The 255,805-nt window shown below is 45.0% G+C and overlaps 1 protein-coding gene across 1 annotated transcript; it reads right to left on the bottom strand.

Moving 5' to 3' along the window:
* Positions 1 to 19,830: 19,830 nt before the first annotated feature.
* Positions 19,831 to 156,536, bottom strand: LOC121004849 (murinoglobulin-2-like). The gene is made up of 37 exons (XM_040437240.1): positions 156,386 to 156,536; positions 155,714 to 155,897; positions 139,092 to 139,248; positions 134,452 to 134,504; positions 130,709 to 130,729; positions 130,205 to 130,361; positions 128,996 to 129,080; positions 125,151 to 125,289; positions 112,451 to 112,565; positions 112,060 to 112,166; positions 106,870 to 107,037; positions 105,653 to 105,862; positions 101,740 to 101,812; positions 90,839 to 90,984; positions 89,576 to 89,731; positions 89,087 to 89,233; positions 81,011 to 81,122; positions 69,462 to 69,534; positions 67,488 to 67,713; positions 67,157 to 67,277; positions 66,199 to 66,320; positions 64,918 to 64,969; positions 62,998 to 63,081; positions 62,706 to 62,882; positions 61,384 to 61,462; positions 60,197 to 60,353; positions 58,590 to 58,658; positions 55,091 to 55,253; positions 50,160 to 50,341; positions 49,174 to 49,389; positions 32,775 to 32,902; positions 30,811 to 30,901; positions 28,985 to 29,053; positions 25,927 to 26,029; positions 23,413 to 23,454; positions 21,534 to 21,668; positions 19,831 to 20,008 (listed from the first exon to the last, which is right to left on the bottom strand). The coding sequence occupies exons 1-37, from the start codon at positions 156,451 to 156,453 to the stop codon at positions 19,977 to 19,979; spliced, it is 4,419 nt and encodes a 1,472-aa protein (XP_040293174.1). The 5' UTR covers positions 156,454 to 156,536; the 3' UTR covers positions 19,831 to 19,976.
* Between the last annotated feature and the right edge of the window lie 99,269 nt (positions 156,537 to 255,805).

Below are 255,805 nucleotides of genomic sequence, written 5' to 3'. Positions count from 1 at the left end.
CTCATCACCCTTGATTCCCCACACCTGGTACTTCCCTATATAAGTCCAGCCCCTTGCACTCTAGCTTGCTGATTATTGAGCTCCTGAGCATTGATCAAGCTTCTCCTCATCTGCTGCTCCTGCTACTACTGAAAGTCCACTGCTGACCAGGAATTTCCTACCGACTACTCTTCTGTTTGTCCCTACCTACTGAACTGCTACCACCGTTGCCATCCGGATTGTCTGACCACGCTTACTGCCGCCTGCCCTGACCCACCGCCTGCCTACCGACTACTCTTCTGCTTGTCCCTACCTACTACCTGCCTGCGGTCCTTGCCACTGGGCTCCACTCCTACCTCCAGCCAGCGGTCCTCTGACTTAGGTGAGCCTGTAGGATTGTTACAGTGCTTTTACGGTCACTACAAATAACTTGACCAGCTAAAACAGTACAGATTTGGTTGAATAGAAATGTGAGGCCTGTTTTTTTTTTGCGCTGTGTGACAGGTATAGGTTTAATCACAGAATCAGACTTCTATCTGCACGCTAGCGTGTGTCTTAGGTTTTTCTGAATGACACTATCAGTACCTTCAATGTAAGATATCCTTTTTGGGATAGATTTCAAGTAGGCCTCAAATACCAGAAACTAGTTATTTTGAGAATGGCAAATTTGGGAATAGTTTTTCAATCCAGAAAATAAAAAGTGCTTTTACGGTCACTACAAATAACTTGACCAGCTAAAACAGTACAGATTTGGTTGAATAGAGATGTGAGGCCTGTTTTTTTTTGCGCTGTGTGACAGGTATAGGTTTAATCACAGAATCAGACTTCTATCTGCACTCTAGCGTGTGTCTTAGGTTTTTCTGAATGACACTATCAGTACCTTCAATGTAAGATATCCTTTTTGGGATAGATTTCAAGTAGGCCTCAAATACCAGAAACTAGTTATTTTGAGAATGGCAAATTTGGGAATAGTTTTTCAATCCAGAAAATAAAAAGTGCTTTTACGGTCACTACAAATAACTTGACCAGCTTAGGCTACTTTCACACTAGCGTTCGGAGCGGATCCGTCTGATGTTTCATCAGACGGATCCGCTCCTATAATGCAAACGCTTGCATCCGTTCAGAACGGATCCGTTTGCATAACAGTTTATTTCAGATCTGATTTTTCACTTCGGAAAACTCAGATCCGACAGTATATTCTAAACACAGAAGCGTTCCCATGGTGATGGGGACGCTTCAAGTTAGAATATACTGAGAACTGTGTACATGACTGCCCCCTGCTGCCTGGCAGGTGCTTCCAGGCAGCAGGGGGCAGACCCCCCCCCCTCCTGTATTTAACTTATTGGTGGCCAGTGCGGCCCCCCCTCCCTCCCCAGTATTAATTGTAAGCAGTGCGGCCCCCCTCCCTCTATATTCATCGGTGGCCAGTGCGGATATTAAATATGAGCAGTGCGGTCTCCCCCTCCCTCCCTCCCTCCCCAGTATTAAATATGAGCAGTGCGGTCTCCCACTCCCTCCCTCCCCAGTATTAAATATGAGCAGTGCGGTCTCCCCCTCCCTCCCTCCCCAGTATTAAATATGAGCAGTGCGGTCTCCCCCTCCCTCCCTCCCCAGTATTAAATATGAGCAGTGCGGCCTCCCCCTCCCTCTATTCATTGGTGGCCAGTGCGGATTCAAAGTATTGTGATCAGTGCGGCCTCTCCTCTCGACCCCCCCCCCCATCATTGGTGGCAGCGGAGAGTACCGATCGGAGTCCCAGTTTAAATCGCTGGGGCTCCGATCGGTTACCATGGCAGCCAAGACGCTATTGCAGTCTTGGCTGCCATGGTTACTTAGCAACAAATAGCAGCATTATACTTACCTGAAGAGCTGCGATCTATGTGACCGGCCGGGAGCTCCTCCTACTGGTAAAGTGACAGGTCTGTGCGGCGCATTGCCTATAGACCTGTCACTTACCAGTAGGAGGAGCTCCCGGCCGGTCACATAGATCGCAGCTCTTCAGGTAAGTATAATGCTGCTATTTGTTGCTAAGTAACCATGGCAGCCAAGACTGCAATAGCGTCTTGGCTGCCATGGTAACCGATCGGAGCCCCAGCGATTTAAACTGGGACTCCGATCGGTACTCTCCGCTGCCACCAACGATGGGGGGGGGGGGGGGGTCGAGAGGAGAGGCCGCACTGATCACAATACTTTGAATCCGCACTGGCCACCAATGAATAGAGGGAGGGGGAGACCGCACTGCTCATATTTAATACTGGGGAGGGAGGGAGGGGGAGACCACACTGCTCATATTTAATACTGGGGAGGGAGGGAGGGGGAGACCGCACTGCTCATATTTAATACTGGGGAGGGAGGGAGGGGGAGACCGCACTGCTCATATTTAATATCCGCACTGGCCACCGATGAATATAGAGGGAGGGGGGCCGCACTGCTTACAATTAATACTGGGGAGGGAGGGGGGGCCCCACTGGCCACCAATAAGTTAAATACAGGAGGGGGGGGGGTCTGCCCCCTGCTGCCTGGCAGCACCTGCCAGGCAGCAGGGGGCAGTCATGTACACAGTTCTCATTATATTCTAACTTGAAGCGTCCCCATCACCATGGGAACGCCTCTGTGTTAGAATATACTGTCGGATTTGAGTTTCACGATGTAACTCAAATCCGATGGTATATTCTAACATAGAGGCGTTCCCATGGTGATGGGGACGCTTCAAGTTAAAATATACCATCGGATTGGAGAAAACTCCGATCTGATGGTATAATCCTGACTTTACATTGAAAGTCAATGGGGGACGGATCCGTTTGAAATTGCACCATATTGTGTCAATGTCAAACGGATCCGTCCCCATTGACTTGCATTGTAAGTCTGGACGGATCCGTTTGGCTCCGCACGGCCAGGCGGACACGAAAACGCTGCAAGCTGCGTTCGGGTGTCCGCCTGCTGAGCGGAGCGGAGGCCAAACGGTGCCAAACTGATGCATTCTGAGCGGATCCGCATCCACTCAGAATGCATTGGGGCAGTACGGATCCGTTCGGGGCCGCTTGTGAGAGCCTTCAAACGGAACTCACAAGCGGAGCCCCGAACGCTAGTGTGAAAGTAGCCTAAAACAGTACAGATTTGGTTGAATAGAAATGTCAGGTCTATTTTTTTAGGCGCTGGGTGACAGGCTCAACTTGCCCCTGATGTAGTATATGGCCAAAAAATAACCACACTGTTGATGGTTAAATGCACTTGGGTGACACAGGCTCAGCCTGCACCAGATGTAGTATATGGCCAAAAAATAACCAGACTGTTGATGGTTAAATGCACTTCGGTGACACAGGCTCAGCCTGCAGCTGATGTAGGATATAGCACAAAATAACCACACTATTGATGGTTAAATACACTTGGTGATAGCTTGTGCTGGCGCACCACAAGTCACAAAATGGCCGCCGATCACCCCAGAAAAAAAGTGATCTAAAAACGCTCTGGGCAGCCTCAAAAAAGTGAGCAAGTCAATATTAGCACTTCAATGATCCACAGCTGCAGATCGATCACAGAATGAAGTCTTTTGGAGGAGTTAATCTGCCTAATCTCGCCCTAACGTCGCAGCTGCAACCTCTCCCTATGCTTGAATCAGCAGAGTGACGTGCAGCGCTACGTGACCCAAGCTTATATAGAGGCTGGGTCACATGCTGCACTGGCCAATCACAGCCATGCCAATAGTAGGCAAGGCTGTGATGGCCTCTTGGGGCAAGTAGTATGACGCTTGTTGATTGGCTGCTTTGCAGCCTTTCAAAAAGCGCCAAGAAAGCGCCGAACACCGAACCTGAACACAGACTTTTACGAAAATGTTCGGGTCCGTGTCACGGACACCCCAAAATTCGGTACGAACCCGAACTATACAGTTCGGGTTCGCTCATCCCTACTGTCTACCTCATTATTACCACTATTGGTTGTACCACCACTAACGGTACTGGTGTCACGACAAAAACCATCAAGGGACTCAGCCGCAACAAGCACCCTAAGCACCCCTAACATCAAGGACACCTCAACCACCATCTTAGCTGATGCTTCTCTACCACCGAGCGTGCCCCGGAGGATTTAGTGCTGTCCACCTCAACACTGTGCTGCCAGCCCAGGGAGGCTTTCTGCTAACCGTGAGTAAACTGATGAACTGTGTGTTATTATTTGGCTCCTCATCGGTCCACCGTGCACCTCATGTGTCGCCCCTGCGCTACTGGCTGGCTGCGCATACGCCAACTGCATCCACTGACTGCAGTGTGAACGTAGGTTTATCAACACTAGTGCATGGTACAGAGCAGCGCTTCATAAATGCAGCATTTTGTCCAGAAAATTTACAGATATGCCCCATTGCCCTGTTATTTTTCAGTTATTTGCGTAAAAGGACATGAATAAGGGTAGGTTCACACAGAGATTTTTAGAGGAGGTTTTAAGGCAAATTTTCCTGCAGTTTTTTCATTCAAAACCAGAAGTGGGTTCGAAAGGAATCAGAAATGTAAAAGAAGGACTCAACGTCGCCTTCCTTCTGGATTCACTTCTGGCGTTGGCTGAAAAATCTGAAGGGAAATCTGCCTCAAAACCTGCTTCAAAAAACCTCAGTGTGAACCTACCCTTAGGGCTCATGCACAAGAAAGTATTTTTTGTCCGTATCCGTTTCATTATTTTTTTTCCGCCCATATATGGAACTATATATATATATATATATATATATATATATATATATATATATATATATATATAGGAAGCGGTTCTGCCACAGTGCTACTGGTGAAGACAGATATAGCATAGCTGTATAGGAAGAGGTTCTGCCACAGTGCTAGAGGGTATTGGCGGAGACAGATGTAGCAGAGCTGTATAGGAAGCTGTACTAGAGGGTACTGGCGGAGACAGATGTAGCAGAGCTGTATAGGAAGTGGTTCTGCCACAGAGCTATAGGGTACTGGTGAAGACAGATGTAGCAGAGCTGTATAGGAAGTGGTTCTGCCACAGTGCTAGAGGCTACTGGCGGAGACAGATGTAGCAGAGCTGTATAGGAAGTAGTTCGGTTCTGCCACAGTGCTAGAGGGTACTGGCAAAGACAGATGTAGGAGAGCTGTATAGGAAGAGGTTCTGCCACAGTGCTACTGGTGAAGACAGATATAGCATAGCTGTATAGGAAGAGGTTCTGCCACAGTGCTAGAGGGTATTGGCGGAGACAGATGTAGCAGAGCTGTATAGGAAGCGCTTCTGCCACAGTGCTAGAGGGTACTGGCGAAGACCGATGTAGCAGAGCTGTATAGGAAGTGGTTCTGCCACAGTGCTAGAGGCTACTGGCGGAGACAGATGTAGCAGAGCTCTATAGGAAGTAGTTCTGCCACAGAGCTAGAGTGTACTGGCGAAGACAGATGTAGTAGAGCTGTATAGGAAGCGGTTCTGCCACAGTGCTAGAGGGTACTGGCGGAGACAGATGTAGCAGAGCTGTATAGGAATCGGTTCTGCCACAGTGCTAGAGGGTACTGGCGGAGACAGATGTAGCAGAGCTTTAAAGGAAGCGGTTTTGCCACAGTGCTAGAGGGTACTGGCGAAGACAGATGTAGCAGTGCTGTATAGGAATCGGTTCTGCCACAGTGCTAGAGGGTACTGGCAAAGACAGATGTAGGAGAGCTGTATAGGAAGCGGTTCTGCCACAGTGCTACTGGTGAAGACAGATATAGCATAGCTGTATAGGAAGAGGTTCTGCCACAGTGCTAGAGGGTATTGGCGGAGACAGATGTAGCAGAGCTGTATAGGAAATAGTTCTGCCACAGATCTAGAGGGTACTGGCGAAGACAGATGTAGCAGAGATAAATAGGAAGCGGTTCTGCCACAGTGCTAGAGGGTACTGGCGAAGACAGATGTAGCATAGCTGTATAGGAAGCGGTTCTGCCCCAGTGCTAGAGGGTACTGGCGGAGATAGATGCAGCAGTGCTGTATAGGAAGCGGTTCTGCCACAGTGCTAGAGGGTACTAGCGAAGACAGATGTAGCAGAGCTATATAGGAAGCGGTTCTGCCACAGTGCTAGAGGGTACTGGCGGAGACAGATGTAGCAGAGCTTTATAGGACGTAGTTATGCCAGTGCTAGAGGGTACTGGCGAAGATAGATGTAGCAGAGCTGTATAGGAAGCGGTTCTGCCACAGTGCAAGAGGGTACTGGCGAAGACAGATGTAGCAGAGCTGTATATGCATCTATACAGATACATGGTCTATGGCTACTTTCACACTTGCGGCAGAGTGATCCGGCAAGCAGTTCCGTCACCGGAACTGCCTTCCGGATCCGGCAAAACGTATGCCAACTGATGGCATTTGTAAGACTGATCAGGATCCTGATCAGTCAGAAAAATGCATTGAAATGCCGGATCCGTCTTTTCGGTGTCATCTGGCAAAACGGATCTGGCATTTATTCTTTTCACCTTTTTTTCGATCTGCGCTTGCGCAGACCGGAAGGATGGATCCGGCATTCCAGTATTTTGAATGCCGTATCCGGCACTAATACATTCCTATGGGGAAAAATGCCGGATCCGGGATTCAGACAAGTGTTCAGTTTTTTTGGCCGGAGATAAAACCTTAGTATGCTGCGGTTCCATCCTGATCAGTCAAAAAGACTGAACTGAAGACATCCTGATGCATCCTGAACGGATTACTCTCTATTCAGAATGCATGGGGATATACCTGATCAGTTCTTTTCCGATATTGAGCCCCTAGGACGGAACTCTATGCCGGAAAAGAAAAGCGCTAGTGTGAAAGTACCCTTAGGGCTCTTTCACACCTGCGTTCTTTTCTTCTGGCATAGAGTTCTGTCGTCGGGGCTCTATGCCGGAAGAATCCTGATCAGTTTTATCCTAATGCATTCTGAATGGAGAGAAATCCGTTCAGGATGCATCAGGATGTCTTCAGTTCCGGAACGGAACGTTTTTTGGCCGGAGAAAATACCGCAGCATGCTGCGCTTTTTGCTCCGGCCAAAAATCCTGAAGACTTGCCGCAAGGCCGGATCCGGAATTAATGCCCATTGAAAGGCATTGATCCGGATACGGCCTTAAGCTAAACGTCGTTTCGGCGCATTGCCGGACCCGACATTTAGCTTTTTCAGAGTGGTTACCATGGCTGCCGGGACGCTAAAGTCCTGGCAGCCATGGTAAAGTGTAGCGGGGAGCGGGGGAGCAGCATACTTACCATCCGTGCGGCTCCCTGGGCGCTCCAGAGTGACGTCAGGGCGCCCCAAGCGCATGGATCACGTGATCACATCATCCATGCGCATGGGGCGCTCTGACGTCATTCTGGAGCGCCCCGGGAGCCGCACGGACTGTAAGTATACCGCTCCCTCGCTCCCCGCTCCTACTATGGCAACCAGGACTTTAATAGCGTCCTGGGTGCCATAGTAACACTGAAAGCATTTTGAAGACGGCTCCGTCTTCAAATGCTTTCAGTACACTTGCGTTTTTCCGGATCCGGCGGGCACCTCCGGCAACGGAAGTGCACGCCGGATCCCAACAACGCAAGTGTGAAAGAGGCCTTAGGTGTATACACAACTGTAGTAGAGCTGTAATGGAAACAAATCTGCATCAGTGCTGGTCGGTGGGGGATGGTAATATTTTAGGGGAGGCAAAAGCACAGATCATTTGGCTACTAGCTAACATGCTTTTGGGCTGATGTATAGTAGTGAATTATTGTTTTGCTGCTCAGAAAGGGGTTTGTGTGTAAAACTGTATTAGAATGCAGGACAGCCACATGTTACTGTCTTAGCTTATTCCCATGGCTCTCTGAGCACGATTCCCCAGCAGGGGCGAGAGGCCTCACAGACACTGCAGGCTGCCAGACTGATGACTCATACTCTTCACATGAACCAGCACGCAAGGACTGAGTTCTCAGTGTGATGTCATAAGGAGGTGTGGCCAGCCTTCACTCAAACTGACTAAGCCCGCCCAGCTTTAGAAGCAGAAAACCAGGAAGTGAACAGCATAGCTGGCTGCAGGTGAGGATGAAGTAGCAAGATGGGAATACCCCTTTAACGTTCATTGCACTTTAAAGGGTTTCTACCACCTCATTTTGACCTAATTAGCTCTCAGACACTAGCGATCTGCTAGTGTCTGATCTACCTAACAATGCTATTCTCAGACCTGTGTGTGGATCCGTTTCACTAAAAAAAGAACTGTTATTAATATGCTAATGAGCCTCTAGGTGCTATGGGGGTGTCTTTTCAGCACCTAGAGGCTCGGTCTACTCACATTGTATGCCGCCCCGCTCGTCCGTTAAGCCCGCCCATCTCCTCTTGAATGCCATTCTCCATCTGAGCCAGTGGACGAATTCTCGCGCCTGCGCCATGCACGTCTGTATTCTGCGCAGGCGCAGTGAATGTCTGACCGCTCCCTGCACAGACATCTCCACTGCGCCTGCGCCGATGACCGAGATGTCTGTGCAGGCAGCGGTCAGACATTCACTGCGCCTGCGCAGAATACAGACGCGCACGGCGCAGGCGCGAGAATTCGTCCACTGGCTCAGATGGAGAATGGCATTCAAGAGGAGATGGGCGGGCTTAACGGACGAGCGGGGCGGCATACAATGTGAGTAGACCGAGCCTCTAGGTGCTGAAAAGATGCCCCCATAGCACCTAGAGGCTCATTAGCATATTAATAAAAGTTAGTTTTTTAGTGAAACAGATGCACACACAGGTCTGAGAATAGCATTGTTAGGTAGATCAGACACTAGCAGATCGCTAGTGTCTGAGAGCTAATTAGGTCAAAATGAGGTGGTAGAAACCCTTTAAGTCCAGACGCAGGCGCATTCGATCTAACTATGTTTCATTTGGAGACTAAGTCCGAGCTCAGCCGCAGTGTGATTGAAGAGAAGCAGATGATGGAGGCTAAGTGTAGGCGCAGCCATAGTGCGGCCCTGCGCTCGTCTCCAGTCTCTAAGTTCACACGCAGGCGCACTGAATTCAAGCGGCGCTCGTAGAGGGTAAGCCCAGGCACCGATATTTTGTGTGCAGCTGATCACTAGAACACTCCGTTTTGTGGATGATGATGGGGACCGTCAATGCTATTTCATGAATCTTCATAGGTAACTCCATTCAGTTACATTCATTCTTTTGTAGTATTGGCTCTCCCCTCTGCACACAAGGGGGTGGGAGCCTTTATAAACTTTTCTTCTGCGTCCAGCATTCAAGTCTGCCCTATACCCCTGATGAAGCCAGATTAGCTGGCGAAACATGTTGGGGGTGCAGTTGTTAGGTTTTAGACTCTGAACTCTACAGACAGTTACTGTATTTCCCACTCTTTTGGGGTGTACCTTAATTTAAACAAAAAAAAAAAATAATAATAATTTAAACCAAAAACCTGTGATGGCTACCTCCTACTCCTCCACCTCCGCTTCCACCTACACCGCTTCGTCCACCGCCTCCTCAACCTCCTACTTCATATGGACCTCCACCTCATAGATCAAGATTATTAATTAAAATTTTTACGTATTTTTTTTATTTTAAGTCATTTCACTAATTTGTGTGTGATACAGTGTATTGTCTGAACATGTGTTTAGCATGACTGGAGGGGGTTATCACAGGTTATATTTCTTAATGTTTTGGGGTGTACCCTAATTTAAAAAAATATAAATTAATTTAAAACCAAAAAGCAGTGTAGGCTACCTCCTCCTCCTCCACCGCCGCTTCCACCTACACATCCACCGCCTCCTCAACCTCCTGCTCCATATGGACCTCGTCCTCCTAGATCAAGATTATAATTTTTTATTTTTATGTATTTTATGTTATTTAAAGTCATTTCCCTATCCACATTTGTTTGCAGAGCACTTGCCATGCTCTTAACCACATTTTGATGCCATTTGCAGCCCTCTAGCCCTTTCCATGACATTTTTTTTTTTAAACTCGTTTTATTGAAATTTAACAAGAAAGGCATGTTACATTTTTAGAATAGACAAGGATTAATACATTCAGGGAATATCTCACGCAGGAGATATAGTGTAAGCACTGCAGTGCTTGACAATTCTGCATTTATATCCGATACAGCATAAAAATTTACATAATCAAATGACTTCTGGAGGGTGCACGATGGAGGAGATCTAGCCTCAATATGCATGTTAGCATGGCATTATACATCGGCTACAGAGTACATACAAGCATTATGCACAGTCAGAGGGGATGCACACCATTCGCCCCACACTTTATCAAACTTTTGCGGGCATTTCCTATGGATAAAGATGACCTTTTCCATACTAACAGCCTGATTAACCAGCAACTTCCATTGACCCACCGTAGGCACTCTATCATCCATCCATCTCAGGGCAACAGCTTTTCTGGCAAAGAATAAGGTTTCGCTCAAAAAAATTCTGTGATGATGGCCCCAATCCTCCTCATCCAGGATACCAAGTATACAGCTCTTTGGGCACAGCGGCACCACATTTGGAACTATAGCAGACAGCACTCCTATCACTGCAGCCCAAAAGCTCTTCAAATATGAGCAGTCCCACATGAGATGCCAGAAATCCGCTCCCTCCTGATGGCACCTGTGACATCTACTGTGTGGCAGTCTCCCCATTTTCTGCAGGCGAACAGGTGTAAGGTAACTCCTATGCAGGATAAACAACTGAATCAGCCTATTAGTTACTGACGGGGAGACCCTCACTGGAGAAAGCAGCGCTTCATTCCAATCATCAGCTGATAGGGAAGGGATGGAATTTCTCCATTTCTCCTCAACAGCAAGGGGATTCATCAGCGTGCGGTTATTAAGCAAATATGTATAGAGTGCAGAAATAATACCTTTCGGGCCCTGTGATCTGAGAACTCCCATCAGAGGGTAATTAGAAATTTTCCGGCCACCTGCCACGAACTGTGCCGTTAGCGCATGTCTCAGCTGCAGGTATCTAAAAAAGAATGAGCGAGGCAGTTCAAACCTCTCCTGCAGCTGAGAGGAGGAACACAGATTACTCTCAGCATATAAGTCGTTCAGTTTGCGGATTCCCTGCACCTGCCACCATCTAGCTCCCTCTAAATCTTTTAAGTGAGCAAACATGGGATTATCCCATAACGGGATGTCATCTGGGATATCTTTAAACGACCTCATTTTCGCAGCATTCCATACCTGATGGGCCATTCTATGAATAGGGAGCAAGCGCATGGAAATAAACCTCGGTCCCTCTAACACAGGCCACAGAGGATAATCCTAGATACTCCCCAAGATAGTATTCTGCATTAGGTAGATCAGTCGCCTGGACCCAGGGGGTCAGAAGTTTCAGCTGTCCAGCTAGATAATAAAGGAAAAAATCTGGTAAAGAAGCGCCACCTTCTAGCTTGGGCCTCTGTAGGACCTGAAGGGACAGCTTTCGCCTGGATTCTCCCCACACAAATTTAGTTACTAACGAATGAATGCGAGCAAAGAATCCCTGCGATATCGGGGTACACGCATGCGCCAGCAGATACAACCCTTTGGGCAAGAGAGTCATCTTAACCAAATTTAATCTTCCCATAATAGAGAGTGGCAAGGTCCTCCATGTCCTGAATTTATCCATGAACATGGACTCCAGGGGTGCAATATTCAGGGAGTACGCTAACTGGGGATCCCTAGTGATAACAACCCCTAGATATTTGAAGAAATCTACTACTGGCAGATTGCAATACTGAGGTGGCCATGTGTGTATCCACAAATGCATAAGTGCTGATTTCGTCCAATTTATGTGTAAACCCGAGAACTCTCCGAACTTGCTAATTATGTCAATTGCTCTAGGGAGTGTTGTCTCAGGTTCGTCCATAAAGAGAAGGAGATCATCCGCATATAGTCCGACTTTGTCCATTCTCTCGCCCATGGATATTCCCTTGAAGATCTGATCTTGTCGAATCCTCAAAGCAAGGTGCTCTATGGCAATGGCAAACAAGAGTGGTGACAAAGGGCAGCCTTGCCTGGTTCCTCTGTGAAGACTAAAGGAGTCAGATATTGATCCATTTACAAGTACATTAGCTCTGGGGAGGTGATACAAAATCTCCACCCACTCAATAAATTTAGGGCCAAAGCCAAAGCATCGAAGTACCTCCAGTAGGTACACCCACTCCACAGAGTCAAAGGCCTTGGCAGTATCCAGAGATGCCAAGGCCCAATGCTTATCCCCTGCCACTCCCACCTGTGCCATGACCTGCGCCCTTCTGATGTTGTCAGACGTCGATCGTCCCGGTATGAACCCAGACTGGTCTTTGTGTAGGACTGTGGCAATGACCTTATTTAACCTGGAGGCAAGCAATCTCGTGAGTATTTTATAATCAAGGTTCAGGAGTGATATCGGCCTATATGACCCGCATTCCAAAGGATCCTTGTCTGGCTTCAAAATAACCACTATGGTGGCATCATACATTGAATCCGGGAGTCTACCCCTCTGCTGTGCCGCCTGATAAATTTTAAGAAGCTCGGGTCCTAGCTCTTCTGCATATTTTTTGTAAACTTCTACCGGGATCCCGTCTGGGCCAGGTGCTTTACCAGTAGGCAGCTCCGCCATTGCCATCTGAATTTCCTCTAGCGTAATATCAGCCTCCAATAAAATTCTATCCTCCTCGCCAAGCTGCGGATGTGTGACCTGCCCCAGATAAGCTTCCAACTCTTGATCAGAGTATTGAGCCGCCGATCTGTATAGGTCCTGATAAAATCCTTTGAATCTATTCAGTATGTCACCCACTGATTCGACCACCACCCCAGCTGTGTCCTTTATTCTAATGACCGGGGGAGACATATTATTGTTGCGCACAACGTGGGCCAATAGTTTACCTGCCTGGCTGCCCAGCTCAAAGTTCTGTTGCTTTAGAAAGAACAGTTTGCGTTCACTCTTTTCCCTGAGGTGCGTCATGTACATCCTGCCTTTTAACATCCAGTCCTGCCTATTCACTTCAGAGGGGTCTAACCTGAAGGAGCTCTCAGCTACCTTACAGCTGGAATGCAGCTCTAATTCCTTGCGCTCAGATTCCCTTTTAATATATGATATGGATGACTTAAGACACCCCCTCAGATAGGCCTTTAACGTCTCCCAGAGAAGCAGTCCATCCGTCATCTCATCCTGCATTGCAAGGAATACCTGGAGTTGATCAGGGACTCTGTCATGAGAGGACATCAGAGACAACCAAAAAGGGTGCACGCGCATCTTGACTCTCTGCTTGATGCCATTATACAGAGTAAACTGGGCCAGGACCGGAGCATGATCCGAGGGGCCCTGTGATCCATATTCAATATTGCCAAGATCCGTATACACAGCCGCATTTCCAAATATATAATCTATTCTAGACAGGGCACCCCTGGCCGGGGTGAAGCAGGAATATTCCCTCCGAAGGGGGTAACGTAGCCTCCACATATCTAGCCACCCAAGTTCAGACGCAACTCTAGCTATATTAGTGTCACTCTGAGTGTGATTACCCACTCTCCCTTCTGGACGAAACCTGTCCAAATCCTCATGCATCACTAGGTTGAAGTCTCCCATGCAAAGAAATTTGGCATTGGGGTATTGCGCCATAAATCCCATCACCACCTGAAGTATAGTTATAGTAGCTGGGGGGGGGGGGGGTTGTAGATATTAACTACCACATATGGAGCGCAGTTGATAAAAGCATATACCAAAATATATTGACCTTCAGGATCCGCAACCGAGTGTTGGACCTCCCACCTGATGTTCTTGTGAACAAGCAGGGCAACCCCTCTAGAGTGTGTAGACCCATACGCATTTATTGACCATTGAACCCAGGGTTTCTTAATCCTGTTCCCTGTCTCTGGGCCTGCAAGAAACCCATTTGATTCCAGAATGTGAGGGCCGTACTGTCTGATATGAAAGAATACAGAGATCCTTTTTCTCGGACTACCCAGACCCCTCACATTCCATGACATAACCTTAAAATCAGCCATCTCGACTTAATGATTCACTCTCCTTGCAATTCAGCCATCCTCCAACATATAAGCCTTGTCTGCTGACATCGGACCTTCTCATGCATACTCGCCGTGATATCCCACCATGCTTTACATACCATGCCTTTAACAGTATGAACCTTCTATAACATAATAACATGATAACAAATGAGTGGATAACTCCATAGTCGACGACATCTCTGTCATCCCGTATCGTGGCTGTTGTCACGGGGACCTGCATAGTACATTAAGGTGACAAACCTATGCAGGTATCCGCCCAACCCCATATCAATGAGACACCACTGATCATAGCAATTTGCAAAATCAAAAGACTAGGAGGAAGAGGGGAGCATGGAGAGGGGGGGGGGGGGGGGGGGGGGGGATCAGGTATCAGGGACAGGGAGAGAAACAAAATGGAGGGGACAACCACAGTAATATCAACATATGTATAGGAGCGGATCTTCAGATAACATTCCCGCAGTTATAAGCATCTCAGGGCCACTCCATATACCACGCTAGGGGGTCAAAGTCCTAGATGCCCGTGGAAGCCCAACGTTACCGCTCAGGGGACCTGCAGCTGTCCCAAATGTATGATCCTCAGCGCGGTTCAGGACGACTTGGCCTTTTGGAGACCCATTCCTCCGCCTCCTTAGGATCCACAAAGAAGACCGTCTTTTCTCCATCTACCACTCTAAGGCATGCTGGGTAAGCCATGGAATACTGCAGATTCATATCACGAAGACACCGCTTAATAGAGATGAAAGTGGCCCTCTTCTTTTGGAGCTCAGCTGAGAAGTCAGGAAACAGTGATATATTCACTCCATCATGTTTGATTTCTCTCTTGTTTCTCGCTTGCCCCAGGATTAGATCTCTGTCCTTCCAATTAAGCAGCCTCGCCAGCAAGGGCCTTGGGGGAGCTCCAGGAGGGGGAGGTCTGGCAGGGACCCGGTGAGCCCCCTCAACTGCATAGGCACCAGAAAATGGCACATCAGGGAACTGTGCCTTGAACCAGAGTTCCAGGAAAGTAGCTGGGTCCGAGCCCTCCGCTCTCTCAGGTAACCCCAGGATCCTGACGTTGTTGCGCCTGGCCCTGTTCTCAAGGTCGTCGCATTTTTGCTGCCATAGGCCCACAGACCTCTCCACAGCCTGAATCCTGCCTGTCAGGGGTCTTGTGAAGTCCTCCAGGGCAGAGACCCTGTCCTCCGTGTGACGTACACGCTCTCTGAGCTGCTGCACATCCTGTCTGAGTAGGCCCAAATCCACCTTCACCTCCTCGATTTTACAGGTAAGGGACGTCTGGCAGGTGGAGATTGCAGCGAGGAGCTGATGAGAAACATCCTTGAGCGTTACCTCCGGTTCTTCCGCTCCCTCCGCCTCTGTCTGCAGAGCTGCTTGGCCTCTTGTCACCGCCGCCCGTGGCGTAGCAGAGCCGCCGGCGCCATTTTGGGCCTCCTGCCGAACATACTCTAAGCTTTTCAGCCGCAGATTGTGCCTTACTGGGGCCCATGTCTGTCTTCCCAGGTTTCCTCTTCCTCCTCTGCACTTGCCACTCGCCTTTCTGTGTAGCCAGGGTGTCAGGATGCTGAAGGATTTAGATCGGGGTACGGAGCAGAGCTCAAGTGCGTGCGCTCATGTCGGCAGTTGGCCACGCCCCTTCCATGACATTTTTACAGCCATTTTAGTGCTCAAAAGTTCGAGTCCCCATTGACTTCAATGGGGTTCGGGTTTAGGGTCAAGTTCGGGTCTCGAACTCGAACTTTGTTGTGAAGTTCGGCCGAACCCGTCGAACCCGAACATCCAGGTGTCCGCTCAACTCTACAGAGGATATTTGGTCATTAATGAGACCTTATTATCAGCACAGTATTGTCACCTAGTGTCATCAATCAATTAAAATGTAAGTATGACCTGGTGATGTCAATATATTGTTTTCCAGTTCTATATGAACCATGGGCGGGTAGTAGGTAAGGCAATAATGAAGCAGAACTGATATGCAGATATGTATTATCTATTAATATTATAATATCAGGTTTAGTATCATGTTAATTAGCACTACCAACCATTTTATTAGTAACTAAGTCTTTGAAGTGCACTACCTAGCCGTTCTATTGGCCAATACCTCTGCCTGGCAAGTGTAGTATGCTTAAGCAAACGTTTATTGCACTTTAAGTCCAGACGCAGGCGCATTAGATCTAACTATGTTTCATTTGGAGACTAAGTCTGAGCTCAGCCGCAGTGTGATTGAAGAGAAGCAGATGATGGAGGCTAAGTGTAGGCGCAGCCATAGTGCGGCCCGGCGCTCGTCTCCAGTCTCTAAGTTCACACGCAAGCGCACTGAATTCAAGCGGCGCTCGTAGAGGGTAAGTCCAGGCACCGATATTTTGTGTGCAGCTGATCACTAGAAAACTCCCTTTTGTGGATGATGATGGGGACCGTCACTGCTATTTCGTGAATTTTCATAGGTAACTCCATTCAGTTACATCCATTCTTTTGTTGTATTGGCTCTCCCCTCTGTACACAAGAGGTGGGAGCCTTTATAAACTTTGCTTCAGCGTCCAGCATTTAAATCTGCCTGATACCCCTGATGAAGCCAGATTAGCTGGCGAAACATGTTGGGGGGCAGTTGTTAGGTTTTAGATTCTGAACTCTACAGACAGTGCTAGCAGTGTGCCAGTTGCAATACAGTACTCAAGGTCATATGTACTCAGTGAGGACAGTGATTGCCTCATAGAATCACTTCACAACAGGCTGTTTGAATACAGTGGGGTACTGAAAATACATCAGCTAGTAGAGCAAGTGGTTCCAAGGAAAGGCAGCACGGGGTAGTGGACCCCCGCCTGCACTCCTGTGGTTATACAATTGAAAAATAGCACCTACAGGGTTTCAGATAGTTTTAATCTTTCAGTTAGCTCACTTCTTCATATTAATCTTAAACCAATAAATTAAAAGTTATGTTTTAGTGTCTGGGACAAGAGTGATAACTAGCCTAATTGGGCTTTTTGATTGTTATATATTGTAAACCCTTCCTAGACAGGGTCCTCCCCGTTTTTGGAGCTTTAGGAGGAGAAGAAGAGGCAGGCCTGCATGCAATCCGTGGCGGTAACACCAAATCCACACCGGTGCCACGGGTTGCATGCTTGACAGCCGTCAGAAGGTTCACCCCTTCTGTAGTAAAAGTTATGTACCTTCCCTGCCCGTGTTTGCTAGACCACGTGTCTGTGGTCAGATGTATCTTGGCACCAACACTGTGTGCCAGAGATACATTCACTTGCAGCTGAACATGGCCATATAGCTCTGGGATGCCCTTCTGGGAAAAGTATTTCCTTCTGGGGACCTTCCATTGCGGTGTGCCAATGGCAACAAATTTTCTAAAGGCCTCCGAGTCCACCAGTTTATATGGCAGTAGTTGGCGGGCTAGCAGTTCTGACAAGCCGGCGGTCAGCCGTTGGGCAAGAGGGTTATCTGGCATCATCAACATTTTACGTTCGAACATTTGGGCCACGGAAGCCTGCCTTTTGCCAGATGAACGTGACGACGGCACAGTGGAAGGTGGAGTGGAGGACAAATGGGAGGAGAGAGGAGAAGAGGCAGGACATGGAGCGCCGGGAGTGTGACTTTGTGGGTTCTGACGGTGTTGCTCCCACTGGGCTCGGTGATGGGAGGCCAGGTGCCTTCTTAAGGCGGTCATCCCTAGGTGAGTGTTGGGCTTACCGCGACTTATGCAATGACCGCACAGGCTGCAGGTGGCAACACTATTGTCAGCAGCTGACACGTTAAAAAAAAGCCCACACTGTGGAGCCATGTGCCGGCGTCCTGGGAGCACCAGATGTGACCGTGCATGGTGGATGGCTCGCTCCAGATACATTTGCAGTCTGCTTTTTGCCTCCTGTGCACTGTAAGTTCTGCCTGCTTCTCCTCCTTCTTCTCCTTATCTGCTGCTCCGTCTCTCCCTCTGAACTCCCCTCCTCTTCCTCTCTTGTGGGAACCCACGTGACGTCCATCGACACGTCATCATCGTCACTTTCACCACCACTGACATTAGAGATCTCGGAGTAGGCAGCAACAGCGGGGACCACCCTCCTTGGGCTGATCTGGGTACTGTCATCAGACCGCTGGGTGGCAGCCGTTGCTACCTCCTCTTCCTCATTTGATGCCAAGAATGGCTGCGCATCGGTAAAGTCTGGGAATGGATGGGAAAATAATTCTCGAGACTCGAGTGGAGGAGCTACGGTGGTGGTGTCTTTGGGGGTGCAAACAGCAGAGAGTGAGGAGGGTGCAGATACAGAGGATGAGGAGGGTGCAGAAGCGGAAGGCTGAGTGAGCCACTCAACCAACTCTGGTGCGTCCTTTGATGTAATCGCACGCACCTTCTCCAACTTCCCACTTAGGCTCTGGCCTGGTGCACCTGCCTGACCCCTACCACCCCTGCGGAACAGCCTGCCTCTTCCTCTGCCTGTCATTTTCAAAATGACCCTGTGACAAAGTCCCTATAGAAGAGCAGTATTTGTGGAAGCAGGTATATCGCAGGACTCAAGAAATATTTTGTGGAAGCTGGTATATGAATCCACTATCAGTACTTTGTGGAAACAGGTATATAGAACCCAATAATGAGTATTTGCTGGAATCCGGTAAATCAAACCCCTTTATCAATATTTGGTGGAAGCTGGTGTATCGCAGGCCTCAATAAATATTTTGTGGAAGCTGGTATATAAATCCCCTCTATCAGTATTTTGTGGAAACAGGTATATAGAAGCCAATAATGAGTATTTGCTGGAAGCTGGTATATCAAACCCTGTAATCAATATTTGGTGGAAGCTGGTGTATCACACCCCTCAATCAACATTTTGTGTAAGCTGGTGTATCACACCCCTCAATCAGTATTTTGTAGAAGCAGGTATATCGCACCCCTTAATCAGTTTTTTGGGGGCAACAGGTATATCACATTAGTTGCAATTAGTTATTCCAATAGCGTTTGTCCTATGTATAGCTGCAGTATCTCAGCAGCACCGCACATAACTGCTGCACAATACAAATGCACTATAATATACTTTCTATGTTAGAAGGTATATTATAGGTATATCTCACCCCTCAATCAGATTTATTTGGGGGGGAAAACAGGTATATCACACCAGTTGCAATTACTTATTCCAATAGCGTTTGTCCCTCTGTATAGCTGCGGTATCATCAGCACTGCACACAACTGCTGCACAAAACAAATGCACTATAATATACTTTCTATGTTAGAAGGTATATTATAGGTATATCACACCCCTTAGGGTCCATTCACACGTCCGTGTGTTTTGTGGATCCGCAAAACACGGACATCGGCGATGTGCGTTCCGCATTTTGCGGACCGTACATCACCGGCACTTAATAGAAAATGCCTATTCTTGTCCGCAATTGCGGACAAGAATAGGACATGTTCTATTTTTTTCGGGATCGATATTGCGGACCTGGAAGTGCGGATCCGCAATTCCGGATCCGGGCAGCACATCGTGCTGCTCCATAGAAATGAAAGGGTCCACAATTCCGTTCCGCCATATGTTTGCCTGTTCGGCGAACCGCAAACGAGCAAAGTTTGCCGCGAAACGACCGCCGGGCAAACCGCAATTGGCTGGAAGACTTCCTCAAAATAGCATTGTGGGAAAGCCCGCCAGCCAGAGCCCTCCCAGGTTTATGTGACCCTCTATTTTTATCCTCCTTGCCCTGTTTCCCTGTAAAAGTAAAATGGTGATCACATTTTTGCGTGATTCGTCCACACTTTGGATTAGTTTGCTAAATAATTTTTGTGAAATTCGTGACGAATCCCATTAGCTTAGAATCGATTTGCTCAATTCCAGCTCCAACATCAAATCCGAATAGGGTTGTCTTCTTTTAACTACTGTTTTGAGCCAGTCACTACAGGTACTGTACTACTGTACATAATTATCATGTTCTTAATTAATTCTTAACACAAACTTTAGATGTTGGAAGCTTTTTATTGAGTGTTCCATTACAGGAGACAGAAGATAAAATGGAAGACTTTATATAGTTGTCATGGTCTACTCTTCCCCAGCAGAGGACACTGGTGTCGTTTCTGGTCCCCGAGTAGTGTATTATAATTCTTAGTGTTCAGTGACTTCTATCTTCTTAAATCCTGTGAGAAATAGAAGACAACCATGAAATCAATATATTTGCAAATAAATTCATTTTTGCACCAAATTAGTTATATTTATGGAGCACGTAACCAGTTGTTAGAAGCTTCATCTTAAAACTCCCCTTTGGTTAACATTTATAAATTCAATGCATTCTCTTTTTCTACCTCCATGAAATCAGTATGCATATATAATATCTACTAATGTCTCATCATTTTTCGATGCTTATTATTCCTGTATTGAAATGAATGGGAGTAGTTCTGCAGTTATAAGCTCTGTCTACTACAGAAATGGATGGAGCCGCACAGTCCCAGGGCTACTGCATTTGCTGTAGAACAGTTAATTAACAGCGGTGCCGGGAGTCGATACCCAATTTCTCAGATATTGATGGTCTATCCTGAAGATAGGCTATTAATATTAAAATATTGGAAAAACCTTTCAACCGTGGGCTGTTAATAGACATACGTTCAGTTCATAAGTGTCATAACATTATTGAAAAAATGGTAAGGACCTAGCTACAGGAATGTAATGTCCTTATAAATGATGGTGTTTTTGATTACACTAGCAAATAAACACTAAAGTAAGAGGAAATGCCTTAACTGTACATAGATTGGGAAATGCTCTAAAGGAGGAATCTAAATCTAAAGGGGTTTTCCGAGGGAGATAGTGTTACAACAAAAAAAAAAAAGGGGTGGGGTGTCCAGAAATGAGTAACGAATGTTGGTTCTGTGTTGAAAATCCATACCCAGGATAAAAAAAGGGCACTTTCATTAGAAAATATCTGTTCCAACACAAGGTTAGTATGCTTTGGTTCCAAAGAGTAACTTCAACGGGCAGTCATCGGGAGTTGCAAAGTGTAGGGCACAAATAGGATCTAATACGGTAGCTAAAATTTTTAAGTATGAGCATGAGACTTCTAAAACAGACATAGAAGGGGAAACTCTATAGATAGGAAAGGGCTGTCCGGTCACAGATGTGTAATAAAATGATTTCTGTCCAGATTAAAAGTAAATCAGATATATGCTGGAACTGTAACAGGACTTCTGCTGTAAGATCACAATCTGCCTCATCCTCTAAAACTCCCACCCTCTGAGCTTATGCTGGAGGGAGTGTGGGGTGGGATGTGATTTGTTCCATGTTTTGTGGAAGTGCGAAATATAGTTAGTTGTTTCAGGCACCAAGTATTTGAATAAAAATTGTAGGTTTATGGTATACCAGCATCCACTGAATTAGCTATCCTGAATATGAAAATGGAACAATTGTGTATGGAAGCAAGAGGGGTGGAATGTTGTATCCTGGATGCTGCATAGGACCTGATATTAACACATTGGAAAGTGGTGACCTGTTTCAGGCCACGATTGGGTGAGCCAACATTTTAAAGAAATTTTCTATGTGTTGAGCAAGGGCATGGAGACGAGCATGGAGTAGCATCGGAAAGGCAGTGACTGGGGATTAATGAGGTGAGTAATGGCTATTTTTTATTTTAAAGAAAAGTAAAAGTATTATAAAGATATTAAGAGTTCAAACCTTTGAAGAAACACCATTTAGATGCGTAGATGCTGGAATTGAAGCAGCAGCCTTTCCCTTCACATTCCTCCTTTGTTATACCGGAGTGTCCACAATCACCTCTCTCATCGACCTTTACATCACAGTGAGCTACGACTGAATGTAGACAAGTCATTAGGGACTATCAATATAGCCATTACTATTAGGGAGCTCTTTAAAAATGTCCCTTTAGAAGCTAATTACGTATGGGAGGAGCAGGGACGGACTGGGAACTTAAAGTGGCCCTGGAAAAAATACTAAAAGTGGCCCTGTTTTGTAGTTGCGATCAAATTGATGGAAGGAAGGGCCAAAAATACCATATTGTGGCAAATTATACCACCTAACAGAGCCAAATACCACAGTCCATCACTAAATACTGCCAGAAGCACAAAATACATCCCCAAAAACGTCCACTGGCCGGCCGTGAGGAGGGCTCAGGCAGCCCCCTGGGCATCGGCCCACTGGGAAACTTCCCTGTAAGGTCTATGGCCAAGGTAGAAGGTAGTCCCACTCAGTCTTTCCCATTCAGCAATAGCATGTGGCCACGTTTTATTAACACTGTCATATAGTGTTTATCATGCAAGAATACTCAGGAGCTGACTGTCCCTGTATCACTTTTATTTATTTAAAAAAGTTAATTTCCCTCTGGTCATTCTTCCACACATAGGCCCAGATTTACTAATCCTATAGATGGCGTAAACTTAAAGTTTGTCCAGACCATTCCCCAGATTTATTACAATGGCCCAGGCTGGATGATAAATGTGGTGCAGGGATAGACACTTTTGTCAAGCTCTATGCCAACTATTGGCTGGCTTACTTTGAGTAAGTATTGTGGGACAATTTGTCAGTATTGTGGGACAATTTGGATGCAAAAAGGCACACCTTAGGCCATGTCCCTTCTATTTAGGCTTCACCCCTTTCAGACAAGCCTACCAAGTGGCAGACACATTGGTAAATCTGGGCCAAGATGTTTTTTTTTTTTTTATTGTGTTTTTTCTGCTCTGCTGGTGTTTTTTTTTTTTTTTCCAAAATGCAGTGTGGTCTAGATATCGTTGAATTTTCTGGCACTTTTCCCATAAGTTTATCTATAGGACTACAAAAAGGCAGTGAAAATGTATGTCTTGAACAGAAAAAAAGCCACAAAAACTATTAAAATATATGACTTTTTTTATATACCATAAAAAAGTAGAAAAGAATTGTGCAGAGAAGGCCTAAAAGTGGTGTTCATGTGTCTTCAAATAAAAGATCATTTTCCTGAATACACAATTGAGTAGGGCTCCTAAATTTTTGCGGGTCAGATGGGACCCATTCACTTTAATGAGCCAGCAATAGATAGACAGACTCCTTGTGCTGTCCACATCCGCATGTCTATTTTGTGGCGTCTGCAAAATGATAGAACATATCTTTTTCTTGTACACATTACAGACAAGGATAGGACTGTTATATTAGGGGCCGGCCCGGCACACGGAATGTGTGAGGGCTATATAATTAACACCCCTGGCCACATGAAAAACCTGCTCACTGGATGAAATCTTTAAGTGCAGACATATCTCTAGGTGGAACCCAGGGCAGGAGAAGCCAATCCAGAACAGAAGCCGCTCCCTCCGGCTGGAAATACTCTTAAGAGGTCCAGACATGACCAGGGCCAATAATACAGAATAAAATCGGGAATAGGGAGCACTAATAAAAGTGGACTTTTATTAAAAATGAACTGCTAAAAATAAACAGGGTAAGATGTTTCAAAGGGGGTCTCCCTTTTTCATCAGAGTGATGAAGACAGGTTTACAGTTTTACTGATGATATAGAATGCAGGCGAAAAAATGACTACTCAGATGGAAAGAATCGTTGGCTCATTCCTTACCTCCACAGCAGGGGGCGTTGTACTCGGCCACAGCATGCGCCTCTGTAATAGAGAGATAATATACAGCAGGAATGTGAGACTCACTGATAATAACATATGATTTATCATAAATTGTGTTAAAAAAAGTTTGTCAGCATAGACATAGGCAATGGCAGGAGACAGGAGGTAATACATACCTCTGTCCTCACTTCTAATCACTGGAGTGCTGTAAAAATGAACTTTCAATGCATTTGGGGGCGAGCCTTCAGGCCGCCTCAGGTTATAGGCTGATTCAGTCCTTCTCCTCTGCTCTAGCGGTCTCCTGGTTGGAAGAGCTACAGCCGTTACTTATGGCAAGGAAAGGGAGCTGCTCATACAATGAGCCAGAAGCACCCCTCGATGCAAGAAGAGTTCATTTTTACAGTACTCCATTGATTATAATCAGTGACAGAGATACTTATTACCTCTTGTCTCCTGCCACTACCTAGGTCTATCGGCAGTTTTTATTTCTGCCACTCCTCCAAAAAGCCCCAGTCTTTGGAGTGTATGGCTTATAGTAATTCTGTGGACAGATACAGCACTTCTAGCTCCACGGTGGATCTTTGGAGCTCCTTCTCTGTTGTATCTCTGATGAATACCCTCCTTGCTCGATCTGGGAGTTTTCAGGGGTTCTCTTCTCTTGTTAGGTTTATAGTTGTGCCATATTCTTTCCATGTTTATATAATGGATTTAATAGAGCCCTGGGTATGTTCAGCGTTTGACACTTTTTTTGTAACCAAATACGGATCTACACTTTTCCATAACGTTGTCCCTGTCCTGTTTGAAGAACTTCTTCAGTACCGATGTAGTTGTACTCACATCATGTGACAGTTCATGTGACATTTTTATTGCACATGGGAGGACCTTAGGGTACTTTCACACTTGTGGCAGAGTGATCCGGCAAGCAGTTCCATCGCCGGAACTGCCTGCCGGATCAGGCAAAATGTATGCCAACTGATGGCATTAGTAAGACTGATCAGGATCCTTATCAGTCTTAAAAATGCCTGATCAGTCGAAAAAATGCATTGAAATGCCGGATCCGTCTTTCCGGTGTCATCCGGCAAAACGGATCCGGCATTTTTTTTTTCACCTTTTTTTCAGTCTGCGCATGCGCAGACCGGAAGGACGGATCCGGCATTCCGGTATTCTGAATGCCGGATCCGGCACTAATACATTCCTATGGGAAAAAATGCCGGATCCGGCATTCAGGCAAGTCTTCAGTTTTTTTCGCCGGAGATAAAATGGTAGCATGCTACGGTTTTCTCTTTTGCCTGATCAGTCAAAATGACTGAACTGAAGACATCCTGATGCATCCTGAACGTATTACTCTACATTCAGAATGCATGGGGATAAAACTGATCAGTTCTTTTCTGGTATTGAGCCCCTGTGATGGAACTCTATGCCGGAAAAGAAAAACGCTAGTGTGAAAGTGCCCTTAGTAATGATATTACTGCGGAAGTTAAAACAGTTATCCAATATTTTGATACTGATGACCTATCCTCAGGATAGGCCACCAGTATCTGATCGGTGGGGGGGGGTCTAACACCTGGGAGCCCCACTATACAGCTGTTTAAGAAGACACTAGCGCCCCTGTGAGCACTGCTACCTTCTCACAGCTTACCCAGCATGAATGGGGCTGAGCGCGACACCAAGCACAACCGCTATACAATGTACGGCGCTGTGCTTGGTGAGAACGGATAAGGCCGCAGTGCTCACAGGGGTTCTAGTGTCTTCTCAAACAGCGGTGTTCAGCACTTTGGAATATTCTGGCATACAGATATACAGGGGAAACTCGAAAAATGGGAATATTGTGCAAAGTTCATTTATTTCAGTAATGCAACTTGAAACTAACATATGTGATAGACTCATTACATGCAAAGGGAGATATTTCAAGCCTTTATTTGTTATAATTTGGATGATTATGGCTTACCGCTTATGAAACCCCAAAGTCACAATTTTGAGGTACCCTTTGCTCAGGGGATATGGATTAATTAGCTGACTAGAGTGTGACACTTTGAGCCTAGAATATTGAACCTTTTCGCAAAATTCAAATTTTAAGCTGCATTAATGCAATTCCTTTTAATTTGCATTACTGAAATAAATGGACTTTTGCACGATATTCTAATTTTTCAAGTTTCACCTGTACACTCAATAGGACAAAAAATAAACAGTAAACTAAACATATTGGATCAAGTGAAATTCATGCCCCCCTAGAATTTCACCTCACATAAATGAAGGACATGTCCCCTCCTGCTAATATTTTTAGTGATACTTTACTAATGATTGTACAGAGTGCATTGCTTGTTTTAGATTTTAAAATAATCTTCACTTGATCCAACATATTTATCACAGCTGTATCAAGATATCATATTTTAGCTTTAGACAGCAAATTTCAGCTGGTTGCAAAGGGTTTCCCAAATACAGAATTTTACAGAATACATTACTAATATGTAAATACATGAATATTGTACTTTATCCCCTTATATTTTCTCATACCTGTAAAATAATAATCATGGACTACAACAATGGCAGGCTGAAGATTCTCTACATTTGACTCTTGTTCCAGAGAAAGGACAAAACTTTCAGTTGCATGGGTGAGCTGCGGGAGAACAGAATTGAAGGAAGTAAGGCATTTTTGGAAGAAAGATCCAGGACTGGCAGGTCAGCAATTTTCATTAAGTTTTATTTGGATTCTAGATGATGTATTCCTCACAGATCCATAATCTTAAGATGGTTAAACACCTTCAAATGGTGTCGGCAGAACGATCATTCAATGGACAGCTATCTCTCCCGACTCTGCCGGACATATATGTGTATTCAATGGAGAGAGAGGAGAAAGCCGCTGACAGACACCTCTTATTTCGCAGAAGAACAAAAGGATTGGCCAAAAATATTCCCTTTGCCCAATTCTTCTCACCCCGACAGCTGCCTACACACAATACACTGTCAGCTAAACCTGCCATTCCCGGTGGGTTCGGGTTCGGCTAACAATGCACTAATGCACTAATGTGCTAATGTGTATGGTGGCCTTTACAGTCCTTTGTGAGTTTTGCAGTGTCCTCCTGTGAGGTGACTCATGTACTGTATCGGATATACAGCCACCAGGTGGCAGCAGTGCTAAGACATCCAGTCTCTGCTACTACTACATCCTCCTGCTCCTAACAATTTCAATACAGGAAGTGGAACACAGGTGGTGAGTTTTTGCTGGGGGCAGAGGCTGCCCTTATGGCGGAGACTACTGCCTGCATTTGGGGGGCTGTAACAGGCTTTGTCTGTGGGGCGATTCTTGCTATGATTTTTCTGCATATACTGTATGGTACATGTAGCAGGCACTGACAGTTTATGTTTCTGTCTATGTAGTTGTAATGGGTTGTTTTTAGCAGATTACAATATATTTTTAAGCTATTTTGGAGAACTCGTAATTTAGGGAAATTCACAGATACTGTTAGTAATAAAGTGTGAAACATCACACGTGTTCCATCCCCCAAAACATGAAGACCATGGGGTCTCCTTGGTGGGTTTGATATGCGTTGTGCAATGGGAGTGTCTGCTTTATTATGGATGTCTGCCAAATGTTCTCCATTGTGACACCTCAGTTCCCTAATAGTTTTGTCAATATATTGAAGACGACAAATGCATGTGACAAGGTAAATCATTCTGGCTGTCCTGCAGTCGATGAAGGATATAATAAAATACTGCTCATTGGTGACAGAACATAGGAAATTCTTGCCTATATCAATAGATCTACAGGCTATACAGCACCCACACCTCTAGGTGCCCAATATTTTGGCGGGTAATCCAGCCTAATTGGCCTATGGTTGAAAAAAACATATAAACCGGTCTATCTTTACTATTACAGCACCTTTGATATGTAATAAGTGGGTCCTGGCCCTCCAGATGGCCTATATCAGGGTCGGTCCTCCAAATTCGCTAACATTTTAGGATGATGTCTCTAACTTGGGTGTGATTGCTATTGCATGAGTGGTAGTATGCTTGCTTGAGAACCCCCTTGAGGTGGCCCCTACTCTCAAATTGGTCACTCAAATAAAATTAGCTGCAAGATTTAAATCTGAAAAGGTGAAACATATGTTCCAGGATCTTAAATACTGGCCTTAGGAATGCCCCTCTTAAGAGAATCTGGGACTTTCGCTGCAACAGATTGTTGGTTGCAGTACTTCATGCACATGTTCCAGAAAATATTTTACTGTCAGTATTGTGGTAAATAGTAAGCTCATGACATGTGGTGGTGTCGGCCTGTATTTCAGATGTAAAAAAACATGCCTAGTAAATAGATATTAAGCTACCATGAAATGTGAAAATTGTGCTGCATTGCCTTTCCAGAGAATCAACACTTCATCAGTGTAACATAGTCACATTAAATTACAAGATTAATAGGCTTCCATGCTTTCCCCAAATACAATGTTCCTCTCCCACCAGCCCAGGTACAGGCTGGCATAGGTAGGCTGTCCGTCACCAAGTGCCTGAGATGGTGGATAACTCTCTGATGGAACGTGAAGATATTATCTGAGGATGAACTCTAGAATGGTGGTTATAAAGCAATTGTGACCAAATATTTTCTCCGCTTTGATGAAAGAAGTACCCTATTGCCCATGGCATCCCTGATCGTGAGGAATGGAACTGTAGAGGGCCTCCACATCCATACTTCCCATAGACGTGACCTCTTCACAGTAAAGACCATCAAGTTTCTTTAGCACACCCATACAGTCATGCACATACTGTAGGATGCCAGGGATGTAACAAAGGTTCTCATTATTAGATCAACATTGGTACTGAAATTCTGCGTGAGAGTACCCACCCCAGAGACAATAGGTCTTCCTTTCAGTGGGTTAACCCCTTTGTGGATTTTGGGCTGACAATAAAAGCAAGCAAACCATGGATGTTTAGGGAGAAGGTAGGCCATCTCAGTTTTATTAATAAGATTGCCTGCCAGGGCATCATCTAAAATCGATCCAAAAGGTGTAATTGATCTGTGACAACATCCCAAAAAGTTTCCATGACCATCTTGTCATTAATAAGACGATTTTTCTGGGAGAGAGTTGCAAATCAGTGAAGGGTCCCTCGCCTAGCCTGCTTCGCCCCTCATCAAACAAGTCAGTGAGGAGTTGTACATGTCATAAATCACTGGGTTTTATCTCAAACTGCAGACACAATTTTTTTTGTCGTATGAAGCAAAAAAAACTTTTTCCACTTGAGCTTGGGTATGAACAAATTAAGATCTTTAACCGCAATAATAAATCTGCGTGTTGGGAAAAAGACAAACCAGCTTTCAGCACTTTCATTTCGGTGTCACTGAGCTGTCAATGGGATAAATTGAGAATTTGGAGATGGTCAGTCCTAATGTTAGAGGAGCAAGTCATTGATGGTCGCTTTTCTTTTATCTTAGGAGGTACAGTAGTCAGGGATGGGGGCCCTGCCTAAAAAATCCTCTGTTCTGCTATTGCCCCTGCCTCTGCACTCTCAACCTCAAAAATTGCCTCTCTTTGATTTAGGCTTGAATTGTTTACTGGCACTATTGTAGTCAGGTTCTGCTCACCGTATCCAGATAAATGGTAACCTTCTCTGCTGATGCTTCTGTTCTTTGGACGCCTGGATGTTTTTTCAGCTATAAAAGTAGATGTAATTTTGTTATGAAATGATCAAGGGATTTAGTCACCAGGAAACCGTGTGTAAAACCAGACACAATGGGGTAGATTTATCAAACTGGTGTAAAGTAGAACTGGCTTAAGCTACTTTCACACTAGCGTTCGGGTGTCCGCTCGTGCGCACCGTTTGAAGGGGCTCACGAGCGGCCCCGAACGCATCCGTCTGGCCCCAATGCATTCTCAGTGGAGGCGGATCCACTGAGAATGCATCCGCCTGCCAGCGTTCAGCCTCCGCTCCGCTCAGTGAGCGGACACCTGAACGCTGCTTGCAGCGTTCGGGTGTCCACCTGGCCGTGCGGAGGCGAGCGGATCCGTCCACACTTACAATGTAAGTCAATGGGGACGGATCCGCTTGAAGATGACACAATATGGCTCAATCTTCAAGCGGATCCGTTCCCTATTGACTTTCAATGTAAAGTCTGAACGGATCCGCTCAGACAACTTTCACACTTAGAAAATTTTCTAAGTTTTAATGCAGACGCATCCGTTCCGAACGGATGCGAACGTGTGCATTATCGGAGCGGATCCGTCTGATGAAACATCAGACGGATCCGCTCCGAACGCTAGTGTGAAAGTAGCCTTAGTTGCCCATAGCAACCAATCAGATTCCACCTTTCATTTTTCACAGCTTCTTTGGAAAATGAAAGGTGGAATCGGATTGGTTGCTATGGGCAACAAAGACAGTTCTACTTTACACCAGTTTGATAGATCTCCCCCAGTGCCTTGTAGGACTAGCTCAGCTGAATGCAATGATACCTTTCACTTAGCCATCAGTTACTTCTTTCTGGAGAGAAAGCTCTTTTAATTCATATGCAAATGGTAAGCTGTTCCCATTAAAGTCAATGAGAATCTCTGTCCACTACACAGTTGATAATAATATTTCCAGCCATGGAGCTACAGATGATTACCAGGGGTGCCATCTGTCGGACCACTGCCGATAAGCTAGTCATGTCCTATGCTAAGACTTAAAGGGATTATGCAGCAATTTATATTGAGGACCTATCCTCAGGATAGGTCATCAATATTGGATCAGTGAGGTTCCAACAACCGGCATCCCGCTGATGAGCTGTTTGAAGAGGAGGCAGCGCTGCATGCAAGCACTACTTCCTCTTCATTAGGCTACATTCACATGACCGTATGTGTTTTGCGGTCCGCAAATTGTGGATCCGCAAAAAAAAGGATGACTTTCCGTATAGCATCCGTTTTTTTTATGGATCCATTGTAACCATGCCTATCCTTGTCAGCAAAACGGACAAGAATAGAACATGTTCTATCTTTTTGTGGGGCTACAGAACAGACATACCGATGCTTATAGTAGACGGTCTGCTGTCCGCATTTTTTGCGGACCCATTGAAATGAATCCTCCAAAAAAAACGGAACGGACATGGAAACAAAATAAGTTTGTGTAAATGTAGCCTTACACTGCAAATAGTCTCCGAAGTGCAGTGTAATGATGAGTACTCGCGCCATACACTTGAATTGAGAGAGTATTTGTAATTACACTACGCCGCTGTCTCCTCGTCAAACAGCTGATTGGCTGGGGTGCCAGGTGTTGGACCCCCGCTGATCAGATGTTGGTGACCTATCCTGAAGATGGGTCATCAATATAAATGACTGCACAACCCCTTTAATATAAACTGGACAACCATTTTAATAAATATAGTTTGTTCAGAGAGTTGATTATGTGTCTTATCTGATTCTACCGAACGTTCCTCACCTTTTCAAGACTCTTTTTATCAGGAATGTATCCTGATGTAGGCTCAATTAGGATCAGTGCCATGTTGGTGTTTTCTCGCTTTCCAGTATATCTACAGATAATATAGATTTCAGATTAAGGCACTTGTGTTCCAAAAGTAAGGTATAAAAATAGGATCAAGCAACAGCATTGAATAAAAATTCATCAAAAGCAGTAGTTCAAGTGGCTCTGTCAAGTCTCCTATCTGAGAGTAGCATGGGATAGAGAATGAGATCCTGCAGGATTATATGGTTTTCTATGATTTCATTCAATATTTTGATACGGTATTTTAATGCTTCCAGAATGCGTTGAGAGAGCCTGTGAGTCCTGCTTGGCCCGCCCACACACATAGACAGCTATAAATGTATACAGATAGTGCTGTCAATCAATGTCTGTGGACAGGGGAAGCAGGACTCACAGGCTTAATTTTTGATACGCGCTATTACACAGCTTTTAACATGAACATACTGAATAAAATCATAGAAACCTATATATCCCCGAGCTCAGCATTTCATCCTCTATTATATTCTGCCCTCAGACTTAGGTTTTAAAATGACAAAAACTCATTTATCGGGTGATTGCATCTTTTGGCTAGCACCCAATCATTGTTTCTGGCTAGCAGATCATGCTGTGTAAACAGGGATCCGCTGCCAAGAAACAGTTAATCTGTATGGGGATGAGTGATCACAGTGGCGATCACTGGTCCCCATACAGAAGAGACGGCTGTTGCGGCTTTCTGTAGATGAAGCTTTCATCTCTTCTCATGATCAGTCAGTTATGGGGAAAATTTGATTCATTCCCGGTAATTGTCTGTTTTGTCCTTGTGAAAGCATGATCTGCTGCCCAGAAACAATGATTGATGTGCTTGCGCGAATGACCGGATCCCCCCCATGTATGAGCGTTTAGCTTGTTCCCAATAATTTACCCGAAAATCGGGCAGTCTAAATCCACTGTCGGAATAACTGAGTCAGGTTAACATGTTAGCCCACTGCTAGATCTGTAGCTCTGGTGCTGGAAGTTGGCGCCAGTACTACTCAGGTCTGTGTCCTGTATAGTGAGCAGAGCTGGTTACTGAATGCTGCTCCCATTTACTTCAATAGAATCAGTGTTGCAGTAACCAACTCCATCCACTACTGCACAACAGCTTACCGCAGACCCCTGATCAGATATTGATGGCTTATCCTGAAGATAGACCATCAATATTAAAATGTTAGAGTACCCCCTTTAAAGGGGTATTCCCATCTCAGACAATGGGGGCATATCGCTAGGATATGCCCCCCCCCCCATTGCACCCCACCGCTGGGACCCGCACCTACAACGAGAAAGAAGCGGGAAGTGCTGTGGCTGGAGAACCCCCGATTTCCCGGGGTCCGTCCACCACCAAGCGCTGCTCCCATAGAAGAGAATGGGAGCGCACCGCGCATGCGCGGCCCATGCTCCCATTCATTTCTATGGGGCAGACGGCAATAGCCGAGCCAGCGCTCGGCTATTTTCGGTGGCCCCATAAAAATTTATGGAGAGCGGCTGCGCATTCGCAGTGCGCCCTCCGTTCATTTCCTGGCTCCGTTCTCATTGTAGGTGCGGGTCCCAGCAGTGGGACCCGCACCTATCAGACAATGGGGGCATATCCTAGCGATATGCCCCCATTGTCTGAGATGGGAAAGCCCCTTTAAGGAAGATAGATACCAGTATTCTAGATCCTTCTAGCAAGGATTTTGCCAAAGATCTTGGTCGCCATAATGTAAGGTGTAAAAGGTATAAATGCTTCTATTTGGAAGTACAAATAGTATTGAGAATGTCTTCAAAATAAAAAAAAAACAAGGGGCATGACAGCCACAATATAAAGATAAGTAACTGCATAAACCTGGCACATCAGACGTCTGGATACTACTACAGTATAAGTGTCAAATTTGTGCACTGTGGAATTCTTAGGAATTTTCTCTCACCTGACATCCACATGAACATCAAACTTCTTCTGTGATTCATGAGTGCAGGCAGATGGCTCAGTACTTACATTGAGGGAAAAGTAATCTTTCTCAGATGCATCAGGAAAAGCGTTATAATGTAAGTGTGCCTAGAAAAAGAAGACAGAAAGTTTTAAACTAACAAACCCCGGGGAACACATATTGAATTTAATAGTTTCATACCCTTTTGTACAAATTACTTTTACTTCAGAAGGAAGAGAACAAACTTATACCAACCAAACCACAGACTCTTCCAAAGTGAAGAGTGACCCATCTGTAGAGGTCTTGCCCCTCATCAGTGTAGAGCAGGGTATTGTTTGGCTGGATGAGATGTCTTTGATGCAACTCTAGTGGGTGTTTACTGATTAATCTCTGAAAATATGTACTGTAAAATTTGTAGAAGCATAACCGTCCTGGTTCTGTTATAAATAAAGACCATGACATTGGTGTGAGCTGTAGATTTAGTTAATGATAAATATATACTATTATATAATGGACAAAGACATAGTCTGTAAGGCTACTTTCACACTAGCTTTTTTACTGGATCTGGCAGGGTTCAGCAAAAATGCTTCCGGACCGTTACTGATAATACAACCATCTGCATCCGTTATGAACGGATCCGGTTTTATTATCTTTAACATAGCCAAGACGGATCCGTCATTGAAAGTCAATGGAGGACGGATCCGTTTTCTATTGTGGCAGATTGTGGCAGAGAAAATGGATCCGTCCCCATTGACTTGCATTCAGGGTCATGTTGCAGTTTGCTCTCCGGTATGGGAACGCAACTAAACGGAACGGAATGCATTTTGGAGCATTCTGTTCTGTTCAGTTCAGTTTTCTCCCCATTAACAATGAATGGGGTACAAAACTGAAACGTTTTTTTCCGGTATTGAGCCCCTATCACGGATCTCAATATCGGAAAACTAAAACACTAGTGTGAAAGTAGCCTAAAGATAGCTACTGGACCTATTTCTGAGTCATCACTCATGCCATACAAATAAACTGTATGTGTACTGACTATCACGAACACAGGGGCTCAGCCACCAAAGCACCCTAAACACCTATACCATCAAGGGCACCTCAACTTCCATCTGGCTGGGGTTCCCTGCAACAGAGAGTGCCCGGAGGATTTGGTGCTGTCTTCCCATCCACTGCACTGCCAGCCCGGGGAGGCTCTGCTAACCGTGAGTAAATGAACTACTACCCCCATCGGCCTACCGTAGCCTCACGTGTTTCCACTGCGGTCTGGCTCGTTGCGCAAGCAGATGCCTGGACCCCATGTGGAACAGAAGCATGGCAGTCACAGGCAGAGCTGCACACAGACTAGATGTCCTCTCTCCAGAGAACCCAGGAGCCCTCTCATGAAGGCAGGAGATACACAGGACAGGAATAGAAGCATACGAACTTCCAGGCTATACATGAAACAGACAGGATCATAAGCAATGGAGCACTACCAGGCTGTACATGGAACAGGTAGGTTACAACATCAACAACACTTTACCAGGTAACACCACACAGAAGGGCAGATGGCAAAACCCCCTGGGTCAGCAGAAAGGTGCTACACCCAGCAAGACAAAAGACAGACCAACCACAAGCCCTACAGCTCACAGATAGAAATAGCTGCAATAAGGAGGGCACCTGATAAGCCACACCCAGGAACAGACCAGGGAATCTTAACCCCACCAGAACCAGGAGAAACCAGAAGCATAAAACACACAATCACAAGTGTCAGTTCACATCAGTCACAGAATGCTGCAGCCAGCACGCCCCAAACGACAACCAGCATACACAGGATAACTGTAGCTAGTACGAGGTTACAGGCAGCCAGCCTACACAAAAACAAGGAGTGACAGAACCACACTGTAATACATTTACAGGCCATAGTTCACACACAAGGCCACAGCCAGCACACATCACAGAACCAGCATACATGGGAACACAGCGCATGCAGCCATCCTGCATGGCACCGGTGACAGGAGCCAGGATACAGTGACAGGATATGGACGTGGGGAGACACAAACACAGGCAGCAGTTCACACACAACACTGCAGCCAGCACGCAGCCCCAAGCAACCAGCATACACAGGAGTCAGCCTGCAGCCAGTATGTGAGAGAGCATGCAGCCAGCCTGCACGGCACTGGTGACAGGAGCCAGGATACAGTGACAGGATATGGACGTGGGGAGACACAAACACAGGCAGCAGTTGACAAACAACACTGCAGCCAGCACGCAGCCCCAAGCAACCAGCATACACAGGAGTCAGCCTGAAGCCAGTATGTGAGAGAGCATGCAGCCAGTCTGCACGGCCACAACTGTCAAAGTGAACCACACTGTGACAGTAATACAGTCTAGGACAGTGATGGCTAACCTCCGGCACTCTAGCTGTGGTGAAACTACGACTCCCAGCATGCTCCATTCATTTCTTTGGGGTTCTGAGAACAGTCAAGCAAGTGTGCATCTTGGGAGTTGTAGTTTTACCACAGCTGGAGCCTGGAGTGCTGGAGGTTAGCCATCACAAGTCCAGGATGTGCACAGCATCTGCACACCCGTTTGGCATGTGAATCATAGGCTTGACCCCACAGCGCTGGTGTGCTCAGGGTGAACACAATAGATCTCTGACCATCCAGGAGCTATTGATCAGCTAACCCTGCTGCTTCACACAGCCAACTCACCTTCCCATGTGGAGCTAGACAACAGGCTGCTGTCTAAATATTTGTATATCTTCCCTTTTTGGCTATCTTCTCCTGTTGCTCCCTCTGTTACTTGTAGGGAGCTTTCTATATATCTCTCCCTTCTCTTTCCCTTGACTGCTGTTGTCCCTCTGTCTTGCCTCTCTGGCAGTAGTTCCCCCCTGTATTTATACCCCTTTCGATATAAGGGGAGAGTTAATTGTTAGGTGGGTTAAGGGGCTCTAAGTGTGTGTGTACATTTGTACAGTATCTGCATAGTTGTGGGTGGGTTTAGCACTGCATATAGGAGTAATTTGGGTGCAGGGCTTTGTAATTAGCACTAATATATGTATATTTGTCACGGATGGTGTACAGGAAACAAGACAATACCATATAAACAATGACTCTCTGGATCCACAACTAAGGAACAAAGGGAGACCCCTGCAATAGACCTGCCACTCTCCCTCACTGCTCAGCCTATGCGAACACCCCAAAGGTGGATAGGCGCATATCCACGTTCCTCGGCTATCTATTACTTGAAGACCCTACAATAGTGAGCGGACACGACCACCGGCTCCCTACACTGACACGGAGGGAGTCAGGGTCACCTGGATCCAGAAAAGAGAAAATCATAAATACATAAACAGCACTTATCTTGCAGACGACTGACGACTGAGGACTGGGAACTGGGAACAGCATGCACACACACTCCAGGAAGTTGTATCAGCCGCACACTACTGCATTATGGGGAGGAACTTAAAGGGCAGCAATCAGTCCAACTGCATGACAGCTGAGATAGACTAACGAGATGAGAAACTAAACCAAAACAAAGAAATTCAAGGAGGAGGATCTGAAAAGCTCCTGCCAGCGCTTCTCAGCTGTCTGGCTGTGACAGTACCCCTCCCTCTACGAGTGGACTCCGGACACTCAGAGCCCACCTTCTCAGGATGGGACCTATGGAAAGCCCTGATGAGACGAGAGGCCTTAATGTCCGTCACTGGGACCCACATCCTCTCCTCAGGACCATAACCCTCCCAATGAACGAGGTACTGGAGGGAACCGCGGACAAGACGAGAATCCACAATCCTAGAGACCTGAAATTCAAGATTTCCATCAACCATAATCGGAGGAGGAGGCAAAGGCGAGGGTACAATAGGTTGAGCATAAGGTTTCAATAAGGACTTATGAAAAACATTATGGATCTTCCAAGTCTGAGGAAGATCAAGACGGTAGGCAACAGGATTGATGACAGACAGGATCTTGTAAGGCCCAATAAACCTAGGACCCAACTTCCAGGAGGGAACCTTCAATTTGATATTCTTGGTAGACAACCACACCAGATCACCAACATTCAGGTCCGGACCAGGCACACGTCTCTTATCTGCCACACGCTTATATCTCTCACTCATGCTCTTTAGATTATCCTGAATCTTTTGCCAAATAGATGACAAAGACGAGGAGAATCTGTCCTCATCAGGCAAACCAGAAGAGCCCTCTCCAGAGAAAGTCCCAAACTGCGGATGAAACCCATATGCACCAAAAAATGGTGACTTATCAGAGGACTCCTGACTACGGTTATTTAAAGCAAACTCCGCAAGGGACAAAAAAGAACACCAATCCTCCTGATTCCCTGCCACAAAACAGCGCAGATATGTCTCCAGATTCTGATTGACGCGCTCTGTCTGGCCATTCGACTGCGGATGGAAAGCAGAAGAGAATGACAACCGAACCCCCAAGCGAGAACAGAAAGCCTTCCAGAATCTGGAAACAAACTGCGTGCCCCTATCAGAGACTATGTCTGAAGGAATCCCATGCAATTTGACAATGTGGTCAATAAATGCCTGCGCCAGCGTCTTAGCATTGGGCAAACCAGGAAAAGGGATAAAATGCACCATTTTGCTAAAACGGTCCACCACCACCAGAATCACAGACTTCCCCGAGGAACGAGGCAAGTCCGTTATGAAGTCCATGGACAGATGTGTCCAAGGACGGGAAGGAATGGGCAAAGGAAGGAGAGGACCTGATGGCCGTGAATGAGGGACCTTGGCACGAGCGCAAGTCTCGCAAGCTGCCACAAAACCCTCAACCGACTTACGAAGCGCAGGCCACCAGAATCTCCGAGCGATGAGATCCAGTGTGGCTCTTGCCCCCGGGTGCCCAGCAAGGACCGTATCGTGGTGTTCTTTAAAAATCTTGTGTCTCAAAGCGAGAGGCACAAACAACCTCCCAGGAGGACAAAGATCAGGAGCTTCTGACTGGGCTGCCTGCACCTCTGCCTCCAATTCAGGAAAAAGAGCAGAGACCACCACACCTTCAGCCAAAATGGGACCCGGGTCTTCAAAATTCCCACCTCCCGGAAAACAACGTGACAGGGCATCTGCCTTCACATTCTTAACCCCAAGGGCGGAACGTGACAACAAAATTAAACCTTGAAAAGAACAAAGACCATCTGGCCTGTCTCGGGTTCAGACGCTTGGCTGACTCCAAGTAGGCCAGATTTTTATGGTCAGTAAACACGGTAATAGGGTGTCTGGCTCCCTCTAGCCAATGGCGCCATTCCTCAAAAGCCAACTTGATGGCCAACAATTCCCTATCTCCCACATCATAATTTCTCTCTGCGGAGGAGAGTTTCTTTGAGAAAAAGGCACACGGTTGCCATTTGGCAGGAGAGGAACCCTGAGACAAGACCGCACCCACCTCTACCTCAGAAGCATCAACCTCAACTATGAAGGGTAACGAAATATCAGGTTGTACTAGGATGGGAGCGGAAGCAAAACTCTCCTTGATATTAGAAAAGGCCTTACGCGCCTCTACCGACCAGGAAGAAAAATCTACCCCCTTTCTGGTCATATCAGTGAGTGGTTTAACAACAGAGGAATAATTAAAAATAAATTTCCTGTAATAATTGGCAAAGCCCAAAAAACGCATCAGCGCCTTCTGATTCTCAGGAAGCTCCCACTCAAGCACAGCGCGGACCTTCTCGGGGTCCATGCGAAAACCAGAAGCGGAGACAAGAAACCCCAGAAATTGAATTTCTGGAACCGCAAACACACATTTTTCCAGTTTCGCGTATAATTTATTCTCCTGCAGGATGAGCAAGACCTGACGTAAGTGTTCCTTATGAGTCTTGAAATCAGGAGAAAAAATCAAAATGTCATCCAAATACACTAATACAAATATTCCCATTAAATGATAAAAAATGCTGTTGACGAAATGCTGAAAAACGGCTGGGGCATTCATCAAACCAAAAGGCATAACCAAATTCTCAAAATGGCCCTCAGGGGTATTGAAAGCCGTCTTCCATTCGTCTCCTTCTCTGACCCTAACCAGGTTGTATGCCCCTCTTAGGTCTAATTTGGAAAAGACTTTAGCCCCAACAACCTGGTTAACCACCTCAGCCCCCAGTGCTTAAACACCCTGAAAGACCAGGCCACTTTTTACACTTCTGACCTACACTACTTTCACCGTTTATTGCTCGGTCATGCAACTTACCACCCAAATGAATTTTACCTCCTTTTCTTCTCACTAATAGAGCTTTCATTTGGTGGTATTTCATTGCTGCTGACATTTTTACTTTTTTTGTTATTAATCGAAATTTAACGATTTTTTTGCAAAAAAATGACATTTTTCACTTTCAGTTGTAAAATTTTGCAAAAAAAACGACATCCATATAGAAATTTTGCTCTAAATTTATAGTTCTACATGTCTTTGATAAAAAAAAAATGTTTGGGTAGAAAAAAAAATGGTTTGGGTAAAAGTTATAGCGTTTACAAACTATGGTACAAAAATGTGAATTTCCGCTTTTTGAAGCAGCTCTGACTTTCTGAGCACCTGTCATGTTTCCTGAGGTTCTACAATGGCCAGACAGTACAAACACCCCACAAATGACCCCATTTCGGAAAGTACACACCCTAAGGTATTCGCTGATGGGCATAGTGAGTTCATAGAACTTTTTATTTTTTGTCACAAGTTAGCGGAAAATGATGATTTTTTTTTTTTTTTTTTTTTTTCTTACAAAGTCTCATATTCCACTAACTTGTGACAAAAAATAAAAAGTTCTATGAACTCACTATGCCCATCAGCGAATACCTTGGGGTCTCTTCTTTCCAAAATGGGGTCACTTGTGGGGTAGTTATACTGCCCTGGCATTCTAGGGGCCCAAATGTGTGGTAAGGAGTTTGAAATCAAATTCAGTGAAAAATGACCTGTGAAATCCGAAAGGTGCTCTTTGGAATATGGGCCCCTTTGCCCACCTAGGCTGCAAAAAAGTGTCACACATCTGGTATCCCCGTACTCAGGAGAAGTTGAGGAATGTGTTTTGGGGTGTCATTTTACATATACCCATGCTGGGTGAGATAAATATCTTGGTCAAATGACAACTTTGTATAAAAAAATGGGAAAAGTTGTCTTTTGCCAAGATATTTCTCTCACCCAGCATGGGTATATATAAAATGACACCCCAAAACACATTCCCCACCTTCTCCTGAGTACGGAGATACCAGATGTGTGACACTTTTTTGCAGCCTAGGTGGGCAAAGGGGCCCATATTCCAAAGAGCACCTTTCGGATTTCACTGGTCATTTTTTACAGAATTTGATTTCAAACTCCTTACCACACATTTGGGCCCCTAGAATGCCAGGGCAGTATAACTACCCCACAAGTGACCCCATTTTGGAAAGAAGACACCCCAAGGTATTCCGTGAGGGGCATGGCGAGTTCCTAGAATTTTTTATTTTTTGTCACAAGTTAGTGGAAAATGATGATTTTTTTTTTTTTTTTTTTTTTCATACAAAGTCTCATATTCCACTAACTTGTGACAAAAAATAAAAACTTCCATGAACTCACTATGCCCATCAGCGAATACCTTGGGGTCTCTTCTTTCCAAAATGGGGTCACTTGTGGGGTAGTTATACTGCCCTGGCATTCTAGGGGCCCAAATGTGTGGTAAGGAGTTTGAAATCAAATTCAGTGAAAAATGACCTGTGAAATCCGAAAGGTGCTCTTTGGAATATGGGCCCCTTTGCCCACCTAGGCTGCAAAAAAGTGTCACACATCTGGTATCCCCGTACTCAGGAGAAGTTGAGGAATGTGTTTTGGGGTGTCATTTTACATATACCCATGCTGGGTGAGATAAATATCTTGGTCAAATGACAACTTTGTATAAAAAAATGGGAAAAGTTGTCTTTTGCCAAGATATTTCTCTCACCCAGCATGGGTATATATAAAATGACACCCCAAAACACATTCCCCACCTTCTCCTGAGTACGGAGATACCAGATGTGTGACACTTTTTTGCAGCCTAGGTGGGCAAAGGGGCCCATATTCCAAAGAGCACCTTTCGGATTTCACTCGTCATTTTTTACTGAATTTGATTTCAAACTCCTTACCACACATTTGGGCCCCTAGAATGCCAGGGCAGTATAACTACCCCACAAGTGACCCCATTTTGGAAAGAAGACACCCCAAGGTATTCCGTGAGGGGCATGGCGAGTTCCTAGAATTTTTTATTTTTTGTCACAAGTTAGTGGAAAATGATGATTTTTTTTTTTTTTTTTTTTTCATACAAAGTCTCATATTCCACTAACTTGTGACAAAAAATAAAAACTTCCATGAACTCACTATGCCCATCAGCGAATACCTTGGGGTCTCTTCTTTCCAAAATGGGGTCACTTGTGGGGTAGTTATACTGCCCTGGCATTCTAGGGGCCCAAATGTGTGGTAAGGAGTTTGAAATCAAATTCAGTGAAAAATGACCTGTGAAATCCGAAAGGTGCTCTTTGGAATATGGGCCCCTTTGCCCACCTAGGCTGCAAAAAAGTGTCACACATCTGGTATCCCCGTACTCAGGAGAAGTTGAGGAATGTGTTTTGGGGTGTCATTTTACATATACCCATGCTGGGTGAGATAAATATCTTGGTCAAATGACAACTTTGTATAAAAAAATGGGAAAAGTTGTCTTTTGCCAAGATATTTCTCTCACCCAGCATGGGTATATATAAAATGACACCCCAAAACACATTCCCCACCTTCTCCTGAGTACGGAGATACCAGATGTGTGACACTTTTTTGCAGCCTAGGTGGGCAAAGGGGCCCATATTCCAAAGAGCACCTTTCGGATTTCACTCGTCATTTTTTACAGAATTTGATTTCAAACTCCTTACCACACATTTGGGCCCCTAGAATGCCAGGGCAGTATAACTACCCCACAAGTGACCCCATTTTGGAAAGAAGAGACCCCAAGGTATTCGCTGATGGGCATAGTGAGTTCATGGAAATTTTTTTTTTTTGTCACAAGTTAGTGGAATAGGAGACTTTGTATGAAAAAAAAATAATAAAAAAAAATCATCATTTTCCACTAACTTGTGACAAAAAATAAAAAATTCTAGGAACTTGCCATGCCCCTCACGGAATACCTTGGGGTGTCTTCTTTCCAAAATGGGGTCACTTGTGGGGTAGTTATACTGCCCTGGCATTTTCCAGGGGCCCTAATGTCTGGTAAGTAGGTAAATGACCTGTGAAATCTGAAAGGTGCTCTTTGGAATGTGGGCCCCTTTGCCCACCTAGGCTGCAAAAAAGTGTCACACATCTGGTATCTCCGTACTCAGGAGAAGGTGGGGAATGTGTTTTGGGGTGTCATTTTACATATACCCATGCTGGGTGAGAGAAATATCTTGGCAAAAGACAACTTTTCCCATTTTTTTTATACAAAGTTGGCATTTGACCAAGATATTTATCTCACCCAGCATGTGTATATGTAAAATGACACCCCAAAACATATTCCCCAACTTCTGCTGAATACGGAGATACCATATGTGTGACACTTTTTTGCAGCCTAGGTGGGCAAAGGGGCCCAAATTCCTTTTAGGAGGGCATTTTTAGACATTTGGATACCAGACTTCTTCTCACGCTTTGGGGCCCCTAAAATGCCAGGGCAGTATAAATACCCCACATGTGACCCCATTTTGGAAAGAAGACACCCCAAGGTATTCAATGAGGGGCATGGCGAGTTCATTGAAAAAAAAAAATTTTGGCACAAGTTAGCGGAAATTGATTTTTTGGATTTTGTTCTCACAAAGTCTCCCTTTCCGCTAACTTGGGACAAAAATTTCAATCTTTCATGGACTCAATATGCCCCTCAGCGAATACCTTGGGGTGTCTTCTTTCCAAAATGGTGTTATTTGTGGGGTGTTTGTACTGCCCTGGCATTTGAGGGTCTCCGCAATCATTACATGTATGCCCAGCATTAGGAGTTTCTGCTATTCTCCTTATATTGAGCATACAGGTAATGAGATTTTTTTTTTCCGTTCAGCCGCTGGGCTGAAAGAAAAAAATGAACGGCACAGATTTCTTCATTCGCATCGATCAATGTGGATGAAAAAATCTCTGCCAAAAAAAGAAAAAGGAGGGGAAAGGCGTCTGCCAGGACATAGGAGCTCCGCCCAACATCCATGCCCACTTAGCTCGTATGCCCTGGCAAACCCGATTTCTCCATTCACATCAATCGATGTGGATGAATAAATCATTGCCGGGATTTTTTTTTTTATATATACAAAGTGTTTGCCAAAGTATATGAACACCGCCACCTCCTCAGCTCATATGCCTCGGCAAACGTATCTTTTACTGCAGAGGAGAAATCTCGTCTTGCAGCGCCGCATACACCGACTTGCGTGTAATCTGACAGCAGCGCAATGCTTCTGTCCGAATGCACATCAGTGCTGCAGCTAGTCGATCGGTTGGTCCACCTGGAAGGTAAAAAAAAAAAAAAAAAAAGAGAAAAAACCAGGCCGCAACACAATAATTTTATTAACTTTGGAAGAGAACATAGAAACTTTAACTTTTTGAACTGAACATTAACCTTTTTGCTTACTGGTGTTTTTTTTTTTTTTGTTTTTTTTTTTACCTTTATAGAACAAACCTCTCCTTCCCCATGGGTCAATGTGCAAAGCGCAAATCGCCCAAAGATGTGGCGAAGTACGTTATGCACTTTGTCCCATGTGAAAGGAGACGTTTGCAGCAGCTGTGAGTGAATGGGCCCTAATAGCCCTGTGTGCCTGTCCTGGTGAGATGTGATCCCTATGCTAGGTGTACCTGTGTGTGGTACTTCCGGAAACACTCTCCTAAGCATAGGGCAGGGTGGTCAGGGCAGTCAGGACAGAAATAGCGGGTGTCACGCCTTATTCCACTCCTGCTACAGACACGACATCTTTTTCGGGGTGACGGTTGGATTGAGGTACCAGCAACGACATTGGGGAAATGTCGCTCGTGTAGACGGCTAACTACACTGGTGGATGGGGCCACGGAACCTTCTGGATACAGGAGGTTCTCGATGATCTCTTCCTGGAATTTGAGGAAGGATCGTGTTCTCCCAGCCTTACTGTAGAGAACAAAACTATTATACAGCGCCAATTGAATCAAATATACAGACACCTTCTTATACCAGCGTCTGGTTCTGCGGGAAACTAAATACGGAGACAACATCTGGTCATTGAAGTCCACCCCTCCCATGAGCAAATTATAGTCGTGGACTGAGAGGGGCTTTTCAATGACACGGGTTGCTCGCTCAATTTGGATTGTCGTGTCTGCGTGAATGGAGGAGAGCATGTAAACGTCACGCTTGTCTCTCCATTTCACCGCGAGCAGTTCTTCATTACACAAGGCAGCCCTCTCCCCCCTTGCAAGACGGGTGGTAACAAGCCGTTGGGGGAAGCCCCGGCGACTAGGTCGCACGGTGCCACAGGCGCAAATCCGTTCTAGAAACAAATGCCTAAAGAGGGCCACACTTGTGTAGAAATTGTCCACATAAAGATGGTACCCCTTGCCGAATAAGGGTGACACCAAGTCCCAGACTGTCTTCCCACTGCTCCCCAGGTAGTCAGGGCAACCGACCGGCTCCAGGGTCTGATCTTTTCCCTCATAGACACGAAATTTGTGGGTATAGCCTGTGGCCCTTTCACAGAGCTTATACAATTTGACCCCATACCGGGCACGCTTGCTTGGGATGTATTGTTTGAAGCCAAGGCGCCCGGTAAAATGTATTAGGGACTCGTCTATGCAGATGTTTTGCTCGGGGGTATACAAATCTGCAAATTTCTGGTTGAAATGGTCTATGAGGGGCCGAATTTTGTGGAGCCGGTCAAAAGCTGGGTGGCCTCTGGGACGGGAGGTGGTGTTGTCGCTAAAATGCAGAAAACGGAGGATGGTCTCAAATCGTGTCCTGGACATAGCAGCAGAGAACATGGGCATGTGATGAATTGGGTTCGTGGACCAATATGACCGCAATTCATGCTTTTTAGTTAGACCCATGTTGAGGAGAAGGCCCAGAAAAATTTTAATTTCGGAAACTTGGACTGGTTTCCACCGGAAAGGCTGGGCATAAAAGCTTCCCGGGTTTGCGGTTATAAATTGTGTGGCATACCGGTTTGTCTCTGCCACGACTAAGTCCAAGAGCTCCGCAGTCAAGAACAGCTCAAAAAATCCCAGGGCCGAACCGATTTGAGCCGTCTCAACCCGAACTCCAGACTGGGCGGTGAAAGGGGGAACTACAGGTGCGGCTGAAGTTGGTGACTGCCAATCAGGGTTTGCCAGCACCTCAGGGACTCTAGGGGCTCTACGGGCCTGTCTGTGCGGTGGCTGCGACGGGGTAACTACTGCACGTGCCACCGTACCAGCTTCAACTGCCCTTCTGGTGCTCGCTACTTCACCATGTTGTACGGCAGTGCTGGTACTAGGTCCAGGAAGGGCTGCGCTGCTGGTGTATGCCTCACCACGTGATCCGGCAGCGACAGCCCCACTCTGCTGCTCTTGAAGCGGATCCTGCGTAACCTGTGGTCTAGCGACACGGGGCCGGGTACGCCTGGTGCTATCAGGGACCTCAGCCTCCTCGTCCGAACTTTGGGTCAGAGAGCCACTGCTTTCCACAGGTTCATATTCTGACCCGCTAGATTCGTCAGATGAGGGTTCCCACTCCTCATCCGACTGGGTCAGAATCCTGTAGGCCTCTTCAGAAGAATACCCCCTGTTTGACATTTTGGACTACTAAATTTAGGGGTATTCCCTGAGACTACCTAAGAAAAAAAGCAAGCCTGTCTTACAAAGGGGAGGCTAGCGAAGTACCGGAGGCTGCTGCGGTTGATAAAAAATATCAAAACTGATTTTTTTATCGCCGCAGTGCGTGTACAGTGAATGTGCAGTGATCAAAAAACAAAAAATTTTTTGTCACTGCGGCGGGGCGGGCGTGGGTGAACGCACGTGTGGGCGACCGATCAGGCCTGATCGGGCAAACACTGCGTTTTGGGTGGAGGGCGAGCTAAGGTGACACTAATACAATTATAGATCTGACAGTGATCAGTTTTGATCACTTACAGATACTATAAAAGTACAAATGCTGATTAGCGATACGCTAATCAGCGAATAAAAGTGACTGCGGTGCAGTGGGCTGGGCGCTAACTGACGCTAACTACCTAACCAAGGGGCCTAAACTATCCCTAAAACCTAACAGCCAATACTAGTGGAAAAAAAAAAGTGACAGTTTACACTGATCACTTTTTTTCCTTTCACTAGTGATTGACAGGGGCGATCAAAGGGGTGATCAAAGGGTTAATTGGGGTGCAGGGGGGTGATCTGGGGCTAAGGTGTAGTGTTTGGTGTACTCACAGTTCAGTCTGCTCCTGTGCTGGATCCAACCGACGAAAAGGACCAGCACAGGAGCAGACAAGCCATATAACAGATCATATTTACTAATATGATCTGTTATATGGCTTGTGATTGGATTTTTTGAAAATCGCCAGCCTGCCAGCCAATGATCGTTGCTGGCAGGCTGGTGACGAAATTGTTCTTTAACTTTTGCCGGCCCGCGATGCGCATGCGCGGGCCGGCAATGCCCGAAATCTCGCGTCTCGCGAGATGACGCACGGATGCGTCCAGGAGGAATGAATCAACCACCTTCCGGACGCATCCGTGCGTTAGGCGGTCGGGAGGTGGTTAAACAGGTCCGGGATCAGAGGAAGCGGATAAGGATCACGAATAGTGATACTGTTCAGCTCCCTGAAATCCAGACAAGGTCTTAAAGAACCATCTTTTTTCTTAACAAAGAAAAAACCAGCGGCAACAGGTGACTTCGAGGGTCGTATGTGTCCTTTTCTCAGACTCTCAGAGATATAAGCACGCATAGCGACCCTCTCAGGTTGGGAGAGATTGTATAAACGAGATTTAGGCAGCTTGGCACCTGGGATGAGATTAATAGGGCAATCATACTCCCTGTGCGGAGGTAAACCCTGAACTCCACTTTCAGAGAAGACATCCAAAAATTCAGAGAGGAAAGGTGGTACAGTCTTAGTAGAAACCTCAGAAACAGATGTTATGAGGCAATTCTCTCTGCAAAAGTCACTCCAACCATTTATTTGCCTCGCTTGCCAATCAATGGTGGGGTTATGTTTAGTGAGCCAGGGTAGCCCCAACACTAGAGGAGTAGGCAAACCGCTAAGGACGAAACATGACACATCCTCAACATGAGCATCACTCACAATTAAACGGATATTGTGAACTTTGCCCTTTAATGATTTCTGAGAAAGTGGAGCTGAATCAATAGCAAAAACAGGAATATCCTTTCCCAAAGTGCATACCTGGAAACCATGAGTTATTGCAAATTGATTATCAATGAGGTTGACAGCTGCTCCACTATCCACAAAAATCTCACAAAAAATGCTCTTGCTCTCTAGCGCCACCCTAGCAGGCAGGACAAAACGGGAACTACAAGCAAACGGAAAACCTTCAATTTCCGCCTCAACCCTGCCAATAGTAACAGATGGAACATTTTTAAAAGATTTTTTCCTTTTTGTCTCTTTATTACTCCCAGAAAACTGCCTGAATCTCCTAGAGGGACAAACATTTGCCAGATGATTTATACCTCCACAACAAAAACAAACCCTCCCCTGCGGGCTGAATCTTCTATTGTCAGAGGCAATCAACCCCAGCTGCATGGACTCCTGCTCAGAAGGGGCTGACAGCGACTGAGACCCCTGTGCACAGAATGAGACCGCTGCACTGTCCCGGGACTGAGTATGACCGGAAGGAGAGATCTCTCCTCTCTCTCTAAGACGCCTGTCAATACGAACAGCCTGAGACATAGCAGAATCCAAGGAGGTAGGTCTCTCATGAAAGGCAAATGCATCTTTCAATCCCTCTGAAAGACCATAGCAAAATTGACTTCGGAGTGCAGCATCATTCCAACCCGTATCTGCTGCCCATCTCCGAAATTCTGAGCAGTATATCTCTGCGGATTGTTTACCCTGGCATAACAGACGTAGTCTAGACTCAGCCAGAGCAATACGATCCGGATCATCATATATCTGACCCAGGGCTAAAAAGAATTCATCCACTGAACGGAGGGGCCGTGCCCCCTCCGGCAGCGAAAAGGCCCAGGACTGAGCGTTACCCCTGAGCAGCGATATAATGATCCCCACCCTCTGTTCTTCATCACCAGAAGAATGGGGAAGAAGGCGAAAATGAAGTTTGCAAGCCTCTCTAAAACGCACAAAATTCTCACTACCCCCGGAGAACGTATCCGGGAGCGAGATCTTAGGCTCAGCACAAACTCCATGAACGCAAGCTGAACCGGTCACTTGAAACTGAGAAAAAGTCTTACGGAGATCAGCTACCTCCAAAGAAAGACCCTGGAAGCGTTCAGCCAAAAGTGAAACCGGATCCATGCTTGAGACGGTTTAGGCGGCTGATAATGTCACGGATGGTGTACAGGAAACAAGACAATACCATATAAACAATGACTCTCTGGATCCACAACTAAGGAACAAAGGGAGACCCCTGCAATAGACCTGCCACTCTCCCTCACTGCTCAGCCTATGCGAACACCCCAAAGGTGGATGGGCGCATATCCACGTTCCTCGGCTATCTATTACCTGAAGACCCTACAATAGTGAGGGGACACGACCACCGGCTCCCTACACTGACACGGAGGGAGTCAGGGTCACCTGGATCCAGAAAAGAGAAAATCATAAATACATAAACAGCACTTATCTTGCAGACGACTGACGACTGGGAACTGGGAACTGGGAACAGCATGCACACACACTCCGGGAAGTTGTATCAGCCGCACACTACTGCATTATGGGGAGGAACTTAAAGGGCAGCAATCAGTCCAACTGCATGACAGCTGAGATAGACTAACGAGATGAGAAACTAAACCAAAACAAAGAAATTCAAGGAGGAGGATCTGAAAAGCTCCTGCCAGCGCTTCTCAGCTGTCTGGCTGTGACAATATTAAACTATAGTGTGTTAGTTAAAAAAGGTTTTATTATTAACACAGAGTGTAGTTGATAATAACGTATGCCATAGGGCAGGGCTGGCCAACCTGCGGCTCTCCAGCTGTTGCAAAACTACAACTCCCAGCATTCCCAGACAGCCTACAACTATCAGCCTACAGCCAGGCATGGTGGGAATTGTAGTTTTACAACAGCTGGAGAGCCGCAGGTTGGCCAGCCCTGCCATAGAGCAACAAGGAAGAGAAGGAAGGAAAATACTGTGAAAAGGATCGAAACTAGACATAAACTAGCACTCCTCCTTCTTCAAACGAGTAAGTAAGGTTATGGTAAGGTAGTTTCATTATAAATGGAGGTCATGACATTGGTGTGAGATCTATAAACATTTAGGTGATGATAAATATAGAATATTTTCAACCTCAGGCCACATACACATACCTGTAGTAAGACAAAGCCATCGCCTTTATGGCTAACTGTATATTTTTCAGGGATTTTTGGAAGGTCAACTGTTTGTACAAGAAGACTGTTGCTTTTTTCCACGTGAACTATTTTCTGGAAACCGGACTCAGAACTAATTGTCACTGTTGAATCCCTCTTCTCGTGGTACGTGGCTTTGGCATATTTGGCCAGAGCTTCAAGGGCCACAGTTGTGTCCTAAAGGAAAGATGAGGTTGAATTCACATAAGTTACACTGGCAACTGAGAAACATAACTTACACTGTCTACAGGGGTGCACCTAGCCTTTCTGCTGCCTGAGCCAAAAACTGAAACGGCACCCCCCCAATGCCAATTTCTTAATCTAACTCCTTTGCCACAATAAAAGCGCTCATTGCCCATGGCCTTTTCGCTGCCCCCCTCTTGCCCCTACCTGTTGCTGCCTGAGGCGATCACCTCACCTGGCATAATTTGTGATGCAACCCTGACTGTCTATACTGGAAAGAAAATTGCCTAACTGAAGCTGCAGTGACAAGAACATTGAGGAATTTAAGAGATCCAAAACCAAATGCAAAAACCTATCTTTGATATCAGCTGTTGCACATTTTTATACACTTGTATGACGGTTGTATGTAAATGCAATTTTCATGTGACCCAATATTTTCTGTGTTACTCTCCATGAACTATTAGTGTTCACACGTGAAGGAATTGCTGTAAATTTATAGTACAACCCCAGTACAATTCATCCACATGTAGTGGAACAAATTCCCATGAATGAGCATTTTTAAATCTGCAGCCTACAGTATGAATTTTCTTGTGGGGAAAAGCCAACACAGGGAGATTTGTTATGTGTGTGAACTTAGTCCTACTCTGGGAGATTATCCAGGTGTTGTGGATGTCCTGTGGAAGCTATGATGTAGCAGTATCACACTTGTGTGATGCTGATCTTAGACTAAATGATTGTGAGTTTTTTTAAGAACGAGATGCAACCTGAGAAGATTGGAAGCCTCCATAAGGATTTTGTCGGGTCGTTAGCCCTTTGATGATAACTACACTTTCTCCCAGATCTTTGATGGTTATTGTCTTGTCGGAAAGCAAGGCTAGAACAATATATGATAGCGTCTCAATATCGTCAGGATCTTCAGGGTTTTGTTTCCAGTGCTTTGTTCCTTCTGTTAAGAAAATAATTAATAACATGTTCTTAGAAGATCATAGAAAGAAACACAAGATAAGCCACTACAGATGAAAGAAAGCAGATTGACCAGCACTCTCAGCAATTCTTCTATATTTAAACTGAAATAACAAGATATGTTGTTGGAAGCCCAGTACAGTTCTTACTAATAGTTTACATGCTATGAGTAAAAATCCTTCAGGAAGCGTAAGTAGTTTTATATTTATGTTTGCATAATGAAAATTGCAGACTGCTGGGTACACAGTTTTATTTTGTGTACTACTGGTGCTGACCTCCTTTATATGCTAGTTTTAATAAAGGTCTTAGGCCTTTTGTACACATAATTTCTTGCCTTCATAATGTGTTTAAGACCATTAGTTGGGTTATGCAGAGGTAGCATTGGTATACCATCCATACAAAGTTTAACCCTAATCTACTACTTTTCTAATCCGCATTATGGCAAGAACTCCTTAACTAAGTAAAAACTGTCTATTTTTACTTTAAAGAGGTTCTCCTAAAATGAACAAAATATAATTACTGAAATTACCTAAATATTACTTTATTATAAACACGTTCCCAACATCAGGGGGTGAACATCAGGGGAAGTAAAATGGCAGCTGCCCTATTTGCACACACAAAATTCGTCCTAATAGTCCTAGTAACACAGCTGAAGTTACTTCAAAGCAGTTAGCTAAAGAGCTGTCTCGGCACTCCTTACTACTCTTGCTGTCATGAATTACAATCTTACATGCAGCTCATAAGATATTAGCTGTGTGTAATGGAGTGAAAGTACAGAGAGGTTGGGGTATGTGGCTAATGAGCAGCAGTGCTTGTATGCACTCTGCCATATTACCACAGCCCACAACAGTCTGTTGTGCCCACCCACTCTCTACTTTCACTTCAATGAATTGTTCAGAGGAGAATCGGCATCTTTATGATCGAATTGCCCCAAAGAACTCACTACTGAGGAACAAAAAGAAGAGAACAGCTTGTGTACTTTGGTCTGATGAGTCAGAATTTGAAATTCTTGGTTCCAAATGCCACATTTTTGTAAGACACAGGAAAGGTGAGCAGATGATTTCTGAATTTGTGCTTCCTATCCTGAAGCATGGAGGAGGAGGTAAGATAGTGGGGGTGCTTTGCAGATGAAACTGTTGGTCATTTATAAAAAATTCAAGGAAGAAAAGGGATGCAAAAGAGTTCTTAAGAAGCTCTGCCTCTAATGCCACCAGATGTAAGGCAGCTATCCTATAAGTCAATGTTCAACCCTAAAAATAAGTCTTGAGACATGACTTATGATATTAAATAAGCCATCACCTCATCTGCAGACAGCTGTTTTGGGGTGATTGAGCCCATCAGTGCAGAGCAGAGAGTACTGGCTTAACTGGGTGAAAGGCCTTTGTCAGGATTTGGGGGGTACTATCTCTCCTTGGGGAGAGAGCGCTTTAGTCGTCGTGAGGAGACTTATAGGCCATACATTCTCCTTTGGAATTGGTATTGGCCTTTATGGAGGACGGTTGGATGGGAGTACGCATAGGTCAGCGCTTTTTCCTATAGTGTGCTAGCACGGCCACCACTGCTGGATATGAGCAGTGTAAAATGTCATGAAAAAATGAATAATGCCAGCAAAGGAGAAAATATGGACAATTACAATACATTAGTAAGTGCCTTGTCTACATGATAAATGCCATTTGCTGAGGTAAGGCAACTTCTTTAATACCATATGTGTTCCTTCATTATTTTCATGTCTTCAGTATACATCAATATGAATCTGCAATGTGTCATTGCATATCTTCCTGCTAATTAACTCTCTGCGGAATTTCTATTATCATCACTGCAAGTTTTATTTCATGGTACATATTAATGTGTCTGTTTTCCTAATTGATCTGTTGTTGCAACTTTTGTGAAGCCTGTGATCCTTGGTGAATTTTATGGTCCATCTAGGCCTGCAACTTTGATTGTTTAGGCTACTTTTACATCTGCGTTTTCCTTTCCGGTATTGAGATCTGTCATTAATCTCAATAGCGGAGGAAAACGCTTCAGCATTGTCCCCATTCATTGACGATGGTGACAAAACTGACCCGAACAGAACGTAGTGCACCAGAATGGATTCCGTTCCATTACACTGTGTTCCCATGAGGCACACAAAACCGCTGCAATAAAAGTTTTTGAGTGTGTCATGGGATATGGAGCAAGACACAGTCGGCATGAAACACAATGTAAGTCAATGGTGCCAGATCCATTTTCTCGGACACAAAAGAAAACGGAACCGGCGCCCATTGACCCATTGATGGTTTTAGTCTTTTTTAGAGATAATACAACCGGATCTGTTCATTAAGGATTCCGCCTGTTGTATTATGCTAACAAAAGCGTTTTCGCTGATCCATGACGGATCCAGCAAAAATGCAAATGTGAAAGTAGCCTTACCTCTACATAACATTTCCCCCCATATGTCAAGTTTAATTGATTAATAGGCAAATAAACTAAATTATAACTAGATCAAAACTCATACTTTCTTATAAATCTATACATAGTCCAAGAGGAAGGCACTCGTGCAGGGGCGGGCAGAAGTCAAACTCCATCTTGTCAAACTGTCCAGGCAGTTAATCATGGCAGTTAGACAGGACAAGAGATGCCAAGTGAGCTACAGAAACAAATTTGGTCACCACTTTACAACATTGTCTCATCATGTTCCACTTTAGTTTACCTTCAAATTTATCCACAATTTCCTCCCTCTGAGCCTTTTATTCACATCTGTCACTTTCTCTTTCCCTCACCCCGTACAGTTCACATATACTTTTTACTTTTTTTGTTTTACATCACCTTGACCCATCTTACTCCTTACTTGTCATTAGCCCTTTCTCTGCCCTAGATAACCAGGGATGCTGACACTAACATTGTTACTTCCGTTAAGTACTAGGTATGCAGAAATCAATCCTGTCACTGCCCTTGACAAACAATAACCTTCATTGCGCTAGACCTGGGTGCCTGAATCCTATGAGACCCTATATAATTGGCTGCATTATAACTAATTACTAGGGTGCTGTTATTTATTTGATGCAGTTCTGTATTGCCCGGCTTACAGGCAGTGGCGCCCAAGTCCCAAACGACTCTGCTCACTAGCTACAAAGGACTGAAGGGAGCGTTGATTTTAGTTATTCACTGTATTTAAAGTGTAAGGCCCCTTTTACACGGGCGAGAATTCTGCGCGGGTGCAATGTGTGAGGTGAACGCATTGCACCCGCACTGAATCCGGACCCATTCACTCCAATGGGGCTGTGCACATGAGCAGTGATTTTTACGCATCACTCATGCGTTGCGTGAAAATCGCAGCATGCTCTATATTGTGCATTTTTCAAGCAACGCAGGCCCCATAGAAGTGAATGGAGCTGCGTGAAAATCGCATTGCATCCGCAAGCAAGTGCAGATGTGGTGCGATTTTCACACATGATAGCTAGGTGACGATTGGGATGGGGACCCGATCTTTATTATTTTCCCTTATAACATGGTTATAAGGGAAAATAATAGCATTCTTAATACAGAATGCCAAGTAAATTAGGGATAAAGGGGTTAAAAAAATTAAATTAAATTTAACTCACCTCCTCCACTTATTCTCGCAGCCTGGCTTATCTTCTTTCTTCTTCTTTGAGGACCTGGGAGAAAAGGACCTTTGCTGACATCACTGCGCTCATCACATGGTCCATCACACTTTGATGGACCATGCGATGAGCGCAGTGACGTCACCAAAGGTCCTTTTCTCCTAGGTCCTCAAAGAAGAAGAAAGAAGACAAGCCGGGCTGCGCGAACAAGTGGATGAGGTGAGTTTAATAAAAAAAAATTTAACCCTTCCATCCCTAATTTACTTAGCATTCTGTATTAAGAATACTATTATTTTCCCTTCTGTGAAGAAGTCCGCGTTCGGGTCTGGGTACCAAACATGCTGATTTTTCTCACGCGCGTGCAAAACGCATTAAAACACTTTGCACTCACACTTGCATTTTCCCGCGACACACCCGCATCCTATCCAGCCCTCACACGCGACGTCCGTGTGAAAGAGGCCTAACTGTCATTCTTATTTTATTTTTGTTTTGTATATAGGCAGTAATACTGACCATTTTTGTAATATACTTTAATTACTGAAATCGTACATTTTTATTAGAAAAATATCTCTAAAGTGACCCATTTTGAGACTTAACAACAACCCCCTTTCTTCTGTACATAACAAAGTCAATGCTGAGCAAATCTCCAAAGTTATGTAAACAGAGGACAGGGGGATGTTGCTAAGGCTCAAAATGGGCCACTTTCAGGAACGGATTGGCCATATACCTTACAGGGAAGTTTCCCAGTGGGCCTCCTGGGCCCTCCTCACAGCCGGCCAGTGGAAGTTTTTGGGGATGTATTTTGTGCTGCTGGCAGTGTTTTGTGATGGACTGTGGTATTTGACTCTGTTGGGGTGGTATTATGTGCCACAATATGGTATTGCTGGCCCTGGCTTCCATCAATTTGGACCTGACTACAAAACAGGGCCACTTTTCCAGGACACCTTTAAGTTCCCAGTCCGCCCCTGGCCACTTTGGAGCAATTTTTCTAATAGAAATATACAATTTCAGTAATGAAAGTATATTACAAAAATGGTCAGTATCACTGCCCCTACACATTACAAAAATAAAAAGAATGACAGTTACACCTTAATATTCATACTGCTATCTCAGTTATTTATTAACTACAATAGTAGCTATAAATGTGTTACCTTTTATTACAGATTTCTCGTCCAGTTTTTTCAGCATCTGGTCTCTCAGTTCACTGTCTCCTGATAAGGTGAAGGCATATGCCATAAGAGCCAGGGTGTGCACTGGTACATCACTGTCCACTGATTTCCTGAGACAGTTCAAGGCATTTTCCACAATACTTCCCTAAACACGACATAAACAAGACAACAACTTCTTAGACATGATCGCTATAATATCTATATAATTAAGTTATTATAAGGGATGATTTTTTTTTGTTAGTGGTATTTTTTTATATACTATACTATTTTATAGTATACTATTTTATACTATTTTCTTTACACCGGACTTGCTTAGTTGCTGCCCTGAAAAGGCCTGAGAAAAGCAGATAAAGACATTTGCTTTTCAGCAGGCACAGGAACATTTACAACTTTCATGTGACATCCATTACACTTTTGTACCTTACAATTTTTAAAAGCTCCTTCGGAGGAATTTTTTTATGATTGCAATTTTACTCATTTTGGATAAAAAAAGTTTTTTTTTCAATTGGTCTTTATTAAAAATGTTCAGCTATTTCTGAGATACAAGAGTTAAAATAATCCAGCAAGCTGTGACTTTGTTTTCTTGTCAGCTGACAGCTCTTATGTAACTCTGATTTCTGTTCTCCTGACCTCATAAGCACTTATTAAACTGATAAGAATAGGACTTAAATAAGACTTGAGTTATAATGAGTTTTTAGGAGGTCAGGAGATCAGCAATGAAAACTACACATGAGCTGTCAGATGAAGGGATTCTAACAAAACAGAATTGAAAAAAAGATTTTTAGCCCAAAGTGAGTAAATTCCAATTAGTTAATAAAATACCCCAAAAGGTGTACATAGCCTTTAAGTTTGATGCACAACATTTTTTTTCCTATACTATATAAGGCTACTACACTAATTCAGGGAATCTTCTAATTACTGTCAAGTTTTTCATTAATTTCAGCCAGAAGTATAATTCTACTTTAAACCAATTCTAAATAAGAAAATAAAAAAAATATGACAATTAAGTCGATGTCTACTCCGCTTTCAAACACTAGATGATACAGTCTATTCTTGTACACTGTAATATTCTATGAAGATATGACTACACCAAACATATTGAAATTTGATGAAAGGGAAGGGGAAGACATTTTTTCATCTCTTTTCTTCATGGGCAGTTGGGTGAATATTACATTATTATAAAGGGAAATTGCACAATGAAATGTAAAATAATGTAAATAACCTTTTTTTTAAGTCAACTGATATAAAGGTAATATGAATAAAGTGGAAGAAATTCTTCACTAAACTGAAAAGGTGCAAGAATGCATTAGTTTTGTGTAACTAATGAGATATATTTAGCATTTATATGCTTCACTGCACTTCTTACATGCTGTACATAAACACCAATATTTTGAGCCAAAAATAAATTTGCTGCATTTTATGACACAGCCACATCATTTTTTTTCTAGACAATTTCCAAAATTGTGGAGGTAGGTGTGTTAAGTGTCTAAAAGACAGTATCATTTTGCATACTTTCCATATTTTCTTGATGCCTATTGTGCTGCTCATTCAGGGGAATTGTAGATTGACCCTCGAAACACAGGGTTGACTTTACTTTTGCTATATCTCTTAATAAAATGTTGATAAATTCCATTTGGATTAATCATTACTAACTGGATCTAGAATGGCAATTCCAGAGATATGAGGGGGTACATTATATTGCGGATTAAACCGCTGACTTTTTTTCATCCTACCCTAAATCCTTTGTTTCTCTTTTCTATTTTTTTCTTCTGAATTAAATTGCAAGACGATAAGGGATTGCGACCTGGAGGATATTTTCAGAGCTTCTCTGCAAACAAGAAACACAGGTAAAGGCATCTCCACTGGACTGGAGACTGCTTTACCTGTGTTTGTTGTTTGCAGAGAAGCTTTGAAAATATCCTCCAGCCGTCTTGGATCATTGTGCGCCAAAGCAGTACCTTTCTTCTCCTCTATACCTATCCTCTGGAGGGGACTGGGCATCTCCTCCAGAGGCATTGGACCTGTGGCAGCACTTCATGGCATACTGGACTTCAACTTTGACAAGTCTACAATAGAATTGTGCCTATCCTAGCACAACTCAAAAAGGTGAGCCTCTATTTTGGAGCCCCCACCCCCTTTTTTCCTCAAAACGTTATTACCCTATGTTGCACCTTTCTTTGTAACTTCATTAACCCAGTGCCTACGATACTACAAGTCACAATATAAATGGGTCCATTATCCTTTTTATCACTACATTCCAAATAACATTACATATATACTTCTAATGTATCACTGAGCATCACGTTAGGTCTTTATGACAATAAATCATCACCCGCATGTCAAAATAAGATCACAACTTCGATGTTTCCCCATGAGAAACTCCTGTGATCATTCACAAAACAGATAAAGAATAGACACTTCCAGGTTGGGCTGTGGTTTTCCTCTGATTTTATTATGACAAGCAGGTGACTCAAAAAGTTTGGAGATTGAGATCCATGAAACTACCTTACTCTTATGCTCTTTCAAGCTGTTTTGAGAAAAAGTGACATAATAAACTCACTGTTCTACACCGTATATTGGCAGACCTTTTAATAGGATCATAAATGTAGGGACAGCAGAGGTAGTAGTTAGAGATGAGTGAAGTGCTCAAAAATGTTATTTGACTGCATCACCAAATTTTACAAAAAAATTTGCTTCATGATGAATTACTTAGTCACAAAGAGCATTTCTTTGTAAATAGTGGGTACAATGACAGGAAATGGTGATTGCGCTGATCCCCGTCATTGAACCCTCCAGATGCCGCGTTCATTGCTGATCACAGCATCTGAGATTATTATTAAGGCTTTTCAGGGGTTGATCCAAAAAAAATAATTCTGTTGTACTTACCTCATCCATTTGAGCATGAAGAGGCCGCCGTGGCTATCATGCTTGAAGATCCAGCACAAAATCTTGTGTGGTGCGTGATGACGTCATCTTGTCGGCTGGTGTCGTGATGTCATACGTCACCGTGCATGAGATTTCATTCGGGATCTTCAAGCCAGATAGCTCAAATGGATGAGGTAAGTATTATTTTTTAAATTTTTACCTCCATTTCAGGAAAAATCAATTCATTACCACAAAGCAAATTCCACCTTGTGGCGAATCAAATTTTTCCAGAAATTCAAATCGAAGTCCACTTCATCAACTTCGATTCACTCAACACTAGTAGCAGTTGCTTCTGGTCCCGATGTCTGAAGGAAGCCAACCGCGCCTCCATCACATAAGAAGACAAGGGTATTACAAATGGCTCAAAGTAGGTGTGGCCCTGTTCCGAATTTTGCATTGGGGCCCAGAAATTTTGAATTATAAATTACTGCTTTCAAATCAGCTAGTATCTTATTCTGCATTGTATTTAATTTTGTTTATTACATGCAGATAAATGCAATTTTTTATCAAATTCACTAATTAACAACATGAACATGACATATATCAAATAACTTACATTGCATGTCTTCTGTTGTTCAAAGAGAGAAATTAGGACGAATGCAGTACGACCCGCATCATTATCTGCCTAAAATGAGAAAACAAGTTTCAAACTTGTTGGTCTTATTAAATTGAAGCTAGTCTGGAAATAAGCTGATTACCCTGATTTGGCTGCTGAAACCTGCAGCTGATATAGTCCAGCCAGGTTTACCACGGCAAAAGCTGCTCTTTATTAACAGCTCTCTACTCATATAGAGACGGACAAAGAGCTTATAGAGGTTGAAATGTTGCACCTGATTGCTTGATAAACAATTCATGTTTGATCTCCTGTATATTTGGAGCACTGCAGTGTTTCCACAGGCATGGGTATGGTAAGGCTAAAGTATGTGCTAACAAGCATTGTCACAGGAGAGCCCTGGGTTCCTTTCTCTTTCTCTTGACCTGGAAACAAGCTGTGTACACCATGGTCAAACGTATGTGGACACCATGATACATATATTAATTTGTTGAATATTCTGTTCTAAAACCATGGGCGTTAATGTGCAGTTGGGCACCCTGATGTTGCCCGAGAAGTTCTGGCTTGCAATTGGTGTTCAAATTTATCCCAAAGGTGTTCAATTGGGTGAACGTCAAAGCTCTGTGCATTGAGTACCTCCACATCAAACTCACCAACACCGAGTTCTCCATCAGACTGCCAGATTTTAAAATGTGATTCAAAAATCCAGAAAAAATGTTTCCACTGCTCCACTGAATTTTACACCACTCTCGCCAACGTGTAACATTGCACATGGTAATCTTAAACTTCTGTGCAGCTGCTCAACCATTGAAACCCATTACATGAAGCTTCCAAAGCACAATTCGTGAGCTGGTTGTCACTTCCAAAGGCAGTTTGGAACTCTGTATTGAGTGATGAAACAGTGTACTATACAGATGATTTTTACTTTCTTCGGCAGTTGGTGGACCCAGTGTGTAAGTTTGTGTTGCGTACTGTTTCCTGACTGTTATCACTCCTTGTCGCTTTCACGTGGCAATAGCACTTACAGATTTGCCAGGGCAATCGTCTGTATGATTGGGGTGTCTAATACACCCTTAAGAGTCAGCAATGTCACCAATGATATTTATTTACACAAAGCACACGCCAAGTAAAATGCAATTACAATGCTCAGGGCCAATACACACTGGCCCGTTCAAATGAGACCCAAGCCTTGAGTTCATGAGACTACTGCATTAAATTGTTTAAGGTCTATTGTCCTGTTAAAATTCAGTTAACTCTTACTAGTGCAGTTTGTCAATCAGAGCAGCCACTTAGCCACAGCTTAGACCTGTGCCACATGCTTGCTATGGGGCTCTAGACAGAGAACAACCATTGGAAGTTCTGCATTGGTAGAGGAAGGCCTACCCTGTAAATCATAGAGTTACCTAGATGGCAAAAGATGGGTGTCCAGGTGCAAGGGGCCATACTACTATGTTTAGTTGGATGATGTTTAATTGATGACTAAAACTAGAGTCCCTAAGTAGTGTCTGGCTTTCTGTGAGGGTCATCACACTTTGCTTTCTCCCTACAGTATTTCTAGTAACTTGGATTACTATTACTCGCAGAAATTCATCTGATAGAACTCTATTTACCTTTAATTTATTGTTAAAGTATTGGCCCTTCTCTTCGAAGCAGCCGTCAGGTTGTTGTAGACTCTGTATCCATTTCACAGATTCCTGGATTTGCTTCTCATCAATGTAAATCCACTTCTGAGCTTTGTTGAAAGCTTTGACCACTAATGACGTGAGCCTACAAAAGGTTATAACGTTATAACACATTAATTATTTAATACATCCAACTGCAAAATATACAGAAACATCACAGTTATAAATGAAAAAATGGGGACCTCTCCTAGCTCAGTTAGAACCACTATACCAGGAATGAAGACTTCTTTGTTTACCCCCTGTTCTTTTCCTAAACTTAGTAGATCCCTTACATTTGTGGGTTCACATAGTTGTCCAGAACAGGAAGATAGGATCAGCTTTTTCCCAGAAACAGATGGGCAGGACTGGTAATATAACTTGGCCTCATTTTAGTGTCTTTGAACCACAAGCCATATTATATCTGCCCATAGGCTGTGTCTAGTGTTTCATCTCCAGTGATTGACTTAGCAGGCATCTTTTGACCTGTCCTGTTTGTCGAGACAGGTACAGAAGGCAGGGGCTAGTGGGGTGGGAACTCTCTCTAAAGCCTTTCCTAAAAATTATTCCCCACTGGGCAATCCCCTTTAATTTATATGAAGCTTTCCTACCACTTATTTTTCAGTAGCGAATAAGGAGTTTCCTTCCAGTAAATGTAATGGCATATCAAGAGGATATACCATCAGTTTCTAATCAGTGGAAGTGAAGAATCACAAACAAAGATCCTCATTTTCCATATAGTGGCTTTCCTGTTTACCCAATGTTAAGGAACTTGCAATAGTGCCTCATTGAAGTTCATTTTCTGCAGTTTGACCCCTCCGATTGTAATGTTATGTCATATGCAAGTGATATGCCATAACATTATAACATGAGAATACTAGCAGTGCTCTCCAATGGTCAAGGAAGGATGAGAATTGTAGAACTGCATTTGCTGGAGGTGCATACGTTAGAGGTGACTATTGTTATATGACACATGCAACCTTCTGAATATTATATCTCATATCTTTCTATGTAATTTTCTTCTCAATCTACAATATGCCCATTATCGACAAAGAAAATACGGTACCAGAAAAGTGATTGTTGCCATATAGCTGCAGTTATTTACTAGAAAATGGATCTCACATTTATTTTACACATACCATATATTTGCTTTATCGTCATCGCGAAAGAACCCATAGGAGCCACTTTCTGTTCTAAATGTCAGTTGTTTCTGGTAAGCTGAAGGGATGGCAGAGTAATGCAAGTTATAGTAGTAAACACATGCTTTATTCTGAAGACATGATATAGTAAAACATAACTACTAATATCTATTATAATATTGTCTCGCACAACATCATGACACAGCCTTCCACCAAGGGTAGCTCACTGCATGGACATGTATGTAGCTCCAACTAATACTAATATTGCTTATTAATATTTTATAGTTCTACTCTGCTATAGGACTAGAACAATAAAAATACTGGAAGAGTTGAAAGGACACGAACAGCAAATGAAGGACCCTTTTGACTATAATGAGGTCTACCAGGTTTCTGCCAGGAAGCCCGGCATTTAACCAGATAAAATAGCACAACATACTGCACAATTAAAGAGAGGATCCAAAAGAAGCCTCCAATGCACATGTGAACACAGTCAATGTTCTATACTAGCTTTATAAATTTGTACATATTTGGCTCCCCCTAGTGTTGGCAGAATGCAGCCAGAATTATTTTGCTTGGACTTCCTTATGTAGATAAATAATGAGATATAGTAGAATGCTCCTACAATGCGGTTTCTAGGAACTTTTACTATTGTAGATCTTGGTGTGTGATGATTTTGAAATCTGAGGATAGTCACAAAATGGCAAAGTTGTTGTACTTTGCAAATTACAAGTGTTTTGTGATGAGCCTCATGACTTCACATAAAATATTATATACTTACCAACACCATCATATAATTTAGTGACTTTTTACATTATGGTTGTTATTCCACATATGCAAGAAAGAGGATGTTAGTTAATCATTAAAGGGGTTATCCCATGACTAATGTAAAAAATGAAAATTAGATATAATATAGTATATAACAGTTTCTTTCTAATACGTTTAGAACCAGCCCTATATCTCACATGAATTCATAGATCTGCCCATTCATTGCTACAATTGCTCTGATAGATTCATTTCAACCTGGCAGCTCAGGGGTGTGCACTTTCTCAGGGGGTGTGCCCTTTTTACTGCAGCTGGTGGCAGCAATTTGGAAAAGTATTCAGATCCAGGTGCTGATTTGAAAAATTTAGAAAATTTTTCATGGGACAACCCCCTATAATAAATAGTCATCATTTTACGGTATATGTGGATGACCTTGAGATCATCAAAGAGGTGGAGAAACAGCTTCAATGACATCCATATGAAAAGTTAAGGAATATTGGAAGTTAGAGGAGGAAATTTGCATGATAAAAATACCCTACTAGATCAGAAATTTTATTTACCTTTCTCTAAACTTTCTATAATGCTGGCTTTTTTTTCAGGAGTCAGTTCATGTATGCTCTCGAGATATTCCAGTGTGTATAAAGATCTGAGAAACTTGGCTGCGCTCTGTTCTCCACAGGCATCAGGCATATGGAGTAAATTGTTCAAGTTAACATTAATATTGGCCATGATATCACCTGGAAAACAGGTTATATATAAATTTACACATAAAACTAAAATACAGTGTAGTATTATATTCCAGTATAAAGTGACATTTCCCAGGTAAGATATTTATCAGTCAAGATTACTCACCCTGAACCAAGAGGTGTGCACGTTCAGAGCCGGGTACTAGTCTCTCTGGGAGTTCCAAGGTGATATGAATGTCCTCTTTAGTTTCTGTCAAGTGACAGATAACAGCAATAGAATTTAGAGACTAACAAAATTAATATAATTCTTCATGAAAGCAAACCACGTGGGAAATTTAAAGCATACATTCAAGAAGCTGATTTCAGACAGTGGATAAACCATTCATAAGCACCATTATCTCCATAGTCTCCTAGCTAGTATCCATGGAGCACCGGTATAAAATATACTAGTGTAAAAAGGTCATTTCAGAAGTTGGAACATGGGTTAAAAAATGTATTTTTCCAGAATATTACATGTTAATGGCCTACCTTGTATTATCAGGGAGGTTCTAACCACAGGGATGCCCACTAATTAGCAGAATGAATAGGTAGTGGCCACAACTACTTCATTGACACGTGTCTGCTACAATCATATGGACATTGCTGTGCTGGGTCACTCTTCATTCTGTTGATCATCCCAGGAGTGGAACTGATTTTATATTGATGGCTTATCTTTAGGATAGGTCATCAATGTGATTTCCAGAAAAACCCTTTACATTTCTGGATCGGTGGTTTCTAAACTATGCTTGTTCAGCTATAGTAAAACCAAAACTTCAAGCATTTTCTGCTTGTAGAAGGTTGTAGTGTATGGGATTAGAGAGTCATGTGTTGGAGGCCACTAGTCTATACCTTGCTTGTGATCCTGATTGTAAACAAATGAAAAAAAGACAAAAATACAGCACCCACTTCAAATTGCAAATTTTTGTGTTTCAAATGCATGCCTCCATCAGAGCCGTATCCAATTGCTTCCTATAAACATCATTTTGATTGAAAAAAAAAGTAAGATCTAATATGAAAAAAGATGTCTAAAATTGCGTCCAACTGACCATTGAAACTTCTGCACATCCATAACTTGTGTTCCACACAACCCCTCTTCCCAACCTCAAAAGTGATGCCACGTGTAAGACTCCTGCGTTTGAACCATCTGTGCTCTAAAATAGTGCAGCGCTGTGCATTTACTACCTTCCCACTGTGAAAATATAGTATGTGGCAGAGTGGGATGGAATTTAGACTTAAAGAAATGAGGGACAGTTGTCAGTCATCTTTAACTTCAAGAAAGACAGGCTAGGAAAGGTAAGAATGTAGCATTGCACAAAAAGACTACATTCACACAGGTTTATCCTTTTTACAGTTCGCAAATACGCGAGTAGCACAGCAACAGGAGCTCCCCCATTGCATTGCAGGCCATGATTATTACTTACCTTTACTATTCTGTATGTGATTTGCGTTTTACCTTGTTAATCACACTTAAATAATTTTATCACTTAGCCTGTGTAAGCCTATTTATTCTCAAATCTTCAAATTCACATAAAAAAATGTGCACCCCGCACTTCCCGTGGGACCTATAAAAGACATGCCTGTTCTAGTCCACAAAACGCACAAAAATACAACATATTCTATAATTTGCGGGATGGACAGACGGATTTGGACAGCACACTGATGACATCAGTGTACTTTTCACATTTTTTGCAGAACGATAGAAGTGAATAAGTCCACGTCCGATCTGCAAAAAATGCAGATCAGATGCGGACCACAAATAGTCATGTGAATATAGGCAAATAGAAATATTTGGTTCAGGAAAGTTGTAAGATGGGGAAAACACAATAGGGGAGATTTATCAAAACTGCTGAAAAGAAAAACTTGGCAACCAATTAGATTTCACCTTTCATTTTCCAGAGGCGCTCTAGAAAATGAAAGGCGGAATCTGATTGGTTGCTATGGGAAACTAAGAGAGTTTTCATTTGCACTAGTGTTGATAAGTCTCACCAATTAAGCTAGTTTTTATAGAAGTAAATAAATTACATGCTCTATATATATTTTTTTTTACCTGGCGGGTTTATAATGAATGTCTGTGTCTTTTCTTCTTCATGTCCCCTTGGCTAACAATAAAAAAATAAAAGAATTACTGTAGTTATTGCTCTATCTCTTGGCAGTGGTATAGAGGGGCTGGCAGGTTATATACAGTTCCTTGGGGACCACACGCCTAGGCCTTGAAAAAAGTAATTTGGATACAGGGGTAGGCATAAAACAGAGCTGTGACCCTGTAACTCAGAATTAATGAATAAATACTGAAACAGTGGCTATTAAAGGCAACATATCATCATCTTTATGCTGTCCATACTAACAGCACTATAAAGTAGAGACAGGTGAGATGATTTCAGCGATCTGTCATTTATAAGTTAAAAGTAAGTGGTTGCTGAAAACCAACATCACAATCATTGCAGACTGGGCCTGGAAAAGAGTCACGGCCACCTGAGAAGACGTGAAGAACAAGACCTGCACTCGCTTGATGAATAATCTTGTAGATTTATTCAGTCACATATTACATCTCAGTGACGCGTTTCAGCAACTAAGTGCTTTCATCAAACTGCAGTTTGATGAAAGCACTTAGTTGCTGAAACTCATCACTATGATGTAATATGTGACTGAATAAATCTACAATATTATTCATCAAGCGAGTGCCGGTCTTGTTCTTCACGAATTATCTATTGGGATTCCTGCCCGCAGACACGTGCACCGCCAAACTCTTCGAGCAGTGCCGACCTTATTTGGATTATAGGCCACCTGAGAAGAGTCATGGTTATTTATGAATTCCTGCTCTCCTGCCCACCTGCTGATCTTCTACCTAGTTTTCTCCTTTTCTCTCTAGGAGAGAACTGCCAATCATCAGCAGATGAACGGGGGGAGCAGGAGATTATGTATAACCATGACTTTTCTCAGGTAGATTTGACTCTTTTCAAGGCCTGGGCTGCAATGATTATGATGCTAGTTCTCGGCAACCACTTACTTTTAGCTGATGTGTGACAAACCGCTGAAATCAGCATTACTGTCACTACTTTATACTGCCCTCAGTGAGATCAGCATAAAGTTGACGACAGGTTCTCTTTAAAGGCTATTAATATGAGCACCTTGCTAAAATTCTGAAACAATTGGATTTTTTACCTAATTGACATTATTTTGCAAAAAGAACAATATTTTTCAACTTTGAGTTTGAACTAAATGTCTTAAAGGGGTTGTCTAGAAGTTTTTGTACCGCTGGGTAACAAGGAAAAAGTCTCATCATCTTATATCACACTAGGGCACTGCTGTCTTACAATGGGGAACTTACCTTGACCACAATGGTTTTCTCAACAGAATCATCTCGATCATCATTGATTATCAGTAAAGGATCCTCAGTACATTTCCCATCGACATCTAGAGAACCACTGTCTACATGGACCTTTAGGGTCTCTGAAAATTATATTAGATATGAAATCAGGTCGTTCTTAAATCTATTACATTACAAATTTGAAATGAGTACAGAACATAAAGAATAAGCATCAAGAGACCTTTTTTTATATTATTCTTACTCCTTTACACGCTCCAACACTTGTTCCTTACCTAGTGGATATTCAATAGTACATGTATGTACTAATGTGTGTATGCATGTGTTGTCACAGCTTCAGGGCCAGTGCAGTGTGACTGATAAAAAGGATTTACATTACACTCACAAACTGACAGTTATGACGTATTTAGTGGAATACTTGTACTGGAATACCCCCTTAAAGTTTAAAGGGCATCTGTCAGCAGATTTGCACCTATGAAACATGTCCACTTGGCAGCTGAAGGCATCTGTGTTGGCTCCATGTTGATATGTGCCCGCATTGCTGAGAAAAATTATGTTTTAATATCTGCTAATGAGCCTCTAGGAGCAACGGGGGCGTTGCTGTTAAACCTAGTGGCTCAGCTCTCTCTGCAACTGCCGCACCCTCTGGACTTGACAGGGCCAGGCAATAAGAACGTAATCACAGATGGTCCTGTCAATCAAAGTACAAGGGGTGCGGGAGTTGCAGAGAGAGCAGAGATTCTATGTGTAATGGCAACGCCCCTGTTGCTCCTAGAGGCTCATTTGCATATAATAAAACATAATTTTTCTCAGCTATTGGGCACATATGAACATGGGACCAACACAGATGTCTTCAGCTGCCAAACACACATGCAACAGGTCAGCCAGTGTCATAGGCACAAATCTGGTGACAGATGCTCTTTAAATTAAAAATATTATTTGGTGCAAATGAATACAGTACTTGGTTTCACTGCTGTAACATCCCAGGTGAAACTGTGTGAATGCCCCTCGCAGACACATCTGGCTTGCTCCCTGTTCTTGACTGTTGCAAATTCCTCAGAATCAGGCAATGACACGACAATCTGTTTTAATAAGAATGCAAAAATGATAAGTAAAGAATTAAAAGACGTGCTGCATGGTTGCTGCTAGATTTTTTGGAATCATAATATATGCCAAACTTTCAGTTTACAATTTTCTAGATTTTTTTTTCTCATCAATGGAAATCCACCACCAGAAAATGGATGCCAAACATTTTCAGCTGTAATTTTTAGATTTATCAGCATCTTTCTTACCAGAATACATTTCTTTGCATAGCTGAAGACCACGGCTTGTATGGTAAATTTCTCTCCTTGTACTACAGAGTAGGGGACAATCAGGTCAATGAAGTAAGATTGGAAGGTGGTGAGCTCAACACCAGAGACACTGGCAAAACCGGTCTTGCTTAAGCAAATGGCATCAGTCACCCACTTAGTGATACTGTCAGGTGTAGTTCGATTTAGTACAGTGTGTCCGTCTGAGCTGTAGAACAAACATCACACAGGAATAAATTAAAGGAATTCTGTCATCAGGATTTTAGCAACAGAGCATTTCACATTAACACATCAGTCTCCTCGATTTAGTTTAAAATATACTAGTCTTACTGCCATATGTCTTGTCAAAAAATCTCTTTCATTCATATGCAAATGACCTCTCTAAGGAGCCCAAGGGACAGCCGTTGGAGCACAGCCTTGCCCATTCTCTTGGAGCCTAGCACCGCCCCACTGCAAATTATTCACTCCTTTCATCGCTGACGGTGTGCTGTAATCTCGCGCATGCGCCCTGGATCCACTCATCAGTCCTGGCAGCAGCCTCAGCGAATCAAGCGTGCATGCGCCAGCTGCCAGCATGCCTCCTCTCCTGCACCTCGGTCCTCTGCCTGTCAGGGATCTCGCGCCACTCCGCTCTTCCTTTCCGGGTCAAGCGAAGTGCGCAGACGGCTGGCGAATGCGCGCTTTGTTCGCTGAGGCTGCTGCCAGGATACCGAACGCGGTATCTGAGGGGTGCAATGATGGGGGCGGCACTATAGCAGCTCCCTGTTATTCCACCCACTACTTACAAAAAAAATGCGCTTCATGAAGTAATCAGTCACGAAGCGCACTTTTTGGTGAAATTCGGCGAATCAGCCGAATCAAACTTTTAAGAAAATCTCTAATCCCAACCAATCTCAAGGAAATTCACTTGCATGTTGCTAGAACTACATAATGATTAAAAGGCTAAGTACACCTTTAGGGGCAATTCTTTTATGATTGCATTTTACTCATTTTGGGCTAAAAATCTTTTTTTTTTTCAATTAATCTTTATTAAACATATTCAGATGTCCTGTCACAAAGCGTTAACTGTTTGTCTAGCTGTGTGAATACTTTCACTTCCACTTTGTAAGATAGGAATAGAATCTAGTAAGATAAGAATTGAGATATAATAAGTGTTTAGGAGGAGGTCAGAGATCAGAGATAAGGAGCTGTCAGCTGAGCTGCGTGATGGAACACAGTAAATACAGAGCATGCTACTAGAGAATCTCTAAGCTGTGTAGAGAAAGAGGCTCAAAAGTTTTAATGAATACAAGTGGAAAAATGATTTGAGCTCAAAATTAATACAATCCAGTAATAATAAAAAATTGCCTTCAAAGATGTACTTACCCTTAAGTTAATTTAAGCAGAACTACAGGATGTCCTGTTATTACAGCTGTAATATGTACTGCTAAAATATAGCTTAGGCTACTTTGACACTAGAATGTTTTGCGGATCCGTCATGAATCTGCAAAAACGCTTCTGTTACAATAATACAACTGCATGCATCCGTCATGAATGGATCCGGTTGTATTATCTCTTTTATAGCCATGACGGATCCGTCTTGAACACCATTGAAAGTCAATGGGGGACGGATCAGTTTTCTATTGTGCCAGATTGTGTCAGAGAAAACGGATCCGTCCCCATTGACTTACATTGTGTGCCAGGACGCATCAGTTTGGCTCCACTTCGTCAGGCAGACACCAAAACGCTGCAAGCAGAGCGGAATGGTGACTGAATGGAGGCAAACTGATGCATTCTGAGCGGATCCTTTTCCATTCAGAAAACATAAGGGCAAAACTGATCCGTTTTGGACCGCTTTTGAGAGCCCTGAACGGATCTCGCAAACGGAAAGCCAAAACGCTAGTGTGAAAGTAGCCTTAAACTGGCTGTAGCTGTCAATCTCAATTGCTATACGTTGACATTATTATTATTACTTACTCCACAGGAACGACTTCAAAAAACCAGCTGTCTGGAAAGTGCCTTCGTGTAAAATGTTCTTGTATCTCTTTATCTTTTCCAAGAAAATGTAAGATTGCATTAAAATAATGGTACTTAAAAGAGTAACAATGCAACGTGTACAGAATTCAAATATACTTTGCCACCCTCCCCCAACTTAGACAGAATGGTGTAATATCAATCACTGTAAAACAAGGACATGTAAAAATGTGACAGTTATTTAATGTGCATCTAAATGTGATTTTTAATATGTACAATACAAAATATCAATACAATATCTTACAAAATAAGGGTACTTTCACATTTGCGGCAGAGGATTCCGGCAGGCAGTTGCTCTCCATTCAGAATGCATTAGGATAAAACCGATCAGTTCTTTTCCAGTATTGAGCCCCTAGGACGGAACTCAATGCCGGAAAAGAATAACTCTAGTGTGAAAGTACCCTACGAGAACACCTTTGTTTTTTTACAACTTAAAACACAGTAGTCTTGTATTGTATTGTGCATAGAGATGAGCGAATCGAAGTTGACAAAGTGGAATTTGATCTGAATTTAGGGATAAATTTGATTCGCACTGAATCCGAATTTCCTCACACTTTGTGGTTATGAATCGCATTTTTTTCCTAAAATGGCTGCTGCACGTGTTAGGACATGGAAATAGTAACTCTGGGAACTAGGGATCACCCACAATGCCATGCAGCCAATCAACAGCCATACCTTCGGAAGTGCACGCAGCTGATAACAGGGCACCTGCCGCTGCGGCAACATGCAACATCTAGCCTGATGCCCCTGACCATGCCATATTATTTTGGGGCACCCTGGTTCCCGTGATATTCCGGGGAAGCCCATAAATTAAAGGACTTTAGAGACCAGATCCTGGCCTTATTCCAGTTATACCCTATCTCCGCTGAGCAACAAATGGAGATCCTCTTAGCACAGTTAGAAAGGGGCAGCCGCAGGGAGGTCATGTCATGGCCCCGTTCCGAAAAGAATAGCCTGAAACAGATCTTTGATCGCCTCGGTACCATGTTTGAGACCAGAACGGTGTCCGAAGTTAAGATGCGATTTTTCAGCAGGAAGCAACAGCTTGGTGAGTCACTCCGTGATTTTGCTTTGTCCCTGCAAGAGACCCTGAGGGCTGTGGTCCAGGTGGACCCCCGGGAGGCTGAGGACCAGGACAGGATTCTGAGAGAGCAGTTCATAGCGGGTGTAAACACTGAGCACTTAAAGGGCCAGCTGAGGATGCTGTCGGCCCAACACCCCAATTGTGCGTTTTTGGACTTTAAAGAGCTGGCCATCAGTATCCTAGGCCAAAACCCGCCCACGGGGCCAGCAGCCTCACTCGAACCTCAGGCCTGCCAGTCAAAGACTATTAATGTGAGGCCGTCCGGAGCCAGTCAGGCCACCCAGGCTCCAGTAACAGATGTGGAAAAGGTGTGCAGGAAAATAGAGGAATGGGAAAGACCATTGTTATTGGAAGACGAGAGCCCCTTACCTCAAGGACTCCTCCCACCTGCATATAAAGAGGTATACCCCAAAGAACCTGATGGACGACCGAATTACTGGTCTAAGAACCGCAAGCAGCCTGTCTGCCACTATTGTAAAAAATATGGACATACTGAATCAAAGTGTTGGCAGTTAAACGGGCCACCCCCGAGGCCGAGGACCGCCCCTCGGGAGGTAGAACAGTAGGTCCAAAGGATCCAAGTTGGATGCCTAGATACGTAGGATCTCGTCCAAAGATTAACATAAGCATCAACGGGATACCTTTTGAAGCCCTGCTGGATACTGGGTCTCAGGTCACCACCATCCAACGACCCGCCTTTGACAAATTCTGGGATTCAAGTCTCCTCACCCAGCCACCAGAATCCTGGCTGGAAATCATTGCTAGCAACGGCAAGCCGGTGAAAGTTCATGGGTACTGGGAACCTACTCTTCAGGTGGGAGAAGCCACCTTACCACAGCAAGGTGTGATTGGGGGACACCCCGTGATTCTAGGGACTAATGTCTTTAAAATTGTTACTCCGAGGTGCTTGAGGCATTGAACCAATCCATACCTTCAGCTTCACCTGCTTCCAAAAGAGTCATTCAAAAGACTATCAGTGTGCTGTGTACTCAGCAAAGATTCGCAAATGGAAAAGGAGAAATCTGTACTGCCCGGATCCGGGATAACCGGCCGGTAATCCTGCCACCGAATTCCCAGATCACCTTATGGTGCCGCGCTGTGCTAGGGATTCAGGGCCTGGACTATTAATCCCTAGTGGAGCCTATCCAAATTGAGAATCATCCTTTCTTGCGAGCAGCCAAGAGCCTGGTGACCGTATCTCAAGGTAAAGTGCCTGTCCGTTTGATTAATTTTGGTGATCACCCTGTTACTCTCTCTAAGCACTGCCCCGTTGCTCAGCTTTTCCAGGTATCCTTCCAGGATGTTATCCGTCTGCCTGCCACAGAGAAGTTCCAGATCGCACAGAGCAGCAGCGTACCTGCCAGCGCCTCTTCAGTAACCTGGTGGGAGGAACTTCATGTGGGGAACGAATCCACCCTGAAGGAGCAAATAGAGGGAGTCCTGAATCTGGTGAAAGAGCACCACAAGGCCTTCAGCAAGCACTCCACGGACTACGGAGAGGTCAGTGTAATCAAACACACCATACCCACTGGCTCTCATCCTCCTATTAAGGAGAGATACAGACCCATACCGCCTACTACCTATCAGTCCGTGAAAGAGATGATACAGGAAATGAAAGACTCTAATATAATCTGGGACAGTCATAGTCACTGGGCTGCACCCCTAGTTCTTGTTCGAAAAAAATATGGCAGCATTAGGTTCTGCGTGGACTATAGGAAAATCAATCAGATCACCCATAAAGACGCTTATCCGTTGCCACGCATTGAAGAGTCCTTGACTGCCCTGGGATCATCAGCCTACTTCTCCACTCTGGACTTAACCAGTGGCTACTGGCAGGTACCCATGGCCCCAGAAGATCGGGAGAAGACCACTTTCACTACGCCTATGGGTCTGTTTGAATTTAATTATATGCCTTTCGGACTGTGTAACGCTCCAGGGACGTTCCAGCGGTTGATGGAGCGTTGTTTAGGCCATAAGAACTTTGAGACTGTACTACTATACTTGGATGACGTCATTATCTACTCCAAGACGTATGAGGATCATTTAAAACACCTGGCTGAAGTGTTTCAAGTTCTTGTTAAATATGGCCTTAAAATCAAGCCGTCCAAGTGCCATCTGCTGAAACCAGCAGTAAAGTATCTAGGGCACGTTGTTAGTGCCGAAGGAGTCCAGCCTGATCCTGATAAACTTGCTGCTGTCCGTAATTGGCCTACTCCCACCACCGTGAAAGAGGTGAGAAGTTTACTCAGCTTTGCAGGATATTATAGACGCTTCATCCCGCATTTTGCACAAATTGCGGATCCGATCCAGGAACTCCTAAGGGGGCATCCCAAGAAGAGTCCAAAGACTCCTATCCCTGTTGAATAGAATGAAGAACGGGAGATTGCCTTCCAGCTCCTAAAAAAGAAGCTGACTGAACCCCCTGTCCTGGGTTACCCGGATTATCAGAAGCCGTTTCACCTTTACACGGATGCCAGTAAAAGAGGCCTGGGAGCCGTGTTGGCTCAGATGCAAGACAACAAAGAGAGGGTGATTGCCTACGCCAGCAGATCCCTGAGGGGAGCTGAGAAAAACTATCAGAATTATAGTTCCTTCAAGCTGGAGTTCCTTGCTTTAGTGTGGGCTGTGACTGAAAGATTCAAAGACTATCTTGCTGCCACTCCGTTTGTCGCCTTCACGGACAACAACCCCCTGGCGCATCTGAATACAGCCAAGTTAGGGGCGCTGGAGCAAAGATGGGCCTCCCGCCTTGCCAACTATGACTTCACTGTGAAATACCGAGCAGGCCGCTCCAATGATAATGCTGATGCCCTGTCTCGGCTCACCACTACAGAAGCACCAGATGAACCAAAGGATGCCTGGGAAGAAGTGGAGATGCCGGCGTTTTACAACAAATTTGCTCAGCAAGATAACGTTCGCACTGAAAATCACTCAGCTGCTGATCCCTCTTCGTCAAATATTCCTGAGTCCAGGGGCGAACAAGAAAGGTGGATTAAGCTCCAGTCAGAAAGTAGAGTCCTCGGTGAACTGCTCGACTTCCTTACTAGTGGGAGAACTCCTGAGAGAGTCCGCAGGAAGAGTGCAGACCCAGAACTATTGAGACTGTGGAGACATCGCCACCAACTCTTCCTTCAAAAAGGCCTGTTGCTTAGAAGGAGCCTGGATCCAGTGTCCTGCAATAGGGTGTACCAGATCCTCATACCACGTCGAGACGCCAGTCTGGTGTTAGAGATGTATCATAACCAGTCCGGACACTTCGGCGTGCAGAAAACTGAGGCCACCATTCGCAGGAGGTTCTATTGGATCGGGATGAGAGAAGATATTGAAAAATGGTGCCGGGAATGTACTGCCTGTGCCGTATGGGAAAAGTGAACGCCATGACCAGAGGGCGCCCCTCCATCCTATCGTGAGTAAAACTCCCTTAGAACTTGTTTCCATTGATCATGTGAAGTTGGAGCCAAGTCGCTCAGGGTATACTTATGCCATGACCATTATTGATCATTTCACTAAGTTTGTCGTAGCAGTGCCTGTGAAAGACCTGACAGCCAAGACTGCGGCGGAGGCGTTCTGGAAGCATTTCCTCCTGCCCTACGGCTGCCCAGAGAGGATCCTCCACCGACCAGGGGTCGGCGTTTGAATCACAGTTGTTCCAAGAGATGTGCCTGCTACATAATTACCAGAAGGTCTGGACCACAGCCTATCATCCGCAAGGTAACGGACTCTGCGAAAAGATGAATCAAACTCTCATTGAAATGTTGAGAGCAGTGCCCCCTGAGACAAGGGGTAATTGGCCTACTCTGCTGCCACAACTCATATATACATATAACAATACAATTCACTGCTCCACTGGGTACACGCCCTTCTATCTGATGTTTGGCCATCAAGGGAGGCTGCCTGCTGACCACTCTCCGGATGTACAGGTGCCTGATGTCATCAATCCACTACCAAGGACTGATTGGGTGGTGGAGCATCAAAGACGTCTCATTAATGCTAAGGAGATTGTTCAGGAGCGCATGGAAAGTGCCCGAGAGCGACAGCAGAGAGACTATGACCTGGCTGCTCATGCAGAACCTCTTGCTCTAGGGGACATGGTGTGGTTGAAAAATAACCACCCTACCAGTAAACTGGACAGTAAGTGGGAAAGGACTCACTACGTCATTACTGCTATCCCTAATGCTGAGGCCCACATTTATCAAATTTCCAGAGAAGATAAAGGCTCCCAAATTGTACACAGGAACCGTTTAAAACCCTGCATAGAAGGAGAAATTGAGTCTCCTGAGCCCGAGTTGCCAGCCCAACCTGCTGATCCTATGCAGGCTGTTGAGAACAAATGACAAAGAGCCACTTCAATGGTTCCTCACACCCTGGTTGAACTTGGTGGTACCAGCTCCAGTTCCTGCTAGCCCTCAACCCCAGGATGACCTGTCCCAGAGTGAACCTGAAAGAGCTCCAGAGCCTGTGGACTCCTCTGGCCCTCCTGAACCAAGGCAGGAAGAGCCTCTGCCAGTAAGAAGGTCCACGCAGCCTACTAAGGGGCACCCACCTGTGAGATTTGGAGACTACATTGTGGATCAGAGTAGCTCCTCTCTGGAAACCCCTGTTTAACTGTCTACAAGACCTGGGTACGGACTCATTTTGTTTGTTGAGCCTCCAGGAACTTATGTTATTGTTGCATTTTATTGCTATGGACTATCCTGGTTATTTCTGATACGCTGTACCAGGTCAGCGCCCCTGTTCCCTATATTATCCTGAGTGAAGAGAACGACACCCCTTTTCACCGCTATTGTTCCTTTGCCAGCGGAGCTGCCTGATATATTGATACTGCAAATGTAGATGTGTGTTCCTGCTTTGCAATTTTTGTCTTTCAGGTTGCAGTTTCCAGCTGGGCGGGCCCCTTGTGTTGCGCCGAGGACGGGCAACGTCAAAGCAACGGGGTATGTAGTGTCCCACTAAGTAAAGGTGGGCACTACACAAGGGTCAATTTGGCCACGTTATTCTCCACCTCCTGTGGAATATGGCCATTGTATTTTATATAATGTTTTATGTGATTTTCCTGTTTATTTCCTGTGTCAGGCCTGTTAGGGGTAGTTCCTCCTCCTAGACAGTAGAGGGAGCTCGGGAACCCCTAGTATATATATTTAGGCCCAGACAGGAAGAAGGGCAGTGTAGTCCAGGAGGCTAGTGAGTGCAGTCTAGCCTGCCTGAGTTTCCTGAGCAAAGCAAGCTCAGAAGTTGCCACCAGGAGAAGGGTTTACCTCCTGAGAAAACCAAGTTCCCATAACAGAGCAGAGCAGAGCCAGTATTTCAGCCAGACAAGAGAGCTGAAGGGCAGAAGGATTTATTTGAAAGCAAGGACATATACCTGAGGAAGTTTCCCTAACCAAGGATAAAGCCAACAATAGGGCATACGGGCCTTGGGATAAAGACAGACAGGATTCCTGAGGAAAAGTGCAGCCTGATCTGTAAGTGTGTTAACCCTCTGAGTATCTTGCAAGAACATTGTGCCTGCCATTTGTATAAGCCTGCTTGTGACTGCTGCTGACATATGGAACTGAACTAAAGACTATAAATAGTTAATTGTTTCCAGTAAAAGGAAGTTTTGGTTCACCACAACATCGTGTTCCTCAATTATTCCTATTATAAATCGGTGTGCCACTGTTACCGGCACTGGCGTCACAAACTTAAAGTGATCTTGCCACCGGCACATTAAACCTGCAACACCCAGGGCACCTCACCTACCATCGGCCTGGTCCCTATACATTGAGAGTGCCCCAGAAGACTCCTGTGCCAGCCTCTCCATCACTGCTGTACACCTGCCCAGGGTCTTTTCATAAACTGTGAGTAACCAAGAGCAACCCTCGTTTGCCTATTAACCGTGACCTCACCATCGCAATACCCTGCAGGGCTGCGTACGGCAATACTGCTTAGCCGGACTGCCTGTCCCTTTCTCTCCTTGCTGTGTTATTCTAATTCTCGAAGGAGCCACCAGGAAGCAAAATTATAGGTGGGGAGTGATATCCTACCCAAATCTTGTTTTGAATTTAATTTGGCATTCTGTGGTTTAGATTAAATTGTCGGAATCTGAGTCTAGGGTTTAAATTAATTTTGGAGTCTTAGTCTGGGATCTTTATTCATTTTGGGTTGTTTCATTCTGGGTCTGAATAAATTGGCTGAAAATTGGGTTTCAATTAATGTTTGGGGTTTGAGTCTAGGATCTGAATTAATTTTGGGGGTCTGAGACTTGGGCCTGCAACAAATATATTCTTGGATCCAGGGGTGGACTGGCCATAGACCCTACAGGGAAACTTCCCGGTGGGCCGATTCCCAGGGGGCTGCCCAAGTTCTCCTCATAGTCACCAGCTGGGTACATAATCTGATGTTCTCAGCATTAATCATTGCTAGTAGCATCAGGTAGTTTGGCACCTGGCTGGCAGCTGCTGGTGCCCTTCTGAACTCAACTGTATCACCATCCTCAGAACAGTGATACAGTTGAATACTGTGGCAGGAGTGGCAGTATTTTGTGCTGCACTATGATATTTGGCTCTGGTGGGGTGGTATTTTGTGCTGCACTACAGTACTGCTGACCCCACCTACTTCTGTTGTCTCTGCCTACTTGTGTTACCATGACTCCTGTCAATCTGGACCTACCTACATGGGGCCACTTTTAGTTTTTTTTCTTTGGCCACTTTAAGTTCGCAGTCCACCCCTGCTGGGATCTGAATTAAACTGTTTGCCCACGTCTCGGTCTGAGTTAAAGGGGTTGTCTCAACTTAGCAGTTCAGGCCTGCTGCTGTTCCCCAGCCCTGTACTATCTGCTGCCTAGGGGGCCAGTGACTCCTAGTTTGATTGATGGCACTGGCAAACCTGAAGAATTTTCATTAGCAGCCTCCAAAGTACACACCGTTATCTCTTTATTTGCATAGAAATAACTGTGTTTTGAGGGAGCGCACTGTCTGACTGCTGATAATGGGGTGATAGCTGCCATCGCTCTGCCTTGCTGTGTAATAAATTTCCAGGGCTAATGCTCACGCCCTGGAAGTTTATTACATGTCATCAATCACATGATGACAGCTGGCAGTAGTGATGTGTTTTACAGATTCCGGACTATTGAGTGAGGCTGGACCTGTAATACTTTCTGTCTGTGAGTAGATAAGAGCTGTGGGGGAATTAGTTGTGTAGAAAACTCCAGGGATACTGTGCATGCCCTGAAGCAGTTCTTTTTTGGGAGGGTACTATCTCTCCTTGGGGGAGAGAGCGCGTAAGGAGACTTATAGCCCATAGATGTGTAACACCCCAGAGTTGTGTTACTACACGCCTCTACCCGGCTACTATCTCCTAAGAGCCTTTATACTGTCATCTGATGTGATTTTGCTTATGTCCTCCACAAATGTGCATATAAATCAATGTTAAATGCAATTGTTCATGTAATTTGCCTGGCTCCCAGTAGATGGCAGCAATACATTGGCAGGTACAAGTTTAGTGCTTAGTATATCTAAGCTGGAATGGATTATTCCAGTTTAGCTCCCCCTGTGTGTGAAGAAGTGGGCTGGCCCCACATCCTGCAGCATGGCTGAAGAAGGAAGTTAGAGGCAGTGTAGCCTCCCCCCTGCTAGGGGAAGGCTGTGTGATAGTGTCCAGGAGAACCCCTGCATAGGGAAGACAGCAAGGACCTAGTCTCGGCTGAGACTTGGCCATATACCCAGTCTGAGCACCTTCAGCTCAGATGGATGAGAAAAGCAGAAACTGCAGAAAAAATCCAGAGTTCCAGGAAGAAAGCATCCCCTGAGAATCCATCTGTGAGATAAGTCCAGAGTCCTAGGAGAAGCCAATTCCTCCTCAGCTAGTCTGTCCCCACACAGCAGAAGGTACCAAATTAGAGCAGAAGCTAACTCTGCCACAATTATAGAGCTACCAAGCAGACATTTTATCCTGCAAGCTCCACATTTAAAGCAGAAGCATTCATTCCTGCCAATGATTGCCAAAACCTGCTGGGACCAAGAGACCAAAGCTGTATACTGCTTGGATGCAAGTTATTTCAAGTCAAGAAATGTTTGAACTTCATCTAAAGGTCTGGACATCATTTCTTCTGCAAAATTCCTCTATTACTCCTACTATCACTACACTCAAATTTATTGCAAGTGAGTCAGGAGTCCGGCCGTACCCAGGTAGGAGACACCGTGACACAACTACCACCAAACTATAGAGACATTATAGGCCATTACACCACTCTGACATTCCTAATCTGGGACGAATACCAGTGGTGATGTGAGTTGGCCAGGACAAGAGTTGGTGTGCATATGCGCACTCCCCCTATCCCGGCCATTATGGAGGACGGAACTATGTCTTGCAGTGAGCAAGTGTGGCCACCGCAGCTACAGTAGATTGCGGCAGTGGCCGTAAACCCTGACAACGATCAATGAATAAAGGGGTTGAAGAATTGAGAAAATAGCCAAATAGAGGAAATTTGGCTAAATGATATATATTAGGAAGTGGCTTTTATTGACAAGTTGGGCATTCTGGGAGCCATTTTATGAGGTGAGACAACCCCTTTAAATTTAGGGACCTGAGTCTGGGGTTTCAGTTAATTTTGAGAGGTCTCAATATGGAAACGGTATTAAATTTGGCAATGTTAGTTGTGAGGGTCTAAATCTGGGGTTTGAATTAGTTTTGCTGGATTCAGCGTGGTCTGAATTCATTTTGGAGCTCTGAGTCTAGGATCTTTATGAATTTTAGTCTGGATCTGGGTTATAAGTAATATGTGGGGTCTCTGAATTAATTTTGGATGACTGAGTCTAGGGTCTGTATCAATTTTGGGGAGCTGAATATGGGTCTGAATTAAACTGTAGATCTGACTGGGTGACTAAGCAATTTTGGTGGTCTAAGTCTGGCCTTTGAATTAATTTAGAAGGTCTGGTCCAGGGTTTTAAATGAATTCGGGGTTTAAAGTCTAGGGTCTGAATTGATTTGGAGGCTTAAAGGGAATCTGTCACTGGGAACTTGGACTATTGTCTGCAGTAATAAATTAGCAGTATTGCAGTAAGTCCAGTTTGCTTTTTTTTATTTCCCTACTTCCCCCTGTTTTGCTGTTGTCAGGGTTTAAAGCTGTACTGAAATACATTGTCAGGACTCTTGTGCATGTGCACAGGAGTCTTCTCCATTATGTTGGCATGGCACAGTTCAAACTGTATTTTTAGTGCAGCTTTGAGTGCTGACAGTGGAGGAATGAGGGGAAGTAGGACAATTAAAAATGTGGACTTTGATTCCTTATGTGCAATACCAGTTATGTATTACTGCAGATATTAGTCCAGAATCATAATGACAGATTAATTTTAAAGGGCAACTGTCAGCAGATTTGTACTTATGAAGCTGACTGACCTGTTACATGTGTGCTTGGCAGCTGAAGGCATCTGTGTTGGTTCCATGTTCATATGTGCCCGTATTGATGAGAAAAATTATGTTTTATTATATGCAAATGAGCCTCTAGAAGCAATGGGGGTGTTGCTGTTTCTCCTAGAGGCTCTGCTATCTCTGAAACAGCCATGCCCACTGCAATTTGATTGACAAGGCCAGGCATGAGATCGTCTACACCAGGGATGCCCAACATGCAGCCCTCCAGCTATTGAAAAACTACAACTCCCAGCATACCTGGACAGCCTACAGCTATTAGGGCATGCTGGGAGTTGTAATTTTGCAGCTGAAGGGACGCAGGTTGAGCATCCCTGGTCTACACTGTCTGGCCCTATCAATAAAAGAGCAGGAGCATTGTCAGTTGCAGGAGGAGCAGAGCCTGATACAGTGAAATAGCTTCACCCTGCCTCCCTGCATTGCCAGTATCTTCTGGCGGTTGGCTCAGCGAGCTGGGAATACAGGAGAAGAATATATTTCATTTATAGTTATGACTGTATTGTCCCCACTACTATATGAGGGAGCAATGAAGGTAGATGCTCAGCAACTTCCAGCCCAGCCCGTCTTCCTAGTGCAGCACTATGCTGATAGGAACGCTCTCTGAAAAGATCCAAGTGATGTACTATAAAAAAAACTAGTTCCCTAAATAAAACATATAATAAAAATGTTCCCTATCTCTGTCCCTACACATTTACAAAAAAAAAAAAATGACTTTAAGAGGTCAGGCACATGACCATTGCCGTTTTTGCGGTCCGCAAATTGCAAATCAGCAAAAAACGGAAACCGTCTGTGTGTATTCCATAACTTGCGGAATGGAATGGCCGGCAAGAATAGGACATGTGCTATATTTTTGTTGTGAAGTGAAGTGAATGGATCAGCATCTGACCCGCACAAAATGAGTCTCGGATGCGGACCAAATACATTCATGAGCCCATAAATGTCATTTTCTCATTGTTAATATCCTTAATATCAGTGTAATTACACTGATTAGTTGTGTACATACCTTTATCACCAGGTTTTTTCAGTTTGGTTCCACTGCGAGCAACAAACGGATTTTCTATACAAATCGGTGGACTTTTGAACTTAGCGTTTGTAAACGTTTTTAGGCCGCTATGCTAGAAAAGAAAAAAAGAAAAGTATTGTAATGCTAGGTTATTTGTATAGAAGCACTTCCATACACATACTGTACATTGTATGGCCCATTTAAGATACACCAAATGTGTCAAATATCACAAGATGTTTCATAAACAGAGCACACATTTCGGCAAAAAAAAACTTACTTTTAAGATTTCTCTTTTGATAAATTCCCCCAAGTATTCTTTAACATATATACTGTAACTATAATGTTCTCAAGTAGAACTAGTATTCAAAGACCATGGTTGCATAATGTCTAAATACTGCCATGCACTATTTTAATAATCTTATCATATATTGGCCTTAGATCAGTTCCATATAATGTCTAAATACAACTGCTTTACAGATATTATTAAAATGACTGGTGGTCCATTGGTTAAACATAATTTACCCTGTTGCTTAGGGTATTTGGTTTACAAACTGGATTCCAAAAAAGTTGGGACACTATACAAATCGTGAATAAAAACTGAATGCAATGATGTGGAGGTGCCAACTTCTAATATTTTATTCAGAATAGAACATAAATCACGGAACAAAAGTTTAAACTGAGAAAATGTACCATTTTAAGGGAAAAATATGTTGAATCAGAATTTCATGGTGTCAACAAATCCCAAAAAAGTTTGGACAAGGCCATTTTCACCACTGTGTGGCATCTCCCCTTCTTCTTACAACACTCAACAGACGTCTGGGGACCGAGGAGACCAGTTTCTCAAGTTTAGAAATAGGAATGCTCTCCCATTCTTGTCTAATACATGCCTCTAACTGTTCAATCGTCTTGGGCCTTCTTTGTTGCACCTTCCTCTTTATGATGTGCCAAATATTCTCTATAGGTGAAAGATCTGGACTGCAGACTGGCCATTTCAGTACCCGGATCCTTCTCCTACGCAGCCATGATGTTGTGATTGATGCAGAATGTGGTCTGGCATTATCTTGTTGAAAAATGCAGGGTCTTCCCTGAAAGAGATGACGTCTGGATGGGAGCATATGTTGTTCTAGAACCTGAATATATTTTTCTGCATTGATGGTGCCTTTCCAGACATGCAAGCTGCCCATGCCACACGCACTCATGCAACCCCATACCATCAGAGATGCAGTCTTCTGAACTGAGCGTTGATAACAACTTGGGTTGTCCTTGTCCTCTTTGGTCCGGATGACATGGCGTCCCAGATTTCCAAAAAGAACTTTGAATCGTGACTCGTCTGACCACAGAACAGTCTTCCATTTTGCCACACTCCATTTTAAATGATCCCTGGCCCAGTGAAAACGCCTGAGCTTGTGGATCTTGCTTAGAAATGGCTTCTTCTTTGCACTGTAGAGTTTCAGCTGGCAACGGCGGGTGGCACGGTGGATTGTGTTCACTGACAATGGTTTCTGGAAGTATTCCTGAGCCCATTCTGTGATTTCCTTTACAGTAGCATTCCTGTTTGTGGTGCAGTGTCGTTTAAGGGCCCGGAGATCACGGGCATCCAGTATGGTTTTACGGCCTTGACCCTTACGCACAGAGATTGTTCCAGATTCTCAGAATCTTCGGATGATGTTATGCACAGTTGATGATGATAGATGCAAAGTCTTTGCAATTTTTCGCTGGGTAACACCTTTCTGATATTGCTCCACTATCTTTCTGCGCAACATTGTGGGAATTGGTGATCCTCTACCCATCTTGGCTTCTGAGAGACACTGCCACTCTGAGAAGCTCTTTTTATACCCAATCATGTTGCCAATTGACCTAATTAGTGTTAATTGGTCTTCCAGCTCTTCATTATGCTCAAATTTACTTTTTCCAGCCTCTTATTGCTACTTGTCCCAACTTTTTTGGGATTTGTTGACACCGTGAAAATTGGAATCAACGTATTTTTCCTTTAAAATGATACATTTACTCGGATTAAACGTTTGATCTGTCATCTATGTTCTATTACAAATAAAATATTGACATTTGCCATCTCCACATCATTGCATTCAGTTTTTATTCACAATTTGTTAAGTGTCCCAACTTTTTTGGAATCCGGTTTGTAGAATTTTTGAGGTTAGTGCCTGATGTTGAATATTTTAGTACAGTGCCTCACAAACTCTGACTCGAGTTTCACTGCTGAGTTGTTGATGAGGCTTAGCTGGGGGCACAATTTTGGCACGAGTGATCACAGACCGCTCTGTAGCTGTCTTACAACATGATGACTGACTCTCATTTGTGCTTATTTTAATGCTATACTTGGTTCAGGAAACAAAATATAAACTGAATAGGGCTGCGGAAGTGAATGAGTCAGTATCATATGGTCATATACATAAGCCCTTACACAAATTTGAATTAATGCCCCTGGTATTTGGATGGGAAGTAGTTAACAAGGGCTGTTTCACACCACGTTTTTTTTTTTTTTTCAGTATCAGTTAAACTTATCACATTTTTACTCCAAAAAAAAAAAAAAAGATCGATTTAAGGCTAGGTTCACATTTCCATTCAGCATTCTGAAACACATTCACACAATGGTCCAATGCTGTTTTTTTACTATCCCTGTCAGTTCTAAAAACATAAGTGGAGCACTACTAGGTGTGCATGACCACTTCTTCATTCAAATTGGAGTATAGGGCCCCCATTCTTGTGACTTGTTGGAATCCCAGCAGTTGAAATCCCAGTGGTCATGTATTTATCACTGATCATGTGCATTGGATTGGTGGATAGATGACAAATACTGTTCATGGATCAATCGCTTCAATGTTTCATTGATATCTGCATTGGATGCTCCATCAAATATTATTATATTTGAACAGGAAGAACAGTGTAAAGTGCAAAACTATTTTTCTTACCAAAATGACAGACACCCCAATGGAATCCCAATGCACCTATTATAAGCCCACAGAGTTTTTGAGTGCTGTTAGTATCTCTTTTGTGACTGATTCAGGACTGCATTGTGGTATTCATTTATAATATAAAACCCTACACAGAAGTCAACAGAATTAACACTAGAGAAGATCGAGCTACTGCAAATTTGATTTAGCTGGATCTGCAGGTCCCAGGTCTCCCCGTGTCAGTTCAGGCAGGATTCAAGTACAGTACAGCAGACTAGGAGACTGAAGCAAAAAACGGCTTTATTAAGGAGCAAAATGAAACTGCCGGAAAACCTGAATAACAATACAGTACCACCGCACCAGAGGCACAATGGGTCAATGACAGGAATGGCATGAACAGGTGAACATAAATCATCAACAATGGTGCAGGAATTTTGCATAGACACAGAATGAGCTAAACAGCAAACAGACAGCTTATAAGCTACTCTCAACACTTATTTCCTATCTAGCCCTGCTACCAAGGGGACGCTTTTACAGCGCACTAACTAAGTCCCTGACTCTATAACCTATCACAGCTTGGCACCGGTGCCACTCACAGATTCTCCTTGATCCAATAAGATGCAGTCTGGCTCCAGGTCCGGTCGCTTGCTTGTCTGTCTTCTATCTCTGGTTACAGCAGATGCAGATCTTTACCTAGTTTCAGCTCTGGCAGGAAGGATCCGGCTTGTACTGGTCTCTGACACATGGTCCCACTCCTCTGGATCACACTGTGCAGTCTCTTTCTCTGGGTCACAGCTGAAGCACTTCAGTTAAGAGTCTATCTTGGACTGTCTCAAACATAGCCAGCTTCTCAGGACTCCATGAGTCAGGCTCCGTGCCCCATCACTAGCCTTTACTTGGCTCCTAACATGGCAGCCATCCTCACAGCTACCAGGGCACACACACGCCTCCAGCCAGGACTCAAACCCCGGGAACTTCTGGCTCCTCCTACCTCTTGTGCATCTCAGAAAAAGTTCAGCTTCCTCTACTCAGAGCCACAGCGACCTCTAGTGGCTGAAATAAGTCATCACAGTCTATGTAACACCATATTGTAGATATCTGTGCAAAGAACAGTATTCTAGGGGCTGACCCTTACATGCCCCCCCCCCACTTTAAAGGTGGCCGTCCTCCGCCTCGCTATATAGTCCATGGGAAACAAAGGGGTTAATGGAACATATAAACGGCAGTACAACATTGTCCACAATACCTACAGGCAGACCAAATGAACTCGTCAGCAGCGTACCTGTTTGGTGGAACCCCTGCAGTAGACCTACTGGATTTCCGGAGGTCTTGACTATCTGCTAGGACCCGACTTTCTCCACTGGCAGCTGTTAACCTGGGTTCTTCCTGTACAGCAGGAGATCCGGATGTGGTCGCGGGTTCTTCGGACCGGCATGGCCGTAGCATATTCCTATGTAAAGTCCGTGAAGCAAATGCCTAATTTTCAACCTGCACTTTGTGAGCCGGACCATTGGGATACACTCTCTTGCTCACTTTGTATGGCCGTACCTCCCAACACTCGCTCAACTGGCCTCTGGGACGTTTCTCTCGCGGCATTACCACAGATTGATGTGCTGGGACTCTCTTCCGGGTCTCACAAAATCGGATCCGCCGTTGAAATGCTATCTGGGTAGGTTTGTGCGGAGTGGCTTGCTTCCAATAATCCAGCAGTTCTGGGTGTCCAGACGAATCACTCCAACACTCTCTTGCGAAATGTCCTATATTTCCACACCGCCAACACTGTACCCTTCGACAGCCCCCTCCTCGCCTGCGTGCGGGAGGTATCCCTAGAACTTGGTGAGAAGGCAACTTCAGGTGAGGACGTTCTGGTGTAGGAACCCGCAGGGCTACCTGATAGGCTTGTTGTCGGGCCGGACAGGCCGCCTCTGGGAGATAGCACGACTCCATCCGTTTTTCCAGGTGCGTCAACTTTTCGTGGATAGCAGGGCGCTCTGTAAGTCTTGTACCACTCTGACTAACCCCGAGGGGTGTGACGGTCTGGTTCTGTATCACTCCGGACGCATAACTTTCCTCTTTACTCCGTGCCACAGCCTCTGCCAATATTTGTCGGAAGGTTAGGGCAGGGTCCACCCTGACTTGTTCTCGCAGGGCCTGTCTCAGAGGAGTGCTGTAGAGTCCCAGAATGAATTGTTCCCGCAGTATCCGGTCTAAGGGCCCCAGGCCGGTTACTCCGTCTGCCTCTTTTTTCTATACCTCGGCCAAAATTCCCTGTAACGCCATCGCATATTGTGAGACCCCTTCCTCTTCTCGCTAAATCTGGTAAAAGAATGTTGCCCGGAGGTGCCCCGCACTAGTTGTTTCACCGTATATTTCTTCTACAAATTGCACGATCTCTTCCAACGTCCTACGGGTGGCTTCTGGTTGTAGGAAAACAGTCTCCGGGCCTCACCCTCTAAGGTGGCTAAAGCGATTTCCACCTGGAGTTTTGGGCCGACATTGTAAATCCTAGCAGCTCTACATAACCTTCCCACCCAGTCCGACAGTGACATATTCTGGCCATCAAATTTGGGTAGCAAGTTAAACAACATGCCCATAGGGAGGGCCCTTGCAGGGGTTCCACCATTACCTGAGGTGCTCACATTAGCATTATGCACATTGCCTTCAGCCGCCTCCATCTCTGTGACTGTACCCTGCTCGCAGCGCCACTTGTAGTGGTCAGAGAAGGAAGAGACCGCAAGGCAGGATTCAAGTACAGTACAGCAGACAAGGAGACTGAAGCAAAAACCGGCTTTATTAAGGAGCAAAATGAAACTGCCGGAAAACCTTAATAACAGTACAGTACCACCACACCAGATGCGCAATTGCAGTAAGCCGGATTGGAATAATGCACTCTGACGCTATAACATGCAATGACTGGGTCAGGTGTAAATGGTAGTTAAAAGTTTTTGTTCGTGACGCCAATTGCAGCGTGCGCAGGGTACAGTCTCAGGCCCCTTTAAGGTGTCGTAACTCACGTACCAGGTTAGAATGCCAGAGTGGGGTAATGTCTCTGTGTAGTAGTAGGTATAGTGTCAACGGTGTCTCCTACCTGGGTACGGCTGGACTCCTGGATCCTGGCTCACTTGCAATAAAATGAGTGTTGCTAGTAGGAGTAATTGAGGGCTTTAGTAGCAATAATTGAGATCCAGACTTGGAATATAATTCAAACTGGTCTTTACTGGATGCAGCAGTAATCCATGTGAGATACAGCAATAGTCTTGGGTCCCAGCAGGTATTGGCAATGTATGGCAGGAATCTATCTTCTGCTTCTATCATGTGCCTGGAGCTCTCTTGCAGGATAGGTCGTCTGCTTATGGCTCTGAAATGTGGCAGGAATCACTAGGAATCTACTGCACTATCTTCTGCTGTATTGGTGCTTTCTAGCTGAGGAGGAATTTGGCTTCTTCTGGCTGGTCTCTGGACTGTACTCACAGTTGTGCTCACAGGGTATGGTTCTTCCTGGAGTTCTGGAGATGGCTGCTTGCTTGTCACCAGCTGAGGCTGAAGGCTCAGACTGGGAATGATGATCTTTGGTCTCAGCCGAGACACGATCCTGGGTTGGGATCCCTAGAACTGGGAGCTCCTACCAGCACAGCCTTCCCCTAGCCGGGGTGGCTGGCACACTAACTCTAACTTCCTTTCCTCCCCATGAGGCAGGATGTGGGCACATTCCACACCTCCTCACAGAGGGGGGGAGCTAAACTGGAATGTACTATTCCAGTCTAGATATGCTAAACTGTTACTAAGGCCCTGCTGACACATTGCTGCCACCTGCTGGTGAACATGAAAATTACAGCAAATTACATTTACAAGGCTTTCAATGCACATTAGTGAGGATGTGATGTTAAATTACTCAGGATGACAATGCATATACACTTAACAGGTTGTAGCGGGGTGAAAGAGTTTCGTAACATAACTCTGGGATGTTACACAATGGGTCAATGACAGGAATGGCATGAACAGGTGAACATAAATCATCAACAATGGTACAGGAATTTTGCATAGACACAGAATGAGCTAAACAGCAAACAGACAGCTTACAAACTACTCTCAACACTTATTTCCTATCTAGCCCTGCTACCAAGGGGACGCTTCGACAGCGCACTAAGTCCCTGACTCTATAACCTATCACAACTTGGCACCGGTGCCACTCAGAGTTCTGCAGATTCTCCTTGATCCAATAAGATGCAGTCTGGCTCCAGGTCTGGTTGCTTGCTTTCTGTCTTTCTCTCTCTAGTTATAGCAGATCTTCACCTAGTTTCAGCTCTGGCAGGAAGGATCCGGCTTGTACTGGTTCTCTGACACACGGTCCCACTTCTCTGGAACACACTGTGCAGTCTCTTTCTCTGGGTCACAGCTGCAGCAGTTAAGAGTCTATCTTGGCCTGTCTCCAACACAGCCAGCTTCTCAGGACTCCAGTAGTCAGGCTCCGTGTCCCATCACTACCCTTTACTTGGCTCCTAACATGGCAGCCATCCTCACAGCTACCAAGGCACACACACGCCTCCAGCCAGGACTCAAACCCCGGGAACTTCTGGCTCCTCCTTCCTCTTGCGCATCTTAGAAAAAGTTCAGCTTCCTCTACTCTCTAGTGGCTGAAATAAGTCATCACAGTCTATGTAACATCATATTGTAGATATCTGTGCAAAGAACAGTATTCTAGGGGCTGACCCTTGCAGCTGCATAAGTGATACGTCAGTGCTGTGGCCAATGATTGGCTGGAGCAGTCACATGATTCATGTCAAATCGGATGTTGACACAGGGAGACCTGCGGACCTGGAGTAAGGGAGCCAGAACCCATTAATGGGGATCAGGTAAGTATGACCACCATAGCAGGTTCGACCAAACTGTGGGGTCTGATTTCTCTGATTTAAATTGCATTTGCAATAGATTCAGATTTAGTTGGAAGCTGAATTTTTAGGAAATTTATGACAAATTCGATTTGCTTAGAATTCACTCGCTCATGTCTACTTAAAATTGAAATTGCAAATATGTTTTTAGAACATCTGCCTTGGAGAAAGCATTTAAATAGCCCATGCACTTTAAATTAACTATACAATGCTAGATTTACAGTACAAATGTAGTCATTAAAATCTAATGTTCTATTAGATACACTTTGCCTTACCGTAAATAGTGAGTATGGATCCAATTGGAAACCCATCATAAACAATTCATCAAGAGCGGTCTCATTCTCTGGGCATTGGTTGCTTACAGGATCCTCTGCTAGGTTTCTTACTGAGTACACAATATAGCCTAAGTCTGAAAATGTGATCTGCAAGCAAGACCAGAATGACAACTGGTTTGGGTTGTGTAATTTCACACATGATAAACATTTCCTCAGTACAATTGTTACAATGGCATATAGCTGCAAAATAAATTATGGAACCTCCATTGCCAATTAAGTCTATTAGAAAAAATTTACAAGCTTTCAACAAAAAAATCTGCCTTTTTTTATTTTATGTGTTTCTAGCCATGATACACCTGGACATTGGGATTTGCTGACCCCCTTTTTCTTTGCTACATATAATACTTAATCACCTCTGTTATAACTGTGATTATTTTGCTCCAAGAAGTTCTTGTGAACATTATAATATACAAATGAAGTAAAACTTACAAAATCTGATAGCAGTGACCTGTCATCATGAGGCTTCTGAAGTAAATAGCCTTTATCCACAGAACGTATAGAGCAGTAGGCTCCAGCGTTGGCTGAGACTTCCAGATTTACACTTGCACCAGGACGGACCTGTTCTTCGGAGAACTTAAGTTGTACCTGTATGATAGAGGACAAAAGTGCATCATACTATAAGTACATTTACACTATAAGTCAGGCGTATTCCCCCAAGTAGACTTTACCTGCCATACAGTGACAAATGTCAGCCACTGGACAAACACAATCTTAAAAATAGTATACAGTGTGGTATATTTTCTGGTGATGCACTGTATAGGAAAGCAGAGTTTGATGCATACCAATTCATTGGAGGCCAAAAGGACATTTTTTTAGCCTTCACCAAGTGATTTGGGGACTTATGGATACATTTAGAATATCATTTAAAGGGTTTTTCCAGGAGTAAAATATTGATGACTTGATCCTCATTTTTTGAATTTTATTGTACTGTGCTTTTTGTAATGTAGATATCTGAAGTAGCATAGCCGAATGTTGCATATAAATTATTTCACAGGGGACATTAGTAGAGATAAGAGAATTTCTTGAAAATTCGATTCACCGTCATTGTACCCCTCAGATGCCGCGTTCATACATGATCGCGGCATCTGAGTGTAAAATTAAGAATAAAAAAAATGTATTTTAACTTACCGCATCCATTTGCTAGCGACGGGCCGGCCGCCGACATCTTGCTTTAAGATCTCGGCCGAAATCCCGTGCGGAGCGAGATTACGTCATTACGCCGGCTGGCGTGGTGACGTAATCTCACGCCGCACGGGATTTCGGCCGAGATTTTCAAGCAAGATGGAAGCTGTCGGCCCGTCGCGAGCAAATGGAGGGGGTAAGTTTGATTTTTTTTGTTTTTTTATACTATTTCAGGTTAAATCTATTCACTGACAAGAAGCACGAGGAAATTCGGCTTCGAGGCGAATCTAATTTATCCTGAAATTCGGATCGAATTCCATTCGATTCGCTCATCTCTAGACATTACACTTATAAACATAATCCAGAGTAGTAATGAATATCCTGGAATAAATAGATATGTTATAAATAGATTATGTTCAACCAGTGGGATTGCATTTCTATTCACTTCGAAGGACATGAACTTGACTGGAATCCTTTGCAAAATATGGGTCGTTGTTTTTTTCTTTGCATGTTTCAATAATTCTAATTTTGCCATGTTTAGTTTAAAAATCTACATTGACCTTTCCATACCTTTTCATTTGCACATAATGGAATACTGTACTTTTCAAAGTTTGCAATCATTTCTCCATTTGGCAGCACTGAGAAAACTAGTTGAAAGAACATTGGAAACAGATCTGCGTCGACATGAAAGCTTACAGGAAATGAACCCTGTAGAGCTGCAAGCAAAAAGAAAATAACATATATCATAGATAATTTTATACTACATCAAGGGATGATACTTTATACCTGCAGATATAGGAGCGTAATGTATTCACTACATAGTAACACATACTGTAGTAATGTTGTTTGTAAGGCTGAAAAAAGACATCCATACAGTTCAGCCTGTTATCCTGCAAATTTATCTAGAGGAAGGGAATAAAACCCAATGAGGTAAAAGCCAATTTTCCTATTTTAGGGGGAAAAAATTCCTTCCTGACTCCAATTAGGCAATCAGAATAACTCCCTGGATCCAGGGTCAGAGTGGCCTAGTGATGGATAATAGTGTCAGGTATGCTGTGGATATTACCCTAAGCCTCTTGTGTAAGGATGCCTCGGCACCTCATTGTTACCATTAGTCCACTTCCTCCTGAACAGACAATTAGAAGTGTTGATCGAGCACCAAAGTGATAGGGTGTTTGGGTGCTTGGGTCGAACACCTCGGGATGCTCGGGTGCTCTACCAAGCACCCGAGCACAATGGAAATCAATGGGAGAACCCGAGCATTAAACAGGCACCCCCTGCTCTGAAGAGGGGTGGGTGTCTGGTTCATAAGAAAAGGTCAGAAACACCACCGAAATGGTTCGGGAACAGCATGGGGAGGATGCTTGGATGCATCTTGGACTCCCAGGTCGCTGCTGGGAACGATGTTGTCCGAGTAGTACGCCACTTTTACAAACTGACAATAATACGCACAAAACCGAAGATAAAATCGATTTTAGACGGAGGAAAAATTGTTAGGAAACATTCTTTCCTATATATTTACTTGTATATAAAGAGCAAGTGCTGCCAAAAATTACAAGGAAGAGGCACTCCGATACAACCTGTATATCACATAATTGAGGGCCTCATTCACATTGTGGTACAATTGTTCAGGTACTGGGACTCCTACACTCATAAAGCCTATGCACGAAGTGAAAGGTCCTCCAAAAATTACAAGGAACCGGCACTACAATACACCCTATATTACACATAAAGGAGGGCATCATACACCATTGAAAAATTATGATTGATGGCCTGCTGATGACCCTCTAAAACATTACAGGCGAGGGCCTGCTGCTGAGCTGACCATCTAAAACATTAGGGGTGAGGGTCTGCTGCAGAGCTGACTCTCTAAAACATTAGGGGCGAGTGTCTGCTGCTGATCTGAGCATCGAAAAAATTATGGGCGAGTGCCTGCTGCTGAGCTGACCATTGAAAAAATTATGGGTGAGGGTCTGCTGGTGAGCTGACCCTAAAAAACATTATATACGAGGGCCTGCAGGTGAGGTGACCCTCTAAAAGATTGTAGGTGAGGGCCTGCAGGTGAGCTGACCCTCTAAAACATTATGGTTGAGGGCCTGCTGGTGAGCTGACCCTGTAAAACATTATGGTTGAGGGCCTGCTCGTGAGCTGACCCTCCAAAACATTACAGGCGAGGGCCTGCTGTCACGGATGTTGTAGGGGAGAACACCAAAGGGCAACAAGAAGGAAGGGAAAATACACTAGGCCTCACCGCTAGGGAAGGAAAAGCGTCACCACCTATAAAACCCTGCTCCTGGCCCTAACTCCTATCGGTTACAGGAACACAGGAACCTAGAAAACCCTGGTGGCCCTCAGTTGCCCTAATAGTAATGACTGGGCAGAGACAACCCGCTCCTTCCCTGGTTAAGGAACCAGCGTCTTGCTGAGGCCTAGTAAACAACAAAGGTGGGGGGGAATACAAAACACAACAAGTGGAACACTTAACTTCTGAGGCTGATGGATGATGGACGAACAGGACTTCACCACGAACCACACTCCAGCTCTTCCAAAAACCAAATGAAGCTATCCAGAGCAAGGAGTGATGGGTAAAGTCAGAATAAATAGGGGGAGGTGAAGGTCACATGATCCACACCTGAACAGGGGGTGTGGACATACCAGCAACACACAGACAAAGTGAAACCAAAAGAGGCTGTCAGATAACTAATGTGCAGATATTCTTTCAGACCTTCTCAAACCTGTCACCGGCGTGACACCTGCAGGTGAGCTGGCCCTATAAAACATTATGGTTGAGGGCCTGCTGGTGAGCTGACCCTCTAAAACATTACATGCAAGGGCCTGCAGGTGAGCTGGCCCTCTAAAAGACTGTAGGTGAGGGCCTGCTGGTGAGCTGACCCTGTAAAACATTATGGTTGAGAGCCTGCTGGTGAGCTGACCCTGTAAAACATTATATGCGAGGGCCTGCTGGTGAGCTGACCCTCCAAAACATTACATGTGAGGGCCTGCAGGTAAGCTGGCCCTCTAAAAGATTGTAGGTGAGGGCCTCTGGTGAGCAGACTCTCTAAAACATTATATGCAAGGGCCTGCAGGTGAGCTGACCCTCTAAAAGATTGTAGGTGAGGGCCTGCTGGTGAGCTGACCCTGTAAAACATTATGGTTGAGGGCCTGCTGGTGAGCTGACCCTCCAAAACATTACATGCAAAGGCCTGCAGGTGAACTGACCCTCTAAAAGATTGTACAGGTGAGGTGTAGGTGAGGGCCTGCTGGTGAGCTGACCCTGTAAAACATTATGGTTGAGGGCCTGCTCGTGAGCTGACCCTCCAAAACATTACAGGCGAGGGCCTGCTGTCACGGATGTTGTAGGGGAGAACACCAAAGGGCAACAAGAAGGAAGGGAAAATACACTAGGCCTCACCGCTAGGGAAGGAAAAGCGTCACCACCTATAAAACCCTGCTCCTGGCCCTAACTCCTATCGGTTACAGGAACACAGGAACCTAGAAAACCCTGGTGGCCCTCAGTTGCCCTAATAGTAATGACTGGGCAGAGACAACCCGCTCCTTCCCTGGTTAAGGAACCAGCGTCTTGCTGAGGCCTAGTAAACAACAAAGGTGGGGGGGAATACAAAACACAACAAGTGGAACACTTAACTTCTGAGGCTGATGGATGATGGACGAACAGGACTTCACCACGAACCACACTCCAGCTCTTCCAAAAACCAAATGAAGCTATCCAGAGCAAGGAGTGATGGGTAAAGTCAGAATAAATAGGGGGAGGTGAAGGTCACATGATCCACACCTGAACAGGGGGTGTGGACATACCAGCAACACACAGACAAAGTGAAACCAAAAGAGGCTGTCAGATAACTAATGTGCAGATATTCTTTCAGACCTTCTCAAACCTGTCACCGGCGTGACACCTGCAGGTGAGCTGGCCCTATAAAACATTATGGTTGAGGGCCTGCTGGTGAGCTGACCCTCTAAAACATTACATGCAAGGGCCTGCAGGTGAGCTGGCCCTCTAAAAGACTGTAGGTGAGGGCCTGCTGGTGAGCTGACCCTGTAAAACATTATGGTTGAGAGCCTGCTGGTGAGCTGACCCTGTAAAACATTATATGCGAGGGCCTGCTGGTGAGCTGACCCTCCAAAACATTACATGTGAGGGCCTGCAGGTAAGCTGGCCCTCTAAAAGATTGTAGGTGAGGGCCTCTGGTGAGCAGACTCTCTAAAACATTATATGCAAGGGCCTGCAGGTGAGCTGACCCTCTAAAAGATTGTAGGTGAGGGCCTGCTGGTGAGCTGACCCTGTAAAACATTATGGTTGAGGGCCTGCTGGTGAGCTGACCCTCCAAAACATTACATGCAAAGGCCTGCAGGTGAACTGACCCTCTAAAAGATTGTACAGGTGAGGTGTAGGTGAGGGCCTGCTGGTGAGCTGACCCTGTAAAACATTATGGTTGAGGGCCTGCTCGTGAGCTGACCCTCCAAAACATTACAGGCGAGGGCCTGCTGTCACGGATGTTGTAGGGGAGAACACCAAAGGGCAACAAGAAGGAAGGGAAAATACACTAGGCCTCACCGCTAGGGAAGGAAAAGCGTCACCACCTATAAAACCCTGCTCCTGGCCCTAACTCCTATCGGTTACAGGAACACAGGAACCTAGAAAACCCTGGTGGCCCTCAGTTGCCCTAATAGTAATGACTGGGCAGAGACAACCCGCTCCTTCCCTGGTTAAGGAACCAGCGTCTTGCTGAGGCCTAGTAAACAACAAAGGTGGGGGGGAATACAAAACACAACAAGTGGAACACTTAACTTCTGAGGCTGATGGATGATGGACGAACAGGACTTCACCACGAACCACACTCCAGCTCTTCCAAAAACCAAATGAAGCTATCCAGAGCAAGGAGTGATGGGTAAAGTCAGAATAAATAGGGGGAGGTGAAGGTCACATGATCCACACCTGAACAGGGGGTGTGGACATACCAGCAACACACAGACAAAGTGAAACCAAAAGAGGCTGTCAGATAACTAATGTGCAGATATTCTTTCAGACCTTCTCAAACCTGTCACCGGCGTGACACCTGCAGGTGAGCTGGCCCTATAAAACATTATGGTTGAGGGCCTGCTGGTGAGCTGACCCTCTAAAACATTACATGCAAGGGCCTGCAGGTGAGCTGGCCCTCTAAAAGACTGTAGGTGAGGGCCTGCTGGTGAGCTGACCCTGTAAAACATTATGGTTGAGAGCCTGCTGGTGAGCTGACCCTGTAAAACATTATATGCGAGGGCCTGCTGGTGAGCTGACCCTCCAAAACATTACATGTGAGGGCCTGCAGGTAAGCTGGCCCTCTAAAAGATTGTAGGTGAGGGCCTCTGGTGAGCAGACTCTCTAAAACATTATATGCAAGGGCCTGCAGGTGAGCTGACCCTCTAAAAGATTGTAGGTGAGGGCCTGCTGGTGAGCTGACCCTGTAAAACATTATGGTTGAGGGCCTGCTGGTGAGCTGACCCTCCAAAACATTACATGCAAAGGCCTGCAGGTGAACTGACCCTCTAAAAGATTGTACAGGTGAGGTGTAGGTGAGGGCCTGCTGGTGAGCTAACCCTGTAAAACATTAGGAGCGAGTGCAGACTAATAAGCATGTTGATATGATGGAAGAGGAGGGAGGACGAGAAAAGGAAGATTGAACTATATACCCTTTTTTTTGGTGGAAGGGGTGCATGGGAATACAGTGTATTCAGTACATTATAAAAAACACATTTAAAGTTCCTTTATGTTCAGCCGCTTTCTTCTGGTGGAGTAGAGAAGTCAGTGGCAATCCAGGCCTTGTTCATTTTGATAAGAGCAAACCTGTCAGCATTTTCAGTTGAGAGGCGGATGCGCTTATCAGTTATTATGCCTCCAGCAGCACTAAATACCCGCTCAGACAAAACGCTGGGGGCAGGGCAGGCCAGCACCTCCAAGTCGTAGAGCGCCAGTTCTTGCCACGTGTCCAGCTTGGACACCCAGTAGTTGTAAGGCACAGAGGCATCATTGTGGATACTGACACGGTCTGCTACGTACTACTTCACCATCTTCCAAAATGTTTCCCTCCTTGTGACACTAGGCCGCACATCACGGTGAGGGTGCTGGCAGGGTGTCATGAAACTGTGCCAGGCTTTGGAGAGTGTTGCCCTGCCAGTGTTGTCAGCTGGAAATTTTTGGAGCAATTTTTCCACAATGACCTTCTGGTATTGCACCATTTTGCTCATCCTCTCCACCACAGGAATGAGAGATTAGAAGTTCTCTTTGTAGTGGTGGTCGAGAAGCGTGAACAACCAGTAATCGTGTTGTCCAAAATGAATAAAACGCATTGGTCACGGGAAAGGCAGCCTAACAAAATCAGCCATGTGTGCCAGAGTCCAAACAGGCAAGACTTCGCTGTTATCATCAGGAGGATGACTCTCTATCTCCTCATCCTCTTCCTCCTCTTCGGACCATCCACCCTGAACAGATTGAATGAAGCTTTCATGGGTACTACCCTCTGTAGCGGAGGCAACAGTCTCCTGCTCCTCCTCGTCATCATCATCCAATTTGCGCTGAGAAGACGAACCCTGTGTAATGTCTTCCCCCATTTTCACCTCTTCCACATGCAAAGCGTCGGCCTTAATTGTGAGCAGCGAGCGTTTAAGTAGACACAGAAGTGGGATGGTGACGCTGATAATAGCGTTATTGCCGCTCACCGTCTGTGTTGATTCCTCAAAGTTTCTTAAAACCTCACAGAGGTCAGACATCCATGCCCACTCCTCGCTTGTGAATAGCAGAAGCTGACTGGAAAGGCGACGACCATATTGCAGCTGGTATTCCACTACTGCCCTCTGCTGCTCACAAAGCCTGGCCAACATGTGGAAAGTGGAGTTCCAACACGTGCTCATGTCGCACAACAGTCGGTGAGTTGGCAATTGTAAGCACTGCTGCAGCGTTGATAGACTGGCGGAAGCTGTCGATGACTTGCGGTGATGGACACACACGCGGTGCACCTTCACCAGTAGCTCAGGCAAATTGGGGTAGGTTTTGAGAAACCGCTGAACCACTAAGTTGAAGACATGGGCTAGGCATGTGATGTGTGTGAGCTTGCCGAGCTCCAAAGCCGCCAACAAGTTACGGCTATTATTAGACACAAACATGCCTGGTTCTAGGTTGAGTGGTGAGAGCCACAGCTCAGTCTGGTCTCTTATCCCCTGCCACAGCTCTGCTGCGGTGTGCTGTTTGTCACCTAAGCAGATCAGCTTAAGCACAGCCTGTTGATGCTTCCCCACTGCAGTGCTACACTGCTTCCAGCTACCGACTGATGCCTGACTGGTGCTGCAAGAGGATAATTCTGAGGTGGAGGTGGAGGAGGAGGCGGAGTAGGAGAAGTGGGGGTTGGAGCCACTAACGTAGATGGTGGCGGAAACCCTGATGGAAGTAGGGCCCGCAATCCTTGGCGTGGGTAGGATCTGTGCCATCCGAGGGTACGACTCGCTTCCGGCTTCCACAACGTTCATCCAGTGTGCCGTCAGGGAAATATAGCGTTCCTGGCCGAAAGCACTTGTCCATGTGTCAGTGGTTAAGTGGACCTTCCCAATAACTGCATTGGTCAGGGCACGGGTGATGTTACGGGACACATGCTGGTGTAAGGCGGGCACGGCACACCGCGAAAAATAGTGGCAGCTGGGGACTGCGTAACAAGGGACGGTCGCCGACATCAGGCTGCAGAAGGCCTCAGTGTCCACAAGCCTAGATGGCAACATTTCCAGGGCCAGTAATTTGGATAGTTGCACATTTAGTGCTTTGGCCTGTGGGTGGGTGGCTGGGTATTTGCGCTTGCGTTCAAATGCCTGGGGTAAGGATATTTGGACGCTGCGCTGGGACAGGGAAGTGGATGTGGTCGCTGATGGTGCTTGCGAAGGTCCAGGTGCAGGGCGGGAGGCATCCTCGCCTGCGCCTTCGACAGGCGATTGGCCAGCACGTACCACAGGGGAAGAGGAGGCAGTGGTGTGACTCGCAGACACTGATTGTGGACCCAAGTGTTCGTCCCACTTATTACGGTGCTTGGATGCTGGTGGTGGTGGTGAGGTTGCTAGTGTTCACGCCCCGGCTCATTTTAGTGTGGCACAAACTACTATTCTTTTGTCGTCCGCACTTTCCTCAAAAAAGCGCCATTCTGCGGAACACCTACCCCTTGGCAAGGGAGATTTCCGCATGGGTGTGCTCCGGGGAACAGTTGCGGGCCTGTTTGGAGTGGCCCGCCTTCTCCCTTTTGCCATCCCACTGCCTCTTCCAGCCTGTTGCGGTGCTGCGGGCCCCTCCCCCTCTGTACTGCTGTCCTCACTCGGCTTTCCACCTTCCCAGGTTGGGTCAGTGACCTCATCATCCACCACCTCCTCTTCCACTTCCTCACTCTGCTTATCCTCCTGACTTGTTGACCTAACAACAACCGCAGTTATTGACAACTGTCTCTCATCCTCATCATCAACCTCTTGAGACAATAATTGCAGTTGACTTATTGGCAACTGTGTCTCATCATCATCATCCACCTCGTGAAACACTAATTGCCGTTCCCCACCACCATCTTCTTGTGACTGTGGATGCTCAAGAGTTTGGGAATCAGGGCACAAGATCTCATGTTCCCTTTCAAGCAGGCTTATCGAGAGGCCCAAATGAAGGAATAGCGCTGAAAATAGCTCCTCGGAATATCTGAATGTGGGATCACTTGTTTTGCAAGACTCTCCATGGTGGGAGGAAGGAGGATCAGGGTGAGGATTGTGTTGACCAGACTCTTGGCTAATGAGACTGGACTCGGTGGAAGACAGGGTGGTGCTTAACCGACTGGAAGCATTATCTGATGCAATCCAACCGACCCCCTGGTCGCACTGGTCTGACTTCGAGAGCATTGTCCAGTGCCGCCCTACAAACTTGGACATGAAGCTAGGTGTCGTGGATGATTGTTTTTCTTGTGCTCTGGCAGCAGGCACAGTTTCAACCCGCCCAGGGCCACGGCCTCTGCTTGCACCATCAGCATCACAGCCACTTCCCTGTCCCTTACTGCTCGCCTTCTTCATTTTAAATGTTATATATGCTTGAAAGTATGTCACACGTACAGTAGTGTACGATTTGTAAGTGTATGCACAAAAAAATTAAACAAGGTATTTGGGATGTGGAAATGTCACCCAGGAGATATACCGCAGATAATGTCGCTGATGTCAGAAGCGGCTAATATAAAATTACAGGGAATGTCACAGGTATTTTGGATGTGGAAACGTTACACAGGAGATGTACCCCAGGTAATGTCACTGTCCGCAGCGGACACCGTCTACGGAAAAAATACACTGGATGTCACTGATAGTTTTGGGATGCGCACACACGTTACACAGGAGATGTAGCGCAGATAATGTCGCTATCTGCAGCAGCCTAACTATTGCTGATGTCAGCAGCGGCTATTATAAAATTACAGGGAATGTCACAGGTATTTTGGATGTGGACACGTCACACAGGAGATATACCGCAGATAATGGCGCTGATGTCAGCAGCGGCTAATATAAAATTACAGGGAATGTAACAGATATTTTGTATGTGGAAACGTTACACAGGAGATGTACCCCAGGTAATGTCACTGTCCGCAGCGGTCACCGTCTACGGAAAAAGTACACTGGATGTCACTGATATTTTTGGATGTGCACACGTTACACAGGAGATGTAGCGCAGATAATGTCGCTGTCTAACTATTGAACACTATTTAGCGCAGGATGCGCGAAAAATAGATATTGCTGCCACACACAACAGTCCTTAAAAGGACTTTTGGGTCTGTAAAGTTTTAGCAATTTAGCGCAGGTTGCGCTAAAAATATATATTGCTGCTGCCACACACAACAATAGTCCTTAAAAGGACTTTTGGGTCAGTAAAGTTTTAGCAATTTAGCGCAGGTTGCGCTAAAAATATATATTGCTGCTGCCACACACAACAATAGTCCTTAAAAGGACTTTTGGGTCTCTGGCAAGTTTTTCTAATGAAGAAAAGAAAATTTCAATCCCTACACTATCTTTCCCTTCTTCAGCACAGCTCTCCCTGACTAACACTGAGCCAAACACGTCATCGCGTGCTATATAGTACCCGATGACGCGTTCTATATATATATACACTCACCTAAAGAATTATTAGGAAAACCATACTAATACGGTGTTGGGCCCCCTTTTGCCTTCAGAACTGCCTAATTCTACATGGCATTGATTCCACAAGGTGCTGATAGCATTCTTTAGAAATGTTGGCCCATATTGATAGGATAGCATCTTGCAGTTGATGGAGATTTGAGGGATGTACATCCAGGGCACGAAGCTCCCGTTCCACCACATCCCAAAGATGCTCTATTGGGTTGAGATCTGGTGACTGTGGGGGCCATTTTAGTACAGTGAACTCATTGTCATGTTCAAGAAACCAATTTGAAATGATTCGAGCTTTGTGACATGGTGCATTATCCTGCTGGAAGTAGCCATCAGAGGATGGGTACATGGTGGTCATGAAGGGATGGACATGGTCATAAACAATGCTTAGGTAGCCCGTGGCATTTAAACGATGCCCAATTGGCACTAAGGGGCCTAAAGTGTGCCCAGAAAACATCCCCCACACCATTACACCACCACCACCAGCCTGCACAGTGGTAACAAGGCATGATGGATACATGTTCTCATTCTGTTTACGCCAAATTTGGACTCTACCATTTGAATGTCTCAACAGAAATCGAGACTCATCAGACCAAGCAACATTTTTCCAGTCTTCAACGGTCCAATTTTGGTGAGCTCGTGCAAATTGTAGCCTCTTTTTCCTATTTGTAGTGGAGATGAGTGGTACCCGATGGGGTCTTCTGCTGTTGTAGCCCATCCGCCTCAAGGTTGTGCGTGTTGTGGCTTCACAAATGCTTTGCTGCATACCTCGGTTGTAACGAGTGGTTATTTCAGTCAACGTTGCTCTTCTATCAGCTTGAATTAGTCGGCCCATTCTCCTCTGACCTCTAGCATCCACAAGGCATTTTTGCCCACAGGACTGCCGCATACTGGATGTTTTTCCCTTTTCACACCATTCTTTGTAAACCCTAGAAATGGTTGTGCGTGTAAATCCCAGTAACTGAGCAGATTGTGAAATACTCAGACCGGCCCGTCTGGCACCAACAATCAAAATTGCTTAAATCACCTTTCTTTCCCATTCTGACATTCAGTTTGGCGTTCAGGAGATTGTCTTGACCAGGACCACACCCCTAAATGCATTGAAGCAACTGCCATGTGATTGGTTGACTAGATAATTGCATTAATGAGAAATAGAACAGGTGTTCCTAATAATTCTTTAGGTGAGTGTATATACTTACAGAATACCGCTGTATAGTATATTCAAAGAGTTCCCGGACTATTTTCTGAACTTAAAGGTGAACCACAATGTGTCTATTCTTATTTCTATAAATGTTACTTACTTGGATTATTTGCTTGGTCTTTAATGTCTATTTTATGTTCCTTGTATGATAAAATTCCATTTTTAGAATGTAGCTGGAAAAACATGAAAAGTAGCTTTTACACTGTATATTTGAGAATTGTTAATAATTTGCAATGTATACATACATGCAGGCAAAAACTTTGGCTCTTTTATTTTCTAAACAGAACCAAAGCCAAGTTTGTGAGGAAAGTAAAAAAAATAAGTTTTCATAAATGAAATAACTCTTGATAAACACGGTCCATCTTAGATTATCATTGCCTGTATATAGTAGTCAGCAAATGTAGAGTCTAATATCTTAGAAATATGACTCCATAGAAGGGATAGTGTAAGAACATGGCGACTGTCATCCAGTACCACTGGTTTATTTCATCATGATCAAAAAAAGACAACTTAACAATAAATTCTATTCATCCATACTCGCCAGGCTCATCTTTCTGTCCAACTGCTATACAGTTGCCCTGGGCCAGTATAAATTAAGTTTAAACTAATCATTCTCACCTACAAGGCTTCCACACTTCTGCGCCTCCCTATATCTCCTTCCTCAACTCTGTCTACCACCCTACCAATATTCTAGATGCTGCCAATGATCTAAGGCTAGCATTGTCCATAATCACAACCTCCCATCTCCCAGACTTCTTATCAGCTGCTCCAGTTCTCTGAAATGTGCTGCCCCAGAATCCGAAATCAGGTTCATTCCCAATATCCGCTAGCGTCCTTACCCACCTATAAAAACCGCTGGAGGCTGATATACGAGCGATCCGTGTAACCGGAAGTGACGCTTGCGTTCCACCGTACCGGAAGTAAGGTTACGGCGTGCATTCCACGGACCGGAAGGGTCTGTGGAGCGTGCATTTTTAAAGAGCAAATTTCCCCTTTCATGCCACTGCCACATCGAGTCCCTGGGAGGAGGCAGTCACGACAGGAGCTGGGAATGACCAGTAAGTTTACCTGAATGTCCCTGCATGTGGAAGCGAACATTTTGCCCTCTTAGTGAAGGGCTTTTGTGTACTTTTGCATTTGGGACCTATCTTTATTATATTATTATCCCAATAGGAGCTAGTGAGGTCTCCAGTTTGCATCCTATAAGGTCTGTCTTATTATCATACTTGTGACGTCCGCATCATCCTTTCAGGACGACAGTTGGTATAATGTACCAGATGGTGAATTTATCTATCCAGTTCGCATCCTATAAGGTCTGTCTTATTATCATTTATTGTGACGTCCGCAGTATCTTTTCAGGACGACAGTTGGTATAATGGTATAATGTACCTTATGGTGAATTTATCCATGTAGACACTGTAATAAGTGCTATTGTTTGTATCATTGGAACCGAGACCCCCTGAGAAGCCCTTGAGTGGGCGAAATGCGTTGGAGTATTGTGTTGTGGGGTACTTTGCAACGACCATCTTTGCTGTGGCAGTATAATTTTTTTAAATGTTAAATGTTCACTCTTCACTTCACTGTTAGGGTGTTATAGGGAAAGTAGGGAAAGCACGAGGACAGGAAAACCCCACCATCAGGGGTGATCCCTGGGCAAAGGCTAGAGGAGGACTGTATTAGGGAAAGACTCCCCATATATAAGGATACTAGCCGACGACCTTACATCCCAAATATTTGTGTATTGTATGTATGTCGCAAATGTGGTGGATGCTAAATGTGTAGTAATAAGTAGCTGGCCTGAGGTCTGCACTTCTGCATGGTATCAGCCACCAATATGGGGCATATATTTTAAAGATAAATAATAAAAGGTATATTTTAAAAGGGTCTTAGTTTGATAAGAGAGAATATCATTCCCAATATCCACATTTTCAGGTGTGCTCTAACAGACATTTTTTTTTTATAGGCTATCACATACCCTAATTCAACTCGTCTTTGTTCACCCTTTCCATATTGTCCCTCAGAAGCCAATCCCTTTATCCAATAGTAATCCCCACACTTCATGTGCTCAAACTCACTTCAAAACTTTACATGCAGAGATACTGTCTGGGTGAGTGGCACATTCAGTTTATGTGCACCTAAAAGATGGCTGGACCATGGAACAAAACAAGCATTCTCACCTAATGTGTCACCCCCTATTTCAGCACATTCTTGCATGCAGGGTTCTCACTCTTAAGGCTGTTTTATATGGCCCGATAGAGCAGGTGATTGTCGGGAAGGAAGTGCTCCTTCCCCTACAGTACCACCACCTGCACATCAGAGGTGGTGAAGAGCGGCATTTACATGCAGTGATCCTCTCCACTCAATGGGAATGACCGATGGTTACTGCTATTGCTAGTCCTCATACAGACTCGTTGGGGGGTCATTTATGACCAGATATACGATCTGGCGTAGATTCTCTCGCACGCCATGGTGCGGCAGAATCTGTGACTTCTTCCCTGCTCGTGGCAGGTCTAAAAAAGGAGCCATGGTGAACGTGGGGAAGGGAACGGGCTGGCTGGTTTAGGCGTAGAAAATGGTTTAAATATAAGACAGTCTTACATTTAGAACTGGCAGTGGATTTGCCCAAGTTATGTAGAGGCCTGCACCGCCAGCTATAAGGCTTATTAACACCAATGTCTAAAACGCCGGTATAAATAAATGTGCCCCATTGTTTCTGGGCAGCAGAGTGCTGTTTAGACACCACAATCTGCTGCCGAAAAATTACGTTTTAGGTGTCTGCATGAAAGAGTGTTTCACTCGATGAACTTACACAATCATTGACTGATCTGTGGCACCTTTATACGGACAGATTATAGGGAACGAGAGTTCGTACAAATGTTTGTCCCCAATAACCTGCCAGACAATCAGGCAGTGTAAAGCAGCCTTTCGTGTCTGAAGGGCTGACTAGTTTTGTTACTCTTTAATGTCTGATTTTGTCCATACATGTATCTTCTGATTTGTAAGGTGCAGTAGAATATGTCAGCGGTATATATACAGTACAGACCAAAAGTTTGGACACACCTTCTCATTCAAAGAGTTTTCTTTATTTTCATGACTATGAAGGCATCAAAACTATGAATTAACACATGTGGAATTATATACATAACAAACAAGTGTGAAACAACTGAAAATATGTCATATTCTAGGTTCTTCAAAGTAGCCACCTTTTGCTTTGATTACTGCTTTGCACACTCTTGGCATTCTCTTGATGAGCTTCAAGAGGTAGTCCCCTGAAATGGTTTTCACTTCACAGGTGTGCCCTGTTAGGTTTAATAAGTGGGATTTCTTGCCTTATAAATTGGGTTGGGACCATCAGTTGTGTTGAGGAGAAGTCAGGTGGATACACAGCTGATAGTCCTACTGAATAGACTGTTAGAATTTGTATTATGGCAAGAAAAAAGCAGCTAAGTAAAGAAAAACGAGTGGCCATCATTACTTTACGAAATGAAGGTCAGTCAGTCAGCCGAAAAATTGGGAAAACTTTGAAAGTAAGGGCTATTTGACCATGAAGGAGAGTGATGGGGTGCTGCGCCAGATGACCTGGCCTCCACAGTCACTGGACCTGAACCCAATCGAGATGGTTTGGGGTGAGCTGGACCGCAGAGTGAAGGCAAAAGGGCCAACAAGTGCTAAGCATCTCTGGGAACTCCTTCAAGACTGTTGGAAGACCATTTCAGGGGACTACCTCTTGAAGCTCATCAAGAGAATTCCAAGAGTGTGCAAAGCAGTAATCAAAGCAAAAGGTGGCTACTTTGAAGAACCTAGAATATGACATATTTTCAGTTGTTTCATGCTTGTTTGTTATGTATATAATTCCACATGTGTTAATTCATAGTTTTGATGCCTTCATAGTCTTGAAAATAAAGAAAACTCTTTGAATGACAAGGTGTGTTCAAACTTTTGGTCTGTACTGTATATTTAAAGATTATTATTGCTCAAAAATGGCTTCACAGTCATTAAGATAAAGTATTTACCAGGGAGAAAAAGTGGAGATGGTCAATGTCAGAATCGAGATTCTTCCTGTGGATGTCATATTTTACAGTCACTGTCTGATCAGAATTACATTCTGTTTCAACTGATTGCTTTTCTATGGAAAGGTGGCTTTCACTCTGAGAATAAAAGGGAACAATCCAACATCTGGCGACTGAATGTCTATCTTCATCTTCATCAGATGACAAACTTGCCTGAGGAAGCATTATAAACCAGGTATTAAAAAGAGCCAAAACAATTCGGTTTATACCATGCAGTATCATGCTCTTCCCCTCACAATTTTCTTATGGCTGTAAAAGATTGTATCATGTGGTGCAACAATATCTAAGGGTTCTTTAGTGTTTGGAGAAAGAGAGAATCTGCTGCATTGAAAGGAATGAGAGAAGGAGGAAATTTACTGCAAAAGGGTTTAATGTCTTGAGAGAAAGTTGATTATGAATAGAATACTTAAAGAGGACCTGTCACCAAAAAACATACGGTATATAGAAACAGTTACATTGCCTAACAGTGCGGCCACCAGTGATGTATTTCCGATTATTATTTTTTCAGAGGTCCTTTCGTCCGCTGTGGTCTCCGGTAGTGATTGGCGCCTCATATGCTAATGAGGTGATTCGGTTCGAGTAGGCGGTGACTAGAATTTGTACAGGGCGCGGTTTTCTTCTCCCTGGCTAAGAGCGCATCCAATCAGAGTGCCGCGCTTTTAGCCAGGGAGAAGGAGCTCACAGCGGCGGCATAGGCGGCAGCAGCAGCAGCATCCTGTCTGTAAGTATGAAAACTTACTGACAGGATGCTGCTGCTGCCACCTATGCCACCGCTGCAATCCTCTCCGCCAGGGACTCCAAGATGGCGCGCACCTCGGGATGTGTAAAAGCTCAAGTTCTCGCGAATCTCGTGAGAACTTGAGCTCCTTCTCCCTGGCTAAGAGCGCGGCGCTCTGATTGGATGCGCTCTTAGCCAGGGAGAAGAAAACCGCGCCCTGTACAAATTCTAGTCACCGCCTACTGGAACCGAATCGCCTCATTAGCATATGAGGCGCCAGAACTACCGCGGACGAAAGGGGAGGTCCTCTGAAAAAATTATAATCAGAAATACATCACTGGGGGCCGCACTGTTAGGTAATGTAACTGTTTCTATACATGTTTTTTGGTGAAAGGTCCTCTTTAATGTAAATGGAAGTTTTTCACAGAATTTTCCACCTTACCCGTAATGAGTCAATATTTATCCATGTTGAGGTGTTAAGAGTAAAATGAGCAATTCCAGTCTCATCCGTCATACTTGTATGTGGCTGTCCAGAAGAGGAATATTTGTAGTCATAGAGATATACAACTTTGTTAGGCATGGGCTGCTTCTTTTCATCAGTTACTTTCACCTGAGGATGAATAAAGATAACAGGTAATCAGGGCCTTTTCTGCAGTCAGGTTTACGGTCACATATAGCGTATTCCCTGCAGATTTTACGCAGCGGAAATCAGCAGTGTATCTCGCTGAAATCCATACTGGCAAATGGATTTTAGTAAGGTAATTCCGAGATTTGTCCCAGCTTTCCCCCTTCTGCCTTGCAAAGGTTCAAATCCACTGCAGAAATCTGCAGGATAAATTGATGCACTGACGATTTAAAATCCACACTGAAAATGAAGTCATGCATGGATGCTGTTTTAGAAAATGTCATCAGAGTGTGGATGAGATTTGTGAAAATCTCATCTACTTTGCCGCTATTGTAAACACTGTGGATTTTTTGCATGGAATTTTGCTGTGGAAAAATCCACACTGTTTAAAGGGGTTATCCAGTAAATGATAATGGTGATCTATCCTCAGGATCACTGTTTCAGGGAGCCGGCTCTCAGCAGCATTCCAAGCACAGCGCCGTACATTGTATAGTGGCTGTGCTTGGTATTGCAGCCCGGCCCCATTTACTTCTATGGGGCTGAGCTGCAACTAGGCCATGTGGCCAATGTACGGTGAGGTCACACAACCTAGGAAGAAGCCGTGGCGCTTAACCTCTTCTAACTGCCAATCAGCGGTGTTACCGGGTGTCAGAACCCTGGCGATCTGATATTGATGACCTATGCTGAGGATAGGTCATCAGTATCTATTCCCAGATAACCCTTTAAGCTACTTGTGGTGGCTGTAACCTTAATGTCGATTGATTGGATAGGTAGGTCTGGTCTCTTCTAGACTTATTCCTAGTCCCAGTTTGCGGTGTTTGGTAGGTATCATTCACAAGGCTAGGGCATAAAGCATACTACAATCATACTACTACAAGCATACTACAATCCACAATATTACAATAAAATAAAAAAAACCTTCATGTGAAATCACTGTATGAAATCACAAGCAAGATCAGTGTCAGACTGGGGAGCCTAGGGCACACCAGTAAAATTTATTTTGGGGGCCCACTATACGGATACATTCAAATATAATAAATAATCGAACAAGTTTTTTTATATGAAAATATGCTGGTTGAGGTGCTGTACATTGAATATATGTATGTAGTGCAGTAAGTCTACTGTGTTATGTACAGGGGCATAGCTAAAGGCTCACGGGCCCTGGTGCAAGAGTTCCGCTTGGGCCCCCATTCTCTTAGTGCTTGTTGACAAGGGGCAGGGGAGCACATAGCCTTCCTGCTGCCCGAGGCAAACATTGAAAGGGCACCCCCTTATGCCAAATTCTTCACCTAACCCCTTCCCTCCAGCCAGAGGTGTAAATTGACCAGCATGCACTTTCTATAATGCCAGTGTCTTATGTGGCACAAGGGTTTTTGGGCCCCCTCAGGCTCCTGGGCCCGGTAGCGACTGCTACCTCTGCACCCCCTATAGCTACGCCCCTGGTTATGTACCACTTGTGCAGGGGGTGGAAGACTAGGGGCCCACCTTGCTCAGGGGCCCACCGAGGGATTCCCCTGTACCCCTGTGGGCCAGTCCGAGCCTGAGCAAGATGCATGCAATATATGTTCCACCAGCTTTCTTCTCCTCTTTATCAATATACTCATTTTCTCACTCCTGCATTTAAGACTTCTCTTCATGCCTTCTGCCAATCCCCAAGCATGCAAATATTTAAATGGGTCATCTAACTTCAGTAAATAGCATTTATCATGTAGATAAAGTTAATACAAGGCACTTTCTAATGTATTTTGATCGCCCATATTTACTCCTTTGCTGGCTTGATTAATTTTTTCTTTGCATTATAAACTTCTTGTTTCCATGGTTACGACCACCCTGCAATCCAGTAGCAGTGGCCGTGCTTGCACACATTGGGAAAAAGCGCTGACCTCTCTGGTAGCCGGGGCCGTGGGAGTGTGCATAAGACATTTGTCTACAATGTGCAAGCACGCCCACCACTGATGGATTACAGGGTGGTCTTAACCATGGAAACGAGCACTGTATAATGTGATGGAAAAATAATGAAGCCACTAAAAGAAGCAATATGGACAATCACAATACACTGGTAAGTGGCTTGTATTAACTTTCTCTACATGATAAATGCCATTTGCTGAAGTTCTCCTTTAAGTTCACCATCAATCATAGGATGAAATTTATCATCCATTTACGCCAGAAAACCGGTACCAATGGTTATGAAAATTTGACATTTTGCAGTTTAGTTTTTTTCAGCCCCACTTATCACTTTTCCAAACAGTGGGTGAAGTAGGGTGAGGGTGAACTGTGGGTGGTGCAGGGTATGGCACTTCAGTTATAATTTATGCCAAGTAGCTGGCTACATATATTATACCTGAAATTTTCACCTTGTTGGTGTAAATTTTAGTTCTGGCATACGGATCTGCACAGATTCACCGAAATCATTAAGAACCATGTTTCTCTTATTAATTGTGGCACATCTGATGCCAGTACCATAGGCGTGCGCACGGGGTGTGCCTGGGCACACCCTAATCACACCCCTGTGCTCCACCTCCTGCACTGCCGCCTGCAGCTTGAACCCCGGCTGCCAGCCCCGCACAGCTTCAATGACATACATCTGCTCAGACTGCTCGACTGATGACTCAATACTATATAGGACTGCTCACTGCTCCTGTGCTCCGTCTCCCGGTCACTCACTCCGACGTCACGCACCTGCTCCTCCTGCTTCATTAATAAAGTGGGAGGAGCAGGTGCGTGCGGCGTGACGGAGTGAGTGACGTCCCGTTACGCTGCCGCCGGCCGGCTAGTTTGAAGAGCCTGCTTGCCCGCCCAGTGCCGATGCCCAGGCAGCCCAAACTGAGAATCCTAGATGAAGTCCTGTCCCAGTAAGTTAGTAATAGATTAGATAGTAGTACGTACAACTTGGCACAAGTTTAATTACAACACTTTACATAAGGAACTCGGCGGGGTCTTTCAATAGTTGCCGGCCTCCACCCCCTGTTGGGGGTCACTGTCAGAGACACTGTCATGGGGGTAAGATCTGTGGATGATGACACATATATAGCACAAGATGCTGCTATATATGTGTCATCCACAGATCCCCCCGGCCCCCCATAACAGTGTCATCCACAGATCCCCTCGCATCTGTGTCAGATTCCACACAGATGCCCCCATAACAGTGCCATCCACAGATATCCCCTTGATAGACTGTTAAGGGGATATATGTGGATGGCACTGTTATAGAGGCATCTGTGGAATATGACACTGTTATGGGGGGATCTGTGGATGATACTGTTATGGGGCATCTGTGTGGAATATGTCACCTTTTATGGGGGATCTGTGGATGATACTGTTATGGGGGGATCTGTGGATGACGCACTGTTAATAACAGTGCGTCATCCACAGATGCCCCCATCCACAGATGCTCATAACAGTGCGTCATCCACAGATGCCCCCATAACAGTGTTATCCACAGATGCCTCATAACAGTGTGTCATCCACTGATGCCCATAACAGTGCGTCATCCACAGATGCCCCCATAACAGTGTCATCCACAGATGCCTCATAACAGTGTGTCATCCACAGATGCCTCATAACAGTGTGTCATCCACAGATGCCCATAACAGTGCGTCATCCACAGATGCCCCCATAACAGTGTCATCCACAGATGCCCCATAACAGTGTCATCCACTGATGCCCATAACAGTGCATCATCCACAGATGCCCCCATAATAGTGTCATCCACAGATGCCCATAACAGTGCGTCATCCACAGATGCCCCCATAACAGTGTCATCCACAGATGCCTCCATAACCGTGTGTCATCCACTGATGCCCATAAAAGTGTGTCATCCACAGGTCCCCCATAACAGTGTGTCCTCCACAGGTCCCCCATAACAGGTCCACAGGTCCCCCAATGTAGTTTAAAGTTTTTGTCTTTTATTATATTCTGGCTTTTTTTTATTTTTTTTTTGTTATGTATGATGCTTTTTGATAATAAGTAAATGTAGTGGTGCTATAATGTGGACCCCAGGCCTCTCTGATGTCCTGCAGGCTGGGCTGGCGCTGTGGCAGCATACGGTTGGTCAGGCAGCAGAAAGGCTCTGGAACTTTTCCCTTCACAGCCACTGCTATCTCTCTCTCGTACAGTGCAGACTCTGCAAGAGGCTTTCCGTTTGCTCTCCGTCCTCATAAAAGTCTATGGGAATCAAAACGGATCCATCTGGTTCCCGTTATGCAAGACGGAAAACAAAGTCCTGTCGACATTTAACATGTTTAACATTTTCTGGGGGGTGTATTAACCCCCCAGAAAATGTTAAACAATGTAAAATCACAGCACAACGGCTAATAGGACGTACGTCTGTTTCCTATTAATACACCCCGTAAATGGCTGTATCACACAGCACTTGCACCCCAATAACAAGCAAGGTTTGCTGGAATTACTGAGCTATCATATAGTGCAAACAACCTAAAAGCAGCAGTATAACATCAATTTGGAACCCCAATAAGTGCAGCAAGGTGTAATAGAATTGCTCCTATTACCCAGGCTCTACACTCTCCTATTGCACCCTGTTCTCCTTTGATAGTGTGGATGATGCCTCCCTATCCTTTCCCTACACCTTGACTAATCTTTCCCTGAACTTTTAAATAGTTTTTTTCAGCACAATAAAGTCTTTCCTAGTACTGTCCCTAGCGCCTGCAGGCATCTCTCCCTGCACTAAGCACAGTGGAAAATGGCTTAATCCAAGATGGCCTAATTATAGGGCTGTGACATCACAGCTGCTGATTGGCTGCATGCATGGCATTGCAGGTGATCCCTCGTTCCCAGAGTTCTTTGCTCCATGTCCTAACGTGCAGCAGCCATTTTAGGAAAAAATGCGATTCGTTTCCACGAAGCGTGAGGAAATTCGGATTGAATTCCACTTCGTCAACTTCGATTCGCTCATCTCTAATTACTATAGAAAATGATGCAAAATTGGGTATTCATTAATGTTTTTCTTACTTATTAAAACAAGTCTATAAAATGAATACTATTATGTACCCTGGTATGAAATGGAACGCCTTTCTGATAGATCGCCATGTTCTCCAAAAATGTTATTGTCTTACGCGTGTTAATGTTAACTTCAGCAGTAGCCTTCTCAATATGACCTGAAAGAAAGAACAGACCATACAACAGTCCCAGACTAGTTTGTAACCAATATTTTTTCTTAACTATTACACCTACATTTCAGTGAAGATGCAACTGCTCTGCCTCTCCTTGTAGATGAAGCATTAAGTTGTATTTGTAAAGCAACCATTCAAACCCATGGGCGTCCCAGTTGTACAACTGTTGTGCAAATCAACAGCTGTGCATCTAAGGTTGTGGTGTTGCCCTAACCTCATAGAAAAGATGGAAAAGAACAGATGGATCTGGTACCATCAGAAATTCTTACCTGTCAGATCTTCTGTTACTGATGATTTAATTAATAAAATCTGACGATGATATGCCTTTGAGATGTTGAATCGTCCAAGGCTGATGTCTTTTGATAGGCATCCATTGGAATCCATCTACAAAAAATACAAAAAAGTAATACAGTATAGCAGCGATAGCCAACCTGAGGCTCTCCAGATGTTGCAAATACAACTCCACGCATCCCCAGACTACCTACAGCTATCAGCCTACAGCACGGCATGGTGGGAGTTGTAATTTTATAACAGCTGGAAAGCCGCAGGTTGGCCATGCCTGCTATATCGCATAATGTTTAAAGCGCATTTTCTTAAGCCAGTTCTTCCTGGTTCTCTGACCTGGATTCCCCCCCTAGTTTCAATTGTATCCTTGCCCTTGGAATGCGGAAACATTTCATTATAATAGGTGCTGAGTAGCAATGCCTCCGCCGCTGTTCTCTGCCTTCTGTATGATACAGGGATGAAGTGTGTACTATATAAGTGTGTCAAGACCTAAAAAGGGTGCAATGCCTAAGCAAAGTAAGCCAGCACCATCAAAGAGGTTTTATACCTCCAAGTTGGTTGCCACCAAAAAGTCGGTGTACTTTTAAGCCTGTTGCCTCTGAAGAAACTTTTCATAAATCATAACCACTGAGCCAGTTTCCTCTCGTCTGACTGCTGTAACCACCATCCTTGTTGAAACTAAGAACCACTGTTCCTCAAGTATCAAATGTGCCTGCCTGTTTCTTTCCTTGAGTGGGTAGCCATACTTGTCACTCACTGGTTTCTTACACACCAGTATTATAAATCGCACATAAAGGGGGGCCCATTACAGATTATGTATGTGGCCCAGGATCCTCAAACTATAACAGCAATAGAGTAGTCTAGTATTATTTGTGGTTAACATTTTCACAGACCTTTTAGAAAACACAAAACAGTAGCCTTGATGTGGACAAAACAGTATTAATAGTACTACTTATAGTTGGACTACTACTTAGGCATATGTGTACATCCTATGTTCCCTAAAAGCTTTACACTAGAACACCTACACACCATACATTATACTGTGTTACTATTGTCAGGGGCACAACTATAGAGGGCACAGTCACAAGCAGGCCCTGTTACTTGAGGGTCCCAGAAGAAGATGCTATTACTATAACAGGCACATGTTAAGTGGGGGCTCTGTTATATTAGCCCCCTTAAGTTTCACATTACGCCTCTGTGTTGAAGTAAAAGGGAACAGCGGACTGACCTCTGAAGGGTGTAAATTCTAGTATTATTATTCATTTGTAAAAATGTTAGATCTACCAAATGTTTATATTATAGTTCTAAATATCTACACCTTTAATGTCTAAAGGTGTAGATATAAATAGTGCAGAGGTAGCATTTGCACCTAGGGCTTACACATCATTTTTGACATTGTAGTGGAAGTAGCTTGTTCAACTTCAATGGTAGAAGCTTTGTAGAAGCCACTACATTGTTGATGGTGCTGTGTACTTCCAGTGCTGACTTCCGTTGATGGAGCTACACAAACCAACTGATCAGTGGAAGTGTGGGGCGTCACACCCTGCCAATTATATGGGCATAGGCCATCACTTAAAAGCCCTGGACGACGCCTTTAAATTTTTCAGCAAACATCCCTCCACATTTTCTATAAATGCAGAATCAGTATATTATGATGGGCATCCCATTTGATAATATCAGTGTTACAGTAATAGCTACCACCGCTCCTTCACTTATAAGTCCCAGTTTTTTGTATTCCGGCAGCTCAGAACCAACTGCGGCTCATCCCTTTTCAGTGAGCCCGCCTGCCAGGGTTGCCAATACCACAAGGATTTGTGGGAATGAGACCTCTGGCACAAAATTCAACAAAGATTGGTAACTGCAAAGGTATAGCTTGAAGCTTGTTGGCTCTAATTCAGGAACTGAAACAGGGCCACCAAACTACCACATATGTAATTTATAGTGATGAGCGGCAGGGGCAATATTCGAATTCGCGATATTTCGCAAATATTTTCTTGATTGCGAAAATCGGCAATGTAATATGCGTGTATTACGCGCGCAATACAGGCGTGGGTCACTTTTGCTACATTTTTCAAGCTGCTAGAAGTTTCCTGAGAATGTAGAAAATGGTTGGCACGGCAGAACATTACAATACACTGCGTGCTGAATTATTAGGCAAATGAGTATTTTGACCACATCATCCTCTTTATGCATGTTGTCTTACTCCAAGCTGTATAGGCTCGAAAGCCTACTACCAATTAAGCATATTAGGTGATGTGCATCTCTGTAATGAGAAGGGGTGTGGTCTAATGACATCAACACCCTATATTAGGTGTGCATAATTATTAGGCAACTTCCTTTCCTTTGGCAAAATGGGTCAAAAGAAGGACTTGACAGGCTCAGAAAAGTCAAAAATAGTGAGATATCTTGCAGAGGGATGCAGCACTCTTAAAATTGCAAAGCTTCTGAAGCGTGATCATCAAACAATCAAGCGTTTCATTCAAAATAGTCAACAGGGTAGCAAGAAGCGTGTGGAAAAACCAAGGGGCAAAATAACTGCCCATGAACTGCAACATCACTGGAGTGCCCAAAAGCACAAGGTGTGCAATACTCAGAGACATGGCCAAGGTAAGAAAGGCTGAAAGACGACCACCACTGAACAAGACACACAAGCTGAAACGTCAAGACTGGGCCAAGAAATATCTCAAGACTGATTTTTCTAAGGTTTTATGGACTGATGAAATGAGAGTAAGTCTTGATGGGCCAGATGGATGGGCCCGGGGCTGGATTGGTAAAGGGCAGAGAGCTCCAGTGCGACTCAGACTCCAGCAAGGTGGAGGTGGAGTACTGGTTTGGGCTGGTATCATCAAAGATGAGCTTGTGGGGCCTTTTCGGGTTGAGGATGGAGTCAAGCTCAACTCCCAGTCCTACTGCCAGTTTCTGGAAGACACCTTCTTCAAGCAGTGGTACAGGAAGAAGTCTGCATCCTTCAAGAAAAACATGATTTTCATGCAGGACAATGCTCCATCACACGCGTCCAAGTACTCCACAGCGTGGCTGGCAAGAAAGGGTATAAAAGAAGAAAATCTAATGACATGGCCTCCTTGTTCACCTGATCTGAACCCCATTGAGAACCTGTGGTCCATCATCAAATGTGAGATTTACAAGGAGGGAAAACAGTACACCTCTCTGAACAGTGTCTGGGAGGCTGTGGTTGCTGCTGCACGCAATGTTGATGGTGAACAGATCAAAACACTGACAGAATCCATGGATGGTAGGCTTTTGAGTGTCCTTGCGAAGAAAGGTGGCTATATTGGTCACTGATTTGTTTTTGTTTTGTTTTTGAATGTCAGAAATGTATATTTGTGAATGTTGAGATGTTATATTGGTTTCACTGGTAAAAATAAATAATTGAAATGGGTATATATTAGTTTTTTGTTAAGTTGCCTAATAATTATGCACAGTAATAGTCACCTGCACACACAGATATCCCCCTAAAATAGCTAAAACTAAAAACAAACTAAAAACTACTTCCAAAAATATTCAGCTTTGATATTAATGAGTTTTTTGGGTTCATTGAGAACATGGTTGTTGTTCAATAATAAAATTAATCCTCAAAAATACAACTTGCCTAATAATTCTGCACTCCCTGTATGTACAGCAGAACCTACCAGCTCCACTATATCACGATCTAACCTACACTGACTATCCCCCACTAACTATCTGTATTACAGGGAGTGCAGAATTATTAGGCAAGTTGTATTTTTGAGGATTAATTTTATTATTGAACAACAACCATGTCCTCAATGAACCCAAAAAACTCAATAATATCAAAGCTGAATATTTTTGGAAGTAGTTTTTAGTTTGTTTTTAGTTTTAGCTATTTTAGGGGGATATCTGTGTGTGCAGGTGACTATTACTGTGCATAATTATTAGGCAACTTAACAAAAAACTAATATATACCCATTTCAATTATTTATTTTTACCAGTGAAACCAATATAACATCTCAACATTCACAAATATACATTTCTGACATTCAAAAACAAAACAAAAACAAATCAGTGACCAATATAGCCACCTTTCTTCGCAAGGACACTCAAAAGCCTACCATCCATGGATTCTGTCAGTGTTTTGATCTGTTCACCATCAACATTGCGTGCAGCAGCAACCACAGCCTCCCAGACACTGTTCAGAGAGGTGTACTGTTTTCCCTCCTTGTAAATCTCACATTTGATGATGGACCACAGGTTCTCAATGGGGTTCAGATCAGGTGAACAAGGAGGCCATGTCATTAGATTTTCTTCTTTTATACCCTTTCTTGCCAGCCACGCTGTGGAGTACTTGGACGCGTGTGATGGAGCATTGTCCTGCATGAAAATCATGTTTTTCTTGAAGGATGCAGACTTCTTCCTGTACCACTGCTTGAAGAAGGTGTCTTCCAGAAACTGGCAGTAGGACTGGGAGTTGAGCTTGACTCCATCCTCAACCCGAAAAGGCCCCACAAGCTCATCTTTGATGATACCAGCCCAAACCAGTACTCCACCTCCACCTTGCTGGAGTCTGAGTCGCACTGGAGCTCTCTGCCCTTTACCAATCCAGCCCCGGGCCCATCCATCTGGCCCATCAAGACTCACTCTCATTTCATCAGTCCATAAAACCTTAGAAAAATCAGTCTTCAGATATTTCTTGGCCCAGTCTTGACGTTTCAGCTTGTGTGTCTTGTTCAGTGGTGGTCGTCTTTCAGCCTTTCTTACCTTGGCCATGTCTCTGAGTATTGCACACCTTGTGCTTTTGGGCACTCCAGTGATGTTGCAGCTCTGAAATATGGCCAAACTGGTGGCAAGTGGCATCTTGGCAGCTGCACGCTTGACTTTTCTCAGTTCATGGGCAGTTATTTTGCGCCTTGGTTTTTCCACACGCTTCTTGCGACCCTGTTGACTATTTTGAATGAAACGCTTGATTGTTCGATGATCACGCTTCAGAAGCTTTGCAATTTTAAGAGTGCTGCATCCCTCTGCAAGATATCTCACTATTTTTGACTTTTCTGAGCCTGTCAAGTCCTTCTTTTGATCCATTTTGCCAAAGGAAAGGAAGTTGCCTAATAATTATGCACACCTAATATAGGGTGTTGATGTCATTAAACCACACCCCTTCTCATTACAGAGATGCACTTAATCTAATATGCTTAATTGGTAGTAGGCTTTCGAGCCTATACAGCTTGGAGTAAGACAACATGCATAAAGAGGATGATGTGGTCAAAATACTCATTTGCCTAATAATTCTGCAAGCAGTGTATATATATGAGCTAACTAACTATCTAATGTAATGACACAGCAAAGCACAGAGCACAGCAATGACACTGCTCTCTCTCTCTCTATCTCAGAACTGCAAAAAAATGCAGAAAATAGCTGCTGGGGAGGTTCTTATATAGTAAGGGGTAGGCAACGTTCCTATTGGTTGTTAGTAGAGTTGAGCGAACACCTGGATGTTCGGGTTCGAGAAGTTCGGCCGAACTTCCCGGAAATGTTCGGGTTCGGGATCCGAACCCGACCCGAACTTCGTCCCGAACCCGAACCCCATTGAAGTCAATGGGGACCCGAACTTTTGGGCACTAAAAAGGCTGTAAAACAGCCCAGGAAAGAGCTAGAGGGCTGCAAAAGGCAGCAACATGTAGGTAAATCCCCTGCAAACAAATGTGGATAGGGAAATGAATTAAAATTAAAATTAAAAAAATAAAAATGAACCAATATCAATTGGACAGAGGTCCCATAGCAGAGAATCTGGCTTCACATCAGCAGAGAATCAGTCTCTTAATGCCATAGCAAAGAATCTGGCTTCATGTCAGCAGAGAATCAGTCTCTTCATGCCATAGCAGAGAATCTGGCTTCATGTCAGCGCAGAATCAGTCTTCATGTCATAGCAGAGAATCAGGCTTCACGTCACCCACCACTGGAACAGGCCACTGTCACACATTTAGGCCCCGGCACCCAGACAGAGGAGAGCAGTCCCGTAACAGAGAATCTGGCCTTATGTCAGCGCAGAATCTGTCTTCATGTCATAGCAGAGAATCAAGCTTCACGTCACCCACCACTGGAACAGGCCACTGTCACACATTTAGGCCCCGGCACCCAGACAGAGGAGAGAGGTTCTGTAACAGAGAATCTGGCCTTATGTCAGCACAGAATCTGTCTTCATGTCATAGCAGAGAATCAGGCATCACGTCACCCACCACTGGAACAGGCCACTGTCACACATTTAGGCCCAGGCACCCAGGCAGAGGAGAGAGGTCCCGTAACAGAGAATCTGGCTTTATGTCAGCACAGAATCTGTCTTAATGTCATAGCAGAGAATCAGGCTTCACGTCACCCACCACTGGAACAGGCCACTGTCACACATTTAGGCCCCGGCACCCAGACAGAGGAGAGCGGTCCCGTAACAGAGAATCTGGCCTTATGTCAGCGCAGAATCTGTCTTCATGTCATAGCAGAGAATCAGGCTTCACGTCAGCCACCACTGGAACAGGCCACTGTCACACATTTAGGCCCAGGCACCCAGGCAGAGGAGAGAGGTCCCGTAACAGAGAATCTGGCCTTATGTCAGCGCAGAATCTGTATTCATGTCATAGCAGAGAATCAGGCTTCACGTCACCCACCACTGGAACAGGCCACTGTCACACATTTAGGCCCCGGCACCCAGACAGAGGAGAGCGGTCCCGTAACAGAGAATCTGGCCTTATGTCAGCGCAGAATCTGTCTTCATGTCATAGCAGAGAATCAAGCTTCACGTCACCCACCACTGGAACAGGCCACTGTCACACATTTAGGCCCCGGCACCCAGACAGAGGAGAGAGGTCCTGTAACAGAAAATCTGGCCTTATGTCAGCACAGAATCTGTCTTCATGTCATAGCAGAGAATCAGGCATCTCGTCACCCACCACTGGAACAGGCCACTGTCACACATTTAGGCCCAGGCACCCAGGCAGAGGAGAGAGGTCCCGTAACAGAGAATCTGGCCTTATGTCAGCACAGAATCTGTCTTAATGTCATAGCAGAGAATCAGGCTTCACGTCACCCACCACTGGAACAGGCCACTGTCACACATTTAGGCCCCGGCACCCAGACAGAGGAGAGGTTCATTCAACTTTGGGTTGCCCCACAATATAATGGTAAAATGAAATTAAAAATAGTATTGAATGAGGAAGTGCCCTGGAGTAGAATAATATATTGTTAAGGGGAGGTAGTTAATATCTAATCTGCACAATGGATGGACAGTTCCTGTGGGATCCATGCCTGGTTCATTTTTATGAACGTCAGCTTGTCCACATTGGCTGTAGACAGGCGGCTGCGTTTGTCTGTAATGACGCCCCCTGCCGTGCTGAATACACGTTCAGACAAAACGCTGGCCGCCGGCAGGCCAGCACCTCCAAGGCATAAAAGGCTAGCTCTGGCCACGTGGACAATTTGGAGACCCAGAAGTTGAATGGGGCCGAACCATCAGTCAGTACGTGGAGGGGTGTGCACAGGTACTGTTCCACCATGTTAGTGAAATGTTGCCTCCTGCTAACACGTTCCGTATCAGGAGGTGGTGCAGTTAGCTGTGGCGTGGTGACAAAACTTTTCCACATCTCTGCCATGCTAACCCTGCCCTCAGAGGAGCTGGCCGTGACACAGCTGCGTTGGCGACCTCTTGCTCCTCCTCTGCCTTCGCCTTGGGCTTCCACTGGTTCCCCTGTGACATTTGGGAATGCTCTCAGTAGCGCGTCTACCAACGTGCGCTTGTACTCGCGCATCTTCCTATCACGCTCCAGTGTAGGAAGTAAGGTGGGCACATTGTCTTTGTACCGGGGATCCAGCAGGGTGGCAACCCAGTAGTCTGCACACATTAAAATGTGGGCAACTCTGCTGTCGTTGCGCAGGCACTGCAGCATGTAGTCGCTCATGTGTGCCAGGCTGCCCAGAGGTAAGGACAAGCTGTCCTCTGTGGGAGGCGTATCGTCATCGTCCTGTGTTTCCCCCCAGCCACGCACCAGTGATGGGCCCGAGCTGCTTTGGGTGCCACCCCGCTGTGAACATGCTTCATCCTCATCCTCCTCCACCTCCTCCTCATCCTCGTCCTCCTCGTCCTCCAGTAGTGGGCCCTGTCTGGCCACATTTGTACCTGGCCTCTGGTGTTGCAAAAAACCTCCCTCTGAGTCACTTTGAAGAGACTGGCCTGAAAGTGCTAAAAATGACCCCTCTTCCTCCTCTTCCTCCTGGGCCACCTCCTCTTCCATCATCGCCCTAAGTGTTTTCTCAAGGAGACATAGAAGTGGTATTGTAACGCTGATAACGGCGTCATCGCCACTGGCCATGTTGGTGGAGTACTCGAAACAGCGCAACAGGGCACACAGGTCTCGCATGGAGGCCCAGTCATTGGTGGTGAAGTGTGTCTGATCCGCAGTGCGACTGACCCGTGCGTGCTGCAGCTGAAACTCCACTATGGCCTGCTGCTGCTCGCACAGTCTGTCCAGCATATGAAAGGTGGAGTTCCACCTGGTGGGCACGTCGCATATGAGGCGGTGAGCGGGAAGGCCGAAGTTACGCTGTAGCGCAGACAGGCGAGCAGCGGCAGGGTGTGAACGCCGGAAGCGCGAACAGACGGCCCGCACTTTATGCAGCAGCTCTGACATGTCGGGGTAGTTGCGAATGAACTTCTGCACCACCAAATTCAGCACATGCGCCAGGCAAGGGATGTGCGTCAAACCGGCTAGTCCCAGAGCTGCAACGAGATTTCGCCCATTATCGCACACCACCAGGCCGGGCTTGAGGCTCACCGGCAGCAACCACTCGTCGGTCTGTTGTTCTATACCCCGCCACAACTCCTGTGCGGTGTGGGGCCTGTCCCCCAAACATATGAGTTTCAGAATGGCCTGCTGACGTTTACCCCGTGCTGTGCTGAAGTTGGTGGTGAAGGTGTGTGGCTGACTGGATGAGCAGGTGGAAGAGGAGGAGGAGGAAGCTGAGTAGGAGGAGGAGGAGACAGGAGGCAAAGAATGTTGCCCTGCGATCCTTGGCGGCGGAAGGACGTGCGTCAAATAGCTCTCCGCCTGGGGCCCAGCCGCCACTACATTTACCCAGTGTGCAGTTAGGGAGATATAGCGTCCCTGGCCGTGCTTACTGGTCCACGTATCTGTGGTTAGGTGGACCTTGCCACAGATGGCGTTGCGCAGTGCACACTTGATTTTATCGGACACTTGTTTGTGCAGGGAAGGCACGGCTCTCTTAGAGAAGTAGTGGCGGCTGGGAACAACATACTGTGGGACAGCAAGTGACATGAGCTGTTTGAAGCTGTGTGTGTCCACCAGCCAAAATGACAGCATTTCATAGGCCAGTAGTTTAGAAATGCTGGCATTCAGGGCCAGGGATCGAGGGTGGCTAGGTGAGAATTTACGCTTTCTCTCAAATGTTTGTGAGATGGAGAGCTGAACGCTGCCGTGTGACATGGTTGAGATGCTTGGTGACGCAGGTGGTGGTGTTGGTGGTACATCCCATGTTTGCTGGGCGGCAGGTGCCAACGTTCCTCCAGAGGCGGAGGAAGAGGCCGAGGCGGCGGCAGCAGCAGCAGAAGAGGCCGAGGCGGCAGCAGCAGAAGATGTAGCAGGGGGAGCCTGAGTGACTTCCTTGTTTTTAAGGTGTTTACTCCACTGCAGTTCATGCTTTGCATGCAGGTGCCTGGTCATGCAGGTTGTGCTAAGGTTCAGAACGTTAATGCCTCGCTTCAGGCTCTGATGGCACAGCGTGCAAACCACTCGGGTCTTGTCGTCAGCACATTGTTTGAAGAAGTGCCATGCCAGGGAACTCCTTGAAGCTGCCTTTGGGGTGCTCGGTCCCAGATGGCGGCGGTCAGTAGCAGGCGGAGTCTCTTGGTGGCGGGTGTTCTGATTTTTCCCACTGCTCCCTCTTTTGCTAAGCTGTTGGCTCGGTCTCACCACTGCCTCTTCCTCCGAACTGTGAAAGTCAGTGGCACGACCTTCATTCCATGTGGGGTCTAGGACCTCATCGTCCCCTGCATCGTCTTCCACCCAGTCTTGATCCCTGACCTCCTGTTCAGTCTGCACACTGCAGAAAGACGCAGCAGTTGGCACCTGTGTTTCGTCATCATCAGAGACGTGCTGAGGTGGTATTCCCATGTCCTCATCATCAGGAAAAATAAGTGGTTGTGCGTTAGTGCATTCTATCTCTTCCACCCCTGGGGAAGGGCTAGGTGGGTGCCCTTGGGAAACCCTGGCAGCAGAGTCTTCAAACAGCATAAGAGACTGCTGCATAACTTGAGGCTCAGACAGTTTCCCTGATATGCATGGGGTTGATGTGACAGACCGATGGGCTTGGTTTTCATGCGCCATCTGTGCGCTTTCTGCAGAAGACTGGGTGGGAGATAATGTGAACGTGCTGGATCCACTGTCGGCCACCCAATTGAGTAATGCCTGTACCTGTTTAGGCCTTACCATCCTTAGAACGGCATTGGGCCCCACCAAATATCGCTGTAATTTCTGCTGGCTACTGGGACCTGAGGTAGTTGGTTCACTAGGATGTGTGGCTGTGGCAGAACGGCCACGTCCTCTCCCAGCACCAGAGGGTCCACTATTACCACCACGACCATGTCCACGTCCGCGTCCCTTATTAGATGTTTTCCTCATTGTTCCCGTTCACCACAATTTTGAGAATGGCAAATTTGGGAATGCTTTTTCAACCCAGAACAAAAAGTCTGCTTTTACGGTCACTACAAATAACTTGACCAGCTAAAACTGTGCAGATTTGGTTGAATAGAGATGTGAGACCTGTTTTTTTTTTGCGCTGTGTGACAGTTATAGGTTTAATCACAGAATAACACTTCTATCAGCACGCTAGCGTGTGTCTTAGGTTTTTCTGAATGATACTATCAATAACTTCAATGTAAGATTTTCTTTTTGGGATAGATTTCAAGTAGGCCTGAAATACCACAAACTAGTTATTTTCAGAATGGCAAATTTGGGAATGCTTTTTCAACCCAGAACAAAAAGTCTGCTTTGACGGTCACTACAAATAACTTGACCAGCTAAAACTGTGCAGATTTGGTTGAATAGAGATGTGAGACCTGTTTTTTTTTGCGCTGTGTGACAGTTATAGGTTTAATCACAGAATGACACTTCTATCAGCACGCTAGCGTGTGTCTTAGGTTTTTCTGAATGATACTATCAATAACTTCAATGTAAGATTTTCTTTTTGGGATAGATTTCAAGTAGGCCTGAAATACCACAAACTAGTTATTTTCAGAATGGCAAATTTGGGAATGCTTTTTCAACCCAGAACAAAAAGTCTGCTTTGACGGTCCCTACAAATAACTTGACCAGCTAAAACTGTGCAGATTTGGTTGAATAGAAATGTCAGGTCTATTTTTTAGGCGCTGGGTGACAGGCTCAACTTGCCCCTGATGTAATATATGGCCAAAAAATAACCAGACTGTTGATGGTTAAATGCACTTCGGTGACACAGGCTCAGCCTGCAGCTGATGTAGTATATGGCCAAAAAATAATCAGACTGTTGATGGTTAAATGCACTTGGGTGAAACAGGCTCAGCCTGCAGCTGATGTAGTATATGGCCAAAAAATAACCAGACTGTTGATGGTTAAATGCACTTCGGTGACACAGGCTCAGCCTGCAGCTGATGTAGGATATAGCACAAAATAACCACACTATCGATGGTTAAATACACTTGGTGATAGCTCGTGCTGGCGCACCACAAGTCACAAAATGGCCGCCGATCACCCCAGAAAAAAAGTGATCTAAAAACGCTCTGGGCAGCCTCAAAAAAGTGAGCAAGTCAATAATAGCACTTCAATGATCCACAGCTGCAGATCGATCACAGAATGAAGTCTTTTGGAGGAGTTAATCTGCCTAATCTCGCCCTAACGTCGCAGCTGCAACCTCTCCCTATACTGATCATAGCAGAGTGACGTGCGGCGCTACGTGACTCCAGCTTAAATAGAGGCTGGGTCACATGGTGCACTGGCCAATGACAGCCATGCCAATAGTAGGCATGGCTGTGATGGCCTCTTGGGCCAAGTAGTATGATGCTTGTTGATTGGCTGCTTTGCAGCCTTTCAAAAAGCGCCAAGAATGCGCCGAACACCGAACTCGAACCCGGACTTTTACGAAAATGTTCGGGTTCGGGTCCGTGTAACGGACACCCCAAAATTCGGTACGAACCCGAACTAAACAGTTCGGGTTCGCTCATCCCTAGTTGTTAGGGATGTTGCTAAGCTCAGACAAAGACATTGCTGCCTTCTCATTGGCCCACAAGCAAGAAGCAGGAGATTACTGATGAAAATACGAATATATAGCACTAAATTCTAAATCTTCACGAATTCTCAAAGTGGCGATATTCACGATTAAAATTCGTGATTCGAATATTCGCGCCCAACACTAGTCATTTATTAACTTTCCTCTTCATATGGGACAGAAGCACTTGTTTTAAGGCTCCAGCTGCTGAGTGTGCCTTCAACCTCTGCCTCCCTTCTAGACTCAAATTTTTTGTGAAGTTAGCCAAATTCAAAGTAATCATACAATATGATCCTGCTGATAGATTAATATTTACCTATTGCAAACACAAAAGAAACACGTATTGAAAGGTACAAAATGCAGAAAAGCAAATGGATAGTGTTGTTCCTTTAAGAAATCTCTTCTTACCTTCGCATTCTTTATGTTTATACAGTTTTCTCCTTCTTCACTTTCACCGCTGGTTTCTTGGTGAAAGCTATGGTAAGCTTTTTGCTCAGGACAGATATTAAGGTCAATCGATCCCTGTACTGGCTTTCCATAAGTGTATCTGGAAAGTTAAGACAGAAGGCAAAATTAATGCATCGCATGTGGACACGAAATGCATGCCTCTACAGTTCTACTCTTTTTTTTTTTATGGTGCCAAGCACTCCACTCATTTAACTAAGCTTCAAAAGAGTAAATGCCTGCCTGGTCCTAGTCTACTTTCTGAGACCAAGTGGAAAGATAAACTAATGCAATCTGTTCACATTGTGCAGTGCTGCATGGCGGCTGTTGTTGCTGTTGTACCGTGCCCGTGAGATTATGTAGTCAAGGGGTGCTGTTGAGCATCTCGGTTGCCCCCTGCAGGTACTGTTTTGTGGTGGAGGTTGCAATGTGGTGTAAAGCCAAATTAGTGTAAGGGTAATGCCTCATTCACACATAAGTGCTTGGTCAGTGATTTCCATCAGTGATTTTGAGCCAAAACCAGATGCGGCTCTGAACACAGAACCAGTGCAGATCTTTCCCTTATACCTTAGCATTGGGGTTCTCTATGCCAGGTCCGCGTCAGGCAGCCAACCTGGCTCTGTTGCAACTGCTCCACGCACCTGTCGCTTCTGCTATCCGGCTAGTGCACTAACTACATCTTTACAGTAAAAGTAGTTTTTATATGGGATGCTCGACGGTCTCCACCCAGATGAGTGGAATGACTTGCACATCTAACACCTCTATCCCTGGGAAGTACAACCCTTCAAAGCTCAGACCATGTACGAAATTTGTGGGTAGTTATTGATGGGGGACTCTCTCTCAGGAAACAGATATCAGCCATTGTTAAATCTTCATACTTCCACCTGAGAAAAATTGCAAGAATCAAACAAGTCATTCCAGTAGACGATTTATCCACACTGGTACACACCCTCATAACCTCGCGACTGGACTACTGCAATGACCTACAGTACAGACCAAAAGTTTGGACACACCTTCTCATTCAAAGAGTTTTCTTTATTTTCATGACTATGAAAATTGTAGATTCACACTGAAGGCATCAAAACTATGACTTAACACATGTGGAATTATATACATAACAAACAAGTGTGAAACAACTGAAAATATGTCATATTCTAGGTTCTTCAAAGTAGCCGCCTTTTGCTTTGATTACTGCTTTGCACACTATTGGCATTCTCTTGATGAGCTTCAAGAGGTAGTCCCCTGAAATGGTTTAATAAGTGGGATTTCTTGCCTTATAAATGGGGTTGGGACCATCAGTTGCGTTGAGGAGAAGTCAGGTGGATACACAGCTGATAGTCCTACTGAATAGACTGTTAGAATTTGTATTATGGCAAGAAAAAAGCAGCTAAGTAAAGAAAAACGAGTGGCCATCATTACTTTAAGAAATGAAGGTCAGTCAGCCGAAAAATTGGGAAAACTTTGAAAGTAAGGGCTATTTGACCATGAAGGAGAGTGATGGGGTGCTGACCCAGATGACCTGGCCTCCACAGTCACCGGACCTGAACCCAATCGAGATGGTTTGGGGTGAGCTGGACTGCAGAGTGAAGGCAAAAGGGCCAACAAGTGCTAAGCATCTCTGGGAACTCCTTCAAGACTGTTGGAAGACCATTTCAGGGGACTACCTCTTGAAGCTCATCAAGAGAATGCCAAGAGTGTGCAAAGCAGTAATCAAAGCAAAAGGTGGCTACTTTGAAGAACCTAGAATATGACTTATTTTCAGTTGTTTCACACTTGTTTGTTATGTATATAATTCCACATGTGTTAATTCACAGTTTTGATGCCTTCATAGTCATGAAAATAAAGAAAACTCTTTGAATGAGAAGGTGTGTCCAAACTTTTGGTCTGTACTGTATATGTAGGCAAAGCAATACATCAGCTCCAGCTAGTTCAAAATGCTGCAGCTAGATGAATAACCAATCAGCCCTGGCTAACTCCCATAACACCCATCCTCACAGACTTTTAAAGCCATGAATAACTTAGGCCCCAACTACCTAAAAGGACTACTGCAGCCCTACACTCCTTGTGGTACTCTTAGATCAGCAGGCTCGAACAAACTGTCCATACCCTTTGTCCACCACAAAACTTTCGGTGCCACAGCCTTCTTTCATGCAGCCCTCACTCTATGGAATACATTACCAGGTCAAGAAGATAGATGCCATCAATGGACTCTTAAAAAAAAGACTCAAAAAGCACCTATTCAGTTTGGCATTTGAGGGCAAATAACTAATTTGCTTCATGAACTTCTTCACATGGTATTATCATGAACCAATTGTCTACTCCATTACAAATTTTTGCTCTGGTGAGCCGTGCTAACATTCTTCCTCTTCCTCTACATGGCTGATTAACCTCTAAGAGGCCATAAATGTTGCCCTTCCCTCCCCCTTATACTTAGCAGCACATTTTTAAGGCATAACTTCATATTGCTTGTTTAAAATGCAAAACATGGGGAGGCCTGTGTTTCTCGGACCCTTACATAAGGACCCACTGAAAAAAGGTCACCAAGAAGTGCCGATGAGTGGACCTGTGAATTATGATCAAAACTTGCACAAAGAACCTCATGTTCATGTCTATAAATTGTGTTTAGCAGCAATAGATCAATGCTTACCATGCTGATGTGCAATCCATGTCTTTTTGTTTTCTACAATTGCTGTGGCGGACCAAAAGAGTGTGATCTCACAGTCTGTTTCAGTGCTATAAGCAGTATTCTACTTATTTGTATTTTATTAACCTCTTGAAAGATATTAAATCAACAAATGGATTGTCCTAAGACTTCTCCACAGTTGGACAATTGCTTTGTATTAGAAGGGTCACCAAAGTATATACTGGCCACGGGGGACTTGGGTGCTGGGATCTCAGGAGATCATTACCAAAAGTTCAATAAAGCACGACATTGTGTCTACTGGATTTAATGCACTACTTGTCTAATACATAAACATAATGATGTTCTAAAGAGATAGAGAAACACTTTGTAGCCAGTCTTTGCTCCAGCTAATCAATGGAGGTCCTGACTAAGGAGCTCCTCTCTATTAACTTAGAATGCCAATAGGCTGTCTAAACCAGGTAACCCATTCATTGAAATGTCAGGCCTTACTAGTTGTAAACAAAATGTGGTGAAAGAGTTAATTTAGCATGTCAATTTTCAATCATGGAACTTGCGGACAGCCTTATGCGTTAAAACAGCATGGCCGTGCATACACACTATACCAGAAGCAGTTAAGGTACAAGGGACTATGGTAGTGATCCAGTGAGTTACTGGTTGCTGATTGACATCACAGTGATTTTTCATGGACCCTTAGGCTTTAATGGGCTTATTTGGTCCCCATCATGGACCAAAGAGTTGCATGTTGCATGACTAAAATCAATGGGTGCGTATTCTGTTCGCAGAAACAGAATCAGTGAAAAACAGAAATGTGAACAACGCCATCGACAGGCTTAGCAAATCTGGGCCTTTTGTGTCTTGTCCTATTATTGGGAAGAGTCAAGTTAAGCATTAACAAAAGGGAGGTTTGCTTATTTGTCATCAGTCGCATCTTTTATGATGACATAAAAATTATCGTTCGCCAGTAGTGCATGTTCTCATGTTAGCACGGCATGCGCGCCCAACAATAATTGAAACTGTATGAGGGAGGGGGATGATCGTATGAAAAGTCTTATTTACAAGAAAGGGATCATAACTGAAATGGATGAATTATTTCCAATTGGCTTTCTATATCGTCATCTGGCACTTGTTACAGGCAATTTATCTGCCCATGTAAAAGGACCCTTACCTGGCACAGGCTTCCAGATGAAATGACTTGTCTAGCAGGGTAACATCGGGTGGCGAGGTAATAATTACTTCAAACCTCTTTAGCACTGAAAGAAATACAAATGTATGATAATTACTAAATAAGAATTTTTCATAAAAGTAATATATAAAAATATGACTATCTTACATTGTCCCACCGGGTTTTGTTGTATTTCATGTGTGTGAGAGCAGTTGGGGCTGGATTATGCAGAGGCCACAATGAGTACTTGCCCTGTGGTCTCTACCATTTTGGGATCTAGGGAGCCTCTATCAACCCTGATGGGAGTTCAGTCATGACATTCAGCCTGGAAGGGGTTGGGGCAGTGGTCATGAATGTAGGTAACTTTCTTAATTAAAGTATAAGGCAGTGGCAAGCTGATCTGGCTGCCTGATCATGCACAAATGAAGGCTGTCAGCAGGACCAAAACCCATTGCATGCAATGGTTTTTGTCTGGCCAAAACCTGACTTTTATGCTGGAAAGCGGCCGAATCACTGCCGGACCTCATTAAAGTCAATTGGGATCTGGTGGTGAACTATAGAATCCGACAACGCCGGATCCGGCAAAATCAAGCATGCTGCTCTCTGCTGAAACAGCCTTCTGGATCTGCTGCCAGAAGTGTGAACGTGGCCTAAAGTAGTCATTGGCTCAGCTGTCTTGATATGGAGGCCATGTAGATGTGTGACACTACCTTTCCTATATGTGGCTGGGGACTGGTGTACAGAGATAGAATGTGGTCCATTTGAATGGTTTGTTCCATCTGGTTGTTCCATTGTTCCAATCATATCGCTAGGATATGCGCCCAATGTCTGATAGGTGAGGGACCCACACCTATCCTTAGAACAGATCCTACAAAGTGCCAGAGGGCTCACCCTCCATTCATTTCTATGGGACTGCCGAAAATAGCCGAGCTGCATGGCTACCAGTTCATTCATTTCTCTGGGGTTTATCGAAATAGCTGAGCCAGCACTTGGATATTATTGGCAGTCCCATAGAAATGAATGGGTGCTGCGCCCTGTGGAACTTTGAGGGCTCCGTTTCACCTTCATTCTGGGACCCTCATCCGCAGACATTGGGGACATATATGTTCCAGATGGGACAAGCCCGTTAACAGATCCACAGGGTCTGTAAATGCCTCTACAACCTTCTGCACATAAAATCTTTCCTCATTTTCTCATGTTTTCACAACCTACCATATTCCTCAACGTTAAAATTCTTCGTACACAAACCAGGTAAGTTAATTTTATAGTTTCCATGAGGTATCTCATCTGCCAAATGAAAGCTAAAGCTCGCAAATCCATGCGAAGTAGACGCCTTCAGCCACTGGGCTATACGATGTTTATTTGGGTCCTATGGGAAATGAAATAAATGACAAAATGACTATGGAATAATAATCAAAAATTCTCATATATGTGTTTGCAAGTAAAACATGAAAATATAAGAGTGAAGTAAAAGTGTATTTTATATCCAGCCAATTTTTAAAAGGAACTTGGATGTCCTCTAGTACAATGTCCTCTAGTACATAATTAGACCAAAGCAATCCAATAATCTTGCCTATGTGCTGCAAGTATCTCTTAGGGGATGTGAAATATACCCCCTGCGGTACACATACTAATGCTAGTTATGAACCTATATCCACGGCTTTAGCTTTCTTCTTATATGACATATAACTATGCAAGTGTTTATTTCATACTTACTATTATCTCAACCAAAGGAAACTGCAAAGGAAAAAATTGACTGATTAATAAATTGACTGATTAATATTTTCCTTATTTATTATAATAATAACATTGCAGGTTGGAAGCTCATTAGCTTAGCAAACATAAATACAAATACTAGCAATTACTAGGAGTAAAAATATGAATAGTTTCTCTCTTCTGGTAATTTGTCATCAGAAAATGACCTATTGTTTAAATCACATACCATAAGTTACTTTATTATTATGTATTATTTTGAAATAATTTATGTTATTTTTTATTTGTAATTATATTACTAACAAATCCTCAAATTCTGCAGTTTAAACACTGGCCAGTAGGGTTAATAATAGGCCCTATTTGATCTTATAGACCAGGCATCCTCAAACTGCGGCCTGGTCGCAGGGCCGCAGTTTGAGGATGCCTGTTATAGACCACTTCATTATTATCATTGTAGGCAGGATTACAATGACAGATATCACCTCTATATAAGGATATAACACAAAGATATAAAGATAACACAAAATAACACAAGATACATTATTCACAGTAGATTGTCAAAGCTTATCTACTCCATCCCTGTAAAATGACCTCTGCATGGGTCACAGAGCATGCCTAGAAAATTCTCCTACAAGTAAATTTTTTTCTGTGGCCCATATAAACCGCTGTAAAGTATATCAATAAAAGCTGTTTATAACACATCAGGCAAGATGGCCGCCCCTATTATCATATTTAGAAAATAGAATAAAAAATATACAGTCAGAAAATAAAGACAAATTAGAAAAAAGAATATGTGTCACTATCTGGTTTTAACTAACAGAGAATTTGTGGCATATCCCCTTTAAAGAGAAAGTTTATTAAAAAGTGTGTAGTGTAACTCTAGGGGGTACAGAGTTAATAGTCACATCGGGCCTCATAAGGACGGCACAAAATCCTCTCTGCCACAAAACACATACTAGCATTATAAATGGCACATGCTAGCTAGAGTCCTGCTACAGATTTTTCATTGTTAAGGCTACATTCTCACTACCGTAGTGTTTTGCGGATTTGCAAAACACGGATTTGCAGAACGCACATGACGCCGCTATAATAGAAAATGTCTGCTCTTGTTTGCAATTGCGGACAAGAATAGGACATGCTCTATATTTTTTGCGGGGCCGCGGAATGGAACTATATGTGCTGTCTGCATCTTTTGCGGCCCCATTGAAATGAATGGGTCTGCACCCATTCCGCAAAATTGTAGAACAGATGCAGACTCATACATACGGTCTTGTGAATGTAGCTTTACCCAGGAGTTACAAGTTATGGCTCTTATTGCTAAGTGATGACTCAAGTTAAAAAGCCTGACTAGTTAAAGCACAAGTGAACTGAGATAGTTTTTTTTTTGTGACACATTGAACTTTATGTTAGTGGTAACTTTTGATCAAAATATATTTGTTTTCATTTATTAGAAAAATCCCAAATTTACCAAAATGCAAAAAATTTGCAATTTTTTAAAATTTGAGTTTCTCACCTTTTAAGCTACTAATACCTCACAAAATAGCTAATGTTGCATGACTTTATACTTTAGGTTGGCATTATTGTTCAAATATATTTTTTATCTTTGGTTGACGATGGTAGACGTAAATTAAACATTTTCTTTTCAAATTTTGAAGAAAATTTCAGAAAATGTATCTTTTTTTAGGGACCATATAATTTCAAAAGTGGCATTAAGCAACCTAAATAGCCGGGCCACTTAAATTACCTAATTTAAATACTGAAGCCCCAGAAGCATTCAAAATGTAATTTTGGAAATTGAGGAGAAATGTAATTTTTTAAAAGATTTTCAAAGATTTTAAAATTTAATACATTCTTTAACACCCCAGGTAATAACAGAGAATGAAACTCAGCATTTCTTATCCAGACTCATTTTTTAAGGGTGTTTTTCAGACACCATTTCAGGTTTGCAGACATTTTAAGAATACCAATTACAAAACATAAGACATTCCTCCAAAATACTCCATTTTGGAAACTATACCTCTCAAAGTACGGTATACATCTTGGGGTTTAGTGAACATTTTCACCCACAAGTGTTTGTAGAATTTATTATAGTTCGGCTGAGAAAATTAACAATTTAACCTTTAGGATACCAGATGTTTGTTTATTTTTGCATTTTCATTTTTCTTCTCTATCTTCCTTGAGCCATAATTTTTTTATTTTTACGTTCACACAGCTGGCTTATTTTTTGCGGGACAAGTTGTACTTTCTAATGCCACCATTTAATATGGCAATGTAGTGGGAAGCGGGAAAAAAATTCCAAATGGAGTGGAATCGGGGAAAAAAATAAAATTCCGCCACCGTTTTACAGGTTTTGTTCCCACTGCATTTCGTTTGTGGCAAAACTGACCTGTGCCATTCATTCTCTGGGTGAGTACAATTACAACAATACCACATATGTATAGTTGTTTTTTTTTATGTCTAAATAGTGTAAAAATAAATGTAAAGTTTAAAAATATATTTTTTTTTCATCACCATATTCTGACCCCCATAACTTTATGAGCTGTGTGGGGGCTCATTTTTTGTGGGACAATCTGAAGTTTTTATTGATACCATTTTGGAGTGTGTGTGACTTTTTGATCACATATTACATTTTTTGGGTAAAAGAAGCAATGAAAAAATGGCAAATTAGCCATTTTGACCTTTTTTTTCTGTTACTCAGTCACTGTATTGGAAAAATATTTTTATATTTTAATAGTACAGGCGTTTTTGGTTGCGGTGATACCCATGATGTTTATATTTTTTGTTATTTATGTACTTATTTTTTTATTGCAAGGAAAGGGGGTGATTTAAATTTTTAGATATTTGTAAATTGTTTATATATTTTTAAGTTTTTTGCTTTTTGTTATGATTTTGAAGCTTGTATTTGAGCCTACAAAATCCATTTTTTGTTTTTAATTCTAAACATTCATGGATTTTTTTTTACATCCATTTAATATTCAGAATTGCAATTTTTTTTATGTTGGCCAGCCACCTGCTGGCCAAAATAAGAATTTCAGCTTAAATGCCCTGAGTCTCTTCAGTGAGACCTAGCACAATTGAATCAATTACCGGCATTCTCATTGGATACAGAGGATGCCGGTAAGAAGCCCAGAAGTGCAAGCTTCCGAGTTTTTCACCCTTTAGATGCTGTGATCTCACTTGATCACAGCATCTAAAGACTTTAATTGCCGCGATCTGCATCATTGCCAGTCACGGTAATTATCTACCGGTTTCTGCTGCTTGAAACAACGGAGACCCGCGGGCCATGGCGCCCGCTGCATGTGTGAGCGGGCACCATGTTTTCCCATTGGACCAGCGCCGTACATGAACGGCGCTGGTAGTGAAAGGGTTAAATTCTTATAATATGTAGTTTTAGCTCAAAATGTTTCATTTTCACAAGGGTTATTAGGAAAAAACAGAGCACGGAAATACCCCATATTTGGTCATACACTGTCTGGGCACATGGCAGGCCTCAGAAGGGAAGGAGCTCCATTTGGCTTTGGACATGGATTTGACTTTTTTTTGTCAACTGAGTTGTATTAGGGTCCATTTTATGTGGGATGAGCTTTATTTTTTTATTGGTACAATTTTGGGATATATATGACATTTTGATAGCTTTTTATTAAATTTTCCAGGGGATGAGTAAATGTGTTTTTTAAGTGTTTTATTTTTGATGGGGCTCATCATGTGAAGTGTAATGTAATTATCTGTGTCAATAAAACACTTACTGTTTGATCTGTAGCATGAATATGATGGTCCACAGAGATCAGCTGGAACTTCACTGAAAGTAGTAATAAAAGAAGTCAGAAAAGCATCAAATTGACTCATGAGAAAGATCTTTAACCCCTGGGCATCGTAAAACAAGTTTAATTTTTTCACTTATGTTTTTTCCTGATGTACACATGATTTCCCAGCATGATGTATATTGCATGTTTATTAAACTGACCTGGCTGTCCTCCTGTCGCCCCCGAGCCACCTGTCCTCCTGTTCCCTGCACCACAGTGGGCATGAAAATCTAAAATTGTGGATAGTTGTAATGGTGGAGACAGTAGGTGGGTATAGGCTTTTCTTCAACCCCATGTGACTGCCCCACCAGGAGTGCTCAGGTGCCAGGTTAAGGTACTGTATCCATTTTTGAACCCTAATAAAGTATAACCTTAAAAAGTGTCCCCTATTAAATTGTACCCCAACAAAGTGTCCTCCATAAGTATGTAATAAAGTGTTCCCATAACAAGGCATCTTCTGTAGATCCCATCATAACACTGTGTCAACATCACCTAACCCTAACCCTTTCTCTACCAGCGCCGTACATGTACTCCGCTGGAGCGATGTGCGAACATGGCGCCTGCTCGCACGTGCAGCGGGCATCATGGGCTTTTCTTAGTAACATAGTAACATAGTACATAGGGCCGAAAAAAGACATTTGTCCATCCAGTTCGGCCTGTCATCCTGCAAGTTGATCCAGAGGAAGGCAAAAAAAAAAAACCTTGTGAGGTAGAAGCCAATTTTCCTCACTTTAGGGGAATAAAAAATTCCTTCCCGACTCCAATCAGGCAATCAGAATAACTGCCTGGATCACTCTCTAGCAGCTGCCAAGGCCAATAAGATAATGGGTTGCATCAAAAGGGGCATAGATGCCCGTGATGAGAACATAGTCCTACCACTTTACAAATCACTAGTCAGACCACACATGGAGTACTATGTACAGTTCTGGGCTCCTGTGAACAAGGCAGACATAACAAAGTAATAACTGGAATGGGGCAACTATAGTACCCTGAAAGATTATCAAAATTAGGGTTATTCACTTTAGAAAAAAGACGACTGAGGGGAGATCTAATTACTATGTATAAATATATCAAGGGTCAGTGTAGAGATCTATCCCATCATCTATTTATCCCCAGGACTGTGACTGTGACGAGGGGACATCCTCTGCGTCTGGAGGAAAGAAGGCTTGTACACAAACATAGAAGAGGATTCTTTACGGTAAGAGCAGTGAGACTATGGAACTCTCTGCCTGAGGAGGTGGTGATGGTGAGTACAATAAAGGAATTCAAGAGGGCCCTGGATGTATTTCTGGAGCGTAATAAAATAACATGTAATAGTATGTACGGGTGACTTGCATTATTCCTTCCCATGTGCATAACTTTACATTTGTCAGTGTTAAACCTTATCTGCCACTTATCTGCCCAAGCCTCCAGTCTATCCAGATCGCTCGGTAGGAGTATACTATCCTCTTCAGTGTTAATTACTTTACACAGTTTAGTGTCATCTGCCAAAATTGATATTTTACTATGCAAGCCTTCTACAAAATCATTAATAAATATATTGAAGAGAAAAGGGCTCTATACTGACCACTGAGGTACCCCACTAGTGACAGTGACCCAATCTGAGTGTGTACCACTAATAACCACCCTCTGTTTTCTATCCATCAGCCAGTTACTTACCCACATACAGACGTTTTCTCCCAGTCCGAGCATTCTCATTTTATATACTAACTTTTTATGTGGTACAGTGTCAAATGCTTTGGAGAAGTCCAGATACACGACATCCATTGATTCGCTGCTGTCAAGTCTAGAACTTACAGTAGGTGAACCCGATTTTGTGTCAATCTCGCTCTCTTTCTCGGCGAGATTGAGCACCTACGAGCCCCATCGCGGGAGCCAGCGCCGAGCTGGCTTGCCGCGATGGAGACAGAGCCGTCATAGAAGCGACGGGAGATCCGACTTGGATTCCCGCCAATTCTACACGTGTGCGGCGTTTGTTATGAATCCTGAGGGGGAAGTCCCCGCCGGATTTTAAATAAAAATCCGGCAAGGGTCCCCCCCTCAGGAGCATACCGGGCCCTTAGGTCTGTTATGGGTTGTAAGGAGAGCCCCCCCTACGCCGAAAAAAACGGCGTAGGGGGTCCCCCTACAATCCATACCAGACCCGTATCCAAAGCACGCTACCCGGCCAGCCAGGAAGGGAGTGGGGACGAGCGAGCGCCCCCCCCCCCCCCTCCTGAGCCGTACCAGGCTGCATGCCCTCAACATGGGGGGGTTGGGTGCTCTGGGGCAGGGGGCGCACTGCGGCCCCCTCCACCTCAGAGCACCCTGTCCCCATGTTGATGAGGACAGGGCCCCTTCCCGACAACCCTGGCCGTTGGTTGTCGGGGTATGCGGGCGGGAGGCTTATCGGAATCTGGGAGCCCCCTTTAATAAGGGGGCCCCCAGATACCGGCCCCCCACCCTAAGTGATCGAGTATGGGGTACATCGTACCCCTACCCATTCACCTGCAAGAAAAGTGGTAAAAACACAAATAAACCACACAGTGTATTAAAATATTTTATTTTTCTGCTCCGGAGGCCGCCCCCTGTCTTCTTTATTAGCTCTTTTACCAGGGGGGGCTCTTCTTCTTCCGCTATCCCGACGGGTCTTCTCCGCTATCCGGGGGGTCTTCTCAACTCTCCGGGGTTCTCCTTCTGTCTTCGCCGCTCTCCGTTGTTGACTCGGCGCACCCCGGTTCTTCGTCTCGCGAGATCTCGGATTTTAAATAAAAATTTAGCGAGACGAAGAACCGGGGTTCTCCTTCTGTCTTCGCCGCTCTCCGTTGTTGACTCGCTAAATTTTTATTTAAAATCCGAGATCTCGCGAGACGAAGAACCGGGGTGCGCCGAGTCAACAACGGAGAGCGGCGAAGACAGAAGGAGAACCCCGGAGAGTTGAGAAGACCCCCCGGATAGCGGAGAAGACCCGTCGGGATAGCGGAAGAAGAAGAGCCCCCCCTGGTAAAAGAGCTAATAAAGAAGACAGGGGGCGGCCTCCGGAGCAGAAAAATAAAATATTTTAATACACTGTGTGGTTTATTTGTGTTTTTACCACTTTTCTTGCAGGTGAATGGGTAGGGGTACGATGTACCCCATACTCATTCACTTAGGGTGGGGGGCCGGTATCTGGGGGCCCCCTTATTAAAGGGGGCTCCCAGATTCCGATAAGCCTCCCGCCCGCATACCCCGACAACCAACGGCCAGGGTTGTCGGGAAGGGGCCCTGTCCTCATCAACATGGGGACAGGGTGCTCTGAGGTGGGGGGGCCGCAGTGCGCCCCCTGCCCCAGAGCACCCAACCCCCCCATGTTGAGGGCATGCAGCCTGGTACGGCTCAGGAGGGGGGGGGGGGGCGCTCGCTCGTCCCCACTCCCTTCCTGGCTGGCCGGGTAGCGTGCTTTGGATACGGGTCTGGTATGGATTGTAGGGGGACCCCCTACGCCGTTTTTTTCGGCGTAGGGGGGGCTCTCCTTACAACCCATAACAGACCTAAGGGCCCGGTATGCTCCTGAGGTGGGGACCCATGCCGGATTTTTATTTAAAATCCGGCGGGGACTTCCCCCTCAGGATTCATAACAAACGCCGCACACGTGTAGAATTGGCGGGAATCCAAGTCGGATCTCCCGTCGCTTCTATGACGCGCTTGCTGGGATGTGCTGTCACTATTCCAGTGAGTGCGAGATCTCGGCACCATGTCGCCGAGTATCAGCGCGACGCTGTCGTGCTAAAAGCACAATATCACAAACACCTACTGTACCTCCTCATAGAAACTGATTAAATTAGTTTGGCATGACCAATCCCTCATGAAGCCATGCTGATATGGCGTTATTTGCCTATTTACGTTGAGATGCTCTAACATAGCATCTCTCAGAAAACCTTCAAACAGTTTACCCACAACAGATGTTAAACTTACTTTGAATATTGGCACCACATTTGCTATGTGCCAATCCTGTGGGACATTTTCTGTCTGTATAAAGTCTGCAAATATCAGAAATAAGGGTCTGGCTATGACATTACTTAATTCCCTTAGGATACGGGGGTGTATGCCATCCGGCCCTGGCGATTTATCTATTTTAAATTTTTTTAAATCACTTGTACTTCTTCCTGGGTCAGACAGGACACTTTTAATGGGGAATTTATTTTTACATTCAGCATTTTATCTGACAGTTTATTTTCCTCAGTGAATACATTGGAGAAAAAAATATTTAACAGCTTTGCTTTCCCCTCATTACTCTTTATAGGGCCGACACCTTCAGATTTATACTTTTTAACATTTATATAATTGAAGAACATTTTAGGGTTAGTTTTGCTCTCTTTGGCAATTAATCTCTCGGTCTCTAGTTTGGCAGCGGCTGGCCCCTCGCAAGCAAATGGAGGAGGTAAGTATGATTTATTTTAATTTTTTTACACTATTTAAAGTTAAATCTATTCGCTACCACAAAGCACAAGGAAATTCGGATCATATTCCATTTAGTTGGATTCGATTCGCTCATCTCTAATCATATTATATAAAAGATTAACCGCTTACCAAACCAAATACAATTGATACTTGTTAGACCTCACCTGTATCACCCGGTTTATAGATCACTTTATCAGTTTGTATTATGCAAGATTTCATTTGCATAAGGACAACCTTCTTGCTCTCATCCACATCAATGTGATCTCCATGTGCAGTCAGATGAAGTGACCAGACCGATAGATCTTCTTTAATGACAGGAACCTAAAATGAAAAAAGAAAAGGAAATTTGTGTTTTTTCGGCATCAATTCCCTGTTCTTTGAACTTTAGAGGCTATGCACTTCTCTATGGCTAGTTAGAAAACCCACACAGATACAGTATATACATATATATATATATATATATATATATATATATTACAGTATATATTTGTATAACTTGTTTAAGGCTCATTCTGGCTGGACTCATTTTTCCCTCACATTATACACTGTTTGTTTCCATGGTTACAGACCACCCTGCAATCCATCAGTGGTGGTCATGCTTGCACACTATAGGAAAAAGCGTCAGTCTCCCTGGTGGCCCGGACCGTGGGAACGCAGATAGGTTGGTGTTTTTTCCTATAGTGTGCAAGCATGACCACCACTGATGGATTTCAGGGTGGTCGTAACTAGAGATGAGCAAATTTTTAAAAAATTTGATTCGCCAATTTGTTTTGGGAAAACTTTGTTTCGATCCGAATTTATTTGCGGCGAATCGCGTTAAAAATGGCTATTTCCTGGCTGCAGAGAGCCTTTATAGTGGTGTAGAACAATGTGCCTCGCACACGCATAGGAAGTCTGCTTTGGTAGTAAAATAATACTGTGAGTCCGTATGACATACAGATGACGTAGCTCTTAGAATCACTGCACACTTCACTTATTGTCACGATCAGTGGAGGGGGAAAACTCCACACTATACACAGGAGGGAAGGGGATCAGTAACTTAGCCTGGAAACTAGGGAAGAAACAGGTCACCCCCTAAACAACCCTAATCCGGGCCGTAACTACCTATCAATATAAATAGACCTTGAAGGTAGGAATATTCATATGCTATATACCTAGGCCCTTATATCCCTATAAGGCCCTGGAATGAGGTTAGGACCAGAGACAACCCATTCCTCCCCAGATGGCCGAATGGAATTCTCTGTCTCAGGCCCAGATACAAACAATAGGGAATATAACAAACACAAAACAATAAGAACAGACAAGACTTATCTGAAAGTAGGAAACTGGCAACTCCAGAAGCACCACAGAGTACAACCAACCAGCTAGTTAGAAGGCAGGAATATATCACTGAGCGTAAACCCCTAAAATTTAACTTTTAATAATATTCAGATAAAATAATAACCAAACCCCAAAACTCATATATATTATAAAGATAAAATAGATAGCCTAATATCTGATGTCTACACTCAAGATACAAAAGTCAGTGTAGTACATACATCATATTATACAGCAGCAGAGAACAGTGTTTTATGCTAGTAGGGACACTTAGGGTCTTTGAGGGTTTAGCAACCGAGAAGTGGGGTCGCCCCCTATCGGGGCGGGTGCTCTGCTTTTAGGCAGGGGTAGCCGGCAGGGACAACTCAGGGAGAGGACATCTTCCCAACCCCATTTCTTTGGCTGCTGGCCTACAGACCACCTGGTAACAAGTAACCGTGAGTCTTTCAATATCTTGAGACCGCCTGTTTACAAGTAACCCTGAGTTTTTAAAACAAACAACCTCTGGTTATTTAAAGAGGACCTTTCACCTTGAAAAACATTGTGAACTAAGTATGCTGCCATGGAGAGCGGCGCCCGGGGATCTCACTGCACTTACTATTATCCCTGGGCGCCGCTCCGTTCTCCCGTTATCCCCTCCGGTATCTTTATTCACTAAGTTATAGTAGGCGGTGTCTGCCCTTGTCCTGTGGGCGTCTCCCCCTCCTAGGCTGCAGCGCTGGCCAATCGCAGCGCACAGCTCACAGCCTGAGAGGTTTTTTTCTCCCAGGCTGTGAGCTGTGCGCTGCGATTGGCCAGCGCTACAGCCTAGGAGAAGGAGACGCCCACAGGACAAGGGCAGACACCGCCTACTATAACTTAGTGAGTAAAGATACTGGAGGGGATAACGGGAGAACGGAGCGGCGCCCAGGGATAATAGTAAGTGCAGTGAGATCCCCGGGCGCCGCTCTCCATGGCAGCATACTTAGTTCACAATGTTTTTAAAGGTGAAAGGTCCTCTTTAACTGCATGTTCCAAGTTTTATCAAATGTGCAGACGTTATGCTGGTTACTGTTCTCTGCTGCTGTATAATATGATGTATGTACTACACTGACTTTTGTATCTTGAGTGTAGGTATCAGATATTAGGCTATTTTATCTTTATAATATATATAAGAGTTTTGGGGTTTGGTTATTATTTTATCTGAATATTATAAAAAGTTAAATTTTAGGGGTTTACGCTCAGTGATATATTTCTATTCCCCCCTATGCAAGTGCATCTCGCATTCCTGTGATTAGTTAGAAGGCAGGAAGAAAATCTATAAACCGCACCTCCAAGAGTGAGAAGCTGCTACTTATGGGAAAGGTAGTTTACCAACAAGCAACACCTGAAGCAAGGGGTGTCGCATTCACCAAAACACAGACACAATAAGATCCACAGTGAACTTGTCAATTTAACCCACAAGTTGCCAGTCTCTCCGATCTCCTGGTACCTGCCATGGAAACGTCCGTGACACTTATTTTGGCAGTCACGGGGCCAAAACTGACCAAATAACTCAAGTATGAACTCAGCCTTACAGGTCGTTGTTAGTGCCAAGAAGAAGCGCACTCCTTTAACACCGTCATCAGCTGATTCCACATAGATATCTACAAAACCTGTTCTATTAAACGCTTATACAAGTAGAGTTCCCCCAGACAGAGTGGAGAGGTTGTCAGCAGTAAGTTTCTGTTGACGTCACTAATTATTCTGCCCTTCCTCTGATCCGTCAGAACAATAACCCACAAAAAACGGATCCTGTCTGGGGAGCATCCGCCTTCACTCAGTCAGCATTTGGTCAGTAATCCATCAGTATTGCTAATGCAAAAAAAAAGGAGTGGATACAAAACAGAGATGACACATGAATGGAATTTTTGAATGTCTTCTGTGTTTTGTACCCACTCCTGCTTTTGGCTACCAAATCACAAGTCAATTCTGATGGGACCATACCGGCCTCACAGCCGCTACTCAGACAGGATCCGTTGTGCGTCTTATTTATCCTTCTTTCTGACAGATCAGAAGAAGGGTCAAATAAATGATGATGTCAGCCAGGCCGAAAGGCAAAATAGTGGCCCAGTCATGAAGTGGAGAGTGTGGAAACAGCATGATAAGTCCACAGAGTGGCTCTATGACATAGTGGTGAGGTGGAAACAGCATGAGAAGACCACAGAGTGGCCCAATGGCATAGTCTGGGGGTGGCTTCAGCATCAGGAGGAGGCCACAGAGAGACACAATGACAGAGTGTGGATGTGGTGGCAGCAGCATCAGGAGGAGGCCACAGAGTGGCACAATGACAGTGTGGAGGTGGCAGCAGCATCATGAGGCCACAGAGTGGCAAGGTGACATAGTGTGGAGGTGGCAGCAGCATCAGGAGGCCACACAGTGGCAAGGTAACATAGTGTGGCAAGGTGGCAGCAGCATGAGGAGACCACAGAGTGGCAAGGTGACATAGTGTGGAGGTATCAGCGGCATCAGGAGGCCACAGAGTGGCAAGGTGACATAGTGTGGAGGTGGGTGGCAATACCAGTAACCGCAGAAGACGGTGGGTAAAAGACGGAGCATTTGGCATCAGATGTGTGGCATCAGGCGGGTGACAGCATCAGAATAGTAGCTGAGGCAGGTAGCCAGAAGAAACCGGTCTCTTTTGTCAAAGTGTTGGTGTGGCACCATGGATGATCTAGTCTAATGCATCAGGCATTGGTGGGTGGAAATCCTGGCTGATCTACGCCTGATTCATCTTGAGAAAGGTCAGTCTATTCACATTTTGGGTGGACAGGAAAGTTCTTCTTGGGGTAACTATGGTCCCCACCGCACTAAATACCCACTTTGATGCCACACTACTGGCCGGGCAGGACAGCTTTTCCAGGGCAAACTCTGCTAGCTGCAGCCACAAATCCAGTTTGGCTGCCCAGTAGTCCAGCAGATCTTCAATATGGGGTGGCAGGGTGCTGTCCAAGTATGCCACCACCTGCTGGTTGAGGTCCTGCTCCAGGTCTAGCTGCTGCTGCTGCTGAGTAGGCGGGTGAAAAAAGCTGCTCATCAGCGACTCTAGACTCAAGTTGCTGCTGAGGGAGCTGGAACTGCTCCTACCCCCCACCCTGCCATAGTGTCACCACCAGTTCTGTGAGAAGGTCTGTTAGACGTTCTTCTCTACCTCTTGCATGATGTTCTTTGTTTTGGTTTCACTTTGTCATCTCCTTTCCTTCTCCCAGCTGTCACCTATTTACACTAATTGTCTCCCTTTATATTCCCTCCCATACTGCCTCACTTTGCGGTTTATACTTCTTCCTGGATGAGTTGTTCACTGCTGGAGGTTGCTACTGCTGATTCCTCAGATAAGTCTTTTTCCTTTATTTGTGTTTCCTTGCTGGCTTGATTCTAGGTGACCCTGACTCCGTCCGTATTAAGTGCAGGGAGCTGGTGGTCGTGTCCCCTCACTATTATAGGGTTTTCAGGTGTCACACAGTCTAGGTACGTGGGCATGCAATCGTCTACCATAAAGACCTTTGCATGGGCATAGCAGTCAGGTAGAGCTCTAGGGGTTTTATAGGGCTCACCCATATGCTCCTTAGTTTGGGGTCAAGCCAGTCGGATGTTTATTTCTAAGTTCCAGATTTCTGCAACACCATCCGTGACACACAGCAGCCATGGCAGAGGAACGTGAGCACAGAGGGCCGCCACGGTCAGACCTGTGAGGATGGACGATGGCGCAGATAGGCATCCGCCAACTCACTACATAGGATGTCTCTATAGTAGGTCAGTTTGTCCTCCCTATCACCCGGTGTAAAAAAGGCCCCCTTTTTGGACTGGTAGCGAGGGTCCAACAAGGTGGAGAGCCAGACGTCATCCCTCTGCCGAATGGTGACAATTTAGCTGTCACTATGCAAGCAAGTGAGCATGTATTGGACCATTTGTGCAAGTGAATGGGAGGAAATCCCTGCTTCCATCTCTACTGCATACTGCCACGATGTGCCTGGGTCCTCTGCCTCGTCTTCCTCATCGCCTTACGTCTCCTTCTGCTCCTCCTGTCACCTTAGTGGAAAAACCACCCATTTTGCTACACATTGCTTGTGCCCCGATGTCCTCCTCCTCCTCCAGTTCAGCCTCCACAGGGCCGTGAGATCTAGGGGCAATGTCTCCAGTCCCCTAACCAGTCAGATTTACCAGCATCTGTTCCAGGACATGACGCAGTGGAATGACGTTGTTCATCCTGTAGTCCTGGCGACTGACAAATAACGTGCCCTCCTCAAAGGGCCTAAACAATCGGCAGGTGTCACACATGAGCTGCCACTGGCTGACATCAAAGTTACATAGGGGAGTACTCCTGTCCATTGCGGTCATCAAGAAATCGTTTATGGCCTTTCTCTGTTTATCCAGTTGGTCCAACATATGGAGAGTGGAATTCCGGGTGGAAACGTTGCATATCAGCCTATGTTGGGGGATGCTGTTCTGCCGCTGCAGCTCAAGGAGGGTGTGCTTTGCGGTGTACGAGTGGCACTGCCGTGCACTTTGGCACACTACGACAGGCTCAAGGACTGGCCCACCTTCTGTTCTACATAGGTGTGCAGGGCTGGTACTGCCTTTTTGGCAAAGAAATGAAAGCTTGGGACTCTCCTCCTCGGCTCAGTTCTCTGAAAGGTGCTGAGTGCACCACTTGTAAAGGGAGGGCCTGCAGCACCAGTAACTTGGACAGGAGCACATTCAGCTTCTGCTCCATTGGATTAGTGCAAGCATACTGTTGTCTCTTGGCAATCACTTCGGTAATCGATCGCTGATGGAATGACTGATGAGGAGTAGGAGGAGGAGCAGGAACATCAGGACCAGCAGATGATGGGAAGGACAGACAGCTTCCTTTGGTTGATGTGGTGGAGCCTTGACTGCCTGAAACCGGGTGCATGCCTCTGGGTGATGCACCGGTTGCTGCGGCAGGATAGAGCACCACATCTGAGCCACAGTTCTCCCAGGCCACTTTATGGTGATGCTGCATATGTTGACGCAGGGCCATGGTGCCATCATTGGCATCCTGGCTACGCTTCATCTTCTGCCCACAGATTCTACAAATGGCCATGTTAACCTCCTCCGCCGGCTTAACAAAAAACTGCCACACCGCAGAGTAGGTGATTTTACCCCCAACACTACGCACTGACTGACTGCTACTGCTGCTGCTTCCGTGAACCTGTGCACCACTTCTTTCCAGCCAGGTAGGCTCCTGCGAAGCGGGTGGTCTACCCCTGGCACGTTTCGCTGGCGACCTCCCACTGCTGCCACCCTGCTGACTCCCGGCCACGCTAGTGAATTGCTGGCTCTGCTGCTGCCTCACGGGCAAGCTGCCACTCTCTTTTCCCGATGATGAAGCCCCTTCGTCACCTGGCTCCCAAGTGCGATCTGCTACATCATCATCATCATCGAGTACTGTCTGCATGTCACTGATGTCCTCCTTAACCGTCTCTAGGTCAGGAGCCTGACCGCCAGCTCCCACGCCACTCTCCTCATCACTACTTTGCTGGCCAGTGGCTGCTGACTGACCTCTAGTAGCTCATCCTTGTTGAAAAGTGGGGCTGAGCCCACAGCATATGATACTTCTGTGGCTGAGGAGACAGAAAAAAACAGAGGCAGGTTGAGGACAGGTGAGGGCACAGGGACTGCACCCGGGCCATGTCAACTAAGGGTTGTGTCTGACAAACCCACTGACTTTTAGCTGGGGGTGTCTGATGTCACTTGGGACGAAGTGGATGACCGAGTTAACCGTTCAAGAACCGCTGGGTTGCTGGTCACGACACGACTGCTAGCTGACACTGGGAGCTTAGGCCTCTGAAAGTGACCGCTGCTGCCACGCCCCCTTACTCTTCTGCGACCTGTGCCTGCGCCAGAAACATTAAGACATCTACCACTCCCCTGAGCAGGGTCTGGCACTTCTCTGCCTGACATACTGTTAGATCAAAAAAATAAATTAAAAAGAAATTAAAACACCCCAAAAAAGTCTGTAATTTTCTCACTTCACCTTTTTTTTTTCAACTAATACACGCCAAAAAGGGCTGTAATTTTCTCACTATACCACACAACGGCAAATTATTTTTTTGTGCCACTAATAAATGCCAAAAAGCGCTTTAGACCATTTAACTGCACGGTTGAGCAGCAAATATATTTTTATTTTGCCACTAATACACGGCAAAAATTGCTTTAGAACAGATTACTGCACTGCTGATCGGCAGATATATTTTTCCTTTTTTCGCTAATACACACCACAATAGATTTTAACACATATAACTGCACCACTGAGCGGAAAATATATTTTTGTTTTTCCATTAATTTACGGCAAAAATGGCTTTAGAACAGATAACTGCACCGCTGATCGGCAAATATATATATTTTTTGCCACTAATACATGGCAAAAATGGCTTTAGAACAGATAACTGCACCGCTGATTGGCAAATATATTTTTCCTTTTTTCGCTAATACATGCCACAAAAGGCTATAAAACAAATAACTGCACTACTGACCGGCAAATATATATTTTCTTTTTTTTGCTAATACACGCCACTAAAGGCTTTAAAACGTATAACTGCACTGCTGAGCGGCAAATATATTTTTGTTTTGCCACTAATACACGGCAAAAATGGCTGTAATATTCTCACTTCACCACACAACGGCTAATAAGTCCTTTTCCCCCCACTAATACAAGCCAGAAAATGCTTTAGAACATATAACTCCACTGCACAAGGGCAAATAAGACGTTCAAATATTTCCTTGTAATAAACCCTGTTAATGGCTGTATCAAACAGCATTTGCACCCTAAGGCCTCATGCACACGACCGTTGTGTGCACCCGTGGCCGTTGTGCCGTTTTCCGTTTTTTTTTCGCGGACCCATTGACTTTCAATGGGTCCGTGGAAAAAACGGGAAATGCACCGTTTTGCAGCCGCATCCGTGATCCGTGTTTCCTGGCCGTGAAAAAAATATGACCTGTCCTATTTTTTTCACGGCCAACGGTTCACGGACCCATTCAAGTCAATGGGTCCGTGAAAGAACACGGATGCACACAAGATTGTCATCCGTGTCCGTGATCCGTGGCCGCAGGTTAGTTTTTATACAGACGGATCCGAAGATACGTCTGCATAAAAGCTTTTTCAAAGCTGAGTTTTCACTTCGTGAAAACTCAGAACCGACAGTATATTCTAACACAGAAGCGTTCCCATGGTGATGGGGAGCTTCTAGTTAGAATACACTACAAACTGTGTACAAGACTGCCCCCTGCTGCCTGGCAGCACCCGATCTCTTACAGGGGGCCGTGATCAGCACAATTAACCCCTTTAGGTGCGGCACCTGAAGGGGTTAATTGTGCTGATCACGGCCCCCTGTAAGAGATCAGGGCTGCCAGGCAGCAGGGGGCAGACCCTCCCCCCCCTCCCCAGTTTGAATATCATTGGTGGCCAGTGCGGCCCCCCCCCTCTATTGTAATAATAGGTTGGTGGCCAGTGCGCCCCCCCCCCTCCCTCTATTGTAAAAATTAGTTGGTGGCACAGTGTGCGCCCCCCATCGGCCCCCCCCTCCCTCTATAGCATTAACAACATTGGTGACCAGTGTGCGGCCTCCCATCTCCCCCCCCCCCCCATCATTGGTGGCAGCGGAGTTCCGATCGGAGTCCCAGTTTAATCGCTGGGGCTCCGATCGGTAACCATGGCAACCAGGATGCTACTACAGTCCTGGTTGCCATGGTTACTTAGCAATAGTACAATAGTAGAAGATTCATACTTACCGGCTGCTGCGATGTTCGTGTCCGGCCGGGAGCTCCACCTACTGGTAAGTGACAGGTCTATGCGGCGCATTGCTAAATGAACTGTCACTTCCCAGTAGGAGGAGCTCCCGGCCGGACACGAACATCGCAGCTCCCAGGTAAGTATGAATCTTTTACTATTGTACTATTGCTAGTAACCCGCTGCCACCAATGATGGGGGGGGGGGGGGTAGATGGGAGGCCGCACACTGGCCACCAATGTTGTTAATGCTATAGAGGGAGGGGGGGCAATGGGGGGCACACACTGTGCCACCAACGATTTATTACAATAGAGGGAGGAAGGGGGGGGGCGCACACTGTGCCACCAACGAATTATTACAATAGAGGGAGGAAGGGGGGGGCGGGGGGGGGCACACTGTGCCACCAACGAATTATTACAATAGAGGGAGGAAGGGGGGGGGCCGCACTGGCCACCAATGATATTCAAACTGGGGAGGGGGGGGGTGTGCCCCCTGCTGCCTGGCAGCCCTGATCTCTTACAGGGGGATATGAAAGTACAATTAACCCCTTCAGGTGCGGCACCTGAGGGGTTAATTGTGCTGATCACGGCCCCCTGTAAGAGATCGGATGCTGCTAGGCAGCAGGGGGCAGTCATGTACACAGTTTGTAGTATATTTTAACTAGAAGCGTCCCCATCACCATGGGAACGCCTCTGTGTTAGAATATACTGTCGAAAATGAGGTTTCACGATCTAACTCATATCCGACAGTATATTCTAACATAGAGGCGTTCCCATGGTGATGGGGACGCTTCAAGTTAAAATATACCATCGGATTGGAGAAAACTCCGATCCGATGGTATAAAAGGGACTCCAGACTTTACATTGAAAGTCAATGGGGACGGATCCGTTTGAAATGGCACCATATTGTGTCAACGTCAAACGGATCCGTCCCCATTGACTTGCATTGTAATTCAGGACGGATCCGTTTGGCTCCGCACGGCCAGGCGGACACCAAAACGACTTTTTTTTTATGTCCGTGGATCCTCCAAAAATCAAGGAAGACCCACGGACGAAAAAACGGTCACGGATCACGGAAAAACGGGACCCGTTTTTGCGGACCACAAAAAAATACGTTCGTGTGCAGGAGGCCTGATAAGAACAGTTTGCTAGAATTACAGAGCTGTATAATGGCAAATTGGATCCCCAGTCAGTGCAGCAAGGTGTAATAGGATTGTTCCTATTACCCAGTCTGTAACCTCCCCTACTGAACCCTGTTCAACATAAATGCTGTGGAATGATTCCTTCCTATCCTGTCCCTACACCTTGAAAATTCTTTCCCTGCTCTTGTAAATCGCCTTTTCAGCACTTTAAAGTCTTTTCTATCACTGTCCCTAGCGCCTGCTGACATCTCTCCCTGCACTCAGTACACTGCAAAATGGCAGAATCTAAGATGGCTGCCGCTATTTATAGGGCTGTGACATCACAGGGCTGGCTGGCTGCTGATTGGCTGCATGCATGCATGGCATTATGGGTGATCCCGCCTAACCAGAGTTCCTTTCTCCTTGTTCTCGCACGTGCAGCAGCCATTTTAGGAAAAAATTTGATTCGTTACCACGAAGCGAGAGGAAATTCGGCTTCAGTGAAAATCAAATTTTTCCTGAAATTCGGATCGAATTCCACTTCGTCAACTTCGATTCGTTCATCTCTAGTTGTAACCATAGAAATGAGCAGTGTATAATGTGATGGAAAAATTAATCAAGCCAGGAAAGGAAGCAAAATCGATAATAACAATACATTAGTAAGTGCCTTGTATTAACTTTCTGTACATGATAAATGCCATTTGCTGAAGTGAGACAAGCCCTTTAATTATCTTGTTGTCCTACTGTGGACACTGGACACAACAGCGAGGCTTCTGCAGCAACCCATTGTTTTACAGCCAGATATATGACTGAGGAGGAGGGGATTAATGGCTGAACATGCAGCTGCCTTTCTTTTAATAATGAAGACCGCACTGTATAGTCCTTCTTCATTGTTAATGGCCGCGCGGCACCTTTGAACAGGGGCTGTTGCTGGTATGGGGTTTGGCTGGTTTGGACAATATGCATATTATTGCTGTTCTGGCCTGCAATCTCCTGCAGGCTATTTAACAGTAATCATAGAATGTTAATCACCTCTGGCATACCCGCTTCTCCAACCCCAGCGATCTCCTGCCCTACAGGTGGGAGTCCTTCTTCTGCCATCTGCTTTTCCATATCATCTAATATCGAGAATATGTCATCAGGAATAGAGTCCTGAATAGTTCGCCGGCGAATAGTTCCCAAGGAACAAAGCTTGTTCGCGTTCGCCGTGGCGGGCGAACATATGAGATGTTCGGTCCGCCCCCTATACATCATCATTGAGTAAACTTTGACCCTGTACCTCACAGTCATCAGACACATTCCAGCCAATGAGCAGCATACCCTCCCTCCCAGACCCTCCCACCTCCTGGACAGCATCCATTTTAGATTCATTCGGAAGCTGCATTCTTAGTGAGAGGAAGGACAGTGTAGCTGCTGCTGATTTAATAGGGAAATCGATAGCTAGGCCAGTGCATTCAGTGTCCACTACAGTCCTGAAGGACTCATCTGATCTCTGCTGTAAGGACAGCACCCCAAAAAGCCCTTTTTAGGGCTAGAACATCAGTCTGCTTTTTTTTTTTTTTCCTGTGTAATTTGATTGCAGTTGCCTGCCTGCCAGCGTGTGTGTCAGGCTCACAGCATATACCGTGCCCACTTGCCCAGTGCCACCACTCATATCTGGTGTCACAATAGCTTGCATTTAAAAAAAAGCAAAACTTTTTTTACTGTAATAATCAGTCTGCTTTTTTTTTCCCTGTGTAATCTAATAGCAGTTGTCTGCCTGCCAGCGTGTGTGTCAGGCTCACAGCGTATACCGTGCCCACTTGCCCAGTACCACCACTCGTATCTGTTGTCACAATAGCTTGCATTTAAAAAAAACAAAAACTTTTTTGACTGTAATAATCAGTCTGATTTTTTCCCCCCTGTGTAATCTAATTGCAGTTGCCTGCCTGCCATCGTGTGTGTCAGGCTCACAGCGTATACCGTGCCCACTTGCCCAGTGCCACCACTCATATCTGGTGTCACAATAGCTTGCATTTAAAAAAAATATATAATTTTTTGACTGTAATATAATAGCAGTCATTTTCCTTCACACGTGTGCGTTTCAGGGCCTGCCAGGGCACAGTGTCACACCAGTGCAACTCATATCTGGTGTAACAGTAGTGCACATAAAAAAATAAAAAATACAATTTTGACTGTAATAGATTGAATAGCAGTTAGTTGTCTGCAAGCGTGTGTGTCAGGCCTACAGCGTCTACTCTGCCAACTTCTGCCAGTGCACAGTGCCACTCATATCTGGTGTCACAGTAGCTTGCACGCATAGTACAACTTAACTAATGTAAAAAAAAATGACAGGCAGAGGCAGGCCACCCCGCAGGGGCCGTCGTGGTCATGGTGCTGTGATTCTCTTTGGCCCTAGAATAATGCCCAGTGTTCAGAGGCTACATACCCTGAACTCGAAAAGTTCTGAGGACATAGTTGACTGGCTAACACAGGACACCCAATCTTCTACAGCTTCCGCTCGGAACCTTGACGCACCATCCTCCTCCAGCTTAGCTTCGGGCACCTCTCAAGTTACCACTCGCCCGCCTGCCGCCACCACCAACACTAGCACCACAGCTGCTTCACTTGATCTGTCAGAGGAGTTATTTACACATCAGTTGTAAGAAATGAGTGATGCGCAACCATTATTGCCAGAGGATGTAGATAACAGGGATATGTCTCAGTCAGGCAGCATTACACACATGGACGTACGGTGTGATAATGATGATGTTGTACCCGCTGCTGCTTCCTTTGCTGAGTTGTCAGATACAAGTGAAGCGGTTGATGATGACGATGTGTCCGTGGATGTCACGTGGGTGCCCGCTCGAAGAGAAGAAGAACAGGGGGAAAGTTCATATGGGGAGACAGAGAGGAGGAGGAGACGAGTTGGAAGCAGGGGGAGGTCGTCGCAAGGAGCTAGTGGCACAGTCAGACAGCATGCATCGGCACCCGGGGTCAGCCAGACAGCACGCCAATCAACGCATGCTGTTGCCACCACCAGAATGCCATCATTGCAGAGCTCAGCAGTGTGGCATTTTTTTTGTGTGTCTGCCTCTGACAACAGCAATGTCATTTGCAACCTGTGTCAAAAGAAACTGAGTCGTGGGAAGTCCAACACCCACCTAGGTACAACTGCTTTGCGAAGGCACATGATCGGACATCACAAACGCCTATGGGATCAACACATGAGTACAAGCAGCACACAAACTCAAAGCCACCATCCTCCTCCTGGTCCAGCATCTTCAGCCACGTCAACCACTGCTGTCCTCATTGCCCCCTCTTAACCATCCGCCACTCCGTCTCTCGCCTTGAGCAGTGTGTCTGTCAAGGACATGTTTGAGCGTAAGAAGCCAATGTCACAAAGTCACCCCCCCCCCCCCCGCCCGGCGTCTGACAGCTGGCTTGTCTGAACTCTTAGCCCGCCAGCTTTTACCATACAAGCTGGTGGAGTCTGAGGCGTTCCAAAAATTTGTAGCTATTGAGACACCGCAGTGGAAGGTACCCGGCCGAAATTTCTTTGCACAAAAGGCAATCCCCAATCTGTACTCGATTGTGCAAAAGGAAGTAATGGCATGTCTGGCACACAGTGTTGGGGCAAGGTCCATCTGACCACTGATACCTGGTCTGCAAAGCACGGTCAGGGCAGGTATAACAATGATGCGACCACCTCTATGAGTGTGTTGGCAATGGCAATGTTGGCACACCCCAGATGATCTCGTTGCTTCATTGTGAACAGACCAAAAGCTATCGGCTGGATAATTTTGCATAGAAAAAACATTAATTTTCTTTGTGATCATCTAAGGTGATCATTAAAGCCTACTAGGCCAACAATGGGCCCACACTGCAGAATCATTGTTTTCTGGGTCACTTAACTGTCACTGAACTACCTCAGCACGACCATAGGCTTTGTAAAACCCCCATCGCCTGCAATCTCCCAAACGTGCGCACGAGCACAGTCATAACTACACCAAGATTGACGCATAGATGTATACAATTTATGTCATGAGTGTGTCAACTATTGAGAACTCTTTGCGGTTGTCTAAAACCTATTCCATACACGTCCCCTGATAGGGGACGTAACAGGGATTAAACTGATAAGAATAGAACTACTTAACACCACTCATATCCGGTAGCACATTACATTGCACGTGCAGTGCCCCAAATTTAAAGTAGGAGGACCGACCAAGCATCTTTTTCCATCTCCCTGTTCCTAAAATCAATGCCATATATACGTCCCCTGATAGGGGACGTAACAGGGATTAAACGGATAAGAATAGAACAACATAACACACCACAACTATCTGGTGGCACATTAGATTGCACGCGCAGTGCCCCAAATTTGAAGTAGGAGGACCGACCAAGCATTTTTTTCCATCTCCCTGTTCCTAAAATCAATGCCATATATACGTCCCCTGATAGGGGACATAACAGGGATTAAACTGATAAGAATAGAACTACTTAACACACCACTCATATCTGGTGGCACATTAGATTGCACGCGCAGTGCCCCAAATTTGAAGTAGGAGGACCGACCAAGCATCTTTTTCCATCTCCCGGTTCCTAAAATCGATGCCATATACACAGGGATTAAACTGATAGGCATAGTACTACTTAACACACCTTATAATAATAATTAATAATACTAGTGGACGTAACAGGGATTAAACTGATAGGAATAGTACTACTTAACACACCTTATAATAACGCAGAGAGAGGCAACGCAGAGAGAGGAGTCTGAAGAAGAGGAGTCAGAGGAGGAAGGTGGCTTTGAGGAGGTGGAAGACCAAACACAGCAGGCGTCCCAGGGGGCTTGTTGTCACCTTTCGTGGACCCTTGGTGTTGTACGTGGCTGGGTGGAGGAAGAGACCTTCAATGACATCAGTAAGGACAAGGAACGGGACATGGCTAGCTTGTTATCCAACCTTGTGCAAATGGGGAGTTTGCGGTTGTGCAAATGGACTGTTTGGTCTGTCACTGTGAAGCGGGCGTAACCCTTACACTACCTGATCGATACAACATCATACCTGATGTTTTAAAGCATGTTATTCCAAACAATTTAGGAATGTTAGGTCATTTATGCCCTTTATGGATTAAAACCAGACTCTGCGTCAACTATGTAATTTTCCATGGGAGTTTTGCCATGGATCCCCCTCCGGCATGCCACAGTCCAGGTGTTAGTCCCCTTGAAACAACTTTTCCATCACTATTGTGGCCAGAAAGAGTCCCTATGGGTTTTAAAATTCGCCTGCCTATTGAAGTCTAAGGCGGATCGCCCGGTTCGCCCGTTCGCGAACATTTGCGAAAATTCACGTTCGCGAACGGAAAATTTTATGTTCGCGACATCACTAATCAGGAACATCCAGCTCCCCCTCTTTCTGCATGAGGAGGATGGTGATCATCAAGACCTGGCCCCCCCAAAGGGGTGCAGACTGGATGGCACGCTGGCAGTGGAATAATAAAGGCTTCCATCTTATTGGTATTAAATTGCATATATTAGTTTATGGCTGATGAAGGAATAAGTAAATACAGGAATAAATAAATAAAACTGACGCAGAATGAGTCTCCCTGCACTCTCCCTGCACTCTCCCTGCACTCTCCATTTCCAATATTCTTCTATTAATCGTTTTCAGCCACACTGTCCCTAGTGCATGAGCGCTTGCCACGTCTCTCCCTATGCTCATCTCACAGGACAACGCAGGATGAGGGTTTTATAGGGCTGTGATATCAAAGGGGCTGGCTATCAGTGGATTGGCTGGCTGCAAGGCATTATGGGTGATTTCACATTCTCAGGCTTCTTACATTTGCTTTGAAATATGTGTAGCCCAAATTTTTGGAAAAATGGATTTGTTGTGTGAGGAAATTCAGATTCGTTGTGAATCGAAGTCTTCCTAAACTTCGTACCACTTTCCGCTTCAAATGCTTCACTGAACAATACGATACATGGTGTTTATTTCTATATTAAATACTATACACTGTTGTGATTACCATATTGAATACCATTCAAGGTTCCAATGCCAATATTGAATACTATACATAGATCTGATTCCCATACTGAATACCATACATGTTTCTGATTTCAATATTGAAAAAATATACATACTGTAGGTCTGATTTTCATTTTTAAAACCATATTGCTGATTACCATATTGAAAATTATACATAGATCTGATTACCATTGAATACTGTACAAGGTTCTAATTACTATACTGAATACCTCATGTGGTTCTAATTACCATTGAATACAATATATGGCTGAGGTTCTCATATTAAACACTATATGGGAGATTTAACAAAGCTCTGTGAAATCTTATTGGTGCTTTGGGAAACTAAGACACTTTTTCTTTACACAAGCTTTGATAAATCCCCACCCCTATATATTGTTTTCCAGTCAATACTTGTTTTCAAATAATTGTACTCTGAACACTATTTAAAGAGATTTCCAGTCGCAACACAGTGGATGAAACGTCTACTTCCGGCGGCTGCTGATCGGGAGGTGTCAGACCCCAATTGATCTGATATTGATGACCTATCATTCATTATACCATATAGATTATACAAACCTGGAAGTGATAGCACTTGGAATAGTCAGGAGCGTCTATTTTATCTTCAGCCACAATATGAACTTGGTCATCTTTCTTCAGCTCTAATTTTAAATCAACAGCACCCTTCAGATCAAGGAAGGTGACACAGACTTTCTCCTCAGTCCCCTGTGCTAGATTTACAGGGAAGGTGATGGCATAATGGCTGTAAGGATACAAAAACATAGACAATGGCTATTAGAAAATTCTGTGGAAATCAGATTAACAATGGAATTGATATCTTGTTTTACACAGAATGTTACTTAAGTTGTGTCAAGTTAATAACTTACAGCAGTGGTCTCCATTCCACGGCTCTCGAGCTGTTGCAGAACTACAACTCTTAGCATTTCCTGACAACAAGAGAACCCCAGATTTGGAGAATACTGAGGCACAACATACATGCATCATTGACTCAAACATAAAACACATTGAAGGCACGTCTTAGCTATTTACTCTACTCATACAGTATACCATAACTGGAGATGGGCAAATTCTAAAATTTAGAAATTTGACATCAATTTAAAAAAAATGTATGATTCTTCCAAGCCTGAATTTTTTTGTGATGAGAGAGTGAGAGAGAGAGAGATTTGCTCATCTCTAAGCATAACTTAGCCACAAATAATAATTGCTAATTTAGATTGGTCAGTATCTTACGGTTCAGATGGCAATGTGAGAGATGAACTGAAGATTGCCAGGCAAACGGATACCGAGAGAAGCCACATGTTGGACAATATGCCCCTGCCACTCAGTCTGGAAAATGTTCTCCCTTATAACAATGAGAGATAAAGGAGGAGCCAGAATGTGTCCTATGTCTGACAGTCTGGTTGGAGATGGGGTGAATGTTAGGAGATTTCAGCATAGCTCGTGACCTCTTATCTATTGTGAAACTTGTGTAGATGACCAGGAGCCAATTTACATTGTTTGCTTTGTGAAATTTTCAATTCATCTTGCTGTACAGTGATTTCAAACATCAAGGACATCAAAGCTCGAGTTATACAAGATTTCTTTTTAAAGTTATATATATTCAGCAGACTGTTTGTTTCTTATATTAACAAGTACCATATGCACATCCTAGGGGAATAAAAACTAGGATACTGTTGGAAGAATATGTGTAAATTTGTATAACTAAGGGAGAGTTCTCATCACCATTATTTTTATGTTCTTTTGATCTATCAGAAGAACAGAAAAATAAAGGAAAAAAATGGATCCTGTGCATCAGTCAGCCAAAAAATCTGAAGGACCTTTAGTGATGTCATCAACCATGTGACCAGTGCAGAGCCCTGGTGAAAGACCTATGGGATGTTTCTGTGAGGGGGCTGAGCTTCTGTGTTGTGCCTGGAGGAGAGGTTAGTGGTGTCCTGGGATAGCCCATATAACGTGCTATAAAAGCTGGGAGTTGTACAAACCGGATTCCAAAAAAGTTGGGACACTATACAAATCGTGAATAAAAACTGAATGCAATGATGTGGAGGTGCCAACTTCTAATATTTTATTCAGAATAGAACATAAATCACGGAACAAAAGTTTAAACTGAGAAAATGTACCATTTTAAGGGAAAAATATGTTGAATCAGAATTTCATGGTGTCAACAAATCCCCAAAAAGTTGGGACAAGGCCATTTTCACCACTGTGTGGCATCTCCTCTTCTTCTTACAACACTCAACAGACGTCTGGGGAACGAGGAGACCAGTTTCTCAAGTTTAGAAATAGGAATGCTCTCCCATTCTTGTCTAATACAGGCCTCTAACTGTTCAATCGTCTAGGGCCTTCTTTGTTGCACCTTCCTCTTTATGATGCGCCAAATGTTCTCTATAGGTGAAAGATCTGGACTGCAGACTGGCCATTTCAGTACCCGGATCCTTCTCCTACGCAGCCATGATGTTGTGATTGATGCAGAATGTGGTCTGGCATTATCTTGTTGAAAAATGCAGGGTCTTCCCTGAAAGAGATGATGTCTGGATGGGAGCATATGTTGTTCTAGAACCTGAATATATTTTTCTTCATTGATGGTGCCTTTCCAGACATGCAAGCTGCCCATGCCACGCGCACTCATGCAACCCCATACCATCAGAGATGCAGGCTTCTGAACTGAGCATTGATAACAACTTGGGTTGTCCTTGTCCTCTTTGGTCCCAGATTTCAAAAAAGAACTTCGAATCGTGACTCGTCTGACCACAGAACAGTCTTCCATTTTGCCACACTCCATTTTAAATGATCCCTGGCCCAGTGAAAACGCCTGAGCTTGTGGATCTTGCTTAGAAATGGCATCTTCTCTGCCCTGTAGAGTTTCAGCTGGCAACGGCGGATGGCACGGTGGATTGTGTTCACTGACAATGGTTTCTGGAAGTATTCCTGAGCCCATTCTGTGATTTCCTTTACAGTAGCATTCCTGTTTGTGGTGCAGTGTCGTTTAAGGGCCCGGAGATCACGGGCATCCAGTATGGTTTTACAGCCTTGACCCTTATGCACAGAGATTGTTCCAGATTCTCTGAATCTTCGGATGATGTTATGCACAGTTGATGATGATAGATGCAAAGTCTTTGCAATTTTTCGCTGGGTAACACCTTTCTGATATTGCTCCACTATCTTTCTGCACAACATTGTGGGAATTGGTGATCCTCTACCCATCTTGGCTTCTGAGAGACACTACCACTCTGAGAAGCTCTTTTTATACCCAATCATGTTGCCAATTGACCAAATTATTGTTAATTGGTCTTCCAGCTCTCCGTTATGCTCAAATTTACTTTTTCCAGCCTCTTATTGCTACTTGTCCCAACTTTTTTGGGATTTGTTGACACCGTGAAAATTGGAATCAACGTATTTTTCCTTTAAAATGATACATTTACTCGGATTAAACGTTTGATCTGTCATCTACGTTCTATTACAAATAAAATATTGACATTTGCCATCTCCACATCATTGCATTCAGTTTTTATTCACAATTTGTTTAGTGTCCCAACTTTTTTGGAATCCGGTTTGTAGTTCTGTCCTATTATATCCCTCTCCATGTAATTTAAACTTATGCCCTAGTCCAGTCTGATAATGCTGGGAGATGTAGTTCTCTCCTCTTATACTCCCTCTCTGTAATGTATACTGATGCACCATAATAAGTCTGGCCATGCTGGGGTTTATAGTTATTTACTTTTAAAGCTCTCACCTAGTAAAACTGGATGATGCCTTATAATAATTAGTGATGAGCGGCAGGGGCTATATTCGAATTCGCGATATTTCATGAATATTTTGTAGAATATTCATCATATTTTCACGAATTTCGAGAATTCGAGATTATTTTATTGAATGCGAAAAATCGGCAATGTAAAAATCGCATAATGCGAATTCGTAACGCGAAATACAGGCGTGGGTCACTTTGGCTACATTTTTCAAGCTGGTATAAGTTTCCTGAGACTGGAGAAAATGGTTGGCATGACAGAACATTAGAATAGCTTTATATGCAGATAGAGTCAAGTGCTCCAATATATTCGCGAATGCGCTAATTGGCAGTGATTAGAATATTTTTTCGCATTACAGGCAACTTCATATTTTAGAGGTGGCATTGCAGGAGTGATTCAATTGGTTCCCTGAGTTCCGAGGAGGAACAGCGAGCCCTCCATATTTTGGAGGACCTCCTATTAGAACAGGAGAGACCCGCTACGACCACTGTCAATGAAATACCATCGGCCATTAAAAAGAGATCTAAGAAATTCCCCCCTTTGTCACTATGTCCGGCAATTGACCTCTTTGTTAAGACGGTCAGCAAGGACTTTGAACGGATTTCTACATCCGTCCCATATGATAACTTAAATAAGGACCAACGACAGAGCCTTGCCAAACTTAAAAATCTTCCGGATGTTATTTACAAACCAGCTGACAAGGGGGGGAATTTGGTGATGTGGCCCCGCAATATGTACTTAGCGGAAGCCTATCGACAGCTAAAAGACCCTATCTGCTATCGGAAGTTAACCTTTAACCCTACTATCTCTTTCAGAGGTGAACTTCTGAAAATTTTGGATGCTGGATTGGAGGAAAATACCATATCGAAACAGATGTATGAAGCTCTCATCATTCAGGAACCATCTATTCCTACATTATATTTGCTACCAAAAGTCCATAAGAATTCTTCTGTACCTCCAGGTAGGCCTATTATATCTGGATGTAACAGTATGGTAGAGAATATCTGTAAGTTATTAGATTTCCATCTTAAACCCATTGTGGAGACTCTACCATCACATGTTAGAGATACATCCGATTTCCTGCAAAGGATACAGGGCATTACCCTTGAGGAGGACAATATTTTGGTGACATGTGACGTAGAGTCCCTCTACACGAGTATCCAACATGTAGACGGACTACGGGCAGTGGAGTTTTTTCTTTCAGTCGGTAATCTACCCAAGGACTTTTCTCTTTTCCTGCTGCAACTTCTTAAGTTTGTGCTGACGAGGAACTTTTTCTCGTTCAATGGGTCCTTCTTCCTGCAGCTCCAGGGGACAGCTATGGGCGCGGCATGTGCGCCGGCGTATGCCAATCTGTTCCTGGGGCTGTGGGAGAGGGACCTTTTCCTGTCAGACAGACACGTCATCATGGACCGCGCCATTCTTTGGGCGCGGTACATAGATGACGTCTTCTTGATCTGGCAGGGCACTGAAGAACAACTTCATGCTTTCTTTGAATTACTGAACACTAATTCTAGGAACATCAAATTGACCTACACTCATAGTAGAGAGAGAGTTGATTTCTTGGATGTCTCTGTGTTTAGGGATGCTGGCGGCCTTCTCAGGACGGATGTTTTTCGTAAAGAGACGGCCGTCAATGCCTATTTACATGCTACATCTTTGCATCCTACCAGTACCATTTCTGCCATCCCTGTGGGCCAGTTTTTACGCATCCGCCGAATTTGTTCGGACGATGCTACCTTCGAAAGACAGGCCAGTGAACTGAAGGATCGGTTCCTTGCTAGGGGTTACAGCCATCGGGCAATTAAAAAAGCCTATTGGCGTGCTAAAACCCAGGATCAAACTCTTCTGCTGCAAACCAAAGGAGATAAGATGCCGGATAACAAAATTAGATTTGTAAGCACATACCACTCACAGTGGACAAAAATGAGGGAGATTTTGACCTTACATTGGTCCATTCTATTGACGGATCCCGTCTTAGAAAAGCTTCTATCTATACGACCTCTTGTTACGGCACGTAGGGCTAATACCCTACGGGATAGTCTGGTTCGAGGCTATCTTCAACCGACACCATCTCAACTCTGTATTGGACAAGGTAGCCCCAAGGTTGGCTTCAGACCATGCGGCAGATGCGCCGCGTGTCCAAATATGGAGCGCTCCTTTGATTTTGTGGATTCTTCTGGAGCGAGATCCTTTAAAATCCTTCAGTCCCTCACGTGCTCCAGCACACGAGTTGTTTATTACGCTGTGTGCCCATGCCCCAAGGTATACGTTGGTTTGACGACCCGTGAGCTGAGGGTTCGTGTGCGGGAACACGTGAGGGATATCATTAATGCACAGGAGGTGAAGGAGATTGAGACATTAAAACCCATCCCTAGACATTTCAAGGAATTTCACTCTTGTAATCCAAGATGTCTGAGAGTTAGAGGTATAGATTGCATCCAGGTAGATTTACGTGCAGGCAATACATCCAAGCGGCTGGCTCAAAAGGAGAGCCGCTGGATATGGACCCTTGGGACATTGCGCCCTAGGGGCCGGAATGAGAATTTGGGCTTCTCTTCTTTTTTGTAGCCGCTGGGCCCACTACTGTGGACCTTATTCTTTTAACAGTTGTTCGTATATTATTTTACTGACTTTCTTTCTTATCTTTTGATTTTTTATTATTTATTTAATTATTTATTATTTTTTTCTCTCTCTTTAGCCTACCATTTGATGGATATCCAGTCGCCTTGCGTCTCTCTGATTTCTTTGGGAATGGATTATCTCCAACATGATGTTACTATTGTTTTTTTAATGTGGTTCATTTGCGGGACCAATTTACGGACATAGCTACTATACACGTTTTGGTGTTTTATTCTACTTTATTCTTCTCCATTTTTTCACGCAGCACCTTGCTCTGTACTTGGTTTTTGGCATTGGCCATATTTATATACACTTGTTCTCTCATGTTGACACATAATTCGAGTCTCCTATGTTGTTATTACTGGTGTTTTCACACCAGTACGTAACCATATATGCTCTTTATAGGGCCCTACTCCTGTCCAACACCTTTTCCTTTTTCCCTGGCTCTATGTATTTATTTCTCAGCCAGGTATATTTATATACATCTTATGAATTTCTTTTTTCATAATTAATTTATTCATCCCTCATCACCACTCACACTCTATTATTATTCTTTACTCTGTTTTTATTTACATTCCCTTCACTTTATTCCCACGCACATCATGTTTTCCCCCCATTTCTCGTTATGAATTATTACTTATCATTATATATGATGCACTTTCCCTATTCACTTTTCATGAACTTTACTAGCTCCCTTTCCATGAACTTTATTAGTTCCCTGTTCGCACTATTATTTTCACATATTTATTTCACATGTACAATCTTCCCCCTTTCACTTTTTTAGCATGTCCTTTTTCATTAATTATTTATTCATTTATTCATTGATCTAGATCATGACCTCTATTCTCTGCTTTTTAACCACACTCTATTATAATCATGTTTGTTATCCTTAATTATGTTGCCGTATGCATATATATTTTACTTTTTATTATTTTTCTGCCAACATTATTCTTTCTTTATGTACAATATGTATACAATTTTATGAATGCATTCTATTGTATCCGCATATTATTCTTTGAATTGTTCACCTATATATATATATATTGTTATAGAGCTACACATGCCGCATCGATGTCTTGATGCGGCATGGTTATATTATCATTATGCATTAATATGGCCTGGTTACTGTTTCCAAAATTGAGAGGCAGCATTTCGGACTATTTTTCTGGTCTCCTGATTCTCCTCCCCTCTGTCATGTGTGCGCGCGTCATCCTGGGTACCGCCTCCGGCGCCTCACGCCCGTGCGTCCTTACGCCAGAGCCGCCCGATCATGTGATTTTTATCACATGGTGTGGGCGTGTCGGCGGGACGCCGGCCGTGGGGCGGCTGGATGCGGATTACCAGGATTCCTGCGCGCCTTTCTAACATGTACACCTGGGGACGAGTAAGTACTCACTTTCATTGGCTAAGAGAGTCTATTTAAACCTGGTTCACAGTGATGGCGCTACCCCCTGACGAAGGCACGCCGAAACGCGCGTTGGGGTAGCGCCACCCTGGGTCTCGTTGCACACGGTCTTTCCAGGTAAGCTTTGGTCCTCTATTGCCCCCCGCTGGCTGTGTGGTCATCTTTTGTCCACTTGCACTTTGCTTTCTATGCAACATACTTCCACCTTTATGCGTTTGCATCTGTTGCCAGTGGGGGTGCATGAGTTGACCTTGCTTTACCTGATATCATATGGTTTTATCATCTATTTACCCATCTCATGGGTTGGGCACTGTACCCAATATTCTCCATTCCCATGTTATATATCACTATATACTACATTTTTCCATCTCTATATCCGTGTGTTTTTCTTCCCAGGGTGGCGCTCTTTCTGTTCTCCGCTCTCATCACCTTGCCTCACGGCATCTTATGTACCTACCTTATTCCTTTTTTTGGTATTTTTAACATGCTTTAATAAAATTTATATACTTTTGGTATTATGAGCTCCCTCTTCATTTGTTTCTGCTGTTTCACTCGGGAGCTTTTACCGAGTTATACTTTAGGTGTATCCCCTGTTGCCATTTTGGGTGGGCACTGTTCCTCACTCGCCCTGGGGATACCCTGGGTCATTTTTGTTTATCTTCATATTTTAGCAGGTCTGACTACAGATTACTGATTGGTGCACTAAGTATTGTTGTGAACTTGACATTGCTTCCTTCTCATGGAAAAAAAATGCTGAATATTCAATATAACAAATATACAGCACTATATTCTAAATATTCACGAATATTCGAAGTGGTGATATTCGTGATAAAAATTGGCTATTCGAATATTCGTGCTCAACACTAATAATAATCTGGACATGCTAGTAATTGTAGTTCTGTCTTTGGTTTCACATCACTGTTTAGTTTTCCGTTTTGCGTGCAGGTCTTTTTTCCATCTAAAATATCGGATCTCAGACTCAAACGAATACGGAATGTTCAGAACTGATGCTTGAAATACAGGATCTGTTTTTTTCTTTATTTTTCTGTTCTTCTGACGGATCAGAAGTACGGAAAACTAAACAGTCATGGGAACCTGGCCTAATACGCTCTCTGTGTAATATCCACTTGTATCCAATAATAACAGCCTGGTCATGCTGGGAGTTGTAGTTCTCTCCACTTTTACCTCTCCCTTTGTTGCCCCCTAATTCCCAATAACAACAATCTGGTGATGATGAGACTTGCAGTTCCCTTGTGACTATTATAATGTTCTGCAGATTCTGAGGTGTGTATTAGGCTTTGTTCACATCTGTGCTGGTGACATTCGCTGTTCTGCCGTCATAGGATCACAACAACGAAAATCACCGTAGTTCCGGATCTGGTGCTTCATGGACAACACCTGACGGATCCCGCTGACCATGATGAGATCTGATAGGTTTCCATCTGCCAGGCTATAAAATTGTGTCCAGCATTTATGACCTGATCTGTGAATGAGGCCCCAACACAGATGTAATCAAAGCTTTATATGTTCTCTAGCATCATTATGATGTTCTGCAGCAGCTGAGGTGTGTGTTTTGAGGCTCTGCAGCAACTGAGATGTGTGTTATGATGCTCTGCAGTGGCTGAGATGTGTATTACGAGGTTCTTCAGCGGCTGAGGTGTATATTAGGAGGTTCTGCAGCGGCTGAGGTGTGTATTAGGAGGTTCTGCAGCGGCTGAGTTGTGTATTAGGAGGTTCTGCAGCGGCTGAGTTGTGTATTAGGAGGTTCTGCAGCGGCTGAGGTGTGTATTAGGAGGTTCTGCAGCTGCTGAGGTGTGTATTAGGTGGTTCTGCAGCGGCTGAGGTGTGTATTAGGAGGTTCTGCAGCGGCTGAGGTGTGTATTAGGAGGTTCTGCATCGGCTGAGTTGTGTATTAGGAGGTTCTGCAGCGGCTGAGGTGTGTATTAGGAGGTTCTGCAGCGGCTGAGGTGTGTATTAGGAGGTTTTGCAGCGGCTGAGGTGTGTATTAGGAAGTTCTGCAGCGGCTGAGGTGTGTATTAGGAGGTTCTGCAGCGGCTGAGATGTGTATTAGGAGGTTCTGCAGCGGCTAAGGTGTGTATTAGGAGGTTCTGCAGCACTGTTATGGGAGATCTCTGCATCTTATGCTATGTGCCATCCACAGATCCCCCCCATTACAGTGTCCGTGCAGTGTGAATGACCCCCAATACAGGGGCTGGGGGCCGGCATCTGGATTAGGAATGAAAGTGGTGACCGGTGCAGTCCCTGTATTCTAATGCACCGGCCCCGCTCACTGTTGTATAATCTTATCTAACCTGTAGGCATTGTTAAGATATAATAATCATGTGTAATCCATCTGTATTACTTACAACATTAAGTTCCGTAGCAGAGAGGAGGGAGGAGGCAGGCCGGGAGAGCGGGCGGCGCGTCACTCACTTCGTCACGCGCCCGTGCCTCTCTGGGATTCGTCGGATTAGAATTTTACTAAATTACGTCGGGATTTGAGTCCACAAATCCCACGAACCCAACAAGATTTGAGGGATTCGTGGATTCGACAGATTCGTCGTCCCACCTCTAATTAGGAGGATCTGCAGCGGCTGAGGTGTGTATTAGGACGTTTTGCAGCAGTCAGAGAAACATCAGTTGTGACTGGATTAAATCCTATTGTTTTCTGTGTCTGCACTTTGCAAAATGTCCCTGTCCTGTGCATCTGCCAGCACGCGTCTCACTGTGACCTGACTGACCAGTCTAGACCTGACCTGAACCAGCAGCATCACCAGTCCAGACTCCAGTCCAGCTCAGCGAAGATCTGCCCCAGGCCCTGACTGCACTCTGCCAGCAGCACAAACAGTAAGTCAGCCTTGGGGAGGAGGTGAAGCAGGGGCACAGTCCATGGGGGAAGGATGGCACACTATATAAAGTAGCAGCAGTGGGCACAATCCATGCCATGGGGAAGGGTGACACACTATATAAGAAGTAGCAGCAGCGGGCACAATTCATCGGGTAAGGTTTGGTAATCACTTGCGATCAGATTTTGGTATTCTGTTCCAGCATACCAGAATCGCCAGATCCAGAATACGCCAAACACTGCTGACACCTTCCGGATCCCTTTCACAATAATGGGGTCATTTGAGATCCCACATGCAGCATTATGTTACCCTTTGTTTTTGCCAGAATCTGCAACAGAGGCTTCTTTTGGAACCTCTGCAGCAGATGTGCACATACCTTAAGGTGTGCTATGGGTTACTCACAAGGGGGCCCAATTCAGATTCTTACCATGGGGCCCAGTGATTTCTATGTACGCCCCTGGCATCAGTTATGCACATTTGACATCCATTTGAGCCATTTCCCTCTGAGATCTGTTTTTTAATATGGAAAAAAGTCCAGCATGCAGTTTTCATCTAAAAAAAATGGATCTCAGGCAGAAATGGCTCAAAGGGATGCCAAATGTGCATAACTGATGCACAGGATCCATTTTTTTTCTTTGAAGGATCAAAAGAACAGAAAAATAATGGTGATGTAAACTCTTTGGAAAAGAAGCTAATTTGAATATGTATCCCAGAAACCCACAGGTTTGCAAATTAGCTTGTTTGACAAAACAGAAAAGAGAGGATAACCTGTCTTATGCCAGCAGAAGTACTGTATTTTTTGCCCTATAAGACGGAGGACAATAAGAATAAAAAAAAATGTTTTATTGGACCTCTGGTCATACCACCAATCAGACCCCCAATGTTAATCAGACCTCAACTGAAAGCCCCGATAAGACCCCCAATGTTAATAAGACCCCAATAGGACCTCAGGTCAGACCCCCAATCAGATCTCAGCACAGACCTCAATGGGAATGACCCCGAATCAGACCTCAGATAAGAGCCCCATGCCTCTCATCAGCCCCCATATGCTTCATATCAACCCCCATGCCTCTCATCAGCCCCCATATGCCTCTCAACAGCCCACATTGCCTCGCATCAGCCACCAGCAGCCTCATATCAGCTCCCATGCTTCTCACCTACCCACAGCAGCCTCTGTTTAGCCCCCAGTGCCTCTCATCAGCCCCCAGCAGCCTTATATCAGCCCCAATTGCTTCTCACCTGCCCCCAGCGTTATATCAGCACCTATTGCCTCTTGCCAGCCCCCAGCAGCATTATATCAGCCTCTATTGCCTCTCACCAGCCCCCAGCCATGTTATATCAGCCATCATTGCCGCTCACCAGCCCCCACACACGTTATAGCAGCCACTAAAAGCCTTATATCAGCCCCCATTGCCTCTCACCAGCCCCCAGCCACGTTATATCAGCCCCCATCAGCCTCATATGGAATAAAATAAAAAAACACTTTCCTCTCCTGCTCCGGACGCCGCCACTCCTCTCCTTCAGTGCGATCCTCTTCATCCTGACGCCGGATGTGCTGTTAACCGGCGCGCACATCGTTAGGTTACAGAGCGCCCTCAGGATGAAGAGGATCGCACTGAAGGAGAGGAGCAGCGGCGTCTGGAGCAGGAGAGGAAAGTGTTTTTTTTATTTTTTATTACATATGAGGCTGATGGGGGCTGATATAACGTGGCTGGGGGCTGGTGAGAGGCAATGGGGGTACAGAGCCTTCACCGCTTCCCGGTACTCCGTTACTAATTAGTGCTTCCATAATGGTATTTCCCCTATAAGACACAGGGACATTTTTACCCCACTTTTGCGTCTTATGGGGTGAAAAATATTGTAATATATGCAAATTTAATCTATTCTTCACAGAATAAGGGAGCAGTGTTGCCTGGCATACAATCCTCATCATGAATCTTTTCTGGTCTCCCTAATGATAAAGAACACCACAAAGAGGCCAGTCAGCTAAACAAGGTAATTTTTCTTGAGATGTTTTGTTTATCTTATCTTTTTAACAGGAGAGCTAGCTTTTATGTCTCATTCAGAGAAGTGTAATCCAGGGTGAGATATTCTAATAGTTTTAGATGGAAACTTGGTTTCACTTTCAGTAACTATTTAGAGGTGTGTATCTTACCTAGAATCATGTTTGTTTGATGAGGGGTTTTAGAAGAAAGAAGACTAGAAGGTATTATATACTGTTGGGCAAAACGGTAATAATGTTTTGAACTTTTGACTTTCAGGCTCTATATCTCACCATCCATTACAGCTTTGAATGTGATTATCATCATTTTATAGACAATCATCTTGGCTATCTCATACATAAAGGGGACTTGCAAATATTTAGCATATGATTAGTTATGCAGATTCTTGTCATGAAACTGCATTGTTACTGTTTTGCTCCTGGTGGTGGAACAATCTTTTTCTTCTTGTATACTACAAATTACAACCTGTTATCGCATTCCCTAATATCTCAGTGTGTTATTAGGTTGATTCCCAAGTGAAAAGTCACTGGTTTGAATCCAGCAGCAGCCATGAAGAAGATTTCCCAAGAAAAGAGAAACAGCATCATCCAGCTCATTGATAGCAGTATCTTGGCCAAGAAAATTGCCAAACTGCATCATGTGAGTGCCATGACAGTTGAAAGAATATGAAATGAAGTCCATCCATCCATTCCAAAGCCAAGAGGTGGAAGTCCAGGCAAAATATCTGAATCAACAGGTCAGATCATCACAAGGTCTATCAGTTCTGGTGTAACAAACACGGCAGTGGAGATGGCTCACATGCTTCATAATAGTAAAAATCACAGAAAGGTGAATAATAGGGATGAGCGAACCCGGACCGCACTTTTCAGGTTCGTACTAAATATTACAGTGTCCGGTACCTGAACACGGACATTGGCGCAAATGTCCGTGTTTGTGGTTCAAAGTTTAAATAAAGCTTGTTGAAAGGCTGAAGCGCATCCAATCAACAAGCATTTAAGCTGTGGGCACTTGAAAGCCATCACAGTCATGCCTAGTATTGGCATGGATTTGATTGGCTGACGCACCATGGGACCCTGCATGCATAGATGCGGGATCACGTGTTGCGCCGCCATTCTGCTCTGACTAGTGTAGGTGAAAGGATACTGCTGCATTGAGGGACAGTGTTAGTTTTTTTTTTATGTGGGTGACCTGTGGGCATTTGTCGGTGCAATACAACACCTTTGTACCAGTGACACAGAAATATAATACTTAATCGGGCTGTTCAGTCTGTGGGTGACCTGTAGGCATTTTTGGTCGATTCAATACAACACCTTGGCACTAGTGACACAGAAATACAATACTTAATTGGGCTGTTAATTCTGTGGTTAACCAAAAGTCATTATTGGGGTTCAAAACCCTGCATTTTCATCCATCTTACTGTTATAGGAGATTTAATCTGTCTGTTAATTGTGTCGGTGACATTAAGCAATTTTTGGTTTAATAATATGGCATTTTCATCCATCTAACTGTTATAGGAGGTTTAATCAGTCTGTTAATTGAGTCAGTGACATAAAGCAATTTTTTGGTTTAATAACACCACATTTTCATCCATCTAACTGTAATAGGAGATTTAATCAGTCTGTTAATTGTGTCAGTGACACAAATAAATTTCTGGGTGTCATAACACTGCATTTTCATCCATCTAAATGTTATAGGAGGTTTAATCAGTCTGTTAATTGAGTCGGTGACAATAAAGAAATTTTTGCTTAATAACACCTCATTTTTATCCATCTAACTGTAATAGGAGATTTAATAAGTTCATTAATTGTGTCGGTGACACAAAGCAATTTTTGGGTATCATAACACCGCATTTTCATCCGTCTAACTGTTATAGGAGGTCTAATCAGTCTGTTAATTGTGTCCAGGGATGCACCTAGCCTTTCGGCTGCCTGAGGTGAAAATTAAAACAGCGCCACCCCCCCTTCCCTATATCAAATTCTCAACCTAACCACTTCCCTCCTAATATTACATATATCACTACAAAACATACGGGGTAATACAATGCCACATACCTCTTACATCCAGTGAAGTTTCCTTTTATATAGATGTTCTCTTCCTCATCTTCTCGATTCAGACCAGACCACCAGAAGTGTGCCTGACACCAATAGTGTAAATATAATGTCCCCAAAAAATAACTGTGCTAAGCTAATACTGTGCCAGGGTGCCCCCACAGTAATAGTGCTCCCCAAAATCCCAACTAATAAATCTCTGCCAGAGCCCACTTGCTAGTAATAGTGCTCCAAACAGTTCTAACGTCTCCACTGTGCCCCAGAAGAAATACAGCTCCCATAGTGCCCATACTAGTAATCATGTTCCCCATAGTCCCCCAGTAGTAATAAAGCTCACCATAATGCCCCTCCAGAAGTAATAATTCTCCTTATAATGTGACAGTAGAAAAATGTCCCCTTAAAATGAGCATCAGTACAAAAAAGGACCCCTTATAATGTTTACCAGTGCAAAAAATATCCCCTAATAATTTGCACTAGTGCAAAATGCCCCAATTCTGTGTGCCACTACAAAAACATAACCCCTTTTAGTGCCCCCAGTTCAGTTAATGTCCCCATAGTGCCCCCATAATGTGTGCAAGTATAAAATACTCCCTATATAATGCCTCCAAGTCAATTCCCCCATAGTGCTCATCTCCCCCTTCCCCATAGTGCCCCCATAATATGCCTTTATAAAATATCCCTATATAGTGCCAGCAGTAAATGCCCTCATAGTGCTCATTTTCCCCTTTCTCTTAGTGCCCCCCATAATCCCCCAGTTTATATGGCAGTACTTGGCGGGCTAGCAGTTCCGACAAGCCGGCAGTCAGCCGTTGGGCAAGAGGGTTATCCGGCGTCATCATCTTTTTACGCTCGAACACTTGGGCCATGGAAGCCTGCCTTTTGCCAGATGAACACGACGACGGCACAGTGGAAGGTGGAGTGGAGGATAAATGGGAGGAGAGAGAAGGAGAAGGAGAAAAGGCAGGACAAGGAGCGCCGGGAGTGTGGCTTTGTGGGTTCTGATGGCGTTGCTCCCACTGGGCTCAGTGATGGGAGGCCAGGTGCCTTCCTAAGGCGGTCGTCCCTAGGTGAGTGTTGGGCTTACCGCGACTTATGCTTTGACAGCACAGGCTGCAGATGGCAATACTATTGTCAGCAGCCCACACTGCGGAGCCATGTGCCGGCGTCCTGAGAGCGCCAGATGTGACCGTGCATGGTGGATGGCTCGTTCCAGATACATTAGCAGTCTGCTTTTTGCCTCCTGTGCACTGTAAGTTCTGTCTGCTTCTCCTCCCTATCTGCTGCTCCATCTCTCCCTCTGAACTCCCCTTCTCTTCCTCTCTTGTGGGTACCCATGTGACGTCCATTGACAATTGAAATTATTTGTTCCAATAGCGTTTGTCACTCTGTGTAGCTGCGGTAAAGCAGAAGAACCGCACACAACTGCTGCACTACCCAAATGCACTATATAGAAAGTATATTATTGGTATATCACACCCTGCCTCATTCAGATTTTTTTGCGGGCAACTGGTATATCACACCAGTTAAAATTATTTGTTCCAATAGCATTTGTCTCTCTGTGTAGCTGCGGTAACGCAGCAGAACCACACACAAATGCTGCACTACCCAAATGCACTATATTGAAAGTATATTATTGGCATATCACACCCCTGCCTCAATCAGTTTTTTTGGGGGGGCAACTGGTATATCACACCAGTTGAAATTATTTGTTCCAAGAGTGTCTGCCTCTCTGTATACCTGCAGTATCGCAGCAGAAATACACACAACTGCTGCACAATACAAATGCACTATAATATACTTTTTATGTTAGAAAGTATATTATAAGTATATCGCACCCCTCACTAAGTCACACCTATCGATAGCACACCTATACCAGTCCTTAAAAGGACTTTTGTGGCCCTATTAGCTAGCTTTTGGTGTCTCTAACAGTCTGTCCCTGCTCTACACAGCAACCTCTCTCTACACTGGCAAAAGACTTAATGTAAAATGGCAGTCAGATCAGGTTTATTTATATGGTAGGGGTGTGTCCATGTGCTGAAACATTACAATTGGCTGTCCTGTCCCACCTGATGGATGTGTCATGGGTCAAAGTTCTTCACAATGTAAAAGAATATGGTGCCGGCGGACATCGCCATATGTTTGCCAGTTCGGCGAACAGCGAACGAGCAAAGTTCGATAAGAAACGACCGCAAGGCAAACCGCAAGGCCATCTCTATTCAAGAGTGGTGTCCTGCACCACCCGGCAAACATGAAGCTAGGTATCGTGTATGATTTTTTTTCTTGTGCTCTGGCAGCAGGCACAGTTTCACCGCGACCTGGGCCACGTCCTCTGAGTGCACCATCAGCATCACAGCCACTGCCCCGTCCCTTACAGCTCGCCTTCTTCACATTAAATGTTATATATGATTGAAAGTCTGTTACACGTACAGTAGTGTAGGATTTGGAAGTGTATGCGCAAACAAATTTAAAAAGGTATTTGGGAAATGGAAACGTCACACAGGAGATATTCCGCAGATAATGTCAATACTGTCACCAGCGGCTAATGAAAAATTACAGGGAATGTCACAGGTATTTGGATGAGGAAACGTTATACAGGAGAGGTACCACCGATAATGTCACTGTACGCTGCGTCTAAGCAAAAAATTACACTGTATGTCACAGATAAATTTTTGAAACGCACACGTTACACTGCAGATGTGGCACTGGTTATGTCACTGTCAGAAGCGGACACCGTCTATTGACAAAGTACACTGTATGTCACAGATAAAAATTTTCAGCGCACAAGTTACAATGCAGATATGGCACTGGTTATGTCACTGTCAGAAGCGGACACCGTCTATTGAAAAAGTACACTGTATAGCCTCATGCACATGACCGTTATGTGTTTTGCGGTTCGCAAATTGCGGATCTGCAAAACACGGATGGCGTCCGTGTGCGTTACGCAATTTGCGGAACGGCACGGACAGCCATTGATATAACTGCCTATTCTTGTCCGCAAAACAGACAAGAATAGGACAGGTTATATTTTTTTGCAGACCACGGAATGGAGCAATGGATGCTGACAGCACACGGAGTGCTGTCCGCATCTTTTTGCGGCCCCATTGAAGTGAATAGGTCCGCATCTAAGCTGCAAAAACTGGGGCCTCAATGTGGACCAAAACAATGGCCATGAGCATGAGGCCTATGTCAGATATTTTTTGGATGCGCACACTTTACACAGGAGATGTGGCGCAGCTAATGTCACTGTCCGCAGCGGACACCGTCTATGGAAAAAGTACACTGGATGTCACAGATACATTTTTTCAGCGCACACATTAGGCTCCTTTCACACTAGCATTCGGGTGTCCGCTCGTGAGCTCCGTTTGAAGGGGCTCACGAGCGGCCCCGAACGCATCCGTCTGGCCCTAATGCATTCTCAGTGGAGGCGGATCCACTGAGAATGCATCCGCCTGCCAGCGCTCAGCCTCCGCTCCGCTCAGTGAGCGGACACCTGAACGCTGCTTGCAGCGTTCGGGTGTCCGCCTGGCCGTGCGGAGGCGAGCGGATCCGTCCAGACTTACAATGTAAGTCAATGGGGACGGATCCGCTTGAAGATGACACCATATGGCTCAATCTTCAAGCGGATCCGTTCCCCATTGACTTACAATGTAAAGTCTGAACGGATCCGCTCAGACAACTTTCACACTTAGAAAATTTTCTAAGTTTTAATGCAGACGCATCCGTTCTGAACGGATGCGAACGTCTGCATTAAAGGAGCGGATCCGTCTGATGAAACATCAGACGGATCCGCTCTGAACACTAGTGTGAAAGTAGCCTAACACTGCAGATGTGGGCCTGGTAATGTCACTGTCAGAAGCGGACACCGTCTATTGACAAAGTACACTGTATGTCACAGATAAATTTTTTAAGCACACACGTTACATTGCAGATGTGGCGCTGGTAATGTCTGCAGCAGACACCGGGCCAGATTTATCATTACTCTGACAGCTCACTCCACTTTCACATATGGCTAAAGTCAGTTTTAGCCAAGTCAGATTTATGATCGGCCGTTTAAGACTGTAATAAATGTGGTTTCACAGTAGCAGTTTATCCGTCAGTAAGCAGCTTTACAAAAGTCGCACATCTTTACGAAAAAGTCGCAAGTCTTTACGAAAAAGTTGCATGTTCTATTAAAAAGTCTTATAAGATAAGCATGGTCCTCACTGGAGTGAAATTGCGCAGTTTTTTGCGACTTTTTTGCGACTTTTTAAAAATAGTCCCAATAGTAAATCTGTCTAGAGATTAATTTACATAAGAAAACACGCCCACTTTCAGAAAACTGGCGAGCATAGTGCAGAGCAGAAAAAAGTCGCAAATTTGTGCGCAGTTTTAGCGTTTGCGCTTTTTATTGCGACTTTTTCACTCCATTATTCTGACTTGAGCTAATGATAAATCTGGCCCTGTAGAAAAAGTATACTGGATGTCACAGATACATTTTTTCAGCGCACACATTACACTGCAGATGTGGCACTGGTTATGTCACTGTCAGAAGCGGACACCGTCTATTGAAAAAGTACACTGGATGTCACAGATATTTTTTGGATGCGCACACTTTACACTAGAGATGTGGCACAGCTAATGTCGCTGTCTGCAGCGGCCTAACTATTGTACGCTATTTAGCGCAGGATGCGCTAAAAATAGATATTGCTGCCACACACAATAGTCCTTAGAAGGACTTTTGGGTCTCTGAAAAGTTTTGGTGGTAAAAATATTATTAAATCACTCCCTTCCTCAGCACAGCTCTCCCTGACTAATAATGAGCTGAACATGCTGTGACGCGTTCCGGCCAGCCAATCACTGTAATGCCAGCAGCCAACATGGCTACGGCATTACAGTGAGGGCAGTACTTAACTGCATGTTTAATGGCTGCGTAGAAGCCAAGAAGCGTGCAGGGCGGAGACTCGAGCATATGCGGTATTCGGCCGAATACCGCCATGTGCCGAGCATCAAGATGCTCAAGCCGAACTGGTGTTCGGCCGAGCATGCTCGATCATCACTAGACGGGATAGACAATGGAAGTAGAGATCCTGAAGGCCGAGTATGTGTCACCTTGGCACGTGCACAAGTCTCACAAACTGACACATAGCCCTCAACACATTTACGCTACCCCGGCCACCAGAATCTACGAGAAATGAGATCGACCGTGGATCTCCTCCCAGGGTGTCCCATAAGAATGGTACGGTGATGTTCCTCGAACACCTTATGCCATAGTTCCAAAGGAACAGACAGCTTCCCCAGAGGACAGGAATCCGGTGCATCTCCCTGGGCCTCCAACACCTCCACCTCAAGTTCGGGATAGAGGGCGGATATTAACTCCCCTTCAGCTAATATCGGGCCAGGATCTTCCGAATCAACCCTCCCCCCAAGCAAGCTACGCGACAAAGCATCGACCTTGACGTTCTTAACCCCAGGGCGATAGGTGACAGCGAAATTAAATCTGGTAAAAAACAACGACCATCTGGCCTGCCTTGGGTTCAGACGTTTAGCTGACTCCAGGTAAGCCAGATTTTTGTGATCAGTAATTACCGTAATAGGATGAATCGCTCCTTCCAACAAATGAGGGCATTCCTCAAAAGCCAACTTAATGGCCAGCAACTCTCTATTACCTACGTCATAATTTCTTTCAGCAGTTGAGAGCTTTTTAGAGAAGAAAGCACATGGGTGCCATTTACTAGGTGAAGGACCCTGCTCCTACCCCTACCTCGGATGCGTCAACTTCCACAATAAATGACTGTGACACCAGTATAGGAGCAGAAGCAAAACCTTCCTTCACAGCTGAAAAGGCTTATAATGCCTCATCCGACCATACTGAGATATCCAAACCTTTCCTAGTCATGTTCGTTAACAGTTTAACAACAGTCAAGTAGTTCGAAATAAATTTACGGTAGTAGTTAATGAACCCCAAAAATCGCATAAGCGCTTTCAGATTTTCGGTTCGATCCCAGTCCAACACAGCATGGACTTTTTCAAGATCATTACGAAAACCTGAAGATCAGAGTAGGTAACCCAGGAATTGCACTTCCGGAATCCACAAATACACACTTCTCCATCTTAGCATACAGTTTATTCCCTCTTAGGATCTGTAACACTTGTCTCATGTGATCCTGATGTGTCTCCATGTCAGGAGAATAAATTAGAATATCATCCAGATACACCACAACAAACCTGCCCACCAGATGATGAAAGATGTAATTGATGAAATGTTGAAAAACCACAGGAGCATTGGTCAACCTAAAAGGCATGACCAAATTCTCAAAATGACCTTCATGGGTATTAAAGGCCGTCTTACATTCGTCCCCCTCCTTGATCCTTACCAGATTATATGCCCCCCTCAAATCCAACCTAGTGAACACCTTGGCACTTGACAATCTAGATGAATAAATCCGGGATCAAAGGAAGGGGACAAGGATCACGGACAGTAATGCGATTAAGCTCACGGAAGTCCAAACATGGCCTAAGAGTTCGGTCTTTTTCCTTAACAAGGAAGAACCCTGCATCCACTGGGGATTTGGATGGTCTAATATGATCTTTAGCCAAACTCTCTGTGATATACTCTCGCTCGGCTACTCTTTTGGGTTCAGAAAGATTATACAACCGAGACTTGGGCAACCTAGCTCCGGGAATAAGGTTGACGGGGCAATCATTCTCCCGTTGTGGAGGTAATTCCTGGTCTACCCTTTCAGAGAATACATCAGAAAAATCAGAAATAAACAAAGGTATCACTTTAGTGGTTACAACAGAAAGCGACGTGATAAGACAGTTGTCTATGCAATAATTACTCCAATCAAGAATCTGTCTCGCTTGCCAATCGATGGTAGGATTATGTTTGCTTAACCATGGTAAACCTGGCACCAAGGGAGCAGGCAGACCCTCCAACACAAAACACAAAATGGATTCTTGATGAAAATCACCCACCTTTAAACAAATGTCCTGCACCATTTGTGACAAACATTTCTGTGTGAGTGGAGCAGAATCAATTGCAAACACCGAGATATTTTTGTCTAACGCACTTGTTGTCAACCCATGCATACGATCGAACTGACCATCAACTAGGTTAACCCCTGCCCCACTGTCAATAAATACTTCAATTCCCACAGTTTTGGAGTCTAGCCCCACCTTGGCAGTGTCATGGTCTTACCTTCTTGCTGTTCTCCTTCGTTTGACATGTGCTGGCGGCCATCTTGGTTTCTTGTAGCCTCCCACCCTGCGGCTCCTCCTTCCCACTGGGAGGAGCTGGATGCCTAGCTCATATATATAGGAGGTCTGTGGCTTCAGTTCCTTGCTTGGTCCTCCTGTGTTCACATGCTTCTAGACTGCTGCTGCTTCTGGTTCCTGATCCTGGTTTCGTCCGACTACCCTGCTGGTTCCTGATCCTGGTTTCGTCCGACTACCCTGCTGGTTCCTGATCCTGGCTTCGTCTGACTACCCTGCTGGTTCCTGATCCTGGCTTCGTCTGACTACCCTTCTGGTTCCTGACCTCTGGCTTCGCAAAGACTCTGCTTCGGTTTCGCCATCCGTTTGGACTTTTGCTTTACAGCTTTATTTTCAATAAAGCCTTCCTATTTTCACTTATCCCTTGTTGTACGTCTGGTTCATGGTTCCGTGACATTAGGACCAAGCCAGGAATTCTGACGGTACAGGGCCATCCTCGCTACCCACGCTGGTTGCCAGACTTGATCAGCAGGATCACCTGTTGGGTCGGTTCGCTGTGGCGTTGCAAACCCTGCTTGAACGCACGGCTCATTTCGCTCCCGTTGCCGATGGGTCGGTTGTCGCTCCTGGGCCCGCTCCTACTGCCGCTCCGGTTGTTGCGCCAGAGTCTACCCCGACACCTGTTGTTGCACCTGCGGTGTTTCGGGGTATGACCGGTTCTGCCCCTCTTCCACAGCGCTTTGGGGGAGAGCCAACTCAGTGCCGAGGTTTCCTTAACCAGGTGGGCATTTATTTCGAGTTGCTGCCACATGCCTTTCCCACTGAGAGATCAAAGGTGGGCTTCTTGATCTCGCTGCTCTCGGACAAGGCCTTGGCCTGGGCCAGCCCTTTATGGGAGAACAACAATCCGGTGGTTGCCGAGTTTTCCGGTTTTGTTGCTTCTCTTCGGAAGGTATTCGATGTGCCGGCTCGTGCTGCCTCTGCTGCGAAGCTCCTTATGTCCATCAGACAGGGTTCACGATCCGTAGCTGAATACGCCATTGAGTTTCGTACCCTGGCAGCAGAGGTGGGCTGGAATAATGAGGCTCTGGTCGCTGCTTTCTCTCATGGCCTCTCGGATGCCTTGAAGGATGAGGTTGCAGCTAAGGACCTACCAGTGGAGCTCGAGTCTCTTATTTCTTTCCTGATTTTGATTGACACCAGACTCAGGGAGAGACCTTCCTTTAAGGAGAGCCTGCGGAGGTTTTCTAACAGATTGGCGCCTACGTTTGCTGTCCCACCCGTGCCTCCCTCTCCTCCCACGCCTCCTGGGGATGACTTGTCTGGGGGTGAACCCATGCAGCTGGGGTTTGCTCGCCTGTCCGAGGGGGAGAGGGTACTCCGGAGACGCGAGGGCCGATGCATGTACTGTGGTCTCGGTGGGCATTTTCGGTTGGCATGTCCGAACCGTCCGGGAAACGCTCGCACCTGAGATCCTGTCGGGGGCAGATCTTGGGTGGAGTCTCCTCGTCCCCGGTTTCCCGTGTTGACAAACCACTGATCACTGTTGTCCTCTCCTGGGTCGGGGGCTCGGTGACGACCCAGGCGTTGGTGGACTCTGGTGCTGGTGGTTTGTTCATTGATAATGTGTTCGCTGCCGCCAATTCCATTCCTCTGCAGGCTCGAGGTTCCCCACTGGCTCTTGAGGCGATAGACGGCAGACCCCTTCTGCCGCCACACGTGACTCATGAGACCCTTCCAGTGGGGATAGCCATTGGTGCCGTTCACAGAGAGTCGGTCTGCCTCCAGGTTATTTCGTCTCCACACTACTCGGTGGTCTTGGGGTACCCCTGGCTCCGGAAGCATAATCCGACTTTCGATTGGAGATCGGCCGAGATCCTCTCGTGGTCACCGCAGTGTGGGGCTAGTTGCATCCATGGGTCTGTCAAGTTGCTGTGTACTTCCTCGGACTCTCTGTTGCCTCCTGAATATGAGGAGTACCGGGATGTATTCGATAAGGTGCGCGCGGTTGCCCTACCTCCGCACCGCCCATACGATTGTGCCATAGAGTTACAATCTGGTGCCGTTCCTCCTCGTGGCAAAGTCTATCCACTGTCGGTAGCGGAGAATGAGGCCATGGAGGAGTACGTGAGGGAGGCGCTTTCACGCGGACACATTCGCAAATCCTCGTCCCCGGCAGGGGCTGGATTTTTCTTTGTGAAAAAGAAGGGCGGTGAGTTGAGGCCTTGCATCGATTACAGGGGTCTCAATCGCATCACGATCAAGAACGCTTACCCGATACCCTTGATTTCCGAGCTGTTCGATCGCCTTAAAGGGGCCACGGTCTTTACCAAACTCGACCTGAGGGCGGCATATAACCTGGTAAGGATCAAGGCGGGCGATGAGTGGAAGACCGCGTTTAACACCAGGACCGGTCATTATGAATCCTTGGTTATGCCCTTTGGGTTGTGCAATGCGCCCGCAGTCTTTCAGGAATTCATCAACGATGTTTTCCGTGACCTGTTGCAGCAGTGTGTGGTGGTCTATTTGGATGACATCTTGGTATATTCTGAATCCATGGAGGCCCACATTCTGGATGTCAGACGAGTGTTGCAACGGTTACGAGAGAACAAGCTGTTCGGTAAGCTTGAGAAATGCGAATTTCACCGATCCCAGGTAACCTTCTTAGGTTACATCATTTCCGCTGAGGGGTTCTCCATGGATCCTGAGAAGGTTTCGGCTGTCTTACAGTGGCCCCAGCCCAGTGGTCTTCGTTCCCTGCAGCGCTTTTTGGGCTTCGCCAATTATTATAGGAAGTTCATCAGGGACTTTTCCATGCTAGCCAAGCCTCTCACGGATCTGACCAGGAAGGGCAGTAATTCCCAGGTCTGGCCGCTCGAGGCCATCCGAGCTTTTGAGGCTCTAAAGTCCGCCTTTGTGTCGGCTCCGATTCTGTCGCATCCCAACCCTGGGTTGCCCTTTGTCCTCGAGGTGGACGCGTCTGAGACGGGAGTAGGCGCCCTTCTGTCTCAGCGTAGAACACCAGAGGGTCCTCTGCTTCCTTGTGGGTTTTACTCCCGGAAACTGTCTTCCGCGGAGTGCAACTATCAGATTGGTGACAGGGAGTTATTGGCCATCGTGCAGGCCCTTAAAGAATGGAGGCACTTGCTCGAGGGTTCGGTGGTTCCGGTCCTCATCCTGACGGACCACAAGAATCTGACCTACCTTTCTGAGGCCAAGAGATTGACACCACGTCAGGCCAGATGGGCTCTGTTCTTGTCACGTTTTAATTACGTGGTCTCCTACCTACCCGGTTCCAAGAACATCAGGGCGGATGCCTTATCACGGCAGTACTCCGAGCTGTCCAGGGAGGAGTCGATTCCGACTTCGGTCATACCTCCGAATCAGATCTTGGCCGCCATTCGCACCAGCCTGACCTCTCCCCTGGGTGAGCAGATTTTGGCGGCTCAATCTGGTGCTCCCTCTGGGAGACCCAACGGCAGATGTTTTGTGCCTGAGGAGTTGCGCACTCGGTTGTTGCGAACCTACCATAACTCCAAGACCGCGGGGCATCCTGGAAAGAATCAGCTGTCCTGGGCTGTTTCACGTCTGTTCTGGTGGCCTTCCCTACGTTCCGACATCGCCGCATATGTAGCGGCATGCTCCGTTTGTGCCCAGAGTAAGTCCCCTCGGCACCTTCCGTTGGGCCTTCTGCAACCCATAGCCACCGGGGAGCGCCCATGGTCACACCTGGGGATGGATTTCATTGTGGACCTCCCTGCATCCCGAGGCCATACGGTCATTCTCATGATTGTGGATCGGTTTTCCAAAATGTGCCACTGTGTTCCTCTCAAGAAGTTACCCTCTGCACAAGAGTTGGCCACGATTTTTGCCAGGGAGGTCTTCCGGTTGCACGGTTTGCCCAAGGAGATTGTGTCGGATCGGGGGAGTCAGTTTGTGTCCAGGTTCTGGCGCGCCTTTTGCTCCCAGTTGGGGATTCATCTCTCCTTCTCCTCGGCCTACCACCCTCAGTCCAATGGGGCCGCAGAACGATCCAATCAGGCCTTGGAGCAATTCCTTCGTTGCTATGTCTCCGATCACCAAGACAATTGGGTTGACCTCCTGCCTTGGGCTGAGTTTGCCAGGAACACGGCGGTGAACTCTTCCTCTGGGACGTCTCCCTTCATGGCCAATTATGGGTTCCAACCTGCCGTGTTACCGGAGGTATTCTCTCCCCAGGATATTCCGGCTGTGGAGGATCACCTTTCCGTCCTACGTGCTTCTTGGGTACTGATCCAGAAGTCCCTTGAGGTCTCTGCGCAGCGCCAGAGACTCCAGGCTGATCGCAGACGAGCGCCTGCTCCTTCCTACCAGGTCGGAGACCGTGTATGGTTGTCCACCCGCAACCTCAACCTTCGAGTGCCCACTCCCAAGCTGGCGCCTCGCTTTGTTGGTCCCTTCCGAGTGCTTCGCAGGGTAAACCCGGTAGCCTATGCCCTTGCGCTTCCTCCTGGCATGCGGATCTCCAACGTGTTTCATGTCTCCCTGTTGAAGCCACTGGTGTGTAATCGTTTCACTTCCTCGGTTCCTCTGCCTCGTCCGGTCCAAGTGGGTAATCGTGAGGAGTATGAGGTGAGCAATATCCTGGACTCACGCCTGGTCCGCGGTCGGGTGCAGTTTTTGGTCCATTGGCGTGGTTATGGTCCAGAGGAGCGTTCCTGGGTTCCCTCCGCAGATGTCCATGCTCCTGCCTTGCTCCGAGCCTTCCACGCACGCTTCCCTCAGAAACCGTTCTTTACTCCGCGGAGGAGGGGCCCTTGAGGGGGAGGTACTGTCATGGTCTTACCTTCTTGCTGTTCTCCTTCGTTTGACATGTGCTGGCGGCCATCTTGGTTTCTTGTAGCCTCCCACCCTGCGGCTCCTCCTTCCCACTGGGAGGAGCTGGATGCCTAGCTCATATATATAGGAGGTCTGTGGCTTCAGTTCCTTGCTTGGTCCTCCTGTGTTCACATGCTTCTAGACTGCTGCTGCTTCTGGTTCCTGATCCTGGTTTCGTCCGACTACCCTGCTGGTTCCTGATCCTGGTTTCGTCCGACTACCCTGCTGGTTCCTGATCCTGGCTTCGTCTGACTACCCTGCTGGTTCCTGATCCTGGCTTCGTCTGACTACCCTTCTGGTTCCTGACCTCTGGCTTCGCAAAGACTCTGCTTCGGTTTCGCCATCCGTTTGGACTTTTGCTTTACAGCTTTATTTTCAATAAAGCCTTCCTATTTTCACTTATCCCTTGTTGTACGTCTGGTTCATGGTTCCGTGACAGGCAGGCAGGAGAAATCGGGTACTACTGGAAAATGACAGAAGTAGATTCTCAGATTCCCCACCCACACCACCAAGAGTGAGATGAGGACTAAACATTTTTTTTTCTGTTTCACCTTGAGCCTCAACATATGGACATACGTTAAAATGTCCCCCTTTTCCACAGAAAAAGCAGAGTCTCTTCTTAAGCCTAAAGTTCTTATTACCAGGTCCAGGGGTAGCTCCCCCCAACTGCATTGACTTATCATCAGACATGTGCTCAAGTGTCTCTCTACCCAAAGTGTCGGAGTAGGCCGCTACCCCATATGATAGTACGTCCTGAATGTGAGGAACCTTAGATCTCTCCCTCAGGCATCTATCAATACATACTGCAAGAGACATGGCCTCTTCCAATGACTCAGAATATTCGTAAAACGCCAACGCATCCTTCAGGCTCTCAGATAACCCTTGACAGAATTAACTACGGAGAGCTGGGTCATTCCACTCTGTATCCGTAGTCCATCTCCTAAATTCAGAGCAAAAGGTCTCTGCAGAACTCTCTCCGTGCTGTAAGCCACGCAACTTAGTCTCGGCCAGGGAGATCCGATCCGGGTCATCGTAGATAAGACCTAAAGCTCTGAAAAATCTATCTACCGACCAGAGGGACTGTGATCCGGTCGGCAACGAAAACACCCAAAACTGGGCGCCACCTTTAAGTAACAAAATGATTATACCCACTCTTTGACTCTCGTCCCCAGAGGAGATAGGATGTAATTTAAAAAATATAGTTTGCACGACTCCCTGAACTGAATAAAGTTGTCACTTCCCCTGGAAAATCTATCCGGGAGAGCGACCTTAGGTTAAGGACAGGCCTGGTTCCCGCTGCCGGAACTCAACACTAGAGATGTCGCGAACATAAAATTTTCCATTCGCGAACGGCAAACGTGAATTTCCGCAAATGTTCGCAAACGGTGGAACCGGGGGAACCGCCATAGACTTCAATAGGCAGGCAAATTTTAAAACCCACAGGGACTCTTTCTGGCCAATAGTGATGGAAAAGTTGTTTCAAGGGTACTAACACCTGGACTGTGGCATGACAGAGGGGATCCATGGCAAAACTCCCATGGAAAATTACGTAGTTGAAGCAGAGTCGGGTTTTAATCCATAAAGGGCTTAAATCACCTAACATTCTTAAATTGTTTGGAATAACGTGCTTTAAAACATCAGGTATGATGTTGTATCGATCAGGTAGTGTAAGGGTTATGCCCGCTTCACAGTGACAGACCAAACTCTGACAGAACAAACTCCCCGTTTAACGCACCGCAAACAACCGCAAACAGTCCATTTGCACAACCGCAAACTCCCCATTTGCACAAGGTTGGATACCAAGCTAGTCATGTCCCGTTCCTTGTCCTCACTGACGTCATTGAAGGTCTCTTCCTCCACCCAGCCACGTACAACACCAAGGGTCCCGAAAGCTGACAACAAGCCCTCTGGGACACCTGCTGTGGTTGGTCTTCCACCTCCTCAAAGCCATCTTCCTCCTCTGACTTCTCTTCTTCAGACTCCTCTCTCTGCGTTGCTGCAGGTCCAGCAATCGACTACGACAAGGCTGCTTCTGGTGGTGCTGGTGACCACAACTCTTCCTCTTCATGCTCATCTACGGCCTGATACAGCACTCTTCGCAGGGCACGCTCCAAAAAAAACGCATATGGGATGAGGTCGATGATGTTGCCTTGGGTTTGACTGACCAGGTTTGTCACCTCCGCAAAAGGACGCATGAGCCTACAGCCATTGTGCATGGGCGTTCAGTAACGCGGCCAAAAAATACCCAGCTCCGCAGAGTCTGTCCTCTTCTTTTTTTAATAAAAAAAAGCAGTTCTTACCAGTTTAATCTCTGTTTTGTCCCCTATCAGGGGCCGGTGTATGGAATAGATTTTAGGAACCGGGAGATGGAAAAAGATGGTTGGTTGGTCCTCTTATTTCCAATTTGGGCACTGCGTGTGCGCCGTACAATGTACTGTGCCACCCTATATGAGTGGTGTGTTAAGTAGTACTATTCTTATCAGTTTAATCCCTGTTACGTCCCCTATCAGGGGACGTGTATCGAATAGATTTTAGACAACCGCAAAGAGTTGTCAATAGTTGACACACTCATGACATAAATTTTATTCCCCTATGCGTCAATCTTGGTGTAGTGATGACTGTGCTCGTGCACACGTTTGGGAGATTGCAGGCGATGGCGGTTTTTCAAAGCCTATGATCGTGCTGAGGTAGTTCAGTGACAGTTAAGTGACCCAGAAAACAATGATTCTGCAGTGTGGGCCCATTGTTGGCCTAGTAGGCTTTAATGATCACCTTAGATGATCACAAAGAAAATTAATGTTTTTTCTATGCCAAATTATCCAGCCGATCGCTTTTGGTCTGATCACAATGAAGCAACAACCTTATCATCTGGGGTGTGCCAACATTGCCAACACACTCATAGAGGTGATTGCTTCATTGTGATACGCAAGCCCCTTCACCACAACAAGGTAACGATCACGAAGGGGAATTGACACATGTATGTGCCTTTTTTTTTGTTTTGTTTTTGCAGCCACAGTGCAGCACCAGAGGCCAGAAAAATTAGGCATGTACACATGCCTGAAAAACTAGGTATTGTTGCAGCCACTGCTGTAGCAGTGGCCGGAAAAATTTATGTTTTCCAGGCAGAAAGTGCACTAAAACATTGCGGCTTGAACCCTAGTTGGTGGCGGAGAAGTCACGCAAGTCATCCGGCATGCAGAGATTAAATACAGCAGCGTGTGGACCATTTTTAGCCCAAGGCATCTCATCAGGCCATTTTTAGTCAACTGCATCCCCCACTGTCAGTCCCTTTGGGATCCATGCCTCATTCATCTTAATAAAGGTGAGGTAATCTAGACTTTTTTGACCTAGGCGACTTCTCTTCTCAGTGACAATACCTCCTGCTGCGCTGAAGGTCCTTTCTGACAGGACACTTGAAGCTGGGTAGAGCAGAAGTTCTATCGCAAATTGGGATAACTCAAGCCACAGGTCAAGCCTACACACCCAGTAGTCAAGGGGTTCATCGCTCCTCAGAGTGTCGATATCTGCAGTTAAGGTGAGGTAGTCTGCTACCTGTCGGTCGAGTCGTTCTCTGAGGGTGGACCCCGAAGAGCTGTGGTGATGCGTAGGACTTAAAAAGCTCTGCATGTCCTCCATCAACAACACGTCTGTAAAGCGTCCTGTCCTTGCCAGGATTACTTTTACCTCTTCCCCTGTTAGATTCCCGTTGTGCTGTGACATCACCCTTACAGGGAGTGCAGAATTATTAGGCAAGTTGTATTTTTGAGGATTAATTTTATTATTGAACAACAACCATATTCTCAATGAACCCAAAAAACTCATTAATATCAAAGCTGAATATTTTTGGAAGTAGTTTTTAGTTTGTTTTTAGTTTTAGCTATTTTAGGGGGATATCTGTGTGTGCAGGTGACTATTACTGTGCATAATTATTAGGCAACTTAACAAAAAACAAATATATACCCATTTCAATTATTTATTTTTACCAGTGAAACCAATATAACATCTCAACATTCACAAATATACATTTCTGACATTCAAAAACAAAACAAAAACAAATCAGTGACCAATATAGCCACCTTTCTTTGCAAGGACACTCAAAAGCCTGCCATCCATGGATTCTGTCAGTGTTTTGATCTGTTCACCATCAACATTGCTTGCAGCAGCAACCACAGCCTCCCAGACACTGTTCAGAGAGGTGTACTGTTTTCCCTCCTTGTAAATCTCACATTTGATGATGGACCACAGGTTCTCAATGGGGTTCAGATCAGGTGAACAAGGAGGCCATGTCATTAGATTTTCTTCTTTTATACCCTTTCTTGCCAGCCACGCTGTGGAGTACTTGGACGCGTGTGATGGAGCATTGTCCTGCATGAAAATCATGTTTTTCTTGAAGGATGCAGACTTCTTCCTGTACCACTGCTTGAAGAAGGTGTCTTCCAGAAACTGGCAGTAGGACTGGGAGTTGAGCTTGACTCCATCCTCAACCCAAAAAGGCCCCACAAGCTCATCTTTGATGATACCAGTCCAAACCAGTACTCCACCTCCACCTTGCTGGCGTCTGAGTCGGACTGGAGCTCTCTGCCCTTTACCAATCCAGCCACGGGCCCATCCATCTGGCCCATCAAGACTCACTCTCATTTCATCAGTCCATAAAACCTTAGAAAAATCAGTCTTGAGATATTTCTTGGCCCAGTCTTGACGTTTCAGCTTGTGTGTCTTGTTCAGTGGTGGTCATCTTTCAGCCTTTCTTACCTTGGCCATGTCTCTGAGTATTGCACACCTTGTGCTTTTGGGCACTCCAGTGATGTTGCAGCTCTGAAATATGGCCAAACTGGTGGCAAGTGGCATCTTGGCAGCTGCACGCTTGACTTTTCTCAGTTCATGGGCAGTTATTTTGCGCCTTGGTTTTTCCACACGCTTCTTGCGACCCTGTTGACTATTTTGAATGAAACGCTTGATTGTTCGATGATCACGCTTCAGAAGCTTTGCAATTTTAAGAGTGCTGCATCCCTCTGAAAGATATCTCACTATTTTTGACTTTTCTGAGCCTGTCAAGTCCTTCTTTTGACCCCTTTTGCCAAAGCAAAGGAAGTTGCCTAATAATTATGCACACCTGATATAGGGTGTTGATGTCATTAGACCACACCCCTTCTCATTACAGAGATGCACATCACCTAATATGCTTAATTGGTAGTAGGCTTTCGAGCCTATACAGCTTGGAGTAAGACAACATGCATAAAGAGGATGATGTGGTCAAAATACTCATTTGCCTAATAATTCTGTACAGGGTCTATAAGCTGTGTAAAGCATACCTTTTAACTTGTTTTGGAACTGCTACATCCTTTCCGACTTCCGGTAATTCGGTAACATTTCAGCCACTTTCTGTTTATACCGGGGGTCTAGTAGCGTGGCCACCCAGTATAGGTCATTCTCCTTCAGCCTTTTTATACGAGGGTCCCTCAACAGGCATGACAGCATGAAAGACCCTATTTGCACAAGGATGGATGCCGAGCTACTCATGTCCTGTTTCTCGTCCTCACTGATCTCATTGAAGGTCTGTTCTTCCCCCCAGCAAAGTACAACACCACGGGTACCAGATAGGTGACAACAAGCACCCTGGGATGCCTGCTGTCATTGGTCTTCCTCCTCCTCAAAGCCACATTCCTCCTCTGACTCCTCTTCCTCAGACACTGAGTTGCCGCAGGTCCAGCAAGCGATGATGATAAGGCTGTTTCTGGTGGTGATGGTGACCACAACTCTTTCTCTACACGCTCATCTACGGCCTGATCCAGCACTCTTCGCAGGGCACGCTCAAGGAAGAAAACAAATGGGATGATGTCGCTGATGGTGCCTTCGGTGAGACTGACTAGGTTTGTCACCTCCTCAAAAGGACGCATGAGCCTACAGGCATTGTGCATGAGCGTCCAGTAACGTGGCAAAAAAATACCCAGCTCTGCAGAGGCTGTCCTAGCACCCCGGTTATACAAATACTCGTTGACTGCTTTTTCTTGTTGGAGCAGGCGGTCGAACATTAGGAGTGTTGAATTCCAACGTGTCGGGCTGTCGCAAATCAAGCGCCTCACTGGTATGTTGTTTCGCCGCTGAATATCGGAAAAGTGCGCCATGGCCGTGTAGGAACGCCTGAAATGGCCACACACCTTCCTGGCCTGCTTGAGGACGTCCTGTAAGCCTGGGTACTTATGCACAAAGCGTTGTGCCAGACATGCCATGACTTCCTTTTCCACAATAGAGTACAGGTTGGGGATTGCCTTCTGTGAAAAAAAAATTCGGCCGGGTAGCTTCCACTGTGGTGTCCCAATAGCTAGCTTGTATGGTAAAAGCTGGCAGGCTAAGAGTTCTGACAAGCCAGCTGTCAGACGCCGGGCAAGGGGGTGACTCTGACATTGGCTTCTTACGCTCAAACATTTCCTTGACAGACACCTGACTGTGGGCAGATGAGCAGGAACTGCTGAAGGTAAGAGGCGGAGTGACGGGTGGTTGAGAGGGGGCAAGGAGGACAGCAGTGGTTGACGTGGCTGAAGATGCTGGACCAGGAGGAGGATGGTGGCTTTGAGTTTGTGTGCTGCTTGTACTCATCATGTGTTGATCCCATAGGTGTTTGTGATGTGAGATCATGTGCCTTCGCAAAGCAGTTGTACCTAGGTGGGTGTTGGACTTCCCACGACTCAATTTCTTTTGGCACAGGTTGCAAATGGCATCGCTGTTATCAGAGGCAGACACACAAAAAAAATGCCACACTGCTGAGCTTCGCAATGACGGCATTCTGGTGGTGGCAACAGCATGCGTTGATTGGCGTGCTGTCTGGCTGACCCCGGGTGCCGATACATGCTGTCTGACTGTGCCACTAGCTCCTTGCGATGACCTCCCCCTGCTTCCAACTCGTCTCCTCCTTCTCTCTGTCTCCCCATCTGAACTTTCCCCCTGTTCTTCTTGTCTTCGAGCGGGCACCCACGTGACATCCACGGACACATCGTCATCATCAACCGCTTCACTTGTATCTGACAACTCAGCAAAGGAAGCAGCCATGGGTACAACATCATCACACCGTATGTCCATGTGTGTAATGCTGCCTGACTGAGACATATCCCTGTTATCTACATCCTCTGGCAATAATGGTTGCGCATCACTCATTTCTTCCAACTGATGTGTAACTAACTCCTCTGACAGATCAAGTGAAGCGGCTGTGGTGCTAGTGTTGGTTGTGGCGGCAGGCGGGCGAGTGGTAACTTGAGAGGTGCCCGAAGCTGAGCTGGAGGAGGATGGTGCATCAAGGTTCCGAGCGGAAGCTGTAGAAGATTGGGTGTCCTGTGTAAGCCAGTCAACTATGTCCTCAGAACTTTTCGAGTTCAGGGTACGTGGCCTCTGAACACTGGGCATTATTCTAGGGCCAAAGGAAATCACAGCACCACGACCACGACGGCACCTGCGGTGGTACTATGTGTGCACGGTACTGTGCCACCCGATATGAGTGGTGGGCAGTGGGCACAGTACAGTCTGTGGGCCTGACACTCACTGGCAGGCAACTGCAATTATATTACAGAGAAAAAATGCAAATAGTTTTTATCTGCAAGGTACTGTGCCACCAGATATGAGTGGTGGGCACTGGCAGTGGGCACAGCACAGTCTGTGGGCCTGACACACACTGGCAGGCAACTGCATTTATATTACAGAGAAAAAATTAAATGACTTTTTTATCTGCAAGGTACTGTGCCACCCGATATGAGTGGTGGGCACTGGCAGTGGGCACAGTACAGTCTGTGGGCCTGACACACACTGGCAGGCAACTGCATTTATATTACAGAGAAAAAATTAAATGACTTTTTTATCTGCAAGGTACTGTGCCACCCGATATGAGTGGTGGGCAGTGGGCACAATACAGTCTGTGGGCCTGACACACACTGGCAGGCAACTGCAAATATATTACAGAGAAAAAATTTAATTACTTTTTATCTGCAAGGTACTGTGCCACCCGATATGAGTGGTGGGCAGTGGGCACAGTACAGTCTGTGGGCCTGACACTCACTGGCAGGCAACTGCAATTATATTACAGAGAAAAAATGCAAATAGTTTTTTATCTGCAAGGTACTGTGCCACCCGATATGAGTGGTGGGCAGTGGGCACAGTACAGTCTGTGGGCCTGACACACACTTGCAGGCAACTGCAATTATATTACAGAGAAAAAATTAAATAACTTTTTTATCTGCAAGGTACTGTGCCACCAGATATGAGTGGTGGGCAGTGGGCACAGTATAGTCTGTGGGCCTGACACTCACTGGCAGGCAACTGCAATTATATTAGAGAGAAAAAATTAAATGACTTTTTTATCTGCAAGGTACTGTGCCACCAGATATAAGTGGTGGGCACTGGCAGTGGGCACAATACAGTCTGTGGGCCTGACACACACTGGCAGGCAACCGCAATTATATTACAGAGAAAAAATTTAAATGACTTTTTTATCTGCAAGGTACTGTGCCACCCGAAATGAGTGGTGGGCAGTGGGCACAGTACAGTCTGTGGGCCTGACACACACTGGCAGGCAACTGCAATTATATTACAGAGAAAAAATGTAATTACTTTTTTATCTGCAAGGTACTGTGCCACCCGATATGAGTGGTGGGCAGTGGGTACAGTACAGTCTGTGGGCCTGACACACACTGGCAGGCAACTGCAATTATATTACAGAAAAAAGATTAAATGACTTTTTTATCTGCAAGGTACTGTGCCACCAGATATGAGTGGTGTGCAGTGGGCACAGTACAGTCTGTGGGCCGGACACACACTGGCAGGCAACTGCAATTATATTACAGAGGGGGTTATGTTATTTACATGGGACTGTATATTGGAGGGGCTGTACTGTAGACAGAGAGGGATGTTATAAACATGGGACTGTATATTGGAGGGGGCTGGAGAGATGGTGTGATGTTATTTACATGGGACTGTATGTTGATGGTGGCTGGAGAGGGTGTGGTGTTATTTACATGGGACTGTATGGTGGAGGGGGCTGAGGAATTATAAATTGTGACGACACTAAGAGGAGGAATATAACTACTGGGGGCACTGCAGGGGAGAGCATTATAACAGGGGGGGGGGGGCAATATAAATACTGGGGGCACTGTGGGGGCATTTTAAATCCAGGGAACATTAGGCATTCTTATTACTACTGGGAGCTCTGTAGGAGTTACTTATAGATCAGCCTTATTTCTACAAAGAGCACTATGGGGGCCTTATTACTACTGAGGGGGTCTGCGAGGGCATTATTAATACCGGAGCATTATCACTGCTCGGGGCACTGTAGGGGGCAGTATTACTAATGAGGACACTCTAGAAGAGATTTACTATTGGCGGGACTATGAGGAGTACTATTACTATGGGGGGGGCTAGCTGTACAGCACTCATTTTTCTTCAGGATAGTATTTGGGGGTATTGGGGAGCACAGCGAGCAGCAGGAGAACACTGTGGGGACTCCAGGTTGGGGGATGATAATATAAATGTGAGGAAGCTAAGATATCTGTGTGTCACACTCTGCAGAGACGAGGTGCAGCTGAAAGAAGTTGTCTGGACCGAGTGAAGAAGATGATGACAGAGAAGATCTACATCAGAAGAGACATCACCTGGAGGCACCGGATGTGACAGGTATGTGCTCCTGTATAGCAAGTACAGCAAAATGCAATGTGCGCCGGGAGGGTCGACTTAGGCTACATTCACACTAGAGGTATCCTTCTCCGGCAGGCTGTTCTGGGGGGTGGCTTGGTCCCCGATCCTTTTAGACCCTAGCAACTGCCCTGACTGGGTGGCAACGTACTTAGACACCTGGTACAAACACCAAACACAAAATGGCGGACAGCATCACAGAGGGGTGGCAGAATACAGCATTTCCAGGCCTTCCTGCAAGAGATGCTGCATTCTGCTGTTGCGGGTGCTGGCAGAGGAATTTCCACCCACAGAGAAACAGTTGTGGGTACCAATCCTACTGCGCATGCAAGAAGAGGGCGGTTTGAAGATGTGTTGGCCACTTCGGATATGAGATCATTTTTGCAGCCAACCCATCAATAGCCGCCCTCTGGATCCAGCCTCAGGGAACTCCTAGACCGACAGGTGTCCGACTACATTGGGTTAACATTGTGGATGCTCTGAGAAGCGAGGAACCCCTGGACTACTGGGTGTGCAGGCTTGACCTGTGGCCAGAGCTGGCACAATTTGCCATGGAATTCTTGGCTTGCCCCTCGTCGAGTGTCCTGTCCGAAAGGACGTTCAGCACAGCAGGGGGGATCGTGACCGATAAGCGCACTCACCTAGCTCACGACAGTGTGGACTACCTCACATTTCGAAAAATGAATGAGACATAGATCTCGGAGGAATTCAACACGTGTGAGGACCACGTTTAATTGAATTTCTTCATGCCAGCCCACACATGTCTGCCACCACCCAGAACAAAGAATGGTCCCTGTCTTATGTAAATACAGCGGCATAAAAGGCCTTTTCTGTCTGGTGAATGCCTAATGTTTGAGGCCTGTACTCCACTGGCCTGCAGTAAAATTGGTATCCAATGACAGTCTAATGTACCTCCAGCCACATATTCACTTGATCTTTTCTGTACGGTGAATGCCTAATTATTGGGGCCTCAGAAGAATTCACCACCTGTGATGACCTGGTGTTATCGAATATTACCTATTATCATTTGGGGTTTATTCAAGAGGAGGGATTTTGTTAGCCATATTTTTAATCCAATTTTATCTTTTTAGTTATTTTAAACATATGTATTTGGCATGTATTTGTACTGGCCTGCAGTAAAATTGATATCCAATGACCGTCTAATATAACACCTGTGATGACCACGTTTAATTGAATTTCTTCATGCCAGCCCACACATGTCCGCCACCACCCAGAACAAAGAATGGTCCCTGTCTTATGTAAATACAGCGGCATAAAAGGCCTTTTCTGTCCGGTGAATGCCTAATGTTTGGGGCCTGTACTCCATTGGTCTGCAGTAAAATTTATATCCAATGACCTTCTAATGTACCTCCTGCCACATAATCACTTGATGTTTTCTGTCCGGTGAATGCCGAATGTTTGGGGCCTCTACTCCACTGGCCTGCAGTAAAATTGATATCCAATGACCGTCTAATATACCTCCAGCCACATAATCACTTGATCTTTTCTGTACGGTGAATGCCTAATGTTTGGGGCCTGTACTCCAGTGGGCTACAGTAAAATTGTTATTCAGTGACCGAATAATGTACCTCGAGCCACATAATCACAATTTCTTTTATGTCAGGTGAATGCCTAATTTTTAGGGGCCGTACTCCCATGGCCTAAAATAAAAATCTTCTAGGCTCCAGCAGGGCACATTTTTCAGAATTTCCATTTAAGACGCATAAAAATGGCCCATGATTAAAATACATATTTTTTGTGGGAATTTTTGTCATTGATTCCCCTCTAGTATGTCACTGTCCATGTTGTGGGACTATTTGTGCACTTCTAGTAAGTATTTGGTGGCTGCAAATATGACCTGAAGGTTTTTCAGGTTTGCCTGCCATTAAAGTGAATGGGACCTGCCGCAAACTTGCGGTTCGCGAACATTTGATCGCGTTTGAGCGATCACTTTCGTGAATCGTCCCGGCCGATGTTCCTCCATCACTACATATAACTGCACCGCTGAATGGCAAATATATTTTTATTTTGCCACTATTACACGCCAGAAAGAGCTTTAGAACATATAACTGCACCGCTGAACGGCAAATATATTTTTATTTTGCCACTATTACACGCCAAAAAGGGCTTTAGAACATAAACTGCACCGCTGAATGCCAAATATATTTTTATTTTGCCACTATTACACGCCAAAAAGAGCTTTAGAACATATAACTGCACCGCTGAGTGTCAAATGTATTTTTTTTTGCCACTATTACACGCCAAAAAGGGCTTTAGAACATATAACTGAACTGCTAAACGGCAAATATATTTTTATTTTGCCACTATTACATGCCACAGAAGGCTTTAGAACATATAACTGCACCGCTGAACGGCAAATATATTTATATTTTGCCACTATTACATGCCAAAAAATGCTTTCAAACATATAACTGCACCGCTGAACAGCAAATATATATTTATTTCGCCACTATTACATGCCAAAAAGGGCTTTAGAACATATAACTGCACCGCTGAATGGCAAATGTATTTTTAGTTTGCCACTATTACATGCCAGAAAGGGCTTTAGAACGTATAACTGAACCGCTGAACAGCAAATATATTTTTATTTTGCCACTATTACATGCCACAAAAGGCTTTAGAACATACACTGACCTAAATAATTATTAGGAACACCATACTAATGCGGTGTTGGACCCCCTTTTGCCTTCAGAACTGCCTTAATTCTACGTGGCATTGATTCAACAAGGTGCTGATAGCATTCTTTAGAAATGTTGGCCCATATTGATAGGACAGCATCTTGCAGTTGATGGAGATTTGAGGGATGCACATCCAGGGCACGAAGCTCCCGTTACACCACATCCCAAAGATGCTCTATTGGGTTGAGATCTGTTGATGTGGGGGCCATTTTAGTACAGTAAACTCATTGTCATGTTCAAGAAACCAATTTGAAAGGATTCGAGCTTTGTGACATGGTGCATTATCCTGCTGGAAGTAGCCATCAGAGGATGGATACATGTTCTCATTCTGTTTACGCCAAATTCGGACTCTACCATTTGAATGTCTCAACAGAAATCGAGACTCATCAGACCAGGCAACATTTTTCCAGTCTTCAACAGTCCAATTTTGGTGAGCTCGTGCAAATTGTAGCCTCTTTTTCCTATTTGTAGTGGAGATGAGTGGTACCCGGTGGGGTCTTCTGCTGTTGTAGCCCATCCGCCACAAGGTTGTGCGTGTTGTGGCTTCACAAATGCTTTGCTGCATACCTCGGTTGTAACGAGTGGTTATTTCAGTCAACGTTGCTTTTCTATCAGCTTGAATCAGTCGGCCCATTCTCCTCTGACCTCTAGCATCCACAAGGCATTTTTGCCCACAGGACTGCCGCATACTGGATGTTTTTCCCTTTTCACACCATTCTTTGTAAACCCTAGAAATGGTTGTGCGTGAAAATCCCAGTAACTGAGCAGATTGTGAAATACTCAGACCGACCCGTCTGGCACCAACAACCATCCCACGCTCAAAATTATTTAAATCACCTTTCTTTCCCATTCTGACATTCAGTTTGGAGTTCAGGAGATTGTCTTGACCAGGACCACCCCCCTAAATGCATTGAAGCAACTGCCATGTGATTGGTTGACTAAATTGCATTAATGAGAAATAGAACAGGTGTTCCTAATAATTCTTTAGGTGAGTGTATAACTGCACCTCTGAACGGCAAATATATTTCTATTTTGCCACTATTACACGCCAAAAAGGGCTTTAGAACATATAACTGCACTGCTGAACAGCAAATATATTTTTATTTTGCCACTATTACACGCCAAAAAAGGCTTTAGAACATATAACTGCACAGCTGAACGGCAAATGTATTTTTACTCTGCCACTATTACATGCCAGAAAGGGCTTTAGAACATATAACTGAACCGCTAAACAGCAAATATATTTTTATTTTGCCACTATTACACACCAAAAAGGGATTTAGAACATATAACTGCACCACTGAATGGCAAATATATTTTTATTTTGCCACTATTACATGCCAAAAAGGGCTTAAGAACATATCTGCTTCACTGAATGGCAAATGTATTTGAATTTTTCCACTATTACACGCCAAAAAGGGTTTTAGAACATAAAACTGCACCAATGAACGGCAAATAGGCCTTTTTTCCACTTATACACACCACAGAAGGCTTTAGAACATATAACTGCACTGCTGGACGGCAAATATATTTTTCTTTTGACACTAATACATGACAAAAAAGGGCTGTCATTTTCGCACTACACCACACAATGGCTAATAAGCCCTTTTTTCCCCACTAATACAAGCTTTAGAACCTATAACTGCACCGCACAAGGAGAAATAAGATATAGAAATATTTTCTTGTAATAAACCCTGCTAATGGCTGTATCAAACAGCACTTGCACCCCAATAACAAGAACAGTTTGCTGGAATTACAGAGCTGTATAATGGTAATTTGGATCCCCAGTCAGTGCAGCAAGGTTTAATAGGATTGTTCCTATTACCCAGGCTATAACCTCCCCTTCTGAACCCTGTTCTACATAAATGCTGTGGAATGATTCCTCCCTATCCTTTTCCCTACACCTTGAATAATCTTTCCCTCCACTTGTAAATAGTTTTTTTAGCACAATGACGTTTTTCCTAGCACTGTCCCTAGTGCCTGCTGACGTCTCTCCCTGCAGTAAGTACACTGGAAAATGGCAGAATCTAAGATGGCTGAGGCTATTTATAGTGCTGTGACATCACAGGGCTGGCTGGTTGTTGATTGGCTGCATGCATGGCATTATGGGTGATCCCGTCTTCCCAGAGTCCCTTTCTCCATGTCCTCACAACTGCAGCAGCCATTTTAGGAAAAAATGCGATTCGTTACCATGAAGCACGAGGAAATTCGGCTTTGGTGCGAATCAAATTTTTCCTGAAATTCCGATCAAATTCCACTTTGTCAACTTCGATTCACTCATCTCTAGATATGACCCAAAGTTTCAATGCACTAGCAGCTTAATAATTATCCACCTTTTATATATTTGTGGTATCTTTATAAGAGACGATCATGCTGCCTTATGTAACTCTTCCGATGATGCGCTTGATATGCACAAACCTTCACCTTTCGATGTGTGCCGTTATCCTAGTTACCATGTGATGCATGCGGTCATGTGACTGGCTATCACGTGACCACGGTGCACTTCCGGCTGGACGCAGGTGGTGCATCATAATGATGGAGGTTTAGATTCGTCTTATGACGCTAATACACATAGGTAGTGTAGGGGTGTGCGGTTCACCTGAGGGTATCAAACTCTGATGAGTATGTAATTATTACCTTTTGTTTACTGATTACTTATCTGTGTAGGAGTCAGTTTTTGTAGAAGTAGAAGTTTGTATGTCATTGCACTTGCTCTTTATTATTTGAATTAGCCAATTTCTTGCTTAGTTACATAGGACAAATCAACTTTTAATATTGATAGAAACTCCCATAGGCAATTATATTTATATTGTACTATTATACTGTCATATCATCCCTGAGGAACCACATTTAATTTTTGTATTTTTTTCATCTCTTTTAATCATGTTCATGTCACACAAATCTATTTAATATAGATTTTTCATATTTTTTTTAGCTGTGGAGTCTCTCGTGTTTTTTGTAGGTAGTTTCACTCAAGAGAAGAGCAGACTGCCTCTGCGTAAGCAAGTTGATGAAATGAGCATTTTTTAGACAACTCTAGCTGCCATTTTAAGAAAAATTATTTGTTACCATGAAGAGCGGCAAATCAAATTGTTCCTAAACTTTGGATCGAACTCCACTTCAGATGTTTCAATTCACTCAACACTAGTTAAAAGTACAAACAGCTTTTATTTTCCATCCAACACAGTATAACAGCAGCAAAGGTTTTGCGGTCACTTTGGTGAACAAAAACATCAAAACAAAAGTCCTTGCCCATCTGGGTGCTAACAACACATTAGATTAACTATGTACAGCTTCCAGGCACTGACCCTGAATGAGGCTCTCAATCCTGTCTTTATCTGCACCTTAATGAGCCCATCAGCTAGACCAGATTTTGTCTCAGGCTAGGGGAAATATTTTGTACTGGAAGAGAGGGAATGGTAGGTCCCTCTACTAACACCTATCCACCATTCCATAAAAATACAGGCCCATACTACACTTTAAAGAAATGCGCCTCAGCAAACTACACTTTGTTGAAGCCACAGCTTTTCTGGATTCTTTTACTTCATCAATCTGTGCACTCCGGGTTAGATATATACCACTCCAGTACTTTATCCTACACACTGTTAAATTTACCATACATAGCATTACAATACATACAGAGTCTGCTGCAGTGCACATCAGCATTTAAACAGACTGTACACTTTTTTATGTGCAGGAGTCAGCAGGCAGCTCAAATAATATAAAATATAGACTAAGGGGCACATTTATTAATACCAGCGTTATAAACGCTGGTCTTAATAAGGCCCTGCACTGGCGGTGGATCCGCCGGAGTTATGTAGAGGCAGTGGGCTCTACATAACTTAGGCGGATCCACCACCACTTCTAAATGTAAGTCAGCTTCCTAGCTGTCTTACATTTAGACCATTTTTTATACCTAAACCAGGCATAGAAAATGGTAAATTAGACTGGCCTGCCGTCCCCTTCCCAGACCACTTTTTTAGACCTGGCGTGAGCGGGGAAAAGTCACAGATTGCAGTGCAAAAGACCTTGGTGCCGCAATCTTCGCCAGAAATATGACTGATATAAACATATTTCTGTTTAATAAATGATCCCCTAAATCTACTGTCTGATGATGTTCTAAACATCATACAGTAGTTGCAGCACTGTGCAATTGCATATTCTTTTTCCAAAAACCTGTTGCAAGGTTAATACTGTTAACAAGTGTGCAAATAAGCTTATTTTAAGTGCCTCAACAGCAGGATATATTCTGGCTGCAGATGTTGCAATTCCCATTTGTTCCCCTAAAATACAGTTGCAAATTTACTACAGTTAACACCCTGAGGACATGGCGATTTAGCATTTTCTTTTTTTACTCCATTCCTTCCAGGAGCCATAACTTTTTTATTTTTCCGTTCATATAGATGTATGACGGCTTTTTTTTGCTAATGTCACCATTTAATATTGCATACAATGCAATGGAAAGCTGGAAAGAAAAATCCAAATTTGTTGGAATTGTAAAAAAAAGCAATGCTATTCCGCCACAATTTTATGGGTTTTGCTTTTACAACATTTCCTACAGTATGTGGTAAAACTAACCTTTGTACTTCATTTTTTGGGTCAGTACAATTACAGCTATACTACATTTGTATAGTTTTTCTTATGCTTTCATACTTAAAAAAAGAAAAGCTTTGAAAATAATTAATTATTTTTCTTTTCATTGTCATATTCTGACCCCCATAACTATTTTAATTCTATGTCTACGGACCAGTGAAGGGCTCATTTTCTGAGGTGCAATCTGTACTTTTTAGTGATATCATTTTGGGGATTACTTTTTTCAATTATTTTAGGAAATGACAAAAAATTGTGAATCAGCCATTTGATTTTTTTTCTTCTGCGTAACGCTGTTTGATGTATGGGATAAACTTTTTTATTATTTGAATAATATGGGCATTTTAGGATGTAGCGATGACTATGATGTTTATTATTTTTTTATTTTTTATTATGGAGAAAGGGAGTGATTTGAATATATATATATAATATTTTTAAAAACTTTTTTTCTTTTTTTAGACTTTTTAAAACTTCCCCTATGGAATTTAAACATGTGATCATTAGATTGCTTCTCTCATAGACTCCAATGAATAAGCATTGATGCCTATGAGAGATTTGCGATGTTTCTATGGAGCCTTGCCAAAGGCAGGGTCTCCATAGGAGCAGAGCTGTGGCAGCTTCAGATCTTTCAGAGGAACTGAGCCTGCCACAGGGAATAAATGGCTCTCTCGTTCACTGCTAAGGGGAGCTGTTCCATCCCTGAGAGCTCAGCTCTCCCGGGTTTTCATTGCTTAGATGCTGTGGACAGTGGTGGATTATAATAGGGGCGTTTGGGTCGGCAGCCCCAGGCCCAGGGTGAGTGAAGGGCCCATCGTCATTCCAATTTGTCCCATGTGCCAGAACAAGCCCACAATACATAGTCATATACAATATGTAAACAGAACGCAGCGCTAGTGCTGCAATAATAACAGCCAGGCCACGTCAGTGGAAGCAGCGAGGGAGAGTGAGGAGCGGACATATCACTGCACACCTCCTCCAATCACTTTGAAGCTGATAATTCCCACCGGCCGTTGCGCCATCACAAATGCCCGCCCCTCTCTCCCCAGCGCCAGCTTCATCAGCTCGTAGCTCACTGGGCCTGTGTGAAGAGTCTTAATCAGAGCAGCAGCACAGCAACGAGCATCCTACATATTGCCAGAATGAGCCAAAGCCTCAAAGAGTGGCTAGTCTAAATACAGTGGGCACCTGTGTGACGATAGAGGAAATTAGGCAGAGCAGCAGCAATGGCAGAGAGACCAAGGACAGCAGAAGCCATTTCAGTCAGAACAGAGCAGGGGCGTAGCTAGAAATGCATGGGCCCCATAGAAAAAAAAATGTATGGCCCCCCCCAGCCCCTACATATCTATCGGGCCTCCCACCACCCCTTCCAGAGCTCCCACCCAAACACCCATCCTAGATCTCCTACCGCCATGAGCAGTTTCACACTTGCAAGTAGTTTCACATTCGCGGCAGGACGGATCCGACAGGCTGTTCAGCCTGTCGGATCCGTCCTGCCGCTATTTCGCCTTGCCGCCACTCCATCCCCATTGACTATAACGGGAACGGGGACAGAGCTCCGGTGCAGCGCGGCAGTGTGCGGTGAAAGGCTGGCGGCCGAAAAGTACTGCAAGTCCGACTTTTTCATCCGGTGGCCTCTCACCGCGCAGTGCCGTGCTGCGCCGGAGCTCCGCCCCCATCCCCATTATAGTCAATGAGGACAGAGCAGCGGTCCAGCGAAATAGCGGCAGGACGGATCCGACAGGCTGAACAGCCTGCCGGATCCATCCTGCCGCAAGTGTAAAAGTACCCATAGTCTGTCATATAAGGGGGGGGGGGGGGTGGAAGAAACCCCAGAACTAGAGTGTGCCCCCCAAAAGAAGGAAGGGGCGCCCTCCTTATTACTGCTGGCATCTCTTTTTAACTTCAGATCATCAGACTCTCACTAATTACAGCACACACCCCTGTAGTGTCCACCATCAGACAGGGGAGGGAAGAAAAGAAACCCCAGAACTAGAGTGTCAGTGTGCCCTCCCAAGTTGGGGGGCACACTCTAGTTCTGGGGTTTCTTCCCTCCCCTGTCTGATGGTGGACACTACAGGGGTGTGTGATGTCAATTTGTAATTAGTGAGAGTCTGATGATCTGAATTCTGAAGTTAAAAAGAGCTCTTTTTAACTTCAGAATTTAGATTAAGTATTTCAGAAATCATAAGTTCTCACTTTCTCACTTTCTTAAATTCACTTTGACTTCTTACTTTTATTTAGAGTCACAGCAGGCACAGACTGGAGTGGCAGGACTGGAGACCAGTTGAGGAGGAGGCAGGAGCACCGAGCAGAGGACCGGTCCAGTACAGCGCAGGCAGGCATAGGCTGGCAGCAGTAGCAGTGCGAGACTGAGGTTCCTCTCTCTCACTCAATCTCAGTCAGAGAGCGCGAATCTGACTGGCGCCAGTGCGGCCGGCGGGACCACTCCCTCCCTAGTCCCTCCAGGCCTCCGGCTCCACAACAGGTACACCCCCAGCCCCCTCCACCGCCTGAGTCCGCCTCCTCCCTCTAGTTACTAGGAGGAAATCTTTCCTTCCTGCGCTGGTGCCTGGCTCCGCCTACGGGTGACATCACCACAGGTCCTCCAACCACTCACTCACTCTTTAGTATCCCCTCCACACTAAACTCCGCCCCTATTGTAATTGATCACATGACTGTGACATCTTTGCAGGTCCTTCACACTACAGCAGACCTCACAGAGTGGCCAACCCACAGGTACGCCCCTGTTCCGGCCCCCTCCACCGCCTACCTCATCTTCAGCTCGTGCGGCAGTGCGCCCCGGGCCCGCCTGCTCCAGTCCTGACCTGACTACTCCTTGGCTTCCCCCCAGCCAGGCCCGAGCCTCGAACCCGCCCGCGCCCCGCCCACGCCCCGCCCACTACACTGGGCGGGCGGTTGGGCTTGGCTGCCTGTGTGTGTTAATAAAAAAAATAATAAAAAAAATGAATGCGGTCCGGACGGGCCCCCAGTGGCGTAGGGCCCCATAGCCACTGCTATGGTTGCTATGGCGATCCCTACGCCACTGGAACAGAGCCAAAGCTCCAGAGTGGTTCCTCAAATAGAGAGATTATTATTCTACCATCTTGATTCACAGATTTGCCTGTTCCTTTATGGGGCACATATACAACACAGAGGGGAGGGGGCATTGAGAAATAGAGGAAAGGGGCCCAAGTTCAGGAAACAGCCCCGGGTCTATGATGCACTTAATCCGCCCCTGTCCGTGGTCACACTTGGCCATGGCATCTGGGGGGGGGGGTTGAATGTCTGTGATAGGTGTTATCACAGATATTAGTCCCAGGTATATGCTGTGTGAAACAGCAGGCACTTGCCAGCAATGGCACTCTGCTCTGGAGTGGGCACTATCTTTAAAGAGACAGCAACCACCATAAATGTATGGCAGATGTCGTCAAGGGGTTAAGAAGTATACAAATAAGTGTATCTTAGTGGATCAACAACAGAACATGTTTTGGCCACAGAGATTGTTCAGTTGCGCACCCCCCCCCCCCCCCATAAACCTACTGTAAAGCTTCTACAATAAATACGTGTCCGTTAAGCATATTTTCCAGCATCACTGATAGCAAATACTCTGGCCATAGACTTTGTGCAATTGCACCTATTCCTCCAGATCATTTTTGAAACATAATTTCTATTCATTTTAAAAAGCATAGCAAATCTGATGGTACAGTGTGTTTTAAAACAGGCTATCTGTTAACACCTTCAAGCATGCATTAACCCATAGCTGTATAGGTCACTGTTTCTGGCATTACTAATTCTGTCTAAAAATAGACAGAGATAGAGATCAATTAAAATTTTTTCAAACTTTCCACTTTTATTGTTGCAGGTGTAACACCCCAGAGTTGTGTTACTAAACTCTTTTACCCCGCTACTGCCCTTCAGGAGCCATTGATTATGTCATCCACAAATATGCATAACACCATGTTAAAAGTAATTTTTTTCCTTGTAATGTTCCAGGTTAACCAGCAGGTGGCAGCATCATTGGTAGGGGTATTTTTTAATGTTATGGTCATTTTTAGTGGAACGATACTGTTCTATTCTGCCCCCCTGCTTAAGGGAAGTGGAGTTTCCCACATACTGCAGCAAGGGAGGAAAAAAACTGTTAGAACCAGTTCTAGATCTCCCTGCATAGGGAAGACAGCAAGGATCAAGTCTCATGCTGAGATTTGATAAAATTTCAAGTCTGAGCGCTGCAGCTCAGCTGGATGACACAAAGCAGAAAGTTACAGACAACTCTAGTTCCAGGAAGAAACCATACCCTGAGAAGACAACTGTGAGTTAAGTCCAGAAATCCTAGGAGAAGCCATTCCTCCTCAGCTAGTCAGTCCCCATACAGCAGAAGATAGAGAGTGCAGAAGCCAAATTCCTGCCACAGTATAGAGCTACAAAGCAGACGCATTTTCCTGCAAGCTCCAGGTTAATAGCGCAGAAGATAAATCTCTGCCAACCATTGCCAATACCTGCTGGGACCTAAGACTAAAGCTGTATCTTGCTTGGATGAAAGTTACAATCAGTAAAGACAAGTTTGAACTTCACCAAAAGTCTGGATCTTAATTTCTGCTGCAAATTCCTCTATTACTCCCACTATCACTACCCTCAATTTATTGCAAGTGAGCCAGGAGTCCAGCCGTACCCAGGTAGGAGACACCGTTGACCACATTACCACTACCATACAGAGACATTACACCACTCTGGCATTCCTAAACTGGGGCATGAGTTATAACATCTTTGAAGGGCCCTGTGACAGTACCCTGTGCATGCTGCAATTGGCGTCACAAACAAACTATAGACTAGTATACCCGCATCCTGGTGACTGCACAGGCAGTGTCAAGTTCTCATATACTGTATCGTGCCCTAAAGATTTTTATAGCAAGATATAAAACAAGCAAACAGATGCATTGGATAAAGGAAGCTTCTGGAACTTTTAAATAATTCTTCTTAGTATACCAAGCATAGCAATGTACATTGTATACCAGCTCTGCTTGATATTGCAGCTCAATCCCAGTCACTGAGCTGCAGAATGATGACATGACTGAAGGTTATGACATCACTGGCCAAGAGATGTGCCATGGCCCCTTCCTGCAGAAGATCAGTGGAAGTTGGACCCCCACCATTAATATTAAATAAGTGCCTGGATTATTGTACAGAGGGCCATAATGCATCACACACACACAGTATGAAGCATTAAATCTTTGTGTGGCATCGTACAACCTCTCTGGGAAATAAATTGGCAGGCGCAGGTCCTAAAATCTGTGAAATTTGACCTCAAATGGCAATTTTATTTTTTACATTTGGTCTTTGTCACATTTCAGAGCTAGTTTTTCCATTAACTTTTAGTCCAATATTTACTGAAAGTAGTAAATTTACATTTTGGTTTTGGCTGTACTTTTATTAGGATTTTGCAAGGTTTGTTTCAGAACAATCATTGATAACTAGAATATTATAAATCCTTCTGACTCTGATTGCCTAATCCAATAAAATAGTAACAGTCCATCTTCGGGGGATACTACACTGAAAAAAAGTATAAACGCAACACTTTCGGTTTTGCTCCATTTTGCATGAGCTGAACTCAAAGATCTGAAACATTTTCTACATACACAAAAGACCCATTACTCTCAAATATTGTTCACAAATCTGTCTAAATCTGTGCTGGTGAGCACTTCTCCTTTGCCGAGATAATCCATCCCACCTCACAGGTGTGGCATATCAAGGTGCTGATTAGTCAGCATAAATATATTGCACAGGTGTGCCTTAGACTGCCCACAATAAAAGTCCACTCTGAAATGTGCAGTTTGATCACACAGCACAATGCCACAGATGTTGCAACGTTTGAGGGAGCATTCAGTTGGCATGCTGACTGCAGGAATGTCTACCAGGGCTGTTGCCCGTGCAATGAATGTTCATTTCTCTACCATAAGCCGTCTCCAAAGGCATTTCAGAGAATTTGGCAGTACATCCAACCGGCTTCACAACCGCAGACCTGGTGTAACCACACCAGCCCAGGACCTCCACATCCAGCATGTTCACCTTCATGATCATCTGAGACCAGCCACCCGGACAGCTACAGCAACAATCGGTTTGCATAAGCAAAGAATTTCTGCACAAACTGTCAGAAACAGTCTTAGGGAAGCTCATCTGCATGCTCGTCGTCCTCATCAGAGTCTGGACCTGACTGCAGTTAGTCATCATAACTAGTGATGAGCCATATTCGATTTCGCAATATTTAGTGAATATTCGATTGAATATTCGTCTTATATTCGTCGAAATCGAATATTCGTCATTATTCTATTTATCGCGAATAATATACGATTTAATTATTTGCGTATTGCGATTTTTCTTTTGACAGTATAAGGCAACGTTCCTATGACTATGGCTAGGCTAATATGTGTATTTTACGAATATTCTATATATAGCTCTAACTTCGTCTTTTAGAATATTACGAATATTCGTAAAATACACATATAGACTGTAATTTAGCTAATATAGTGCTATAGTAATTTTTTTAATAGCGTACATAGTTTCCAAAACTGAAGTTCAGAAGAGGCCAAAAAAATTTGACTAAAAAAAGAAAAGATTATAGCACTATATTAGCAAAATTGCAGTCTATATGTGTATTTTACAAATATTCGTAATATTGCTCTAACTTCGTCTTTTAGAATATTACGAATATTCTAAAAGATGAAGTTAGAGCAATAGAGCGAATAAATTCTTTATTTAGAATATTCGTCTTTTTTTTTTCCAATGTGTACTGTTATTCCACTTTGGCATACTGCTCCCCGACAAGCGTCCCTGTAACCATGAAAACGCCTGTGGGTTAGAATATGCCATCGGATCTGAGTTTTCACGATCTCAGGGAAAACTCAGATCCGATGGTATTTTCTAACCCACAGGCGTTTCCATGGTGACGGTGACGCTTGTCGGGGAGGAGTATGCGAACAACTGTACAGATAGGAAAAAAATAATGCCAAAATTCTAAATAACGAATATATTCACTATATTGCTATGTATTCGTTTTTTAGAATATTGGTCATTTTATTTTCCATATGAAAACATGATTCCCCCCTGCTTAAGTTGCTTGTGGGCCAATGGCTTATTGACCCACAAGAAAGAAGCAGGGAGGAATCATGTTTTCAGATGTTAAAAAATGACGAATATTCGATATAACGACTATATAGCACTATATTCGTAATATTCGTGAATTTACAAAGTTACGATATTCGCGATTAATATTCGCTATTCGAATATTCGAGCTCAACACTAATCGTAATCGACTTGAGTGGGCAAATGCTTACATTCATTGGCGTCTGGCACGTTGGAGAGGCGTTCTGTTCATGGATGAACAGGAGTGAAAACCTAATAAATTTCCCATATGGAGCAATGCGGCACTAGAATGCTCAGAGGACTGAAAACTATAGGTCATGAGCAGCAGGAGTGAGTAAACAGTGGGTATAGACCAAAAAAAATCCACCACCCGCTATTGCCCACAGGGGAATATAGATGTACCCAACTGGTGAACAAAAGCCCCCACCTCGCTCAGGTGGGTGTGATATTGTAAACACACCACTTGTAATGCACTGAGCTCAGGGGGTAATACCACCAGCGATGCACAAATATGTACCACTGCAACCAACTTCACTCCCCCTCTTTGTCAGGGGAGGGAAATGGATATAAATAAAGCAGTGAAATTGCCAGACCCCTAATACAATCCACATATATGTCCCAACTGTGTTGTATGTATAGGAAACTGTGAATGTGGACACTCACTGGGGATAATCCCTACACACCTGCATGGTATCTGGTATTGAACACAGGTGAAGGGAGGATCCCCCAGAAAATGGGGGACTCGCAAGCTAGTAAACTAATCAGGCACTAAGTTAAGCTTCATCTGAAGCAACGGATGCCAGGATATTACAGCTCGGAATGTATCAGTATTGAACTCAGCTCTATGCGTTTCATCTATCTAAGAATAATCAGGAGCGGAACTGACTAGCTGTAAAACATATATCTGTACATCAGCTGTCCCACCGTCGTAGTGACAGCCTCCGGCACTAGTTCGGCCATGAAGCGGCGGCCGAACGCGCTGCTTTTTGAAGAGAAGGTCCCTTGCCTACAATATGTGGGCAAGACAATACGCGAGTTCCGACGTCGCATCGGCGAGCATTTGAATGATGTCCGCAAATTGCCCGACACCCCGGTTGCCCGTCATATTAACACCTGTCACTCAGGAGATATACGGGCAATATCTTTTCAGCGGATCGAGGTGGTACGGCCTTCTCCTTGCGGAGGTAATTTAGATCAAAGAGTCCTACAGAAGGAGGCACAGTGGACCTTTAATTTAGGGACGCTGCGACCTCATGGACTAAACGACCATATCTCCTATGTCAGCTTTATCGATTGATTTATTTGCGGTGCAGCTTCCAATGTGGGCTATGTATTATCTGCATTTTGGCAGACCTGAATTGTTTGTCGATATCCATTATCTATTACATGACCGCCCTGGGGGACAATTTATATTTCATCTTTTGTCCCCTGGTTGGTCTATATGTGTTATGGGTAGGGATGAGCGAACCCGAACTGTATAGTTCGGGTTCGTACCGAATTTTGGGGTGTCCGTGACACGGACCCGAACCCGAACATTTTCGTAAAAGTCCGGGTTCGGTGTTCGGCGCTTTCTTGGCGCTTTTTGAAAGGCTGCAAAGCAGCCAATCAACAAGCGTCATACTACTTGCCCCAAGAGGCCATCACAGCCTTGCCTACTATTGGCATGGCTGTGATTGGCCAGTGCAGCATGTGACCCAGCCTCTATATAAGCTTGAGTCACGTAGCGCTGCACGTCACTCTGCTGATTCAAGCATAGGGAGAGGTTGCTGCTGCGACGTTAGGGCGAGATTAGGTAGATTAACTCCTCCAAAAGACTTCATTCTGTGATCGATCTGCAGCTGTGGATCATTGAAGTGCTAATATCGACTTGCTCACTTTTTTGAGGCTGCCCAGAGCGTTTTTAGATCACTTTTTTCTGGGGTGATTGGCGGCCATTTTGTGGCTTGTGGTGCGCCAGCACGAGCTATCACCAAGTGTATTTAACCATCAATAGTGTGGTTATTTTGTGCTATATCCTACATCAGCTGCAGGCTGAGCCTGTGTCACCGAAGTGCATTTAACCATCAACAGTCTGGTTATTTTTTGGCCATATACTACATCAGCTGCAGGCTGAGCCTGTGTCACCGAAGTGCATTTAACCATCAACAGTCTGGTTATTTTTTGGCCATATACTACATCTGGTGCAGGCTGAGCCTGTGTCACCCAAGTGCATTTAACCATCAATAGTGTGGTTATTTTTTGGCCATATACTACATCAGGGGCAAGTTGAGCCTGTCACCCAGCGCCTAAAAAATAGACCTGACATTTCTATTCAACCAAATTTGTACTGTTTTAGCTGGTCAAGTTATTTGTAGTGACCGTAAAAGCACAGTTTTTGTTCTGGGTTGAAAAACTATTCCCAAATTTGCCATTCTCAAAATAACTAGTTTCTGCTATATGAGACCTACTTGAAATCCCAAAAAGGATATCTTACATTGAAGGTGCTGATAGTGTCATTCAGAAAAACCTAAGACACACGCTACCGTGCAGATAGAAGTCTAATTCTGTGATTAAACCTATACCTGTCACACAGCGCAAAAAAAAACAGGTCTCACATTTCTATTTAACCAAATCTGTACTGTTTTAGCTGGTCAAGTTATTTGTAGTGACCGTAAAAGCACACTTTTTGTTCTGGGTTGAAAAACTATTCCCAAATTTGCCATTCTCAAAATAACTAGTTTCTGCTATATGAGGCCTACTTGAAATCTATCCCAAAAAGGATATCTTACATTGAAGGTGCTGATAGTGTCATTCAGAAAAACCTAAGACACACGCTACCGTGCAGATAGAAGTCTAATTCTGTGATTAAACCTATACCTGTCACACAGCGCAAAAAAAAAAACAGGCCTCACATTTCTATTCAACCAAATCTGTACTGTTTTAGCTGGTCAAGTTATTTGTAGTGACCGTAAAAGCACACTTTTTGTTCTGGGTTGAAAAACTATTCCCAAATTTGCCATTCTCAAAATAACTAGTTTCTGCTATATGAGGCCTACTTGAAATCTATCCCAAAAAGGATATCTTACATTGAAGGTGCTGATAGTGTCATTCATAAAAACCTAAGACACACGCTACCGTGCAGATAGAAGTCTAATTCTGTGATTAAACCTATACCTGTCACACAGCGCAAAAAAAAAACAGGCCTCACATTTCTATTCAACCAAATCTGTACTGTTTTAGCTGGTCAAGTTATTTGTAGTGACCGTAAAAGCACACTTTTTGTTCTGGGTTGAAAAACTATTCCCAAATTTGCCATTCTCAAAATAACTAGTTTCTGCTATATGAGGCCTACTTGAAATCTATCCCAAAAAGGATATCTTACATTGAAGGTGCTGATAGTGTCATTCAGAAAAACCTAAGACACACGCTACCGTGCAGATAGAAGTCTAATTCTGTGATTAAACCTATACCTGTCACACAGCGCAAAAAAAAAACAGGCCTCACATTTCTATTCAACCAAATCTGTACTGTTTTAGCTGGTCAAGTTATTTGTAGTGACCGTAAAAGCACACTTTTTGTTCTGGGTTGAAAAACTATTCCCAAATTTGCCATTCTCAAAATAACTAGTTTCTGCTATATGAGGCCTACTTGAAATCTATCCAAAAAAGGATATCTTACATTGAAGGTGCTGATAGTGTCATTCAGAAAAACCTAAGACATACGCTACCGTGCAGAAAGAAGTCTAATTCTGTGATTAAACCTATACCTGTCACACAGCGCAAAAAAAAACAGGCCTCACATTTCTATTCAACCAAATCTGTACTGTTTTAGCTAGTCAAGTTATTTGTAGTGACCGTAAAAGCACACTTTTTGTTCTGGGTTGAAAAACTATTCCCAAATTTGCCATTCTCAAAATAACTAGTTTCTGCTATATGAGGCCTACTTGAAATCTATCCCAAAAAGGATATCTTACATTGAAGGTGCTGATAGTGTCATTCATAAAAACCTAAGACACACGCTACCGTGCAGATAGAAGTCTAATTCTGTGATTAAACCTATACCTGTCACACAGCGCAAAAAAAAAACAGGCCTCACATTTCTATTCAACCAAATCTGTACTGTTTTAGCTGGTCAAGTTATTTGTAGTGACCGTAAAAGCACACTTTTTGTTCTGGGTTGAAAAACTATTCCCAAATTTGCCATTCTCAAAATAACTAGTTTCTGCTATATGAGGCCTACTTGAAATCTATCCCAAAAAGGATATCTTACATTGAAGGTGCTGATAGTGTCATTCAGAAAAACCTAAGACACACGCTACCGTGCAGATAGAAGTCTAATTCTGTGATTAAACCTATACCTGTCACACAGCGCAAAAAAAAAACAGGCCTCATATTTCTATTCAACCAAATCTGTACTTTTTTAGCTGGTCAAGTTATTTGTAGTGACCGTAAAAGCACACTTTTTGTTCTGGGTTGAAAAACTATTCCCAAATTTGCCATTCTCAAAATAACTAGTTTCTGCTATATGAGGCCTACTTGAAATCTATCCCAAAAAGGATATCTTACATTGAAGGTGCTGATAGTGTCATTCATAAAAACCTAAGACACACGCTACCGTGCAGATAGAAGTCTAATTCTGTGATTAAACCTATACCTGTCACACAGCGCAAAAAAAAAACAGGCCTCACATTTCTATTCAACCAAATCTGTACTGTTTTAGCTGGTCAAGTTATTTGTAGTGACCGTAAAAGCACACTTTTTGTTCTGGGTTGAAAAACTATTCCCAAATTTGCCATTCTCAAAATAACTAGTTTCTGCTATATGAGGCCTACTTGAAATCTATCCCAAAAAGGATATCTTACATTGAAGGTGCTGATAGTGTCATTCAGAAAAACCTAAGACACACGCTACCGTGCAGATAGAAGTCTAATTCTGTGATTAAACCTATACCTGTCACACAGCGCAAAAAAAAAACAGGCCTCATATTTCTATTCAACCAAATCTGTACTTTTTTAGCTGGTCAAGTTATTTGTAGTGACCGTAAAAGCACACTTTTTGTTCTGGGTTGAAAAACTATTCCCAAATTTGCCATTCTCAAAATAACTAGTTTCTGCTATATGAGGCCTACTTGAAATCTATCCCAAAAAGGATATCTTACATTGAAGGTGCTGATAGTGTCATTCATAAAAACCTAAGACACACGCTACCGTGCAGATAGAAGTCTAATTCTGTGATTAAACCTATACCTGTCACACAGCGCAAAAAAAAAACAGGCCTCACATTTCTATTCAACCAAATCTGTACTGTTTTAGCTGGTCAAGTTATTTGTAGTGACCGTAAAAGCACATTTTTTGTTCTGGGTTGAAAAACTATTCCCAAATTTGCCATTCTCAAAATAACTAGTTTCTGCTATATGAGGCCTACTTGAAATCTATCCCAAAAAGGATATCTTACATTGAAGGTGCTGATAGTGTCATTCAGCAAAACCTAAGACACACGCTACCGTGCAGATAGAAGTCTAATTCTGTGATTAAACCTATACCTGTCACACAGCGCAAAAAAAAACAGGCCTCACATTTCTATTCAACCAAATCTGTACTGTTTTAGCTGGTCAAGTTATTTGTAGTGATTGTAAAAGCACACTTTTTTGTTCTGGGTTGAAAAACTATTCCCAAATTTGCCATTCTCAAAATAACTAGTTTCTGCTATATGAGGCCTACTTGAAATCTATCCCAAAAAGGATATCTTACATTGAAGGTGCTGATAGTGTTATTCAGAAAAACCTAAGACACACGCTACCGTGCAGATAGAAGTCTAGTTCTGTGATTAAACCTATACCTGTCACACAGCGCAAAAAAAAAACAGGCCTCACATTTCTATTCAACCAAATCTGTACTGTTTTAGCTGGTCAAGTTATTTGTAGTGACTGTAAAAGCACACTTTTTGTTCTGGGTTGAAAAACTATTCCCAAATTTGCCATTCTCAAAATAACTAGTTTCTGCTATATGAGGCCTACTTGAAATCTATCCCAAAAAGGATATCTTACATTGAAGGTGCTGATAGTGTCATTCAGAAAAACCTAAGACACACGCTACCGTGCAGATAGAAGTCTAATTCTGTGATTAAACCTATACCTGTCAAACAGCGCAAAAAGAAACAGGCCTCACATTTCTATTCAACCAAATCTGTACTGTTTTAGCTGGTCAAGTTATTTGTAGTGACCGTAAAAGCACATTTTTTTTATTCTGGGTTGAAAAACTATTCCTAAATTTTCCATTCTTAAAATTGTGCTGAACGGGAACAATGAGGAAAACATCTAATAAGGGACGCAGACGTGGACATGGTCGTGGTGGTGTTAGTGGACCCTCTGGTGCTGGGAGAGGACGTGGCCGTTCTGCCACAGCCACACGTCCTAGTGAACCAACTACCTCAGGTCCCAGTAGCCAGCAGAATTTACAGCGATATTTGGTGGGGCCCAATGCCGTTCTAAGGATGGTAAGGCCTGAGCAGGTACAGGCATTAGTCAATTAGGTGGCCGACAGTGGATCCAGCACGTTCACATTATCTCCCACCCAGTCTTCTGCAGAAAGCGCACAGATGGCGCATGAAAACCAAGCCCATCGGTCTGTCACATCACCCCCATGCATATCAGGGAAACTGTCTGAGCCTCAAGTTATGCAGCAGTCTCTTATGCTGTTTGAAGACTCTGCTGCCAGGGTTTCCCAAGGGCATCCACCTAGCCCTTCCCCAGGGGTGGAAGAGATAGAATGCACTAACGCACAACCACTTATTTTTCCTGATGATGAGGACATGGGAATACCACCTCAGCACGTCTCTGATGATGACGAAACACAGGTGCCAACTGCTGCGTCTTTCTGCAGTGTGCAGACTGAACAGGAGGTCAGGGATCAAAACTGGGTGGAAAACGATGCAGGGGACGATGAGGTCCTAGACCCCACATGGAATGAAGGTCGTGCCACTGACTTTCACAGTTCGGAGGAAGAGGCAGTGGTGAGACCGAGCCAACAGCGTAGCAAAAGAGGGAGCAGTGGGCAAAATCAGAACACCCGCCGCCAAGAGACTCCGCCTGCTACTGACCGCCGCCATCTGGGACCGAGCACCCCAAAGGCAGCTTCAAGGAGTTCCCTGGCATGGCACTTCTTCAAACAATGTGCTGACGACAAGACCCGAGTGGTTTGCACGCTGTGCCATCAGAGCCTGAAGCGAGGCATTAACGTTCTGAACCTTAGCACAACCTGCATGACCAGGCACCTGCATGCAAAGCATTAACTGCAGTGGAGTAAACACCTTAAAAACAAGGAAGTCACTCAGGCTCCCCCTGCTACCTCTTCTGCTGCTGCCGCCTCGGCCTCTTCTGCTGCTGCCGCCGCCTCGACCTCTTCTGCTGCTGCTGCCGCCGCCTCGGCCTCTTTCTCCGCCTCTGGAGGAACGTTGGCACCTGCCGCCCAGCAAACATGGGATGTACCACCAACACCACCACCTGCGTCACCAAGCATCTCAACCATGTCACACGGCAGCGTTCAGCTCTCCATCTCACAAACATTTGAGAGAAAGCGTAAATTCCCACCTAGCCACCCTCGATCCCTGGCCCTGAATGCCAGTATTTCTAAACTACTGGCCTATGAAATGCTGTCATTTAGGCTGGTGGACACACACAACTTCAAACAGCTCATGTCACTTGCTGTCCCACAGTATGTTGTTCCCATCCGGCACTACTTCTCCAAGAGAGCCGTGCCTTCCCTGCACAACCAAGTGTCCGATAAAATCAAGTGTGCACTGCGCAACGCCATCTGTGGTAAGGTCCACCTAACCACAGATACGTGGACCAGTAAGCACGGCCAGGGACGCTATATCTCCCTAACTGCACACTGGGTAAATGTAGTGGCGGCTGGGCCCCAGGCGGAGAGCTGTTTGGCGCACGTCCTTCCGCCGCCATGGATCGCAGGGCAACATTCTTTGCCTCCTGTCTCCTCCTCCTCAGCTTCCTCCTCCTCTTCTTCCACCTGCTCATCCAGTCAGCCACACACCTTCACCTCCAACTTTAGCACAGCCCGGGGTAAACGTCAGCAGGCCGTTCTGAAACTCATATGTTTGGGGGACAGGCCCCACACCGCACAGGAGTTGTGGGGGGGTATAGAACAACAGACCGACGAGTGGTTGCTGCCGGTGAGCCTCAAGCCCGGCCTGGTGGTGTGCGATAATGGGCGAAATCTCGTTGCAGCTCTGGGACTAGCCGGTTTGACGCACATCCCTTGCCTGGCGCATGTGCTGAATTTGGTGGTGCAGAAGTTCATTCGCAACTACCCCGACATGTCAGAGCTGCTGCATAAAGTGCGGGCCGTCTGTTCGCGCTTCCGGCATTCACACCCTGCCGCTGCTCGCCTGTCTGCGCTACAGCGTAACTTCAGCATTCCCGCTCACCGCCTCATATGCGACGTACCCACCAGGTGGAACTCGCACTGCAGATCAGACCCACTTCATCACCAATGACTGGGCCTCCATGCGAGACCTGTGTGCCCTGTTGCGTTGTTTCGAGTACTCCACCAACATGGCCAGTGGCGATGACGCCGTTATCAGCGTTACAATACCACTTCTATGTCTCCTTGAGAAAACACTTAGGGCGATGATGGAAGAGGAGGTGGCCCAGGAGGAAGAGGAGGAAGAGGGGTCATTTTTAGCACTTTCAGGCCAGTCTCTTCGAAGTGACTTAGAGGGAGGTTTTTTGCAACACCAGAGGCCAGGTACAAATGTGGCCAGACAGGGCCCACTACTGGAGGACGAGGAGGACGAGGATGAGGAGGAGGTGGAGGAGGATGAGGATGAAGCATGTTCACAGCGGGGTGGCACCCAAAGCAGCTCGGGCCCATCACTGGTGCGTGGCTGGGGGGAAACACAGGACGATGACGATACGCCTCCCACAGAGGACAGCTTGTCCTTACCTCTGGGCAGCCTGGCACACATGAGCAACTACATGCTGCAGTGCCTGCGCAACGACAGCAGAGTTGCCCACATTTTAACGTGTGCGGACTACTGGGTTGCCACCCTGCTGGATACCCAGTACAAAGACAATGTGCCCATCTTACTTCCTTCACTGGAGCTTGATAGGAAGATGCGCGAGTACAAGCGCACGTTGGTAGACGCGCTACTGAGAGCATTCCCAAATGTCACAGGGGAACCAGTGGAAGCCCAAGGCAAAGGCAGAGGAGGAGCAAGAGGTCGCTAACGCAGCTGTGTCACGGCCAGCTCCTCTGAGGGCAGGGTTAGCATGGCAGAGATGTGGAAAAGTTTTGTCGCCACAGCTAACTGCACCACCACCTGATATGGAACGTGTTAGCAGGAGGCAACATTTCAATAAGATGGTGGAACAGTACCTGTGCACACCCCTCCACGTACTGACTGATGGTTCGGCCCCATTCAACTTCTGGGTCTCCAAATTGTCCACGTGGCCAGAGCTAGCGTTTTATGCCTTGGAGGTGCTGGCCTGCCCGGCGGCCAGCGTTTTGTCTGAACGTGTATTCAGCACGGCAGGGGGCGTCATTACAGACAAACGCAGCCGCCTGTCTACAGCCAATGTGGACAAGCTGACGTTCATAAAAATGAACCAGGCATGGATCCCACAGGACCTTTCCATCCCTTGTGCAGATTAGATATTAACTACCTCCCGTTAACAATATATTATTCTACTCCAGGGCACTTCCTCATTCAATACTATTTTTATTTTCATTTTACCATTATATTGCGGGGCAACCCAAAGTTGAATGAACCTCTCCTCTGTCTGGGTGCCGGGGCCTAAATGTGTGACAGTGGCCTGTTCCAGTGGTGGGTGACGTGAAGCCTGATTCTCTGCTATGACATGAAGACAGATTCTGTGCTGACATAAGGCCAGATTCTCTGTTACGGGACCTCTCTCCTCTGCCTGGGTGCCGGGGCCTAAATGTGTGACAGTGGCCTGTTCCAGTGGTGGGTGACGTGAAGCCTGATTCTCTGCTATGACATGAAGACAGATTCTGTGCTGACATAAGGCCAGATTCTCTGTTACGGGACCTCTCTCCTCTGCCTGGGTGCCTGGGCCTAAATATTTGACAGTGGCCTATTCCAGTGGTGGGTGACGTGAAGCCTGATTCTCTGCTATGACATGAAGACAGATTCTGTGCTGACATAAGGCCAGATTCTCTGTTACGGGACCTCTCTCCTCTGCCTGGGTGCCTGGGCCTAAATATGTGACAGTGGCCTGTTCCAGTGGTGGGTGACGTGAAGCCTGATTCTCTGCTATGACATGAAGACAGATTCTGTGCTGACATAAGGCCAGATTCTCTGTTACGGGACCTCTCTCCTCTGCCTGGGTGCCTGGGCCTAAATATGTGACAGTGGCCTGTTCCAGTGGTGGGTGACGTGAAGCCTGATTCTCTGCTATGACATGAAGACTGATTCTGCGCTGACATAAGGCCAGATTCTCTGTTACGGGACCTCTCTCCTCTGTCTGGGTGCCGGGGCCTAAATATGTGACAGTGGCCTGTTCCAGTGGTGGGTGACGTAAAGCCTGATTCTCTGCTATGACATGAAGACAGATTCTGTGCTGATATAAGGCCAGATTCTCTGTTACGGGACCTCTCTCCTCTGCCTGGGTACCTGGGCCTAAATATGTGACAGTGGCCTGTTCCAGTGGTGGGTGACGTGGAGCCTGATTCTCTGCTATGACATGAAGACTGATTCTGCGCTGACATAAGGCCAGATTCTCTGTTACGGGACCTCTCGCCTCTGCCTGGGTGCCTGGGCCTAAATATGTGACAGTGGCCTGTTCCAGTGGTGTGTGACGTGAAGCCTGATTCTCTGCTATGACATGAAGACTGATTCTGCGCTGACATAAGGCCAGATTCTCTGTTACGGGACCTCTCTCCTCTGTCTGGGTGCCGGGGCCTAAATGTGTGACAGTGGCCTGTTCCAGTGGTGGGTGACGTGAAGCCTGATTCTCTGCTATGACATGAAGACAGATTCTGTGCTGACATAAGGCCAGATTCTCTGTTACGGGACCTCTCTCCTCTGTCTGGGTGCCGGGGCCTAAATATGTGACAGTGGCCTGTTCCAGTGGTGGGTGACGTGAAGCCTGATTCTGCGCTGACATGAAGCCAGATTCTCTGCTATGGCATGAAGAGACTGATTCTCTGCTGACATGAAGCCAGATTCTTTGCTATGGCATGAAGAGACTGATTCTCTGCTGCCGTGAAGCCAGATTCTCTGCTATGGGACCTCTGTCCAATTGATATTGGTTCATTTTTATTTTTTTAATTTTTATTTTAATTCATTTCCCTATCCACCTTTCTTTGCAGGGGATTTACCTACATGTTGCTGCCTTTTGCAGCCCTCTAGCTCTTTCCTGGGCTGTTTCACAGCCTTTTTAGTGCCCAAAAGTTCGGGTCCCCATTGACTTCAATGGGGTTCGGGTTCGGGACGAAGTTCGGGTCGGGTTCGGATCCCGAACCCGAACATTTCCGGGAAGTTCGGCCGAACTTCTCGAACCCGAACATCCAGGTGTTCGCTCAACTCTAGTTATGGGTCATTTGACAATAGTATACATATATTAACATGCCCTATGTTCTATATATATATTCCGTTGGTGCTCACTATATATAGAATTTGGACCATCTGGTCCACTAATAATATATATATTTTAAGGGTTATGACCTCAGTTATGAATCGTAGAGAGACTGCACGTTCATCCCCTGTACCCCCCCCCCCTTTTGTGTCCTTTGCACAGTTTCCTGTCTTAATTGCCTTTCTTATCTTGTCTTTGATGTGGCAATCCTCTATTCCGTGAGGCCGTGTCTCTGCCAGGAGTTGACAGGCGGTGGTTGCCGCCCCCTGGCGTGTGATTCGCCTGCACTGAATTCCCACGTCATGAGGAGGGAGGGACCTTCTTTTCAAAAAGCAGCGAGTTCGGCCACCGCTTCACGGCCGAACTAGAGCCGGAGGCTGTCACCACGCCGGTAGGACAGCTGATGTACAGATATACTTATATGTTTTACAGCTAGTCAGTTCCGCTCCTTATGAATCTTAGATAGATGAAACGCGTAGAGCTGAGTTCAATACTGATGATACATTCCGAGCTGTAATATCCTGGCATCCGTTGCTTCAGATGAAGCTTAACTTAGTGCCTGATTAGTTTACTAGAATGCGAGTCCCCCGTTTTCTGGGGTGTCCTCCCTTCACCTGCGTTCAATACTAGATACCAGGCAGGTGTGTAGGGATTATCCCCAGTGAGTGTCCACATTCACAGTTCCCTATACGTACAACACAGTTGGGACATATATGTGGATTGTATTAGGGTTCTCGCAATTTCACTGCTTTATTTATATCCATTTCCCTCCTCTGACAAAGAGGGGGAGTGAAGTTGGTTGCAGTGGTACATATTTGTGCATCACTGGTGGTATTACCCCCTGAGCTCAGTGCATTACAAGTGGTGTGTTTACAATATCACACCCACCTGAGCGAGGTGGGGGCTTTTGTTCACCAGTTGGGTACATCTATATTCCCCTGTGGGCGATAGCGAGCGGTGGAGGTGTTTTTGGTCTATACCCACTGTTCACTCACCCCTGCTGCTCATGACCTATATTTTTCAGTCCTCTGAGCGTTCTAGTTCCACATCGCTCCATATGGGAAATTTATTAGGTTTCCACTCCTGTTCCCCTGTTTTTAGTGTATACTAATAAAGTACATTTTTATACACTGCACACACCTCACTTCCCCTTATTTTCTGTGAATTTAGTTATATAGAGAGAGGTGTTACCTTATTACATTATAGTCCGTGAACTGTTCACAGATGAGTCCCGGTTTTCACTGTTCAGGGCAGATGGCAGACAGCGTGTGTGGCGTCGTGTGGGTGAGCGGTTTGCTGACGTCAACGTTGTGGATCGAGTGGCCCATGGTGGATGTGGGGTTATGGTATGGGCAAGCGTATGTTATGGACAACGAACACAGGTGCATTTTGATGGCATTTTGAAAGCACAGAGAAACTATGACAAGATCCTGAGGCCCATTGTTGTGCCATTAATCCACGACCATCACCTCATGTTGCAGCATGATAATGCACGGGCCCCATATTGCAAGGATCTGTACACAATTCCTGGAAGCTGAAAACATCCCAGTTTTGCATGACCAGCATACTCACCGGACATGTCACCCATTGAACATGTTTGGGATGCCCTGGATTGGCGTATATGTGAGAGATAGAACTCCATCTTGTATATCCTATATCTATCTGAACCAGAATTTAATTAGAGGTTATTAAAATTTTAGACAAGTGTCAGCTCTTTGCAGGCACGCTGGGGGGGGGGGGGGGGGGGGAATTCAGCTGACAACCTCCCCCCTTCCTGTTCTATTTTCTATAAATGCTAGTTTCTGCTGTTCTAAGTTTAAGATCCTCTTTCTGATAAAGAGGTTTCATTTCTTCTATCTTTTGTGGTTTTATGTGACGCACGGCTGTTGGGCGTCTACAAATAATCATGGTATAAGATTGTCTGCTAATTTAAAATAGGGTAGATTACTGATTACAACCATTGCGTGTATCAGCCTTCTCTGTGCACATTACGCTATTTGAATTCGGAACCCATAATCATAGACGCAGGGGTAATTGCCCCCACAAAACTTGGCCCCCAATGTGGTGCTGGACTAATCGGCTCTCCTTCGACACCCCGATAACCATGGTCAGACGGTCAGAGGACGTACAGATCCACTTAAAGCAGTGCTGCAAGGTAAGATAATTTATCTTGCTAAAATCTGTGCCTCATCTCCTGTCTGTCCAAATCAGTGTGGAGTTGGAGTCTAAAAAGCTGATTTACAGTCCAGCCTGTTTTTGGTAAAGAACTCTAAAGAGATGATATTCCTATGATTATTGGGTAAGACTTTTGACTATGACGTTTGAGACAGTAAACTGGGATTGCTGACATAAATATCTGTTGTCCGGTATGTTTTGTGGAAAATAACTAAGAACACCAAAAAGGGAAATCAGGAGCCCTGGAACCCCCTGAGGGGTTGAATAAGCTGAGGCTCAGTGCAGAATACACTAGGTATATAGTGGGGAAGTTCTGTGGAAAACTGAGTTGGGTTCCATGGAAAAATTATTTTAGTCTTCTAGAGTACACTGGTACAAGTGAGGAAGCTCTAGGTAAGGACTAGGAGAAACTGACGTCAGGAAATTGTATTCTTTGGTGTTGAATAACAAAACCTGTCGACAACTGACAGATATGTCTAATAATCTTAGTGTCCCAGAGGGTTACAAGACAGCGAAGACTCTAGTGGAAGTGTGGGAAAGATTCAAACAAACTTATGGTGGATGGATTAGGGATCATGGATGCAAAGGAGTTGTTGACATACCGTATGTATAAAAGTAGATTGTGAGGTTGAAACTGGGTGTTTGAGATAGAATGAAGCATCGGTAGCCGACAAAAATGACCTCCGGGGTGTTACGAAAGGCACTTGAGGTGTGGACCGCGGCCCCATGAGAAGGTAAGCAATCTTGCATGCCTCTAGTTGCTTTGTTTCGTTACATCACGGCTGTCTGTCTGCTGGATGATGATCATACTGTGAGTAGTAACTGGTGTTGCCATTTTGGGTCTTTAGAACTTCAGGCTGAGAAGGAAAATTATACTCTATTGTGGATATTCTTCTCTGTGTTTTCTGTGATTTGTATTGTGTGTCAGGCGCCTCCCAGGTAGCAATTAACCAGGGCAAGAGAATTCCCCTGGCAGGAGGTTGCGCTTTGAGCGCAGGGACAGGACTGACAGAGACTACAAGAGATTTATGCCTGTGAGAGTTTGGAGGAATTGCCAGACGAGGGGGCAGAGGGGGTGGTCCTACCGGCAGGCCAACCGTGGAAGCCGGGGAAAAATCCTGTCTGCCAGTGAGGTGTTCCCTGCTTGTTGTTAAAGAGGAGGTTCCACTTGTTTTAGTCTTGTTAATGTTAAAGTGGGTAAACAAGAAGTTGAAAGTTTATCTTTATTGTGTATACTTGTTGATTGTGTCTCCCCAACAATGCATTGTAGCAGAGGAAATTCTCGTACTGATTCTTTGAAGTTGCGACTCATCAAGTCCTGTTGTTACTGCCATCCCTCTCAGGGAGTGAGGGGTGTTTGGGTTAAATGTACATGCAAGAATTACTGCTGCACAACCCGTAGGAACTCTGTTTGCTCAGATAGAGAACATATGGAGACGGAGAGCTGGGTACTTGTAAGGGTGTTGAGCTTATTATAGACCTGGTGGGTCCCCAAGGTGGTCTGTGCGTACGTCCTGACTAGGTGAACCAGAAGGACTGTCCGAGGCAGGATGACCTAGAGTAGGTGAACCAGAAGGACTGTCTGAGGCAGGATGACCTAGGGTACGTTTTAACTAGGTGTACCAGAAGAATTATGATCTGAGGGAGGAGGACCTAGGGGAAGCCCAAACGGCAAATTATGTAATTCAGGATTTGGGGTGTTAAAGTGCCTTGTGAGCCAGAACCAAATCCTGGGATTGGACTGAGACAGACCATGGGGACCATACCAAACAAGTCCTGGGAGCAGAAGAGGAAAACTTCAAGACAAATAAATAGTGAGAGAGAGAGAGAGTAGGAAAGAGTTTCTTGCAGCCTTATCAGTTAACCCCTTGTTATGTACCGGCTGTGGGATTTATGGGAGAAACAGTTTTTGTCCGTGAATCTGAGCCAATTAAACTAAAGATAAGACTGTACAGTTGTTACCCAATTGTTACTAAAGAAGAAACCCAGTTAAGGGGCTGCCTGTCAGTTACAGGATGGTTCATGGTCCTAGAGAAGTTAACAAGGTGACAATATTGAAAATCCCAGATAGAAGGAAGGCTGTTGAAAGGATTCAAGTGTCCAAAGGAGCACAAAGCCTAAGGGTATTTTTGGGGCTGGTGTCATACTGTCGCCCCTGGATTAGACATGCCTCCATGTTAATGCAGCCTCTGTGTGATTGTCTGTCATCTGACGGAAGAGGCAGTGAATAATTTTCATACAATAAAGCTGTGCATAACCTCAGCCCCAGCCCTGAGTATTCCAAAATATGATGAGGAATTTAACTTGTTCTGTTCTGAAATTCAGGGTCACAGTCAGCCAGGTTAGACCCTGTTGCCCGCGGCGCCTCCTACTGTGTCAGGGCAGTCGCGGCAGTGCAGGCAATGAAATTAATGAGCAGCTGTGAAGATATGGCAGTTTTTGTGTATAGATAGCACCTATATGCACCCCCTTCCCCACAATTTCCTATTTAGCAATCAGTTTGAGTTTCAGGAAGTGCTGGGGGGGGGGATTGGAAACATACAGTTGTGCAAACACACAGGACATACTCACATAAGTGCAACCAAAATATATTTCTATGGCTACACAACTCTGACTCCAATGTGCACTCCTCATTTCTTTCAAAAGATGTACTACTCTGAATCCTGCTACTTTGTTACCAATTACAGATTCAGAAATGGGGGAGGGTAGCACAGGTAGCCTTTTGTCTGATTTAGCTGAAATGATTTTTGAGTTGATGCAACAAGAAACTTTTGGATTTTCTCATGAAAAACCTCTTGATAACCCTGATTTTGAGTGTTTTGTAGATGGAAGCATGAAAAAGGGAGAGGATGGCCGGTTCCACACTGGATATGCAGTGGTCACACAGCATGAGGTAGCCGTTGCTGAACAACTCCCTCCGCACATGTCCGCGCAGGAGGCAGAGCTGAAGGCACTCACTGAGGCGTGTAAATTGGCTGAGGGGAAGAAGGTGAACATCTATACAGATTCAAAGTATGGTTTTGGTATTGCACATAACTATGGACCCATATGGCAGGCTAGAGACTTTCTAACCTCTGCAGGTCAGCCCATTAAAAACAAACACTCAGTGTTTGAACTAATGAACTCACTACTGCTTCCAGAGGAAGTAGCCATTGTCAAGGTTAAGGTTAAGGCACATACCAGACAACAAACACGTGAGGATAGGGGCAACAACAGGGCAGATGGGGCTGCAAAAGAGGCAGCAGTGTAGCTTTGGAAACCCGAGGTAATCCCTGTTGGCGTCCTGGAACCTCACCACATGTCTGAAGACATGTTGATTAAATTGTCTGCACAGGCAGATGAAGGAGAAAAGAGCTCCTGGACTCAGAGAGGAGCAGTGCCGAATGTGCAGAGACTCTGGCAAGTGTCAGGAAACATATGCCTACCCAGAGCCCTCTATCCTATGATGGCTCAGGATGCCCACGGGCCCACTCACCTATCGAAAGGTGCCATGGTAAGTGTGGTTAATGCAGGTTGGATTGCTCCAGGGTTTTCTCTGTGCACTGAATAACCCCGGTCAAGTGGTGAAGACTCCAAGCAAGCAAACCCCCAGGCCACTTTACCCATTTTTAGAGACTGCAGATAGACTATATACAACTACCAAAGGTAGGAATGTATGAATTCGTTCTCGTGTGTGTTGATCTCTTTTCAGGTTGGCCGGAAGCCTTCCCAATAGCCAACGCAAATGCCAAGAATACGGCAAAGAAACTGGTCAGTGAACTGATATGCAGGTATGGTGTTCCTGAAGTCAGATAGAGGTTCTCATTTCGCAGTTGAAGTGATGAGGGAAGTTATGCAAGCATTAGGGGTGATCCAAGCTTTCCGAGTTGAGCGTTTGAATGGATAAAAGGCCATGCGGGAGATCCAGAGGCCCTGGACAGAGTGCTTGCCTCTGGCTCTATATTCAGTAAGGACTACCCCAAACAAGAGGACAGGGTTGTCCCCATTTGAGATCCTGTTTGGAAGTGCCCCCAGGTTAGGGTTGTACTTTCCCCAGCAGCTGCAGATGAATAATGACAGTTTGACCAGTTACATATGGGCCCTCACAAAAAGGCTAGAATACACGCATAAATAGGTGTTTGCTTCACTTGCAGATCCTGACTCAGTAGAAGGAACTCTCAACTTGCAGCCCGGAGACTGGGTGGTGATAAAAGTGCATGTGAGAAAAGGACTAGTTCCAAGATTCGATGGTCCTTTTCAAGTACTGTTGACCACCCACACTGCTGTAAAAGTTGAAGGAAAACCCAACAGGATACATGCTTCTCACTGCAAGAAAGTCTTGGAACCACAGGATGAAGATCCTCCTGCTTACAGTAGCTCTGACCCTGAGCGTGTCAGCAGTGTTTCGTCCACTGAATGATGAATGGGACAATGCTTTGATACAGCACCATCAGGTGCTGTTTAAAGGAATGAATGAAAAGTGATAGACTGTTGGATCTGTACTCACAGTCCTGTGAGTTCAGCCAGTATGCCCTATTTTGCTGTGCCCCTCAGTTTTTCTGAATTGACTGAACTGGCCAACTCTTCTATCATTTTCACAGGCATTAAGCAGGTTAAGTCCAAACTAAAAACAGGGAGGTACCCTTACCCATTGCAGGATGGGCTGAGCCCCCCTTGCTCATGGTAAACAGATCAGGGCCACCAGTTGATTATAGCTCTAACCCCTGGAACGAGAACATGTGGTGCAATGTGTCATGCTTTCCAAGTTGGACACACTATTATTGTTTGCAAATACGGTCGAAAGGTATGTCTTTTAGTCCTCATGACAAATTTGGCTGCAATGACTCTAATTCAAACAGCCTGGTGCAGTGTGTTGGTATAGATCCTGTAAAGATAAGAATCCGGCCTGCAACAACCGTACCTTAGTTGATTTAATTGCTGGAATAACCTCTAACTCCTCAGATGGTCAGGAAAAGGGACGAAAACTGGCAGAAGGTGTCCTACTGGCCAAATTGATAACTCAGTTGTTTAATAGATTAAATACAGAAATAGATTACAAAAGAATTGCGTAAAGCAAGAGTATAACCAAAAAAGCCCCTCACAAGAGCTTAACTCAGAAACAACTGGAAAACCTATAAACGGACACATATTATTTTATTTAGTACATGATTTAAAACATACAAAGGAGATGACAGACAAATGCAAAAAGTGCAGTACAATCCTGGGAGAGTTTATAAAGTACAACAATATAATGAAGCGAGTGACCTAAGCGTAAGAGCCTATAAGCAAAAAAACTGCCATATAAGATATATATTTAAAAAGGTATCCACTATCCATGAGAGTGCAAATAATGTCATCAGGTATAAAGTGCAAGTGCAAACTGCAATATAAGCAGAAAAAAACAAAACAAAAAAAAACAATGACAACTCTCAGGTGTGAGTCTTAATTATATATATATCTGTTCAATCAGATGCAGCAGAATACCATAATAAAGTGCAAGTGCAGTATTCAATCAGATGCAACAGAATCCCATAATAAAGTGCAAGCTACATGGGATGACAGAGAAATATAGTAAATGTTTGTTCAGGAGGCCCAAACCGCAAGGAAATACATCAAACAAGCGGAAAGAAAAAGAGGTCACATACCGTATCTTAAAGGTAACAAATCCACAGGAAGACTGCACACCCCGACGCGCGTTTCGATTTGAAACCTTCCTCTGGGGGTACAGTCTTCCTAACTGAAGAGGTTATACTTAAATGAGTGCTCCACCAATCAGGACACACCAATCCTTGTAAAGTTCAAACATGTTGTGTCCATGGAGATAACTATCCTATCGCCATCCTTCTAGGGGGAAAAGGCACAGGTGAACCGCGCGGTGGCCAATCGCACGAGTGCAGCTGCACCTACCGGTCAAGGACCTGCGGTGACGTCATAGTCCCGCGAGATATTCGGCGGCCACGTGAATCACGCGGCCGGCAAAGTCAGGAGGATAGATCACATGATCGCAAATCGCGATCACGTGATCTCCAACAGCACAACAGCCGGAGGATGGAACCTAACAGAAGTCACTGATCGCAAGTCACAACCAAGTGTCACGACCGCTATCCCAGCAGCGGTCGTGTCGCACCAGACAGAGGGGAAGGGGGACCCTTATCTATGGATGGGAAATAGAATGGCCACCCCTGACTAACCCTCAGCTGGCACCTGTCTGCCCTGATACCCTAGACGGGGTGTGAACCCGTGCGGCGAGCAGGATACCTAAAACCCTCAGTCGCCCTATCTAGACTGGACTGAGGAAAGGCCGATGGGAGCGCTAGTCACCATCACTCACGTCTAGGAAAACAACAGGGGAAGACAGCAACAAACAATCTATGGCAGTGATAGACTTATCCAGTCACGAGCAGAGAAGGCGATCCCAAACACGACAGTCCACGCCGGACAAGAGCTCCACAGCAACACCATCAAACGATCTCCTTCCAAGGTCAGAGTAGCACTGGTAGTAAGGACTATATCTGGCAATGACTGAAAGTGAAAGTGAAACTAATATAGTAGCTGGGAGTGGCAGACAGGACTCACCTGAGAAGGATGCCTACAAACTCCCAGTCAGGACAAAAAGGTTCACAAGGCAAAACCCAGATGACATAACCTGAACCACGGAGCAAACTCACAAGCTATTGCGAGTAGCAAGTCGCTGCGACCTTCTCCTCCCAGACCTGTCTGGATCAGTCACAGTCGTGACAGTACCCCCCTTTCTACGAGGGGCCCCTGGACCCTCAAGACCAGGCCTCTCCGGATGGGAGCTATGAAAAGCCTGAATGAGTCTGTCCGCTTTTATCTCTGATGCTGGAACCCACATTCTCTCTTCGGAACCATAACCTTTCCAGTGCACCAGGTACTGAAGAGAGCGGCGAACATATCGTGAGTCAACAATCTTTTCTACCTGAAACTCAAGACTGCCATCAACAACCACCGGTGGAGGCGGTAGTGGCAATGGTTCAGGAGGTTCTACATATCTCTTAAGCAGAGATCTGTGGAAGACGTTATGGATCCTTAGAGTCTGAGGTAGCTCCAGACGAAAAGCCACCGGGTTAATGATCTTAATTACCCTATAAGGACCAATAAATCTCGGACCTAATTTCCACGAGGGAACCTTCAACTTGATATTTCTGGTAGACAACCACACCAAGTCATTCACCCCAAGGTCCGGACCTTCAGAGCGCTTCTTATCAGCCGCACGTTTGTATCTACCACCAATTCTCTTCAAACTTTCTTGCACACTCTGCCACACTGAAGAAAGTGAAGACGCAAATCGTTCCTCCTCGGGAATCCCAGACGGCCCCCCCTCACTAAACGTACAAAACTGAGGATGGAAACCATATGCACCAAAAAATGGTGACTTATCGGTGGATTCTTGACGACGATTATTAATGGCAAACTCGGCTAACGGTAAATAAGATGACCATTCCTCCTGATTTTCGGAAACAAAGCATCTCAAATATGTCTCTAGGTTTTGATTGGTACGTTCAGTCTGACCGTTGGACTGTGGATGGAAAGATGAAGAAAACGACAGATGAACCCCTAAACGAGAACAAAAAGCTTTCCAAAATTTAGAAACGAATTGGGTGCCACGATCCGAAACAATATCGGAAGGGACCCCGTGAAGCTTCACGATGTGGTCAATAAAAACCTGAGCCAGTGTGTTAGCATTAGGCAATGCGGCAAGAGCAATAAAGTGCACCATTTTGCTGAATCTGTCAACAACTACAAGAATAACAGTCTTCCCCGCTGATACTGGTAGATCCGTAATGAAATCCATTGACAGGTGCGTCCAAGGCCTGTTGGGGATGGCCAGAGGTAACAGACGCCCTGCCGGACGAGTATGATCTACCTTAGAACGAGCACAGGTAGCACATGCAGACACAAAATTCAACACCTCCTGGCGCCATTTAGGCCACCAGAACTGACGAGACACTAACTCAGAGGTTGCCCTACTACCTGGGTGTCCTGCCAGTGTGGAGTTATGGTGTTCTTTTAGTATCTCCAGTCGTAAATTTTCTGGCACAAACAGTTTCCCCGAGGGGCAGGAGGCCGGGGCGTCCCCCTGAGCTTCCAACACCCTCCCCTCCAAACCTGAGTGTAATGCAGAGACCACCACCCCCTTTTGCAAAATGGGCTCTGGTACCTCAACATCACCCCCTCCAGGAAAACTTCGAGACAATGCATCCGCCTTAGTATTTTTTGCCCCCGGGCGATAGGTTATTACAAAATTAAACCTAGTAAAAAATAACGACCACCGAGCCTGTCTAGGGGTGAGACGTTTAGCAGACTCCAGATACAATAAGTTTTTGTGATCAGTAATCACCGTGACGGGATGAACCGCCCCCTCCAAAAAATGACGCCACTCCTCAAAAGCCAACTTAATAGCCAAAAGTTCCCTGTTGCCAATATCATAGTTCCTTTCAGCAGTAGACAATTTCTTCGAAAAGAAAGCACACGGACGCCATTCACCAGGGGACGGGCCCTGAGATAGTACCGCTCCCACCCCCACCTCTGATGCGTCAACCTCTACAATAAAAGGAAGCGAGACATCTGGCTGTACGAGAATAGGGGCCGAGGTGAATCTCTCCTTCAGAGATGCAAAGGCAGTTTTGGCTGCATGTGACCATTTGGAAAAATCGGATCCCTTTCGGGTCATGTCCGTCAGTGGTTTGACCACCAAGGAATAGTTCTTTATAAACTTCCTATAAAAATTGGCAAACCCCAGGAAACGTTGCAATGCCTTCAGGTTCTCAGGCAGATCCCAGTCTATAATCGCCCGGACTTTCTCTGGATCCATGCGGAAACCTGAATCTGACAACACATACCCCAGAAATGGCAGTTCTTTTACGGCGAACACACATTTTTCTAACTTAGCAAACAATTTGTTGGCCCTTAATATCTGCAGCACTTGTCTCACATGGACCTTATGTGTATCCAGATCCGGGGAATAGACCAGGATGTCATCAAGATATATCACAACAAATCTCCCGATAAGGTGACTAAAAATATCGTTGACAAAATGTTGGAATACCGCAGGCGCATTAGTAAGACCAAATGGCATGACCAGATTTTCATAATGCCCTTCCGGAGTATTAAAAGCCGTCTTCCACTCATCCCCCTCTTTGATGCGAACCAGGTTATAGGCTCCTCTGAGATCCATTTTGGAGAACCATTTAGCACCAGCAACCTGATTAAAGAGGTCGGGAATGAGAGGAAGAGGATAGGGATCTCGGATAGTTATCCGGTTTAATTCCCGGAAATCCAGGCAAGGACGTAGGCCCCCATCTTTCTTTTTAACGAAAAAGAACCCTGCAGCCACAGGTGAAGAAGAGGGTCTGATGTGTCCCTTAGCCAAACTCTCCGAAATATAATCTTTCATAGCCTTCCTCTCCGGGCCGGAAAGATTATATAACCGGGTTTTAGGTAGTTTTGCCCCAGGTAATAGATTAATCGGGCAATCATATGGACGATGAGGTGGTAACCCCTGACAACCCTTCTCAGAGAACACATCCATAAAATCTGACAGAAAGGCAGGTAAAGATGTTACAGAGAGTGTAGAGCACCTACTACTCAAGCAGTTGTCCTTACAATGTTCACTCCACTCCACAATCTCCCCGGCCTGCCAATCCACCACTGGATTGTGAGTCACCAGCCAGGGAAGCCCCAATACCATAGGAGCCGGAAGACCGTCCAGGACATAACACGAGATATGCTCTTTATGGAGGTCCCCTACCTGCAGATGGATATTATGGATGATCTGAGTTAACTCTCTCTGAGTAAGAGGGGAGGAGTCGATGGCAAACACAGGAATATTTCTGCATACCGGTTCCGGAGTTAAACCCAGAGCCTGAGCAAACCGTGAATCCACCAAGTTGACCCCCGCCCCACTGTCCAAAAAGACGGAACAGATCTCAGTCTTATTGCCCGCCTCAACGGTAGCGGACAACAAAAACTGAGACATGCGTATGGAGGAAACGAATACGCCCAGACTGTTCTCCTCCGCACAATCTGGGGACTCTAGTTTTCCGGCGGCTCCTTAGTTTGTGGTCTCTTGGGTTCCGAGGGACAAACCTTTACAAAATGACCCCTTCCCCCACAACGAAAACAAACCTCTGACCTACGGCGGAACTTAGGAGGATTCACCCGTCTAGTGGCGCCCCCTATTTGCATTGGTTCGACTGGACCATAACAGACCGATCCCTGCCCTATAGAGGCCTCCGTAAAATTAAATAGTCTCTCCCTGAGTCGTCTGTCGATTCTTATGGACAGAGACATAGCAGCCTCAAGAGACCCAGGGACCTCGTATACCGCCAGCGCGTCTTTTAATTTTTCAGACAACCCCTGGCAGAACTGACTCCTAAGGGCCGAGTCGTTCCATAAGGTATCAGTAGCCCACCTACGGAATTCGGAACAATATAGTTCAGCAGACCGGTTCTCCTGCCGAAGTCCACGTAGCTTAGACTCAGCCAGTGAGACCCTGTCCGGGTCATCATATACGAGACCCAGGGCTTCAAAAAACTCCTCCACTGATCGTAAGGCCGGGGAGTCTGATGGTAGGGAGAAAGCCCAAGCCTGCGGATCTCCTTGCAGGAGAGAAATTACAATGCCCACCCGTTGTTCCTCACCGCCGGAGGATCTAGGGCGTAACCTGAAGAATAACTTGCAAGCTTCTCTGAAGGTTACAAATTGGTCTCTCCCTCCTGAGAACCTATCAGGTAAAGCCACTTTTGGCTCAGGAGTACCTTGGTTACCCGTAGCAACGGTGGAACCCAAGGATTGCTGCTGCAGCACTGTTGCTTTTAATCCTGCCACTTCAAGGGATAACCCCTGTAATTGTTTCGCCAAAACCGAAACCGGATCCATAGTGGAACAGACAAAATACAAAGCAAAACAGCAAGCAGAGAAAAAAAAAAAAGGTCACTTTTTTTTTTTTTTTTTTTTTTTTTTTAAAAGGCCAGATATACTGTCACGACCGCTATCCCAGCAGCGGTCGTGTCGCACCAGACAGAGGGGAAGGGGGACCCTTATCTATGGATGGGAAATAGAATGGCCACCCCTGACTAACCCTCAGCTGGCACCTGTCTGCCCTGATACCCTAGACGGGGTGTGAACCCGTGCGGCGAGCAGGATACCTAAAACCCTCAGTCGCCCTATCTAGACTGGACTGAGGAAAGGCCGATGGGAGCGCTAGTCACCATCACTCACGTCTAGGAAAACAACAGGGGAAGACAGCAACAAACAATCTATGGCAGTGATAGACTTATCCAGTCACGAGCAGAGAAGGCGATCCCAAACACGACAGTCCACGCCGGACAAGAGCTCCACAGCAACACCATCAAACGATCTCCTTCCAAGGTCAGAGTAGCACTGGTAGTAAGGACTATATCTGGCAATGACTGAAAGTGAAAGTGAAACTAATATAGTAGCTGGGAGTGGCAGACAGGACTCACCTGAGAAGGATGCCTACAAACTCCCAGTCAGGACAAAAAGGTTCACAAGGCAAAACCCAGATGACATAACCTGAACCACGGAGCAAACTCACAAGCTATTGCGAGTAGCAAGTCGCTGCGACCTTCTCCTCCCAGACCTGTCTGGATCAGTCACAGTCGTGACACCAAGTGAGTGAAAAAGACATGAATGATACAATTATGTGTCCCATTAGGGTACGATGCGTCCATACATGATAACAATAGTGAATTAATTACGAATTGTGATTTGATACATAAAATGAGTCGCGATCACATGATCTCCAACGGCACAATGGCCGGAAGATGGAACCTAACAGCGGAAGATCACATGATCGCAAGTCACAACCAAGTGAGTGAAAAAACATAATTGATACAACTATATACCCTATTAGGGTGCAATGCACCCATACATGATATTGCTAGTGAATTAATCATAATTAAATACATACAATAAATCAAAGGTCACTTAAATAAATAGACCAAATGAGACGTGAACAAATAATTCATGAACCAATGTGCATAAAAATATGATGACAATTCATATTGTCTGTGAATTTTGCAGAGAAAAAAAAAAAGGAAAAAAAGAAGAATAAATGAAATAACTGTGACGGTGACAGTGTTAGAAAAAATAAATAAATAAAAAAAAGGGGGTAATAAGGTTCATAATAATAATCATGTAATGATTATAGGGTTGTTATAACAAAAAAATATAATAATAATAAGACCATAAATGAATAAAAAGAGAAAAAAAAAAGAAAAAAGGGGGGGGAAGAAGGGGAGGGGAGTTGGGGGAAAAAAACATAATATAACATTTCCATCCTCAGGTTATGTCTTTAGTGGCGCCGATGATCCAATAGAATGTGCCCAGGGTCCTTGTGGGAAGGTGAAAGCAGATGTATTAGCCTATATGTGGAAAGACAGCATTAGTGAAAAAGCTCTCCAGTAGGAAGATACACAGAACAATGCATAAACATGAAACCTGTTAAAAAAGAAAAATAACAATATAAAAACAATATTTTCTCTCAAATTAAAAGGTATGTCTACATGATCACTGTAGGAAGGGGGCATAAGACAGGGCATCATTGAGGCCTTTTGGCTGTGTGGTATCCAGGGTCCAGATCCACTTTGTTTCTAATTGGGCCAGGCGTTTCATCAAATTACTGCCACGCATACCTAGGTCTATGTGGTCTATCCCACAGACCTTCAAAAATCAGGGGTCACTATCGTGAAAGTTCCTAAAATGTCTCGCAATTGGTTTTAGGTCATCCACATCAGTGGAGTCTTTTGATTTCAGGATGTCTCGGACATGTTAACGGACTCGTACCTTTAGTTCCCTACTTGTCAGTCCAACATAAATTTTTGGGCATGGACAAGTGGCATGGTAAATTACCCCTTTAGTTGTACATGAAATGCAGTGTGTAATTTTATACATCTTGGTCTGTGTGGAGTTCGTTAATTCAGTGGTTCTCAAGATATTGTCACAGGCCACGCATTTCCCACAGGGGGAGCAGCCCCATTTGGGCCCCTTTGAGCCAAAAATTGTACCCTGTACTCGAGGGACATAGTAGGATCTAACTAAGTGGTCTCCCAAGGTCTTCGCCCTCCTAGGTACAACAGATGGATGTGAAGGTAATATCCTGTCTAAAATTGAGTCCGCCCTGAGTATTGGCCAGAATCCCTCCAATATTCCCCGCATGTGTTGCCACTGCGAATGGTAAGGGGTGATATATCTTACCATGTCAGAAGTTTCCTTCTTTGGTTTGGGATTGATGAGATCTTGTCGTACCGAATGTTTGGCCCGATTGTACGCTCTCTTTACTGATCTCTTGCTGTACCCTCTTTCCAGGAAACGTTGTCGCAAAATATCTGACTGGACCTCGAAATCCTCATTAGTGGAGCATACTCTTCTGATCCTGATGAACTGACCAGTGGGTATTGCTTCAATTGTCTGAGGAGAGTGAGAGGATGATGTATGTAAGAGTGCGTTAACGGCGGTTTCTTTTCTATATATATCGGTTTGTAGGCTGCCCGACGAATCACGCTTGATTAAGACATCCAAAAATTCTATTTGTTGCATGTTATGCTTGTAAGTCAAGTGGATGTTATACTTTTTATTGTTGAGACTGTCCATGAAAGATCCCAGGGAATCAGAAGTGCCTTGCCAGATTAAAAAAATGACGTCGATGTACCGGGCCCAAAAAATGACCCGGTCCATCGACGTGTGCCCATCAGACATGAAAAGCTCCCTCTCCTACAACCCCAGGAAGAGATTGGCATATGAGGGCGCACACGCCGCCCCCATTGCCGTCCCCCGGAGCTGCAGGTAGAAGGAGCCGTTGAAAGTAAAAAAATTATGCGTGAGGGCAAATTGTAACAAATCAATCAGGCAGGCAGAAAAGTTTTTGTCACCATCCGTCATGGACAAAAAATAGGAAAAAGCACGTATCCCATCCCTATGGTTGATGCTGGAGTAAAGTGATTCGACATCACATGTCACCAGCATCATATCAGGGTCGAGGTGAATGCCATCAATTTTCTGGAGCAAATCAGCGGTATCCCGCGTGTATGATGATAGGCCTTCAACCAAAGGCTTTATATTATGATCTAAAAATTTGCATACATTCTCCAGAAAACCCCCACACCCTGATATAATCGGCCTACCTGTTGGTTTTGTAGAACTCTTGTTGAACTTGGGCAAGAGATATAGGGTAGGTATTGAAGGGTGTCGTGCGGTTAGTGCTTCACATAGTTGTCGAGATATGACTCCATCAGTTACTGCCGCTTCTAATAAGTCCAACAGTAATTGGCTGTGGGAAGAGAGGGGGTTGAAAGTAAATTTTTTATAACACGCCATGTCCCTCAATTGGCGATAGGCCTCCGTCTCGTACATTTTGCGACGCCAAATGACAATATTCCCCCCCTTGTCTGCCGGTTTGAACACTACGTCCTTCCAGGACCGCAGATTCTTCAAACTCCTGCGTTGGTCAAACGTCAGATTATCATGAGTTCTCTTGACGGATAGTTGTGAAAGTTCTTTTGATACTGATCTCACAAAGAGATCTACTGCTGGACACAGTGATAAGGGGGGGAATTTGTCAGAACGCTTTCTGATGACCATAGGGACCTTACCCGAGGTTTCTCTCTGTTCCTTCTAATAAACTCTCCAAAATATTAAAAGTTTCTTCTTCTGTAGGTACGCCTGAGGGGTTTTCTTCTTCAGGTTTGAAGAACCACCTCTTAAAGATCAGCGATCGACCAAACAAGTGAAAATCTTTTATCGCTGTAAAAGTATCAAGAGAAGCAGAGGGTGAAAAAGTGAGTCCTTTATGTAGGACAGAGATATCCACATTGGAAAGCTTGTGGTCAGAAAGATTAATTACCTTCAGGTTTTTGTCTTGGTGTGGGTCGTTTCTCTGTCTCCTCTTATAGGGTTGGGTCCTGTGTTCCCACTTCGTATGTCCACTCGCCTGACTGCCTGTGTTGCTAGTTGCAGATAATGACGAGATGGATGAGGACCGAACCAATGTGTCAGATCGTTGGACACGTCACCATCGATACATCTTCTTATTTTGTGCATCAATAAGATCCCTATTGAATTTCTTGGACTTTAGTTGTTGAATGTCCCTCTCCCACGTCTCAAATTGTGCCTCTAATTGGAGATTAAAGGAGGTCCACTCCTCACTTGAGATCGCTGCCTGTAGGTGATTCTGTGTGGTCTCGATCTCTTTGTCTAATGTTGAGAGGGTGTTGGCGTTTAAGCCAATCAACAACTCCATGAACTTCATGGAGCTGTTTGTACAAATCTCCTCCCATTTATCTATAAATGTTTCATCTTCTACCGGAAAAGATGGAAACACTTGGATGTGTAGACCCCTAGGGACTAGACCACTCTGTATGTAATTTTCTAAAGAGGCCTTTTTCCACCAAGTTTTTAATTTACGGTGGAGTTGAGACCTCAATGTGCCCTGCAATGCACCCACATCCCTATGTGTATTAAAATCAACAGATGAGCTGTCATCTCTAAAAACCTCCACGAGACGAGACTGCCAGGTACGTTCTCTCGTTCTAAAATCCATGAGGCCTGTAACCAAACAAAGTCTGTGGAAACCACAGTAGATAAACAGATTTGCATTGTGGGGATGTATTGTGTCTGTGTATCCTGAATTGCTGCATATCTGTCCTGTGTCACAGTCGCCATCTGGTCCCCTAGGGGAGTGTCCACCAGATGTGGACCTGCATAAATACAGGCGGGTAGCCCTCAATAAAGAGTTCCTGTTTTACACTCAACATAGAGCCTCGTCTCATGTGTGTGGGGATTGCTATATGTGTATACTCCCCTGGCTATTACTCCTAGCTCTTGTAAGAGCTGTTCCTGTTCCTGGTTCCTGTGGTGGTATCGGTGTATATAATGGTGATTTCTGTCCTGTTGTCCCCACATGTGTATTGGTGATTTCCCTTTGTCCTGAGAGATAATTGAATTACTCCTCGGGTGTCTCCAGGGCAGAGAGGAGGAAACCATGATGCATTGTGGGGATGTATTGTGTCTGTGTATCCTGAATTGCTGCATATCTGTCCTGTGTCACAGTCTTCCATCTGGTCCCCTAGGGCAGTGTTTCCCAACCAGCGTGCCTCCAGCTGTTGCAAAACTACAACTCCCAGCATGCCCGGACAGCCTTTGACTGTGCGGGCATGCTGGGAGTTGTAGTTTTGCAACAGCTGGAGGCACACTGGTTGGGAAACACTGCCCTAGGGGAGTGTCCACCAGAAGGGGACCTGCATAAATACGGGCGGGTAGCCCTCAATAAAGAGTTCCTGTTTTACACTCAACATAGAGCCTCGTCTCATGTGTGTGGGGATTGCTATATGTGTATACTCCCCTGGCTATTACTCCTAGCTCTTGTAAGAGCTGTTCCTGTTCCTGGTTCCTGTGGTGATATCGGTGTCGAGCGGAGTGCTTGGAGTCCTCGGGAGGCACTGGGAGCATTTATCAACGGAGGTACCCGGTCGGGGTGCCAGGAGATCCGTTACATTGGTGGCAAGCGGCGGGATCATTCCCACAGGACAGCTACAGGAGACACTATTCCATTTATTTTACAATTTGAGGGCAACGCATGTCTTAGTACAGCGACCCTGACAGCACCAGAATGGAAACAGCAGTGGAGTACGATGAGGGTGTCACGGATGACCGAGATGCAGTCCGCAAAGGCATCTGGTACCAGGTACTGGGTATTGTGGAGTATATGCGGGACGAGAGACTCCCCACGGAAGACCAGCGGTTGCAGAAGCGAGTAGCCCTGCAGATGCCCTTCGTGGGAGAGCAGCCCCGGGAGGAATGGGTAAAGGAATTAGAACTCCTAGCATGGCAGGAGCTGTGGCTGGAAGATGCCTACCAGGCGCTCTGGTGGTATGGGGCACAGTACCTACCCAGGACAGCTGACCATGACATGCCGGAGAGAGAGGAGTTTGATGGTCCTGGCTTGTTATGGGAGACTTTTTCAGAGCTGGAGTTTGGGAGCCCTACACAAGCCCGGTTCTGTGATCTCTTGGAATGGAGGGAGAGAAGGTATGACTGGGATGACACTCATGAGATTGAGCAGGACCTGGTCCACCTGGTGACCCGGGAGATGGAGCTGGAACAGGGCTACCAGCAGCTGTTCCACTCAAGTGAGAAGGCTCAGCAGGAGAGAAGAGTGTCAGACCCAGGTCCAGAGCCCTTCAGCTGGGAGGATATTGTGGATGTTTACTGGGAAGAACCCCAGGTGGCCGGTGGAGATGGGACCGAGGTCTCTCCACTGCTCCTGCAGGGAATTGGGAGCCCAGTCTCCATTCCCCAGCGGCAGACTGAGTTACAGGGGGCAGAGACAGTTGGTCCTGTCCCCCAGCGGCAGAGTGTCCTACAGGGAATAGAGAGCCCAGTCTCCTTTCCCCAGCAACAGGACACTGTATTGGGAGCAGAAACAGTCGCTCTCCCTCCCCAGAGGCTAGAAGTATCTATGGGAGAGGAGCTTGTTACCCCCTCTCCCTATTGGCAGTGTGAATTGCAGGGAATTGGGAGCCCAGTCTCCATTCCCCAGCAGCTGGGTGTTTTACAGGGAATTGGGAGCCCAGTCTCCATTCCCCAGCGGCCGTGTGATTTATTGGGAATTGGGAGCCCAGTCTCCATTTCCCAGCGGCAGGCGGAGTTACAGGGGGCAGAGACAGTCGGTCCTGTCCCCCAGCGGCAGAGTGTCCAGCAGGGAATGGAGAGCCCAGTCTCCTTTCCCCAGCAGCAGGACACTGTATTGGGAGCGGAAACGGTCGGTCGCCCTCCCCAGCAGCTGGAAGTATGTATGGGAGAGGAGCTCGTTACCCCCTCTCCCCAGCGGCAGCTTAACACACCAGGGGGAGACAGTAAGCCCCACAACAGTGCAGAAGGGACCGTGGTCTCTGCACTTACAGCACAGGGGGTAGAGACAGTCGGTCCTGTCCCCCAGAAACAGGGCTGTTTAGCCAAAGGGGAGACAGTCGGTCTCCCCCTCCAACAACCAGACTTCAACCAGGCTTCTTTCGTGGTAGCGCTGGCACCAGGGCAGAGTACCGCTGATCCCTGCCCACAAAGCAACCTCCACTCCAAGCCAGGGAGCAACACAGAGACCGGGAGTACCAGCTACCAATATAACCTTGGTGGATTCACTGGACAGAGACAGGCTACCAAATTCAACAGGTCCAGTATTTGGTTGTGGATGGGATGCCAGACTAACTCAGGTACCGACCGGCGTGAGGTCAGGTATCTGGTTAGTCTTCCCTGGGAGGGGGAGATATGTGGCGAAAATAACCTCGCCACTGGGTTTTGGAGGGGCCTGTTTGCCAGCGTCTTGCCTCAGGATTATGGCCCATACTAACTTTAAAGGAGAAGACAGACCGGCCGCACAGCTTGAATCTGTGGAACTGTTTTGGGCAGGAAAGCCATGCTTGCAGTCGGCCAAATGTGACTTCCATGGAATTCGGGAACCCCTGCTCGGATCTGGGTGATTTTTGGATATGTTGTTCACCCAGATCAGAGCTATCCATGGATGCATACATTATATGGATATGTGGAATTTTGAGGTGTGTGACAGAACCATCTGTCTGTGGAATTGTATTGTATGTTATGTGAGGGTACCCAGATAGCTAATTTTATTGTATTCATGTAGTCTGAGTGCCATTTTCCTAATAATATGCACTCAGACTTGAGCTATCTGGGGATATGTTAAATGTCTGTGTTTACTGTAAGGGTTGTGACATTGTATGTTTAAATGGTGATTTCTGTCCTGTTGTCCCCACATGTGTATTGGTGATTTCCCTTTGTCCTGAGAGATAATTGAATTACTCCTCGGGTGTCTCCAGGGCAGAGAGGAGGAAACCATGATGCATTGTGGGAATGTATTGTGTCTGTGTATCCTGAATTGCTGCATATCTGTCCTGTGTCACAGTCTTCCATCTGGTCCCCTAGGGCAGTGTTTCCCAACCAGCGCGCCTCCAGCTGTTGCAAAACTACAACTCCCAACATGCCCGGACAGACTTTGACTGTGCGGGCATGCTGGGAGTTGTAGTTTTGCAACAGCTGGAGGCACACTGGTTGGGAAACACTGCCCTAGGGGAGTGTCCACCAGAAGGGGACCTGCATAAATACGGGCGGGTAGCCCTCAATAAAGAGTTCCTGTTTTACACTCAACATAGAGCCTCGTCTCATGTGTGTGGGGATTGCTATATGTGTATACTCCCCTGGCTATTACTCCTAGCTCTTGTAAGAGCTGTTCCTGTTCCTGGTTCCTGTGGTGATAACGGTGTCGAGCGGAGTGCTTGGAGTCCTCGAGAGGCACTGGGAGCATTTATCAACGGAGGTACTCGGTCAGGGTGCCAGGAGATCCGTTACAAGATGAAATACAGAAATAGGTTACAAAAGAATTGCGTAAAGCAACAGTATAACCAAAAAAGCCCCTCACAAGAGCTTAACTCAGAAACAACTGGAAAACCTATAAACTAAGCTATAAAAATATTATTTTATTTAGTACATGATTTAAAACATACAAAGGAGATGACAGACAAATGCAAAAAGTGCAGTACAATCCTGGGAGAGTTTATAAAGTACAACAATATAATGAAGCGAGTGACCTAAGCGTAAGAGCCTATAAGCGAAAAAACTGCCATATAATATATATATTTAAAAAGGTATCCACTATCCATGAGAGTGCAAATAATGTCATCAGGTATAAAGTGCAAGTGCAAGCTGCAATATAAGCAGAAAAAAAACAAAACAAAAAAAAACAATGACAACTCTCAGGTGTGAGTCTTAATTATATACACACTTCTGTGAAATCAAACTGTCCACTTAGGAAGCAACACTGAGTGACAATCAATTTCACATGCTGTTGTGCAAATGGGATAGACAACAGGTGGAAATTATAGGCAATTAGCAAGACACCCCCAATAAAGGAGTGGTTCTGCAGGTGGTGACCACAGACCACTTATCAGTTCCTATGCTTCCTGGCTGATGTTTTGGTCTCTTTTGAATGCTGCCGGTGCTTTCACTCTAGTGGTAGCATGAGACGGAGTCTACAACCCACACAAGTGGCTCAGGTAGTGCAGCTTATCCAGGATGGCACATCAATGCGAGCTGTGGCAAGAAGGTTTGCTGTGTCTGTCAGCGTAGTGTCCAGAGCATGGAGGCGCTACCAGGAGACAGGCCAGTACATCAGGAGACGTGGAGGAGGTCATAGGAGGGCAACAACCCAGCAGCAGGACCGCTACCTCCGCCTTTGTGCAAGGAGGAACAGGAGGAGCACTGCCAGAGCCCTGCAAAATGACCTCCAGCAGGCCACAAATGTGCATGTGTCTGCTCAAACGGTCAGAAACAGACTCCATGAGGGTGATATGAGGGCCCGACATCCACAGGTGGGAGTTGTGCTTACAGCCTAACACCGTGCAGGACGTTTGGCATTTGCCAGAGAACACCAAGATTGGCAAATTCGCCACTGGCGCCCTGTGCTCCTAACAGATGAAAGCAGGTTCACACTGAGCACATGTGACAGACGTGACAGAGTCTTGAGACGCCGTGGAGAACGTTCTGCTGCCTGCAACATCCTCCAGCATGACCGGTTTGGCATTGGGTCAGTAATGGTGTGGGGTAGCATTTCTTTGGAGGGCCGCACAGCCCTCCATGTGCTCGCCAGAGGTAGCCTGACTGCCATTAGGTACCGAGATGAGATCCTCAGACCCTTTGTGAGACCATATGCTGGTGCGGTTGGCCCTGGGTTCCTCCTAATGCAAGACAATGCTAGACCTCATGTGGATGGAGTGTGTCAGCAGTTCCTGCAAGACGAAGGCATTGATGCTATGGACTGGCCCGCCCGTTCCCCAGACCTGAATCCAATTGAGCACATCTGGGACATCATGTCTCGCTCTATCCACCAACGTCACGTTGCACCACAGACCAGGAGTTGGCAGATGCTTTAGTCCAGGTCTGGGAGGAGATCCCTCAGGAGACCGTCCGCCACCTCATCAGGAGAATGCACAGGCGTTGTAGGGAGGTCATACAGACACACTACTGAGCCTCATTTTGACTTGTTTTAAGGACATTACATCAAAGTTGGATCAGCCTGTAGTGTGTTTTTCCACTTTAATTTTGAGTGTGACTCCAAATCCAGACCTCCATGGGTTGAAAATTTTGATTTCCATTTTTAAATTTTTGTGTGATTTTGTTTACAGCACATTCAACTATGTAAAGAACAAAGTATTTCAGAAGAATATTTAATTAACTCAGAACTAGGATGTGTTTTTTTTGTGTTCCCTTTATTTTTTTGAGCAGTGTATATCTGTTCAATCAGATGCAGCAGAGTACCATAATAAAGTGCAAGTGCAGTATTCAATCAGATGCAACAGAATCCCATAATAAAGTGCAAGTGCAAGCTACATGGGATGACAGAGAAATATAGTAAATGCGATTTGCGATCATGTGATCTATCCCCCTGACTTCGCCGGCCGCGTGACTGGCCATCACGTAGCCGAATATCTCGCGGGACTATGACATCACCGCAGGTCCTTGACCGGTAGGTGCAGCTGCACTCGTGCGATTGGCCACCGCGCGGTTCACCTGTGCCTTTTCCCTTAGAAGGATGGCGATAGGATAGTTAGCTCCATGGACACCACATGTTTGAACTTTACAAGGATTGGTGTGTCCTGATTGGTGGAGCACTCAGACGCACCGGCCCATATAATGCACCTAGGTTTTTGGGGAGGAAAATAAGAAAAAAAATTTTTTTAACCAAAAGGTGTGCTTTTGGTGGGTTTGGAACTAATGGTGGTCTGTGGATGGCACTATTACTGGGGATCTGTGGATGACGGACACTGTTATGGGGGGATCTGTGGATGACGGACACTGTTATGGGGGGATCTGTGGATGACGGACACTGTTATGGGGGGATCTGTAGATGACTGACACTGTTATGGGGGGATCTGTGGATGACTGACACTGTGGAAACGGAACTGGGGCCGGGCCCAGTCGCAACTGCGACCCCTGTGTGTACGCCACTGGTCCCGACCTTCAGCACGCCCCTGGCCCCAGACATCCAGTGAGGGGACCGCCGCTGCACTCCTCCCCCCCCCTGCCGCACACAGGACGAAAGCCTGGGCCTCTCCGCCACATTAACTTGCGACACAGCCGGCACCACCAGCGCCTCAAGCAAACTATTCTGCAGCCATGCAGAACCGTGAAGTTCTGCAGCTGCCCGAACTGCCTCCATCAAAGCATCAGTTTCTTCTGCGTTTTGATAACTCTGTTAGCAGGGTTTCCCAGGGCCATCCACCTATCCCTGCCCCAGAAGTGGAAGATATTGAGTGCACCGATGCCCAACCACTTATCTTTCAAGATGAGTACATGGGAGGACCATCGCAGCACGTCTCGGATGATGACGAGACACAGGTGCCAACTGCTGGTGCTTTCAAAAGTGTGCAGACTGACAAGGAGGGCAGGGGTGAAGAATGGGTGGAACATGATGTGGAGGATGATGAGGTCCTCGACCCCACATGGAATCAAGGTCATGCGAGTGACCTATGTAGTTCGGAGCAAGAGGCGTTGGTCGCACAGCGCCACCAGCACAGCAGAAGAGGGAGCAGGGTGCAAAAGCGGAGCGGCCGTCCTCTAGACAGTACGGCTGCTACTGCCCACCGCAGCAAGGGACCAAGCACACCAAAGCCAGCTCCAAGGAGTTCTCTGGCGTGGCAGTTCTTTAGACAATGTGCTGTGCAATCAGAGCCTGAAGCAAAGCATAAACGTTCTCAACCTGAGCACAACCTGCATGACTAGGCATTTAAGTGCAAAGCACGAGCTGAAGTGGAGTAGACACCTCAAAAACCAAGAAAGATCTCTGGCTCCTCCTGCTTCCTCTTCTGCTGCAGTCTCGGCCTCTTCATCCACCTCTGGAGTGACAGTGCCACCTGCCACCCCGCAAACACCAAGCATCTCCACAATGTCTCACGGAAGCGTTCAACTTTCCATCTCCCAAACACTGGAGCGGAAGAGGAAGTACCCCCCTACCCATCCAGCATTTCAAAATTACTGGCCTTTGAAATGCTGTCATTCCCTCTGGTGGAGACAGAGAGTTTTAAAGGCCTTATGGCGGTCGATGTCCCACAGTACGTTGTGCCCAGCCGCCACTACTTTTCCAGGCGAGCATCCCTTCTACTGCACAACCAAGTAGGGGACAAAATCAGGTGTGCACTGCGCAACGCCATCTGTGGCAAGGTGCACCTCACTACGATTACGTGGACCAGTAAGCACGGTCAGGGACGTTAATTCTCCATAACAGCACACTGGGTAAATGCAGTGGCGGCTGGGCCTGGGCCCGGCCGGGCCTGAGGCGGAAAGCAGTTTGCCGCATGTCCTTCCACCACCAAGGATTGCAGGGCGCTTCAGTTTGCCTCCTGTTGCTTCCTCCTCCTACTCTGCTTCCTCATCCTCTACCGGCTCCTCATCCGATCAACGTAACACCTTCACCACCAACTTCAGCACAGCCAGGGGTAAACGACAGCAGGCAGTTTTAAAACTTATATGTTTTGGGGGACAAACCCCACACCGTGCAGGAGCTGTGTATGGGCCTTGAACAACAGACCGATGAGTGGTTGGTGCTAGTGAGCCTCAAGCCCGGTCTGGTGGTGTGTGATAATGGGCGAAATCTCGTAGCAGCTCTGGGACTAGCCGGTTTGACGCACATCCCTTGCCTGGAGCATGTGCTGATTTGGTGGTGCAGAGATTTCTTGAAAATTACCCCGATATGTCAGAGCTGCTGCGTTCTCACCCTGCTGCTGCTTGACTGTCTGCGCTGCAGCGTAACTTCAGCTTTCCCGATCACCGCCTCATATGCGACGTGCCCACAAGGTGGAACTCCACCATGCACATGCTGGCCAGACTGTGCGAGCAGCAGCAGGCGATAGTGGAGTTTCAGCTGCAGCACGCACGGGTTAGTCGCTCTGCGGAACAGCACCACTTCACCACCAATGACTGGGCCTCCATGCGAGACCTGTGTTCCTTGTTGCGCTGTTTCGATTACTCCACCAACATGGCCAGTGCCGATAACGCCATTCTCAGCGTTACTATGCCTCCTTGAAAAAACACTGCTGGCGATGATGGAATTGGATGTGGCACAGGAGGAGGAGGAAGAGGGATCATTTCGTAGGGTTTGCGACAAGTCATTAACAAGTGGCTCCGAAGGTGGGTTGCTGCACCCACAAATCCAAGGTACACAATTGTCCAGCCAGGGCTCAGTTCTGGAGGATGATGAGGTGGAGGATGAGGAGGAGGAGATGGAGGAGGAGGAACCTTGTTCGCAGCAGGGTGGCACCCAGACCAGCTCATGGCCATCACTGGTGCGTGGCTGGGGGGATACAGAGGACAAAGACGATACACCTCCCACAGAGGACAGCTTTTTGTTGCCTCTGGGCAGCCTGGCACGGATGAGCGATTACATGCTGCAGTGTCTCCGCAATGACCGCCGAGTTGCCCAGATTTTAACTTGTGCTGATTACTGGGTGGCCACGCTGCTGGATCCCCGTTACAAGGACAACGTACCGTCCTTAATTCCCTCACTGGAGCGTGATCGTAAAATGTGCGAGTACAAGCGCATGCTGGTAGACATGCTGCTGGTGGCATTCCCACCTGACAGCGGGGGCACAGTGGAAGTACAAAGCGAAGGCAGAGGAAGAGGTCGCCAACGCAGCTGGGTTACCGCCAGCACCTCAGAAGGTAGGGTTAGCATGGCTGAAATGTGGAAAAGCTTTGTCAGCACGCCACAACAACCAGCACCACCAGCTGATATGGAACGTCTTAGCAGGAGGCAGCATTTCACCAACATGGTGGAGCAGTATGTGTGCACACGCCTACACGTACTGAATGATGGGTCTGCCCCCTTCAACTTCTGGTTCTCCAAATTGGCCACATGGCCTGAGCTTGCATTGGAGGTGCTGGCCTGCCCTGCAGCCAGTGTATTATCTGAATGTGTGTTTAGCACGGCAGGGGGCGTCATCACTGTTGTGCATTTTCATAAGTGTACAATGTATCTGATGATACTATATTCAATATGGATGATCATTGCCTTTAACAGCATGTGATCAGCATGAACCTGGAAAAAACCAAGATGGGTTCATGGCAAGTTCAATGTGTTAAAAGTAAATATATAGGGAGCAGTATACTTCGTATTATTGTTTAGAGACATGGATTTATCTACACTGGTTTCTCTAAACTTGTCTGTCTGAGGAACAATGGGTGTTTCATGGCTAAACCATGATCTGATAAGAGACATCTATAAAACACATCTGGTGTGGAACAGATATCTATTCATATATTCACATATAGATATATATATATATATTCCTATGTGCATTCATTTAGCGTTTGAACTTGTTAATGATTCATATATACTATGCAATATTGATGTATTATAACCAAATATTATTAATGTATCTTTATGTGTCTGTATCTCACTGAGAGGATATATTCTAGGGGATATAGAGAGTGTTTAAGTTGAATTTTCTTAAATAGGGTTTATTTTAGAGGAGCTGATGTTATTTCAAACATCATTACTCAATAGCTGAGACCGTTAAGATACACAAACCAGAAGAACCATTATACCCTTATCTGCCCCATAAATTCAGGGATTAGGGAAACTTCTGATACCACCAGTCAGTCTGAGCAAAGTGTCAGAAAGAGTCCCTCCTAATTGATTTAAGGTGGAAGAGATCAGAGTTTAAGTGGTAATAAAACAATATATATATGTGTTAATTCTTAAAATATTTAAAATTGTTATATGATACAACAGTGCCATCAAGTGGTAGATGGGCAGAAGTTTCTAAGGAATGTCAATTAAATGACATCATCCCCATGTTTAACATACGTCACACCCACCTTATCTAATTGGAAATCCCTAATCCAAGAGGGGATGGGCATAGATAAGAATTGGAATATCTGATCCCGTTTTGGAAGATCAGGACACTTCACAAACACTTCACAAACACTTCACAAAAGAAAAACTTCACAAGGACTTCACAAAGGAACACTTCACAAAGATTCATTCATCAGCATCACTTCACACGTCAGGAACGTACCACAGGACGGGACATATCTAAATCTTGGAAAGCTGGGTCCATTCTAAAAGCTCTTTTATCCCAAAGCCAGGGGTAATGTATAATCTATTTCATTTGCAGTAATTATAAATCGCTCCAATTGGCATATAGTTGAGACCCCATTATTAGTGGGTCAATAGTGTTAAAACAATAATTTTATGGGAAATTTTAATGAATGTGCACATCATTAGAAATCCTGTAATATTGCTATCAGAGTGGGATCTCTGATCGGATTTTATTATCCGTAGTTAGGCCAACGAGCGTATTTATAAGGTGTCTCTTACTGCAATATTCTTTGATTGAGCATAAGACATTTTCAACAGATTCATTTCTATTGTTTTATTGTTGTTGTTACATTATAATATTTTGATAACCAGTATACTAATCGGTAATAATTTGATAAAAGAAAAGAGTAGTATTCTATTGTATTTAGTGTACTAAATTAAGTGAGCCCGGCGTTAACGGTGGAGCATCATCTTGTGGTCAATTTTGATATTATCCTTGTATTCATTTGTATGCCATTTTTACTGCATGTATTTATTTGTAATAAATTATATTTTATATAATTAATTGCACCCTGTTTCATTATCTGCACAAATTAACTTTAGATCTCGTCAATAAAAGAACTGGCGTTTATATGTCCGCCAATTAAATTTTAAATTTTACATTTTTCATATTTCATAAAAATATGAAATCATAATTTTTATGATTTCATATCTTATATGAAATAAATACCCGACATATTTTGGAGGCCTCAGTGAGATTGATTGAGATATTTCTATAACCAATTTGTGCAATTAGTAAAAATATTCCTTAATCCTTATTGGCAAGTCAAATTGTTGTTGTTATTGATTATTGATCAGAATCATGAGTGTAACAGGCAGCGACCCAGGTAATGGCCAGGTTTTAGCAGATAGTCCATCCGACCCAGGAAAGATAATCTCTAAGGTTATCAAATATGTTTATTCCCGTTTGAAGTTAGATAAAAATATAGATGAATAGACTAATGAGCTGCAGGCAAGAGCCTATGAAGAACGTGGAGATATATGGAAGTTAGGTGGCATGGTTGATAGATACCTGACATATATGGATTTGGCAAATGATAATACCAAGAGGGACCAACACCTCTTATGTGCATTGCCACCTGTTTTGTATGCATTGTTGGCGGTCAGTACTCTTTCCAAAGATAGGTATGAGTCTATAATGGCTACAAAAAAATATGTATTCAAGATAGAATCAGAACTACAATCCGCAGAAGCGAAGATCAAAGACTTGGAGTACAACCTTAGTCACAGCCATGATCCATACCAAAAGGCAAAAAGTGATTTAGAGGATTTATATCTCCAGTATTCCAAAATTAAACAGACAGATGGATCAGCCCATAATATAGTCAATGCTGAAAGGGATCCATCTAACGCTGTGGGATATCCTGACCCTCCATGTCTTAATCCCCACTATCCAGACATGCCATCACATGCTCTTAAAGCAGACCCCATCCAAGATACTCAGCAACCTGAAAGTGTTGGCATGATTACACGGGAGGCATTCACCCAATTGAGTCGGGCATTCCAAACTGCAACCGCCTTACTAGATGCCAATAACATGGAAGCCCCTAGAAGTTCCTCTCCACATGTTCCCCTGAGAAGAGATGTTAGGGTTAAATCACCTGTGCCGTATAAGTCTCATGAAAGTTGTGGAAGTGCATGTGAGTCTGACAGTGGTGTGGGGAAGCATGTGACTTATTACTTGCAACAGGATCACAGGCGACCAACATATGCTGAGGTGGTTTCTAGGAATAAAAATTCCCAATATTCAGATAAGGATCAGAGCTCCGCCAGCATAATTAAGTTTTTGAATACTACTGTATCCAAATTTTCCAAGAAAGGTTCTTCTCAGATAGCCAATCACTTGGAACTGTATGAATCCACTATGGATTCTTTAAAATTATACTCTGATGCTGACAGGATCAGATTCCTTCCATGGGCATTTGATGATAAGATTCGTCATTATTTTAGCTCATTTGGGGAGAGAGGCATTCAAGATTGGCCAAGTGTTTTGCATGAGGTTAAATTGGAATTCGGACCATACCGAACCACCACCGCTGCAAAACGGGACATATATAGCCTTACGTGTAGACCCAATCAGAGTCCCCGTGAATTCCTCTCTATCCTCAAAAATGCCTATGGGTTGGCATATAGATCCCCAAATTGGGAATCTGAAGAATTCAAACAGTTATTCTATGACGCTATGCCAACCCAGATCAAATTTAACTTAGCCAGAGATCTGGATATTGATGCCCCATTGGATTGGTTGGTGACAGCTGCCACCACGCTGTATAATATCAGTGAATGCCATGCAACAGAGGAGAGGTTTAAAAAATCCCCAGAGCAAAAGGTAGCTAAAGCTAAGGTAAACCCTAGCTTGGGATTTGAAAGCCAGCCACGAAGGTTCCCTCAGTCTACAGGACCTGCTCAACAAGCCCAGCAACAACAGGTAAGACCGCCCAAACAGACCAAACCCCAAAATACTAATGGTTTCGAGGGGAATAATTCAGGTAATAGGAGGTCTAACTACCGTCCCTATTACAATAGGGGCCCCCAGGGATACGGGCCCTATAACAATAGGAATTACCAGGGTTACAGGCGCTGGGATAATAGACCCAGACAACAGAGGGAAGATAGGCAGGAATCCTCAAATTCACCCAGGAGTAGGTCACCTACCGATAACCAGGGTGCCCAGCAAAGCCAAAATGTGCCCAGACCAAACAGGTTTGATCAGCTGGCAGAACAAGTGGCCCAGTTGAGTGACATTGTGAGAAAGTTTTCCCAGGTATCTCCAGGAAAACAGCCTTAGCCTTTTTTAGGAGCAACTCCAGGTCCTAGCTCAACATCATAAAACAAATTGGGCCGGGTCAGAACCCAGGCCACTGTAAGGATATTAAGTTGATTGTGGTAGAATCTGATGTGATTCCTAATTCTATATTTCCTTACAATACCTCTGACCCTGAAATTAGGGCCAGGGGAAAAATGTCTAATATGTCATTTGTCTTACAGTCTAGTGATGTCAATTCATATATTCAGAAACTCAGGAATGCAGAGGTCACGGAGCTGCAAAGAGGTCAACCTCTCAGACAACAGATGGGTAAACATCCTAACTTTCTCTGTGATTTGTTCCAGGTGGATGGCCGATACTTTGTGGATATATATCTCCAGAATGAACTTATCGGACCAATCAAAGGATTAATAGACACTGGATCACAAGCCACCATTTTATCTAGCACTTATTTCCAACAGGTCTTAGATTTAACATCAAAGAAGCCACGATTAAGGTCATTTGATGGCTCTTTGATAAGTGTGGGTGGAGATGCCTTACAGGTAAAAGGAACATCCTGGTTGACATTTAAAATTGGCAAGAAGACAATTAGACATCTCACATTGATTGTGGATCTTCCATATGATTGGATGATCATAGGAATCGATTTATTAAAAAGATTGAGTCCCATAATTGATTTCATTAATGAAGCAGTATGGACTCAGGTGAAGGCACCCATTGCCTATGAATACTCTTGCAACACACAAGCACAACGCAGTTGTCATGTGATTGAAGAGAAACCTAGCTCTATTGAAGTGCATTTCAGGAACAATCAAACACCAGAGGTCACAATCCTGAAGAATGGTAAGCCCGAGGAAGATGTCAATGGTGCCGCTCACATCATTACAATCCAGAGGGACAAAATAAAAAAGGTAACTCTGGATGATGATATATTAACCATTTCTCTTGAAAGGGGGAATCACGAAGTTGCGGACCTGACCAGGCACATTCAATCGATGGTACGGATTGAAAAGGTCATGGACAATTTATTGATTCCCGTACAGGTAAACAATATAGCCCGGGTGAAATTTGCCAAGTTGGATTTGTAATCCGAAGCAAGTTACATAAGCCTAGGACTCTTAAAACAGATCACCAATCCTAAAATGATTAAAAGTTTCTCTCCACAGAACCAATGGGTTCATGATCTGGATGGAGATTCCCAAAGTCATAATGTGGTTGCAAGATGCGTTTTGTCTATCTCCATAGGAAACAAAACTACGGAGCACGTTTTCATCGTGATAAATGAACCACGATATCAAATTTATATAGGTAATGACCTTCTGCACCGATTTGCCGTACAAATCGACCTGGTGAATAACACCTTATGGTCCAGATTGCCGGGAAACCCAGAGGGATTCCAGGATGTAGAACAAGCCTTACGATGGGGACAACAGATGCCCTATGCCGTAAGTATCATGGTTGCTGAGAAAGTTGAAATTCCTGAAGGATGCAAACCATTTCTTCTACCCATTAAAGTAAAGAAGGGACAGAAGCTGAAGAACACAGACGCTTTGATCTGTTTATCCAACAGAATACAGCAACTCGGCCTAAAGGTAAAGCCTACTCCCCTGATAAATATCCATCAGGATCCATTAAATATGGTAATTCATAACATGGTTCCCCATAGCATATCCCTACAAAAGGACACCGTAATTGGTTTGGCTATGGATTCGGAATACTACACATTTGGATTCCAAAATGATGTTATTGGAATAATTCCTGATGAATACCTGACAGAGGAACAAACAGTGGAACAACATTTTTCCTTAGCCCCTGAGGGATAATTTAACATCCACTCTGTTTATCCTTTCAGCTCTGAAGAAGGTACATACCACATCGAAGAATCATCATTGGTTTTTAACCATGAGATCGATGAAAAAGAGTATGAATCATGCCAGCAAGGAAAGGATAAGGTATGCTACACCCAGAACGATTTAACTAGTGAGCTTGAAGAAGCTTACGAGTTAAGTCAGCCTGAGATTTTTCCAGAATTTCAGAAGCGGGTGGAAGAACAAATCTCCATGGCTGACGCATGCTCCGATGAGTCGAAGCGTCAACGGCTAAAGGAGCTCTTCACAGAGTTCCAGGAGATGTTCGCCAAGAATTCTTATGACTGTGGGGAAACAGACCTACACGTTACAAGAATCCAGACAGATCCCGATGCACCCCCTGTTTTTGTCAAACAATACCGACTTCCGCTGGCGGCTTACGAGTCACTATCGGAAATCGTCAAAAACTTGGAGAAGAAAGGAATCATCCGTCCAGTACACAGTTCATTCAATCATCCGATACTTGGAGTCCTCAAACCTAACGGTCAATTTCGTCTCTGCTCGGACCTAAGACAGTTAAACAAACGTGTTTACATGTCCGGATGGCCCGTGCCATACATTGACCAGTGTTTGGCACAAATACAAGGATCCAAAATCTTCACTGCCCTTGACTGTGCACAAGGATATTGGACGATTAAGGTAGATGAAAGGGATCAGTACAAACTGGCCTTTACATTTGGCAAACGACAGTATGCGTGGACCCGACTGCCCTTCGGGTACATACATGCAGGCCATGAGTTTGCAGTGTTCATGCATAAGGCAATGCCTGATGCCACTGAACGAGGTACCTTATCTTATGTGGATGACATCCTGAGGAACATATTCAGGAGTTGAGGCATGTACTAACCCAGCTGAAGAAAGCAGGTGTAAAACTTTCTTTGCAAAAGGCTCAATGGTGCCGGACCAAGGTTAATTTCCTAGGTCATGAAGTCACTGCGGATGGAATTAACCCACAGAAAAAGAAGGTGGAAGCAGTGACCAAGACAAAATCTCCTACAAATCTCAAAGAGTTGAGATCATTCCTGGGCATGATGAACTACTCACGTAAGTTCATACAGTGGGGGAAATAATTATTTGACCCCTCACTGATTTTGTAAGTTTGTCCAATGACAAAGAAATGAAAAGTCTCAGAACAGTATCATTTCAATGGTAGGTTTATTGTAACAGTGGCAGATAGCACATCAAAAGGAAAATCGAAAAAATAACTTTAAATAAAAGATAGCAACGGATTTGCATTTCATTGAGTGAAATAAGTATTTGAACCCCTACCAACCATTAAGAGTTCTGGCTCCCACAGAGTGGTTAGACACTTCTACTCAATTAGTCACCCTCATTAAGGACACCTGTCTTAACTAGTCACCTGTATAAAAGACACCTGTCCACAGAATCAATCAATCAAGCAGACTCCAAACTCTCCAACATGGGAAAGACCAAAGAGCTGTCCAAGGATGTCAGAGACAAAATTGTAGACCTGCACAAGGCTGGAATGGGCTACAAAACCATTAGCAAGAAGCTGGGAGAGAAGGTGACAACTGTTGGTGCGATTGTTCGAAAATGGAAGGAGCACAAAATGACCATCAATCGACCTCGCTCTGGGGCTCCACGCAAGATCTCACCTCGTGGGGTGTCAATGGTTCTGAGAAAGGTGAAAAAGCATCCTAGAACTACACGGGAGGAGTTAGTTAATGACCTCAAATTAGCAGGGACCACAGTCACCAAGAAAACCATTGGAAACACATTACACCGCAATGGATTAAAATCCTGCAGGGCTCGCAAGGTCCCCCTGCTCAGGAAGGCACATGTGCAGGCCCGTCTGAAGTTTGCCAATGAACACCTGAATGATTCAGAGAGTGACTTGGAGAAGGTGCTGTGGTCTGATGAGACCAAAATAGAGCTCTTTGGCATTAACTCAACTCGCTGTGTTTGGAGGAAGAAAAATGCTGCCTATGACCCCCAAAACACCGTCCCCACCGTCAAGCATGGGGGTGGAAACATTTTGCTTTGGGGGTGTTTTTCTGCTAAGGGCACAGGACAACTTATTCGCATAAACGGGAAAATGGACGGAGCCATGTATCGTGAAATCCTGAGCGACAACCTCCTTCCCTCTGCCAGGAAACTGAAAATGGGTCGTGGATGGGTGTTCCAGCATGACAATGACCCAAAACATACAGCAAAGGCAACAAAGGAGTGGCTCAAGAAGAAGCACATTAAGGTCATGGAGTGGCCTAGTCAGTCTCCGGACCTTAATCCAATCGAAAACCTATGGAGGGAGCTCAAGCTCAGAGTTGCACAGAGACAGCCTCGAAACCTTAGGGATTTAGAGATGATCTGCAAAGAGGAGTGGACCAACATTCCTCCTAAAATGTGCGCAAACTTGGTCATCAATTACAAGAAACGTTTGACCTCTGTGCTTGCAAACAAGGGTTTTTCCACCAAGTATTAAGTCTTTTTTTGTTAGAGGGTTCAAATACTTATTTCACTCAATGAAATGCAAATCAGTTGCTATCTTTTATTTAAAGTTATTTTTTCGATTTTCCTTTTGATGTGCTATCTGCCACTGTTACAATAAACCTACCATTGAAATGATACTGTTCTGAGACTTTTCATTTCTTTGTCATTGGACAAACTTACAAAATCAGTGAGGGGTCAAATAATTATTTCCCCCACTGTAGATAATTATGCCGAAATTACAAAACCTCTTTTACAGTTGCTAAAGAAAGGAGTAAAATGGGAATGGAGTGAGTGTCATGAGCAAGCTGTAACCGAGCTCAAGGCCAAACTTATCCAGGCTCCATGCCTTGCTTATCCAGAAGGGGGAAAACCTTTCTTCGCGGAAACAGGTTTCACTGATAAAAGCATAAGTGCAGTTCTTTTCCAAAAACAGGAAAACCGAAACAAGATCATCGCCTATGCCAGCAAGTCCTTGTCACCGGTTGAGGTAAAATTCAATGATTGTGAGAAAGCATTATTGTCAACTGTGTGGGCTTTGCAATATTTTAGGAGTTTTATCCAAGGTGAAAGGATCATTGTGGAGACCGCATATCAGCCACTGCAATACTTGCAGAGTGATCGTATAAGAGATGTAAACTTGTCAAACAGCAGGATAACCGCCTGGACAATGTCCTTAATGGGATGGCCATTGGAAATCAGGTACAAACAAAATAATAAAAACCCAGTTGCTCAAGGATTAGCAGAACTCCATGACTGTATTCATACGGAACGTAAAAGTGAGTCAACGGAAAATGATTTCCTGGAGGAACAATCATCATCACCATATAAATCTTATGAAGAGGAGTATTGCAAATCGTTACCATGTGTGTACGTAGACGACTGTTCCTTCCATGCCGATGAAGGATCCGAACGTACATTGGTTGCAGGTATTGGAGTCGTATGGAATAATACATTCCTGGATGTATCCGTTGGATACAAAATTGGTTCCAAAAGCAGCCAAGTTGCAGAACTTACTGCTGTGTACAAAGCCGTACAAATGGCTATCGAATATGATGTTAAGGAATTTGTAATCATCACAGATTCTGACTATATTCGTAACAGCTTTGTGGAGTACTTTCCCGGATGGAAAAGGTCCGACATGATGAGAAGTAATAACAAGCCAGTAAAGCATGGTAAGATGTTTTGTAAAATTGATGAGATGGTTACCGCCCACAGTCTTACAATTTATTGGAAGAAGGTAAGAGGTCATTCAAAATATACAGGCATGGATAAAGAGGGGAATGATATAGCAGATTCCCTTGCCAAGCAAGCAGCCATTGACGGAGAAGTCTTTGATGTTGATGACCTCATGGGAATTATCCAAGTGGATGCTATGACAAGGAGTCAGGCCCAAAAGGGAGCTGAAGCCAATGTGGCGCAGTGGAGCCAAGATTCCCCTAGTGAGGATCTCATTGCAAGCCAAAAGGGGGATCCAATTATTGGTGCTTTTTATAAGCACATTGAGGATCCACACAACTATCCCATAAGCACGGAAGACTGTGTGGGTAAGGAGGAGTTACGAATTTTGATGAAAGGTAAGTCCCAATTCTCATTACAGGATGAACTGCTGATAAGAACCTCTAAGAATGGTATCACGCAATGGATAGTACCTGCAGCATACCGAGGTCTGATGTTACAACATGCACATGATGCCCCAACAGCTGGTCATCGAGGTGAGAAAATAACATACGAGTTACTACGGGACTACGCTTACTGGCCACATATGCTGCAAGATGTGCGAACATATTGTCAGGGATGTCTAATCTGCCCTCAATTCCAGCCACAAGGACCCACTCATCGGGCACAATTGATGAAAAGGGGGATCTCCATGCCATGGTCAGACATCCAAATTGACTTCATTGGACCAGTAACAACCTCATCAAGAGGCAACAAGTATATGTTAACCGTAACTTGTCTGTTCACCAAATGGGTGGAATGTTTGCCGTGCAAAACATGCAGTTCAAGTGCATGTGCATCTCTGCTCATTAACCATGTATTTTCTAGATTTGGTCTTCCCCAGCGCATCGAATCCGATCGTGGAAGTCACTTCACCAGTGAGGTGATGACAAAGATGTGGGAAATCCTGGGGTCAAAGAGGAAGCTACACATAGCTTATCGACCAGCTTCTAGTGGTGGAGTAGAACGTTATAACCAGTCCATTGTAAACATCCTGAAAAAGTTTATCAATGAATCTGGTAAGGACTGGGATGTCAAGTTGCCTTTGGTGCTTATGGCCATCAGAGCCACCCCTAGCGCAGCAACTAAGCTTTCTCCCTTCGAGATGATCACGGGAAGGAAGATGGTGTTACCCCAGCATTTACTTTACAGGACAACAGACCATAACTTGATCAATGCTACAACATAGCATCAATATGTGGAAAATTTACGCAAGCACATTCAGCATGCTTTTGCGTTCGCCTAGAAGAATATAGAGAAAGCCGCAGTGAGTGCTAAGACATACTATGATCTGAAGACTACACAGAAGGAGTATCAAATTTCCGATCAGGCGTATCTCTATAACTTCGCTCGGGATCAAGTGAAGGAGAGAAAATTCCTACCTTCCTGGAAAGGTCCCTATGTCATCACTGACAAGTTATCTCCAGTGGTCTATAAGATCAAAATCCCTAAAGGGGATGAGTTTATTGAAAAATGGGTGCACATTAATCAGCTACGTGTTTGTCATCCTAGTGCACGACTTCGAGAGATTGAAGGAGTTGGATGAAAAGAGGTGAAAAGACTTTATGGTTCCAGCTAAAG

This window comes from Bufo bufo, chromosome 6 (assembly GCF_905171765.1).
Source record: "Bufo bufo chromosome 6, aBufBuf1.1, whole genome shotgun sequence".
Lineage (NCBI taxonomy): Eukaryota > Metazoa > Chordata > Amphibia > Anura > Bufonidae > Bufo > Bufo bufo.
The sequence above is the reverse complement of the archived record's forward strand: the minus strand, read 5'-3'. Positions and strand labels throughout refer to the sequence as shown.

Excerpts from the sequence above, each read along its gene's own strand:
- LOC121004849 (XM_040437240.1), bottom strand. The coding sequence starts at position 156,453 with ATGTGGCTTCTCTCGGTATCCGTTTGCCTGGCAATCTTCAGTTCATCT. Across the intron at positions 64,970-66,198 it reads AGAAAACCATTGTGGTCAAG|CCAAGGGGACATGAAGAAGA; the intron begins GTAAGTTCCCCA and ends TTTTATTGTTAG. Across the intron at positions 58,659-60,196 it reads ACTTTAACAATAAATTAAAG|GCAGATAATGATGCGGGTCG; the intron begins GTAAATAGAGTT and ends TTCTCATTTTAG.